This window comes from Rhinolophus ferrumequinum, chromosome 8 (genome assembly GCF_004115265.2).
Source record: "Rhinolophus ferrumequinum isolate MPI-CBG mRhiFer1 chromosome 8, mRhiFer1_v1.p, whole genome shotgun sequence".
Lineage (NCBI taxonomy): Eukaryota > Metazoa > Chordata > Mammalia > Chiroptera > Rhinolophidae > Rhinolophus > Rhinolophus ferrumequinum.
This window is the reverse complement of record NC_046291.1, coordinates 37729133-37976457: the sequence shown is the minus strand read 5'-3', so window position 1 is coordinate 37976457 and position 247325 is coordinate 37729133. Positions and strand designations below refer to the sequence as shown.

Below are 247325 nucleotides of genomic sequence, written 5' to 3'. Positions count from 1 at the left end.
TAGCGAGGTCCTCAATTTCTTGGCCATATACTGGCTTTGGCCTCATCGATTCCTCAAAGCCAAGAAAGGGGGGGAAAAAAAAGCAAAACAAACAAAAACACCCCAAAGTGAATTTCTAAACCCAAAGGCTGCTACAATTCCTCTCTCCCCTACAACGAAATGATCCCTTGATTGCCCTGGTTATAAGTCTTGCTCCTAATTTTTTTGGGGGGATAGGGGGCCTCATACAGACTTGCAGAAATATAGATTCTAAATCTGATTTTGCCATATTTAAGCTACTTAACTCTCTGAGCCCTACACTCCCTGTAAAAATGAAGATATTACATCCCACATGAAATTTCTGGGAAGATTCAAACATCTAGTATATAAGATAAGGAGAAGTGCTCAATAATATCTGTTATTAATAGAATAGTAATAACCAGATTGTAAGACTTTGGAGGTCCCTAGGTTTACCCTTCACCTTCGTACAGAAAGGGTTTCCGACAGAGATGAAGAGAGGTAAAGTGAAGTAAGCAGGTTCACACCTGTACATCGGAGGCAGAGAGTATTCAAAGTCGGTTCTTTGGACTGTGCTTTCCCCACTATTCTAGGTAGAGCTGCTTATTTTGGAGGTAGTGAAAGAGGAAGAGGAGGGGATAGATATCACTTTCCCTCCAGCAGAGCGGTACAGCCAAGGATTATTTGGAACAAGACAGTCTGATGTGGGCCTTACCAGCTCATCTGTGCGCAGGTCCTCAGGCTTCATCAGAATAGAAACAATGTCTTCTTGTACAGAGAAAGGGGTTAGTATCTAAAGTTAGTTTTCTCAAATCCAGTTTCCAATGACAGTGCTCCCTCTACTGCCACTTCAGAAGTACTGTAATTTACAAACCAGCATTCTTTCCAAATAATAGCACTTTTTCAGCTCTAACTCCATGCTAGACAAGGTGCTAAGAACTTCACATGCAGTGTTTCACCTAATCCTCACTACACACCATAGGATTAAGTATCATTGTTATCTCGAGTTGACAGACAAGGAAACGAGGCTAGATGAGCCTAGAGGACTTGGTCAGTGTTAATCAGATGATAAGGGGCAGGTTCAGGAATCAAATTCAAGACTGTCTGACTCCAGAAACAATGCTTGAAACCAATTCAGCTTCATTAAAAGTTTTATCTGCTCTTACTAGAAAACCAATAAATTGCTCAGAGAGCGATGGAAAAAGTAAGTTTAAGAATCTAAACACGAATTCCAAAATAGAGAAGTTCATTGCATACTGTATTGGTTAGAGATGACACATATGAGGTCTGATAATTATGTTCACGAACTCATCCTAGAAAAAGTGCTACATACGTCATTGTTGAATATCACTATGGTCACCTTCAAAGCACTCCCCTTGAGAAGCTATGCCCCAACACCAGTGCCTAGTCCACCTTTAAAAGCAATTTTGAAACTCTTTTTCTGGAATGGCCATCAGAGTTGTCGTCATATTACCCTTGATGTCCTGAATGTCATCAAAATGACTTCCTTTCAATATTTCCTTTATCTTTGGGTAAAGAAAGAAGTTATTGGGGGCCAGATCAGGTGAGTAGGGAGGGTGTTCCAATACAGTTATTTGTTTACTGGCTAAAAACTCCCTCACAGACAGTGCCGTGTGAGCTCGTACATTGTCCTGATGCAAGAGCCATGAATTGTTAGTGAAAAATTCAGGTCATCTAACTTTTTTTTTTTCCCCATCATTTAATCTTAAGCAAAAGAGACACAGGGGTCATCTAACTTTTTCACACAGCCTTTTCAGCACTTCCAAATAGTAAACTTGGTTAACTTTTTGTCCAATTGGTACAAATTCATAATGAATAATCCCTCTGATATCAAAAAGGTTAGCAACATCATTGCAACAAATTTGTGAACTTAATTGTCAAACTTTGTATACTGATTCTCCAGGTTGCCCTCAGAGCATACAGACAATGAGTCATGCATTTAAACGTTCCCAATGTATCATGATGGTACACACATTCCCAACAGGGTTCCAAAACATTAATTTGGTTGTATAGTATCTTCTTCTTTATACTGTACCTAGGTAACTATTTTTGCTGAACCACAAATTAGAAAATCAGGTTTGACAGCAAGCTAGGGTACTTGAATTGTAGCCTCTTCAAAAAAAAAAAAAAATCTGTCTGATCAGTTGAACAGCCATTAACCACCCTATTCTATTTTACGTTATTCTCTGTCTCTGAACTGAATTTTTAAAGGGTCAGGACTACATGCTATTTTTCTTTGTGTTTGTGTTCAGCTCAGTGCCTGGCATAGAGCAGGTATTCAAGCACTGTTTACTGAACAGATGGAATAGTGGATGGAGAGCTAGCTCCATTTCCATCGTCTGTCCAGGCCCTTCATTCCCACCAAGTTTGTCGCTATGTTTGGTAATTATACTACTATTTTGTATTTGTAAAGTTTATACATAGTTATATAAACTGACAATGATTTAATGTACATCAATGCTATCTGAACACCAAGGTGAAGAGAGTAGAAGAAGTTGTCTTTCAATTTCTTTCTTTTCTCATTTTCTCTTTCTCTCAGATATTTTAGAGAGAAAATTATGTTTGCTTAGGAAAAGCCATTGGTTAAACTATTTGAGTTGGTTGGATAAAGTGAAAAAGACAGCTAACAGACTCCATTCAAACACATAAAAAGAACTTGGGAGAGTGGAGCAGATAGGTGAGAAAAGAAGAAAGGAAGGGAAAGGAGATACAAAGGGGGTTGAAGAAGGTGAGTGAATGAGAGAGAGGAAAGAAAAGATGTCACAAAACTTGCCCCCAAAAAGGGGGTCAGTGAAAATTTTCTAATGGTGGGGTCTAATAAGCCACCTAATGATCTATATCAAGTTATTTTTTGTCTCTCTTGTCTACCTCCTCCACTCCCCAAGCTTCACGAATGAACAATATGGTTTTTGTTGCAGTGATATTGAAGGAAATGAAAAAAGGGAGTATTAAAAAGAAGGGTGGTATATCTTTCCATTTATTTAAGTCTTCTTTTATTTCTTTCATTAGTGTTTTGTATTCAAATCCTGCACATTTTTGTTACCTTTATGCCAAATTACTTCTGGGTTTTTTGTGTGTGAGATGGTAAGTGGTATTTTTTAAATTTCAAATTGTAGTTGTTCATTGAAATTAACTTTTGTATATTGACATTGCATTCTGTGACTTTGCTAAACTCCCTTATTAGTTCCAGTAGCGTTTATGAAGATTCTTTGTGATTGTCAGCATATACAATCATATAATCTGTGAATAAAGACCATTTGATTTCTTCCCTTCTGATCTGTATCCTTTTATCTTGCCTAATTGCACTAGCTAGGACTCCCAGTGCCGGGGAGGATGAGTGATGAGAGGACGTGCTCCCCCTGTTCCTCAGCTTGGGAGGAAGGCATTCAGTTCAGTCTCTCGCCATTAAGCATAATGTTAGCTGTAAATTGTTTATACATACACTTTATTAGGCTAAGGAAGTTCACTTCTATTCCTAGTATTTTTTTTTTTTTTTAAGAATGTTTACTCACTCTTTTCTAATGCCACATTTCCCCAAAAATGAGACCGGGTCTTATATTAATTTTTGCTCCATTAGGGATTATTTTCAGGGGATGTCTTATTTTTTTTTTCATGTACAACAATCTATATTTATTCAAATACAGTCATGTCATCTTCTTCTGGAACATCGTCATAACTTACTAAATGCATCCGTCTGGCTGATGATCTTAACTGGGGCATATTTTTGGGGTAGGTCTTATTTTCGGGGAAACACGGTGTTTTTTTCCCCCAACTTTGGTAGTTCCTTTACACACATGCACTAATCAGTACTCAGCTGAAGAATCAAGGGGTGCCCTCTGCAGTTTCCTTTCTGGTGCTCTGCTTTGTAAATTCTAGCCAGTTTGGGCTTCCTAAACTCTCAACTTTGTCTCCTTTTTTCAGAGAGACTGCCAGGCTGTGTTTGAGCTCCCTCCTTCTGTGCTGTAGCCTGGAAACTTTCTCCAGAAAATCACCTGGGACAATAATAAAGATGGCCTTATTTCTTCACATCTCTTGAGGATCATTCTCTTGCATTGCCTGTCCAGTGATGTCTGAAAACCATTGTTTTATATATTTTCCTGTTTTTTCAAAAATTGTTGAAAGTAGGTGAGTAAATCCACCCCTGAAATGGTTGCCAGATTTTGCAAAACAAGACTGTCACTTAAATCTGAATGACAGACCAACAATGAATGCTTTTTTTCAGTATGTGTAACCCATAGTTATTGTGTAAGTATGTCTGAAATTCAAATTTAATGGGGTTTCTTGGATTTTACCTGGTAACCTTAATCCTTGTTAATCTGTCATGTCCAAATCAGAAGTCCCCAGAGACTCCTTCAGGTGCTGGAGCTGTATACTTGCTTGGAAATTCATTCAATTCGGTCTGAAATATTTACTGAGCTCCTACACTGTACGCATCATAATGAGAATGATTTAGGGAGGAATCTCCTTAAGGAAATATCAAATTGGCTGTGGAGACAAAGTAAGCACACGAAACTAAGAAGTGCTCAGTTTAACTACAATGTTTAGCATACGTGCCACAGGAATATGGAAGAGTTAAAGACCAAAATAAGTTGAAGTAGTCCGAAAATCCAGGAGATATAGTTAAAACAAGAAGAAAAAGTGAATGATGAAAGAACCGTATTCAGGCAGAAGGAAAGAAAATAATATTCAACTTGCCTAGACACAGACAACAGAAGGGTGTTTACTAGAGGGGAAAGGGACTGGGGAGAGGATGAAGGGTAAAGGGGTCAAATATAGGTGATGGAGGGAGACTAGACTTTGAGTGGTGAGCACACAATGCAATACACAGATGATGTATAGAATTGTACACTTGAAACTTATATAATGTTATTAACTAGTGTCACACTCAAAAAGTTTAATAAATGAAAAAAATAATGTTAAGACACTGATGCAAGACTAAGATTGGCATCCCTCTGGACAGCAAGGAAAATAACCTGACCAATGGATGCTATGAAAGAGTCATTATAAACAAGGTCAGTTCGTATCAAAGATTCAGACGTGGACGTTCAGTTTGTTCACTGCACAAGGGTGACAGGTTGGGAGGATGAATGAGGACTGAGATCTAAACTGCTCCAATTCCCAAGATATGGGTGTTGATACAGGGTCACATCCCATCAAAGGAAGGGATGCTTTTTTCTTACTCTAAGATACTTTGTAGGACATCTGAGGTCCTGGGTGGGAGCTTCAGTGTCTTCCTTCGGGGTAGTCACAGTATAATGAATTACTTCTGTACCCGTTACCCAGATGCTTCGGCTGGAAGTCACTATGGGAAGAGATGGGTGAAGATGTTAGAAGCTGTGTCATCTCTGAGCAATGAGCTTTTCTCTACTACTGTGGAAAAAAGAGTGCGAAGGGACAGAATGACATTTGGTTTTATTGTTCGAGGAAGCAAAGTGAGGGCTTGGGATAAGTATTTTGATAAAACCACTCCAAAGTGCAGCACCAGCACCCGGTAGCTTGTATATTAACATAAATCCATTTAATGAAGAATGGCCCTAAATCCAGCACAGTGGACACAAAGGCCTCCTGAGGCAGGCAGAAGATGGGCTCGGGAAGAACCTAACGCCACCTGAAAATATTTTTCTCCTGAAAATCTTTCAGGAAAAGCTACAAATCTGTATATTTCAAGGAAAAATTGAATTTCAAATGTTGGTATGATTCAAAAAATTTAACAACTTGGATGCCCTACAAAACCACAGTGTAGACTTACACTGTTCTAAACAAGTAATACACGTCTGTAGGTGTGAATGCTACTAATGTGCCTTCTGTGTTCTAAAGCAATATTTCCCAGCCCTAATCATTCTACACACTATCCACATTGTCTAATGGGGATCCCACAAAAAAGAGAGAGAATGGGAAGATGTGAACCAAGGCAAACATTCCCCTACAGAGATAGATGGATGAATGTAAGTATTTTGGAAGACATGAACTTGTTAAATCTGACAAGCTCAGGAGACTGAAAATAACCACAGAGGATGGTCTGAATATAAAATTTCTAACTAAAAATGGGTCATGGCCAGTTGTCACATCCTTGGCCTAGCTTCCTTGACAAAGATCAATCTTTACCTTAAGTGAGCCTGTCTATTGTCTTTTTGAATCTTAGATAACATGGCCTTTTTCTGGACCAGAGCAGGAAACTACGGAATCCTTCACTGTTATTCTTGTCCTCTGATTACCATCTCTATGTGCTGTAAAAAGCGAATTATTTTTAACTATCCTGTACCCACCTATGTAAAAGAAGTACCTGTCTCTCCAATTTACTTTTATCCAACCCCAGAGCCTTCCCCATTTTACTTTCTCCCATATCCTTCATCTACCACCAATGGATTTCATGTAAACTTCTTCCTTTGAGTCTGTGTATAAATTGCAAGCCGCCATTTTGCAGAACATTTTCTCAATCTGTTGACATTTTGCTTCACGGCAATTGTCGTCACTGGCTCAAATAAACTCTTATAAGCTTTTTCATAGGCTGGATGTTTTTACATCGACAAACGGAAACAGCTATTTTCTCTCCTCTTCTTATTTATCAGGTTGGTCTTTAAAAAAAAAATGTGTCAACTAAATGAAGACTGAACTAATTGTAACAATCGTTTCATATTTAGTTGTATCACCAAAATTTCAGACTATCTAGAGACCGTGAGGATGATTATAACAGATCTTTACAGAAAAAGGCACTGTCGGCTCTTTACCAGTTTGGAATTCCTTGCTGCAAGCAAATAAAATAACTCAAATCAAAATAAAATTAAATAAATAAATAAATAAAAATCTCCAAAGAGAATAACCACTGTAACAAATACCTGATTTGTGAGGGGGGAAAAAACTGTCACTAGCAGAGTATGACATTCTTCCATATATGTGAAATACCAATGACTAGGTCTAAAACCAAACTAAACTAAAAGAAACTAAACTAAATTAGTTGCTTTCACAGAAGGCGAACTTATGTCTATATTTCCACTGGATGTGAAAATAATGAACTAAATCTTAAAAATTAAGGGTTGCTATTTTCTTTCTCTTAAGAATTGTTTGACTGCACAAGTACGTTTGGCTATAGCCTACATTGATCTTTTTGTTTGAACTACCAAGTTGTTAGTTTTATGCTATATTAGAGCAATAAGAGAAAAGTCTAATACACAATTAAGAATACAGTTTTTAATGGAAGAGTGCTATTTTAAGGACAGCCAGTCTTACTACATAAATCTTTCAGTTTTCAAGTTGTAAAGGTTCTCTTTTTCTCAGCCAGTTTGCAGACTAGAATATTAAATAAGCACCAGAGGGCACTATTTTCACAGGGAAACACACTCACAGACTGACGAAAAATGGAGGCTTCTAAGCCATCTATAAACGAGTTCCTTTCACATTTTAATGAGATGAGTATTACTCTGTATGCTTTTATCATCTATGATAGTATAATGGCCTTGTCCCTGAGACATCACAGGGTTTACAGAATTAGTAAATTAGACCCACCGACTTGTTCTATGTCTGTGGCAAGTGTACTGGATGACACTTCACACCAGCATGGATGTGGGGGAAAAGGGGCGGGGCATGAACAATACTTAGGCCAAAGTGCTGTGGGGATTCATTCTTGGCTTTGCTTAACCTGAATAACTGAAAGGAGGCATCGTCAAATTCATACCTAGAGATCTGAGCTAGGAATTTGATCAACTTAGATAAAATTTTGGTTTGTACTTTATTTATTTACATTTCTTTACACAGAGTGGTAATGCTCAGAGATAGGGGCTTTCTTGCCTCTTCATAACATTAACCAACCACCCCCTAAAGATATATCATCTGTGTAAAGATGGTATATTTAGCAAATGCACCTTCAAGACAAGTCCCCTGGCTGTCCCTTCCAAATAAGTCCACACTTATTTGGCTGTCCACACTTAAGTCCTTTATGTATGGAAATTCTAAAGCCACGTCTGCTTGTTGGTTGGTTTGTTGGTTGGTTGGTTGGTTGGTTTTTCTAGAAAACTTTCTCTAATAATCCAATTTACTTCTCAAAAAAAGGCAAGGCCTCTACATTTACTTCCTCATTGCTACGAGGAGTAGAAAAATCCACAAGGCAATTACAAGGACAGAAATCATCTTTATCAAGTACCGCTGTGACATAAAAGCTTAATTAATAAAAATCATATTCATTCTCAGAAATCACTAAAATTCATGGTAACGTACCAAAGAACTTTCTATTCAAATTCCCTTTTCGATGACATTCAGTCTGCATATTCTCTCAGTGTGGAGAAGCTTGTCATGTTTGGCCATATCAGAAGCAGCCAGTTAGTCAGACGTAACATGAAACTTGGACATGATCGCATAGTGGTAACTTGTACTGTAAGTGTATTGTCCTCTTGCTCACACTCTACAATACTACCCCATTGTAAACAAGAGGTCTGGCTTAACTGGGATATCCTCTAAAAATATTTAAACTAAAACAGAAGCTGACATCATAGGAGAAGGCTGTATTCCCTGTGTTTGTATTTCTAACTTCCTATGCCATTCCCAGAGAAAGTCACTGGATGTTGCTTAATAATGATAACAATGGATTACATACAGTGGTTGGCAAAGGTAGGAAAAACGATTAGATCATCCAGTCAACTCAGCTTTCCAGCAAAGGGCAGAATCCCCAGATAGGGAATCTAACACTTCATTTAAGGCAAAGGTCCAAGTAGTAAGAACTACACTGACTCTGTTGTCTTCTCTAGCAATACTGACAGAGCACCAAATCTGTTTGAGTTGGCTGCACTCATGCCCTACTTAATTCCTTAAACAGGAGCTTCCAACACAGTGCTGCTCTTTTCGGTGGTAAAGATAACCAACGCAGTAAATGCTATCTGGTGGAAGGTAATTAACTCTTGTAAATGATGCCTGCGCCAAACTCAAGGTCAGGTTACCATAGAGAACACCTTGATGAGACAAGGCCAACACAGGGAACAAGTCCTAGAGAGTCCCCCTGTCTGGAGAGTCTTTCACCTTTGCTGTGTACTGCATTGTGTAAACTCTGGCTCAGAAAGAGCTATTGTTTCGGGTTTATTTATTCACCCGATTGAATTTATTCAATAGCGCAGCTGAAATGTTTGGTTTCTCACTCCTAGGCTTTGGTTTTTATATTAACTGGAGAGTTTACCTTGTTCCTGGGTATAGTTTCTTCTCAAATTCAAATATATGGCTAATTCAAATTCTCAAAGTGGATTTTATACTCCCTAGGAGTGAGAGACTAGAACTATCCAGACCGGCTGCCAGATTCCCACTCCACTTTGGGCTTTGTTGTGAAGAACTCAGAACTCTCAATCCAGAAACACTTTATTCCCCACGGTAAGCCATGCTCTCGGACTCGTGGTGGAACCCAGAATACCCAGTCACGGCAGTCAATCTCTCTGACTCTCTGTTCGGGACTGTGCGTGGTAAGAACCATGTCAATTTGGAACTTTCAGTGGCTGTTCACCTATCTAAGGAAGATATCATTGAACAAAGCCAACAGGTATCCATGAACCTACTCATATCTAAAGTCCTATATCCCTAGACTTCCCAGTTAATCTAGAAAATAAATTCCCTTTTTTTTTCCTTAAGCAGCTTAGAGTTTAATTTCTATCAGAAGCAGCCAGTTATAGTCTGATTGAAAGAGTATCAAAATAGTACCACACTATGACCTAGAAAAAAGGAGAGAGCCCCAAAATGAGAACAAGAGACTGACAGTACGTTGTTTATAAAGAAGCTATATTCAAACTTGTAATGACTATGACTTATTTCACAGAGAACTTGCTGAATTGGTTGAAGTTTTCCAGGGTTATATCTGTTATTCTTTAACATTTCATGGAGGATTGAAGACGTGCCAGCACACTGGGAAAAAAACCGACATAAAACGGTTATGTAATAAAAGGGAAAAAAGTTGAGTTCTGAAAATTAAAGACCTGTAAGCTCAACTTGTATAGCAAGGGGAAAAAATTGCCACAGTGAAAAGCATGAATGGAACAAGCTACTGACTTTATATGTACTACATTTCCCCCCAGATCAATCTAATATTTTAACCTATTGACAAATAATAAGTAAATTATATCTGTGTGCCAGAGTTGGGACCAGTGGTGCAAAGCACACAGCCAAGCCAGAGAAGCCACAGCCAGACTGGGGTCTCAAGGGAGATAGAGACCAGAGCTGGAGACAGTTTATACCAGGGGTCTAAAACCAAGGGAATTAAGATAATCTAAGATGTTATGCCATTGTCTGTCACTTAAGAATTTAACTTTCAAGTGTGGTTCTATGAAGATCATTTGGTTCCTTTGAGACATGGCACTCACCATTCAAAGAGCTGTTACTAGATGACTGCTTCCCACATTATCATTTATTCATTCTTCATTCATTTACTCATTCATTCACCAAACACTTATTAAATGCCTTGTTTTTGCAAAGCATCTTACTAGGTATAAAGAAAATAAAAATGATAAATTGTTGGTTGGGTTTTTCTCCAATGAGAATAGCTGCATCAGGGAGTAGTTATGACCTAATCAGTATTGACGCTTTCCATTAAAAAAACTTTTTTTTTCCAAAGGACTAATAGTTAAGGTGTAACTAAGACCTGATTAGTTTTTTCCATTACTTGAATATTTGGTATATGCTAGAACAAAATTTCAAAGAATTGATGTCTTAAACTGTTCTTTTAATAATGACTTGGCTTCTTCTTTATTTTTTTTAAGTTTAAAGTATCATTCCAGCCTTGCCTGTAGATCCCCAATTTCCTAAAGTGCTTTTTTACTACTGTTTTATACAGTTTCAATATATTGCTAACCAGTAGTATCTTTTATCTGAAACTTTGTTTTTGTTAAGGTCAGAAGCAAAACAAACATAAAACAAAACATATGGAGAAGAGATTATTTTATTCTTTTCAGTGTTCACTTCTATTTTTACTTTCCTTATAAATCAGTAAAGTTGAAAGCATGTTTCTACATCGCTCCCATTTTCTGTGGCTTTCCATTATTTTTTTTCAAAATAACTCATTAAATAAGCTTCATTTAAAGATCTCTGACAAACTTCTATATCTTAAATGAACTCTCACTTTTCACTTATGAATTTAATGTAAAACATCCAATTTGAAAACTTTTTAAACGATTACTACGTAATTTTCTTATACTTATAGGCAGGTATCTATAAAATGAGTCAGAAGGTGATTCATTCATTCATCCATTAAGTCAGTAAATTACTGAAAACCAACAGTGAATAATGAGCTGTGGTGAGTTAAAACCAGGTGAGATACTGTGTGCAAGACACATTTTTGCTGTCAAATTTGTTCCCAATTCCTGGAAGAGACAACTCATAGTACTGAAAATAAGTACCTCAATATGAGGTAATTTGTGATTCATATTAGGTAATTTGAATACACTAAGTAAGACTGGATGGAGAAGATGGACCCTAAAGGGTGGTTTGTACTTTTGATAACAACTGAGAGAAGATATTATAAGTGAGTAAAGACTCGACAGGAAAATGCAATGGGTTCAGAGAAGGTAAAGTGAGGCGCTTTGGCACTTCTATTCATATTGACAAATAGAAGTGGATAAAGCTGGTGAATATTCAAAGTATTGTAATGTTTTGAACGTCAGGCTCATAAGTTTGGAGTATTTCTATGACCTGTTGGCTTCATTCTCAGCCACTCCAACACATTCTCAAAACTGCTGCCAAAGTGATCCTCCTAAAAGGTAAAGTTAACATATAACTCTTCTGTTGAAGATTTCTCAGTGGATTTTAGAAGGGTATGGGTCCCTAAGCCCACTCAAGTACAGGTGTCTGTGAGTCTGTTCACAACTGAGCACCAAGACAAATATTCCCTCTGGCTGAGCTTGGCCTGGTGGGTCCCCAGTGGCCCTGCCTAGACTTGTAGATAGCTGGGTAAACAACACCCCTCTGTAGTACAAGCAAAAGTCTGAGACAGAGGTGAAGAAATACTACCTGGCAACCCATTATGCCATGGCAAACAGGCGAGGAGATGCATTTGGGAACTAACTGAATTCTTGGGATACGTACACAATGGATCTGGATGTTAGAGCCTCACTGAACTCAAACAAACCTTCACATAACTGTGTCAAATTCACATTGTAAATGCATTCGATTTCAGTAAAACTACACCCATTATATTAAATTTATGTTGTTAATTTGAATTTTATAGTTTATATTTTCATATAAATTTAACTTTTCTAATTTGTGTTGCATATGATGGAAAGTAGGGATGGATATATTCCTAAGGAATTTTTACCTAAATCATATTATGGTAAAATTTTATGTGTGTACTTAAGTAATATTATAATAAAAATAATTTAAGTAAACACTGAATTTCACACATTTTTTTTTACTTTAAAAGAGTTGTGTGTATAACCCAAGTAGGGGGTAGCATTATCACATTTAGTTTTAAAATCATTCCTGCAAGATAGTTATTATCCCCATATTATAGATGATGAAACTGAGGGTCAGAGGGTTCAATAACTTATGCAAGATCAAACAGCAGTTAAGCAGCGAAGCTGAGATTTTAACCCAGTTCTGTTTGATACCAATTCCTCTGTGCACGCAGATTCAAAAGTCATCTTCACACAGACATGAGAGTATTATAGAATTTGTGAATGAGAGTTCTAAGTCATAGAAGCAGAGAAGTACATGGGCCCAGACTCATCCACAATACCTATTTCCAGACTATATCACTACAAGAGAAAACTATGGATTATGTTCTTATTAAAGCAAGGAATTACATTTGATGACTTCTTCCTCTTCTCTCACATCCTTAAGTCTACGATCCCTTACCAGATTTGTACTGCTCCCTCAATATCTCAGTTCCAAGAGCCAAGTTGAAACAGTAAGGAGTGCTTTCACATTTTGAAGGAAATGTTTTTCACGGTGATAGGTGCCTGTTTCCCCAAAATACCTAAAGCAAGCTTCAAATACCATTCCCACTGTTGCTTTCTACTGTCCTCGCCGCTTTCAAAAACAACTCACTGCAGCAACAAAAACCAACAAAATGTGGCTCTAGTCTGCTTGAAGTCTAAGCCAGAATTGCACTTGGTTTCCCAGGGCAAAGTGGGAGACGCAGTGAGCAGTGTTATAAGCCCTTCACGGTGCTAAAGAACAATGGAGTGGAGAGCTTCAAAATTAAAACCATACATTTGGTAGGAAACAGCTCCAAATGGTGCTTGATTACTACCTAGGCATTCTGCTTCTAACAAGATTTGGACAAACACAGGAAACCCTGCAGGCATGGATGAAGAAATGTTTTCCCTCGCAGGACGAAAAAGGGCAGCATCTGTTGCTGTTAGGATCACTGTGATTCTGAACAGCAGCAAAAGACAGGGCTTGGAGGTGTGGGGGGGTGGGGTTCTCATTTTTATGGTCTCACATGGAGCCCTTTCCTTTTCTCGGAATCCTCTTCAGAGGGAGAGGCTGTGTAGAATTTTCCTGAATGTGATGAACGTCAGCACATTCCCAGCTAGACCACGCATTCCGTTCTTATCGACTGAAACTGACCTCTCTGCCCCAGCATGTTCTTGTTCATCGTTATAACTAATTTCAAGTTCACAGTGATGCAGGTTTCTAGATGAATCGCACCGTCCACTCCAGACGGCAAATATGTACCTCTGGAATCTCCTCACCCTTATGGAGAGGTCATGCGCTAGCTTACAAGAATGACGATTTTAAACACAGTTGGCTTACACTCAAATCTACATCCTACAAAATGCTCTGCTCAGACTTGCCTCTCTCCTTTCAGTTGGCAGAGATCTGCCCCTTCCTACTCATTTTATGTCTAATACCAAGTGACTCAAGTGGGAGTCACGACCAAAATGAAAACTATTAGCACATAATTCAAGATTTTAAAGTATGTTTTTCAGCCAATGGAAATGACCAGGACTCATGAGAGTCCTGAAAATGATGTTGAATAGGCTCCTGAATCATGCTTCTCCACTAGAGGTTTCCAAGTTAATTGTTCCGACACGTACGACTGAGCTTCCTCTAGTGAGCAAAACTCTTACCCCATCCGTCATCAGTGTCAAAGGAAACAAAAAATACAAAATACAGGCTGGTCAGAAATTGTTGTTTGCAAGCGCATGTCTGCATCAGCATTATTGCTTCGACATTGGTTGAACTCAGATTCCATCCCCCCGACCTCCCCAAAAGCTTTGTTGGAGTCTCTAAGTAGTTCAGGTCATAGAGAATGAGTTAATCCATGTTTCTAGCTTCTCCCTTTTCAAGATTGAGTTTTCTGATTGAGACATTTTCTTAGAATTCAAAGCGAAAAGGAAGGGAATTGTCCGTGTGTACATCTAGGCAGTCCAAATACCCATTTGGACAAAAGGCTGCTGTACCCCATTGGCTCTGTTTTTACATTTCTGAACTGTGACCTCCAGGAGACGCTGCTGAGGTTTCCATGGAGCTTTGGGAAAACTGTTGGGAACCTCCAGTGGATATGTGGATGTAAAAGTGGCCGAAGATAAGACACTGAAAATCCAGGAGCAGAGTCTGGGGTACAGAACCCTACACAGGGCTGGCCTATCCATCCAGTGATGCCTCGGCTCTCAAATTATTGTTCCTTTGTTACCTGCAGTGCGTCTGGGGCCCCGGGAATTTAGAGATAAGAGAGTCCTTCTCATTGAGGAGCTCATGGTCTAATCAGGAAGGTAGAAGCTTTGTAATAAGTTAACACTGCCTGAAGGAGGTGGAAAAACATCACTGAGGTGGTTTTTCAGCTAGGTTTTTGAAGGCTGGATAAGAGATTGCCAAAACACAAAAGAGAAGGCTGAGGTAACTGCTTTTACAAAGGTAAGGGCCAGATCTGCTGTGGTAGGAGTGTGGGATCTGAAGGAGAGTAGATGTTGTAATGAGGCCAGGCAGGCTGGGCCAGGTCAGGAAGGCCTGTTGTTTCATAAACCAAAGGATGAGGTAGTGTGATTGGCATCAGTGTTGGGAACAGACTGGGGTAGGACTATTTTAGAGGAAAGATACCAGATGTGAGGTTTTTGCCATAGTCTCAGCAACTGCTAATGAAGGCTGGGCCTAAGGTACTGACAGCCAGATTAGAGAAAAAAGAGTCACATTTCAAAGACGTTTTCTGAGGTGGAATTGACATGTGGATGATGAGTGAGAAGTGCACAGAGGTTTCTAGGCTGCTAGTAGCAATTCGGAAAGAAGCTTTCTCTCTCTCTCTCTCTCTCTCTCTCTCTCTTCTCTCTCTCTCACACACACACACACACACACACACACACACACACACACACACACACACAACACATTCTGTCAATTCTGTTTCTGTGGAGAACCATAATATACTACTAATATACAATTTAAGTGATCTCTTCCAAATAATTAGTTTTACAATTACCAGAAATAATAAAAAAGGGCTTACTAGAATATAATAACCTTTAGAAGTTTACAGAGATTTTCCAGCATTGCCCTAGAATTTTGCAATAACCACTTTTCATTCCATAAATATCTGTTGAGTTCTTTTATACCTCATCACACACTTATATATTTTGAATACAAACCTAACTTTCTACGTGGCAGAAACTGTGGGGGTACTGGGTAGGGAGATTCTTGATAATACCCAGCTTAGGTCAATGAATCTTGACTTGTTACATAGACTGGATTTTTCTTGACACTTTGGGTTCATTGTCTGTCCTTTCTGAATCCCAACGATAGACCTTTCTATGGTCACCTGAATCTCAATCCAGTGGCTTATCAGTATAGAATTTCCAATGATAAAATTCTTTTTTTTTTATTAAAGTTTATTGCGGTGACGATTGTTAGTAAAGTTACATATTCAGGTGTATAACTCTGTATTACATCGTCTAGAAATCACATGGTGTGTTCACCACCCAGAGTCAGTTCTCGTTCCATCACCATATATTTGATCCCCTTTACCCTCATCTACTACCCCCTCCTTTTCTCCTCTTTTTCAATCCAGGTATAAACAAACTGATATGCATTTGTACTCCTCTTGAAATCTCCCCAGTTTGTTTTTCTGGGTTCTTCTGAGAGGTAAAGTTTACATTTTCTTCCTTTCACCCTGTACCACTGTTGCATGTGTGCTGCATATGTAGACATATGCTCGCACGCATACACACACACACACACACACACACACACATCAAAAAACCCTGAACATTTGAGGTTTTTTTTTTAACACAAACAAAAGTGCAAAGGTCTGCTTCAGTCCACATCCTGGTTCTGAGGTGTCTGATCCAGTTGACACAGGTCTATTCTCCCCTCAATGTCTCTGCATTTCTTGGAGGAACCTAACAAGCAAGCCTTAGCCTTGCTGCACATCAAGAACATTTTAGATTTATAGTCAGTTAATATTCTCAGGACAGCTCCCGCAGGCTCTTCTCGCTGTTCCTAGAACCGATGTTGAAATCAAGAAGTGGCTCTCGAATCACTCCTCCTCCTGCCCCCACCCCTGACTTCAGTGTGTCCCTAGTTACACTTTATCATGCTTACTGTTTGGACTGGTGTCACAGAAACACCTTGATTCTTCCCTTGATGATGGGAAACATCATGGCAGGGCTGAGAGTGGGCATCATGCTGGCAATATGACAGTTGTCCTTTCACAGGCAGCCTAAGGAAGAGGGAGGAGGCTGTCGTGATCCTTCCCTTGGGCTACCCAGATCTGATATCCCGACTTTATTATCCATATGATAATTAAGAGTTCTTACTTTTTCCAAAATGGGAAGCATAAGTCCAGTCTGAGGTAATGGTCAGGTGTAATCTGTGAGGTGACACAGACCTTCATCCCTGAAAGGTTTCAGTCCTTCGTTGCTTTTGTCTTTTCAAATCATTTTGGATGCAATTGCCCTTTAACAGATATTGTTGGACACAGAAGAGCCAAGAGAAGCCCCACTGAATCCGTCGGTTCTAGACATACTCCTCTTTGTAGCCGCAACCCTCTCTTCTCAAGGGAATCACTACCATCATGCCTGCCAGGAAAGTATCTCCCCTGTTCTGGCTTGCTGATTCCCTAGCATGTGGTGCCCAAAGAGGCCAGGTGGTAGTTGTAGTACCCAGTTCAGTGGAACAGGTGGCATATGAATTTCTGGGAGCTAGACCTCTAATCTAGCAGAGACTGTTTGTGAGGATGAGAATCTCAGGTCCTGTAAGTGAGTCACTCGGAGTTATGGTGGAGCAGGGTAAATCCTATATCATAGAGAGTATATGTTTATATCTATCTATCTATCTATCTATCTATCTATCTATCTATCTATCTATCTATCTATCTATCTATCTATCTATCATCTACCTAATCAATCACACCATGAAGGACAGCACCCCAACCCCACAAGATGTCCCTTTGCTGTCACTTTAGATGAGACTTCCACAAGCCATTCCACTGTTCTATAAAGCTAGTTGCTTCTGAATAACAAAATCCATTTTGAACCTAGGGAACTCTATAGCCACAAGCCTGTCATTGCACTTCCTTTTGCTATAAAGTCCTTTACTCTGAGGAAATGTCATAGGTACACTGTTAGTAGATCAGACATTCTGTAGATCCTTAGATGGTGGTGTTGGCAGAGGTACTGTGGGCAAGAAAGGCAAACCCACCTTCCAGAGCATCAATTTAGGTAAGTATGAATCACTGCCCTTTCTAAGGTGGAAGAAATCTGATGTAACTGACCTGCCGCCAGCTGGCTGGCAGGTCTTTCCAAGACTGAGGCTGTATCAAAGGCTCAGAATCAGGGGCGGCTTGTTGGCTCAGTGGTTAGAGTGCAGTGCTCGTAACACCAAAAGTCACTGGTTCAATTCCCACGTAGGCCAGTGAGGTTGCACCCTCCACAACTAGATTGAAAACAATGACTTGACTTGGAGCTGATGTGTCCTGGAAAAACACACTGTTCCATAGTACCCACCAATTAAAAAAAAAAAAAAGAAAAGGCTCAGAATCAGTCTCTGATCATGGCAGGAAGGAAAATCAGCAGCAGTGGTACCTAAATCAGCCTTAGTGAGAGGGAGTCCATGTTTTTTGATCCACGCTTAGTTTCCATCCACCATAGTTTCATGGCCCCATTGCACTAGCACCAGGATGGCTCAGTGAGAAGCTGACATTCAGTGTCTACTTGGTTGAGCTTTGTTTGAGATTGTTATTCCCTTGGGGGTAGTAATATGTGATAAAAGATCTGCATGCATTGATTGTATCCGTTCCCAGTAGTCTGTGTGTTAGACATCCTTATCTCATGTCTTTGCTCCTTCTATGTACTGCCCATTTGCTCACATTACTTTCCAATGCTCAGCAGTCAGTATATATCCTTTCTTTAGGCCATTTCTCCTTTAACATGAAGTGGATAACCAAGTGTATGGCTCTTAATTCTGCCCAATGGGAGGATTTCTCTTACCCACTTTTCCTTCAGGGTCAGTTTTGAGTGGGGCTTTCGTGCAGCAGCAGTTTATTTCTGGTTAGCACCAACATATTGTACCACCCTTTTGTGAACAAGGCCTAAGGCCTTGCTCCCTCTCTGTCAGTTGGCCACAGGGAATCCCCTATGAGTCCATAGGTGTGTGTTAAAGGACAGGTACTAGTTCAACAGAGATAGGGGAAATGAGCTCAGGCTACCTGTCCAGCTAACTTACCCAGGTGTTCTGGACTGACTTCAGTCCAATCCTGAATGTACCCCTTCTGTTAGGTAATATTAGGTTGGTGCAGAAGTCATTGCGGTTTTTGCAATTATTTTTAACCTTTTTAAAGCCCGATTACTTTTGCACCAACCTCATAGATTGTTGTCATACCCGCCTGGCCCGATGACTTGGTAGATCTGATAACACTCAGCTCTGGATGAGCAGCTCTCTTCAGAGTTACTTGATGTTCCGTGATGAGAACTCAATTTTGATTTGTGACCAGCGTCATGTTATTTTTTTCAAATAGGGACTTGTTCTCTGCCACAAAAGATAAGGCCTTGCTCCAGAATCCTAAGGGTCTGTGCTGTTATTCCTCTAAGAGACGTTTCAGAAGTTCTACACAACATTCTGACGCACAGACACCTTTAGAAACTTCAAATAGATGAGTCACATGGTTTGAGGAGGGGGGCAGCTTTTACTGCAGACTGGACTTGCTACAGATTTCTTTCTTCCTCTAGGCCACATTTGAAACTGGATTTTCTATAAAAAGATATAGATAGGTAAAATGATAAAGAGAGAATTGGCTGTCTATCCGTCCGTGTCACTCCTAGGAAGGCCATGATCCGATCCCCATCACCAGTGATCCCTGCGGATCAAAGCAGCGCCCTGACCAGGCTGTTCTGAGATGTTACCACGATTGTCATCCTGGAGGCATCAGGGCAGATCTTGAGAAGAACAAGTATCCTCTCACCGGGCTTCAGAGGTTATTGCATTGTCTCAGGGCAAGTAGTTTTTCTCCTCTGGGGAGATAAAAAGGGCTGTTTTTGGAAGCTGGGAGGGGCAGGGACATTTGGACATTTATGATGATCAGGCTTGTCCACTCAAATAGCCCCATTCCAGGTCTCGGGTTCCTACTCTTTCCCTATCAGCACCCTTATGTTGACAATAGGAGCACGTTGATGCTGTGCATTTTGTCTCCTTTGGAGGTTTGCCACCCTATACGTGCAATCCTGGACACGATTTTCTTTCTTGTCTGCCTTGCAGCTGTAGGAGACAAGAGGTTTTTAAAAGCTTCATAGAGGCCCTCTGGCTTTCATAGCACACTTTAAGTGGGCAGTTAGCTTCCCTGAACCTGTTCCTTTTTGCAAATCTTCCAATACCATCAAAAGCAGATACCCTGTAAGACCCTACAAATCATTTCTCCTTTACTAATCAAGTACAGCCACTCGAAATGCCACTGCCTTGCCTTTGACGTACTGTCACATGCCAGTTAAGCCCAGGCGACTGCTTTAGCAACTGCGACATCACTGCATGCCGGGGATGGATTAGGGATACCAGTTTACCCCCCATAAATGGGGATGAAAAGTTCTATCCTGAAGGTCTGCTTTCTAAGAGCAGTCCTTATACCATGTCTTAGCCTGGGTTCCTTAAAAAACAGAACCTGAGGCAAAATTTTATATGTTAACACTTTTTTGTAGGGTGGAATCCCAGGAAAAAAGAGAAGTGAGGCAGGGAATAAGGAGGCATAAACATAAGGAGGTGCAGGACCACGCCAGCCTGAGCTTCCCCACAAACACGCCTTAAAAAAACATCTCCAGAGAGACCGTATGAAAATAATTGTATCTTGGAACAGTCTGCCAGAGACAAAGAGCAACCAGCTTATGTGCAGGTGATCTGTCATTTCTTGTCTGCCATTGGTCAAAGTTCGCCTCATTGTGGCAACTTCCCCTGAAGTTGCATCAAGTTGCATCAACATCCCCTTCCCTGGAACTTCGGAAGGCCTAATCCAGGTAGCAGTGTGGTCACAGTGGTCTGTTTTCCTTAGCTGGCCATGTCTGTTGAAGCTTCTCAGTCTGTGGGGATGACCCCAGCAGCAGCAGCCAGGCCTTAAGACTGCAACGGTGGGAGGGCTGCTGCTAGGGCCTGCCTGGTTAGGGAAGAAGGCTCATGGCCAAAGTCAGGCTTTGGAAAATAGGCGAGGATGAGTAGATCTGGGTGGCACATAAACTAAACCTGGTATATTCATTTTCCCTTAAAGGAAATAAAGCTTGGTGTTAAAGGTAAGTCTACTTCTTGAAGGTGCAGCAAGTTGGTGCTCTGCCTCCCTTAATGAGAACCTTTCCTCATTTCAGAATTTCATAGACTCAGGACCGGAAAGGTCTGTGCAAATCATTTGGGTCAGCCTCCATATTTTTCAGATGAGAACCATGCACTTTAGAAAGCTTAAGTGACAGTCTCAAATAAAAAGGAAAGTGAGACTGCCTGCCTCCATTCTTGGCGTCCTTCTACAATATCACCCTGATAAGGTAGGTGAAGGTGGGGGTGGTTGGTTGGCATCCCACTTGTGCCCTTATCAAAGTCTTTTGAAGGTGTTGGTTTAGTGAGGTAATGTCTAGAAGCTGTTTTAAGAACATTGAAGGAAAGATGTTATGTAATTTTGAAGCACTATTGTTGGTTTTGGAACAAATATTCTTTAAAGAATCCTAGGCTGCCTTGTTAGTGAATCAAAATGAATGTTACAAAGATCAACATTTCCAAAGGCAACATCTCATCTTTTAAAATGAAAGAGAGCATAATACAGAGAAGGAAGTGAAGTAAACAAAGGTGAGTGTGTCAGATCAAGTTATTGCTTCCCTTTAATTCTAAATCAAGTACGGTCAACAACTCTTAAGGATCGCTGCAGAGGTCGCCTTCCTGTGTTCTTAATGTTCACACCGAAGTCAAACACAGCACTCTGTGCCCTTTTTAGCACAGCTATCAAGTCAGCATTCGGAGCTGTCATAAAGGTCAGTCTGTACCTAAAGCAGAAACCCCTCATTCCTTAAAAATAATGTCATTTCTAGCAAATCCGTTTGCTTTGCCCTTGGCGGATACATGGACTGCAGTGACACCTGGAGATTCTTTCTCTTGACACGTGTACTGATGGTCTAAAGACCTAAACTCAACCTCTGACAGCTTCAACTTCTGGAGCTACCCTGCTATACTAGAATATACCAGTCTCCTTCCATGTTATGTTCCAAACAATATCCTAGGAAACTTCTTGTTTTTATTTCCTGTCTGAGAAAATGTTTTAAAAATAATTCTGGTTTGCTAAAATCTGTTTCCTATCATGTCTTAAATTATCCTGGCACCAATTTGTTTGACTATCTGCCCCTGCTCTGTGGGAGGAAACAGATGAACTGGCTTCGAATTTCCACAAGTAGATGCCAACCACAATGTGCCCTGGCGCTGCTTCAGGATGCGTTTTGCCAAGGGCAGAGTTTCACTTCTGATTTCATAGCAAATCAAACCCTGAATGAGAAGACAGCTATAGACAGGAGGGAAAACAGCATCTCTTTAAACTGTCAGCTCTTCTCCTTATATCCATTTCCACAACAGAAGGATCCATTGATATGTAACAAGAAAAATACAGATTGAACTCAGTGAAGTGTGAAGAAAAGCACAGGTAGTTTCCAGGCAAGACTGTCACATCATCAGTGCAAGCAGAGGATTTAAACTAGTGTTTCTAACATAGAAAGAATGCTCACTTCCAGGGCCTGCCAGGTGCTACTCTAGATGCTGAAAACCTCTTCTGGGTAGGAGGTAATAGCGCACTTACTTTCGTGCATGTAGAGTTTCCTGTTTTACCCCTATTACCCTCCTCTGGCTGAAGACTGAGAAATAGATAATCATGCACTTTTTTGTTGTTGTTTTCTGGATTATGCAGGGAGTGAATTCTACTTTGGAGGCTTTCTGAAAGGGTCTAATACCTGCTGTCCACTAAAACCCATTACAGGCTTACACAAGAGGAGCCAAAAAATTAGACCTTACGTAGTAAAGGATGCTGAGCAATGGCTGCAGAATTGGACCCTCTGGGAGTGTGCTTTTTTTGGCTTTTTCTCCCCTTCTTTTTACATTAAGGAAGCTTGTTGAATGCCCATGCTTCACAGACCTGGAAGGTGGAGTAAAGCCTGCAGCAGTCCAGCAGGGGCAATCTCCAAGTTCTGATAGATGTTGGAGGATTTTCTGCCTTTCCTTGAATAAACACCCTTAGTAGCGCAATCTGAGTACAGCACTAGTGATGTGCCTGGCGTGTCTCTGAGAATAGAATGGATATGGTAATCGATCGTCTCTACGTGCACACGGAGGGTCTCAGCCTCCTCCATGAATACAGATGTGGAAGAATCACCAAAACATGGGGCAGGAGCGTACCTGGGCACTGTGTACTAGGGTGGATGAACTATGTCTTATGCACTTTGTCATATGTACAAATGCAAAACCATAAGATAGCATCATAATCAGGATATTGACATTGATACAGTCTCCTGATCTTATTTATCAATATAAGAATTGTATTATTAACAAAATATAAATTCTCTAAAGAATATAGTCTAAGAAACAAACCCTCAGATATTTCTGAAAACAGATACAAGAGAGCATTAATTATAGTACTAACATGGCAAAAACTAAAAATAAATTACACAGTATCTCTTAAAGGTATATTATTCCAATTATTGTTGGGTGGTGGGATTAAAAGCAATCTTTATTTTATATTCCTTAATTTTATTTCTCTGTTTTTCATCTTTTCTACCATTCATTATTACCTCTATGATAACAATGAAAACTGTTTAACAGAAGAAAAGAAAAATGTTCCTTTGGGTACGACATGGACACATCCTGAGAGTAAACATACAACTATCAAGAATGGTCAGAATTACTTTTAAAAGAGATTGGTTTAATTTGCTGACGTGTTAGCTTGGCTGTTACTCCATCAACAGAGTATAGGTATGCATACATATATTTTTAATTGAGATAATTATGGATTCACACACAGCCATAAGAAATAAGGCCAAGAGATCCCTTGTACACTTTACTCAGTTTCCACCAATGGTAACGTTTTGCTAAACTATAGCGTAATATCACAACTGGGATATTGACATCGATACAACCTATATATCTTATTCAGATTTTCCCAGTTTTACTTGTGCTCATTTGTGTGTGTGTCTGTGTGTGTGTGCACACATGCACCCATATGTCTTAAGTCCTATACAATGTTATCACCCATACAGGTCTGTGATCACTACAATTAAGATACTGAACAGTTCCAGCATCAAAAGATCCCTTATTATCACCTTATTATCAAAAGATCCCTTATTATCATCCCTTATTATCATCCCTTATTATCAAAAGATCCTTTTATCACCACACCCACCTCCCTCATGCCAGATTTCCAATCTCTCGTCTGATGACCACTAATCTATTCTCCATTTCTGAAGTTTTGTGATTTAAAAAATGCTATATAAATGGAATTATAGACTATGTCACCTTTTGGGATTGGCTGTTTTCACTCAGCACAAATCCCTGGAGATTCATCACAACATTCTCTTCCTGTTTATTGCTAAGTAGTATTCCATATTACCTACGAACCAGTTTTAACCATTCACCTGTTGAAGGACACCTGGATTGATTCTTAGTGTGGGATAGTACAAATAAAGCTTCTATGAACATTTGTATGTAGGTTTTTGTGTGGCCATATATTTTCATTTTTCTGGGACGGATACCCAAAAAGCGCAATCATGACAGTTCATGCTTAGTTTTATAAGAAACTTTCAAATTGTGTTCCGAAATGACTGTATCATTGTACAATCTCAATAGCAACGTATGAATTATCCAATTTCTCTACATTCTCCCAGCATTTGGTATTGCTTTATTTAGTCATTGTGGTAGGTGTGTAGTGATATCTCATTGCGGTTTCAATGTGTACTTCCCCAATAGCCCATGATGTTGAGGATCTTTTCCTGTGCTTCTTTACTATCTGCATATCCTCTTTGGTGTAATGCCTATTAATGTATTTTTGCTCCTTTTCTAATTAGATTGTTTAACTTTTGAGTTTTGAGAATTCTTTACATATTGCAGATATTAGTCCTCTGCAATGTACGTGATTTGCAAATATTTTCTCCCAATTTGTAGCTTGTCTTTTCATCCTCTTCACTTGGCTTCCCATAGAACAAAAGTTTTCAATTTTATGAAGTCCAATTTGTTGATTTTTCCTTTTATGGATTGTGTTTTGGGTGCCATGTCTAAGAACTCTACCTGGTCTCAGGTCCCAAAGACTTCCTACTATGTTTTTTACTAAAAGTTTTATAGTTTCATATTTTACATTTACATCTATGATGCATTCTGAGTTATTTTTTTTATGAAGTGTGAGGTTTAGACCGAGGCTCATTCTTTCTTTCTTTTTTTCTACGATGTCCAATTTCTCCAGCACCATTTGTTTAAAAACCTATTCTGAATTGCTTTTGCACCTGTCGTGCAGGGAGGCCTGCGGGGTCTCAGCTCCCGCTCCCCACATAAGAACGCAGGATGTGGTGAGGCCAAAAAGGAACACCCACGGAGCCATAGGTAGGGGAGTCATACCACTACAGTCTCACTGGAGGCTGGATTCATACGACGTGCGACCTGCTGTCCACTTTGCTGCCAACTGACTGACTCCTCAACTCCCCTCCCCAGCGCAGCCACGGCAGTTATACCAGTGGCCAACGGCTCAATGGTTACAGCTGACGGCCAACCAGCCACAGCCGACGGCCATCCACTACCCGTGCCAGAACCCTTCCACGTGAGGCCGAGAGCCTGGAAACTGCCCTCTGGGGCTCTGTCCCCACAGCACCTTTGTCAAAAATCAGTTAGGTATACTTTTGTGGGCCTATTTCTGGGTGTCAATGCATTTTGATGCAGCAACTACTTCACATGAAGAGATGGAGAATGAGGAGTGATTGCTTCACTGTCTATAAAAGAAGAGGGATCTCTGTGGGGTTATAAGCTTAATAGAGCCAAATGGAGAATTAGTGAATGAGCACAAAACCTGCCCCACAGAGGAAACACCTGCCTGGCAATTGCTGAAGCATTAGGCTTAAGCTAAAAAAAAAACCCAAAAAGCAAATCAGCACTCAAGATGGTGAAGTAGGAACACGCTGTGCTTACCTTTCCTCACGACCACACCAAAATTACAACTAAACTACAAAACAACCATCACTGAGAATCACCTGAAGTCTTGCTGAACCAAAGCCCTACAACTACAGGCATACAAAAGAAGCCAACTGGAGACTGGTAGGAGGGACAGAGACTTGAAACGAGCTGGTCCCACACCCATGTGTGACCATTAGAAATTGGGAGGGATATCTTGGTTGTGGAGGTTCCCCCCAGAGGAGCAAGAGGTCCCAGCGCCACACCAGGCTCCCCAGCCCAGGGTTCCAGTGCCAGAGAGAGAAGTCTCAATAATTTCTGGTTGTGAAAACCATCAGAGATTGTAGTTAAATGAGACAGAGGGTGGCTGCACTCCCACGCACTCCTCTTTGAGCGCCCACACATGTACTTACTTGCTGATGGACTCCCTCGCTCTGAAATCCAGTGCGGGAGCAGCAGCTCAAAAGGTGAAAGGGACATATGGGGAGTTGTCTAGCCTCAGGGTGAGGGCTGGTGGGGCAGCTTTCTCCCAGACAGAGGAACTGGTGGAAGCCATTGTTTCTTTATTTAGCCCTCCCCATTCCCAGCATGAAGACGCAGGCAGCTGTCATATCTGGGTCTCTATCAACCTGGCTATCACCATTCATTTGCCCCATCCTGATTCCCTGAGACCCCATCCTACCCAACTTTCAGGCCCACCCAACCCACTTCCAGTGGCTTTTTTGTACAAACCGCCTGCTTTGGCTCATGCTGCAGACTTTCCTAAAGTCTGTCAAAGGTTCGCAAAACCCAAACAAGCAGCGTCTGGCTCTGGCCTGTCCCGTACCTCTGGCTGAGCAGCCTGAAGCCTGGCACTAGCGGCAGCCAGCCTTGGTTCATGGCTTGACCTCTCAAGGCGTCTCCAAGCCCAGCACGGGCAGTGGCCTTCTGTGGATTGCTTTGAGGTTTATGCCAGGTGGCCCCAGTCAAGGCACAGACTGTAGTGAATTTGGTCTGCAGTGTGTCCCCTCCCAGGTGGCTCTGGGGCTGGTATGCCCAGTGGCCAGCTTTGTACCAAGCTGGATCATCACCTGGAATCCTCCCCAACCATAGTTACTTTCACCTTTACTCTCTTTACCTTCCTCTGGGAGATTTAACTCTTTTTAACCAAAATAATCTACAATGTGGATGGGTGCACACAACAAACACTTAAAGATTTCTTAATATTAAGGGAATGAATCACACCTCTCTTCTTCTCTGTAAGACATTTATGCCATCCTGTCCTTTGACATTTCTTTATGGGAGCCTCTTGCTTCCCTGTTCATGTGTCTCATAGCACAAGTGGGAAAAACTCTCATTCTCTGTCTCTGTCTCTCTCTTTCCGTCTTCATGTCTTCCTCTTCTTCATTGTATTTTAATTATATTTCTTCATGTCTTCCTTTCAGCATGGGTAATGTATTATAATTTTTTGTGGTTTGAAATATTTATGAGGACTGAAGTACACGTTTCCATCGTAGGTCCTTGAAATTTTAGCTTCTTAGCCTCCATGATAATCATTTCCACATGCAACTCAAATTAATTCTCAAACTTTTAGCAGTAGTAATAGCACTCGTTTATTTCATCAATTAACAAATATTTACTATCTGCCTACTATATGGGAGATCCAATGCTCGCAGTGGAAGCTATCAGCACTGCAATCTTCTGAGCACCTTTAGTTTATCCCAATCCAGGCCAGTCTCATTGTCCTGAGCAGCCCATATGGAGGTCAGTGAAGACACACAGAGACCCAATCACTTGTGGGATACTTCACGTGAAGTGTATGACAAGAGCTCACCGGAAAAGAGCCGTGTGACCCTGGGCCTTTTCTTCTTGACCACAAAGCACTGGTTTTGCTGAATCATGCTGAATCAGTTAGAATAACCTGGCTTACATATGAATAACAAATAAGCCCCCAATTTTTGTTGGTTTAAAATAACAAAGTCTTGTCTTCCCCTTCAATCTACACGTCCTCTTCAAGTAAGTGGGCATGGGAGAGCAGAGCTTTATATCAATAGTCAGCATACTTTTCCTTAGAGGGTCATTTGATAAACATTTTAGGTTTTCAAGCTATATAGTCTCGATTGCAACAACTCAATTGTAACTTGAAAGCAAGCATGCCTGGGTATGGCTGTATTCCAGTAAAACTTTACCCAGGGACTGTAGTTTACTGATCCCTGCTCTACATCATCCCCACTCCGAGATTTAGACCGGTCGAGGCTCCATCATTTGGAATACCACGCATCATGGTGGCAGGAGGAAAAAGGATCATGGAGAATCATGCACCAGCTCTGACATGCTTCACCAGGAAGTAGCCCATATTGCTTGCACTTACATTTTATTGACTATAGAAAATCGTATGGCCACATGTAAGTTCAGTAGATGGAAGTGGGAAGTAGTCCTTCTGTGAGCCTAGAAGTGGAGAACCAGAAACTCTAACAAGCAGTATTAGTTATTGCATCATTCTTTTATTCCTCTCTTTTGATGGCTGTATTATGCTGCACTTTACGTTAGTAGTTAAGGAAATGAGTTTTAAGCTGTGGTTTACTCTATGTTCTCATGGGTGTATTACTCAGCTTCTCGATAAATTGGGCCTCTTTTCCCCATTTTCCTGCTTTTCTTCTTCAGCCTCTAGTCTTATTATTACTCAACAATGAGAGCATTAAAGAGCCAAAGGGAAAGTGACATATAAAATGCAAATTCACCTCAAATGGCGTTCCTGGACTTCATACTACCACCTAAGAAAGTCTCTCCTGAGGGCTCATTGTCAGGCTTGGGGTTGCATACATTTGCATATTATTGATTATTATTTAATTTACACAATCTATTCTAAGTAACCATTCATTCTTTGGAGCATCACCTGGCCTACGTTGGACAGCTCTGTATATTAGAAGTGTGTGTGTGTGTGTGTGTGTGTGTGTGTGTGTGTAGGCATGAATATTAGAAAACCAATTTGGTGAGCTTCTCCATAGCTTCATTTACATCTCATTACCATCTTCTTTTCTTCTATTTCTTCTTTACATTTTATCTCCATTTCTTCCTAATGAACCCTGATATTTTTGGAGAGTCAAAATTAGGTTGGAGGAAGCTGGAATTAAGGATAATTTTGTGGTTAAATTTCCCTTGCCTATGTGCCTAATCATACCTTCTTCCAAATTTCTTATTTGTTCATGTACCCATTCAACTTCTAAATGAATACCTACTATTTGCCAGGCCCTCTGCTAGATGAGTAATGGGGATATAACTGAATAATAGTAGTAAAGTCTTTGCCCTTATGGAGCTGAAAACTTTTGTAGGAAAAAAATGGTGATAATTCATAAAACACCTAAAAAATCCTGGAAGTTGCAGATTATAAGGGTGCATGTGGTATAGCCAGCTACCTCCTGGAGGTTAAAGCATTAGAGAGCAGAGTTCCTGTTACTCTGTGTGAATGCAGGCACTATTAAGGGGTTTTATTCACATGTTTTTGTTCTTCAACCTTTTGTTTCCATTGTATATACTACTGCTATCTTGAGCTCTGTTTGGAGAATGGCAAATAGCCAACAAGTTCTCAGTAGATTTCCCATTTGTAATAGGTTTTTCATTTATCTGGGTTTGGCTTAAAGATCAAATTGCCTTTAGGCCTACTTCTGCTCCTTTCCAGAAAGAGCTGGCTCTTTCTCCACCCACTTGGGAAAAGCACTCCTCAGGTGAGAATTTCATACCATTTGAATGGAACTAAAACTTTCCAGGAAATAAAGGAAGCAGAAAGACATAACTTCTATCTTTGTTTTGTTGCCTCCAAGGCTCAAGATTGAGATTTTATGTTCGCTATCATTTTGTGGTTTTCTTTCATTGTAATTTTTTATTTTGTGGGTAGAAAAAATGTGTATCTAGTTGGAATGCTGACCAAATAAAATGAATACAATATTTAAATGCACAGATATTTTAAGAAAATACTTTTTACATAATATCAGCACAAAGTTCAAACCAATAGACCTTATACAGTGACAACTCATTTATTCTGCAACCTGGAAAATTTGCTATTCCATATTACAGAATTTCCAAAACACTTACTCTTTTTGCTTGCTCTTTTGTGAACACAGTTTTTAAAAAGTAACTAAAGTATTTTGAATTAAAATATTTCTATGATATTTCCTATCTCTTAATTCAAAAATAATTCATTCTTTACTTGATGACTCCAAGCATAATTATTAATTCGGATGATTCTAATTTTCTGTAGCATATTGATACTTGTGGACCTTACCTAAGAGGTGTAGGATAATTGATCTTAATAGGTATAACTAGAATACTATAGTTTAAAAGTATGTACATGAAAACCTATTATAGACTTGGTTGATTGTTTTCTGGTTTTTTGGTGTCTCCTTCATTATTAGGGGTGTCAGATGTCCCTTTTCCCAGGTATCATGTATCTGCTTCTAGTAGTAACCACAAAATTAACAATTTATTACTTTAGATTTATGTTGTGCATATTGATTAGAATAAACTTGGATGCACATAACATTTAGAACAAAACTAACAGCAGCTAAAACAAGATAGTAGCTTATTTGTGACTCGTGCATGAGAATTCCGGAGATAGGCAGTCCACAATGAGTATGGTACACCTTGAATTTCCTAGGCATTCAGGCGCCTTCTAATTCTCCACTGCAACATCCTTAGGACACATCCCTTATAGTCACAGTCCAAGATGGCTCCTAGAGCCACTATACCAGGGCTCCAGCCTGCAGATTGGAAAGCAGGACGGCAGAAGGGCTGAGCCCCACCTTTATGGGAAACTTCCAGGATGGTTCCCACAAGACAATATTTTTGCTTGTATTTCATTGGTCAAAAGTTTGTTATACTTATAGTTGTAAGAAAACTGGAAATACAGTTTTTATCTGAGTGCATGACTTCCCTAAACAAACTTGAGTTTCTGATACTAGGTAGAAATGGAAGGGATGCTGGGATCAACCATTAACTGCCTTTGCATACTTGTATTCCGATACCAAAAATCCAAACTTATTAGAAAATTGTGTAGAGATTTTGAATAATGTGAGTTTCTCCGATGAAGTAAAATGAATGGCATTTAATGCATGGACTTAGGTATCTTATTATTACAAAGCTTTTGAAAATGTTTCCAGATTCTTAGCTGAGTTTTGAATAATTGAATTTGCTATATAAACAGCATTTGAGCAACTGAGGTGCTATTGTGGCTGAAGTGAATATATATAAAAAAGCCTTTTGTAGAATTCAAGAAATTTTAGTTTTCCATGCCATACAGATGCATTCCAAAGGTGGGAGTTTCCTGTCAAAGTATGTGCTTCAAGTATGTGCAAGAATTGTGTGTGGCCTGAACCATGTGGATTGGATCCTTGCATTTGGTTACATCTACTCCCTTTGTCATTGTTTCTCAATTCACAGAATTTATGCCAGGACTTACTGGAGATAATTTCTTCCCATTACATAATTCTTAGAGTATAACCAAAGTCTGATATTTAGGTTGTTTCCTACATTTTGTCTATGAATCTATTCCTTGCAATGTTTGAAACCTTGAATTAAAGAAGGTGAAAGACTCATGAAAATAGAATGCCAATTTGTGTGTTTGTTTGATATATGCATATTTGTGTTTGGCAAGGATCATTGTGAGCATTATTTCTTTGGTTCCCTGATATTTGGTTTAAAATCAAAAATGATATTTGCATAAGCTAGAAGTGTGTCTGATTTCGAACTGGGTCTTGTGCCCCCATGCCCTTGAAGGACTTCGTTCTCTGGGTAACTCTCATGGCAGGACACATACTCTTCTGATGAATTGTATAGGCTGGATTTTAACTGCCCTAATCTAGCTACGCCCACAAATGTGACTTTTGTCTATGAAGCAAATGTGGAAACAGCCTTTAGCTCATTCCTGGGCTGATGAGCAGCTGCTATGTGCTCATATAGCTGCACTGGTTGTTTACAACCACCCTACCAGGTGTTAGATATTTTGAATACCTCCCCCAGTAAGGATTAGATAGATCTTCCTAGTTATACGAGGGATTCCCCACTGCAAGATTTCAGCCATCCTAGGAGGAAGTCCACCCCACACACCATCTCTTGTACCTCAAGCTGTCCACCAGAGCAGGAGTCTGGCAGTTCTCAGCCAAGCCTGAGGAGACAGGTGCCCCAACTGGGACAGATGATGCAGAGTTATTTGTCTTCCACATTTGACAAAATGACCATTGTGTACTCTTTTTACTTCAGCATCTCAGCCATTTCTGGCCTCGACATGTTCACATGAAGTTTTAGCAGTGGGAATAAATGTTTTTTATATATAGCATTAAAAGGTGAAATAACAAAATGACTAAAAGTAAATAACAAAATGACATTTTCCTTCTGCACCCTCTGTAGGCATCCACTTTCACTGTGCATTCTGCCTGGACTCTCACGTATTACTGCAGGATAAAAATCTGCTAAGTGCTGGGAGGTACGTATGGAAATGACTAAGATCCAGTCCCTGCCCTGAGGTGCTTACAATCCTGTGATGAGATAGTGAGGAGCCATGATGATGATGATGATGGTGATGATGATGGAGGATCGTGACCTGATCCAGTCCCTTCTGTGGAGGAACCTAAGTCAAAGTCGGGAGAGAAGAGAAAGGATGGGTGTCTTAGTCTGCTCAGGCGGCCATAACGAAATACCATAGATTGGGTGGCTTGAACAACAGACATTTATTTTTTCTTAATTCTGGAGGCTAGAAGTACAAGACCAAGGTTCAGGTCAATGCATTTTTGGCGAGCATGCTCTTCCTGGTTTGCAGGCAGCTAGCTGCCTTCTTGCTTGTTTTCACATGGTATTTACTCAGTCTATGACTTGGTAGGATCAAGCTAGAAAGCTGTCTGGTGTTTCTTCTTTTAAGGGGGCTAATCCTATCAGGCCCTTATCACTTAATGTAATGTTATTTACTTCCTTACTTCAAAAACAATCACGCTTGGGGGTTAGGGCTTCAACATATGAGTTTGGGGAGATCCAAACATTCACTCCAAAAATAATGGGTTTGAAATGAAATACCTGGAATAGACAACGAGTCTCCCAAATTTCATTCTTGTTGTCTGGAAGGTTTACTGGAACACCAATGACTTATTCCCTTGAATTATTCCCGTTGACGTGACTCCTCACCTTCTAGCTTGGATCCTCAGTCTCAGAAGCCACTTCCATTTGGAGGGATGGATGATGCTAGTGATGGAGGAGATTTCTGAGTGAGTAGGTGAGTGCGTGCCGGAATTGTGTCTTGTGGGACCAAAGAATGGAAATGCGGACCAAGGAGAGGCGAGGAGTTTTTTTAAAAGAAGATAGTTTATTGAAAGCAAAGAGTTAGAGCTCCCGAGCTCTAACTCACTCAGGGAGGGGTTCCTGAGTGGGGTGCCCAGTGATTGAGGCAAAAGCTCTTACTTTTATACCTTCCCTTGCCTGTTTGGGGAAGGGGACTGGCGCCTTCTTATGGAATTTGTTTACCAGGTTTGTTCTGTTAGCCCCTCCTGAAGGGATTAGCAAAATAACCCATTCTTATCTATCAAACCTGTTCTGTTTATCAGGCCAAAAGGAATTTTATGATTAACTTCAAGGCAATGTTACATTTTGTCCTGGAGCGAAGGAGTGATTTCAAAACCTGGAGTTTCAGGATATGGCTGTCTGTGTTTATTCCACCAGGGACTTTTTTGTCTGTCTAACTAACTTGTCTCATTAGAAGTCCTCCAAGGAGCTGGAGTAAATACCTGAGTGGGGAGTTAGAGTGGTGGCCTCCTGATAATCCTTCAGACTGCACTTCAGAATGGCCACACATCCAGAGCTAAAACCAAGGCAGACTCTGGACTCAGATAAAAACATTTGAAATTGAAATTTCTCCAGACAATACATAGTACAGTACATGGTTGCTCTAGGATGCGTGCAGGAGAACTCTGTAAAGGTTAAGAAGTAAAGGAAAAAGGAATCTAGCTGAGGAGTCTAACTTTTATCCATGGCTCTAAAAAGGAGCTGAGGTTCACATGTATATATGTAGGCCACGCATGCTCACCCAAAGAACTCCTTTTGTGCCACATCTGGCCCTCAACACTGCTATCAGGGTCCCCCCAGCTAGATTTTCCATGTCTGTCTCTGTGCGTGTGAACAGATAATGTGGACATTTCTTGTTCTCCCCATCCCTCCCTTCGTGGGTCACCCAGAGCCAGCACCTGGTAGCAGGAGAAGCAGGTATGGTCAGGGGAAGCAGCGGACTGAACTTGGAGCTCCAAGGCGTGTGTTGTAAAGTTTTCTAGGTCCCTCTTTCTGGGGAGAGATGGCTCAGGTTTCCATAATTCCAGAAAAGGTGTAGCTGTTTCCCACGTTCTGCCATGTAGCATAGCCCCAAGGTTGCAATTCACAGCAAAGTTTACATAAATGGTGCCAGGGTTTGTGCAGTGCACTGCCTTCAGGGCAGGTCCAAGTAACTCTTCCTCTACCCAGTGATTCCTCGTCCCAAAGGAATCAGTTAACTGTGCCATCATCTCTGGCAATAGCAGGAATGGAAACAGGGCCAAGAATGACAAGGCCAAGTTTCCTTCATGTGCTTGTGCAAAGGTGTTCGATTTTCCATACCATATTTTTGCCCTAGGACATACCTTAATATTGGAAGTGACTGGTACTTTCGTGGATCTCCACTCATCAAATTTTTTAGCTTTGCAAGAGGCAATTTGCCTAAGAAACATAATTATGTATTCCGGGTATTTAAATGTTTCTTTCCCTTCCTTGAACATCTAAATCGCCTCTGGGGAAAACAGGTTAATAATTCTATTTACAAGACTGACTTGATCTAGTCTTTGGTGGACCCAACATATGAAAAATTATTTAAATTAGGGCTCGAAAGTACATGATGTCCCTGAAGTTTTCAAAGTAGCAGAACGATTTTTCCTTAATTATTTAAAATCTAACAGCGGATGATGTATGCTAATATTTGAGAATGTCTAAACCAGTGGTTCTCAAAATGTGGTTCCTGGAAGAGCATCACCGAGGAACTTGTTAGAAATGCAAATTCTCAGCTCCTGCTCCAGACCTGCTGAATCGGGGGTGGGGCCCAGCAACTAGCTGTAACAGAACTTCCTAGTGAATCTGATGCTTGCTCACGTTTGAGAAGCAATGTTCTAGGTCTCAAAAAGTGATCCTCAGTCTTGGATATAAGAATCCCCTGGGGAGCTCTTAAAAAATCTGATGCCCAGGTCACACCCCAGACAAACCAGAAACTCTGGAAGGGCAAATCAGGCCTTTGTTCCCTAGGTGATTACAATGCGCATCCAAGATGAAGAACCACTGCTTTAGGAGCAATAATTCTCCAATTTTGTCATGTGTAAAAATGACCTAGAGTAGTTGTTAAATGTGTAGATTCAGTAGATTTTGGTTCAGTAGCTCCACGGTGAGGCCTCCAGGAATTTGTATTTTTAGCCAATCATCCAGGTGATGCTATTGCAGAAGGTCCCTGGACCACTTTACAAGGAACACAACTTAAGAGCCAGAATTGCTTAAAGAATATTGAGGGGGCGGCCGGTTGGCTCAGTTGGTTAGAGCACAGTGCTCATAACACCAACATCGCCCGTTCGATTCCCACATGGGCCAGCGAGCTGCGCCCTCCACAACTAGATTGAAAATAGCGACTTGGAGCTGATGGGTCCTTGAAAAACACATTGTTTCCCAATATTCCACAATTTAAAAAAAAAAAGAAAAAAAAACAGAGTATGGAGGAAGGGCTGTGTTTACTGGCGGGAATTAAGAAGACATAGCTCTGAAGACTTAAAGTTGTAGGCCAAAGGAATTCAACAGATGATTGCACAGAGAGGATGGGAAATGGAGCTGCAGAAAAGTGTGAGCCTGTTTCATTATGATGTCCTGGTCAACCATTGCTGTTATTGATCTTGGCAGCACATGAGATTTCTTAGTGAGCAAAATAATGACATCAGGAGACTGACTAAATAACCTCTTAAATTACATGGTACTGTGTTGGGAGCTAGCACATCCTAACAAAGTGAATTTACAACCCAGGAGCAGAGCAGCGGCATAAAAATAACACAGACTTTGGAGCCCAGCAGACTTGGATTTGAATGTGGATATCACCACTTGCTATCTATGTGACCCTGGGCAAGTTACTCATCTTTCTGACTCTGTGTTCTGATCTGTCAAATGAGGATATTGATACCTCTGTCACTGGGTCATTATGAAGACTAACATGAAAGGCACTTGGCACCCACTAGCCTCATAACAAAGGGTAGCTATTGTTTTTCTGCTAACCATTTATCTCCTCAGAGTCTGTTTTCTAATTTATTGTACCAAGTGCTGTCCAGTGGTTTTGACATCCTGAGAAATTCCTCCAGCTCCTCTGTATTGACTCACAGAATTCACAACAAGCAGAGACATGAAAACCTGCCATTGTCTTTAAAACTAAATGAAAGCAACTAAAAACGGATAGTCTAGGGAATATTTTTTGTTAAGTCCTGTGCTTAACTAAGTCCTTCAAACTATTCTCCTTGAGTCTGTTGAGCAAACTTATATCCATAGCAATTTCACTGGTAAAAAAGTTAACTTGGGGGGGGAAGTTTACTTTCCCAGCTGTGTTCTAATTGCATGATTAGAACGAGCATACACGTACATACATTTTTTTTTTTTTTTACTGTGGTAACGTCAAGGGTTGATGCTACTAGAGAGAATTTTAGGTGATGCATACTATGTTTCCTTATTCAAGAAAGCTTTTTCTAGCTTTCTTCTGGTAAACCTACAAAAATAAAAGAGAATGTGGTAAAGGAAGACATTAAGAATTAAAGTTGGGAAAGAATTCAAGCAGATACCCAGTTTATTTTTTGTTTCATACAGAAAAGTCTAGCCTGACCCTCATGATGGCTTGAGGCAGATGGTGGCTTCTACCAACCTAACTTCTTACTTCAGCAAGAAATCCCTCTGCATTCCTCCTGGCGCAGGATAAACTCGATTCCTCTGGTGAGTTGGGGATGGAGAGCCACTGGAGTATCACGCCCATCATAATTACCCATCATACACTTGAAGATGACAATTGAGTCTTCCTCTATCCTCTTTTTTTTTCCCAGGAAAAAAATCCAGTTCCCTACAACTTACGTCCTAGGCTCTGTTTTCCAATCTTTTAACCATGCTCTTTGTTGTGTGTCCTGGCCATGTTCCCTGCTTCTCTTCTCAGCGGTGGCTCTTGGGACTGGACCTGGTCCATCAACGAGGACCTAACAGTGCTGACAGGAATAGGAAAGCCCCTCTGTTTCCACACTCACTAGTGAGCCAAGAAAGTAGTTAAGTCATCACTGAGCACTTCTCGCACATTGTTCTAGAAAGTATGGAAAACTCTGCTGTCCACAGGGCCAGGCAGGGACATAAGAGGACAGGAGAGGATGGTGTCCAGTGAGAGCATGCTGCTAGGGCCAAAAAGAGCAGCCCAGCTTGGCACCAGGGGTCTCTTGCCCTGAGGCCCATGATTGCCAGGTCTTCTTTTTAAAAATTTTTAATTAATTGTTTAAAATTGAGATATAAGTGACATATAACATATTAGTTTCAGGTATACTACATAATGATTTGATATTTCTACACATTGCGAAATGGTCACCCCAGTAAGTCTAGTTAACCCCACCACTATACATACTTAACAAAAACGTTGTTTTTTTTCTTGTGACGAGAACTTTTTAGATCTACTCTCTTAGCATCTTCCAAATATGCAATACACTATTGTGAACTATAGTCACCATGTTGTATGTTACATCCCCATGACTTATTTGTTTTATAACCGGAAGTTTGTACCTTTTGACCCCTTTACCCATTTTGTGCACCTCACTGTTGTTTTTTTCTGGTTTTGATTGATTTCTGCTCTTGTTTTTATTATTTCCTTCCTTGTGGTTACTTTGGGCTTAATTTACTCTTCTATTTCTAGTTTCTTACAATAGATGCTTAGATCGTGGATTTCAGACTTTTCTCTTTTTTAATATAAGCTTTTAATGCTATACATTTTCCTTTAAATACTTCTTTAACTGTGCCTCACAAGTTTTGATGTTATGCCATGATTTGAATTCAGGTAATATTTTCTAATTCATTTGTGTCTTTTCCTTTGATGCATAAATTATTTAGAAGTATGTTGTTTAGTTTCCAAATATTCTGGATTTTCCAAATATTTTTCTGTTATTGATTCCTAATTTAATCCCATTGCTGCCAAAGAACATACTTTTTATGATTTCATTCATTTTAAACTATGACTTAATTCATTTTAAAGCTGAGATTTTTTTGTGGCCCAGAATATTATCTTTCTTGGTGAATGCACACTTAGAAAGAATGAGTATTTTACTGTTTTGACATATATTGTTCAATAGCAAATTGTTTGGTGGTGTAGTTCAGGTCCCCTATATTTTTACTGATTTTTGTCTACCTGTCAGTTCTATCAATTACTGAGAGTGCAGTATTGAAAAGTTTATAAATTTCTTTTTGTTTTGTCATTTTTTGCATTGTGTATTTGAAACTCTGTTATTAATTTCATACACATTTAGGATTTTTTATGTTCCCTTAATGAATTGATTCCTTTATTAGTATGAAATTTCCCTCCTTATTCCTCAAAATATTTTTTTTCTGAAATCTATTTCATCTGATATTAATATCTCTACTCTGGCTTTATTTTTTTTATTAGTGTCTACATGGCATATCTCATATCATCTTTTCATTTTTACCTTGTATATGTCTTTAAAGTGTATCTAAAAGACAACAAATAAGCATTGGTGAGGATGTAAGAAAAGGAAATCTTTGTGCACTGTTGGTGGGATTGTAAATTGGTGCAGACACTATGGAAAACAGTAAGGAGGTTCCTCAAAAAATTAATAATAGAACTACCATATGACAAAATAATTCCACCCCTGGACATTTATTCAAAGAAAGCAAAAACACTAATTTGAAAAAAATATATGCACCCTTATTTCAGCATTATTTACAATAGCCAAGATATGGAAGCAACCTAAGTGTCCATCAATAGAGGAATGGATAAAGATGTGTTATATGCAATGGGATGTTACTCAGCCATAAAAAAGAATGAAATCTTTCCGTTTGTGACAACATGGATGGATCTAGAGGTATATTAAGCTAAGTGAAACAATTCAGGCTGAGAAAGACAAATACCATATGATTTCACTTACATGCCTGTGAAATCTAAAAATCAAAACAAGCCAACAAAACAAAACAGAAACAGATTCACAGATACAGAGACTAAACTGACAGTTGCCAGAGGGGAGGGCGAGGGGGGAGGGGGAAGGGAAAAAAAGTGAAGGAGATTAAGAAGTAAAAACTTGTGGTTATAAAATAAATAAGTCACAGGGATATAATGTGCAGTATAAGGAACACAGTCAATAATATTATAATAACATTGTACAGTGACATATGGTTACTAGACTTATCATGGTGGTCACTTCTGTAAGGTATATAAATGTCAAATCACTATGTTGTACACCTGAAACTAATATAATATTGTATGTCAACTATCCTTTAATAAAAAGATAAATAAAAATTATGTGTATTTCTTGTAGACAGAAAATAGCTGGGCTTGGTTTTCTATCATGTAACAATTTTGCTTTTGAATTGGAGAATTTTAATAGTTTCTATTTAATATTATTGATATTGTTAAATTTGCATCTACCATCTTAGTCTTCGTGTGCTATTTATCTCGTCTGTCCTTTGTTTCCTTTTACTCTCTGCCTAAAAAACTTCCTTAAACAGTTCTTGTAGGGTACATTGCTAGTGATGAATACTCTCAGGTTTTGTTTACCTGAATTTCTGGATATAGAGCTCTACCTGATGATTTTTTTCCCCAGTACTTTAAAATATTGAACGATGTTTTGGTCTTCCTCCCTCTGTCATCTTGCATCCCCGAAGAGGTTACCACTTTTCTATATTTTGTGTTTATTATTCCCTTGCTTTTGAAGATTTATCTGATCTCCTATGTATAGATCCATAAACAGTATATGTTTTTTAGCTTTGTTTAGTTTTTAGCTTTAGATTTTGATTTGTGACTGTGAAAGAAAGATGGGTGCAGGAGTAAGCCTGAAGGCAGGGAGACCATTTAGAGGCGACTGTCATTATCTAGAAAAGAAGTGATGAGAAACTAGATTAGGGCAACAGAAAGAGGAAAGGATTGGTATCACCTATTTCAAAGACGGATTGCTGAAACGAAGGGATCATTTAAAAGAAATATATAGTAAGAGATTCTTTAGAAATCTGTGCTCTGTGATATTTCGAATACTAGAAATACAACACTGTTTGTTTAGTTTATTAATATGAGTAGTTTATATTTTGACCCTTGGTGTTCTGGTGTTTCCCTATGGTTTCTAGGGAACAGGGAAAAGCAAACGTATATGCCTTCTTTCTAGAAGGTCTGCTCTGTGACCTTTAAAGATAAGTAAATAAAAGCCATGTACTTTTGAGTCATGTTTAAGGTATGGTACATTATGATCCTACCAAGCAGCTGAACCAACACTCAGATCTTGGTTTTTTAACTCCAAAACAAGTCCTTAGACCATAATGTCTTGAATATACTTTTTAAATTCAGCATACTCAGATTTTCCCCATATTTGTTTTTAAACAAAAATCTCACCATCTTTTTGTAATTTGTCCATACAACATTGCTATTGTTTTCAGAGCAACTTTGGAAAAACCCAACAATTTGGGCAATATTTGCAAATTGCCGTTAATTTAAGGCTGTCTGCAGTAGGGGAGATTTTTTACTTTAAAATAAGAAGTTGAGTTAGCCAGTTTTATTGAGACTAGAGCAATTAACTTGTAATTTGTGGTTGGCTCAAAACAGCCACTCACTAGAAGGGGAGTCTGGGTACTCCCCAAGTCCTCACGCTGACCTCCATTAGGCAATTTGAACAAAGCAGAATGGCTTGGAAGAAATATTCTCCAGCCAGGAGGCCACTGTGCCCTACCAATTAGACTTGGAAACTGGTTCAACTTGCTGGGTCAGAAAACAATCACAGAGCAGGAGCTTAAAAAAATACAAAGTGATTACTTGTGAAAATGCAGGTTAATTTAAGTCATCTTCTGAGAGTCAATATCCCCTCCCACCTCTCTAGGCACTTACTTGAGCAATTTCTTTAGTTTGAACCAGACGGATTGCTCAACAAACTATTTGACAGACTAGGAAAGTCAGTTATTGGGAGACAAAATATCTTGGATTTTAGGTATGTTCATCAGTAGTGAAGTTCGAATAGGCCCCAGTGGTTCTTCTACTTGGTTGTGGCCTCTTAGACTATTTAATTTAATTAAACTAACATTAATTTGGTGCCTGTTATGTAACAGTTCTGTACTAGGCACCCTGCTAATGTTGTGTTACTTTCCCGATGGATTAGGCAACTTGAGAAGATCTCAAATAGGTTATAACAGTGTCCCCCACCTTATTCTGAGAAGATACTATTGGTCTCCAAAAAATTGAACAGATTAGGGAAAGGAGGTAAGGTCACTGTGAATGGAGAACCTGAGGGGAGTGGCTCTTGTTCCATCCTCCCAGTGAAAATTCTGACAAACTTGAGGCAGGGAGCCTAATGCAGAGAGGGATGTGATGGTTTGGGGATTTGGGGAGGTGAGATCTTAGGATCTACTCTTTCATGCTGGATGAAGACCTGTGACTTAATCCTAACAAGATTGGATACATTCAGGATTTTGTGGCCACCTTCAGAGGTTGACACGCATTCCTTCTGCATCCCTGTTCACCCCGCCATTAATTTTGTTTGACTGTGTACTTCTCTGCTCTGAAGTATTCCTCCCTGAATGGGAGAGTTTAGCTTTATTTTTATTTTTTACCTCCTGATGATTGATGTTTAGGAAAGAAAAGGTAAGGCAAAAAGCAGATAGATAAGCTGACAAAATACAATTTATATGTTTATATCAGAACAAAAAGCTGGTTATGAGTTATCATTATTTGATACCAAAAAGTAATACAGATATAATTAAAGTCTTTCAACCCAATATTTTATCCAAGGAGATCTTTTCAGAAAGTCAGGCAGTATTTATCTCATAAAAGTAACCCCCTGGTTTATGGAGCTCATTTATATGACAGCTGTTATAATTGTGTTGTATGGACCCAGGGGCCAGAAACACTATCCCACATTGAACTCTCAACACCCTTGGCATAGAATGAGTATGCATACAGAGAGGGAATAATATCTTCCATTTGCATAGTGATTTTTTCCTCTTTCAAGGCACTTTCACATCTATAATTGTTTTGCTTCCTAAAATTCATCGTAGTTTTTTTGTTTCTAATGATCATTTGGCCACCATTCTATAGACTTAGTTCAAACTTGTTGAACTAAGTTTAATTAAGAATCTTAAAGTCGGCAAGAACATTTGGTGATCTTTGAATCTGGGCCCAGGACTCTGAGATCTTCCAGAGTTCTTCCTTAAATTCAAATACCCCTTGGAAGGGTTATTTTACTAGGTAACAGCTTAATATGTAATTGTTCACATCTTAGCACGGCGTGGCAGTTACCTGAAAAGAGAGAGAGGAGTTTTAAGGTGGTGACAGAAGTTAATTAGAAGAGGAAGATGCCGCCCGGAGGGGAGGGAGCGATCACTAAGGCTGACAAATGCCACCTCTCTATCTCCAACCTCAACCTTCCACATAAAAGTGCATTAAGTGCCTCCACTACCTGCTGGCAGGGCCCTGCACTCTCCTGACAGAGCACATATCACACTCGTTTTATTTGCTCAGTCAACCTACTAATTCTGTCCCTAGACTCTAAGTTCTTTGGGGTTAGGGATTCTTGTCCCTCATCATTGCTTTCCAGGCTTTCTAAGCATATAGTAAAGACTCAGGAAGTACTTATAGTGAATGAAAACATTAATCCATAATTTTACGCCTAGTTGTAATAGTTAAGCTCTCTCTTATGCCATCCTTATTTTCAAAAGGAATGACTCTGGAGCATGCCAGATATTGAAATGTTTATCTTTGTCTTAATCTTCTAGAAGAGAAAAGTATCTAATTTGTCTGTGGGATATTAAAAATAATAGGTAACACCTACTGAATGTTTATTGTGTGCTGGATACTGTCCTATCACTTTATACAGATAATTTATTTTATTCTTACCACAACCCTCTGAGGCAAATGCTACTATTACCACCATTTTAAAAATAAAGAAACTGAGGCACAGAATTTAAGTCTACTTGCATGTAGATTTTGCCTTTCATATTATGAAAAAGAAAAAATTGATAAATGACAACGACAAAAATGTTTCTTCTATTTGTTTTGATCAAACTTCAGTGTAGACTCAGTAAAAATAAAACAATAAAAAAGACAAAAGAGGAATTCCTCCCTAACATAGTGCCTACGTATATCATTGCATAACAATATTAACAAGTTCCTAAAATCTACATGAATGCGGAGCTATGTTAAAGATAAATATTAAGAACGATCCAAGAGAGGATACAACGAGAAGATAGCCATCTGCAAACCGAGAAGAGAGACCTCACCAGACACCAGATCTGCCAGCACCTTGACCTCGCACTTCCCAAAATCCAGGCTGTGAGAAATCAATGTTTTTGGTAAGGATCCCAGGTGGCATAAAAATCTACGTCCACCAGGTGGCGCTAGTGCCTCCAAATGACGGGCCTGGGTGAGAAGACTTCTCTTAGTGCTGCCAGCACCCTTAGCCAAAAAGATTGAATATTGGTCAGTTTCCTATGTATATCATTGCATAACAATGCTAACAAGTTCCTAAAATCTACATGAATGCGGAACTATGTTAAAGATAAATATTAAGAGCGATCCAAGAGAGGATACAACGAGAAGATAGCCATCTGCAAACCGAGAAGAGAGACCTCACCAGACACCAGATCTGCCAGCACCTTGATCTAGGACTTCCTACAGCTTTGTATTCAGGGCTAACTGAGGCACTGATGGACACTCTGCCTACTTTTGTATAAGAGGAGGAAATTTCTCAGGTGCATAGTCACGGTGGTGTGGTGAGTGGATAGACACAGGTCGGTTTCAAATCCAAATTCAAATGCAAGTTTCTTCAAATCCTAGCCCTACCAGTTACTACTATTATAGTTGTAGGACCTTAGGCAAGTTACTTACTTTTTCTGTGTTCCAAGATCCTCACCCGTGAAATGGGGGCTATCGATGTTACTACTGCATAACCTATAGTAACATCGTTCTTCTCAAAGAAGGTACAAACCAATGTTCTATGAAATGGAATTAATACTATGATCTTTCAGTAGCTGGGCACTCAAATTCAATCAACACTTTACTTGGCTCAGAACACACCTTCAAGGAGATGAGTATGAGTTTCAGTTTTAAATGCTAATGTGAAGCTGTGACTACCAACTAGATGTAAGATGATCATTAGAAAGAGGAATATAGATTTAGCATCTCAATGAGCTAGTCCCTTCCCTAGGTACTGCTGCTGCAAAGAGGACCAAGGCAAGAACTACCCCATACTCATGAAGCTTATACTAGCAGGGAATATAAACATTAAACAAATAATGACATAACAGTAAACAATTACAAATGTGCAAAGTACTAGGTTTTACAGGAATGTAAAACAGATGGATCTAACTTAGTCTGGGGGTCAAGGAAGGCTTCAAAGAGGAAATGATAGTAGGGGGTAATCAAGTAATTAGCCAAAAAGAGTGTGGATAAGAATTCCAGGCAAAAGAAATGTCATTTGCGTAGACCCTGAAGGGAGCAGGAGCCTACTCAATTAAAAACAATTGAGAAAATTCTAGTACAGCTGAAGGTGAGAAAGAGTAGGACAGAGAGGCTGGAAGCTGCAGAGGTTGCCTATTGAGCAATAAGAAGTATTAAAGGATTTAAAATAGAAAAGTGACATTATCAGATGTGCATTTTTTTACAGTTCGTCCTTACAGCTGAAATGGGGAAGCTGAATTGAGAAGATAAGGATGGTTTGGGAGTGACCAGTGCAGAAACTTTTTGTATTATTTTGGCCAAATGATGATGGCAGCCTGAAACAGTGTGGCAGGAAGTGAATGACTGACAGACACTTAAGGTGTGCATTTGTTGATTAGATGAGTAAGAGGGAGGAGTCAAGGTTTCCGGCTTAAACAAGAGGATTGATGGGATTGACATTTCCAAAGACAGAGAACATTGGAGAAGAGACAGTTTTGGAGAAAGATTCATGTGTTCACTTCAGGATATTTTGAGTTTGAGGCACTTAACAAATATTCAAGAGATGCTGGTGAGAAAGCACCTATATGTGCGGAGCTCAAAAGAAAGTTTGTGGTTGTTCCTATAATTTTAGGTGTTATTGGCGTACAGCTATAAATAGAAACTATAGTGAGAACTTCTAAAGAGAAAGTGAAGTGTGAGAAAAGATGTCCTGGGACAGCACTCTAGGGAACCCCACCATCTCCTAAGTCCGTAGAGATTAGGAATCTATAATCAGTAATGAAAACACAGGAGCGTCAGAGGTGTAGGAGGAAACCCAGAAGGCCCAGTTCTACTCCCCGCAAAATAATTATGAAGTAAGCTACTGAGAAGTCAGGGAAGCTGAGGACTAAAAGTATGTTCTTTGGATTTGGGGACAAAGAGGTCACTGTGACTTTTGTGGGATCGGTTTGTATGGCAGGCTGAAGGCTGAAGCCAGATTGCAGTGAGTGGCAGAGGTAAATGTGAGATAAGGAAACAGTGATAATATACACTAAAAACATTTTCTAGAAATTTGGCTGGGAAGTGAGGTACAGGGAGGGATTTTTTTAAATGGGGGAAACATGAACAAATTTAAATGCTGATACTCCAAACCCAAGAAAGAGAGAGAGAGAGAGAGAGAGAGAGAGAGAGAGAGAGAGAGAGAGAGAGAGAGAGGTTGAAACTATGGGCAAGAGAAAGATTCCTAACAAGTAGGGGATAGATCCAGGACACGGGAGGAAGGACAGCTTCCCCACGAGAAGGACAAGAGTGAGACAAGCACATGAAGTTTGTAGAATTAGGAGCAGGAAGTTGGTGTAGCTCCTATGTAATGCTTGTGGTTGTCTCTGAAATGCAAGGGCTGCCATCTGCTGACACTCAGGAAGGGTGAGGTGGGCGCAGAGGGAAGATTTGAGGTAGTCCAAGTGCAAACTAAACAAGATGAGAACTCAACTGAGGTTGGTGACCATTGACTTATAGTGACACAAATAGGAGAAGGGATGTGATTTTTTGCAGCAACATTCATGGCCCAGACGTCACATGGAGATGGTGAATTGTTGGATTCATTCCCTCACAAATTTTTATTGTGCGTCTGCTCTGTGCCATACCCTCTGCTATGTGCTGGGTTCTGCGGAGCAGATATCATACAAGGAAGATTAGGACAAGTTACTTTTGGACATTAATAAGGGTGACTTAAAAGATAGGCCACCAAATCCTATAGCTATGTAGGGGAGAAAAGGCTCTTCCTCTGGCCGTTTAGGTTCAGTGGCTGGGCCAAAAAATCAAACTGACAAAAGACAGATTCACAGGAGAAGAGCATACAAGTTTTATTTTGGTGTTGATATTTTCACATGGAATGGGAGCCTTCACAGAAAAGAAATGAAGACCCAAAGAAGCTGATAGGCCAGAGAGCTTATATATCATTTCAACAAAGAACAATAAATTGTGGAGATGGGACAAAACAAAGGAAAAGAGGTTTTGGGCTAAGGGCAGTAAATTGTGAGAAAGTGACTAGGAAAAATACAAGGGAACTAATGAAAGATGGGGGTTATTTTAGTAAGTCTGTACAGATTCATCTCATCTCCAGTAATAAGAATGTTCTCGTTTTCCTGGTACAGAGAAGGCATCTTTCTCACAGGAACTTTATGTCCTGGTTTTAGGCGGAAAGAAGGAAGTCAGAGAGCCCTTCCTGCATCTGCTGTTTCTTAAGTTGCTTTCTGCTCAAAATAATCAATAAGCCAAAATGGCATTTTTGTCGTGTCATGTTCTAATCGCCTGAAGCTAAATAAGGAGAAAAGTGAAGGAAAGAGAGAACTGATGAATTTGTAAACAGTAGAGAGAGAACGCCACTGCAGGTCTCAATAAAATGAAAGGGTGGATGTCCTGGGGATTTGCTACTATCACGGAAGAATAGGAGGTTGTGACCAGAGACTAAGATTTCTGAATTACTGATATGAAATGTTGATGTGGCTCTAAGAATTGGTGCCTGAGGTGAATGAGACGTTATGTCACAGCAGCCAGAGTGATTGTTTTAAAATGCAAATTTGAACACGTTACACTTACACACAAAAGCTTTTGGTTGCTCTTAGGAAAAAGATTTTTAAAAATTCTTAATATGGTCTGTAAGGTCCTGCTCACTCCTTCCAGCTTCACTTCACGATCCTCTTCCTAGCCACTCTGGTCTCCAACCTCAGGGCTTCTGAACTGTTTCCTTGGCCTGAAATACTATCCTCTTGCCCAACTCTCAAAAGCTTTATCAAGTTATTCCCTACTCAACCTTCACTATTTAGGTATCAGCTTAATGTCACTGCCTCAAAAAGAGCCTTCTTTGCCCTCAGACCAGTTCCATAAACTTTTCCTTCATAGCAATTATTATCAGTTACATTTGTATTATCTTTAAAATCTATATTTGTGTCCCCCCCACAAATCATAAGCCCAACGAGAGTAGCAACCATGCATGCTTTTGCTTCTTATTGTATCCCAGTAACCAGCACTCTGCCTAGTACATATTAGACGCTTAATAAATAGTTGTTAAATGAGTGGATAAATAAAGAGGTTAAGTGGCTTGCCCAAAGTCATTGATTGGACTTGCTAAGAATAACAATATTAATATTTATAAAATGTGTTCATTAAATTGTATACCTTTGGGACATTTGCATGTATGTCACAATAGGTGAATGACAGCAACCGACATGACTGCTGACAAAGAATATAAAAACTTAAAGAGACAATGACATAGAATAGGAGTTAGCACAGCATGGAGGTTTGATACCCAGAAGTCTCCTCTGGGGTTTCTTGTGCAGAAGGAGGGTTGTGACAGGGCAGGATGGTCTCCTTTGCTTAGTCACAGGAGGCTTTATTCTATTCTGTTCTCTCCTCCTGCCTGACCATTGTGGAAATTGTACCTTCCTACATGCCTGTCCACCTGGAGCAAGTAGTGTGTGCAAAATAACCCCCGCACAGCCCTGTGTATCGACTGCCAGACTGAAAAGAAGTTCAGTTTCTCAGGAGCATCCCTCAGCAGGCCTCTGGCTTGTTTGAGACCTAGACCTGCCCATCTCTTCTTTTATTATCTTGAACTTTCATTTAAACACAAACACTTGGTAGCAGGATACTTTGACCTATTACCTGAGGATTTTGTTCCTGTATTTTCTTGTAATCCTACGGCCCTTCTGCCATTTTGCAGTCAGAGCACAGGCCACCCACTGGGTCAGAGAAAAAAAGAATTATATTCCTGACTTGTGTCCAGATGTATAAAAGCTACAGGGAACAAGGCATTCTCAGGTGAAGTTAATGAATTTGAGAGACTACACAATGACGCAGGAACAAGATTTTCTGCCCCAAAGGATTGTTTGATGAGTCCAAAGTGATAAGTTTCCCTGAATGTCAGAGGAGAAACAAAGCACATGAGCTATGAGTTTGTTCCTAGGGCAAAAAAGACATCTTCCCTGCCCACCACTCTTGGATTGGAGACAATAGATATCCCAGGCATGTAGAGGTAACTGCACCTAGTTGCAGGTAGAGCTTGAGGAAATTTCAAGATGTCAGAATAGACACAGCTATGGAGTTTGTGTCAATTCATGGGCCTGAGGCTGCCACACGGAGCACCTGCAGCCCAATTTGGTGTGGCTCTGAGGAGTGATTCCAGTTTGTTCATGAAGAGCACAGAACTGCTGATGGCCCTTGGACAGCCTCCAGGCCCCACACCCCACCCAGTGACATGCCTGGGCCTCAGAAAGAGTTTGAGTATCCCAATCCCCAAGGGCCAGATAAGACAATAGATCTCAATGAATGTCAGTTTGGACCCCTGCTTATTCTCTATTCTTTTTCCCATCATCTTGGCCCCTCAGACTTAGAGCTGATACCATGGACAAGAAGAGAGACGGTCTTTGAATTGTCTAGGATTATGCTTCTGCCATTTGGAAGAATCAGGACCTGATAACAATTGTAGACATTCACTATATTCTTTATTAAAGAAATGTACCTTTTTTATTATTGAGAAATAAAACATTTCTTGCACACTTTAGTTTGTTAACACAGATGCATATTCTGCCACATATTGCTAGTTATCTTTTCCTGCATTAGTGTCTGGTCTCCACAGCTGGATGGAAAGATATTCAATGCTGAGAGGAGCCCCCTTTGCCCTCTTTTCTTCCTACTGAGCACCTTGCACATAACAGGCCCCTTTGTTGAGAGAAAACCTATGGAGCAGGATGTGCATAGTTGTTTTGCTTACACATTCTTTGCTGGAGGAGGTCAGTTCAAGACTCCCTCAGCTCAGACTTCATTTGTACGTTGTATAGCTGGCCCCAAGCACTCATCTTCACATTAAGAGATAAATATTTGTCAAGACCCTACCATACGCAAGCCTTTCCATCTCCCTTTTCCTGGGGACAGTCCTTGTCATTAAGGAACTTGTTACTGGAGATGTCGCTGAGTGAACTGAACATGCATTGACTTTCGGACAACACCGGGGAGGGGCTGTTGCCTGTTACTTCAAACACGCCTATAATCTAATGCCCAAAAGTGACAAATATTTATTCGAGAAAACTTGTAATATTTAGAAGCAAACAGATTGATTGCTCCCATAAACTTGCAACCTCTAAAATTAGAAGTAGTTTGTGTTAACATTTTGGTATATATCATCACGAATACATTATAATATGTTATAAAAGAACAACTCCATGTGTCAGGATCTATTGGAGTTTGTTATTTAAAGAAATCCTGATATACGAGAGAGAGAGAGAGAGAGAGAGAGAGAGAGAGACAGACAGACAGACAGAGACAGAGACAGAGTGATTTTTTGCTTTCTCCTAAAAAGGTGATATGGTATTGAGAGTTTCAGTGACCAAATATATTCAGTGACAAATATAGTAGTACATTGGTGAAATGAATCTGAAAATGTGTCGCAGATGAGCAGTTGAAAATCATGTTTCTGGTAGCTGGGTGGGGTGGGAAACTAAATAAAATGTGTACTTGAATCTAATCCATGACATAGCCATGAAAAGAGCTGTGTTGATTAACTCAAATGTCATCTCCTCCGTGGTGTCATCTCACATCTTTCCTGGGGCAGAGTTAGCCAGCTAGTCCTTCTGTGCTCCCAAATGTTTTTACTATCTACTTTTAATAATATATTCATTATTTTAATGAAAAGAATATATACTATTATTTCTATATTATATTTTAGGGAGGTAGTATAGTGTTGTGGTTAAGAACATAGAGCTTAGATTTAAACAGCCAGCCTTACCATTTGCTAGCTATGTAACCTGGGACAAGCTATTTAGCCTCTCTGAAAATGGGTGAAAACACCTACGTCACAGAACTGTTGTGAAAGACAAGAAGAACAATACTTGCAACATGCTGACCCACCCCAAAACACAGTCAAGACATAATGGGTATAATTATTTTTATTACAGAACTTGCCATGTTGCATTGCAATTCCCGGTTTAGGAATGCTTTCCTCTCTAGACTGTGAACATCTAGACAAAAAAGGCTTTGCATCCTGACCTGTTTCATCCAATCTCTCTCCCTCTTAGCAGAATAGTTCATAAACAGAAACCAATCCATATGTGTTTGGTGGAAGACAAATAGCTATGGAAAGTGCCAGATAAAATGCTTTTTACCCCAGGAGTCCAGTGTCTTTAATGAAAATTTTAAAACAAACGCTAACTGCAAATCATTAGCTCTTATAATCAATATTTAACAGGGTCATTTCCACTTTTAACACAAGCTGACATTTAATGAACACTTACTATGTGGCAGGTTTTATCCTGGTGCTTTACATTGTATTTTAACCACCCTGTGAGGTAGATACTATATTTTCTTTAACAGATGAGGAAACGGAGGCCCAGACAGCATCCTGTGAACTCTGTGATTTCTGAGATTTTGTGAGGATCCCCAGAGGAAACTTCTGGCTCTCCATCCTTCTATTTGAGTACCTAAGCAGGAGGTGAGGAAAAGAAGAAAGCACATATTTTTCTTTCTCTTTAGTAAAACATTTTATTTATTTTGCAATCTCTTTTCTCTTCTGGAAAAACAAACAAAAGAAATTCTTGCTTCATTCATGATTTTACCCCCGCTGAGGTCTAGGGCAGGCTTTCTCCCCTGCGGAGTCCTGTTCAAGAATGCAAATGAAGGTTACAGCCCTGTGCTGAGAGTCCCATGGAGTAATTATTTTCTTAAGAGGGGTTTGAAATAGACTTTCAATATATTAGAATAATAATAACAACAACTCATCTCCCATCTGTGTGTATGAAAACAATGAAATCACCTGTAAAACCATAAAACTAGCTAAATAACATTGAGAGTAGAGGGCATTCAGAATTTTTTTAAAAAAAGCAACTTGTTCTCAAAGAGACTATTTTATCCCCTACGATCCGTGCTGTTAAGTTAATGAAGTTCATCAATTATTCGTTCATGTCGCCTACGTGAATGAAAGATACCTTTTAAAAATAAGAAGAACCTTGGAATTATTTTACTTCAAGGAAGCTGATTGGAATCTTTCCAGATTCCACATTTGTTCCTATTGACCAGAAGTCTTTTGACTTGGGAAAATATTTTTATTTCTCTCCCCCCTTTCTAAATGTCCTACAAAGACCTGTGTGAGGATGGGAAACATTTTCTGAATCCCAACGGAGTCCTGCATTTGCTTGAAAGAGAAAGCTGAACTGAGTGCTGAGAGGAGCCACTCGACAAGGGGATGAAGATGCCTCAGAATAACTTTTTCAAACATTCTATGCATACTTTCTTCATTCATAGTAACACTTACCGTAGGCTAGATAAAATGTGATTCTGGAGAGCATCATGTTATTATTCCTTCACATACATCATAAAAGATGCAAAAAATGTCACATTTAAAAGAACTACTCCATGGTGCCTAGCATATTTATTCTTTAAAAACTTTCTTTTCATTCACTTCCAGAATTAGACACAGAAAGAGCAGAGGCCACTACATTAGATGGAGATTAATTGTTATTCTTCTCTAAGGAAATAAATAAATTAAAAGGCAGGGGGAGGAGGGAAAGGCCAGGTCCCTGAAATTGGAATTTTGCCTTATTTTTGCATAATAATAACCTCACACATGTTGAGTAAGAAAACTAATTCCATCTAGTGAAACCGTCTTCTGATGTACTAATAAGAATTCACATGTGAAATATGTAGCAACATTTTAAACCAATTTAATCCTAAAAGTAGTTGGTGCCTATGCAGCAGTACTTTCTGCTGTGAAGCAGGCAGCCCTTCCTTGGAAAAATACTTTGAAAAATACTATCATTGTGGAAAGTTGTCCTGGAATTGAGGATGGGATTGCTTCCATCTTCAACTCTTGGAGGGAGGCAATATTCTGAATGGATTGGATGAGAAGTGTCGTGTATTAAGAGTGGCAGGCAATGCCTTCACTCAAGCTCCACAGGAGGTACTCGTTAAACGCTTACTCAATAAGTGATGCGTGTTAGAGAATGCCACTAGTTGTTTGGGGTCATAAAAGTTGTCATTTGGAACAGTTCAGAAGCAATGAGTCTCACTTAATTTCACCAGGGGTGAGTCTGTTTCTTCCTTCCTTCCTTCACCTATCCATGCCTGCCATGTCTCTGGATCTGTCCTTGGGCCTGGGAATACAGCTATGAACAGTGCAGACATCGCTCTTATAGAGGTGACATCTTAAAAGATGGAGAGGAAAACAAACAAAAACTCCGTAAACCAGTCAATAACCTCAGGTAGCACAAGGCTCTGGCCGTGTGTGCATCGAGGTTAGGACATGCCTGGTTATGAGAAGCAACACAGAGGGCTTTTCTCTGGAGCTCCCGTCCGTCCCTGTCCCCTGCCTCGGGGGCTAATCTGCTCACCCTTCGTCATCTGAAGCTCTCAGTTAAAAAAACAGAAATTAGAAGAGGGCCACTGCATTGGGGGAAAAAGAAAACAACTTGAGGTAATAAACAAATCTCTTATGACTTCTCTTTAAAAATTGTCATTTAGGCATATTAAGCTTTAGTTCACTTGGCTGCACCTGCCATTAGAATAATCCGTCTACTTAAAGTGAGCTGATTTCCTTGAGAACAATGGGTATATGATTGGTTCTATAGAACAGTGATTATAGTACCAATCTCTTGTCTTCCCTCACTGCCCCCCACCCTTTATTACCATACCACCCTCCTCCCTGTTTTGCCTTATATAATTGAGTAAAAAGCAGGAGCTGGAGCCTACATTTTCACCAAGTCTAGCTTACATCATCCTCCAATACTAATTTCCATTTCATTTGTAGCTCTGTAAAAAGGGAGCTATGTCCCTCTAACTTTCCAATTTATAGTAGTCATAATTTGCTTTTTATGTACGAGATTTTTTTTCTACCATGCAGAAGGAGGGAGCTTAAATCTGGTTTCATCTATTGCCAGTGATTCTGGTTTAGGCAAAGCCTTTAAAAGTATCTGTAAGTGGGGGAGGTCCCTAACCAAGAGATTGTTTGACTTCCAGCATCACATTTTAACCGTCTAGGCTGTTGAATTAGAATTCTCACCTATGACTCTGATGCTTGGATAGTTTATTGCACAGGTAGGGTTGAATCTATTTTCCACATGGGTCACTTGTTGTCATGTGTGAACCATTGTTACCTTTGCTATGAACTGTGGTGACTGGGTCCTGAAGGACAGGTATGGAATGGAGCCAGGCCAGCAGCACTTCGGCACGGCTTATCCCCTCGTCCCGCCCTGGGCAGGACCATGGAGAGCTGGGTAACAGCAGGGAAGCCAAGCAGCTCTAAGGGAGCAAGCCCAGATGTTCCAATTCCATGCCAGGAGAATGGGAGAAACACTGTTGAAGCACCTCCAAGTACCTCGAAGTACAAGCCCAGGTCCCATGGCATAAGTGTGGCAGGACTGGCAATGCCTGGAATGAGAAACTTCCGATCAGAAGGGAGGAGGCTCTTGTGGAAGAAGTCTGTGGATTAAAAACCAGGACAGAATATCAAATGTTACTTACAGTCTAAAGCTGTGCCCCCAAATTAAAAGAAGGCCTTCCCACAATGATCATGTGGAAAGAAGCCCCACCGACACTCACTGAAGAGCATTGTTCTAAATGCTAAAATAAATAATATGCTCTGAAGAGACAACAAAATGAATTGTAACGTTGCACCAAATATTGGTGAATGTATTCACCTGTTAACCAAAGATTCCTCTCATTTCTCGAGTTCCAGGGTTACATGGTGTATTTGTTATCTATTGCTGCATAAAAAAATTATCCTGGCTTAAAACAACAAACTATCTCGCACAGTTTTTGAGGGTCAGGAATCAAGGAGTGGCTCGTCTGGATTGTTCTGTCTCGGCGTCTCTCTCATGAGGCTGCAGCTGAGGTCTGGGCCGGGGAGAGCAGCCACCTGAGTGCTTGATGGACCGCGTCCAGGATGGCTCCCTCACACGGTGGCTGGTAGGAGGCCTCCATTCCTCACCACCTGGGCCTCTCCAAAAGCTGCCCAAATGTCCTCACTTCATGGTAGCTATCTTCTCCTGGGGCAAGTGACCCAAGAACAAGGCAGAAGCCACAATTCCTTTTATTATTGATCACCAAGACACGCACCATCACTTCTGCCCTATGCTACTCATTAGAAGTGAGTCGTTAAGTTGAGCCCACAGTCAAGCAGGGAGTGCAAATTAGGTTCTACGTTTTGGGGGAAGGGCTCTTCAAGAACTTTAAACTCCTATACATAGTAGTCCTCTAGGACGTAGGAAATGTACCGTGTTTCCCCGAAAACAAGACCGGGTCTTATATTAAGGTTTGCTCCGAAAGATGCATTAGGGCTTATGTTCAGGGGATGTCATCCTGAAAAAACATGTAGGGCTTATTTTCCGGTTAGGTCTTATTTTCGGGAAAACAAGGTAGTATACTCAGGATTGTCTATAAGCTTTGTGGGACCCAGTGCAAAATAAAAATGCAGAACCACTTGTTTAAGGATTATTAAGAGTTTCAAGATAGGGACAGCAGGAGATTAAACCATGTGTCAGCTCCATCTAGGTGTCAGGTTGCGCTAGAAAGGGCGCTACTACGGACCGGGTCACACACCCATGAAAGACAGTCCTGACTTTAGTGGGTAAGAGCATGGGCTTTGAAATTAAGAGTTTGAATCCCAGCCCCAGTTGTGTAGCTCTTAGGGAAATTACTTAATCTCTCTGAACCTCAACTTTCATTTCTCTAAAATGGGCATGATTAAATTAACTGCCACTTAGGGATTTTGTGAGCATTAAGTGAGGTAAATACAGTGCTTGCCTTATAGTAGGCATTTGGAAACTTATAATAACTACTTTCTAAAGGACCTTTGGGGGTAAAGAGAAAATAATCACTGAGCTGATAACTCAGATTGATTATTTATTTAGCTGAGGGTCACAAACTCCTTAAAGTAAGAACAGTATCTCGTGCTCTCTGGAGTACCAACTCTTTCTTACCTAGCATGGACCCATAGAAATGGTTTTTATCGACACCTTAGAAATGGTTTCCATGAACTACTTTCTATTAATAACTCAGTTGATGAGACTGCATATTAAATGGAAAATTTCCCGTGCAATATTCTCTTTGAGTGGCTCAGAAAACAAAAGCAAACTAAAAGTATTCCTGGATGAGGTCTTAATACTGGCAAATGATTTTATAAGACACTATAGCGTTTCAGGCAGCCTTTCTGCTTCTTTTCTTACGCAGCTGAGCAGGGCCCAATGAAGCAGACATCAATCAAATGGAGTTTGTGCAAACTCCAGTCCACAGCTCAGGTATGCTGTGCTCTGGCTGGTGATCCCGCTACCCTGCTTTGGGGGTTTCATTTCACACCCAACTGGCCTTCTTCAAAAACCGTCAACTGTTTGTTTCCACATGGACCTTCTTCTATTAAGCTCTTAACCAAATATATTGTTGGACCAAGACATCTTTGCTCATTTGACAAAAACTGCAGGTGGCAGCCCATGAAGTGGAATCCGTAGAATTCAGGAATACAGTACTGGGCCTTGAACTGCTACTGAAAAGAGTTGATGCAGATTCCAGGGGTGCCTCTCTTGCAGCTTCTAAAAAGATTGTCTCATCAAGGAGGTGCCAGATATTTATCTGCATGAGTAGATAAACAGGAAACATTAACAAAAATAGTCTGAATTGGATTCTTTTCACAAACACATTAACACTATAAAAGAAACAAGCTAGGTATAAGAGTGAAGAGACTCCCCTCTCTTCCCCCTTCCTCCACCCCCACTTAACTACAGGCAGAACTTTGTTCTTAGCAATAGTCTTCTATTTCTCAAGGAACTTCTTTATTTATTCCCCAATCCAAAATTAGTTCTTTAATTTGAAACAGCCATAAACAAATATTACTAAAGAAATCCCTTGGGCTCTCTTCTCCCACACCCTCTCCCCCCACACACATATTTTCTGCTTGCTTTGTTTGTTCTCAGTTGTTTTTGCCTTTATGCTCCACCAAAGGACCTGCAGTGGTATGGCTTTCTAAAATCCCTTCATAAGTCTCTTGAAAGATATTTAAATTCCATTTTGACAGGAAAGAATTGAATTCACATTAATTTCAATCAATTATGTATTAAGTCCAAACAAACTTCAATAACATCAAAGTATGGATTTTTGTACTCTACTGGTTTCTAAGGTCACTGGCAGCTCTATAATTCTTCTGTTGGCCTGATCTAGCTACCACTGTACAGCGATTATAAATGGAGCCTGTGATCTGAGCAGCGGCTAGCCAACTTAGAGAACGATCCCTCCCCTTCTCCTCTATTTCTTCCTGACTTCCAATCTTGCCACACCCTTTTCCTTCCCTACGTTTCTTCCTTTGACTTCCCTTCCTATCTCCATATCAACAAAGAATTCTATAGCCATGTGGTTTTCATCTTTAGACTCATCTCATCGCCATCTTCTCTAAAGAGGAATGTGCTGATTATTTGCCTGATTACTCTGGCCGTTCCTTTGTTCTGCTGTCTGTCATAGGGGACTGCATTTTCCAGCTTCCTTGCTCTCTGGCTTCCACATAGACTGAGCCAATGGGAGACGTAGGTGGAAGACTGGGGGTTGGGAGGAAGTGAGAGCCAGGGAGTTTCTCTTCTTCTCTTTCTGTTGAGCAATTTCTCTGCCAGTGGCTGCTTCTACTCCACAATTCCAGCTGCTGTTAGATAGCCCCTCCCTTCATGGTCTCAGTGTCTGCCAGTAATCCTTCCTCTGTGCTTCTGATTTCTCTCAGATGATCCCATATTTCAGGCTTTGACAACAACATCTTCTTCCTGAATCCTTCCAGCCCTGGAGGGTGGGGTGGTGGGGGTGAGGAGAGTAGGGGGTTAATGGCTTCTGATTGTTGTTTATGTTTGGGTTAGGCCCACCATCCTTAACTCCTTGGTTCTGGTTCTTCCATGATGTATATAACAAGTTCCTGTATTAAATTCCCTCTGCTTGAAACACCTACAGTGGTGTCTGTTCTCTTAACTGAGCCCTGACAGAAATAGGGGGCTCAAGATTATAAGAACAATTAACAGGAGCTTCTGGGTTAGAGCTGCTGAGCACAGAACGCCTGTGCCTCGTTAGAGAAGGCATGGCAACTGTGCAGCCCTTTCCACGTACCTTGTCCTATGCATCTCCTCCATTGCGCTGTTCCTGAGGTAGATCTTTTTATAATACACTGGTAATCTAAAATCAATTAAAGAAATTATGACCTCAGGGGCCGGCCCGGTGGCTCAGGCGGTTGGAGCTCTGTGCTCCTAAAGCCGAAGGCTGCCAGTTCAATTCCCACATGGGCCAGTGGGCTCTCAACCAAAAGGTTGCCGGTTCGACTGCCGTAGGAGATGGTGGGCTGCGCCCCCTGCAACTAACAACGGCAACTGGACCTGGAGCTGAGCTGAGCCCTCCACAACTAAGACTGAAAGGACAACAACTTGACCTGGAAAAAGTCCTGGAAGTACACAGTTACCCAATAAAGTCCCGTTCCCCTTCTCCAATAAAATCTTTAAAAAAACCCATGAAATTATGACCTGCTCTGAACGTCTCAAATGTCAATTCTTATGATATCTTCGTAAGCTGAATTCAGATGACAACAAGTCCTCAGAAAATGGCAGCGCCATCAGATGGAATGAGCCTGGGTTCCTAAATCACCACATGGAGAAGGGCAGCCTACTGAACAGAGACACCGTTTTCAAACTGGCAGATGCATAAGAAAGAAACTATTATTGTATTTGTGCCATTACATATTTGGATGGTTATATGTTACAAAAGCTTATACTCTATTAGAGGAGAATATGACTTTTAGGTGAAGAGCTAATACTCAAGTAATAGCTTAAATCTTGAAAGTATAATGTGCCTAAGTAATAATCATATAATAAATATACAAATTTTAATTGATGTTTGGACTGATGAGATTATCGTATTTATGCATGGTAATGGAATCTTCCTTTGTATAATGGAATCAGCCACGTAAACATGTTTAGACTACTGTGTTAGTAGTCCTGCTAATGTTGAAAAAGAGACACAAGATTCCTGGCCACGAGGGGTTAATCATAATTTTAATGCAGTAAAACAGCAACAGTGGAAAAAAAAAACCAACTCAAAAAACATAAAACAAAAATGACAAGGAACAACAACAAACCAAAATCTCAGATCAAGAGTTTTCCGAAGTGGAATGCTGCTATGCATGACCTTATTCTATGTTCCTTTTGGATTTTTATATTCCTACATTTTATACACACAGTAAATCTTATAAAACTAACAGCTATGTGGACAAAAAGGGAATTCTATGAAAAGCAACCTCACTGGGTGATCTGATCATAAATTCCTAACTGGGTGGGTCGTGGAGGGTGTTCACTCCCCAGGCACATAACTTCTTTAGTTATATACATATCTTTGTCCATTGTTTCTGTGCATCTAGGTTAACACACTTTTGAAATGCCTCTTTTCGGACCCCTCCTGCTAAAGTGTGACCACCTTCAAGAGAGCACACACTCTTATTAACTACCCTGTAATGCAATCCCTGCCTTGCTTTCTCCCACCTTCATGTAATCTTCCTATGTTTCCCCCTTAATTCCAAATGCATAAAAGGAGCTGCAAACTGTCATATCTTGGGAGCATTTATCTCAGTCTTTTGAGATATATTAATAGCTTTTAGGTATACCCTCTCAGATTAATTTTTATAAAAAAATACTCTGCAGGTTTAGACATTTATGTCGACAGTTAACAAAACCCAGCATCGAAGGTAAGTTTGGGGTGCACATGAGGGGTGCACTGGGGAAACAGATGGAGTATCTTTTCCTCTACCTACCAGGGGCACCCTGTTGCTTGCACTTTCCTAAACATGGAGAGGATTTTCTGCCCTTACTTACTAGCATGGGCTTTACAGCGAAATGTTCTGTGAGATTTGAGTGACTTTCTTTTCCATTTCCATCCGAGTGGGCGTGTCCTATCTGCTTTGCACCACTGCCTCAGGATTCCAATCTAGTGGTTTTGATCATTACTGTGTTCAATAAGCTTGAATCTCACCTGACAGCAACACATCTTTATGAATCTGGGAAACATTGCTATAAAGCAGTGGTTTGTGACACTCTGGGAGTCAAAGGCCTCTTGGGAGAATCCTAGGAGTGGTCAGAGTCCTTTTCCCAGAGAAATAGGCATATGGGCCATGATTGTGAATGAACATGTGTATTTACATGTGTGTATATTCTGAATCCAGATTAAGAATACCCTACCCCCTGAGCTTGCCACATGGTCCTTTGTCGTATATTATTCTTCCATCCATATCTAGGATGCCCTGGGTATTCTCTATGTATATAACTATAGTTTTATAAAATAACTTATTTTCTTTCCACTCACCTCCTTTTAGATGATAGATTTAACTTCAAAATGCAAAATCTGTCAGACACTAGTTGGAGAGATTCGTCCTTATTTTAGACTGATCCTAAGGTAGATAGTTCTGTCTTACTTTTGTGAAAAGATTTATCTACAGTGATATTAAATGTTTCTGTACATAAAACAGTAATTTCCTCCTGCTGTTTTGAGATCTCTCTCTTTCTTATTGGCACCACATGAGATAAAGTTCCGTGGGACAGAGATTTATGGAGTGTTATTGTTGAATGTATGTGTATGTTGCTTTCCTGTGGTGAAAGACCCATGACAAAAGACTTCCGTTTTGGGATTGATTTGGGGCCTAGTGTAACATGTATCCTGTAATAAGTCACAGCAGATGCTGCCGCGTCAGTCCCTACCTATCCCTTGTGGATTCCAGGGTGGATAATTTTGCTCATTCTTTTGGCCTTTGCTATGGTTTGTCAGGGACTGGACTCATGTTCATAACTCTGAGAAGTGCTCAGCTGTGAAACAAGAACTGAAAAGATGAAATGCAATCGATCCTGAGCTATTGTGATCTTTCAATCCCATGTAAGCAAGACATAAATATTTAAAGTGGCCCAATAAATCTTTTTGAGTTTAAAGGTTCATAGATTAAAAATATTTATGGATTGACTTGGGCAGGAAGACTAGGAAAAATGTGTACTGGCTCTGAAGTAGTGCTAGGAACCATTACAGAACATTAGTGATAGCTGAGTGGGGTCAGTCTAGTGTATCTGTTTTTACAGAAATGAGAATTCTTGAGCATCAGGGTATGAGAGTGTAGACCAGAAGTATAGGATATGCCAGTTCCAAGATTGCTTAAAAATATATATATATATTGGCTTTCTTTTAAACATTTGTTGTTATTTGTTGTATTTGAACTTATTAGAAGAGGACATCATACTAAAATTCTTGAGGCTTACTGTAAGAGGAAAGGGATAATATTTCAAACTGAGTGATAAGAGCTATTCAGGCCCATGAAAGAAAATACTGAAAACACTTTGTGTTTATTCATTCACTCATGCATGCATGCAGCAAGCATTCATTATATTCCAGCCTACTATTTTCCAGCACCTCTGTTAAACATAGGAATAAGGAAATGAATGAGACAGGATTCTGCCCTCAATATTGTCTCAGAGTAACGAGAGAGACTGATAAACTGTTGATTTGATCATGATGTGATATATTCTATGACAGAGGAGCAGCGTGTTATCAGAGAACTGAAGAAGCACTCTTTTCTTGTTTTAGGGGATCAGGAGACCTTCTTAGAAGAGGTGATGTTTTCCAGAATGAGAAGTTGTTGGCCAGGAGGAAAAGGAGGAAGAAGCATCTCAGGCAGCAGAGACAGCAGATGCAAAGGCTAAGGTAGAGAGTCCTCAGAGATCAGGAACTGGAATGACTTGTTCAACAGTCCTGGATGGTGGGGAGGGGGATGAGCTGGAGGGGGGATGAGCTGGAGCACAAGTCACGCCTATGCCATGCTAGCAACGGGTATCCTGAAGCTTTAGGATAAGAAGGCAGGGGCAATGGTATGAAGAAAACAGCATGAATACTTGAGGCAGCTTGAAGGTAGAATAACAATAGACCTCCCAGAGAAATGGACTTCAGAAGATGATAGGAATTCTAGAATGATGTTTACTTCTGGCTCGGGCAACTGGATTGATGGTGGTGCCATGCACCATGATAAGGATAAAGGACAAGGAACGGGTTGAGATTGAGGAGAGATGATGATTTCTTTTTTCATGTTGTGTCTGCGGTACTTGTGAGTTTCCGTTCTGAATATATTGAGTTTAAAGTAGATGTTCAGTAGACACGTGAATATATGGAATTTGAGCTTAAAAGATACAAATTTGGGAGTCATCTGTAGTTCAAGCCTTGGGTGTGGGTGAAATTAGAGAGAAGGGAAGGTTGATAATAGAAACTGAGGTAACATCAACATTTAAGGGGGAATGGTAGCGACAAAGGAAAGCTAAATAATAGAGAAAAAGCAGCAAGAGCATGAGGAGGAAAACAAGAGAGGATAGCAAACAGAAGCCAACAAAGAGTGGTTCAAGAAGACAGCAGGGTGTCATGTGATAGAAGAATCAAGTGATAGGAGGAGGTAAAACTGCCTTTAAGATGTGACAACTGGTAAGTACTGAAAACTGAGGACATTGGCAAGATCATTTTTAATGCAGTTATAGGAGCAAAGTGTTGAGGCATGAAAAAGAGGTGTGAAAGTAGACAGGAACCATCTACTAAGCTTTCCAAAACTTGACTGGTTGGAGAGAGTTTTAAGACCCATGTTCCTTTTTCAGTAAACATAAGAATGCAACCTTATTACCTCAAAATTCTGATCAGATAGAACCCCCTTCTTCCAGAGGATCACAATTCAATTTTCTGAGTATTTCCACCCACCAAGTAGATTTTTTTCTAACTTTACTTACAATCTTTTCCCCCCTAAAAATATATTTACAGTATAGTAATAAAATATCATCCACTTCTCAGGACATTGATACGTCCTACCACCCATTGAGGTTACTAATGTAGACTTCACCTGGATACTTCAGCATAGTAAGAAGGGTTGGGGTTACAACCTTTAAATTCCAGGGGTAATATCACAAGCAAGGAGTCATGGATGAACTGTTACTGAATAGAAACCAGGTAGAACTGTGGTGTCTGCAGCAATAGCAACTAGCCTAGGAAACAGCTAGTTGGGAATTTGAAGATTCCATATATAAATTCTCCCATGTATGTAGTGGGTCAGCCATTTTTAAGGTCTCTAACAGACACGTTCCCCCACCTACTGCCCCCATCTCTATCAGCTCTATCTAAAAACCTTGACTTAATTCTTTCTTTTGCATTAAGGCAAGGTTATCACATTGGCAGAAGAATCGTGTATGCATTGCTTTTGGCAGATAGTGTCTTCACAGCAGTAATTCTCCTTTGAGGTGGCCATCATAGCCAACTATGAGGCTGGCAATGGAGGGACTTCTCCCAGCACTCCTACTCATCTGCTCAAGCCTCCCACCCATTGCCCTACTACCTATGGGTCCAAGACTTCATGAAATGGAAAGAATGTCCTCTTCCATTAAAGAACATGCAATAAGAAAATGCAAGAACCTTGTATTCAAAGCAAATGCTGTCTGTGGGTCCTTAGCACAAACTCTCAGTCAGCCAGTTGATTTTCAGATTTGCAAGTTTCTAACATATCCTGATGGAAAAGATCACCAAGTACTGGAATGTTGTGATGGAAAGGTATAAGAAAAAATATGCAAGTAATATTTATTTTTTTCACTAAGACAAATTCAGAAGAACAAATGAAAAAATTTTATAGGGCACATGTTTTGTCTAAGATAAAAATAGCTTTACTATTTTTTTCTTGATTATAAAAATAATACGTGTTTGTTATTACAAAAACTTGAACACGATTTGTATGAAGAAGAAGTAAATATAACTTGAAATCCCAAAGCCCATAGGGGGCCTCAGTTTAAAAGACAACTCAAATAGTTTCTTTAATATTTGACATTTTTTTGACTAGAAAAATGTCAATGAGTGTCTTTTAGCCATTAAATTTTTGAATATTTGAAATTTGATATATAAATGTTTGAAACGGAGAACAATAAAGACAGCTTTCTAATCTTTTACTCAGAATTGAAATCCTGGACTGCATTGCAGCATTTGAAGCCTATGTAGCACTGATCTAAGAATGGCTGTGGCAGCACATGAAAGGCTGGATGGGGTGGTGAGGCCTGGGGGAACCTGGGGCAGCAGCAGAGCCCTCATTGCCTATGGGACTTGGAGGACCTTATAAAAGAAAAGGGAATTACAATATATCCATGGGAAGAAGGTGTCAAAGACCTGAAGTTAGACCCTACTACATTCTGGAAAAGCTCAGACCCTGACTGGCAAGCTCACCATACCACCCTAGTGACGGGGCCCCTACAAGACTGAGCAGACACTCGATAAATATTTCTTGACGTAGTTCAGGTTTCATCTACTTCGCTGTTTGGCCATGGGGTAGTGGTGTCTGACTACAGGCACTAGAATGGAAAGGAGTCCCCAAGGTTGAGCCTCTTCTTTGGCCGAGAATCTAGAGGAATTGCAGCACCAATCAAAATCACCCAGTGGGGCCAAAAGCATTTAGACAAGGAAGAGCTCATGTGCCAGGACATAAAGAGATTGTTTTCCCCATGTCCAGGCTAAATCTGGGTGGTGGTAACTGCTTTAGGCTGATAAAAATTCATAAAGGAAACTGAGAAGTTATAAAACATGCCTTCCAATTTAATGGAACTCTGGACTTGCAGCAGCCTGCAGGACTCTGCAGGCCCACTCAGGGAGTAGATAAAAGTTTTGAGGCGAATTCAGAAGAGTAAGAATTTTTGAAGCAATTTATAGACCCAATGCTCCTGAGAGGAAAACCCGTGAGGCCCCTGAGCTGTGTCATGATCATCTCAGGTCTGACTCAAGATTGAGGGAGAGTATACCCCTGAAACTAATATAATATTGTATGTTAGCTATATTTTTAATACAAATCTTTAAAAAAAAAAAAGGTTGAGGGAGAACTTGTAAAGCATCAACTTGCCGGGAGGAGGTTTGGGGCAGGTGAGGTTGGAGCCTGGTAAGAGGTCCCCAGAGAGTCTAAGACATAAGCATCTGCTCCTTTCTCTTAGCCATATTGATGTAGATGGCTTCAGGAGAAACACCCACATTTGGTGTATCTGATGGGAAAGGAGGTTATGCATCTTTTCAATTATGCTTGCTTTGGGAGTTGGGTTGCTTTTCAATGCCCGAGCTCACATGGTCTGCTTCTTCCTTTGCGTGAGGTGAGCTGTGCTGTGGTGCTGCTCTCTTTCAAGTTTTTCCAGGTTTATTCAGATGTGAAGTAGATCACCACTGTGAACCCATCAGCAAGGAACACGCTTTTGTGCTGCATTGCTGTGGAAAGTCTTTAAAATTGCTCTGAGATCCATCTGGAAAGAATGACTGCAATTATAGCCCATTTCAATTTCCCTAAAATAATAATTTATGAAATTCATTCATTAGTTCAACAATATTAATGGGTACCTTGTATGTTTCTAGGCTCTGGTAACACAACAGTGAGCCAAAGAGACAAAAATCCTGCCCTCGTGGAGCTTCTCATCCTATACAGAAAATATCAAGGTTAAGAATCCTGCTGAAACAATGAGCAAACCTGCTATTAAGACTTGGTTTGTATTTTCAACTGAATTTTAGTTTATTTAGTCAATAGTCCATAAGCTTGGATTATATCCCATCTTGGTTTTTAATAAATTAAAAAGGTTTGAGTTAAACAATTCTTTCTTTATCAGCATTTTCATATGCTAATACCTGTGATGAATGTATACACCAGACTCAAATAAATGGACATTTAATTTTAGGGAGTGAAGCAGAAACAGAATATTCTTCATCCGTTAGCTAAACTGTTCTGCATTTGGTATAGACAGCCAGTATTTTTTCCTTTAGCCATAATACTTGCTTTACCTTACAGTCCTTCTCGAGTCTCCTCAGCAACGAGATGACAAGCTCCCCAGTTACATAAGAAAAATGAAAATGCTTTTTAGAAGAGATTGGAAAAATGTCTAATCATTTTTTAGATTGATGTATTGTGTAACAGCAAGATTTTGCCATAATGGTGCTAACTTGCTACAGCTTGAGAAGAAATAAAAAGACAATTATTTTACGAGTTGAAATGACAAAATGCTAAATTATAAAATGCCGGGGGGGGGGGAATTCAAGTAATTTGAATCTCCTGGCAATGGGTGTATAATTTATTTGAGGGATTAGACTGTAGACAAATGCATTTTGTGGAGGAAAAAAATTACACTTGAGTTTCACTGCCCAATTTTAGTGCTCAATTACATGGTTATATTCTTATAAAGAATAGTTGTTTCTGATTTTCATCTAGTCTAGTACCAATAAAAAACCCTATTTGTGAGCTCTTCGAATTCCTTTTTTTAATCTTCAAAACGATTTAGTGAATTTTCCTGCTTGGGAGAAAGTCCATCAATCTTCTTACCCTCTAATATTCTTGTTTTCATTTATCTACAGTTGAAAAAATTTTTAAATTTATTTCATTTTTTATTGAGGAATAATTGACATATATTAGTTTCAGGTATATAACGTAATGATTCGATATTTGTATACATTGTAAAATGATTACCACAGAAGGTCTTGTAAACATCTGTATACACCTGTATACATAAACATCTAGTATACATAGTAGTTACAATTTGTTGTTGTGATGAGAACTTTCAAGATCCACTCTCCTAGTTATTTTCTATCTGCAATAAATATTTTTAAATACTTAGTGTTTAAGAGTTGTATTTTTATTGCTGAGTCCTGGATGCTGAAAATGCTACTGAAATATTTTTTTATAATACTAATTTGAATTTCAAGTACTTTAAGCATTAATCAGTTATTTCCAAAGCACTATTTGAGCACATAAAAAAGATTTTCTTTTGCATGAAACTATTTAAGAAATATGAATTCAGGGCTTACTACATTTTGAGCACTATTCTAAACCAGGATATATATACTAAAGAAATAAGACAACACAGCCTTCAGTATCTGCGGGTTCTGCCTCCAGGGATTCAACCAACTGCTTATTCAAAATATTCGGAAAAAAAAAAAAAGTTATGTTTTTGCTGATGTGTACCATGGTTGCATCTGTACTGAAGATGTACAGACTTTTTTTTTTCTTGTCACTATTCCCTAAATAATACAGTATAACAACTATTTACATAGCATTTACATTGTATTAGGTATTATAAATAATCTAGAAATGACTTAAAGTATACTGGAGGATATGTGTAGGTTATATGCAAATTCTATGCCATGTTACGTAAGGAACTTGATATCTAAGGATTTTGTTATCTGAGATGAGTCCTGGAACCAATCCCCTTTGACTCTGAAGGATGACTATACTTGTTTTCAGAGACAAAAAAAACAAGAGCTCTTGGATTATGTGCAGACAGATGTTAGAGCGAGTATTAAATGTAGCCTTGAGGTAAGAGATTGGGCCCTGAAGCTAGACAGACTAGATTCATATCCTGGCTCTAATATTATTACTGCGTAACTATAGGTAAGTAACTGTTCTGTCTCAGTTTCATCATCTGTAAAATGGGATCATACAGTAATAATAACCTACCTCATTGGGCTGTTTTGAGGGTTAAATGAATTAACATACATAAAGTATTTAGAACACTTTCTAGAACAGAGTAAACTCTCCAACACTGCTTTTATTGTCATGGACTGATGTTTCAAACATCAGTAATAAAGAATTACTCCTTTAATCTAGAGATCTGCCATTTAGCTGGAGAGGCCAAACACTAGAAAAATTTCATAGCCTGGACCAAATTAACAGGTTTCTGAGAGGATGTGGCATCAAGATGTTATCATAGTAAAGAAAGCAAAATCCAATTCAAGAAGATGCTCAGGAATAGGTGAGAACTGAGTCTGGTTATCAAAGGATAAGCAAAATGGGGGAAAATTAAGTGTTTGGGTGGTACTGTATTTCCCCGAAAATAAGACCTAGCTGGACCATCAGCTCTAATACGTCTTTTGGAGTAAAAATTAATAGAAGACCTGGTATTATATTATATAATTATATATTATATTATATTATATTATATTATACTATACCCGGTCTTATATTAAAATAATTTTTGCTCCAAAAGACAAATTAGAGCTGATGGTCCGACTAGGTCATATTTTTGGGGAAACATGGTAGCAGGGGAGAGAAAAAAAGGCAAAAACAAAGACTCAGATTTTTTAGAACTAGAAGGCCCTTAACACATTCAGTGATATACAAGTAAGGACAGAGAACATGAGGCTTCTGGCTAAAATTCTAAAGCTAGCTGCAGACAGGGCCAGTGAGAAAATCTAAAATTATGACTTCCAGCCCACTATTTTGCTTGCTATACCAAAATGAGGCAGAAGCAGGTCATGTGGTCCTTTCACAGTCTTTTTCCTAATATTGAATTCTTTTTAAAAAGGGCTCAAGTGAAACAACTAAGAAAAAAAAAAACCACTCCTACACATTTAGTGGTAATCCTCTTCCTGGGACACACACAAATATGCTTTTTATTTCTATATTTTCCCACAAGGATGGCAGGATTTCCTTTGTTTCAATTTAAATCATTACATGGTTTTGTTGAGGTAAAGCACACTTCTTACATTCTTTTACTCCTGTAGTTTGATAATTTATGTTTTTCACCCTCAAATCTTAATAACAGTCTTCCTGCTTTTTCATATATTCTACTTCTTCCAAATAGACTGAGGGAAAAGTAAAAAATGCTTTTGTAGTTGGTGGATTTATTATCTATTCTTGACAATTATTAGAAAAACTGTAATCTGCTTCTCTTAAATTTAAAAGTTGTTGATTGATTGACTTTTCAAAAGATTTGCCAGGAAGGTAAAAGTATTTAAAAACTGCATGGTATGTTCTCAGAAGTTTGGATTTTGAGATTTATGAAAACTAGGTTAATGGTATTTTTAAAAGAGAAGCATAGCCTTGCTCTAGAAGTATTTTTGGCTTTCTAGTAGCTTCTTGGCTATTTTCTCAGTGTTCATTAGGATGAGTTCAATGGTTTCTAATATTTTCTTTTCTGAACTTGATAAACAGGGAGAAAGCCTCAAGTATCCCCCTCTGCTAGGTCCTTCTAGAGGCAGATTTGTTTCAACATAACTTAATTCCCTATCTCTTTCTTGGGACAAGAGCTGCAAATCCTTCCTAAGAACAGCTCTCTCAATAGTCTTACTCAGCACATACTTGTCACAAGTGTACTTTTTACTAAAACTTGGCCTTCTTACAAGATCAAAAGGTTACAGAATTCCCCCACGTTTTCAAACCATTTGTTTACATTTTGTATTTGTGAACCTGCCATTTGAATTTTTGCTATTTTTGAAAAGCTGGAGTGGACAGCAGAGGTCATAGGGTCCCTTACTGCCAAACTACTATAAGCAGTCATTTGGAACCTAGTATCAAATGGGCAAAATGGAAAAGTGAGTCTAAAACGTGTCATCAGGTAGCAGGTCCATATGTTGTCTGTTGTGAAGGCTGGGATCTCCAGGGAGTTCATTGGGCTAGGTTATCAATGTCTGATGTAGTGTGCTTGATTGTGGTGAGAACTGTGGAGTCAGACTGCCGGGGTTCAAATGCTCTGCCACTGTTCCCAGTGTCTACTGCCATGTCACCACCACCCTGAAGATAATCTCTTATTGTTATCTCTCCTGATTCTGGGCACTGATTAGGTTCAGCTAGATTTTCCCTCTAGGTCTCTCATACAGTATGCTCAGTCAGTGACTGGGGCTGGAGCCATCTCAAAGGCTTGCTAAAGCACGTGTCTGCCAGTTCATCTCTGGCTTAGGCTGGGTCCTCAGCTGACACCAACAGCTGGAACACATATACATGACCTTCCAGGTGGCCTGAGTTTTCTTACAGCATGGCAGCTGGGTTCCAAATGTGAGTGTCCTAAGAGAGCCAGGTAAAAGCTGTAGCTCCTTTTACAGTCTAGAATCAGAAGTGATGTAGCATCAGTTCTGCTCCATTCCATTCATTAGAATCAAGTCATTAAGTCCAGCCCACATTCAAGAGGAAGGTAACTAGACTCATTCCTTAAGGGTAGGAGTGTTAAAGAATTGGTAGACATGTCTTGAAACCACCGTAGCCATTTATTAGCTTGAAGACTTTGCTGTTCTTTGCTTTTCTGGTCTGTAAAACAAGAACAATGGGAGTAACTTACCTTCCAGGATTTTGTGAAGATTAAGCAAGAAAAACAAAAAACAAAAGCAGTACCTGGTACTCAATGTCTTAGCTTAGACCTTTATCCTGCTTTCCGCATATCTGAATTGATGCTTGTCATTGTCATCCACGATGAGATAGTTCCAAGCAGATACAGTCGGGAATTACCACCTTTCCAAACTCTACTGGTGGCATTTGACAAATCCCAGTGCCGGTGGGAACAGAGTTACTATAAATGGTTTGAATTCTTTGGTTCACCTTATTTTAGTGACAGTTTCCAGATATAGGTCAGTCCATTTAAACCTGGCCCCATTTATGGCAATTTATTTCATTATAGGATAAAGTAGTTAGAACCATGAGTAATAATTACTGTGCCTACATTGCTTTCAACACCTTAGTCAAGTAATCCTCAACTCACCCAGTGAGTAAGTTTGGAGGAGCACCCTTCCCTCCTCACCGATGAGGAAACCAGGACCTGGGTCAGGTGGCTTGTTCTAAATTCTACAAACAGGCAAGAGATCCGCTGGAGTGAGGAGCTGGGGGTATGGATTTGCTGGCCCCTCCAACATGCCTAAATAATATGAAGATTTTAAAAAATTTTAAAAATTAAAAAAAATGCAGATTACTACCCCATCATTGATTATTACCCAGTGTCAGTTAATATGCTATATGCAGACATATATGGGTATTTGAAATTTACTTTAAACTTTTATTTTCTGTAACAGAATTAATTGGCCAGTGTCTACTTAGCATGTGAAACTAAGTGGGTTAATAGATATTAAAATCATTGTAAGTAAAAGCACACTTTGCCATTCAATACATATTTTTTCTCTTTCGGTCATATTAATATTTTATGTTATTTTTGGGTATCCAAACTTTTTTTTTTTAATTAAAGTTTATCGGGCAAAACTTTTTTATCTAGAAGAAAAAGCAAAATTGAGAACACTCCCACTTTGTATTTGCTCCCAGGCTGGCTTCCAGTTATCATTCCCCGCCCCCGACTCGCGCCCCAGTTATTATATTTCACGTTTGATGTTAGTCAATCCGGGAGTAAAAAAGGTAAAAGGACCGTGCCTTCCGTGGGGGCTGGGACGGCCGCCTCTTCTCTCTTTTCCATTTCTGTCCCATTTAGGGTTGCCCGGGTGCGGAGGCTGCCGCCCGCCCTCACCGGGGGGCGCTATGCAGCCAGCACCGGGAAGCCGGAGGTGAGTTGGTAGGGAGGCGGTGGCTCCCGGTCCTGCGGGCGCGCTGAGGGGCGAATCCCAGGCTGCGAGGTCGCCGCCCCCGCCCCTCGGCCAGCCCCTCCGCCTTCCCGGGAGAGGGGAGTGGCCCGGCGCCTCGCGCCGCAGCCAAGCACTCCGCAGTCGCCAAGCACTCTGCAGCCGATCGCGCACTGGAGCTCCAGCCGCGGCGCGTAGAGGTGGTGCCGGAGCGCGAGGCGCGCAAAGGGACGGTAGCCGTGGGACAGCGCCCACCCAGCAGCCTCCCCAGAGCAGCTGCCGCGGGAGCCCCGCAGCTTCGCGGAGGACCCGCATCCCGGATCGTCCCCGGAGAGGGAGAACGACGAGGCGGCTGAGTGCTGCCCGGCAAGGTAGCGTGAGCGCCTTCCCTCTCTCCCCTGCCCTTCCCGCTGGGTCCGGCCGCGGCCCTCTAGGGGCTGTGAAGCATATGCCCCGCGCCTTTGTGCCTGGGGTCCCCGTGGCCCGGCCACTACCCGCCGGACTCGGGTCTGCGGGGTCTGCGGCTTTCTCCGCGGGGCGAGGCGGCGCTGCGGCGAGAACCCGAGCACGCTGGAGATCGCGCAGAGTGGTCGCGTCCGCAGTTGCTTCGGGGGACGGTGGGAGGGAAGAGGGCTGGTAAACTAAGTTGCTCGTACTTTGCCCTATTTCCGTCGTACCTGTGGGCAAAGTGAAATCCAGATCTTCCTCGTGTTCACCCACATCCCGTCCATCTCTCTGGCCCACAGCTGTTTCCTGGCCCCCTGGTTCTGTGGAAGGACACGGGGTAGCCTCCTCCGGGAAGGAAAGCGGAGGGAGAACAATGGGGCGTGGGGTTCAGGTGCGGCGTGCCCCGGCAGCAGCGGGGGAGAAGGGGGCCAGGACCCGATGGGGCTTCCTGCGCGTGCAGCTGCGCTCCTCTCCTTTGTTCCGCCGCTGCGGAGGGGGTTGCCGGGGTCTGGTTTCCTGTCCGGGACGGGATTGATTCACAGTCCCCGAGAGGGAAGGGGAGGAGAGGGGGCGGGGCTGGAGTGGGAACCAGATTAGAAACGGGAATCTTGGAGGGTGCCGGGGCCGGGAAGTCGGGAGGGGATGATTACAAACACACAACATTTTGTGCGAGGGCCGTGTGGGTTTCTGGGGCTTATTTGTAATGCTTTGTTCAGGCTGCGGCTGAACGTTTATTGCTGCAACAAGTTGTGTGCTTCTCTGAGTTCTTGGTGCTGCCTAATGTTAGTTTGGTGAAATCAAATCTTGTTAGTTACAGCGGAACAGTACCTTGTGTGTGTGTGTGTGTGTGTGTGTGTGTGTGTGTGTGTGTGTGAATCAGGGTGTTAAGTGTGTATGTGCTTGCCTGTGGATCTGTGTGTGTGGCTAATAGATACTGGCTTGAATGGGTAGGAGGCAAATTTTATAGAATCCATTTTGACAAAATAATTTTCTCCACTGTAATATAGTATAACAGTTTTTCAAGAATGTTTGGGGAGAAACCATCAGAAAACTAGACACTGCTAAATAAATGAATCAGATTATGTAACAGTGAATTGAAAATCCCTTTTACAGTCTTTCCCAGAAAATACACCACACATGCACCAACTTAGGTTTTGAGTTGAGGAGGCAGGGCTTTGTGCTTGTTTTCACTCCCCCAGTGTGTGTCATCTGGAATAAGAAAGTGAACACTTACCATATTGGTGAATTGGAATTTTTTTAAGGGGGAGGTAGAATTAAATGTAATATACTGCGCATTTGTTAAGTGACCCTTTCCTAGATTGGAATCAAGAAACCCAGGAATATTGGCTGACCTGGGGAGGGAGCCATGGGTGGACTGAATGAGAGCGTTTTTGAATGGGGTATTCCAAGCAAAACTGTTTTGGAAGGAGGCTGACATTTCCAGGCATTCATGGTTTGTGCCTATGGGACACTGGTGGAAGGATCCAAAGTCGGACTGAAGGTTAGAATTACTGTGGTGATAATTTAGGAGGAGACATTCAGTTATAGTAGTCTGGCTGCAGGCAGGGCTGGGAAATGACCCAGGGCTGCCTCTTTGACAAGCCTGAGGGCCCATGGTTAAACCACCCCATTGCCCATTCATTTTTGGATGAACCAAGTCTGAAAGCCACTTAAGCTTAGAAGGCAAATTAGGTGCTTACTCTGGGGGAAAAAAATGTTTCCTTGCCCACTAAATGGTAATGGAAAAGAACTGCGCAAGCTGCTGCTGGAGGGTTTGTCCTTTTCATGGGGGATGTGGTCAGATTTTCAGGCTAGGCTGAAAAGCAGTGGAACTTGTCCTCAGGAGCCGTTATGATGTGAAGTTGAGGTGGGGTGTTGCCCAACCAGCAAGCTGGCAAAACATTGTGCCATGGGCAGTGAACAGAGGGAGACTTCTTGGTTATTGTCTTGCCATTATGGACTCTTCATTTATGTTGTGAATTGTTTTGTAAAATATAGCATAATTGGATTCCTCCCAAGTACTCATTGGAATATATACATTAACCAAATGGAAAGGATAAGACTGGTACTGCTATCAGAGAGATGGATGTGGGATCCTCTTAAATAGTTGGTCTCTGGCTACAGGCTGTCCAATGGATGCCCTGTTGTGTGATGAGGCTGGCTACAGGCTGCATCCCCTTCATGGGATGGGATGAATCATCACTTTGTCAAGCCTGGAGTTAAAAAGCTGACTCTCTCTGGTTGCTGCACAGTTATGCAAAGCAACTAGGAGCTTCTGATCCCAGTGGGGAAGGAGTGGGTGCTGGGCGTGGTGTTTGGCTGAGAAAGGGTCCTTAGAGTGTAGGTAGGATCCATGTGTTTAGCATTTGTCCTCCTTTTGGGTGAGATTTTCCTCTCTTGCTCTCCCCTTTACTGTTTTCAATAGCTGGACATTTGGATTTTAATTAAATGCCCTAACAATAGTTGTTGCTATCATTCAGTAGTGTTTACTATGTACAAAGAGTTTTATATACATTACTCTGTGAATCCTTAAAACCTGATAGAGTGGATTTTCTCTCCACTTTACAGTTGAAACTGAGGTCTGGGGCGTTTAGTAATGTGCCTCTTACACCCTACCTGTGTAGGTAACTAACTAGAAAGTGGTGGAGGTGAGATTTGAATTCCCATCTCTGAGTCCAAGGTACATACTCTTTCAAGTATACACTGTACGGTATGATATCTTTTAATAATACGAATAACAATGATTTGATTACCTATTTGATTAACACTTTGCAGATTTCAAATCCCTTTCACATATATTATCACAATTGATTCTTTCAAAACCTCTGAAATGGGTTTGGGAGACCAGACTAGTGATATCACAACTCCTCCAATTGTACTGTCAAAAAGCTTTGTGCTGTTTATGGCCTGTATGAATAAGCTTTATGTGAATGAAATTTTATTTTTAAAAAATTAGGCTGCCAACATTTAAAAATAAGTTCTTTTTCGGAAACATGTAAAAGTGGTGGAATGGAGGAGATCTTACATAGTATTCAAGCATTTTGTATTTGTTGAAATTCATTTAGCTCTTTTTATCTTACAGCCTTTATTAAAACACCACACTGCTTCTTTACTGAGACCTAATGCCAGTGTCTTTTTAGAAGAGAAATAAGAAGGGAAGGAATGTGATTATAAAGAGGAAATGGGACAGCAGAATTGGAAACATACACAGCAGCAGGCTGTAGATTTTCCCAGCACATGCTTTTTGTCCTGGCAGTTGCCTTTTACAGGAGACATTCTTTTTTTAGGGAAGTGTCAAGGGTCTTTCTTTATAATATCCTCTGAGATCATCAAATTTCTGAGCTCTGTGGGAACACACATTCCACAGGATTGCTGTGCTCATCCTTCCCCCACAGGGGTAGTGAATGAGCTTGGGCGTCAGCGTGAAAATGGAATGGAAGGGGTGCCCGTCTTTGGGTGGAATAGAGGGCGGTGCTGGACAGGAGGCTCTGACCTGACCCAAGAGTGACCATCAAGTGCAGGGGCAGAATGGATTATAACCCATGGCATCATTAATTGTTTATGGATTTCTCACAGTGCTCCTGCGCAGAGGGAAAAGTCAATATTGTTTTTTTTTGTTTTGTTTTGTTTGTTTGTTTCTAAGATAAGACTTTGAAGACTGGAAGTTCTACTTTTACTTGTTTAATTATTTCAGGCTAGGACACCATTTAGGGTCTTCAAGGGTGTGGTATAGGTGCAGTAACGTTTGTCTCATATCATTAAAAGTCCCCTCCATTGGATAGAGAGGATGCAGGCATATGGTCTGCTGAGTCTAACGGAGCACCTTCCAACTTCCCCGCTGAGAAGGATGAAGGATGCTCACCAGCATTGTGCTCTCATAACCTCTCATGGATTTCTTTTCAGTTGTCAGAACCTTCTTCATCAGCTCATATTTTATTAAGCACACACAGTCAATACATTAAAAAGCAATAAAGGAAATGTGCTTCAAACGATGGAGCAGGGCAGATTGGTGTGTCCAGAGAGTGGGTGTTGCTGAAATGAAGAAAGTGACAGCTGTGGTGACTAAGGCCACGCCAACACATGCTGCTGAGACAAAAGCGGAAACCAAACAAAAGCAGGAGGCTGGGAAGAAACCAAACACAGTGCCCGCTCCTTCCTCATCCTCAGCTGTATTATGGCCAACCTTTGATGGTGTAGAAGGGGTCAGGTCTCTAATGGCTGGATTGGTTGGGATGCTACGGAGCATCATCCTCATGTTTCTGATGCTCAAGGAGAGAACGGAGGGAGCCTTCTTTAGACCCTGAAGATGTGTAAAGGACCATTCCGTGGGAGAAGGTGTCGAATAATGTGGTTGGTCCTGGCGTATGGCAAATCCTTGGTGATCTGCTTTCTTTCCTCCACACCTGCCAGCATTCCATCCTCATCCTGTGTTCAGCATGGTTGTAGATTCAGCCCCACTAAGGCTGTTCATAGACTTCAGGCATATTTGCACTGGGACAAGAAATGGCAAGCCCCCAAAGAATGAATCATTCATATTTTATATGACATTCATGCTACTGTCGATTAAGTATTGGGTGCTTGCATTGTGTCAGGCCACTTCCGGGGTACTTTCCATAGCTTGTTTCATTTAATCAGTAGGAGATGTCTGTAGATGAGGGAATTGAGAAACTTGCCCCATGGTTGGTAGAGATCAAGGCCAAGTCTGTGTGCTTTCAGAACAACACACGGCCTCGTGGTGCAGTGTTCTCTGAGGCTTTGAACCACTTTTAAGGAATTCGTTTTAAGGAGTTGGAGAGCCTACTCTGACGGTCGCCTTCCCTCCCGACTGGCTTCCTTTGTCACCCAGAATCAGGGTTTCTGTGGGGTGTCCTTGGCTAGTCCAGAGTTGGGAGAGTTGGTTGAAGTGCTTCTTAGTTTCTCCTCCTTTTCTGGGTCTTGTTCTTGGCTCCCCCATCCTGCATTATTCCCCATCCCCCAGATGAGGGAGACTTTGGTGAAAGAAGATGTGGCCTACGAGTGAGAGACTTAGGACCCAGGCCCTGCCAGGTGGTCTTTCTTTCCTTCTGGCCACATCTTTCTCTGCAGGAATTACATGGCCACATGGGCATTTTCCGGGTTTGTGTGATCTCCGGTCTTCTGTCCACCCGAGTGGGGTATGCTGCAGGGCATCCAGTTGGAGCTCAGAGTCTGATGTATGTGTCGGAAATGGTGTGAGTGGCATTGCAGGGCTGGAACATAGGAAATGAAACTTTGGGCAAAGCAGAGAAGAAAGGAGTTGGTATGGATTTATATACTCTTTCAAGATAGGCACTTTGAGGAATTGAGGCCTGGAGAAGAGTGAAAATTGACATTCTTCCTTTGCTTATCAGATAACTCTGAGCTTCTAAAAATACCAGGTGCCTGGGCTTTCCTTCATAACTGAGAGGCCAAGAGGAGACCTGGTCCCTGGGTCCCTGTCTTCCCGGGACTTTTCAACCAGTCATGTGTGGACTCAAGATGCTTTGAAATTACACAGATGGCTTCCTTTTGCCGTGTTAAAATGAAAATACAATTCAGAACTGTACATTACTAGTTTTTAATTTTGTTAAAAAATGAGCCTTCAATATCCTTAAAGAGATTCTAGAAAACTTAATTGAAAGGACAATGGAACAGACTGCTAATTACTGACTGTTACAGTGTGTGCGCACATGCACATCATTTGCCTACTCATTTCACAGGTTTCATAAAAGCGTTCTTCACACACTTAAAAAAAAAAAAAAGAGAAAAAAGAACCCAAAACCTTAATTGCAAAATTTCTGCTGGCCCCACTTACATCTTCCGGTGTACAGCTCTCCTTTCTCAGTGCTAGTTCCTTTAAATTACGTATTATTAGACCCCAAAGTGCTACTCACAATGTTCAGATTGCAAATATGCTCGGTTCCAAGCTGATCATTTTTTTCCCCTTCACAGTGCTTCAAAAGGATCGTCACTGTTTTATTCATGTTATGGTCCAGCCTAAATGCTTTTAGGAAAAGCTTCATTTTTGTAAATGTTGGGCTTATGCCAGTTTGCATGGCTAGTTATTTTTCAGTCCTCTAATGTTCTGCTTACAGTTACAGCAGAATGACACAGTTTTGATCTACTCCTGATGTGATGAGCCATCGAGGAAAAAGTTCTCACTTGCCTGAAATCTTCAGGGTGTTGAGAAGGGTTCATAAAAATATATGAACTGCCACATTGGGTCAGACTCAGGAATCTGCTTTCTGCAGAAGCAGAATACTTAGTATTCTGTGACATTGGGGGAGAGGGCCAGAGTTAGATTTGAGATAGCTTTATAGGTTTCGGGGCATCTCTTAAACATCCATAATGGCACAATCTTTTAAAAACCTGTCAAACATATATTTAAATTCATATATTCAAATTCTTGAATTGTTTGTTTTTATCCTATATTCTATTCATTTCACACCTTTAAAGGTAGAACTTGATTATATTGTTATTTTGATTTCAAATGCCCCATTTTTTGGGATGGTAGAGTGTCAGGGTGAAAGAGCCATAACGTTCACTGCTGTAACCCTTTCACTGTATTTGAGAGCTGCTCAGGGTCATAAAGCTAACTGGACGGATGGATCTGGGTACTTGGCCCAAGGCCTTTAACTTTTTGCTCAGTTTTCTTTCTAGGGGAATGTCTCACTGTCTCTCCCCAGAGCCATCTAAATCCAAACTCGGTGCTCATTATCTAACAGTTGATCCTCTTTTGACTTCACTGTTTATACTAGTTGTGCTACCCTGTTTTCCCGAAAATAAAACCTAGCTGGACAATCAGCTCTAATGCGTCTTTTGGAGCAAAAATTAATATAAGACCTGGTATCATATTGTATTGTATTGTATTGTATTATATAAGACCTGGTCTTATAGTAAAATAAGGCTGGGTCTTATATTAATTTTTGCTCCAAAAGACGCATTAGAGCTGATTGTCCAACCAGGTCTTTTTTTCAGGGAAATATATTTCTATCATTATCTTCAGTTTTTATTTCAGAAGCATCACCTACTTCTGTATTTTCGGTGACCTTTATATCCATCCAGTCAGTTGCTGTGTTTGGTTGGTTGTTGCCTTTTATTTTCAAATCCTTAAGCCTCTATTCTGGTTCAGACCTTTACAGGGCTGGGTACTAGAATGTAGCATTTCCCAAAGTGGGTTCCATTAAAAGTTAGTAGGTTGGAAAACAAAACAAAACAAAACAGAAATACCCTTAAAGTTAACAGATGTTAATATAAAAAAGGTTTGCTTGGGCAAGAAGGTGTTGATTAAATAATATTTTAAATAAGTTTCATTGCAGAAGGACTTTGCATGGCCTCTTGTTTGTGACTGTACTGGGACTCCAAGAGGGAGATACAGTATGTACATGTCCCAACTTATGTGACCATTCGACTACTTTTTGGGGGATAATTATGTAGATCATACTGCTGAGTCACTTCATTGTACTATTTCTAGGTCCCTTACTGACTTTTTATGGGAATATGTATTCTGTGTGAGTTCATGCTCAAATAGGTCGTATGCTTTTTTACCTCTTTGTTCTGGATCTTTCTTTCATCCTGGAAACCCATCTCCACCTGTCACACCTCCACATCTTTTAACAACCCAGTTTTGTTCCCGTCTTCTCTGTCAGTCTTACCCAGATTCTTGCTCTTCTGAACTTACAAAACAGCATTTACAGTTTCACAACTTAAAAAAAGAGAAACTATTTGAAGTAGTCAAAATATTGTAACATTTGCACACCTATGCTAGTTAAATTACTGAAATTCACACAAAAGGCCATTTTCAAGATTTGTTGTCGGTTGAAGCATCACAACGCGTGTCACATTCTTCTCTCTCCCTTCACCCAGATTAACTTGCAAAAAATTTCTTCAAACATATGGCTTGTATGTATGTATGTATGTATTTGTTTTTAAAATTTTGTGTTCTTGGAATTGCACTGCATTTATATAGAAATTCTGGGAGAATTGATCAAGTTCACATTTAAACTTGTGTTTGCTCCTGGAGCCTGAATTCGGGTGGCTTTTCTAATAGAGCATGAAATAAAAACCTGTAATGGATGTCACAATTAACTTCACTTTTAAAATTATATGCAATACTTTTAGAAGTAAGGACGGATGACTTATAGTTCTTTAATGCATTCATTTTTTTTCACTCATCAAATGTTCGGGTGCCTAGTACACGCCAGGCACTGTAGTAGGCTCTGAGTCTTTAATGTGGTTTCTGCTTTCATGGAGCATTGAGGGTAGAGAAACATTGCCGAAATTAGCACAGATATTTATGATGTATTTATGAATTATGATAGCTGCTATGAAGAAAAAGGACAGGAGGCTGTGAGAATAAGAAAGGTGGGGAGAGGAGACATAGGGAGGGCCTGCCTGAGGAAATGGACACTGATGAAGCTGCCTGACGGATGAGTTGGTGCTAGAGGAAGAGAAGGGTGGAAGAGCTTTTCAGACAGTGAAAAACGGGCTCAGAAGCCCTGAGATGGGGCTCTGCTCTTAATGCTAGACTGATGGAAATTTTAATAATTGTCAATGACTTAGATCAAGTTATTACTTCTTAGTAAATCGTTATAATACTGGTATTTAAGTGTTTAAGTTATGATATATGAAAATATTTATTTTTGGTCAGTATGTTCCCCTTCCTCCTCAAATGAAACTGCCTGAGTTAAGAGAGCTGTCTCTATCGTGTGACCTGAACAGGACAGGACTACTGCCCATCTCCTAATCCCTGCTCTGCTGTCTGAGTACTGCCATTGCCCCGAGTACTGACGGCTGCTGGACACATCAGTGTCCTGGCCTCTGCACTATTGGTCTGGGCCTTGCTCCCAGGCGGGAGAAGCCCCCTTTGCCTTTGTTGGAGAGGTCCTGAGCCAGGCCACTTTTGGCTCTTCCACTGCCTCATTGCTCTTTCCCTTCTCCCTGTGGCACCTTCTCCAGACACTCACTGAGGGCTCGAGTGTGGCCAGAGGGGTGGAGGGGTCCGGTTTGAGTTACACACACCTCAGTCCTCTTAGAATCACTGTTCTTTGGTCAAGGCTTTGCACCTGGGGCAAGTGCATCTGAGCTTGGATCTCTCTTACATGGTGTTAAGTGCTTGCTTCCCTGGGAGGCAGTGTGGTTTGATGGTTATGGGCTGGGCTCTGGAGGAAGTACTGGTTTTGAAACTTGACTCTTCTGCTTGGTAGCCCATCACCTTGGGCGTGGAACTTAATCTGGCTCTGCTTCCTGTCTCTCATCTGCAAAATGCAGGTAACAGCCTTGTTTTTTGGGCTGTAGTAGAGATTAAATGCGTGAACATGTAAGTGCCTAGGATCGTGTTAGGTGCAGTGCAAGCGCTCAGTGTCAAAATGGTAGCTGCCATTCCTTCCTGAAAATATAGTCTAGGGGTTCTTCCTCCCCACTGCCAGATGCTCAGATCTGTTCAAATCTAAGCAGTGCATATAATTTATGACTTGGTATGCGGCTCCAGTTACTCCTGAAAAAATAGGTAGGAAGAAAGATGGCAAAGAAATAAATCGGAATGTTAACCATGATTGTGTTAGTATAGTAGATTGGGGTGACTTTTACTTTTACTCCTGTTATTTTCCACATTTTCTGTAATCTGGTTATGTTACAAACATAACAAAATCTTATGAAAAAAGGCCAAGCTGGCTGTTGCCCAAGTGGTTCACTAAAGTGGGGCAGAAGAGAGTGGGACCCCTGGGATCTGCCTGCTCTAATTGCATTCACAGGTGGAGTACTTTCCCTTTTATGCTTATAGTTGCAGAAATGCAACAGTATTTAAAAGTCTTCAGCAGACGTACACCCAAAAAGTTGGAGGGTGGGGATGTGATTGTGAAACTCTTTTTTTCTTTGAATGTTTGTTTTTCTATCATTATTTTCTCTTTTTGTTTCTTTCTGAGCTCCCTGAGTTGACCCCTGGCCACCTGCTCCTCAGTCTCCTTTGGTTTCCTCTTGTTCCACTCCCTCTTTAAACCCCTTCCTTTCAATACCCCATCTTTCTCCTTGCTGTCGTGCGGAAATGATGCACACACTTCTACAGTTCAAAGTGAAGAATATTTTATTTCTCATCTTTAATCGTAAAAATAAATGTAGCTTTCACCTTCAAAAATATAAATTAAGTTGCCTTTTATTTACTCACACCTAAAATGAATGAATGAATGAATGAATGAATGACCGGACGTACTAACTCAATAAACTTTGGGGGTTTGTAACCACTTAAAAGCACCACGAATTGTAGGAGATTGGGATGCTGAAAGGAAGGGAAGATTGAGTGAATGCTGAAGTTGAATTTTCCTCTTTCCCTATATTCTATGTTGGTTATCTGTGTTGGTACCATTTTGTTATGTGCCGTAATTTTTAAACTTTTCCAGAATTCTGGAAAATTACCAAAGTATGTTTTTATAAAGAAAACTTTGCCAAATCTGACACATTTCCTCAAAAGCCCGTTGATTTTAATTACTTTTTTAAAAGTTCAGTGAGCCTTCTTTTCATGCGCCTCCTCTTGTATAATTCTGAGTGGAGAAATGGACTTTCCAGCTAAGTTTGTTTTATGTATAGGAATTTACTCGTAAGCAGTGGCATTCTGTAAGTCTCAAAATGATACTGACACAGATTTCAAGGAAAGTGTGACAGAGATCTTGCCTGGTGTCAGCAGAAGAGCCGTATACTTGAGGAATATTGCTAATTTCAATGAGATTTCACAGTTAAATATAAAATCTAGTGGAGGGGTTTAAATAAGGTGATGCCTTCCTGTACCTTATTCCACCATTTATAATGTTTTACATCTCCCATCACAAATGCCTGATTTGAACGTAGCAAATACTTAGTATGAATGTTCTTTCTCTGCTGTAAGGAAGTCTAGTACCATTACAGTAAAATCTGGGTTTATAGAGTGGGTATAATTAGGATTTAGCATTTCCTTTTCAAAAGGATGCATCTGTAGGAATTCTTTAAATTAGAAACAATATACCGTATTTTGCCGTGTATAATGCACACTTTTTGCCCAAATTTGTGAGGGAAAAATAAGGATGTGCATTATGCATGGGTAGTACTAATTCCGTATTTACATAAATGTTTTTAATTATTTTATTTATGCTTATGAGTTAAAAGTGTAGAAATCAATAACGATATCTGTATGCAAAATAATACCCTGGAATACCATAATCGGTTTTGTTAAACTTACAACAAACTTGCAACAACAAAGAGTTCTTGGCCTTCTATGCTGGGTAAATATCATAAATTTACCAGTACATAAAATTTCTTGTACCTTGTATCTGTTCTTGTGTTCTGTAATTATTTGTTACATAAAATTTCTTGTACCATAATGTGTTAAAAAATAAGTGCTAAAATTCCTTTCTAATACAAAAAACAAGTACGTAAATGGAAACAAATAAAAATTTGAACTAAACATTTAAAACAAAAAAAATTTTCCCCCTGAACATTTGGGCCAAAAACATGGGTGTGCATTATACATGGGAACCCATTATACACAGTAAAATATCGTATACATCACTTTTGACCCAGGCAGTGGTTGCAGATGTTCTGTGCCCTACGCAGCTTACCAGGTTTCATCATAGACCCACGGATGTAAGCATGACCTTGCATGACATTTGTGGATGTTGCCTGTTTCATTTCATACACCAGTATGTGGAGGAGGAGAAATGGGTTGGGTTTAGCTGAGACATGCCAAGGGTTGGGCATGAGTGTTGAAGAAATAATAGTACAATTGTCAGCCCAATCTTAATACTCGTCATTTGTCCCCAATTTAAAAAACAGACAAAAAAAAAAGTTGGTAAAATGTTAAAGGAAACTTGTACCATTTTACATTCTCGAGAGGTCACCTAGAGACCGTTTCATGGACTCTAGATGGCACAGTTGACAACTTCTCTCCTCCTTGGATGGAGAAAATGCCCTTCCTTACCTAGCCGTCCGTGAGCCTATCATGCATTTGATATAGAGGCGGCTTCACGTTCTGTGATTCCGCTTCCAGCTTTACACTTGTGCTCTTGGCAGCAGCGTGTGCGTGCTGTTCTTTTCTTACCAGTACAGTTAATAACCGCGGCAGATGTTGGGAGCCTAGTTCCACAATCGTGCAGCTGTTTATGTGTCTGGTTGGATTTCTTGAAAGAATTAATCAATTTTTAGGATCTCATGCTGAGGCCTCCACATATGATAGGATTTAGAGGGAAACTTACAGGAGTTTGCATTGGATGTTGCAACAGATGTAGCATGCAGGTGGAATGGCAGCTAAAGGGAATTCTGTAGTAAAGCTTCTCATTTATCCTAAAACCAAACAATTCAGAAAGTCCAAGATTACTAGAACTCTTTTGGATATTTTGTACTACAGAATCTTCTTAAGAACATTACAGAGAGTTTGGAAAATGGAGCTGAAAAAGACACTTCTTGAGCCAACTACTTTAAAATACCAACTGTAGTCATTTTTGAATATTCCTTTCCAAGCTTTTTATATGTATAGTTTAAAATGACTGTAATCACAGCATATATATATTTTCTATATTGCTGCATACTTTTTGAAATACATTTTATAGTTCTGTATTATTCCATTGAGTTCTGTAATTTCCCTAAAGATCCCTTATGATTGGGCGTTTGGGTTGCCTCTGCCAGTTTGCTATTATTAATAAGACTGGGATGAACATTTTTGCACATACCACCTTTTCCAGGTTTTGGATGATTTTCTGACAATACATATCGAGAAGGAGGCGATTGGGCCAGAGATGGTTGTGAACATTTTGATATACCCCTCTTTGATCAGGGGGTGTACATGGTGCCTGGATTGGTGGGTCAGGGCAAGTTGGAGCCTGGGATCACTCCCAAGCTTCGGGCCCTAGTGTGGTTGGGAATGGCTGGCACAGCCAGGCTTGAAGGGGACAGGTTCCTTGAAGGGGACGGGTTCCTTGAAAGGGAAGGGTTCCTTGAAAGGGACTGGTTCCGGTTGGGATGTGGGGCCTCCAGGCAGTGGGTGAGGCTCAGCAGACCATTGACATGCAGGGCCTGGAGCTGAGGGACAAGCCAGGGCCTGAGTTTAGTGATGGAACCGCCAGCATCCAGGAATGGTCAGAGCTGTGGGTATTGTTAGGTTAGGGTTGCCCAGAGGGTTGAGTGAGAAGAGAGGAAGGTGGATAATAGAATGCCAGGAAGTGTTATTTTGTGACAAGGAGAGGAGGAAGGAAAAGCTGCTGAGGAACATAAGAAGTGATGGGAGTGAGAAGTGGATATGGAAGAAATGACCCCTTGGAAGCCAGGGCAGGAGAGAGTTTCAAGGAGGGAGCGCAGGGAGCAACAAACAGGTGGTGACATTTTATTTGAGGCTGTTTCGATGGCATGTGCTGAGCGAACTGTGGGTGCCTAGGAAGGTGGCAACTGTCAAAGGTAAGCTCTGTCAGAAACCCGAGCTGTGGAGGAAGACGGAAGTAGGTAGTTGCTGGAAGGGGTTGTCGATGGTGTATCGGTCAGCTAGGGCTGCCGTAACACTGCCACACCCACAGGGAGGCTTACGCAACAGAAACTGCTTTCCTCAGGATTCTGGAGGCTGGAAGTTCAAGGTCAGGGTATTGGTAGGTTTGTTTTCTTCAGAGGCATCTCTTCTTGGGGTGTAGGCCACCTTCTTGCTGTGTCTTCAGATGGTCATGTTGGATTGGGACCCACCGAGACGGCTTCATTTGAACTTAATCACTTCTGTGACGGCCCTTTCCAAATGCAATCACATTCTGAGATACTGGGGGTTAGAGTTTCAACATACGAATTTTGGGGGGCACAGTGAATTTGGGGGGGTGCACAGTTCAGCCCCCACCACATGGATTCTAAGCCTGATGACCCACCTGTTTCCTCCTTGCCCCGTGCTCCCTCATCCTCCACACTGTTGACCATCTGTTCCTCCTGTCACACACGTGTCCCCTGGCTTTGGTGATCGGTGCTATTCTGGTCTCACCCCTCATCTCCTGGTCTCCTGGCGTCCAGGTTCTGTAGGGTCTGGGCCTTGGCTCTCCTCTCTTCCTGGAATCACTTCTTCTACCTATTACACGTCTTCAGCTCCCTTTCAACTATGACTCAATTTCCTGTTACACCGTATTCATTCTCCCTGGCATAAAATTTGTGTCAGATTAACTATGTAGTGAATTTTATTTGATGAGAAGATGAAACCGTTTTGTAATCCTGTTCTCATGGTTGCCCGTCTCATAGTTAACAAACAGACAGCACAGCGGGGTCAATGATTTAGGTCAGTCCAGTAAAATTTATATTTGAGTTCACTTCCTATTTCACAAATTGTTTTTCTCCCTAGAGTTTGGTTTTGGGTTTCTTTCTTTTTAAGAGCCTACGTTGGTTAAAGTAAGACTGTGAATGCTTAGCTATCCTGGTAGAGTCCAGGGGCAGAATTATTTTGGCGGGTATGGTATCACTGCCTTTTTCGTCCAGGTGTGGGGTGGTTATTGTTTGTTTTTTGAGTTAAAACTATGTAGAGGTTGAGGTTATTTTATTTGATGCTGAGGAGGGAGCCTTTACATGCATGGAGTTGGTAAAAGGGTCAGGGGTCGACTTGTGAGTTGTTATAAAGTATGGTTGGTTGTTTTGGGGTCTCTGGTGTATATGTACCTGCATGGTGTTTCTCACAACAGTGTGAGGAAGTATATCAATATGATGTCTCCATAGAAGTTCATATTTTTATTGAAGAGGCTGACTATCAGATTTCTGGAAGTATATAAGTGACGGATAGAGTTACTGTTTGGCTACCTTAAATAGAAGCACCCAGATTTTGCGGGGCAACCTTGAGAGGAACATTATGTCTGTCAACAGTTTTAAAGAGGTATGTAATTTTAAAGTATGAAACTCAAATTTAGTTTTTAATAGTAACTTACGTGTTTATTCTTTCTATCTTTAAGAAGCAGCTTATTGGAATGACATGTGGTGACCTTGTACTCTTGACTGGTTGTGGGTTTGCAGTATTATTTTTGTGCTTTCTTAAATGACTTAAGCACTTCTGACTGTACATTTGGGACAGAATAAATATGGTAGTTGGATATAGTTTTGAAAAACCAACCAGATTTTTAACCTGGTAATACGATAGTACTAATTCACTCCTATAATTGTCTAGGCTCACAGCTTTAGAAAACAGTGCAGCTCTTAGTCTCCTCCAGACGTGTTCTTTTCCTGTGCAAAATAGATCAGCTCATGCCCATAAGACACTAAATGCTCAGAGTTAGGGAGTTACCCTACCCTGTAGTGTGCCCTTGAGCTTGTGGTCCTACCAGTGGAGCTAGATGTTTATCCAGACTCAACTGTGTTTATTCCCAAACCTGTTCATGCCAGTTGTACTTATTATATTTAATATAATGGCTTTGAATATATATGCAAAAAGCATTGTTGTCGCTATCAAAATTCATTGGAGTGTTTTGGAAACTCCTCGATAATGGTAAGTTTCTAAAAACGATGACATTTCATTTAGGGAGTGGCTGAGAAAACTGGAACGGATTTGGGGAATCATAAGATAAACGTATCCCCACTAATATTGTCAGTCATTCAGGATAGTGTAAGTTGTGACTGTGTAAAACGGAGAATCTTAGTGCCTCAAAGCGATATCCCGCACCCACACTGTGTGTCCATTGTAGTCAGGTGGGGGCTCTGCTTCCAGTCGCCCTCATCCTCACCTGGGGACACAGAGATGGAGCAGCACCCCCTGGAGCACTGCTGATCCCCGACTAGAGGGAAAGGCTGCTGCGAAGCCTATGTGACCCTGAGCCTGAATTCAGCAAGGCGAGGCTGTGTCATCTTTCCAGAGAGAGGCGTATCGAGCATGAGCATTTGTCGGGAATAATGCAGACCATCCCACGTTGCTTCCCAGGTGTCTTTACAACCACACTGTTCTGGAAAGAAATTAGACTTGGAGGATGATGACATGAGGATGGTTTGTAAATGAAAGACCCCTGGTACGACATGTACTCAAAGAAATGATCTCAGCACTATAGCAAAAGATTGGCAAATGTATGTTTATAGGATTTAATTTTAAAAATTATGTGTAGGTATGGGTTTTTTTTTTTTTTAATGACTTCCAACTGTAACTGGCTTCTTGAAAAACCAACCAAACTGTCAATCTTTCTGCATTTGGGTGAGAGAGCTTACATTCTGCCTAATCACTGTCTTCTAAATGTATTTTGTGCTTCTTGCTGTAAAGTTCTTTCCTGCTTAACCCCGTCCTCCTCGTCATCCTCAAAACGTCAAGGACACGTTGCACAAACGCTTCGGCTATCCTTTTCTGATCCCGCCACATCCTAATAATAGTTTCACCTTTAAACATAACCATCAGTCTCTATGTTCCTCTGTTTGAGGTGACTCACGTGCCTATGTGAGCGCTTGTTTTATTGCTCTTAAGTACTTTCTGTCCCCAGCTAGATTGCTAATGCCTGGGAAGCAGTAGATGCATCTCGCATTCTTCCCTGTCCCAGTGCCTGTGTGTATACCAGGCTCACAGGTCAGAGCAGTAGGCTGTGAATACAACAGGACAGTGTGCTTAATCATATAATACACTTCTGGGTGGAAGCTTGAGGCCGCTCGTCCCTAGTTAGCCACAGGATATTGACCTACTTTTCCCTTCTTATCTGTGTGCAAAATATTTGTTGTACTTTGTGTGTTCTCCCTGTCACAACGAATGTTTGTCTCTCCCTTTCTCGTGAACCGAGTGCTAAAGTGCTAGTTAAATCGGTGGAGAAGAAAAGTTGGTAAGCAGTTTTAATTTCTAAACTAGGGGGCTTTATAATCCTGACATTTAAAGAGATCGCTGTAGTTTTTATATCGCTCTCCATCTCTACCTACTGACCGATTGAGAGACATGATTAAGGGTGGGATTAAAAATGTTAAGTTTTTATACCTTTTAATTTGATGATTAACAATGTAATGAGGTAGTATTTTGAAAACCTGTTTGTTTTTGGTAAACTACTTGTAGACGGAAATGAACTTTCTTCATCAGGCGTATACAGTGTAGTTCACTATTGAATATTTTATTTCTTACTAAAACTTCGCTTGGGAAAATTTATTGTATGGTTCTATACATGGTCAAACTGATTAACTTTAAAAATTGATTTTTACAGGTTGTGTACTCTATTCAAGGGAAAAAAATGTGTGTGTGTGTGTGTGTGTGTGTGTGTGTGTGTGAGAAGGGGAGCATTTGTATGTATATATCCTTACATAAATATATGAAATAATCTCTGTAGCCTACAGAACTTTTGGATATTAACAGAATTATTATTCAAATTTAGTTAACATTTGTAAATTTAAATTTGGTAGACAAATTTTTGTAAACATTTTAATCGGTGACTTAAAAGGTTTTTTTAGCGATGGCATGCCTTATAAGTGATTTGCTGTATAGTGTGTCTTTTAGTTCTTCATAAATACTTGAGAATATATTTAGAGATATGTATAGCTTACATAAGATATGGTACATTTGATTTTAAATTCAATAATGCTTCTAATATTAGAAAAACTAGGCAAAAAGTGACCCAGAAAAATACTTCCAAATTCTAATGATTGTTGATTTCGTCAGCGTAAATGAAGTAGCCCACTGTGTTTTAGCTATTTTCTTTCAGAATTCTTTTTAAATGACAAACTCGTGTTGCCTTCTCAGTTTACGTTATCAGTATTTTTTTGTGTGAATATCTTAGCTAGTTTTGTTTGATCAATTCTCAAGTAATACACATTCGTAAAATCCTAATGTAAATGTGTAAACATCTCTGATTACATAGTGTATTAGACCTGATTTTAGTGGCTGACTGCTTGAGGAAGCTTCTGAATTTTTGTTATTCTAAAGAATTTTTCTTAACCACAAGTAGAAAGGCATTACTGAAGATCCACTGTTGAGTAATGCGTATTTTTCTCATCTTTTCCTCTATGAGTTTCTTCATTTGTAATTCCAGATCCCTTTTTGCTTTCATAACTGGATGAATTTATCAAAATAGCCAATGCCATTTTGCAACTGACCATGTAGTTGTAAACACACAGCAAACAGGGTCACATGTGTCTCAGTACCTTTACTTTTCGATCGTCCTGTGGATTCTGTGCATTTCTGTCAGTGCTTTGTATGGTTAGACCCTTAATACATTATTTTTTTTCCCTGGTGAGGTCAGAATAAAGAGAGCTGCTTTCCTTTGCCTCTGAGTAAATGTCATTGGGAAAGATTCTTGGGGACTGGCATTTTTTGTTTTTAACATTCTATACAACCAGACCCAGGATGCATGCTCACCCAAAAGGAAGGAATTCAGTCTTTCCCGAGTTGAGCTTTTCATGTTGAATCAACATGATGGAAGCTGGGACAGGATCTTAGGAGATGATGCATTCAACCCCTTTGCGGGGCAACTGAGACTCAGACCTGGTAATGTGCTCAAGGTCTCCCTATGAGCTAGCTGCCGAGCTGAGTCTGCAACTTGGATCTTTTGGCTCCTGGAGCCACTGTGGTAGTCGTGCTAACCTCTGTGGTCTGGTGCAGAATGCAACAGCTGATGTTTCCCTGTGAGACATAACTTGCTTCCTTACCCCAAAGGACAAAAAGAGTGCACTAAATTCAGTATATTTCCCTGCACTCTCACTGAAAAGAGCCTGAGTGATGGGAAGGTGCCTTTCTAAAAGAAGGTACTTCTGCCCTGGTGTATGTATCCTGGGCTCTTTTATGTGAGCGTCGTTGTTCAGCCAAAAACCAATCCATAGGGGCCCCCCAAACTGATGGGTACAAGAAACCCTATGTGAGTGCCCACCAGGTGCAAATCACTGTACTTTTGATCACGAGGGAGTACCTTGAGTGATTGGAGGGTCTGATCAAGTATAAAGAGAACAGAGAGAAGGACTCTACAAGCAGGGGAAAAGGGCAAGGGTCAGGAGGGCTTTGGTCAGGATATTAGTATATGGCACGAGATTGGGACTCTCTGATTCACAAGTCAATTCATTTGAAAGGGAAGTTGGTTTTCCCCTGGTGGCTATATTCTAGTTAATGATCACTGATCGAATCTGGTTGTCTGTGCACTGGCCAGGAACAGTCAGAGCTGTCGGGTGTTACAGTCGAGTGGGTTTACGTTCATCAAGGGGTTCCAGGGTCTTGGGTTTGCCAATCTAAACACATTCGACTTCATGGAATTTTAAAAAATCTGTCTTGAGGGAACAAATTGAGAAGTCTATGGGTTATAATTAGCACGTTCCACATCCCAATTAACAGCTGAGTTTGTGTTTCTGGCTATAACGTGGTTTATAGTTTTTGGCTACCTTGTCCCACAGGACCTCATAGGCCTTTTCAGACGTTAGCTCATTAAATAATTCTCCTAACATCCAGAATGAGTAGGATAGTGGGACCATAGGTTTCCCCCGAAAACTAGGACTGCTTGCTGTTCATTCTAGACCTTCTAGGATTTTGGCTGGTGAAAGGTGCCAAGCCTGTGCGGGGTGGAGCTGGCGGGGAGGTGGAGAGGGAGGGCTGGGGGTGGCTTTCAGACCCAGTCTTGGGGGTAGGTGTCATTCTCTGAAGTTGTTCTGCACTTTGGCTGTTGTTCCTGCCATGACTCAGCAAAGCCTCCTCCAGGAAGTGATGGTGGGGACGGTGATGTTGGCTGCATTTCCTCCTCAGGGTACTGAACCCCATGGAATGTCTGTTGCAAATGAAACAACTCTAGGTTATCTACCTGGACACCTGCTGGAAGACAACTCTCACAAGAAGAGTCGGGGAGCTCTTCAGAATCAGAAGCAGAAATGGCATTGGGAAGAGCCGAGCCATCTAGTGAGAACCTGCTGTGAGTTAGGGCTTTGCTCTCTCTGTCAGCCTGCATAATAGTCCTAATAATGGAATGGATGTTGTCATCCCCGAGTTTTTAGATCAGAAATTCAAGTTCCAGAGAGAATTCTTTTGGAATCGAGCCTGGGCCTGTGATCCAAGTCCTGTGCTGGGACAGATCAAAAGGGAATTCTCAGCTGTGGTAAACTCTTCCTACAAAATTTCTGTAGAAAGTTCCTCTTTCCCAATGTAGAAGTAAAGCTTCTCCTTAAACTGGGGGTATTGTGAAGAGTTTGGCGACTTAGGAATTAGATTGAAGGGCGTGTATAATATAATAAGTGTGAAAAACCACTCGCAGACTAGTCTCGAAAGCTTCCTCCTTGCCCTGGTTCTTCCAGAAACCAGATGTGCAACACCTCGGGTCCATTTCTCTTTGTCTTAAAGGTTTTGCCTGGGCTCCTAAGACATTTTGGTCATGCATCAGAAAGGATAGTTTGCAGCTTGTAATCCAAAACCTTCAATGTTGTCATAGCAGCCACAGTTATTTTTGACTCAAAAATCCTTCTAATTAGTCTAGATAATGTATTTGTCATTTCTACAGTTAGAAAAAACATTTTTTTTTACCTGTCACTTTATGAATTGTGAAGTCCTAGATGCTATCTTTTAAATCGTTAATAATTGGTCTGTGCCTGGGATTGAAGGCAGCTTAGCTCCTGCTTGATGAACTAGCCTTTCCATAGCCAGACAGAAGCAAACCTTGATATTGACACATGGTGGTGCTTGGCCCCTCTCTGCCTACGCAGAGACCCTTTGGGGTGATAATCAGAATGTTAAATTAATTACCCTTTCTATTCACAGGGCTTTGTAAGATTGGAGTCTGCTTTATGGTTTATGGGTTTCCATTTGCTTTTAGCTGTTTGTTTTTCACTCCCAGTTCAAATGTATTCCATTTTGTCATTGCCTGATAATTTAATGTCCTGCGTGTTACTCAGAATTTGAACACAAGGCAACGACTTACTGTATGGAAATTGCCCAGTAGTTGGGCCCGTTTTTTACCCCCTAATCAAAGATTCTAACAAAAGGCTTCCTGCCAGCAGTCCATTAAATACTCTTAACAAAAAGCTTTAGAGGAGTGGGGTGGAAGGCTCAGTATGTAGTAACTTTAATCATGGAATAAAGGATTGGACAATCAGATAACCATACTTTGTGAAGTAAATGCCATGGCTTCTCTAAGGAAGTGTGTTGATGGGAACAAAAATCAGCATCACCAGAGCCTTTTCACAAATGCATGGCAGGGTCCACTTCTTATGCACTGGGGAGCCCTGAAAAGTACCCCATGGGGTTCTGTGTGGCCCACCAGCCCCATCTCCTTTGAAAACCATGCTGTTTGAGTAAATTGTCCTAAAGAATACAGTGCTCATTCTACTTGCCCGTTAGGTTGATAAATACCGAGGCGGTGTCTTGCCCTTTGATTTCTAACCTGACTCTTTCCTGATCTTTCATGTTCTTGGTGTATCATCTAAGGCGTTCTAATTGTTCTTTGCCACTTGTGACCCGGATAGGAAGGGTGGCGAGGATGGAAACAGTACTGCAAGGAAGAATGGGCCGTGTCTTTGTAAGGTGCCTCCATTCATTTGCTCTCCACACCAGAGTCCTGTGTGCCAGGCAATGGGGTCTTTGCACATGGAGAACTCAAGCCTTCTCCAGGGGAGTAGGAGACAAGCAAAGTAACAGTTGTACTGGAGGTGTACTGGCTTGCTCAGAGCATGCTGCCCTCGAGAAGTGGCTACTCACACTGGTTTATGTCAGGGGGGATTCATTTAGGACAAGAAGCTCAGCTGAACCTCTTGAGGACCTACAACTAGAACCCCTCGCAGGGTCTAAAGCAGCTTTTCTGTCTGCCTCATGAGGTTTGTCATCGCTGCTTCTCTCTGTCCATGTGCTTCATACTTCTCCTCAGACTGGCTTCCTCGGCTAGCGCCCGGCAAGGCTTCCTTGAATGATACACCCTTTCCCTTGGATGTTCATGAACTTCCGGCCCAGTGCACAGACAGCCGTCTGACTATCGTCTCTGGGTCCTAATTTCAGATCTTTGTAAGCAGTCAGTTATGGCCTGGTTGGAGGAGCTGTTGGAAGCTTTGGCATATTTGTGTGTCATGTGAGGTTTGCCTTAGGGTGGGGGCACTTTGCCAGGGAGAGATGAGACTGAAGAAGAAGGCTATCGAGTCAGGTTGTGCAGTCATGTGATCTCCGATAAGGAATTTTTATTGTGGTAAAGTATACGTAACATCACATTTGCCGTACCATTTTAACTTTTTTAAATGTACACTTAAGTGGAATTAAGTACATTCAGATTATTGTGCAACCATCACCACCATCTCTCTTCTGAACTTTTTCATCTTAAAGTGAAACTCTGTACCCATTAAACAACTTCCTGTTCCCTCTCCTCTAGCCCCCGATGACCACCATTCTACCGTGTTTCCCCGAAAATAAGACCTACTCCGAAAATAAGTCTCAGTTAAGATTGTCAGCCAGACGGACACATTTAGTACATTATGACGATGTTCCAGAAGATGACATGACTGTATTTGAAGAAATGTAGATTGTTGTACATGAAAAAATAAGACATCCCCTGAAAATACGCCCTAATGCGTCTTTTGGAGCAAAAATGAATATAAGACCCGGTCTTATTTTTGGGGAAACATGGTATGTCTTTATGAATTTGATTATTCTAGTACCTCATACAAGTGGGTTCATACATATTTGTCCTTTTGTGACTGGATTATTTCAGTTCGCGTATTGTCTGAGTTCCATGTTGTAGCATGTGTCAGAATTTCCTTTTTAAGGTCGACTAATATTCCATAGTGTTTGTGTATCACGTTTTGTTTATCCATTCATTCATTGATGGATTTTTCAGTTGCTTCTGCCTTTTGACCATTGTGAATAATGCTGCTTTGAACACAGGTGTACAAATACCTGTTTGAATTCCTGCTTTCATGCCCTAAAGTAGAATTACTGGGTCATGGAAATTCTGTTTCTTTTTTTTCTTTCTTTTTTTTCTTTTTGAGGATCTGCTAAGGGATTTGATTATTGGCTTAAAGACACTGGAGAGAGAGATAATGAAGGATTTAGGGCTTACCTGATCAGACTGTGATTTAGAAAGGCAACTTGGGTAGTGTGGTCCAGGGATGGAGAGGGAGCGAGGGAGAGGGCTGGTCGAGGCTGTGGTGGCCAGACAAGGCAGAGACCACTTTGAAAGCTGTTGCTTCCCTGGTGAGAAATGATGAAAGCTGAGCTAGGGCAGTCCCTGGGGAAGGGATGGATGTGGGAGTGATTAAGGTGGTACGATCAATGAGAAAGATTGGCGAAAGATTGGCGGTGGGAGGAGGAAGTAAGAGACAGGTAGGTAGAGGCCAAGGATGAGAAAATGGGTCACTTGTGACTTTTTGGAATTTAGGGGGAATAACAAGGTGGTGGTTTTATTTTTTATTTATTGTATTGTGGTATGGGGTGGTAAATGATGGAAGTTTTGAACATGTATTCAGATGTTAGACACAGCCATGTAGTAGAGATGATTGGTAGGCAGGTTGATTGGTAGGCAGGATGATTGGTTGATAATATGGGTTGCTAATTTGGGAGAGGAGGTAAGGTAAGGAACAAAGGGGCAGATGGCCATGCGGTTTGGCTGAATTTAAAAGTGTTGAGGATAGTGTTGGTGTAACCACATGGTCTCACAGCTCTGGATCTATTTCCTTTTCCTACCTTGAGGCAGAAATATATACATCAAAATTTATAAATCCAGAAATCACGGCCAGTTTCATTGGTGAATAAAAATCAGGTTTCGTAAGGAGTAATGAATTCAAAAGGACTTAAAGTATGAGTGTGTTGAATTTGGCTTATGTTCTTTATACTCATCTGCATTTTCTGATCTTTTTTCCTGTAGTGAACACATATTGCGCTTCATCATTAAAAAGATCATTTGAAATTTCAAAAATTGCTTATTTTCTTATCTTTGACTCTCTCACTGGACTGCGATCTCCAAGGGGGTGGATTGGGGAGGGGGAAGTACAATGGTGATTCAGTGTGTCCTTAGCACTTAACACAGTATCAGAGACCAGGAGGGCTCATTGGAAATGATGGTTGAACTGAATTGAACGGAAATTTAATCCAACTGCTCTCTAAGATGAGATTCCGTGCTATTTTAAAAGATGTAGGAAGGAAATTCCAGTTTTTCACAGTCACTTAGCTCATTATATTAGGTACTGAACCACGTCCTATAGACTTGGACCCTCTTTTGCCTTTGTTTTGCCATCGGGATTTGCTGAGATTTATTTTGTTCATGAAGTCTTGCCACATGGTCCCTGTTTTCTTACTTAAATGTGTTTCTCATGTTATTCTTAAAAGCATTAGTGATCTCTTTGGGAGCCAAATAGCTCAATTCTGTTTTCCTGTCCTTTGTTGATAATATTATGTTTTTAGAGGAAAGGATCCAAGTGACTTGAAGCTGCAGTCATTATTCTGCCTTCTGGTCAGGAAGGGGCCTACTGAAGAACCAACTAACCCATGAACCAACTAACCCACCCACCCTTGGCAGCTGTGAGAATGTGCATTATTGAATGACTCATTTGTCAATTGTAAATTTGCATACTTGTTTTCCCTTTGTATTTCTCTGAATGCATACTGTGTGCAAGAGGCTGTGGGCTGTGCCTTTGGGGAAATAAAGATGAATAAGGTGTGACTCTTGACACCAAGGAGCTGATTCTGTAGAATAGAGGCTACCATGCATACATGACGACCAGACGAGGAGGTTAATGAGTGGAACTGGAGTCAGATAAGAGCAATTGTTAGTATGCTAAGAAGACTCTGAAGGTTCTCCTCTGATGTATAGTGCTAATGACCTTACAATAGCTGTGTAAATGTCTTCATTTACAATTACCAAACCAATAGATAATCTGTTTTCATTAAGCTTTCCTACAAGAGTGTGTTTTTCTTATAGCTTTGCTTTAAAAATTCCTTCAAATTTACAGTTCTGTTAACTTGTTAATGTTAAGCCTGATAATCATTGCATCCACAGCGCTGATTTGTGCATGTTCTTTCAAATTCTACAGTAAAACCGTTTCAACTTAAAAATGCACATCTGTTCTCATCTGTTGTACTCTGAGAACTGTGAATTACATGGGAGACCACCAGATACTATATTTCAGATTATCCCACATCTCTTACTAATATTAAATTATTGATTAATTTGGAATAGCTTTTCATTGTTGCTGTTTCGATATCAAATAGTAGAATGATCATGCACTTCATATGGATGTGCTGTCTGGTCTCTTGGGTGGGGCTTTTGGCTTAGGGAACGTTGGTCTTGACATTCCTGAGCACAGATGACGTTTAACATGGTAGGTGGCTTGTTAATTTAAGGTTGGTGACTGGGGTAGACTACGTATGTTTAAATGTTAGATTGCAGATGACCATTTTAAGATGGTATAGGATGTTTATGCTGCATTTTCTTTTGGATTTAGAGGAATGTTTGAAATAATGCTTTCAATATGTAAATGGTATTTTTTACACAGCAAAAGATGTGAGTGAATGAATTGGTGTACATTGAAGTATAAATAATTTTGGAAGTTTTTGAGATAGAGTAGGTGGAGGAAAAAATGGTTGCTATCATATATATGTATGTATTACATATATATATATATATGATAAAATTTTTGTTTTTTGGCGGGAAAGAGCTGAGACAGCCATAGTCTCACCTGGCGTCAGTTGGTGAGCTGGTGGCTGGACTAAATCAGCACCTGCAGATAAAGAGACCGAGCTTCCAGGCTCCTCTGTGGTTCCTCCCATCTCCCCAGAGTATTTTGTCTTCATTTCATCAAGGTTGGGAGAAAGAGCTTAGGTTTTACATCATAACAAAGATCTAACAGTGGTATAGTACAGTATGTTGGGCACTGTACTTAGTGTTCATGTCAGTTAGGGATCGTGGTTGTTTGCAATGCAGGAATGATGTCGAGACTCAGAACTGCAGAGAGGTTGGCAGACCAGGAAGGACACAGGCTTGGAAGATAGGGAAGAACCAAGGAAAGGCTGGAGGACTAGGCAGCAGGATCCCTAGCAGAGTCCCTGCTGCAGGAACCACCTGGTCTTCATGCCGCTGCTAGTATCTTCTCCAGGCTGTCACCACCAGCTTTCATAGTCACCAGGACTCCAAGTCCCCGGAGGATGAAATTGGCTGTGCGTAAGCCATGTTGCTTGGGGTGGCGAGAGAGCAGATTTGTCTCCTTAGAATTCTGTAATGGGAGTTGGGCACTGCTCACTAGATTACTTGTTATCACAAGGTAACTGGGGAATCCTTAAAAGTGAGATCAGGTGCAAATAGGAACAGGACTGTATACTGGGTAGTGTCTCCTTAAAGAAAAAAAAAGGCAGTTGTCTACTATGGCTCTCCCCTTTGGCTGCCCACCATGCACATACACCTTTCTTACCATACTTATGCTTACAAAAATAAAATGCCCCAGCCAACATAATGCAACTCTCTCTGTATGGCTGAAAACATAGCCACCCCGTATTCAGAGGTTCTGTTTTTCTAGAAGATCTCCTCTGTTCATTGTTTTCTGTGGCCATCTCTTAAGACGAGCATTGGGGAAGATGGCTTTGTCAGGGGCTGCGATGTTTTAGCAGTTGTTTTTTTCTTGTTCTTATGCATCGGAGGACTTGGGGTTGATTGTTTTAAGGATCAAGCAATTGTAAGACACTCACTGTCAGCCAGACTTCATTGGTAGTATAGATCCTTTAAAAATGTTGTTGGCTTTTTCTTTTGTAAAAAAATTTATTGGGGAATATTGCGGAACAGTGTGTTTTTCCAAGGCCCATCAGCTCCAAGTCATTGTTCTTCATTCTAGCTGTGGAGGGCGCAGCTCAGCTCCAAGTCCAGTCACCGTTTTCAATCTTCAGTTGTGGGGGTTGCAGCCCACCATCCCATGTGGGAATTGAACCGGCAACCTTCTTGTTGAGAGCTGGCGCTCTAACCAACTGAGCCATCCGGCCGCCCCTGTTGTTGGCTTTTACGGTTTATGTGCTTCTATGGACGAGTCACCAAAACTGGAGATGACTGCCAACTCCTACGGTTTTGTACCTAGAACTTGGTCTGAGAACTTGTCTCCTGGCAATTGGACCTGTTCTTGGTTCTCGGAGAGTGTCTTAGCACTTGGTTAAGAGAATCTACCTGGGAACAGTTAAGAAGCATAAGAAGCAATAGGGTGGGTGATGCCTCACCTGTGCGACATCTCTGTAGTTGGTGGCAGTGCTGTTCCTTTCTCAGGCCGTAGAGGCGAAGTAGCTGGTGCTTGGGATGAGTCGCGTGTCACACCTGCTGGCAGAAGGACTCTTGTTAGCACCGTACGTCGCCCCTCTGGCTTTCAGACAGGCCAGTTTCACTGCATGCGTGTCTTTTCCTTGTTGATCCTCAAATGGTAGCCAACACGTACTTTGGTATCTGAATTGTTTTTCGAATTCTTTAAAGTTGCAGGCACAAGGTCCCACGTCTTAAAACACAACAACAGGCCATGGTTTAATCAACTGTTTTATTACTAAGAATCCAAAATAATCATCTTGCCAGTCTAAGATAGTAGGTCCTCTTGCCCTCCACTTAAAACGCTGTACATCCTCGTAGCAGCTTCTGTTATTATGTAAGATGCTTTCTGTTGCAAAGAATAAACAATCTAACTCAAACAACTTCAACAATACAGTGAATTAATTGACTTCCTTGACTGAAAACTTGAGGGCTGTGGGGCGGGCTTCAAGTGCAGTTTGAGCCAGAGATTGGTGATGTCATCAGGGCTCTCCGGCAAGTATTCTCTTCTCAGATACTTTCTTGCCCTGCTCGCCTCCATGTGGTGTTTTCCTCCTCAGACCAGCCCCCTTGTGAAAGCAGATATAGCCGCAGCAGCTCCAAGTATCATGTCTGTAAATCCTGCCATCCAGATGTAGACAGAACCTTTGTCCTAATGTACCAAGCCTCAGGCTCCATTATATGACCAGCTCTGAATCAGTTACAGTGGCTGGGAGATGGAAATGTATTGCTTGCCTTAGTTGTATGTCCATCACGTGCTACATTCCTTATGATTGGCTTCCCTAGAACAACATGGATTCCCATGGGAGTCTTGGGAAGGATGAAGGTAGACATGTATGTGTCCAACAAAAAAAGTATCTTTGGTGCTATACATGTATTCTCATTTAATTTTCCCATGGGAATCTTCTGATAGTTTATGGAAATCTTGAGTTAGCAAGTGATTCTGACATTTTTTCTTGTGGTAAGCATTACTCTTCCAGAGAAAACCCCCCCACAAATCAGTTGCTTTTGCTGGAGCAGTATACCAACTAATTTCATTGAGATGTCAAAGCGAACCAAACCAAGGCTGGAGATAGTAGTCACAATAAGGGAAATCAGAACATTTATAGGAAGATAGGGAAGTACCTGTACCCCGTTTTCTCAGTGTCCCATTTTTACCAGGAGAATGATGGAGGATGTTACTGTTGCCTCTGGTTAGATGCTAAAAAGAAAAACACAATGAAACAGAACTGTTTGAATGACTAAAAGAATGGCGGTATCACCTTTTTAGTTGGTTTACTTTATTACTGTATTTTGGTTTGCAAAAGTTGTGTTTTCAGTTTTTCACTTGTACCAGTTGCTTATAACTCAACATTTGTTTTGTTCTCCTACCTTAGGGTTATAAAGTTGAGATAGAAGTGTAAAAATTAGAACCCACACACACTTGCTTGAAATTTATATTTGAAAAGATGGTGAAGCAGGTTTAATGACGGAGAAAGATTGGATGCTTAATTATTGTTACCTGCAGCAAACTGTTGTCTTTCTGCATCTGTCTCCATAAATAGACCTTTAGATACAGGAATCCACCCCTGGGCAAAGAGTTCCCATTCAGTCTCTTTGCTTAATTTAAATTGCTGGTTTGAGATGCTTATTTTTGAAACCCATCTCAGGTTGACTTCCCCCTAATCCCTAAGCCTTCTTCCCTCATCTGCCAAATTATATGTAATGAATCGCAGCTAGAGTGCTTTTGGCATTTCAGGAGTCTGAGAACTTGAAATTTGATTTAAATGTTAATTTATTGTGACAAAGGTTGGGCACTCAGGTTCCTATTCCTGCAAGTCTTTCCATGGACTTGGCCTTTCCCTGGACTTGGCATAAGACCAGCTGTCTCTCTGGCTTCTGCTGCATTTCTAGAGAATGGCAAGTGCCCTCACCCCTACCTATTTCGTTTTAAAACAGTATGGCCTAGTTTAATACTCACGAAACCACTATTGTTAGGTTTTAGCAATACCTGGGGCTATTTATTTCAGGTGTAGTTGCCATGAAACTAAAAAAAAAAAAAAACCCACAAAAAACAACAAAAAAAACCCCACAAAAAACAAAACAAAGCACCTTATACTAACAAAAGTTAAGTCTGTTTTTATTCTTTTGAATATTAAATACTTAATGCTTTTATTTGTTTATGGGAGAACTCTGCTTCTTCTGGTCTCTCTTTTTTGGCTTTTGAGTACACAGTTAAAATTTTTTTTTAAATAGCATCAGAAATAAATTACGTGTTTGTAAATTTGTATAACTCATTAGTAATTAATAATAAAGAAAATATAATTCAACAGCCTTTACCAGTCCTTTTAAAAAGAGCCTAACTAAATGTAGTTTCTGTTGCCTCTCAGAGACCTACTGAATATTCTAGACTAGACTATTCCTCCTAGAATAGGAGGACATTTATTTAAATTGCTAACTTTTAAGGAAGTAGATCTACCGCTGTAAGATAACATACGCCTGGATGACTCCTTAAAGGAAAGAATTAAATGTACATTTTCCTTATTATTAGGAGTATGAATATACATTGCATGTTAATTTGATTTTGCTGTTTTAGTGGTGTGTCTGTTGGAATGAGAATTAAGAAGGTCACTCTTGGTATGTTATATTAGATAGGCAACCTCTGATTTACAAGTGGGTTATGTACTTTCTGAGTCAGTGTTTATGCCCCAATGTAAATTTCCCCCATAGGTACAGTGTTATAAGTGGTGATTGAGTTCTTTAACACAAAAGGTAACGCACTGCAAAGTAACCATAAGAAAAGTTTCTTAATCTCTCTGAGCTTCCTTATCTTAAAATGAAGGTAATGGTAGAATGCTCACGAGTTAATGTGAGGACTGAATTAATGCATGTAAAGTTCTCGTTATAGTGTCTTGTACGTGACAAGTACTCAGTAAATGTTAGCATTGCTTTTTAAACGTTTCCTGGGAAAATGCATTCTGAATGTCATCGTAGAATACTGGGGGATGTCATCTTGGAGAAAGCAGGTTTATATAAGTTCGAGTCCTGGTGGAAAGGGGGTAGTTTGGGTCTCTTGCTTGAGTTTTGCAGCTTCTGATTGGGGAATCGGGATGCTCTAAAGAGGAAAATGGAGACCCTGCCTCCCTAATGATTCTTTCTATAGATGGACTTTGCCTGGGATGATGGATTGGGAAGGAGGTTCATTTGTGGCAGCAGGTTGGCAAACGGGGCTTCTCATGGCATGGCAGTGACTGTAGCCACCTTAGAGGCTTCTGACATAGGTTGTAGGGAGGGGAGGTTATGACATTTGTGAGGCAGGTGAGGGCCATTTGGAACTACCAGTGTTTCATTTCTCCAGTGGTGCTAAGAACCCATCTGAAATAATTTTGCTTATTTAAATGGACCCTTTCCCCTCTTTCCTATAGCTGGAGACTATGGCCAAAATGGAGGTGAAAACGTCACTTCTGGACAATATGATTGGAGTTGGAGATATGGTTCTTTTAGAACCTCTCAATGAGGAGACCTTTATCAACAACCTCAAGAAGCGCTTTGACCATAATGAAATATACGTGAGTATACACTAACGGTCATCTGTGGGGTTTAGACTCTTTATTTTGCAGTAAAGAGCTGGCTTCTCTTCCTGAAACTCTTCTCTCGCTCTCTTTTGTTTATCAGAGTTCAGAGGTATTTGTTTATACCTTTAGGAAGAATTTTCTGTTTGCTCATTTGGCCCATGAGTAATAGCGATTAGAGTCCAGCGAGTCTACTTTCCATATGGGGTTTGTGGAGTGCCGAATGTGTGCAGAGTGTTGCATGAGATGTTCTACAGCCTTCTACAGCAAGTAGAAGAATGCTTAATCCCTGACTTCTGAGGAACATGTATGTAGGGGGAGTTTTTAAATCCACAGGCGTCTTCTTGGGTGCCTTTATAAGATTAGCAGTCTAACCTTTGAGAAGCTGCTCGTTAAAATGCAAGGCAGGGAATTGTCAGAAAATACACGAACCTTCTTAACAGTTGTCGTTAGTAGAGACGGGAGCAGATTAGCAGATGAAAATATGTGCTTGGTCTCTGGAGATGTGGGCAGAGTCATGTCCTGCTGTACAAAAGTATAATGTCATACACAAAAAGAAAAACATATAAATATATACAATAATTGGAGAAATTTTATGTTGTAAAACTTCTTTGTAAAGGATTTCACCAGGTTCCTTAAATATATTCAAAACACAAGTAAAAAATACATGTATATGCAGCTTTTCAGGAATTTGTATCTGTTCAGGTAGAGGTGTGTTGTTAATTAAACCAAGGAAATGGGGCATTGGTTCCCTGTACCAGTGGCTGCGAAGGAAACAGGATGGAGTGGATGGAAGTGTGTAGTTTTAGTCGATTCTGCCTCGCGTCTGAGTTCTTTTTCCCCCTTTTTATACTGTATCTGTGCCTGGAGATGAATGAGATTATTGGGACATATCTCATATTTTTCTATTAATATGGGAACAGTAGGAGGAAATATAAATAAATAAAATGAGAGGTCATAACTGATACAAGTAGGATCAATTATAACTTTTGTGAAACTAACATATTTTAAAAAATTATATGCAAAGCCATATGAATATATGTCCCATATAGCTTTCTTTGCCAGATAGCCAGTCATGGCTCAAGGATAATTTTTGGATAATTTCTTAATGAAATAGTAGTCATCATCTGGGAATTGAACTTTTCATCTTTCTTGATTTGTATTGTTGGAGGCCGGAGAAGGTTGACAGTAACATGAGATATGTGGATACTGCTCTTGGGAGATTAATTTGATAATTTGATAAGAAACTACGTTCAGAGATGTAGTTATGCAAAATGCTGATGCAAATGGAAAAGGTGTGAAATGCTGCCGCAGAGCAGGGAAGAGGTACTGTTTGGCTTGGCAATGATGCCCGGTGTCACCTTACCTCAAAGCACAGCAGTTCAGCCTTCAGGTGGGAAAAACTTACGGTTCTGCAGCTTTAATTGAAAGTATGGTCTGATAACAAATAAAAGACAGACTTTAAACATTGGTCTCTGAGATAGAGATAGGAGGAACCAATTATATTGTAACTAATGCTGTTGATCGTTTTTCTTTTTGGCTCTCAGAAGCACAATTCACTTTTAGATGAATTGAAAATAGGATGGAGAGTAGGACATTACCTGCATTCAAATACCTGATTTGTTGTACTCACTAAAAATAAAACAATCCCCCTTTTAACAAAATGCCAAGTGTTAACATTCATGAGTCTTTAGCAGACAAAATGTCTGGGTTTCAGCTGTACATAATTTTCTTCTCTATTTTTGGAATGCCCTTTATGGTATAAAACAAAAGCAGAAAATGGCTTTCTGCTTTCAGATATGCATATACATTAAAGTTTTCCATGATACTTTGGTACTATCATTTCCATAAGATGTGTGCTTCCATTTTGTAACTTTAAACAGACATCATATTTGAGGGTTGGGCATTCTCTATTTTAAGGAAAAAAAAAAGAAAAAGAAAAAAAAGCAGGTTATAGAATGTGTGTAGTATGATCCTATTTTTTTTTTTTAATTTTTATTGGGGAATATTGGGGAACAGTGTGTTTTTCCAGGACTCATCAGTTGCAAGTCAAGTTGTTGTTCTTCAGTCTAGTTATGGAGGGCACAGCTCAGCTCCAAGTCCAGTCAACATTTTCAGTCTTAGTTGCAGAGGGTGCAGCCCACCATCCCATGTGGGAGTTGAACTCGCAACTTTGCTGCTAAGAGCTCGCATTCTAACCAACTGATCCATCCAGCCGCCCCGATCCTATTTTTTTTTAATGGAGGGTTTATGTATTGTATATTTGTATGCATATGGAGAAAGACGTGCTAACTTTGGGTACCACAGTGGGATGGGGTGGGATGGGATGGGATGGGATGTAGGGACAGGGAAAGGTTATTCTTCAGACATCTTTATTATAAGATTTGCTAAGTCAAACATGTATTGTTTCTATAATTAAAAAAATACTGTACAATAAATTTGATTACCACAACTCTGCTACCCCACACGTCATGTATACCACCCTTGGGAAATCTGTTTCTGGTTCTTATTCTTATAACATTCCTGCTTTACTTTTGTTCATGGGTTGTAAAATTGTTTTGTCTGATGCCAAAGGCTAAGTTAATATGACATGCAATATTTTACTGTCTAGTACTTCACTTTGTTTTTTTCAATTCTTTCCCAGAAAGTGAAGGTGCATTTAAAAAAAAAAAATCTCCTTTGTAGTCTCATACTTTGTTTTATTCTATAACAGTGGGTGACAGTCCATGATGATTCATCATGCAAACACATTGAACAGTCATATGTTCAGAAGCCATGGTTGACAAAGGGGCCAGTGAACGGAAGGATCCTTGGCTCAGACTTTTGAACTCTGGCTAAATCCTTGGCCTTAGCAGCCTCCTGTGTGAACCAATTCCAGGTCAGGGAACCCTATCCTTCCATCTTGCCATCCATCACCACCCTTCTCCCCATATCTGGAGATGAGAAATCGCCCCTACCTTCACAGAGCTCTCACAAGGGATTGCTTTGCCTCTAGATGGGAGTTCTCAACTCTCTAGAGACTGAATAACCCCTAGTGGATCTCCAGACAGCTGAACCTGGAAGTAGAATCTCTTGTGATCTTAAACCTGAAGCTCTGCATGGGCCACTTGAGCCACATACACTCTTCACACTACTGACTATGGTCAGGTGACTGCAGTGAGCTGACTGTCTCAGGACAACGATGTCTACTCCTAGGATTAGGGTAGGGTTAGCTTTTTCCAAAGTAGATGGGCTGTGTGTAAGGGGGTGGATACCCAACCAAAGGTATCTATCCCCATGCTAGAGGAGGAAAAGGGAAATGGATGAGGCCACCTGCTGGAGGCCCCTCACAGGCTTTGTAGGGGATTTCGTAATGAAGTGGCTTTACTGATATTGATACCACCTTAGAGGATATCTGCCCTGGGAAGCATTTATCGTTTGAGTTCTCGGTTTCAAGTGCACCAAAAGGCATACTTCTCTCCTGGAGAACTAATGGCGGAGAAGAGTAAATAGGTGCCTCAGAGACTTCTGGGGCATAGTTGAAGTTCATTCACTTGAGGGAAATTTTGTTGACATCTTTGCTTCCAAAGTAATTCAGTTTTATTCTATTCTGTAAGGCATATTGTACTTTTTTTTTTTAAAATCTAATATGCTCTTTGCAGTCCTTCTTTGAGTAAGAAGCATTTTTAGTGTTGACAAGTAGAGGTAGTTTATTTTCTATCTGAATTATCAGATTGGGGATCATCTAGATATAGAGGTCTGAATTCATCCAATTTTCGGATCTTATGTTAAACTCATTGTAGTTGTTAAGTTCACTGTTTTGACAGTCTAGTAAAAATTGTCTTAATTTTTAGAAGTTAGTACTAGAATTAGGACCTCCATAAAGATGGAGCCAGGTACTTTTATGAAAGATACTCCTGGAGCCAGGAATATCCATTTTTCACGTTGAGGTGGGTTCACATAACTTGTTCACCCACACTGAGTTGCTTCATAACCTGGGCACAGTCTCTAATTTGGGACAGTTCCAGATGTTGACTTGGTCTTTGCAGTAAGGGCTGTGGTTCAGTTGGAGATGCAGGAGGGTCAGGTGAGAATCGACAGGGAATGTTGGCCTGATGGAGTAACATGCAGGGTCAGGACTCTGTTTGCTTTTATTCCTCCCTCTTGGCAGCGTGCAGTTCAAGCTGGGACCAGCTGCAGGACGTGCTGTTCAGTCTAGCAGCCTCTGTGTGGGGTCAGTGGTGGGAAATGCTGGCTGATGACGTTCCCGAGTGAACGCTGCTTTTCGGTATGCTTTCTGTCCTTCGTCAGACCTTCTTCCGGCCTCCCTCCCCCTACCTCAGCCAGATAGAACTGTGGCAGGATTTCATGTGGACTTGTCATGTAGGTGACCCAGACAGACATGGTGCTGTTTTTAGGGTGACTGGTCAGGACTGTGGTTCTGTTCAGGAACAGGAAAGCTGCAATTTAGGCAAGAGTAAGGCCCAGGGCAAATTTGGAAACAAAAGAACCAAGGTAACAAAGAAGTATTTTTTGTGCTGACAAGTAGATTTAGTTTGTTTTCTATCTGAATTGTCAGGTTGGGGATCATCCAGATATAGCGATCTGAATTAGTCCAATCTTAGGGTCTTAAGTTAAACTAATTATAGGTGTAAGAGTGACTGTTTTGAAAGTCTAGTAAAAATTGTCTTAAGTTTTAGAAGTTAATACTCGAGTTAGGATCCCCATAAGGATGGGATTAGATGCTTTTATGAATGATACTCAAATATAAATATGTATAATATATTTGGTTTAATATATTGAAAAGTAAATGAAAAGAATGCTATTGAACATTTATGTATCTATTTGAAGTTTCAAAAAGCTTTTCATACAGCCACATGAAAATTCCTACCTTATGGGTATAACATAAATCCCTGGGAATTTTGTGTAAATGGTGTATTCGTTTTCTCTTGCTGCATTAATAAATTGCCCCAGACGTAGCAAGTTAACATACGTTTATCATCTCACTGTTTCTGTGGGTGGGGAGTTCGGGCATGGCTCATCTGGGCCCTCTGCTCACGGTTTGTTTTTCACCAGGTCATCAGGGCGTCCACCAGGACTTCAGTCTCATTGAAGACACAGCCCCTTTCTAAGCTCTTGGTGTCGTTGGCGAGAGCTGGAGCACCTGTTGGCAGGGGCTGGAATTCAGACATCCAATTTAGTGCTGTTCATGCTACCCAGACATTCTCCAATTTTTTTTTCTTTTTAAAAAGTCCTTAGTTTTTATTTTTTTTTAATTACAAAAGTAACAAATGCTATTGGAAAAAAAAATTCAGGTAGTACAGGCATACCTAACATAAAAACGTAATTTTCTTACCTCAGTGTCCCAGTCCCATTTCCAGAAGTAATAGTAGTTAATAGAGCAGTGGGTAATCTTCCAGATTATGTAAGTTTGATCAAAAATTTATTTTTTTTTGTTCTAGAGCTGGAAGTAAGGGGGTCCTCCTTCATCTAGATGGGATGGACCTTTCCCCAGAGAACCCAGACCCAACCAAGTTTGAGTGGAATGAGAACTATCTTTAATGCCACCTCCCATCCACCTAGACCAAACGGGGAAAGGAGGAGAGGGTCCCCGACTTGGTGAAATGAAACACCTAGACTTACTTGTGTATGAGTGGTTCACCGTGAGCAGACTCAGCCTGCTCAGCTCATTGAGAAGGTGGAGCATTAAGGAAACACAAGAACAAATTGTGTGTGTTTTTAAGAGTGTAGCTTTGGTGTTTGGAATGGAGACAGCATTAGCAGGCTAGATAAAGCTGGTGAAAACAGCAAATCACAAGGCTGAAGAGAAATGTTGTGTCTAATTTCTGAGCACAATTTCTTGGACAGTTTTATTAGTTTTCAAAAACAATCATTTTTGGTGTTAGCTTGCCATGTTTTACCCATCCAAGCTCTCTTGAAACCTTTGATGATTGGAAAATTTCTTCCTCTTAGACCTTGCAAATTGGACACAGAATTTATCTGTTATTTTTCGAGTGTAGAGTTGTTTCATCTTGCAGGCACTATATAGTTCTTGAAATATTTGTATACTATTTATAATACATTAATTTAAATGCTCTGGTTGAAATCACTGTGAAGTTCAATTTGGAGGAAAATAAGGCCCGATCTTGGGTCTCTGAAAGTGTCGTCACCTTTTGGTGGCAGTGTGGTGGCGTACTAAGAAGCAAAGACCTGAGCTCTTGTCCTGGCTCTGCCACTTACTGTCTGTGAGACCTGGGATAGGTGCCTCATCTCCTCCGTGATTGCTTTCTTATGGGAAAAATGATAAATGATGACAACTAACACTTATTAAGTCCTTATTGGTGCAATATATCCTATTCTACACACTTCACATGTATTTTTTCATTTGATTTTTACTAGAATTCTATGCACTGTAGGTTTTCATATTATCTTCATTTTACATATGAGGGAACTGAGGCTCAGAAAGGCTAAATATAATAACTTGTCCAAGGTAACACAGAGAGTAGGTAATGGAGCTAAAATTCACACCCAGGAAGTCTGGCCCCAGAGTTCATCTTTTAGTAATACTCTTGACTTACTACGGTTGCTGTGAGCGTCAGTTGACACCACTAGTACGGAAACATTCTCAGTCTACAAAGTGCTGTTCAAAATAATTGAGTATGACATTGAAGAATGTATAGGTTGGGAACAAGACAGGCTCAACAACCCAGACAAATAATGGAAATGATAATCAGCATTCCTGCTGTGTGTTAAGCATTCAGTAATGCAGTGACATAAATTAGTGTGACATGGAACCAGTGTGCTCAGTTCTAAAGTCAATAGGTGCTCATTTGTCACATTAGAGGTAACAGCCATTAACGTGGTGTTTTCCCCTCTGGAAGGTGGGAGAAGACGCTGGGAGGAGATTGTTTCTCATCATGTTTCCTGAATGGCAGGTGATTGACAGCTGCACAGGATCCTTCACCTTTGTGAGCGCAGGTAGAAGAGGAGGGGGAAGCAATTCAGCACAAGGGACATGTGGCCAATTTTACCCTCTTTACACATGCATCTATTTCTGCTGTTATATCTGTAGTACAGATAAATATAGTAATTATTAATGGTAATCCTAATTTCTAAAGAGAGGCTATTTTGTTTCAAACTGTTTTGGAGGAGGGGGGCGGGGCGATACAGTATGGCATGTTGGGAAAGGCACGGACTTTTGGCAGATAGACCTAAGGTTGAATCTTAGCTACTCACAACCACTGTGGCCATTTTAAGTAACTGAGGGTCAGTTCTCTCATCCACGAAAAAAATCATGATGCATAGCATCTTAGTCTGGTACTTGGCACATAGTAGGAATGGAGTACCTGGGACATCCATGACTATTTGAAAAACTTGGAAACCCAGAACGACTTTTCTTCAAGGTTTCGGATACTGAGGTTTTCTGTAGTTAGAGTCTCTCTCTTCCCTTCCCCTAACTCTCTTTTTCCTTCCCTCTCTCCTTTCTTTTTTGCCCTACCCTTTCCCTCTTTGGTATTCATTGTGCAGATTTCATTTTTGTTGTATTACTGCTTTCAATTAGCCACATAATATTATTTTCAAGTCTTCAGGTCAGTAGTATACCTGTAACACAAGACCACTCTGTACCTTAGTGAAGAGTTTTATTAGGTTTGGAGAATGGTACATATTGTCTCCTTACAGAGTTCATCTCAATGAGGATATGGTAGTCTTGTGTTACCCTGCTCTAAAATAAAGACTGCCTGAAGTGATATTTTTAGACACTATTTCAGCGTGGCATAGAACTCATATATAGTTCTTTAATTCATAGTCTGAAACGACTGGCAGCACCGGAACAAAGGGTTATAATGTGATGGTAGTTTAGGCATGTCTCCAACTAGACTGACCATGACCGTGCCTGACTCACATGCGGCCTCCTTGGCAGCCATGGTTTCCATGCTCTCCTGGCCTATGCATGGGCTCCTGAGCTAAGGCCAGTGACTTATGGCACAGCAGAGATAGAAAGAACGGGGCTTGATGCTTTGCTCAAACTTTGAATTGAGAAATACTGACACAAAAAAATAAAAGATCAATGGAAGCAGAGACTGGCAGTCATGACTGCTGTGAGGCCACGATCGGCCGCGTGCAAGCAGAAATTATGGCTATAAGTCTTTGCCGTAGACCAGCCTGCAGTAGAAAGTGAGAAAACCAGTTAGTAGTAGGCCCAGAGGAAGGAGACACATGCGCAGGGGACGAGCCCATTAATAACTGGGACTGGTGGGGAAGTCCTCATAGACTTGTGTTGCCTTGGTCTGTAATGCTTCCTTGCACCCATACTCACTCTTCCAGCTCAGTGATAGGTTACTTTGGGGGTCCGTGGGTGTGTTCTTATTACAGTGAAACCTTCAGTACTTGACATAATTTGAGAGCATCTCTGCTGAGCAGCTGGAAGAGCTTGACCAAATCACACTTCTCTGTTCTATCGTCATATTAATAGATTTTGGTGTAGAGTTTTGGCAGGGAACTACCTGTACTGCTAATTGTGATACCTTGGGCAAGTGTGTAAAACCCTCGAATGCCTTCAGTTTCTTCCCCTGTAAAATAGGCTATTTATTAGTATTAGTTGTGTGTGTGCGTGTTTGTGTGTGTGTATACATATATCGCATATGTATCACAAATATCTTCTTAAAACTGAAGATATGCAGTGTACACACTGAATTACATTGCTTCAGGTATAAGACCCCGGTAGAAGCCTCAGCTGGTTATTGACCTTACATTTGTAAATTTTACTTAAACGCAGTTTCTCACAATTTTGAACCTGTGTTTTAAAAAAAAACAACCAACCAAAGCGTTTGGTTGACTAAACTGTCTTTAAAATCCAATTAAAACAAAAAGTCCTCTTCAGAGGAATTTGGGAAATCTTACAGATAGATAATTAAAAACACTGTGACACCTAATGTCTTGATGTCTTGTGCTCAAATTCCCAGGATCTGAGACCCAAAGAACAGGGTACATTCCTCCTCCTAAAGCGAACAGCATGTTGTCATTTCTGAAGGCTCCAGCAGCTCGTCTTGTATAACCATTTCCTCATTATCCTAGGCTTTTACTAGTAGCTTCATTAAGACATATGTCATGTGCTCCCCTGGTAACTCATCACTTCCCTGTATACGAAGACCGTGTTGTAGGGCTCTGGTGTTAAAGGATGCCTCACTGAGTTTAGCTGAGACACCAACAGGTTACAGGCTTTCGAATCCTGGTTTGGCTATTTCCTGTGGCCAATAGTGTCCATTTGAGCCAAACTGTGAGTTTCTATAATCACAATAGGTAATATTTATGGACTTCTGACTGTGTTTCATGCTGTAACACACAATTTCATTTACTCCTCAGAATTAGATGAGAGAGGAACCTGTGTTATCCTCCTTGTCCAGATGAGGAAGCTGGGGCTTGGAGTTTATGTGCCTTGGTTCACAGAAAACTGAAAAACTTTGCCTGATAACTTGGAGCCAAGGTTTATACAATATTTCAAATGTACTGTGTTTCCCCACAAATAAGACCTAACCGGAAAAGAAACCCTAGCATGATTTTTCAGGATGACATCCCTTGAACATAAGCCCTGATGCGTCTTTTGGAGCAAAAATTAATATAAGTCTGGGTCTTATTAGATAAGACCTGGACCCGGTCTTACGTTAATTTTTGCTCCAAAAGACGTATTAGAGCTGATTGTCCAGTTAGGTCTTATTTTCAGCGAACACAGTAGAAGATCATTCCCCTCCTCCGCCTTGTTTATTGCTGGTGGTATAAGGATTTCTCCATTCCTCACAGTCAAATCGGAGGCTTCCGGCCAACAGAGCAGCTTTCCATTATCCAAAGGTGAAGATGCCACTTTAAGGCATTGTATGTAGAACGCAGTTCCTGTGAATCGGCATCCTTCTTGGCCATTTTTTGTCAAAGCTTGCTCGGCCTGTCAGACAGCATGGATTTGTGTACTCTGATGGAAGAGAGAACAGATTTTTGGCTCCTTGTCCTGATTCCAGTGTCTTAGACAATGTGGTCATGGCACTTCTTTGTGCTCCATTGTTATGGACGTTAAGGTGGAGAATTCATATCTATCTCGTGGGGATTCAGGAGGAATTTAGTAAAAAGGTGTATATGAAGTGTATATTATATGCCAGCACTTTAAGAGGCTTGGGAATGAGTTTTTAAGGAGCTGCAGAGACTTTAAACAAGTAACAAATTCATTCTGAAGAAAATAAGGAAGCTGGTAGGTAGGCAGATGGGATGCCTAGTTAGAGCCTCAGCAAAGCAGGGCTTTAAAAATATATTGGAAGAATTTGATACTTGAAAAGAAGCATTAGAGTAGCCATCATGGTGAAAACAAGTCATTGTAGGATTTCCTTACATTTTTTTATTCTTTAGTTATAATTTTATTTTCAATTTCATATGGGGAATTGAAATGTAAAACTACAGAGTTTTAGGGCTTCTAAAGACCTTGATGTTACCCTGATAGGAAAGATGTGAAACTCTCCTGAGTTTTTGGTGTATGGATACTAATGTTTCATTTCCCTGGCATTATGGAAGAAGGCATATACAGTTCTATATAATTGAGACTCATAAAATACTAAAATTGTGCTTCACTATTTCCCTTTGAAAAAAGCATTGCATGTAGCCTTGTCATCAAAAACAGAATGCTCTCTCATTTTGGCCCTTGATCGTTATGCTGTGTTCTGACTCAGTGCGCAGGGCCAGCTGAGCTGAACTGTTGGCTCTTACTCTAAGTAGCTTTTCATTTCTATACTTTAAAATTATTTTGATCACTCCTTACTCCTTTTCTCTCTGTGTGCTTCTCTTTTTCTTTCCCTTTGTGTCTTCCCTTTTCCATTACTGGCCATCGTTTTCTCCCCTTAGGGTGGGAATTCTTATCTTGGTATGTCAACTGTATGCAAACTTTTATCTTTCATGTGCTTATTGTATGTGTTTTTTTCTGGAGAGATGTTCATAGCTTTCATTGTCATCTCAAAGGGATCCATAACTGAAAAGCCGATAAGAACTGCTCTATAGCAGTAGTTTTTAATCTGCAAGTTTCACCCCTTTAGTGGGTGATGAAAACCATTTAGTGGGTTAGGACAAGCAAATTACAAAAAAAAAATTGTAATGAATAGAATTCAACAAAGATATCAGTGCATCGCATGTGATTAGGGTATTTATGGTTTTGTGAAATATAATTTCATATATGTATTTATGTGTATATAAATAGACACTCAAGTACACATACTTGGTGGTGATGAAAATTTTATTTCTTGCAATGAGTCATAGTCAAATATTTGAAATATACTGTGAGAGAATGGCCCCAGTTTACAGATGTTGCTGCTGTTTTTCTCTGTAGTGTGCCGAAATACCATATGCCAAGTTTATTAGAACTGTGGCCAAAATGAAAGTCGGCTAAAAGGATTTTCGTTTTGCAATGTTTACAGAATTAATTACATAGGAATATTTGAAGGGGAAAGAAAGATAGAGGATAGGCCAACAGCGACACTAGCATGATTGCTGCATTTGAGAGTCAAACCCAGTCCTGGGAGTCCTGAAGGTGAAGGCCATTAGCAATGGTTTTCAACTCTGGTTATACATGACTATCTGGGGAGACTTTAGAAGATACGAATGCCTTGCCTCTCCCTAGACCACTGAAATAGAATCTCTGACAATGGGGTTCTGGAAGAACTTTCTTATAGAATAAAACTCATGGTCCTTGAGTTATGTACAGAGGGTGCCAAAAAAATGTATACACATTTTAAGAAAGGAAAAAACTATTAAAATCATGATACTCAGTAACAAAAGATGAATACAAGTCACGTTTGACTTCTGCAATTACAAGAGGTGCTCAAAGTGGTTACCATCAGCGTCTAGACACTTCTGATTATGGTGAACTACTGCTTGAGCAACGTTGACCAAAGTGTCCACTTGTATGCATTATTTTTGCATCTCTAAGTATATATCAGAGGATTTTCTTCTGGGTTCTAAATTGTGATCTGGAGAGTGGAAGTTCATGTCTTCCAGAAAAGACTTCAGTTTTCACTGTAATCACAATAGGAATACTCAAGTATTATTCACAAGGCGTCTGTTCTGGAATGCTGGAGATAAGTGAAATATGAAAACAGGATTGTTTTGACTTCGGAATGTTTGTACATTCTTGATTTAATATCTGCCCTTGAGAAGTAAAAGATAAACTTGCTAATTGAATGTGCCATTTATATATAGAAAGGTAGAGTTTACGCTTCCTCTTCCCTTTTTCTTTTCTTTCCTTCTTGTTCCCTTGACTTCCTTCCCCCTCCCCGCCTAGATGTTAGAGGCTGGTCCCACTGGGCAGTGGGAGAGAGGGAGCTTTCTTTTGTCATGGTGGTGGTGTACACATGCCTGAGAACTTGGGGTGCTGAGGGATGGGAGTGTTATGGGAGTTTCGGTTCTTCTTGCCAATGCAGTGAAGAAACAAAGGTCAACATGCTGATTAGACTGGAAGCAGGGTTTATTAGTGATACATTCTCAGGGAAGAGAAGGGGCCTAGCCGAGATGTGAGAGAGAGAGAGAGACAGAGACAGAGACAGAGACAGAGACAGAGAGACCGAGACCTAGGCCCCTTGTCCCAGGACTTAGAGTTTGCTTGGTGGGGTGAGGAAGTTACATATCGATTTGGGGGGGGAATGTGGGTGTGTGTGTGGGGGGAGTGGTGCAAGCTCTCCTCGGGAAGGCGTGACCTCCTAAGATGGGTGGAGGTCTGTTGACCACCTTGTTCTAGACCATCTCTTAGTCCTCTGGTTTTGTAAAAACAATATGGCTGGAGGCAGTTAATCAAAGCTATTTATGAGCTTTTTCTGTAGGCACTGTGGACACCCTCCCACCCTTCCTCCTTCTCTTACATTTTCTAATTTCTACCTAACAGAAGCATGGAGGTACTGAGCTAGGAAGTGGTAAGGATGGTTAGGAGGTTGGTTACAGGATGGATAGGAGTAAATAAGTATACTGAGCAATACATATATACATACATACATACCTAAGTACATACATTGAGGGTAAGGAGAGCCAGACTTGTTTCTGGAGAAGGTAGCTAGAACCTAATTGGTAGGTGGTCTTAGCCATTATGTGGAAGGGGTCCTTTTTGATGTGATCAGCCAAATAGAAGAACATCCTCTGGATTCTAGTAGGAGTTTCTCTGACTCCTTTGGGTCATAGGGGCCAGGTTCAAGATGAGCATGGCCACAGAAGTGGCCTGGTTGGAATGAACTAAGATGCCGGAGGCCTTTTGTGGCTCTCTTGGTACTGGCACCGTCCGAGCTCCAGAGTAGATCACTGGTGCTGGACATAGTACACGCTTATCTCTTATTTCCAGTCGAATAAGTGAGTGGAACTCTAGGGGGCAAGAGGTGGGTCCTTTTTGCTTTTCCCTTTTGTAAAAGTTTACAATGCTTTTCTTCCTTTTTTTCCACTTGGCATGTTCAGAATAAAAAGGACACATAATGACCAGGCTTTTTAATGCACATACTTAACTTGAAGAAGCTCTGTGTCTTATATCCAATTTCTTCTTTTTTTTTTTAATGTCCAATTTCTTAATTCCAAGGATTATTTAAGGAGTTAGTTTACCATAGTTTTGAGAGCATGATGCAATAAAAAATTGCCAACTTTAAACAATATACAGTGGCTTGTTAAAAAACAAAATCAAGTGTATCACTTCTAAGTCTAAATGTTAATTGATGTAACAATGAACTGTCTGGTCACTCTTGTTTCGATCCCCCCAAAAGACGTTTAATATGGTACTGCAATTACTTGAATGTAGCTAGCTGCCCAGCCAATCAGCTGCTGTCAGGGATGTTTTGAATCTCAAAGGAAGGAGGGTTGTGACTGTGGACATTTGAGTTATCCTCTTGGCACATGTGGGAATATTTAAATCTTTGACTAACACACATAGGACCTTCAAGGAAGAAACCCAAGCAACAGCAAGGGCAGGTATCATAACAGAGGACAAACCTATTAGGAGTTCAAGAGTAGAGCCTACATATCTGAAACATTTGCACAAAGTGGAATGGAGAGATAAGCACAGTTTTCTTTTTGCTTATTTAGATTGATACAGCTTGTTCTGCCTGGCCCCTTTTCTGACTTGCTGAGCTGTGTTGGTGTATCAGTAGTTATTACTGTGTAACACCCCCACCATCCCCCCCAAAAATTAATGGCTTAAAACGACAGCATTTATTTGCGCCCAGCTTTGGGGTAGCAATTTAGGCTGAGTTCAGTTTGGTGTGTCTTCTGCTGGTCTCCTCTGGGATCATGCATGTAGCTTTACGCATCTGCAGGGCTAATTGGGGCTGGCTGGTTGGTTGAGAATGGCCTCACTCATACATTTGATAGTTGTTAGGCTATTTAGTTCAGGGCGACTGGGCTTTCTTTCTATGTGATCTCTCCAACAGGCTAGCTCAAGCTTATTTACATCATGGCTTCCAGTTGCAGCCATAAAAAAAGGAGCACATCTTACTGCACAAATTCTTTTCAAGCCTCTCTCCTTGTGTGTCTCATCTTATAATGTCCATTTGGTCATATCAAGTCACATAGACAAGTATAGATTGAAGGGGTGGAGAAATAAGCTATCTCTTAATAGAAAGAGTGGCAAAGTCACATTTCAAAGTCGTATGCATACAGGGAAGGAATTTTCCCAGCCATCTATGCAAACAATCTCCCACAATAGGACAAGGAACCTGAGGGGAAAGCATATAGTTTTAAGGGTTTGTTCAGTGGCAACACATGGCATGCAGGTTTAATAAAATATTAGGCATGTATGCACTGTACTTGGCATGCTATTTTGAGAGAAGAATAATTGTACGAGAGTCAGTGGTTTGTATCATCCTTTTTCTTAGGGATGAATGGGCCCTGTGCAAATCAGTCATTCGGTTAACAAATATTTATGAGACCTCTTTATTGTGCCAGACCTGTTCTAGGTGATAGGGAAATAGCTGGGGGAAAAAAGCACACATAATTCAGTATGTATAAAAGTCACAAGTAACAAAGATAAACTTTTAACTTGGTGGTGTGGCTTTTGATTTTCGGTTTGAGACAGCAGGGTTTGTTCTCTATACAAGAATGCCACAGAAGCAGATTTTTATCAAGAATGTAGCTACTGTGAAGTTTGGTTTTAAAGAGCAACTTGATAATTCATTTCTCTGCTAACAACAAATATTTATTTTGATTACTTTATTCAATATATTACCTAAAAATGGAAATTCATGTACTTTTCTATTAAAGAAGGCTTATCTTTTAATCAACAGATACTAAAGGAATAACCAATGATTATATTTCCATATCTACCAATGTAACGAATTCTAGTAAATTAGTTAGAAGGAATTTAATTATTCAGTTTCTAGCATTTCCCATCTACTTGCCCAGGTGGGTTGGAGTGTGGAGAAACCTTGAAAAAATCTTATCTAAACGGGATAAGTTAGGAAACTTGAAGTCATCTCTGGTCAGGCCAAATTCGTGGGGTCCTAGTGATAGCATGCCGGAAACAAATGCAAAAAAATTGTGAGAACTGAGTTTTCTTTCGCAACAGCAGTCTTGTCTACGCTTGATAAGATTATGTTCTCATTGGATGAAAGTGTGTATAAAAATGACCTGTTCAGTTTTCTAGGTTGGGGGAAAAGTTCTTTTATAATTAAAATAATAAAAAATAATAATAATAAAATAAAATAATCGATCCATTAAAAAAAAATCAGTGGAACATTGTCTACTGTTCTACTTTCTATTCTAATTTTTTAGAAAGACCGATAATTTTGAATCCAATGGTAGAAAAACTTTTTTCTTAAAAAAAATTTTTATTTATGTAACATTTTTGTTAGCATCTTCCCCTGCATCCATCTTTATGATGTTGGAACTGAAAGGAAAAATGGGGCTGCTAAGATGAGTTACACTTAAATGACTTTTGCTTGTGGCATTGTGCTAGTCTTTATACAGTATGAACTAAATATATGAACTACACTACTCCTGCTGCCCAGGAATTTAAGATCAAAATGGAAAGGAAGATAGTGTTCTGGTTTGTAACGCGAGAGGGTTTGTGTCTGCTAAAATATAGTGTTGATCCCCCAAAAGTACATTTAAATTCTACATTAAATTTAAATTTGACATTAAGTGTACTCTCCTTCAGAAAGTACATTTAAATTCTGATATTACAGTACCTTAGATGTAATATGCAATTATGTTGTTTGAATGCCCAAGGGATAAATGGCTCTAATATTGCCTTATATGTGGTCTGAACCCATTGTAGAGATTGACAGGCTTGCATAAGGGCAGTGCACCTATTTATCTGACAGGTATAAGTATGGGCAGGGAGGAGGAGAAGCTCTGGGTTACTATAAACTGAAACAGGAAGATGAAGAGGAGAGACGGAAACACCAGTTGTGAATGGAGTCAGGAAAAGCATACTCTTGCTCACACTTAGTGGTTGGTGATAAAATTTTAGGCAAATATGACAGGGCTTTAGTGAACTCTTATCCAGTATCATAAGTTAATCTTGAGATTTATTTTGAAAAGTACTTTCAATGTATAAGTCTTTGCTTTCATTTATCAGCAAAATGAATAAACATTATCGTCCATGTCTTCAGAGATGTAAAGAAAGCATTCTTGAAAAGTATAAAATAAACGGTCAAGTACAACTAGTGTTGTTTTTTTAAAGGATGAAATCATGCGTCACTAAGACTTAAGATATTAAATACATTCTGTGTACTAATGGGTATATTTTACTCTTTCTTTTGCAGACATACATTGGAAGTGTGGTTATATCTGTTAACCCTTACCGGTCATTGCCCATTTATTCACCAGAGAAAGTGGAAGATTACAGGAATAGAAATTTTTATGAACTGAGCCCTCACATGTAAGTACGGTATTAAAGCATTAAGTTTTCCTTTCCCTCCAGAGATGCTTAGTTGACAGATGTGTCCAGCTGTTTTCTTTGAGTCTCAGGAAAATGTTTCAGTCATTTTTTTCTAATTAGATGAAGGAATGTAGAAGTTAACTGTCATGTCTTATTTTAAATTTTAAAAAGGCAGAACACTTCATTTGGCGTCAAGCTTTTTAAGTTCTGAAATATTTGGGTTCAGTATGTAAAATATTTTCTGTTAAAAATTCTGTGTAAGTAGCAGCTGCTGCTAATTATTTTTGCAAATAAAACAGGAATGTGCATTGTTTATTATTATAAAGAGCCTAAGCAGTGTTTTCATACTCTTGTTGAGTTAAAGATCCCAAGTATTGGGTTGTGTAATGGCTTTTTGAGCAAAAGGATTAAATAATACCTTGAGTTTATAATCTTCTCGGACATTGTTCACCACATGTGTGCATGAGGCCAATGATTTCACCTTCTCTGAACTTAGTCACTTGTTTGATTTTTCTGAAGAAGGTCACTTGTTAGTGTAAATAATTCTTGTAAATAATGACTTAAAATAATTGCAGCGTGCTGAAGTTGAGTAACCCTGAATTAAAGTGAAAGAACTTGCAAAGTTTTAGTTGTGTCTTAGCAGAAGATAATTTTCTCTGTATGATTGAAGATGGGCTCTATTAATTTTGATAGAAAACAAAATCGAATAATTAAAGAACATTTTTTGGGCCATTTAGAATCACATTTAAATCATTTGTGAAAATGTTGAGAACCATATGATTTCACTCATGTGGGCTATAAAACTGAAAGCAACAAAGGAACAAGACAAAGAAACAAAAACTTATAGACACAGACTACAGTTTAGTGGTTACCAGAGGGTAAGGGGGAGGGGAGGTGGTAGAAGAGGATAAAGGGGGTCAAATATATGGTGATGGAAGGAGAATTGACTTTAGTGAACACACAATGCAATATATAGATGATCTGTTATAGAATTATATACTTGAAACCTATATAATTTTCCTAACCAATGTCTCCTCAATAAATTTAATAAAAAGTAAATAAAATGACACGAACACTTGGCCAAAAAAAATAAAAATATTTGTGAAAATGGTTATTAAAAGCTAAATACTATATTTTGCCAATCAAACGGATTCTGATTATTTAGTTTACTTCTAGAAGTAGATTTTTCAAGTGATTGTGTTTCATTTTGCCTTAACAAATATATAACCTGAAATTTGTTTTATAAAGTTATCCTTATAAAGTCCTTGCAATGAAATTATTTGATGCCTGAATGTTTATTTTAAATTATAGGCCTTGAAACTTCTTAAAATGAGATGCTTAGATCAACTATGTCAAAATCCCCTAGGAGCTTATGAAAAATCTAGTTTCCAAGGCCTTACCTCTAACAGGCCAAAAATCTACATTTTTTACAAGCTTTCCAGGTGATTCTCATGTACATGCACGTTTGAGAACATGCTGTTTTAGATGTATATTTACAAATGTTTGCATTTCCTTAACTGCTTACCACATATGTTGATCTTTTACAATAGTAGTATTAATAATAATGATAAAAATAGTGATGGTTTGTATTTATTGAGTACTTACTATGTGTGGGTACAGCTCTAAGTACTTTATATATATTATACACTCATTTTATTTTCTAAACAATCCTGTGAGGTAGGTCCTATTACAAATGGGGAAATTGTCACAGAAAGACATGTGATTTATCCAGAGCCACACAGCTCGTGGCTGGGGAGCTGGGGTGTAAAAACAGTCATTTCTGTGTCTCTCAGCTAGAAATGGGTTCCTCCATTTTCATGTTAGGGCCTCTTACTGTGCACTTCCATCCCACTACCCTTGGGTGGCCTGTGTTCCTGCACCCTGGGCCCTCCAAGGTAACCTTAGCTATGCCTCAGTTTACCTCCAGAGACTGTACGCCATTCTTCCATTTGCACCGTAAATCTCCACTTTGGGGACATTTAGATATATAATAGATGTCTATTCTAGAACATAGAAGTTCCTGCTCTGGAATCAGTTTTTCACCCTCCACCCCCACAGAGATTCCTATAAGAGGCTACATGACACTGCTATCTTAGTTCACTCTCCTTACCTCCAAGGAAAACCACCACAGCCAGCAATAAAATAAAATAAATTCCCAATGTGCTTAGGGTAAAGATAAAACCTTTCTACTATGGTCTACAAAACACTGTGTGTGGGGTGTGTGCAAGGTATAGCTTTACCTAATGAATCTGAATTTCCTAGATCCTTATCATGCCCTCTCCCCATCTTACTGTGTTCACCACACATATTCTGTGCCTTCTGCCTGGAATGCTTTTCCCTCCTTTTTTCCCAAGGCAACTCAAGATCTTCCTTTAGATCTCAGATTGCATTAGACCTCCTCAGGGAACAACTGTCCCTCTCCCCTTCCCTGCCTAGGTCAGATCGATTGTTCTTGTCACAGTTAAAATTGAACATTTTGCTAGGGGATTATTTGATTCGTGTCAATTTCACCTACAATGCCAGTTTTTGCACACCAAAATATTCTAAGCATCTGGAAGTAAGTGTTCAGAGTATATTGAACAGGACTTGGGTTTCAGTTCCAACTCCTCCATTCACACAAGCTATTCAATCTTGAGCAAATAACTTGAAAAAAATTCAATGCAAAAATTACATAATTTGCTCTGTTCAATGGGAAAATAATTATTAACTCATGAGATTTTTGTGAGGGATAAATACCTCATAGATATCTAAATAATATAATTATCTGGTCCATGTAAAGTGCCTAGCATGGAATCTGTCTAGCCCTGTAGCCCTGTAAAGAATAGCTGCTGCTTTTAGCAGTGATGATTATGATAATTATGTAATAATGAAGTATGTGGAACATGTTTCCAACATTCTAACATGGTCTTTCTCACCACTTTTTTTCTTCCATTGTGGGACATTTTCCCACTTCTTTTAATGCATTTTCCTGCATCATTATCGGTGAATGTCCATCTTTGATAGTATCTGAAATAGGGTCAGTACGAACTAGGTTCCCTACTAACCCAGCCTGATATTCTCAAATAGGATTTGTGTGATACAGTAGGATAAGGTGATTTTGATGCGTTCTGACCATAACTGTTTCAAGAATTTGGTTCCATCTTGAATAAAAGAAGAACTTCAGCAACTGCTCAGACCACATAATTTGAAAAGTTTGCCAATTAATTTATCCCAGGTTGCATTTGGAATTTAATTTGACCTGTTGTTTGTTAGTCTGCAAAAACACCCAGAAATCCCCCTGCTATATAGCTCTTGTGTTTTTGAAGGTGTCCAGGAATTATCTTTCTTTAAATTTCAGAAAACTGAAAAATGTTTACATTCTGTGTAAATACCTGACTTTTGGATAGTGGAAATGTATATATGAATGAGTAAAGTGAAAAGAAACAGTGGTTTCTTACCTACATTCCTTTTCAAAACTAGTTTTATGGTGTCATCCTCTTCTGCTCCCTTCTTCCCTGAACTCCTATTCTCTTTATGTTTGGAGCCATACCTTGACTGTGGTATCATTGGGTGGCATGCCCAGAAAAATGAGAGCCCCCACTGGGTGGCGTGGACAACACCATTGGCGTTTCTAATGGTGTGAGGAGGTGCCTTTCTAGAGTGATTTTTAAAAATTCCTTGCACAAAAGGAATTTTTAAATATACCCCAGCGAGGACTGAGTGCATTTCGGACAACTCAGTCACTGCGTTCATGAAGAACTGCCTCGGATCACCAAACCTCACTGAGAGGAAAGAATGATGGGGGAAATAACTGAGCTATTTAATTTCCATTCAGCCAGTCAGGAGAGCACCATGGCCGTATATATATACCTTCTGATGTTTTCGTTACTAGATCCCTGGCTTTTTGTTGGGTGACTGCCTTTTAACTTTGAGCACTGGCTACAGTGCATCACCATCAGATGGATCTTTCTAAAATCAGATCCTGCTGTTTCCCTTTCCAGAAACCTTCCTGGGCTCCCTAATTACTGTCTGAGTGAACTCCCAGTCTCGTGGCTTAGTGTTCAGGCTCGCCACAGTCCAGCCTGAGTGCTCCTCTCCAGCCTCAGACACCGCGAAGCTCCTTCATGGAGCCTCCTTTTGAGTCACAGCCTTTCACGTCTTTTCCTTTCTACCTCTCCCACCCCGTACCCCTCTCTTCTGTTAAAATCCCACCAGTCTCCTGGGGTATGTCTTCAAGGCATTATCAGTCCTAGCCTAACCCACGAGTGACTGTTCTTGCCTTTGAGTTAGCAGAACCACTCATGTAATCTTACATACCATCTTTCTTACTGCTGGTTTGATCGTGTTTTGGTGTCATCCTCTTTAATGAGATAGAAACTTCCATAAATTATGGACTTTATTCTACACATCTCATGATCTCTCAGTTCTTTGAACAGCTCAGTAACTGTAGAACCAGAGAGGCTTTAAATAATTTTTCATTACATTTTACTGGTTGTTATCTTTTCTCTGACAATTCAGTGAAATCAAACTATTCTTGCTAGGGTATTTGCGGAGTTTGTTTAAAACTTCATGCAGTATAATGAGGATTCTTTCTCACTTTTATGGAAAAGCAAACAGAATATTATTTTTATGGTGCTCTTCAACACTGAGTGTTCAGGTTCAATTTATTCATGATGTAGAGCACTTAACATCTAATTATACCAGGTAACTACTGGAGGGAACGTGCCACTAGAAGGAAGAGTGGTGGCTCCTGCCAGCAATCCCTCCTGGTGGTCATAGCCCGGGAACGAGCTGAAATGTGTCCTAGATTAAGATAGAATGTGGTGGCTTGTTGGCATTACAAGCACAATTGGAAGCAGTCAGTCTTTCCATTTTAGGAAATTAAAAACCCTGTAACAAATTTTAAAAACTGAGAAAAATGGCTTTAAGGCTTTGCAAAATTTCTGGCTACGCTCACCTAAAAATGGGAAAGTAATTGATGGTGGATTTGCATAGTGCTCCTGTGAGTTGTCTAGACATCAGCCCTCTGTCTCTAGGGAACCTCTGACCCCTAATTTTGTGCCATACTGATTTTGCAGGACCACATCCTGTTGGCCATAGAATGATGTTGCTAGAATGCTTGTGGGTTTTGAGTCCTGGTTTTGCTCCATTCAAGGTGAACCAGATAAATGTCACAAAGAACATTTCTGATTGTATCTCAAAATGTACACGTGCTATGGTTGGGTATCCAGAGTTTAGAATAAGGGTCTAGAAGTCCCAGGTGTTGTCCCTTTTGTCTTATATTCTTTTCTACAGCAGAGTTGACATTCTGTGAATAAAATTTTACTCATTTTGAGAACTCTTATGACAGCTAGATCCTGAATTCTCAGAGAAGTTGTTTGTATAACTGGTATGAAAGTGCTTTCTTAGGGAGTAAGAGAGAAAGGGTGTGGGGAGAGAGAGAAATGATATGATGTCATGTCACGTCACTGAGACTTTTGTTATTTATCTATTTGACTTTAGGAATAGTTGAGCCTCAAATTGATCCGGTACCTCCCAGAAAACCACTTGCAGAAAAGTGTTTTGTGCTTTGCCATCTGGCAGTCTTTCTACTTATTGCTTTAGAAAAGTTACTTATTTACTAAGCAGATATTGAGAGCTTTCCATATGCCAGGTTCTCTTTTAGGCACTGGATTATAGCAGTGAACAAAGCAGGTAAATTTCTTGTCTTCCTGAGGGAGACAATTCTCAACCTTAAGTTTACAGAAACCAGTATTGTTCAAATTATCAGGAGGGAAAGGGGTATGGCGAAGGGAGGGAAGCTTTTATGAAAGACAAAGGGATTTAAATAGTATTCCTAGAAGCACATTCGAACCATATTCTCTCAGATAGTTTAAGTCAATCCCTGATAGGTTGTGGTCTGGAAGTCTTTGCATCAGATTAGGTCTATCTACGTGTGTAACTTGTGTAGGGAGGGATCTGAGCTCCGGCTTACTCTCCAGTTTAGATACCTTAAATTAACATCTCAAATCTAATGCCACCATCTCGAAAGTAGATTAAATTTCCTTTTTGCTTTTCTGCATGACTGTCACAGGTCAAAATAAGTAGAAGGTAGTCACCGTGTATGCCTTCAGCCTTGGCGGATATTTGTTTGTGTCTGGACAATCATGGTTAGAAAACTTCTTGTTTTAGAGAGACTGGTTTCATGTTAGCAGTGCAGTGGGGATGTGGTGAAGGACAGCTGTTGCATTGTAAGCTTCCTTAGGCTGCGTCTGTGGGGGAAGCATTTCTGGGCCTAGTACATATCCAGCTTTTACAAAGCTTCATGAACTGAATTTACTGCCTCTTAAACAGTTATTCTCAGTCTATTGCATTATTGGGGCTATTTTGAAAACTGTTTCTTTCAGAATACGCACTTTTGACAAAAACAGGCCACAGCCAATTTCTCTTTCAGATTATATTTAAAATTAAAGTTGGAAGGTTGACTCTGTGCCACCATAATGTTTTTATCACGAAAATCATTGTGATATAAGAATATATTTATTAATGAAAAGTGTTTTTGTGTGTCTGAGAAGTCTCATAATCCTCATTTCTAGATCCCTAGTTAGAATTTATATCACTTCTTACAAAATGCACACCTGAGACTTGAAAGAAATTTATTTTGAAAAGGCTGTTTGTAAAGCCAAGCGCACATTTATACCAGCGTACATGATTATTTCAATGATATATCATCTTAAAGGGAAAAGTTTGATTCTCAGTAAAATAGGTTGCTTCCTGCCAGAAAGAAGTGTTACAGGTCTTTGGCAGGCCCAGAGAAGTTCTGCGAATCGGGAAGAGATCCATTTCATCCAAAGGAGTGGCACTGAGGCTTTGGTCCTGAAAAGAATAAGTTTCATCACTGACAATGAGAACTACGCTTGGAACCCACCCAGGGAGCTCTGACCAGAGAGGGTGTGTTTAGGGTGGATGGGGAAGGGCACCCCCTTTGTGGTTGAAATAAGACTCACTGTCCTAGTCTGTTGTTGGGCCTTGCGTGGCAGTAGGGCTGGGTAGGTGGGGCAAAAGGAGCCATGGGGAGTTTGTCTAAACAGGGGCCGTCCAGTACTGGTCCTGAGTCAGGCTGAGGAAATCAGCAAAGCCAGGGATCATAGAAACGAAGTTCAGTAAAGTGCAGGGGGCCCAGGCTTAGGAGACTGGGGAACCAGGAGTGGGAACTGGGGCTGTCATGGGCCAGACATCCATGCAAAGGGGAAAAGACCCTGGGTATCAGCTGCAGGAAGGGGGCTTGCTGTCCCCACTGCTTGGGATGCGCCTTGCTCCCTGCTCCACCCCGGCTCGGGGATCCCAGGTCTCCACGCGGAAGTGGTTGTTCATTCCTTTGATCAACATTATCAAGCATCTACAATATGTGTGAGGTGCTGGGGATACAAAGATGAATTTGTCCTTAAGGATTCACAGCCTGGTGTGGGAGACAGCCAATAAATAAATGACTGTGGAAGGGAGTGAACAGCCGCGGAAAAGGTGAGAGATGTGGAATGATCACATGTTCTGGTTTGTCCTGGACAGCCCTGATCATTCCTGTTGTATCCGCATAATTACTAACAGAGCCTCCTTGTACTCGCAGAAGTGTCTGAGTGTGGGTCCGCAGGGGATCAGGTGCTATGGGCGTGTCATAGAGAAGGTGTTCAGCCCTGCCTGAGGAGATGGATGGGACAGTGGGGGTCTGGAAGGATGAATTTTCCACATAGATAAGGAAATTCTAGGTCCAAGAAATAATTTTCCCATCAGTGGAAACAGTGTCACTTCAGTTATCGAGCATACGTTACTTGAGTGCCTGCCATGTGCTGGGTGCTAGGACAGGTACTGGGCCAAAATCTCGGCCCTTTTGGATTTACATTCTGGCAGGAAGAGAGACCGTAAACAAGAGTAGTAAATAAAGTAAATGGTGTTGCAGCTGCAAATAGAGTGCTTGAGCTACCCACACTTCTACCCATTTGATTACAGATTTGGGGGTTTCCACAACCCTCCTCTTCAGGTTCAGTAATTTGCTAGACCGACTCATAGAACTCAGGAAAACACTTCTTATACATTTACTGGTTTCTTATAAAGGATGCAACTTGGGAACAGCCAAATGGAAGACGTGTAGGACAGAGTATGGGGGAGAAGAGGTGCAGTTTCCCTGCCCTCTCCGGGCGTGCCAACCTCCCAGCCCACGAGTGCCTTCACCAACCCAGCGGCTCCGGGTGTCTCCTTGTTCAGAGGTTTTATAACCTGATCTGCAGCACCACCTTCCCTTCCTGGCAGTGGGGAGGTGGGGCTGAAAGTTCCCATCCTCTAATTATGCATTTGGTCCTTCTGGTGACCAGCCCCCATCCAAAAACTATCTGAGGGTCCCACCTTGAGTCACTTCACTCACATAAAGTCAGGTTTGGGTGAAAGGGGCTTGTTATGAATAAGAAAAGACATCCCGATTGCTCAGGAAATTCCAAGGTGTTTAGGAGCTTTGTGCCAGGAACCAGAGATAAAGACCAACTATATTTCTTATTATACCACTGATTCCGGCATGTGCATACATCATTCTTCAGAAGGCATAGAAAGTTGTGAAATAACTTGAATGGTAGCTTCCTGAAGCCAAGTTAATGGTAGAGGTTCGATATGGTGTCCTAGAAACCTGAATTAGTGGGCCTCCCTTTTCCAAGAAATGTCTGAAGGGTAGTTCTGTTCACTAAACGCTGAGTGTCGTAAAGACTCAGCTGTCCAGCTCCCCTCTTGTGTAGTGTCCTCCACATGTGCCCTGTATCCCATCGAGTGCTTCTTGTGTCCTTGAGGACATCACTGTGATTCTCCCCTCTCTACTGTATTACCAATTTTTTCTTCTCTCCCTTCCATTGCCACCAACATATGTACTATAATTCTCTTGATTCCGCGTCTCCTATCACACCATTTCTTTCCCTTACGATGAAATTCTTTGAAAAAGTTGCATGTACCTTTTGTCTCTAGTGTATCTCCTTTTCTTTAGTATTAAACTCACTCTAATCAGACTTGAATCTCCCTACTCCACTAAAACTGTTCTTTTCAAGGTCATCTGTGATCTCCCTGGTATCAAATCCAATAGTTGATTTTGATTCCTCCTCTTCCTTTAATTATCAGTAACATTTGACAATGTGACCCATTCCTTCCTGGCACCCTTTTTAAAATTTGGCTTTCTGGCCTCACGTTTCCCTGCTGGCTGCTCCATCTGTGGCCTCCTCAGAACGTGCCCCCGTTCCTCGCTGCCTCTGAATGCTGGCGGGTCCGAGGGCTTCTCTTTTCTCCTCTGTAGGCCCCAATTTTATCTGGGCTTTGAGGCCCTCTGCATGCGGATGCCCCCAGATTTCGTCCTCCAGATGGAGCTCTGGCCTGAGCTCCAGGTGACTCAGCTACAGTCAACTCTTCAGGGTTTTCCTGGGTGTCGAAGAAGCATCTCAGACATTCGCATGCTTCAAAGCAGACGTGGGATTGCCCTGGTCCCTCTCCACTTTCTTTGCTCTGTCAATGGCAACACCGTCCTTTGGCTGCTCATGCCACAAATCTCATCTTCCTTTTCTCTCCCCCCCCACATTTACCCACCATCTGGTGTTGGCTCTGCCTTTCTGGAGCCCAGTCCCATCACCTCCACTGCCACTGTGCTTGTCCAAAGCACTGTCCCCTTTTGCTTAGATGATTGTGGCAGCTTCCTAACTGGTCTCCTTCCTCTGTGATTGTCTCCTCCGCCCACGCCTGACCCTCCACCCCCATCACCTTTTCTCCATGAATGTCATGGCTGCTGGCTAACGTGAGCTTTCTTAAAGATGCCCATCAGATTGTTTTCCTTTGCTGCTCAAAAGCCTGTAGTGTGTGTGGCCTGTAGGGCTCCACAGGATGTGCGCTCTGGCCACATGGCTGCATGTATTATGTCTCACCCCCTTGCTCCAGCCACACTGGCCTCCTGGCTGCTCCTAAAATGCCAAACGTTCTGCGTCACTCTTCCCCCATCTTGGAGCTAACTCGTCCTTTCACTTCAGTTAGGAAACACCTTAACTGGTAGTGATTACACTACCTGACACAGCAGTCCCCACCCAGTCACTCAGCATCCCCTTACATACCTTTACTTTTTTTCATTAATCACTATCTGATATTTCTTTATGTCTTTATTGTTTGTCTCCTAAACTAGAAAGTCATCTCCATAAGAGCAGGGGCTTGTTTGTTTCATACATCCCTGTGTCCACAGCAATTAAAACAATGTCTGGGACATAGCAGCCAGTCCGTAAATGTTTGTTGAGTGAGCAAGTGAATGGATGAATGAATGAATTGGGGGGGGCGTACTATTTGTTAGAAACTATGTGTCGAAGACACACATGGTCTTTGTCTTCAAGAATCTTTAGGCTAATTCAGAAGAGAAGGGAATGCCTACATAAACGGGTCATTTAAATGTAATGGCATATTTGCAATGACAGGGAATGAGTTGGAAACGCAAGAAATTGGTGGGTTCAGAGATTCGGAAGGTGCCACCTGTGTTGAGTCTTGAGGAAGGAATCTTAGAAATAGGTGGCTGCTGTAATGTAATAACTAGCTATATAGAAGATAAAGCAAAAGAGCAGTTTTGGTAATGGCACAGTCAAGCAGAGGTTAGGAAGGGGAAAAGGTGTTTGAGGGATATGTAAACCTTTTTCTTTTCTTTTAAATAAAACATTCAAATACCAGTCTACTTGAATCACTGGGAGGATTGAAGGATTCTGAAGGTTACTCTAAAGTAATCAGAGGAAAGTTTGGGATGAGGGCATTACTTAAAATTACAAGCTTATGTGTCTGGAAAAATTGCCTATCTTGCATTTTCAGTCCCCAACTGGAAAACATTTTTGGACTTGTTAAATATGCCTGAATGTGTGTGTATAAATGCAATGTTTTAATGAATGAGTAGTGAATGACTGAATGTTGAAATGACTTATAAATGTAAACAGATGTTATGACAGAACCTCTAGTTGCTATTGGTGATGAATCATAATGTTATTCAGAAGGAGGAACATTTGATACAGAGTATACTGATTTTCAGCCATCATTGACTTCTACAAAGCATGCTCTATCCTTTGGCTATGACGCCCTCCCCTTGGGATATTAGTGTTCAGTGTCTGGATGCATGAGTGATCTGCTTGAGATCTGAAAAGAATATCCTCAATTATGTTAGGAGCATTCTAAACTTTATAGATTTCACAAAAATTGAGCAATAGAGGAATAAGTTAGAATGTATACATTTTCTACTAATCTTTTTCCTTTAATCCACATTAACAGCAAAAAATTAGAAAGTACCTGGAGGGAGGGAACATTTGGCTGGTTTGCACCAGGGATCTTTATCTTTGGAAAATACTTGGAGGCTACACTCTTAGGTTTCCTGCTTAAGACCTTAGATTGCCACCGGCAGGGCCCATTTCCACTTTTATCGTCTATACTTTCTTGAAGCATGGGTTGCTAAGGGCTCTTGAATGTTTCTTTAGGAATTGCTAGTTTTTAAGCCATTGCTTTGATTGCTTTCAAAAGACATATTCTTACACTCATACCCTATCTTACATTCTGTCTGACAGTGTTGCCGCTTCTTCTATCTGTATTTATACCTGCCTTTTCCATCATTAATGGCGGATTCTTTCACATAACTTGCTTATGTGAATAGCATTATGGATAAAAACAAGGATATTCAGAATAGCAGAATCCCATCTAAGGTCAGAGAAATGTATGAAAGAAAAATGTTACTGAACTTTAAAGATGTTAAGATATAAATTATGCAATGAATGCATGTGGCAATTTAAGATAACATGATATGGGTGAGTCATTGCTATATGGTTACTCATTACCTGGAACGTGGATATCAGGAAGGAGGAAGTGTAGAAATGTGTATGGGTGTTTGTTGGGCATTGTTCCTAAAACAAATAGAAAATGATGTATAATACTTTGAACATTTGCTTCCTTTTCATAGTGTAACATAATTTTCATTATAACAGTATCCTATCTACGATTGTGATATGCCGTGTGAATGTCATAACTTCTTACAGGCATAGATCTGGTAGCATAAATGAATCTTAAAACCTGAAAATCCTCGTGACTTTTTTTATATTTAGGGACTTCAGTGTTTCTAAAAATGGTGGCTGTGTATATCTTGCACTGGTCTTGAATAGAACTTACAAAATTAAATTAGTCCTATGTGAAAATTTTGTCTGTGAAAAAAGAATTTGAATAGATTTGCAGCTAGTGATCAGTTAGTTGTAAACTCTACTCCACTTGGCCTATTGCCTGTTCCACTGTTTTTTCTTTTATTTCTCCTTCTTTCCAGGTACCCTGGCCTCATATTCTGTTACACTCACTCCATTCTCCTCCATATAGTCAAATCCTACTCATTTTTCAAACTGCACCAGGGATATATCTGTATTTTGAAGCCTCTTCTCAAAAGACCACTTGGTGGTCCTACCACATATTTTCTATAGCATGCATTATGTTACAGTTATATGGCACTTTATTGTATACTACCTTGTATATTTTATTGATTATTTCCTATTTAAGTATTGGACTTACACAAGAGCAAGCATCTTTTGAGCAGGGACTATGTATTATACTTACTTTGTTGCCTCAAAATTAGTGGTCTTAAAATCATTCAGTGTGTTTGCTTATCTATTGTTAAGTTCAAGTAATACCATCCTAATGTATTGTATACATACATTATAACACACACAAGAATAGACTCTTTTTAAAAATTGATGAATAAAGACATATAAACAGAAGTTCTAATATTTTAGATCCATACTTCAGGGGCTCATCTTTGACGTACCCTGGAATGCCCACACCTTCCCTTGGAGGCCTAGTGTTAGGTACATATTAGGGACTCAGGGAATACTTATTTTTAGCCTTCAACTACTTTGTGCTGGTTGCAAACAAATTTTCTAACTGTCATAAATGAAATTCAAGGTTATAGTTTAAGTATGCTTGAGATCTCGTTAGGGAATTTATGGATTTATTAGTCAGAATCAGGTAGGTGATGCTCGGGCAACAAGCCGTCACATCTCAAAACATAACGCAACGAAGGTTTGTTTCTCACTGATGCCACAGTCTGAAACAGGTCAGACGGCTTTCCTCAGAGCTTCTCCTCCAAGTGGTGACTTCTATCCAAGCTGCTTCTATCTTGTAGTTATAACAACTGGAACCCATGGCTTTTAAGGCTGCTGTGGAAGGTGAAGAGAGAGCAAGGTCAGGCTTTATTCATTGGCCAGTGCGCAGTCACATGGGCCCAATCTAGCTGCAAAGGAAGCTGGGAAATACAGTCTTCCCATGTGCCTGGGAAGGGGGAAACGAAATGGGATTTATTCAGTATGTCACATGGCCTGCTGTTGCTAGGATCACCTGTTCATTTCAGTAGGGTAGTTACTATTTGATAATTCAACTCATGGATACCATGTAAAGCAAGCTTCTGCACGAATTGAAACAGGAGGTCGGTCGTGTAATTTAGAAAGAAAATAAGTCCTCTTAAAGTACTTCTAAATATCCTTTACCTTGTGATGACTATAATCATGGTGCATTTCTACATTTTCATTTAAATCTTACTGGACTGCATTTGAAACTACAAAAGAAAAGTTGTGGACTCATTTTTCATGTTTCTGTTATTCCTTTTCTTTCACACAGCTGTTCAGCACACAGACTAATGGCTTATTGGTTTATTATGAACGAAGACTTTTAGTAGTGTCACATTTTGTTGCTATTATTTATAGAAGTAGTTAATAATAGGAATATTTGAAGATATGTCTAAATGCTCTCATAGTTTATGGCAATAGGTCTATTTTTGATCCAATTCCTATATTATTGATTTTTGGAGAACCAACGTATTTATTGAGAGTTGTAGAAAATGAGATGCTGATGTCATCTATTAATTCACATATTCATCTTTTGGGAATTGTGACAAAATGGTTCTAACCAGCTTTGAAACTTAAGCCAATGCAATTTTAATTTTCTGGGGTTCAACTCTTCCCAGATGGGTGGTGAATAAATAAAAATAAATTTCTTCTAAACTGGGGTGTTTAAGGACAACTTTAGTTAAATTCATTTTCCAAATAAGGATGTCATCAAAGATGGAAGGTGAAGAAATACTAAATTTTAGAAATGATTATAGAATTTTGGTGTTACATCTGACCACTAAATTTTAATTTTAAGGCAATAATATTTATTTCCATGGTGGGAAAAACCAAAGCCCACTCTTTTATCTCCAATAAGTGATGTCACTCTGTGTTCTCATCTTATGTAATGTAGACAGTATATTACTTTTGAATTTTACTTCCAAATTTATACCAGGTATTCTCTTGTTAATTTTTGGTCATGATCAAGTACTTCACAAAAAAGCTTACAATATATCATCTGCATACTTTTCTTACAACCTCTTAATCGGGAAGAATATACGTGTTTTTTGATAAACAGATATAAAAAGCAAGTTCCAGTTTATACATCTCTTATGAATTTGTTGAAAAGCTAATTATCTTCTTATATGTATAAGTCTTATTTTTCCTACAATACATTATCTCCTTTTGGGAATATACGAAGTTTCCTATTTTCTTCGAATGGTACAAGAATACCAAATTGAGTATCTTGTTCCTTGTCACTATTAACATTTGTAGGTTGATGTACCTAAAGGTATGATTAAAAATCATTGTCAACCAACTTTTGCAGACATTAGATAGAGCATTAAAGTAGCATAGATAGTTAAAATAGAGCATCATCTATCTCCCTTCCTCCCTCTTCACCCGCTCCCTCTCCACATGTCCTTCTCCCTTGCCTTCTTCAAGTCTTTGAAATGTCACGTTGGTGGGTTCTTTCACCGTTATCCTTTCTAACAGTTGCAGCCTGCTCCCCTTTTCTGTTCTGCCCAGCAGTCACCATCCCTCTTACCTGCTTTCTCTTCTTTATTTTCACCGCCTTCCAGCATACTAAGTTTCTTTCTTGCCTGTCTTCCCCTCCATTGCACCCATAGAACGGCAGGTCCATGTTCGCTGCTGCATTCTCGGTGCCTATACAGTGGTTGTCACATGGCAGACAGTCTGTAGTGTCAGTTAAATGGATTAAATAGATCTTCAATCACATGTTCCAAAATATCTGATGTTGTAGGAATTCATAAAGATGAAGCCAAATTGTAAAGACTTTGCTTTGGTCTCTTAGCCTGATATTTAGTGACCTCTGCAAGAAAAAAGGAAAAATTTCAAATTGTAATTGTATAATGTAATTTTTAAAATATAGGAAACTTCTTTAAATATTCATAATAGAAAACAGTAAAGTTATTCAAATATAAGATGTGTAATGGTAATGTGACTGCTAAATATTTACAAATTAACTTGTACTTTCAATAGAATTATTTATTGGTGGGTATTAAGCTGTGAACGTCAACAAAGAATTTGTGAATGGGAAATATTTAATTCTAAAGTTCGTTTAAGAAATGTGTGGTGTATTTTAGGAAAACATTCATGAGAAACATTCCGTTAATGTTAGTGAATGACAGGTTTGCTTCCGTTGTCTAGAACAACTAGGAAACGGTGTATGTGGGGCCATGCTTTAGGGTTTCTGAGTTCAGTCTAAATAAGAGTAATTGGAGATTAGTTAACATCTAGATTTGAAGCATGGTTTTGTCCTTTTCCAACTTCGTTGTCAACTGGGCACTTGTGACAGAAATTCTTCTTAGCAACCTGGAGATGTACCTGAGAGGCTTTACTAACATGAAAAAGAAGGCAAATATTTTTCATTTTTCTTTATAGAGATAACTCTCAAGAAATAAGTCTTGACTCTGAGTCACTGGTGACCAAATTTTGGTTTATTTACATTGGAGACCTTAGTGAATAGAACAATACATTTCATGAGCGCATGTCTCTTTTTCAGTAACTTCACAGAAGCATGTAAGGAAAGACCTCTTAGAATTGGCATGAAAAGAGAATAAAATATTGGATTTTTGAGAAGAGGTGGGAGTTTGGAGGTGGCTGGGTAATGGATTAGGGGGTAAAGCATGGAATGGGGACTACACAAATAAATACAGAATCCATGCCAATTGTCATGCATTCAGAATTCTTATTTTCATAACATGAGGCATGGAAGTAGTCTTTCAAAGTTACTCTTGATTTGATGTTGTATAATTTTAAAAGTATAGTCTTTTTATTCTGGAAAACCTCTATCTATCACTTTGCAAACTAAAACATTTTCTGGATTTGTGATTAGGATGTTACAGTTTTAAATGAATAAATGAAAAATTTCTGGGAAATTGCTTGTCTTGCTTAGATAGATCTATCTACATACCTACCTATCCACCCCCCCACGCCCCCCCAAAAAGAAAATGAAAACAAAGAAGAGCTGTACATGCATGCATGGATTTTCGACACACCAATTGCATTATTAAGTTTTTTATAGTTCAGAAATGTATGAGGAATATGAATAGGAGCTAATTATTATATTGCCTCACATTGAAAATTGACTGGAGGCAGCTTACTCTTTTACAGTCAATATAAAATGAATAGATTTTTAAAAGTCAGAGCAAAGGAAACGAAAGTAAACGAGATCCAAGCAAAAGTTAATACCATGATGTCCTCTCTGGTTATTGAACTTGGGTTTTTTATTTCCTTGCAGTAGAAATAAAAGGGGAAATATGATCAGTTACAACATTATTTTTGCACAGAAGATCAAAGCATTTGAGTTGCTCAAGAGAAGCAGTTTTCCTTACCAGTTAGGTTTAAAAGAGATTTCTCTTATGGGACTTAGGATGTCATCTTGAGCAGCAACTCTCCAAATTTCCCTGCAGAAGACAGTGAATTTTGTATAGCTGCTTCTTATGCCACCTCACTAAGTGGACGCAGAGGCCATAACACCAAAGCACAGTTTAGGAAAAGTAAGTCTCTAAGATGTGTACGTCATTATCCTCCTCGTCTGCTCCATAGAACCACCATAGAATCTGTCACAATCTGTAGAGTTTGAGGGTGGGAAGCACGAGGCATCAGCCAGCTCCCTAGGTGATTCCAGTGTGCATCCAAGGTTGAGACCCACTGGTGCTACTACCTGGCTTATTGATGGTTTGACTTGATTGAGAAATACAGGGAACAGAGAGAGAGTGCAGTTTCTCCTTCCGGTGATACTCGGGTGTATGTTCCTTTGTTTTCTGTTTTCTCATAATTGGGCTTTGAATTAAAGGTGGGCTGCAGACAATTGGAGGTTGGATTCCCTAGGAAGGGCCTAGAGTATACATACTCTCGCAGTAAAAGAGCCTTAATTTTCAAAACCCACTGAGTGATAGGTTGGGCTGTCCTTGTTCTATGAGGAAGCAAACCAAGACTTGTTTGAATAGATGGCCCTCACCTTTCTGTAGAGATGTGGGACATGAGTCATGGCAAATAGAAGATTCTCTACACTGGAACTAGTTTATGATGGTGAGTCGTCACTATATAGGTTGGAGGGTGGTGATCGCAGTCTTTCGGCCTGGACAGTTAGTGCACAGATTGGTTTTTTCTCAATCAATAGGTATTTAAAGGAAGCAAATTTGGAGAGAGCAGTGAAGTGTGCCGTGCGCTTTCTTTCTTTTTTTTAAAAAAACTAAGCAACAAAGTTAGGAACCATAGAATATTTTTAGGAATTGGGATTCCCTATTTTAACGACTGTTTATACAAATTGCAGAGAAGTCTTTCTCCAATAAATGTTCACAGTTCTGAAAACTCCTGAGATATGTGGCTTCGTTCCAAATCTTTATAGAGTTTCTTCTGTCACTAAGCCTATTACTATTGGCATATAGAAAACTCCATCGAGAGTCATTTGGCATCATTCTAGGACATGTCACTAAATTGACTGTATTCAATAGCATGTATTCAGTGTCAAGAAAGACACAGGGAAGAAAAACAGAGGTTTATTAACCAGTTTTTCTAGGCCATCTCCTAACCATAACGATTTATATAAAGATTTAATGTGGAGTCTGAAGGTTTATTGGTTTATTCATCTAGCAAAAATTTTGAGTGTCCCACCTCTGCAAGTTCTAGTGATTTTCTTGGTGCAGAAAATCTGTTCTGAAGAACAATTCTAGGGCAGTGAAACTCTCTGCCTTCTTCAGGGAAGAGGAGGTATTTTGCTGGGGGTGGGAGTCAGAAGAGGACTCTGGGATAGGCGACTCTTAAGAGGCCATAGTGGAGGGTGAGCCTTGAACTTGAGGGCCTGGAGAGCAGAGGCAACCTCATTTTTGTCAGGATTCTTTCACCAGCCAGCTCTCTAGAAATGACTCGAATTGGTTTTACCTCTTAGTTCAAGAACTAGCAAGATCCTAAAGTGTTACTAGGGCAAATAGAATCACATGTTGACTGCCTTTCTTAAAGCAGACGAGTTTAGGTGGTCATTTGCCTATGTTTTCAAATAGAATCTGTATAGACCAGCATTAGAGAGAATTGCTAAACACTGAGAAATAACCTAAATGCAGATTGTCAGCTAGAGAGTGTAAAGTGGAGTCCCATTTCTCTTTAACTTTCTTTGTTTTAAATCCAGAGCCCTTTCTTTGTAAACATATGAGTGTGCATTTACATACGCATACTTGAATAGCATTTGTTTTGATTCGTCCTTTACTTGGTTTTTTATAAATAGTTGGTAAATGAACATAGACTTTGAAAGTGCCACATATTACTTTTGTCAGTCTTTCATGAATAGGAGGCAAGACTGCGTGAGAATTCATTCCACAAATTGATTCTGAGCATATCCTGTGTCAGGCACTGAGATGGTGGGTCATTCATTATTCCTGCTCTCAAGGTAGAGAAACTGTAAGCAAAAAAGTCTTCAAAAATTAAAACACCACAGGTGACGGTTATACTAGATGTGTAAATGGGATTTCATGGGTATATAGGCAAGGGATTTCTAGAACGAGGGGAATCATCGCGGGCTTTCCAAGAGAAGGTGTTTGGTGTGGACAATGGGCTGAAGGGCAATGGCAGGGAGATGAGCCAGGGGAGGTAGCCTAGTTCCTGGGAAAGACCTTGCTTGCTTTCTAATCTATAGCACACCAGTAAGAAGTAAAGCTTTTAGAGATTGGATTCTGTGTGAGTGACCTGCCTAATTTTGACCTCTCTGGGTAACCAGAAACCAGTCTTTATTTACATGAATTTTGAGCTTAAATATTCTGTAAAAGAATGTATACCAGCACAGTGCATAGCTCTCAAGGGCCCAGTTACCTGTCCCAGAGCACCTCAGGGCATGATCTGTTCTCATCTGGGGTCTCTTGTCCCATGCTGCTGACCTGGGAGGATCGTTGCTGACCTGGGAGGATCGTTGCTGGCTTTCAGGACTTTATTCTTAGTTTCTCAAAGTTTGGTCTTTAAGGATAAAATTTTTATTAGATGACTACCGCGCTTCACCCCCACCCCAATCCCACCAGGCATGTGGTAATAAATGCTAACTGCCAGCTTGAAGATCTGAGTGTTTCTCTTAAATATATATGTGATCTGTGTATGTGACATGTGAGCAGTCATTTTCTCGTGGCCAACATGCAGACTTCTGGACATGGCTTAAAAAAACTTGAAAGCAGATGTTTCAGTGCTCCATATTCGGGTTCATTTTGGAGCTGTGCTTTCTGTGTGATGGCATGATATGAGTTGTTTCCAACCCTTTTGTGAGTATCAGGGCACTTTGCGTAGCAGCATGAAATCTTCCTCTAGCAGTTAGCTGTAGCCCCAAGCATTGCTGTTTGTTTCATCATCCCCTGCCTAAGGTCCTGGGCCAAACTCTTGCCAGAGTGTTGGAGAGTCATTGAAACTTGCCAAGGAAGGAGTGACTTGTTTGTATTTTAGAAGGAGGAGCATGGCAGGGAAGCCAGCCGCTGTCCCAGTGGCATATGGTAGTTTTGGTTTACCCATTCTTATGTGGCCACTTTGAAGCCATTGTTTAAAGGCAGCATTTTAAAAAAGTCACATAAAATATGAAAATAGTAACCAAATACTGTGCAGAACAGACCTGCTGGCACCGTGAGCCCCTTCCCGGGGGCGGGGGATCAGGACTGGGATTGGCAGAGAGAACCGCTGGAGGACACCCCCAGATCAGGAGTAGTCATCCTGTTCTGACCACAGTAGGTCCTCTCTGAGAGGGCTGTCAGTCACTCCAAGCCTGGAGCCTCTCATTCTCTGAGCGGGCTTCTATCTTGATGGTCTCACTTGCAATCCTCTGATGATGTTCTCTCGTCTTAAGTCACTGAGTTTCTTTTTCACATTAAGACATGGAAGTGGCTGTGTAATAACAGAAATCATTTGTTTTCTGTTTAGAAATTCAGAGGAAAGGCTTCTGCATTTTGTCTGTCTTGAATTTGCAAACCCGATTTGCATAGGTACTTATTAAGCCCTGGTGTGTGGGGAGGGGGAAGGAGCCTCTGGGCCACATTAGGATCACTTCTGTTCAGTCCAGACTCCCTAGGAAACCCTCAGACATGCTTCTAACACTTCTCTGGTACCTAAGCAAAATAATGTCTTATACTTAAGACTCCATAGGACCGTAGTTTTGGAGGACAGGAATGATACAACCATGCTTTGCGTTTTAACAAATTTGGGGGAGGGCGGCTGGTTGGTTCAGTTGGTTAGAGTGCAGTGCTCATAACATCAATGTCGCCGGTTTGATTCCGATGTGAGCTGTGCCCTCCACAGCTATATTGAAAACCACGAGTTGACTTGGAGCTGATGGGTCCTGGAAAAACACACTGTTCCCCAATATTCCCCAATAAAAATTAAAAACAAACAAACAAAAACAACCAAAAACAAATTTGGGGGAAAACACTTCATTACATAAATACATAACATCAAGGTGTTAAATCTGGCTGCACAGAGGACAGGAATAGGAATGGAGAAAGAGTCATGGTAATGAAAAATGCCCTATTTTGAGAGCATTGTATTAAGATGGCTTGTGAAAGTGTCCTGCATGCATATAGAAAACTGCTTTAAGGGTTCCCAGAGCTCAGGTCAGAAATGAGGAAGTTGTCTAAGGCAATAAAAACTGGTGATGGAGAAGCGAGGAAGGGGCGGATGTGAAAGGTTTTGGGTGCCTGAAAGGAAGAGAAGACGCAAAATTTTAACTCAAAAGTATTTTTTTTTTCTGGTACCAGCATCTCTTTCATGCTTTAGGGAAAGGTTTTTTTGTTGTTTTGTTGCTTTTTAATTTTTTTTTAAGCCCCATAGACCAAATGACATGTCATCAAATGACTAAATTATTATCTAGTTAGATAGTACATGATTTCTCTCAGCGGAGCGCCTGCGAGTATGGATGGTGTCCTTTGTATTCTACCTGACACTTGCCCCGAGGCTCATAGAATGTTTATTAAATTAATACGGAATTCTCTTAAAATTACTTCCAAAATGTTTCCTCCCTTACAGTATCATGATAGAATTAAGCTAATAATCAGGAAGTATTATTATGATGATGATGCCAATTCACATTCCTCTTTCCACAATTATATATGCAACCCCAGACATTCCATTGTATGTACACAGTGGTCTGTGTAGGTATAGATGTGCCTGGATCTTTTTATAACCAGGCATCTTATTAATATTTGTTTACTTCATTGAATTTTGAATCCAGTCTATGAAATGGTGGCAGATCTCACTCTTTAAAATGTGAATAGGTTTGTGACCTTGATTCTGTAAGGTAAACATGCAAACTTAGCCTCAGCTGGTCTTTCAGTCCTTCATTGAGTGCCTGCTCTCTTTCAGACACTGTGCAGTGTGCTTTATAAACACTCTCTGCACAGGCCCTGTAAGCCTGGAAGCACAGATCAAAGCTTGAAGCAGTTGATAACCTTCTACTACTGCCCACTCCCTCTCCTTTGTGCATTTTTTTTTTTTTAATGAACCAAACCAGTGTGTACCTGGGGTTCCCACACTCAGATGCCATCTACACCCAATGCCCTCTGTGACAACCACAGCTAGATTTCTCTGCAGTTCTTCAGGGGACAGTGCCACACAGGGTCCCCAGCCCAGTGACTTCTATTGTGAATGAGCGTCCTTGTTTCTCTCCCTTCTACTGGAGGGAAGCTGAGACCCCACTTCATTGCATTCTGTGTACATAGCAGGCACTTGGGGGCTATCAAAGTCAAAAGTGCTTTACATATGAGTGTTTTAAACATGAAAGGCTCGCTTAACAGTCTAACTATTTGGGATGTGGTTGTGCAGTAGCTTAGATCAGAATGTGTGTTTCAAAGTTAAACAAAAATAAAAACCCCAAAGTTGCATACGAGGTTGTACTTTTAAAGGCTTTAAATCTGTAAGAGGCAACATCTATCTAAAAAAATCTGTTAGCATTTTGAGAACTTGAAATCATTCTTTTTAGTTTAATGAGTAAAATAAGTCCTAAGGATCACGAGGAAGGTCTTTGGAGTAACCTCTCTTGGGATAGGTGTGTCTAGGATTTAGTTACCCTTAATAAAATCATAAAAAGTGACTATGAAATTAATTGAAATGAGCTATTTTGCCAAAAAAAAAAAAGTTGTGCTGGGAATTTGTTTAGTTGTATTCACTTTGAGCAGAAAGGTCTATTCTTGCAGAGTGTAACACGGTGTAATTATTTTTTTGAGTCGAGTAATAAAAGATGACTGTTAGTATTGTTAAAAGAGATACTAAAAATATTTTATGGGCCTATTGAATTTGAATTAAGAGTCCGATTGTATATTTATTTTTTTTCCCAAATCAGGTGTGTTTTGTTAATTTCTGGATAGGGGAAATAACATAATTTCCTTCTTACTCTCTGTGTCCACCCAACCTCTGTCCTTTCATGTTCCTTGGGGGTTCAGAATTTGCAGCTTTCCATGACATGCTTCTCTCAGGAAAAGTAATTTTTTTCTTTTTTAAATATGTTTAGGAGATTGGTAATGTGTTAACTACCTTCTCACGGTCCCTTTATTGGGGGAACTTAAGTGTCTTCCCTGTTAGGTTTTAAGCTTCTAGAGGACAGATTCTCTTAACCATTGTCCTCATAACCCACACAGTGAGTACAATGCCTCTTATCTCATGAGTGCCCATGAGCTCCTTGGGGATCCAGCCCTTGTGGATGTTCTCCCCTAGCCTCCACACTCTCTTCCATTTTTGTTATTAGGGGATTGATTCAAGACAGTAGAACCATTCACACTCCAAGTCCCTGTAACAGCAAAGCAGATGAAGTGGAATTAGCCTCTTTGCTTTTGACTGGTTGCCAAGCCCAAGGCAGGATGCTGCCCCTGTGGAGGGCTTTCCCCTGGTGGTATTTCGCGTTCAGGGCACCGATTTCAGAAGGAAGTTTTCAGCAGCAGCAGGGGACTGCTACTACATTCCAGAGAGCAGCTTCTAGGCCCCGAAGGCAGATGTTTCCGCCTTGCTGCTTTCAGATCAAGTCCTGTCCTTTTCCTTCCTGGAATAATTTAGTCTCGCTAAGCCTCTTATCTACTTCCTAATGCATATCTCCAATACCTGGCTTTTGCAATCCACCTTTGAAAAAGAGTCACCTCTTGACCAAGTCCACCTTCGTATCTCTCTGTCTTCAGTAGTAGAAGGAAGGTGTTTATACTTTGTCAGGTGACTCAGCCCACTGGCCTAGGACTGGGTAGACTGGACCGAACTCCATTATGATTTTGATGATTAGGCCCATGGGGTTGGAAGAATTTGGGTGTGTCCCAAAGCTTCTTCATCACAAAAAGGATTATAAATAAGATTTCTAAAACATTGAAAGATTATCCCTTAAGTGCCCTTGGCTGTTTGTTTTGCATTACAATCCCTAACTATATGTGACTTTTTGAAATAAAGAGCTTTGTTTGTAAATTCTAATACTGTAACTGTAAGAATTTCTTAACTAATTACACTGGGATTTCTTCTGTTCCTGAAAACATTATAACACATGTGAGCCACTTTATATACACAGAACATTCAGATATAGGATTCTTGTCCCCTTAGCGGTTACATTTGACCATTAAGATTAAAAGTATTTTTAAGCGACCCATTAAAAAATAATGAGAGACCTGGGGTACATTGAGGTTGACTCAGACAAACTACGAAATTTCACAAAAATACCGTGGGGCCTGTTTTTAGAAAACCAATGTAATTTTAAAGGAAAAATAAACTTTTTGTCATGTTCTATTTTAAAGCCTGATTTTGAGTTTTATTTGATATTTTACCATTGTCACTTCAGAACAGATATCATCTTAAAATGATTCATCTCTGATGAGATTATTCCTGTTTGTGGCTAATAGAAACAAATCTTTTCAATTATGTAGCCAAAAGAAAGCAGTGTAGCTACTTACGGGTAGGATGTAAGAATGTACATGGGGGTGGCCGGTTAGCTCAGTTGGTTACAACATGGTGCTAATAACACCAAGGGTGCTGGTTGGATTCCCACATGGGCCACTGAGCTGTGCCCTGCCATGGTATAGCATCCTTCTTATATTGAGATGGTAACTAGGGACCTCTTTGACTTTAGATGTATAAAGAGAAAAGTACAATGCAGGGTTTTTTTTTCCCTTTTTGACCAATTGTTTTACATGATATATCTTTTTCTGCTTATTTCCTTTTAGCCTACCTATGTCTTTATGTTTTAAGTGTGACTCCCGCAAGCAGTGTATAATTGGGTTTTGCTTTTATATCCATTCTAACATTCTTGGCCTTTTTTAATTGGTGTATTTAGTCCATTAACATTTAATGTAATTATTGATGTGGTTGACTTTAGGTCTACCACTTAATAATTTTCCATTTGTCTCCTCTGTGTTTGTTTTTCTTTTCCTGCCTTCAGTTGGATTACTTGAATATTTTTTTAGAATTCCATTTTAATTTTTCAGTTTGTTATTTTTGTTGCTCTTTGTGTTTTTATCTTAGTGGTTGTTCTAGGTATTATAATATATATTCTTAACTTTTCAGGGCCCACATAGAGTTAATATTGTACCACTTCATGTAAAATAGAGTAACTTTGCAACCATTTAGGTCTATTTACCTCTCATCTCCCGTCTCCCTCCATTCTGTTCTTTGTTTTCATATTCTTTCCTTTGTACTTTATAGTGCACATTTTGCCCATTCTACTTATTTTGAAGAGAGGCTTACTTTTGTTTTCTGTCTTCTCTTGCCCTAAAGCTTAGATTGTTAGGAATGCTTACTAATGTTGTGTCTGAAGAGATAACTGTTGTTGCAAATGTATTGATTTACCATGTTTATCTTGACATAGGACACAAATGCAATAAAAATGTCCAGGACAAAAAGTTATAGTCATTTGTAATAAATAACTATAAAGACTTACTTTTCCTGATGTTTTCCCTTCAGATGTGAGAGGATGAATGTCTGGTGGAAGGGCACAACACTAATTTATCAAGGTGATATGTTTCAAGTGGGTGAATGTTTTCTGAATTAATATCAGACAATTACACATCTACAATAGTATTTTGCAAGGAAGGCCAACATGGTGGCTCTCCTTAAAAGCAAGCAAACAAACAAACAAACAACCCCGCCACCCCCGGAGGTTACCATGCAAAGCATACCACACACATAATGTCTTTTCTCCTTTTCCTTCTCTTCCATTTCCTTCTTATGGACTATGTCAGCCCTTGATCAAGTTCAGTATGAAGTTAGAAATTGGTGCAACAGTTGGAGGTTAGGAATTTTTAAAAAAAACACATATTTTTTGTTACTTAGTTTTAGAAACACAGTTTTTAGTGCTTAACCAGAGTTGGAAAGGAAATAAATAGTTGAGCTTTGTAGATCTCGATTGTAGATGAGAATTTTGAGACCGAGCTATTTTAAGAGGGTTAAATTCCAAAGCAAAATTTCCCTTGTGTGACTTGAAAGTATTCTAGGATCAGGATTGAGTGAAAGGGGATAGTTGTTTGAGAATTTCTGAAGAAAAAGTCATGAGATAAAAAAGTAGAAACAGTTATCTCAGTTTAGGAAAGTTTCCTGAGACAAATTTTGTTCTGTTAAAAACTTTGGCTAATGGAGATGACAAACTAAAAGTCTTCAGAATGGATTGGGCTGTTTTAGAGATGATTTCTCATATAACTCATTAGGGGAGAGCCAGAGTGACTGAAAAATAAGAGTATGTTTGGAAGAACAGAAGCTTTAGGTGGTGGTGGTGATGTATTTGGTGTCAGAGCATCTTTTCTGCTTTGCATTGTAGGTGAAATAAACTTAGAAAGAAAATGGCAGGGTGGAGGGCATGGAGTTTTGGGAAAAGCAGCCCTGTCACTGCCCTGAAACCAGACCATGAAAGCAGAACCACTATGGAGATTAACATTCTGAACAGAAATAAGATGGAAGAGGAACGTAAATACCAGCTAGATAATTTTGAACATGCAACTCAACATTCCGCCCTGACAGAAAATAACAGATGAGCCCCAAACCAAACTTCTAAAACCTAAAAGCAATAGGTACAGCTGTTTGGAAACATGCAGTGAACATAACTTGGTGTTGGGAAAGTTTGGCTCTCCATGAACAGCCGTTGAGCTGATCTGGAAATGAAGGGGAGACTTGCATTCAAACGTCAGGCCTTCTCTATTCTTAGAGCTCAACTAGAGGACAGAAGAAGTGGGTAAAACCAGGCTCTTGATGTGGTAAGATAAAAACCATGCTTGCCCCTTACGTTATCGTCATTATATGATCTTTCATTTTTGTGTGTGGTAAATAACAATGCTGACATGCTCACAAAATAATGTGAAGCATATGGGTCACAACTGTTTTTAAGTAAAAACTTCTCTAAAGATTTATTTAGGTTCCCTAATTATAGAGTGGTTTGGAAGACTGGCATGTGGTTTCAGTTTGTAGTTATAAATGTTGGCCTTGGTGATGGGTACGTGCTAATGTTGCCAGAGAAAAGGAGAACGAGATTGGGATGGGGCCTTGTGCCCGTCAGGGACTACCCTTTGTCATTTTTTGAAAAAGTGAAGTCAGGATCTGTGTTTATATGAAATATGTACCTGTGTTTGAGATGGGTGTGCCAGTAGCCAAGCCAGTTTTCCTAGTGTTTAAGTAAGTTAGGTGGTAAGTTTTCCCAGCAATTTGAAATCAGGGCTCTCTAGAATCCTGAAAGAACAACTGTTCCCTTTTGCCTTTATCTTACATTCAAATACACTCTCCGTTAGATGAATCAAGCCCAGTTTTGGGGACAGCAGTTTAGTATTTCTGTTTGGACAGACAAGGAAAAAGTGTGTTCAACTTAGATGTTTTGAGATGAAGTAAACCCATGGCAGGGCCGTGGTGATCTTCTGAAGCCGTGTGTGTGTTCACATATACATGCACACACCAAATCATAATGGTTATTCATGTCATAAGTAATTTTGCATCGTTTGGGATCTAGTAAGAGTGGAATATATAGGGTGAAATTGTAGTCCTAGGAGCAGGGAAAAGGCCTGAATTAACCAACCCCAGAAGAGGTCAGCGAATATGTATGGTTGGATAGTTCATTCGTGTTTACCCTAATGTGCTTTCCTGTGTTTCTTGACAATGATGATTATGATAGTGGCACTTCTGAACTATTGTCTGGAGGTGGAAGCAGTGGGAGGGGAGGAAGGCTAATAAGAAATCTAAGCAATGCTTTCCTTCCCTGCATGAAGGTCATAGAAGAAATGGATTTCCTGTTTACCATTGTTCATGGAGCTCACTCCAGTAGTGATTTTGTCAGTACTTGGAGAGAGTCCACTCACTCATTCGTTCATAATTTGGTATTGGTGATGTCTTAATGTTTATAGCTCTGTGGATGACACAGAGAATAATTAGCTAGAAAGAAAGGCTGCGCTCTAGAAGAGCTTACACTCTGGTAGAGGATCAGAGGTGTGCATAACTATTAATAATTATAATGTAAAAATATTTCAGACATTTTTGCAGCACTTTATCACTTTTAAAGTGCTTTTATGCGCTTTTATTTACTCCTTGAAGCTCAAGTGTGTGGCTCCATTCTCCATTTTGTACCCGGAGAAACCGAAGTTTAGCCAGAGCCAATGAAGGACTTGCTCTAGGTCATTAGGTGGTGTAAGCTGTGGTTTTGGAACCCAGGGAATCCAAGCCAGGGTGACTTTTGCCTCCACATTCACTGTGTTTTTCCACTGTCACTGGTGTGCAGTGGTGCGCAGGGGGGATGCTAGTTTCCACCTGGGGACTGGAGAACACGAGAGAAAGATGAGGCCACTTAGTGACCTGGCGGGGTGAGCATAGCACTGGTTATGTAGGGAATGGCTGAAAGGGATTTGAAGGAAAGGAAGACGAGCTGGGCAGGAAGAGATCATTCTTCACCATTCTAAACACACTAAAACAACCTGTTACTCTGAGAAGTCTCTTGTCCTAGATATTTTCATTATCTTTTTTCTTGTATTTATTCATTCATTTAACAAATGCATTTAGGGTACATTATTATGTATAAGGCATTGGATTAATCAACGTGAGGGTTATAAGACTCGGGGTGGCTTCACTTGAGGGTCTCATCGTAGTCCAGATGAAAGACAACATCCCAACTAATCAAAGGAGAATGAATATTTCTGGGTTCAAGTTCTGAGTGTCCAGCGAAAGAGATCATGGGCATATCATGTCGCCTCTTAGTCTCAGTTGGTTCATTTTTCTTTAAGGAATCTAACATTTACTTCACAGAACCGTTTTAAGGATTAAATTTGATGATGACTATGAGAACACTTTACTCAACTCCTGGCATATTGAAGGGGCTCAGTAAATTGTCCATATTAACGGCTCCACACACTGTCTGAAGGACCGCTAAAGTCCTTGATTGAGAGGCCCCATGTGGTCTGGTTGGCCAAATTTAAACTCTTCCTAGATCCCAGTCGTTCATCAGTCGCCCTGCCTCCAGATCGAATCTCTCTCACGTGCACCTTTGTAGCCCTGTGAGCTATCCAAGTGCAGAGCTGGTGTAGTCCAGTGGTCCAGAGCAGGGGTGGGTCAGTTCTGACTCTGCTCGGTCACACTGGCAGTGTACCTCACTTTGTGCCCCAGTTTGATCATCCATATATGGAATTAGTAATAGTTTATTCCTAATAGTTTTGTTGTTGTATTTAAAATGATTAACTCAAAAGGGCTTGGGGGCAGTGTTGATACAAAGTGCTGCTATTTTTAACTCTAATTACTATCTGGTTACCATCTCACGGTGCCACTCCCCTGCTTCTAGGCCTGCAGTATGGCTCCCTGTCATCTTCATTCTTCTCTTTGGAGTCTGCCAGTTTATCTCATCACTCATCTCTCTCTTACTTATGTTTGCCTTCTAGTGACACAGAACTGCTCTTAACCCCTTAACCCACCTCTAGGATTTTTTTGGCTATAGTTTTCACCTAAAAGCCCTTTGTCTTGCTAATGCATTCTCTAGGACTGGTTTTTCCACCTTTTAAGATTCTTGAGGTCCCTATCTAATTGTGCAATGTTTTGCACATAGTCTTTATCATTGCCGTTACCTTGCTGGGTTGCCGTTTTCTGTTTGTATCTGTCTCCCCTGCTTTTGACTGAGAGCTCATGAGAGAAGGGCTGAGTTTTAATTGGCTTTGCATTCTCAGCATGTTCTTGACGCAAGATAGACTCTCAGTATTTGCTGATAAATGAATTAGAAGAGGAACTTTACCCGTGTTAAATACATTATCATGTTGTCAAAATTATTTTTCAGTTAGCTAGAGGGAGCAAAATTCATCCTATTTGTGATGAAATTTTGAGGAAGGGTAGGTCAACCTGAAGACTGGCCTGGCCTTACCTGATAGGAAGCCCTTTGTCAACATAGGGCACAGGGAGGGCCTGGGATTGGACAAGAACCATGGCAAACCCACAGTACCATTTGCCTCTGGTGGACTTGGCAGTTTCAGTCATTTCTTTGCGAAGGCAGAAGTTCTATATTTAGCCGAGTGATAGTAATATCAACTATTTGGTATTTGATAGCGTTTTTTCTAATGGTTGAAAAGATTTTTTTCCTCATTATTTTGACACTATTGTATCGTACTGAAAAAAGTCAACACTCTCTGGTTGTGGATGTGTGATGTAACATTTTTCTCGTTGGTTCTCTGAATTGCCTAGATTTTAGTAAAATGAGCGATAAATATATAGCATGTGCATTAAATAAAGCATATTTCTAGAGTACAATAAATCAATACCATTTTGGTTGATTGAGAATGCATGGGAAAAGGTAACATGGGCCCCAAAGAATGTATGGTTTGTTTATTTACTTTAAGAACTTGAAATAAAATGTGATGTCTCAGTTTTCTATCTAAAGCATATCTGTGGTCCTTTAGGGGCCTGTAATTTCATTTGATAAACACATAATGGTGTCTTATGAGTATTTGTTTGTCTTGTCTGTTGCTTTTAGTTTTACATCCCACATATGAGTGAAATCATATAGTTCTCAACTTTATCTGCCTAACTTACTTCACTTAGTATGATAATCTCAAGATCCATCCATGTTGTCACAAATGGCAGTATTTCATCTTTTCTTATGGCTGAGTAATATTCCATTGTATATATGTACCACAAACAAAAACTCATAGATATAGACAACAGTTTAGTGGTTGCCAGAGGGGAGGTGGTAGGAGAGGGTAAAGGGGGACAAATATGTGGTGCTAGAAAGAGAATTGACTTTGAGTGGTGAATATACAATGCCATATATAGATGATCTATTATAGAATTGTACACTTGAAACCTTTATCATTTTACTAACCAGTGACACGCCAATAAATTTAATTTAAAAAAAGACATAAAATCCCGTCCTGTGCCCCCTCCCCACCACACACACACCAAAAAAAAAAAAAGAAAAAGAAAAATCCACATAACAGTGAGCTGCATTTTAAGGCCTTTTTTCCCCCCCATTATGCCCTGCAGCTTTGCCCTGTCAGATGAAGCGTACAGATCCCTGCGAGATCAAGATAAAGACCAGTGTATTCTCATTACCGGGGAAAGCGGAGCAGGAAAAACAGGTAAGGCCACCCCTGGACAACCTCACTTTTCTCCACGAGAAGGTAAATGTTGCGCGGAATGACGCGTGACCATAGCACAGAGGGCATGTGTGGCCCATTAGCGTGAAACTACTCAGGGCCACTGAGGGCTCCTTCGCGGGAGGCGGCTGATGAGGATCACAGAACGTTCTCTGGGAAAGACTTAACTCATCTCTCATGTGGAGAAACAGGGAAACTGTCACAGACTTCTAACCAATGTGGGAGTCTGTTTCTGGATTCTAGACCTTTCCAGTCCAGTCCCTGGGGTCTTCCTTCTTACCTTTCTCCTGGGACACCGAGGCCTGTGAGGTCTCACCATTTCCCTAAGGAATGCCAAATTATTTGGGCTTTGGGAGGCCATAGCCATAGCTCCTCTCTGCTAAAAAGTGAGGGAAGGCACCAGGAAAATGCTGAATTTCACTCGAGAGAAGTTTTCCTCTGAAACTTAAAGAATTGAGATTTTTGTATATATTTTTAGATGGGTTGGCCACCTCCCTATTAAACAAACCCCCAAATGGAGGGATTATGCTTTCTCTCTTGTGCTTTTAATGGAACAATTTGTATGATTGATGGTCTTGAGTGAGAAAGTGATGGTACACATGATGCCCAGCTCCCTGGAAAAGATTCAAAAGAGTTGCACTCCCTGAGTCCAAACTTTATAGGGTAAAACTGCTATTGTCAGTGGGTTTCTTTGATGGAACTGATGTGTCCTTCAAGGAGGAAGATGGTATTTTCATGGCCATTTCATCTGTAAAATGTTTTGGTTTTTTTTAAAAATGAAAGTAGAGTTGGCATGCAATAGTATATTAGTTTCGGGTATACAACATAGTGATTCTACATTCATATACCTTACGATGTGATTACTTCAGTATGTCTAGTAACCATCTATTACCACACACAGTAATTATGTTATTACTGACTATATTCCCTGTGCTGTACGTTACATCCCTGTGACTTATTTACAAAATGTTTTTGTTTTATAGGTAAGACTCTGATAATTGGTAATTCCTTCTCGTTTCCCAAAGTGGAATTTAATTGTTTCCACTTTCCTTGGCTATTTAATTGTCAGATTAATAACTTTGATTTCCCAATAATCGAGAAGAATACACCCCCATGGATATTTCAGTGAACTGACTGAATCCATTTTGTTCCTGAGCCCTCAGTAAAATTTGTGCCTTTAAAGTTTCACTATCTGCTCTGGAATGGCTTTTCTTTCTACACTAGTTCCTTCTGCCACTTTCTTTAGGAGTATCTCTTCCCTACCCCGAAATGTAGCTAAAGAAAAAGTGGTTGGATAAGCGTGTCCAGCTCCCTTCCTAGAGCCTTTTGGAGACATAGTACGCTGTTTCTTTGGAAGGTTGTGCAGGTTCTAGTATCTGGATGGGCAGAAATAGAGGGAAAAAACTGGTATGTAAGAATCTAAAGTAACAGAAAGTATAGTCACATATATTTGGAAGCGATTTGAGTTATAGACCATCTAGTATAGGGTCCTACCAAGGGACAGCCAGACTCCTTTGGTCGTGATGGAGGGCGCACTGCTTTGTGAGGCAGCCTACTGAATTTTTCATATAGGTTTGGCTAACAAAAGTTCTTCCTTGCCTAGGGTTGAATTCTGCCTCTACCCATGATTCTTATCTCGGCAATCTGGAACCTTACCAAATTAGTCTACCTTTTCTTCTACTGCACAATCACTTAGTTATTTGAAGTAATCTGTCCCATCTTCTTAGGGCTAAAAAATCCCTTTTCTCAAAAATTTTTCATGTGATTAACATTCACTGATTCATTCATCAAGGAAATAATTCCCGAGTACCTATTAGGTGAAAGGTACTGTACGAGGTACTAGTGATACATCAGTGAGCCAGACACCATTTCTGTCTTTATCAAGTTTATAGTTTAGTAGAGAAGATAAACACTAGCTCTACACTATATATGCATATAAATCTACATGTATGCATGTATACATGCAATTTATATGCAAAACATTAAGTGTGGTGAAGGAAAAGTACAGGGTGCTTATAAGAACATATTAACAGGAGGATCAAATCTCATTCATATATCTCTCACTGTCATGGTCATATTATTCTGGAATCATCCCAATTTCATTTTTCTCTTTACCCTCCTACCCAAACTTCCTAATCTCAATAAATAGGACCACTAGTCAACCTAGTTTCTCAAGCTAGAAGTATAAGACCCATCCTTGATTTTTTTTTTCCCTTTCTTGTGTCTCCCACATGAAATCCATTTCCTAATCCTGTCAGTCCTACCTCTAGAATATATCTCTTGCCAAGACATTTCTTTGTGTCCACATGGTGATTCTAGTCCAACCTACCAACCATTATTTCCCTTGAGGGCTATTTGTAGCTCTATCTAGCTGGTCTCTCCCTTTCCCCTTACGCTGCCTGTAATCCCTTTTCAGAGACACTAGAATGCTCTGTAAACATGAAAACTGGATGATAACGTTGGCATTATTGAGATATAATTGATATAACTGTGTAAGTTTAAGGTAGACAATGTAATGGTTTGATAATACGCGTATGTATATATTGTGAAATGCTTCCCACAATAAGGGTAATTAACACATCCTTCTCCTCACATACTTGGCTCTGTGTGTATGTGAGAACATTTTTTTTTAATTAAAGTTTATTGGGGTGAATTGTTAGTAAAGGTATATAGATTTCAGGTGTACAATTCTGTATTACATCATCTGTAAATCACATTGTGTGTTCACCACCCAGAGTCAGTTCTTCTTCCATCACCACTTTTCAGATTTACTCTTAGCAACTTTTAATTATATACAAAATAAAAGCCAAACTTAGTGGGCTTGTTATATAAGGTTCTGCGTGCTCTAGTTCCTACCTATTTCTTCCCCTTCCCCTTATGCTTTTCTTACCTTCAATAATTGCTGCTCATGTTACTTTTCATTAAAAGTCTTAACTCTCTAGTGTATGTAGGCAGTGTTTTATTGTTTAGAGTTTCCCATCATTCATCTGACTCTCTGGGTATAGGCTCTTACCTGTATTTCCTCAAACATTTGTGATATCTTTGGCTGTTCAGAACTCTTTTTCCCAGTAGGAACTTTCAGAGGATGTTGGTGTCTTGGGAGAAAGTTTTTGCCCCTATTCTTGTCACAGACCAATTCTTTCTTATGAAACAGAATTAATTTTTAGAAGCAGTATAGCTTTTTGATTGTTTCCCACTGAACCGATGAAAATGGTAACAAGGCAAGTTAAAAACTATGTCCCTTGACAAAAGACATTTGTATGGGTGGTGTATCTCATGCCACCTACCCCTACCCCAATCCTTTTGACTGTATCTGCAAGCTTATTCACTTCACATACCTTTTTTTCCCCCCACTTAACATGGGGGGAGGAAGAGATGAAAATATTCCTAAGCCTATTAATTTTTTTAGGTTTTTACTCATTCTTCATCATAAGTAAAGATACTATTTTTGAGGGTCTGATTGTATCAATTGGTTCCTACGTGAGTCACCAGAAGTGGGTTATGGTCACTGGTACGATTAGTCTTGGCCAATTCCTCATCTCCTCTTGGAACATGCATTCCAAGAAGACAGCATATCCACTAATTAGCCATGTCAGTATATGACCTCTCCTTCTCAGAGAGTGCAAACAGCATTGCTTCCTCAGGAGCGAGATTCCAGCTCCTGGAGGGCTCATGTATTTCCTTACTGAAAAACTGAGTGGAAGTTGCTGGTACTGTTGCACAGCATTTGCGTCCATCCTTTTCTGAGAAAAAACAAAAAAAACCCACCTCATTCCTCCGGTAGAAATCTTGTAGTATGGAGTTCATTCTTTCTGTAGTTTTCTCTTCTCTTGATATTTCTCTACTTAATGACTTGTCCTGTTGGTTTCAATGTCCTAGTCACCACTTGAAATCCTTTTCTCCCTACCATCTTCCCCGGATTTAGTCCTTCTTAGGATCCCTTTGCCCTCTGTCATAAGCTGGAGAATGGATGCTTCTGAGGGCTGCCCCCTTTTCCGCCAGTGGGCCATTCTATTTACAATATCCAAGGTTTGGTGCTGCTTCAGGCAGGAAACTAGAGGAGGGTTCCATCAACACCTTGGAGCAGCGCTTCTCAAACCTTCCACTGTGAAGTACTAGGTTCCCTTCCTTCCACAAATCTGTTACAGATCGATACCAGAAAAATGAAATAAAAGAAGACATAAGGAGTTCAATCTCTAACTTTTGTTTTACTTTCAGCAGACTAAATAAACTATGAAATTGCTACAAAAATTTCTAAAAGCCTACTCTTCCGTGTAGAATGGTAACAGTCCACAGACCAACCAACTTTGAGTAGTGCCAGTGCTCGGACCATTCCTTGAGTATCACTGCCTATAGGTCATTTGAAGTATTTGTCTTTTGTCTGAGGTACTGTGATTCCTAGATCTCGCGATGCTACTACAGTTGTCCATCGTCATCAGGAGATGGATACTACTCCTGAGAGCTGCTATTTTTAAATATCCACTCAACTGTATTCTTGTAGCTGCTAAGCCCTTCCTTTTCATTTATAGATCCCAATAACATCTCTTTCTTCTCTGTCTCCCCAGACATTGAGTGTTTTGCTCACTTGTTCCTATCTTTTTCTACTTTTCTTTCATTTTTGAAAACTGTGTACAAAAGTTGTTTCAAATTTTATTATGGTTTTAATTGTATTAGACCATAAATTTGAGTATTACATAGAATTTATGTGTTCTTTAATGTTTTTTTTTATATGGAGATTACTCATGGTAGCATAAAATGATGGACAATGCTATACAGATGGCAGCAGTATAGTGTGAGGGTTTTGGAGAGAGGGTTTAATCTCATTTCTGTGGGGAAGAGGTAGGCCAGGCCATTTTGAGATGTCACGTTGTCTTACTCACCAAAATTGTTTTTGAGTACATGTAGTTATTAAAAATTTTGTGTTTACAAATAAATGAAAGAGAATGAGAACTAACATTTATTGAGGGCCCAGAATGTGCTATGTACTTTTCATGTAGTATTTCTTTTCAATAAGAATTTTTACTTACTAGCATATTCAGAATCACCATGTGGTATCAGAGGACTTACTTTATAAGAAGTAATTAAGTAATTAATCATTTGAACTTAAACTAGGTTGTAAGCCCCCCTTGGGAGGTGATGATATTACTGGTTTTAAACATTGGAGACCCTTTTACGCTGCAGGGTTATATAACGTGGGCACCCAGGGAGCGCGGTGTGAACTCTTTGAGTTCTTTGGGGGCTTATTTAATCCATTACTACTATGCTAAATAAAAAATTCATCATGCCTCACAATAGTGCCCAAGTGTTTCTAGGCAGTGAACTCAACAGTTTACTGCTGTGAACGCAAATAGATTTGTAACCATTCAAGCCCTGATGAGGGCAGGGAGGCAGAACTTGAGGGAACCATCATAACTACATTTTTCCAAGGACATCAGAATAAATCTGTGGGCCTGAGAAGATGATCCTGATGTAAGAAAACATTATAAATTATTTGGTTTCTAATTTTACAGTTACATCAGTTTCTAGGAACTCTTCAGCCATCTGCTTAAAAGAGTTTTGAAGCCGGCGTTACTCATTAAGATCTTTAGTTCTGAACCCCAAGTGACCTTGTATGACTTTACATCTGCGATAGACCTCTGACTCTGTCAGTGACAGAGATGTCATTGACTCACCTTAGTCTAAGCATTAGTGACATGCACAGCTTTTGATACCTTGGTTGTAAGCACCATCCTTTTATCTTCATGGTTGCAAAAGGCTTCCATTCAAATGTTTGTTTTTCCCTTCTCATTCACCTACTGCTATTTCACAATACTTTCTTTCATAAAAAATACTATTATAATTATATGATTATGTAATAATTACATAATATATATATCATTCACAACCTAGAAGAAGGTATCAAGGAATACAGAGTTAAATTAGTTATTCTTAATAGGAATTTAAAACCCCCAGAATCATAAACTATCATCTATAACCCCTTTCCTTTTTTGTGGAAATGAATTCTGATCTAGATATTCTGATCTAGTGGTATTTCGTCACAGGCCATTTGTCTATTAGTGAAAACTATCTGTTAAATCCTAGAGGTTTTACCATTTTCTAGTGAGAAGAGATTTTGACTTCAAAGACTTCATATTTTGTCTGTCTTACTATTGATGAATTTTAGGATTGAAGTTACATTCAAACCTGTATAGAAATTTACATATGTAAAGTGTTTATGAGTTAGAGAAAATGATGAACTAAGAATTGATTTAAGCAGTGCTGTTACATTATGTCTTTTTCTTTTCTTTTTTGGCATCACATCCCCATGACTTATTTTATACCTGGAAATTTGTTCTTTTTAATCCTCTTCCCCTTTTGCCAATTTTAAATGCCAGTGTTCTTATGTCTAAAATGGCAGTGCTTTTCAAAATGTTGAGTACACGTGAAGAATATACTTTTTTGTCTCAAATAGAATCATTTTATATTTTTACAATATGCATGAAAGACATTGTCATTGAGAATATGATTATTGGATTAATGTATTCACAGTCTTTTCAAAAGTATTGTTTTGAAAAATGCTTACAATTTTATGCTGTGATTATCAAGTTGGTCTTTACAATAGTCAGCATAATTCAAAAACTAGGCTTGGGAATATGGAGGATGATAGTTATTGATTCTTCTCAGAAATATAATATTTTTCATTCATAGATGTTATTATATAATATTTTGATTCGGATAAATATCTAATCATTTGAATAAAGGTCCAAAGTTATTTGAACTTTAGTACAGAAGAACCACAAGGAAATAAAGCAGAAAGCTTTATGAGATAAGTGTTATTTCCTGTTTCCAGCATGGTGAAATATCGTGACAACAGTCCTTTAAACTATGTTGGGCTTTGCAATTTACCCTTACTGCTTTATTTATTTCTCTAAAGAAGTAAATATCTTGTGAACTACTTAAGTTAAAGATCAAGTACGTCAGGAAAATAAGAGTTGTCTCTTTTAGACAATGGGACTTTGTTTGAAGAAGATTGCTCTTAATCCTGGCTTCCAAAAATAAATTATTAAAATGAGCCCAGGATAAGAATTCCTCAACATAGTTAAGAATCTGAACACTAACACTTTATAACAACTTAGAAATAAGTATCCTTGAACTATATTTAAAAATTACATCTGAATTTGAATTAGTTAAGTAAATTGTAAAGTTAGTAAAAGTGATTCCTAATTTCAATGCAAGTCAACCCATTTTTATATCTCAGTAGATACTGTAGGTTTATATACAGTTTAACAGCCAGATGATGTAAGTCAAATCCAAAGTCTAAAAGATCGGCTCCTAGTGCCATTTTAAAATAGAATTGACACTGAGAGGACTTCATTCCATTTCATGCTGTCCATTAACAAGTCTCTGAGAGGCCAAATTAATTCTAGCAGCCACCGGAGAGTTCTGATTCTTGATTGATCTCAGCACCCTCTTCCCGGCCCTGCCAATGCATTTTGTACCTCGAGTCCATCCTGGACCAGAAAAAGATTTCCAGAGAATTAGGTGTGGTCATGATCTAAAGTTTGAGGCTACAATGAGTTCTATATTCACTGCAATAAACAAATAGCTTGTCCTGGATTTTTAGTACTTTTTGTCAGTTTACCTAAAAGAAAACTTAACCTTTCATCTAAACTGTGTGTGTGTGTGCGCGCGCGCGCGCGTATTTGCTGCTATGTGGGACAGTTACGGTATTTTGCCTATAAATGCTTTCAGTCTACTAATAATAAAATGGGTAGAAAGAGAGTTCAAAAATTCATGTCAAGAAGGAAGAATATATATATGTGAGGGTGTAGATGGGGATGGGGAACAAAAAACGCTGCTGAGAATACAGGACTAAGAGAAAGAAAGCCTGGAGGTGAGTTGCTTCAGAGGCCAACTGCAGAGTTGGAATATGAGGGTGATTCAGGAGAGTTGGCCCAGGGGTGAAGGCCAGATACCACAGGATGTCAGAAGTTGGCAGGGAGGGCAGCCTCACCTGAACTTGTAGGCCAGAAAGCCTAGAAAGAAAATACCCTGAAGTGACTCGAAGAAGAGTTTCAGTTTGGACTGGTGGGTGGAGGGAAATGTGGCACCAAGAAGTCAAATAAAAAGTAATATCATATAAACTCTTTGTCCATAACTGAAGCCAGTTCAGCCTGAACTGAGTCTGGGAGTATGTACATATAATCTACCAGCTTTTATATAAACCCTGAGAGCAATGGAAAGTGTAACTCGGGAACTTTACACAATGGAGGTGTTAAGGGACATTGCCCTTTGGGGGAAGGGTATTGCAAAGATGAAAAGATTGAAACGGTAGAAATAGCCATCACAGACCACCAGAGAGTGTATTTGGACCATTGCATTACCCAGAAAGCAAATTGAAGGAAGACCTGACTCCAACCATTGAAGGAAGCGCCCATCCTCCCAGGGGACCACAGTTCCCAGGGCTCCATGAGATCATTTACTGCCTTGATACTTTATTTGTTTGTACTCCAGAAGCAGTCATCATAGGCATTGAGAACTTATGTGACCCGCATAGATTCTTGGTGTCCATTGGCTCCTGTTAGTCACTTTTGGTTGCTCAAAAGCCCTAAAGTAGGTGTTGGGCAGTGTGCCCAAGGTGGCATTCCGGTGATTCATTTATGATTTCTTCATTGGTGGGGAATAGGGCTGGAAGCCACCTGCAGGTCTCCGCGAGAGAAGTGGCAGTGTTGAGATTTACCCCTTATACTCAAAGGCAGAGTTACTGTCACTTACACCTGGGGAAGGCACTCCTGCGCCCAGTGCCACCAGTGCAGAGACCTGAGAGAAAGCACTATTTGGGGAGATTGGTTTCCTTACCTAGACTGCTCAAATGAACGCAGATGTTTTATTCAGCCAACATTTAATAGTGGAACATTTCCCACATCCTCATTCTGGAATATTAGAACTAGGACAGCTCAACGCGAAAGATTCCATGGCAAATACATTTGGGAAATGCAGCATTCTAGATCCTTTCCCAGAGTTCCACAGTGCACATGGTCCTCCGAGAAGCCTTTTAAAAAAGAAACCTGTTTTACTTCATCTAACTCACTGTGCGCCCCAAATTCATTTAACTTTAGACCTCATTTTTTCCTGAATACTTATTAATATTCCTTGGAACTCAGTATTAAAAGGATTAGATTTTAGAAGGCAGTTGCTGGTAGGGGACACAAACTGCTGATAGACACAGAAAAGGATGAAACTACCAAAAACAAATTTTGTCCAACTTGGACCTAAGAATTTTTTGTATGAGCTAAGAATTCATTGTGTACCTCAGGTAGCCTGCTTCTTTTAGCATCTTACCTTTCAGAGTTACCAGTAAAGGCTGTGTAAACAACAGTGCCCTCAAAGGGCTACATTTCTTGTTATCAAATCCTGACATTAGCTGCTAAGTGGTTTTTATTTTATTTTTTATTTATTTAGCTGCAAAGTTTTTTAATCGAGTTGAAGAATAATTAATTTAGTCTAATTGTGAGCACACCAGTTTGATAGAAAATATTTTTGAGGACAACAATTCTTTAAAAATTCAAAAATATATTTGGTAAAAATACCCAAGTTACCAAGTTATTTTTGGCTTGAGTCATCTGTGTATAATATAGTAATTGTATATAAATGATGGCTTTAAGAAGATAGTTCTCCTGAGATTTTGTTGGCTATGTTACTTAGCAAATTTTTTTAGCAACTGGTGATAACCTTTAAGCACAATTCCTATTACTGTGTTTCCTTGAAAATAAGACTTAGCCGGACCATCAGCTCTAATGCATCTTTTGGAGCAAAAATCAATATTAGACCCGGTATTATATTATATTGTATTGTATTGTATTGTATTGTATTGTATTGAATTGTATTATATTATATTACATTACATTATATTTTATATTATGTTAATATAAGACCGGGTCTTATATTAATTTTTGCTCCAAAAGATGCATTAGAGCTGATAGTCCGGCTAGGTCTTATTTTCGGGGAAACGCAGTGTATCTGAATTAATGACATATCATTGAGCAGAAAAGACAACTGTTTTAAAATAATTCCAAAACATTATTTACTCTCAGGTATAAAGGCATTTGAAAACACTATTAGTGGATGTTCTACCCACTCCACAATTTCCTTCCTCCAAAAATAAAAATAAAAAATTTCTGTTTCATTTATTAATATGGCTTGTTTCATCCACAGAGGCCAGCAAGCTTGTCATGTCCTACGTAGCAGCTGTTTGTGGAAAAGGAGCAGAAGTTAATCAAGTCAAAGAACAGCTTTTACAGTCCAACCCAGTCCTGGAAGGTAGGCTTTCTGTGTACATTGGGTCGGTGTGACTTGAAGTGTAGGTCCAGTTTTCCAGGCAGTGCAGATACCTGGTGTGCTGGGAGGTGGGCTGGGAGGGAAGAGGAAGGAAGAGATTCAGGCCCAGACCTGCCAAGCAAATGAGCTGTATCCTAAGAACTCTCGGCTTTAGTGCTTAAAGGAGGGAACAGTTTACTCATATAAAAGGAGCTTTCCCACTTAAATTATTTTTTCCCTTTCAGTTTTTATTTGAATCACTTAAATTTTGCTTACAAGTTACAACTAATACTTGCATTTGACTTAATGGCTAAGAAAAACTTGGTGGAAAAGAGCAATGTGAGTGAGTGTAGTGCTATTTTATTAACATCATTCAGGATAAACCATATGGCTGCCTATTTCGGTTGTCAGGGAAACCAAGGTTATGCCAGAGAAACATTTAAGAGCCAGTGTTTTCAGGACCACAGAAAGCCTAAACCTGACTGTAGAGCTCAAATTCTATGGTTGGCCACCATCTGTATTAGCTCTGGCTGCCATAACAAAATACCATAGACTGGGTGGCTTAAATAACAGAAATTTATTATCTCACACTTCTGGAGGCTCCGAAGTCCAAGATCAAGGTTCTGGCAAGGTAGTTTTTCCTTCTGAGTCCTCTTGGCTTGGAGGCAGCTGCTGTGTGCTCACATGACCTCTTTGTGCATGGTGGTGGTGGTGGTGGTGGTGGGAGCTTGGCCGGCTCATGACCTCATCTAACTCTAATTGCCTGCCAAAGGCCCCATCTTCAAATAGCTTCACCTTGGGGTTAGGGTTTTAACATAGGAATTTGTGGAGGGGAGCACAAACATTTAGTCCATAATACCATCAGGAAAAAAAAGCCCGAGGTGAGTCCCGAATGCCACTGAGGTTGGCATAAACCATCACTAGAAACCATCCTATACTTTGGAAACTGACTCAAAGTCTTTCCTTATTGATGACAAGCCCTCAACGTTGCTTTGTATTGTAAGCATGTCTTTATTGTCATTTAACATAGTTGGTGGGATAGACTCAACCTCAGCACTATTGACGTTTTGGCTGGATAAGTCTTTGCTGTGGAGAGCTGATTTGTGCACTGTAGAATGTTTGGCAGCATCCCTTCCCTGACCCACGAGGTGCTAGTAGTACCCCTGTCCTGGGTTGTTACCATTGAAAATGTCTCTGGGTATTGCCACATGTCCTTGTGAGGTCAAAACCACTCATGATGAGAATCTCTGGTCTAGAAGAATAGTTTGGTTCAACCCTTTATTCGGAGTTCATGGTAGGTCAAGATTTAACATGGATTAAAGCAGAACTGCTTCGGGGTGGGGGATATCCCCCAGTGTGGAGGGACAGAAGCCTTTGTCACTTAGGCCTAGCCTCTTCCTTACACTTTACTACAGGGAGATGCCATGTACCCTTATCTCCCAGCGAGTGAAATAAGTCATGAAAATACTTTAATTTTGTGAAAAGTAAAGGCTGAAATATCTAGGTATTATATTGTTAGTGATCTTTCTTCCCCTTTCAGTACCTTCATGAATAAAGAAGCTGCTGTAAAAGTGTTCTATCTTCCTGTTATTGTTTTAGGGTTTAACTTTTCGTTTACTATCTTTTGCTTTTAAGTTAAGGTGCTGTCCATGTGTTGTATTTCTGCATATGTTTATTTTAAGAATGCTGTGATCCTAAGGAGAAGCACTGTGGAATGCTATAGCTTGCATCTGTGATTAGAATCTGGCCTTTTATTCCATGGTATTTGAAGCCAGGCCCCAGTGCAGGAAATGGCAGAAATGTCTGCTGTGGGCTTGCATTATCTTTTATGGGAATGCTTTACTTTTTAACTAGAGCTGCTACTGTAAATGAACATTTAGAACAATGAACTTAAAAAAAACAATTGAGGAATGTGTCTCAAGTGTTCTATAATGGAACACTTGTTTTTGATTCTGTGGCTCACAATAAAAGACTTGAGTGTTTAGAGCTGTGTTTAGTAATGTGCAACTCAGATTTGTTTGATGAAAAGATGGTTTATGGCTCGCAAATGTTGCCCTGAGTAAAGTTTTTTTGAAGCAATTCCTTCACTTGCGCTTGACCTTCAAGCCACAATAAACTGTCTTTCATGTATCAGCATCTCGAGCTGGGTTTGGGGGCCGGTCAAGTTAGTTAACTTGGCAATCCTACATGTTCATACCCACTAGGAGAGATTAGCCTGTGAAAACACGAAAAATGTCATGGTCTTCATGATAACTAGGTCAACACTCACCATTTTCAAGATTGCATTTATTAAAGCCTTTTAAGCTGGTGGTGGACATGGGATGACAATGTGAATCACTTCAGCAAGCATCCTGTTTCGAGTATTTCCCGTGTGCAGTTTTCCTCACTCAATATAGCATCTCAGTATATTTTCTATTAAAGAGAGAATTTGGTGTCAGGGACCTACCAAACTATACCCATTCCAAGAGGAATATCTGATATAATACAAATAACTTTCCCTGTGTTGATTTTGTGTTAAGTAAGCAGGAGCCAACTATTTGTTTTTTTCTTTAATCAAAAGCATAAGAAAACCAGCTAATGTGAAATACAACAATCACATTTGGCAGCCACATACCCAAAGTGAACTTCCACTTAAACACACACTTGCATGCCTGATCTGGTGATTGCTTTCAAAACTTGGACCAGCTTTTAGCCCTTAGTTATCATTTGAGCTCTTGTTACTCTAATCTTATTCTCTCCATTTAATTTAATGAAGTTATGGAGGCTTCCAGGGATTTGATGCCTGGCCTCTTAATCTAAAGATTCATTTCTCTTCACCACATCATGTCTCTTCAGTCCTTGCTACCTGTAGTGTGGTCCAGGGGATCCCAATAACAGCTGTGGGGTGGGTGTGACGGGGCATTGGTAGAAATGCAGAACTTCTTGCGCATCCCTAGACTCGGTGAACAAACGCCTGCACTTCAACAAGATCCTCAGGTGATTGGTTTGCACATTAAACTTCAAGGAGCCTTGCTGAGCTTCTGAAGCATCAAGCAGGGATCCCCTCTGCTTATACAGACTTACAATTATTCGACTTAACCCTCTGCTACCCTGGCCCAGATTAATTTGGTCCTACTTTGTGCACAAGCTTGGTGAAATGATGCTTTTACCTTATGAGACTATGAACTACCTGTGGTAAACAGGAACACTGTGCCTGGGCAGCATCAACCCATGGTTCTCATGTGCCCTCACTTAAAAGGTTACCCTGTGGGAGATCCTGGCTCTGGAGCAGCAGAGATAGGAAGGAACACATTTGGATTTTGCATTATGGGCCAGTTCGATTTTCCTTATATTCTGGAAAATTTCACTTAGATCCGACGAACATGAGCTGATAAAAGTATGTAGCATTTTTAGCCTATTGGAAATGACTTTAGTTTTCAAATCTCTTACTCTTTGTGTTATATATTTACCATATTTTGCTGTGTGTAATGCACACTTTTTTGCCCAAATTTGTGAGGGGAAAAATAAGGATGCGCATTATGCATGGTTAGTACTAATTTCGTATCTATATAAATGTTTTTAATTCTTTTATTTATACTTATGAGTTAAAAATGTAACTCTAGAAATCAATAACGATACCTGTATGCAAAATAATACCCTGTAATACAGTAATCAGTTTTGTTGAATTTACGACAAACTTGCAAGATGAAGAGTTCTTAGCCTTCTATGATGCATAAATATCACAGATTTGTTACCGGTACATAAAATTTCTTGTACCCTGTATCTGTTGTGTTTTGTAATTATTTGTTATATAAAATTTCTTGTATCATAATATGTTAAAAAATAAATGCTAAAATTTCTTTATAATACAAAAAAAGTGCCTAAATATAAACAAATAAAAAATTTGAATTGAAAAATTGAAACGAAAGCTTTTTTTTTTCCCCCCTGAAAGTTAGGGCCAAAAGCGTGGATACGCATTATACATAGGAGCGCATTATACTCAGCAAAATATGGTAATCACATTTAAATAGCTTTACTTAAAATTATTAAACAGTTTAAAGTCTTTCGGGTCTTATTCTATCTGGAAACCTTATCCAGTTCACAAAACCTTTGGTAATATTTAGTTGTAGTTATCTCTGAAATAATCTTACTCACTGATGATAATGATTGGAAAGCATAGAAGCCTTACTTGCTAGCCATTCAGTTAACTACTGTCAAAACAGTTGAAAGGTCTTGAATTAAACAAGGTTAAGTTTACAGTAATACTTGAAAAAAAATCCATGAATCATAGGAATGACTCTTTTTCTCTGAACTTGTAATAAGACATGGAAGCTTTAGTATACTTTTGTTAAGTATGTTTCTGTGGAAATTTTGGACAGAAATGTCATTGCTACAACTTGTATTTTCTAGGATTTATAGATGTCAGATATTACATTAGCTTTATCTCTCTGCTCAAAATTATTTTTTTTTGGTCAATTTTAACCATGCATCTGTTTCTTTCTAACTAGCGTTTGGAAATGCCAAGACTGTAAGGAATGACAACTCCTCTAGATTTGTAAGTATTTGTATAAGCATAAGTGTTAACACTAATATTTAGCTCATGTATGTTAAACAACTAGTAGATGTTTAATATTTCTTAATACACACATTTAAAAAAGAATACCATTGCTATTGAGACATTGAAAGTTTTATAAGGAATTCATTTTTTGCTTTCTGGAATTTTCCTTTTTAATTCTTGGAGTGACAAGCTCTTTGTTTTTCATCATCTATCATAAAATTCCATGAGTAATTTAAATGAGGCTATTTAGAATAACTCTTATCTGAGTTTTGGTATTTAGAAATTGTAATTAAGAGTCAAAAATTAAGTAGAAGGAAGGAGAAGCTGGGTGTCAAATTTGTATGCTCTACAGATTTTGTCCGTTAGGCAGTGGGACCAGAATGGATACAGGTGTATTCCAACACTTTGGAAAAGTCAAATCATGAGGTTTAGCAATGGTACCTAATGGGGAGAGGGAGAGAGGACTGAATAGTAAAAACTGAAGGTAATTGTTGTTTGGAGGTTGATTGAGTTGGAAAGTGTGAATTTCACTGATAGAAACCTTTCCAGCCCATCTCTCCAGCAAGTACTTACATATCTGCCCTCGGGGATCTCTAGCCAGCCTGCACTCTGTCGGCCTGCGCTCTGTCGTGCCTCTGGTCTTTACAGGGACACAGGCACTGCCTGGAGGAAGCTGGGGGAAACGTGTTGAGTATGATGGTGGCATTCTGAAATTGGTCCCTTTTTTCTATAGTTTAACCAATTTTATAAATTTTATTATAAAAGATCATTTACTTTATAAACTCTCTTCTCATACACATTTCTTGGGACCATTTTTGATGATCTTTTATGCCTTCCTGCCACAGACCCTTCCTGCCCTTTCTCTTCCCTTCCTCTTTTAGCCCATTTTGGATTTTCCTCATTAGAGTGACCCAGTCTTAAGGCAAGAGAATGACCTCCGAGGGAGATAGTTTTGATAGCTTGGAAAGTGGAAGGTTTCTAATTCCAAGGCTGCAAATTTTTTCCATTGGATTAGTCCCGTCAGTTGTTATAACTGATTTGAGCCTTTTCCTGTTGTGGTCATCAGGCTAATCTAATTACATAAATAGAATTAGAAGCAAAGTATGGGCAGATAGAAGTAATTCCAATAGATCAAGCTGCTTTATGGAGACTTTATTTTTACTGTTTGCAAATTACACACACACTTGACAGAAAATATTTGCAAATATATTTAGCCTTAGACGACGAACGTAGAGGAAAACCATACTGCTTAAAGTCATTCCTACTGTGTGACATTTGAAATCTAGTCAAAGGCTTGGCAGGTAAAGAGCTTATTAAGTAACTGCAGAGAAATCCTATTATAACAGAGATATTAGGATATGAGATTAATACTAGATTATAGGCTAAATCATTTCATGCCCTGTTTTTAGTAACTTCTCTGCTTTGTGGTCTCTGACTTGACCAGTAACATACTCAAATCCATATTATAATTTTACAGGACTACTGTGTTCTAAGTTACTACTATATGTAATAGTGGTTTATGACTCCAGGGGAATTGCATTTCCCTTGACAGTGTTTGACGCGTTATCCCAGGATGAACTTCACTGAGAAATCTGGTAGACCTTGCGATGGTCCAGTTAGGCATGCTTGCTGTGGTTGACATTTTAGACCATTGTTCCATGGAGGTGCTTCATGGTGTTTCTCACGCCACCTCTATTTTTACATATTGAGCTTCTATTAAGAAAGAGATGCACTGTTTTTTGCAAACAAACATTTGAAGGCTTTGGAAATCATTGCTCAACCAAGGATATCAGGGGAAGAGACGAGTTCTTTGTTGAACACGTACTACTCATGTGTGCCAAGAGCCAAGTTAGGCATTGGACAGTGCAGGAGAGAACCTATAGGGTCGGGAAAGTTTCATTACCAAACCTCTCATTCAGTAGGAATGAAAAACCCACACAAAATTCATTTGTTTAAAACATTTTTTTAAATTTTTTATACACAGTTAAACATAGGTCTCCCTGCATCTTCTCTTGCAGCCTAATATCTACTCTACCAGCAGCTGGAGTGGCCTTTATAAACTTAAGTCCCATCACTGTCCTGCTGAAAGTCCTCAGTGGCTCCCCCTTGAACCTGGAATACAGGACAGGCTCCCCGGGAGGCCCTGCGTGAGCGGGGGCCTGTTCTACCCTTGTCTGCCCTTATTCAGTCTCAGCCACACAGGCCTGTGTGACTGTCAAGCATACCGCACACTTTCTAGCCTTAGCCTTTTGCAGTTGCCCATGCTCTATCCACAGGTCTTTGCATGGACGCATCTTGTTTCATTTAGATCTCACCTCAGATGTCACTTCCATGATGCTTTTTCCGGACTCTGTGACTTCATCCTGTTTTTATTTTTTCCAGGCATTCATTAGTCTCTGGGATTATTATATTCATGTCTCCTGCTTATGTGACATTTGACCTTAGAGCCATGGGAGCAAGGACCTCATTCTTGTTCCCTGATAGGGCCTCAGTCATGGCGCCCAGTGCCTGGCACCGTAGTAGACACTCAAAACATTTATTGATGAATGAATACCTATTTTTAAGAAGCTTATAGACTAGGCAGAAGAAATGAATGTGTTTTCTAAAAGTAATTATAACACAACACGTAAAAGAGTAAGTTCCCCATGAAAGGTACAGAGTGAGTTATAATAAGTTCAGAATAGAGAAGCTGGAGGAGTCTGGGACAGCAGAGAACCCTGAGTGGGCCCATATGATTCAAATGTGCCAAAATTGAGTGGAGAGCAGGCGGAGCTGGCAATACAGCATGAGGAGACTGAGGAGATAACCGGTATGGACCTGAACTTGTCAGAGTTATTGGCTATAGACCAGAAGGTCTGAAAGGAGCTGTGGGCTGAAGGGCTGTTAAGGCCTCAACTAGAGGGCTTGGAGTATCAGGTTCAGGGTCTTGGGCTTTATTTGTAGGCAATGGAAAGCCACTGGTTATTTTTGAGTAGACTAGTGACACGATCAGAACCAAGCTTTTGGCAGTAGTCAAGATGTGGCTGGATGGGGAGAGTGCCATACCAATATCAGCGGAATTCTCAGTGTTGTCCAATAGTTTTGCCTTAGTCAGCTTCCTTTTTCATTTCCCACCGTGGTTATTCTACTCTCTTCAAACCTCTTATCCTTTACTCTCAGCTGATGATATGCCTGCTTCACAGAAATCATCACCACTACCACCATCTTCCTCCTCCTCCTCATCTAAGCCTTTTTTTGTGCCTCAGCTGTCCCTATATCTGTGTACACAGCCTCCTGTCATACTGGGAGATTTTCAACTCCAGTCTCACACTATTCCTAATCCCTCTACCTATGCTAGACCCTATTGCCTCCTAATCCCAGGGACCACCTTCCATCAAAAGCATCCCCTTTCATACGGTCAACCTCTCACTCTCTTGGGAAGTTACCTTTTCTTCCCTACTTTGTAGGTGCTTCACCTGCTTTGTCCCTACCATCATGGAGAATATCACTCACTATTCACTCAGTTGCCTGAGCTAGATTCCTGGACTTTTTAATCCTTGTCCCCCTTTTCTCTCGCCTTGTATGTTCAACCAGGACCTGTCATTGTGACTCTCTGGGTAACTCTCAACTCTGTTTACTTTTTCTACTCCTGCCTAAAGGCACCAACATTTCTCCCCTGATTACTGCCACCTCCTGTCAGCTTCATGTGGTCTTGCTCCTTTCTAGTCCATTCCACACTAGCCAGAGTGATCTTGTAAAGAGGCAAGTCTGCTCTGGGCATACTTGTTTAGGAATCCTTAATGACTTGACTTGGCTGTCAGGAAATGTCTCAGTGTCGTGATGTGCTGTAACTTCCCTCACCATCCTCATAGGTGCCAGTTCTTATGCCTGCTCCCTCCTGCTCTCACACCTCCTGGCCTGCCCGACTTCTGATACTTTGCATTTAAGCTAGGGCAGACTTCCTCTTCTCCTCTTGTCGCTTTTCTTTGTGCATAGCATTATGACCCACTGTAGGATGTATCCCCATCCACAGTGACGTCTTGTTTAGCTGTCTCCATTTCCCCACCTAGGCTTTACGTTCTTGAGGGCAGGTCCTGTGTCCTGTTTTCCCTTGTTTGACTACTTGAGTATCTAGGAAGTGGTTTGGTAGGCCTTTACTTAAGAATAAGTGAAGACTTTAAAAGGCCAGATGACCCATGATAATGAAGAAGGAGAAGGAGAAAGCGCATGCATGAGCTAATAAAAAGGCACAAATTGCATCGTTGACTGAGTGCCATGTGATCATGTTTCTTCTCCCTTACCATTATTTTGAAACAGAAAAGAGTTAAAGTAATTCTTTGGGAGAATTATTTACAAACCATCTATCTGACTATTACTAAGGTAGAACATGAAACAAAACTAAAAACTACTTATTAGATCAACACACCCTTTTCCAAACAAAAAACAGCTGTCAAGGCTATTCTGTTATACTTGTTACTCTTTAACTAAACAATTACAGGCCAAATCTTTAAAAATCACAGTGTGAAACTCCGTGTGTATTTCTCTGTGTTTAATATACCATCTATAAAGTGTAATACGAACCTGGTTATATATTGCTGTGTAATCTAGGTTAAAAGCCTAAGAGAGTAATACCAATCAGTCTTTGATTCTGTCACTCCACATAGCCATGTATTTGATTTGAGTAGATACAAAAGCAGTACTTGAAGTGTTCCACTGTCCAGTATGATTAGAGTTTCTAGCCATGGCTCGAAACATATTTTGCCTATAAAAATGAAATAATTTATCTTCCCAACAAGTGCATATGCAAGGGATACTTATTTTCCTCAGTTTTATTCTCGAATTGAATATACACACCCTTCAGAATTTGAAATAAATATCTGAAATGGGAAAGTTACGTGATGGCTGAGAAGCTCTGTTCTTGAATTAGCAGTAGGATATGTTAGCTTTGAGCTAATGTAGTATTTAATATGAATTATTCATGGAGGCATTGTTTTGCGTCATGGTTATATAAACTGTCTTTCTTAATTACATTTAAACAAATATATAAAGGGCTCAGTATGCTATTCTGTAAGAAGATAACGCTGACTGAATATTTTGAGGTGAACTTGAAAACTCACTAAATCTTTCTTTGGCAGGGCAAATATATGGATATTGAATTTGATTTTAAAGGCGATCCACTGGGAGGAGTGATTAGTAACTGTGAGTATTTTACCTGAATTCTTTTAAAGAAGTTCAAAATAGTAAAATGTGTTTATAGTCGAATTTTTTAGACAGTTGGATCTTCAAGAGATGGATATAAGAATACGTTTTCTTAGATTTTTAACCTATCATTTCAGGTTGTCTTATATAATTTAATTTCTAAATCTTTTAAAAAGAATACTTAATCTTTACCTTTGACAACTTTTCAGGAGTCTGCTAAAGAAATAGGTATTAATCCAACTGTATTTTATACTCTATAGATCTTTAAGCCAATCCAGTAATGAAAAAGATCCTTCAATGCTTATTTTTGTTAACAAAATTATTTTATGACTAAAACCAAAATATAAATAGTTGATTTTAATTTAATAATTTTGGGGGGTAACATTTATCCAACATAATGAGTAGACCTCTATTTCAAGTATTTTTGTGAGACTTTTTTTTTGTCCTTCCATTTATTTAAATCATTGAGTGTAATAGACCCATTAGGTAGAAATACAGATTTATTAGCCTCCTTTAGTCATGATTTATGATTATAGAAGTGAAATGTTCTCTGTCAAAAGTGAAAAAGCAATATCGGTGAGGTTTGCTTAACAGCCATAGGTCAAGAGTTTTCTAAAATGGTCATAATGGTCAGTATCTATTATAAATATGGCCCCGCCATCAGTGCTTTGTGGCATCCGTACGGGCGGCACTGCCCTGAGGTCTGCTCGTGCTGGTTTTGTAGTCAATTAGTTTGAAACATTTAAGATGATGACTCAGGGTTTGTGCACCTCCTATTGGAGCCATGACCTGGTTGTCCTCTTGAGTCCTCTAGTTTTTTTGAGGACCACTCTTTTGAACCTCCCATTACCTCAACCTCCTCACCACCCTGTGGTGCTATTGGGATTGTTAGCATAAAAATGAACTAAGTTTAGACTCGAAAAACAAAATGACAAATGACTTAGATATCCAAAGCAATGCTCATTATATTTGTGATAGCAGTGGCATTCCTTCTTCAAATGAACTTTAAAGCTGAACCCCAAATATGAAACAGATAAATAAAGTAAGACCTGATCTGGTTTAACAGGGGATGATAGATAGCCAGAACCCCTGAGCCCCTAGGTAGCTTGTGAGATCTTCCTGATGAAATTTAGAACCAGAGGAATACCACTTGAAGTAATTTGGGCGAACTATGCAGCCGATTTAAAAAAAAAGAGAGAAAAGAAAATTATTCGTAGAGTAACCTTCTAGAGCTAGTTTCCTCATCTTTGAAACAGTGGGATTAAATTGGATAAATTTGATGGCTTTTCCCATTTTCACCATTTTGTTGTTTTTAAATAGTTTAATTTTCCATTTTAGTTTGCCTGACTACACATTTTATGTGCCATGCGTTGGGATTATCCATATTTGAAAAAGTGTGTGTTTATTAGAGAAACATCTTAAAAAACAGAAATTTTTAATATGAAATGAAATTGGCTAGGATAGTGCTACTTAGGTTAAAGGTTTTTATATGTCAAATACAGAAGCAAAAGTATCTGTGCAAACCATACATGACGTAACCGAAAGCAGATGATTATAACCACGCCAAGCTTGTTACGCAAGCTCCCTTCACAACGTATGGCAGCTCTTGAGAGCGTATAGGAAAAGGTATGCCTCAGATTTAATTTTTAAGACCACCTTTTTAAGGAATTGTTTATTTTTATTCTGAAGACGTTCATAAATCTTTAGCATTTACTTTTTATAAGACAAATTAACTAGTTACCCTGTTTCCCCGAAAATAAGACCTAGCCAGACAATCAGACCTAATGCATCTTTTGGAGCAAAAATTAATATAAGACCCAGTATTATATTATATTACATTACATTACATTATATTATATTATTATACCTAGTCTTATAGTAAAATAAGACTGGGTTTTGTATTAATTTTTGCTCCAAAAGATGCATTAAGCTGATTGTCCGGTTAGGTCTTATTTTTGGGGAAACACGGTATTAATTTAATAATACACTATCATTTTAAATGAGGGCAAGTTTACTGTTTTCCTTAGAGAACTGATATCTAAACATTCTGGAAGGATTGACTCAGTATTACTTTTGGAGAATTCTAGGAAAATATGTAAGGATTACTTTATTAAAAGTACTGGGAAATAACTTAGGTTTTACATGTGAAGTTTGAGCTCCAAACAGAACTGTCTTCCTACCCTCTAATTCTTTCAGTATCCATGGAGAATAAATATTAAACAGTCAGTTATTTTCCAATTAAGATTACTGTATCATCATGAATGGGTTTCATATGGTGTTTGTTACCATTTGTTCCCACAATGAAGTTATATTGAAATTTGTGGTAGTGGGAACACCCTGGTATTTTTGAGTATCCTTTGCTTTGGAGAGGAAAGGACTACATTAGCGGCAAGAGCAGGAAATTTCACCCTGCACAGAGAGAGGACTGACTCATAGGCACTCACTGGGAGTTGCTGTCTGCTGGCTTAAGGGGGTGTAAAGCAATGGGTAAATCCACTTTTGTTCTTTCCAAGCCGCCAAAAGTTAGCGTCTGGTAGCCTAGAAAAGGACACAAGATTTGCCATTTTGTAGGAAGTAGATTTTGCTTCCTTTTCCAGCAGCCACCTAGTAAAAGTACAGATCGTTGGCTATAATTATTACCCTGAAACAGGCACAAGATCACTTGAGCCAGTTGTGCACTCAGGAAGTGGAAAAGAAAGCCCAGTATCTTACTCTCTTTCTAAAAGAGGTATGCTATCACACTTGTCTTGAACTCACTTGAAAGTTAATAATATCCTTGAGGTTAGTACCATTTAGGAGAGAAGTGTTTAAAAAATAGAAAGTGGCAAACATTTGCTGCGTTTGAGAAGATAAAATGTGAAAGCACATCCAGATGTTTGGTTGATGTGAGATAATATTTTTCCTACTTTGTTAATGCTTGTTGGTCTTATACAATTTATACATTTCTTTTGGGGGGGGGGTTTGGATCTAATGTTATGCATTAGAAACTTTTAGAAACCTGGTGGCTTTTATTAATAGTCACAGGCACTTTCTTACAGCTGTGCCCCTTGGTGACAATTTAGACTGGAGAAAATGTGGTACAAGTCCCAAGAAAATGTTGTACAAGTCCCAGGTCTCCTAAAAGTAGAATAGCGTGTGCACGTGTCTATTATGAAAAAGCCTCATGATTTCAGGTGTGCATATACCTGTGGAAACTGTAAGGACAGGAGATATAGCTGTCCTTTTCATGATAGTTTATCAAGAGCCTAGTGTAATACCTGACACACAGTAGGTGCTCAGTAAATGCTAGAGTTAAGGATGGAATTGGTTAAATATAGGCAGGCCCTATCTTTTTCTGCTTTATTATTGGGGGCATATCCATGAGCCTACTTATACAACTCGGACTGGTTTTTTTCATTATTATAATCTTACTTGTTTATTGTCTCCAGCTCCTAGCCAAATATATGCCCTCTAAGGACAGACTTGGTTTGTCTGGTTCATTGCTGAATGACAGCAACAAAAACAGTATCTGACACTATTTGAATTAATAATCACATAAGAACACAAGATACAAGTACAGCTGTGACATAGAAAAGTGTATTGAGGAATAAAGCTTCTACTTTATTGGATAATTTTAATTGACTATCCTTTTTTATGCAAATTTTTTATGATGCTATAATTGACATGCAACATGATATTAATTTCTGGTGTGCAGAATAATGATTCAGTATTTGTATGTGTTGCTAAATGATCACCACTAGAAGCACTGCCGTGGAGGTGGAGGGAAGGGAAAATTGTAATGTTACGGCATGCCAGATGTTTTAGATGCCTCAGTGCATGTAACCTGCAAATCGATGGAGATCTGTGAGATATTGGCTGTGAGAGAGCCCTGTGGTGAACGTTCACATCTGCTCTCTTTCACATCTGCTCAGTGAATGATTTGTACGAAGACATGGGCCCCATCTTTTTTCCTTTAACATCTGTCATTAATGAAACTTCTTAGTTGCCAATCTTGAGGGTCATGTTGTTTATTTCCAGAAAAGTATAGAGTTGATTTTAGAATATTACCCCAACATATGAGCAAACCTAAGTTCATAGAATTCTCCACTGATACTACTACCATAAGGTGTGCCCAATGACTCACTGGGGATTGGACATTTTTTTCTTTGGGGGTGATTATCCAAGACAACAGAGAAAAAAGGGATATAAATTGTAGTTATTCAGATTGTAGGCCCATAATTATTTCTAAATGTATTATTTTGCTTTAAATGAAAGGGCATACATCGATCAGCCTAAATGTCACCCCAGTACCGTTTTTCATAATGTTTACCTCTGAGCAGTGGGAGAGGAGCGCTGAGTCTCTGGGAGTCTGTCAGTGTTCGGCCTCATGGGCGTTCATGGTCATTGTGGCTTGACTGGCAAAGGAAAACCGGCCAATACTTCCTTAAGCCTTAATCAAGAACTTAGACCATTTCTTCTTTTCCGAAAGGGAGATTATACATAAAATAAAGAAACTTTGATCATACTCTCTAATCCATCACCTGCTGTTTCAAAGTAATGTGATTTTCTTTTTTCCTCCTTCCAAACACCTACTTGTCCTGTTACTCCTCTGCCTATTAAAATACTTCCTTCTCCAGCTGGTGCAAATGTGGACATTTTACTTCTTTCATATCTTGTGCATGGAGAGGTTGTCCTGTGACATACACAGGCACTTGCACATGTCACGGACTAGCTGGTGAATTAGTCAAGAATAAGAAAGCCCCTAAAAGATGTCCTGGTTCTGTGAATATGTAGCCAGGTGACAGCGGCATGGTGGAGTTGGTACCAATGTTCTGATTCCAGAGTTTCCCTGGCTCTGCCCATTGATTCCCCCCCGCCCCTTTAGAATGGCTTAATAGGTTTATCTCTTCCCCAAAAACTTAAATTTATATTACATTTAATGTGAACTTAAATTGATATCTTGAGAAGGGAATGTAGCTGCATTGGAATACAATTAGCCCTCTGTATCCATGGATTCTGCATCTACCAACCACGGATCGAAACCAACTATGGATCGAAAACATACGTGTGGCCGACTGTATGCTTTGTACTGTGCCATTTTATGTAAGGGACTTGAGCATCCGCAGATTTTGCTATTTGCGGGCGTCCTGGAACCGATCCTCCACAGATATGAAGGGATGACTGCATATAGAGTCTCTTATACTCTCTTCTCTACTAAATAGTATTTGGCATGTCTTGTACTCCTCTGTACTAAATCTTAGTAGCCGAGGCTCAGACAGTGTTTGCAGAACCATCTAAATCAGAGGAGAAGGCTGTACCAGTGTTTTGGTTTGACTTAATTCAGCAGTACATTTCAGTAAATTAAAATGGTCAGGTGGTGAGTCCTTACAGTGAGTTAAATTTATCTTCTGTGCTTTGAGTAATTATTTGATATGGCTTCATACTGTTATGTTAGTGTGTGCACATAAAAAAGTAGAATAGGGTATGGTTTTAAACACTACTAAATTATTTTGGGCCATTTTCTCTGACTGCTTTTCTACCTGGAAGCTCGTAACTCATGAGAAAAGTCATAAATAGGCCATGGGGTAATAGACTAAGCATTTTAGGTGATAAAACCTTCAACTGCTTTGTAATAAAAGGTTCCTCGTTTTACGATTGAGTTACTTAGTTGAAGTGATATAGATTATGTAGAGTACAGATTTCCAAGTGTTTATGGAGTTTGCATCTTTTTGCTGGAAAATTACAAAGAGCATTAGCATGACATCTTAGTCATGTAAAGCTTTGAATTCTGGCTCTATGGCTTAGTAAAAGCATGTGAGCCTCATTTTCTCATCTTTAATATAGGATTATAAAACCAGCTTCAGGGAAGGTATTAGGGTTGAACATGGTAACAATGAGAAACACCAAATGCACAGAGGAAGGTCAGTGCAAGCTCCCTTTCTACCCCCCCAACCCCCGCACCTTTCCTTTCAAGCACACATCGCATTATGTTTCATATTTGAATACGATAGTAATCACTGATCATATCAGTGAGTGTGGTTCAAGAGAAGTACATTGGCCAACATTCCTTTCCACACTCTGCACAAGCGAATATTATTCTTTAACTTGGTAGCTGTTATCTGCTGAATCTCAAAGCCATCGCTGTTTTTAAACTCTCCATTTTCTACTAGCATTTGTTCAAAAAGTGACAAACATTAGGCTGGCCAATGTGTTGCTGTTGGACACTGTGGTCCTAGCACATGCTTTGAAGGTATCTTTTTGTGTCATGAAATACCAGGTTGGCTTGTTGCAACGTAATTGGCTCCAATCAATTGTCATTATTACCGTGTTTCCCCGAAAATAAGACCTAGCCGGACAATCAGCTCTAATGCATCTTTTGAAGCAAAAATTAGTATAAGACCTGGTCTTATATAAGACCTGGTATTATGTTATGTTATTTCATATTATACCCGGTCTTATTATATTATATTAATTATATTATACCTCATATCATATCATATCATATCATATCATAGTAAAATAAGACCGGGTCTTATATTAATTTTTCTCCAAAAGACGCATTAGAGCCGATTGTCTGGCTAGGTCTTATTTTCGGGGAAACATGGTATTAAGGTGTCACTGTTAGGTGGAAGGGCGGCAGGCTGCCAGTGCTTGTGAGGTGTGGTAGGGTTCTTAGCACTATGGGAAGAGCCTGGTGTTTGTGGGCTTTGACAGGTGAAGGACACCCGGTCCCTATGCCTAATCCACCCCCACCTCATGCTCTCTCGTAAGAGCCTTGGCATCCCACCTTGGAAAGAACTGCTACTGTTGGTTTGGGTCGTGGGAGTAATCCTGAGCCTGGAGGACTCTTGCAGGCCTAGAGGAAGGTCTTCATGTTTGCATTCAGTGCTGGCTCATCTGCAAATAGTTCCTGGCACATAGTGGTTGAGCAGTAAGTAAGTTGATTGAAAGAATCTGTGCACGACTGAAGTAAACTAGCATTTGTTCGTATTTTTCCTGTAATCAAGTTGCTCTCTTCTAGGCTTGAGGAATTTCCTATAAGGATTAGCTTCTCAGTGAACAATCAACCCATGCCCTGTGGGTTCTTTCTTCTAAAACTGTGCCAGTGCTCTTAGGACCCCATGAAAGCTTGGCCACATGATTAGGAAAATCATACTGTATTTTTATCCTTACCTGTTTATTGTCTTCTGCTCTGCATGTCAGTATTTACTTATTCATTGATTGAAATGCTCAGTCCTTAACAGATGATGAATATTGTATAATCTTTCTTTTTTAAATTTTGTCTTACTTGTGCTTTCAATTTCTGTTTTCTTTCTTTTTGCTAAATTATTTGAGGGCATTGGCAGTCATCCAAATCAAATGAGAGCTGGAGATGAAAATTAAAACTCTGCAGCATCCTGTTCCTAATAATTTTTGTATTTACATATTTTTGTTCTCTTTTTAGTCAGCTTAATTTATGTTTCCTTACAAACTCTCTCTTTATTCTTACAAATGACCTCATGTATTTGGAGTGCCCTAGGGACTTCTCATTCATCACGTCTACACTCTAACTCTACCTAGGCTCCTCATCAGATGCTTCTGTGGATTCCAGAAATACAAATTCAGAAGTTCAATGACCATTTCCAGAGAAATCCGTAAGTGAGTCATTCTCTCACTTACGGATTTGTTGGATAATGTTTTAGATTTCAATCTGATTGGAAATCACATGTGTCCGTTCTCTAAAATTAGTGCTCAATAATGGGATCACTGATTCAGAATTTTATAACTAAATTTGACCTTTGCCCCAAGAATCCAGTCACTCTTTTATATCACTGGTCAAGGATGAGCCGGACTCCAAGCAGGATTATTTTCTGCTATTGTACTTTGCCATCTCTCACATACTGCCACAGTGGCTCATTTTTGTTTGCCTGGCTTCTCTTCTCTTCTCTCCTCTCCTCTCCTCTCCTCTCCTCTCCTCTCCTCTCCTCTCCTCTCCTCTCCTCTCCTCTCCTCTCCTCTCTTCCCCTCTCCTCCCCTCCCCTCCCTCCTTTCCCCTCTTTTCCCTTCCTCTCCCCTCCCTTTCCCCTCTTTTCCCTTCCTCTCCCCTCCCTTTCTCCTCCCTTTCCCTCCCCCCCTTCCTCTTCTCTTCTCCTCTCCTTGCCTTTTCTTTCCTTTCCTCTTTCCTCTTTCCTCTTTTTCTTTTTTCTTCCCTTCCCTTCCTTTCCCTCCCCTTATTTTTTTTCTCTCTCTCTTTCTTGTTTGAAAACTTGATTATATAGACATCCAACTTATGGCATGAAAAACTACCTGAAATCAATGAAAGTATACTGTCAAATCACACCAAGTTCCATTAAATGAGAACCACTTTCATTCTCTAAGACTTCAAGATATCAAAAAGATCTGCTTCAGGTATTCCAGGTAGTAAGGCATGTGGATATAAGATGGAGTCTGTACTTGGGTCAGATGCTATGATTTTAAATCCTGCTTAAACTCTTGGACTCTCAGCTTTTCATCTGTTAAATAATATTGGGTCAGATGCTGTGATTGTAAATTCTGCTTAAAATCTTGGACTCTCAGTTTTTCATCTGTTAAATAATACCTTACAAAATGGTTGGGAGGATTCAATGAAATAAGTCTATAAAGCACCTAGCACACAATAAGGTTTCAAAAATACTAACTTTTTATTTAGTGGATTCATAAAGCTGCATTTCATTGCTTGGTATGTAATGCTACATTTTGAAGAACTTAATGTCATCATGTATTATATAAAATCAAGAGAATGTCAGTATAAAACTATATTGTCTTTAATCAGCTTGTCAAATGTATTATTGAACTTATTTTGCCTATTCACTGTTGTTTAAAAGGACCTGATTTGTTTAATTTGGTCATTTTAGTTAGAGTTGAGCTTTTTCCTGAAAAAAATGTATCTTCTGTTATTATTTTGCTAATACAAAACAGAAAATGAAAAATGAAAGGGTAGAAAAAAGAACCATGGTGAATTTAAAAGCAAAATTAATACTATAGTATGATTTGATTCTTCTACTTTTTAGATCTTTTAGAGAAATCTCGAGTTGTTAAGCAGCCAAGGGGTGAAAGAAACTTCCATGTTTTCTATCAGCTGCTCTCTGGTGCCTCTGAAGAACTCCTCAGTAAGTCCCTGTCTTTATGTATTAATTTTTAAGTGTCACAGCATTTCCAAAGCATTCTTTTTAAAAGTGTCCCATATGCTTTTCCCTTCTTAAAAATTTTCCATGACTCTGGTTGAAGTGAAGAATGTGGTGTGTTTGCTTTTATCATACTCCAGCATTTGTTTGATATATATCTCTGTACCTCACCAGATACTGTACCTTATGTCTGAGATGGTTTACTAAAAGACCTAGATGTTGGGGGAGGGGCTACTCATAAAGTGAAAAAAAAACTTGGGGAGAGGAAATTATCCGGGAACAGTAGATGACTACAATCATAAAAAAAACAAATTGTTCAGTGAAGATTTAAAAATTGTGGGAAGACATTTGCAACTGATACTAGAGTTAAAAACATGACCTTTGGATATTTTAGAGAATATATAAGTTATATAAGTACATAAGTACAGTTTCCAATAGCAACAGCCAAGTGATAAAAAGTTTTCAACGAATAGTGAAAAGCTATGGAAAGTCAACAACACTTGGGGAAAAGTATCATCCTCACTAATAATAAATGACCTTAAAATAATGCTGAAGTGTTCCATACACACACACACACACACACACACACACACACACACACACAAAACTGTGTTTTCCCCAAAAATAAAACCTAGCCAGCCAATTAACTCTAATGCGTCTTTTGGAGCAAAAATTATAGTAATATAAGACTGGGTCTTCTATACTATACTACCAGGTCTTATGTAATATAATATAATACAAGACCCAGTTTTATATTATAGTAAAATAAGACCGGGTCTTAATTAATTTTTGCTCCCAAAAAATGCATTAGAGCTGATTGTCCAGCTAGGTCTTATTTTTGGTGAAACACAGTAGTGAAACTTACAAAAAAAGACAAAGCTGGAACAGTTGTCAGGCACTGATATACTTCAGCCTTGTTTGTGTCACTGTAAAGTGAGTCCTCCTTCCTGGGAGACTAATTAGCAACCTAAAATAAGTCATAAAATGATCAGAGCCTATTGCCCAGGCACACCACTTTTTGGAATATATCCCAATGAAATAATTCAAAGGAACCCCAAAAACATTTTGTATGAAGACATTTATCACTGCCCACGTTTTATTATTATAAACTGGTGAGAACGCAAATTTCCAGTGGTGGGGGAATTACTAGACAGGCATCATGTTATAATGAAATAGTGGATTGAAGATATTTTATATTATAAAGATATGAAAATGGCCTTACTGTTTTGAAAACAGTAATAAAGGTGATTTTAGAAAAATGCTACTATTGGTATTTGGGCATCAAGTTTTGTTCTGTTGATACAATACAGAATGTGAAAGTCATTTTCTCTGAAGGGATATAGAAATGGGAACTTAAAGATAATTAGATTTATTGAAGTGGCTTATCAGTTTTTGTGTGTGATTCAATAGATAAACTTAAACTCGAGCGGGATTTCAGCAGATACAACTACCTGAGTCTGGACTCTGCCAAAGTTAATGGAGTGGATGATGCAGCAAATTTTAGAACCGTTAGGGTAAGATGTAATCTTTGTATTGCTCTTTAAAATGGGTAACACTATATCACCAATTGGAATTGGTAACAAATCTGAGTTTTCTTTAATGTATAACTCATGCTTTCTAAGGTTTTAGAATTATGCAAGAATTTATTGTATTTTTATTAGTTTGGTGGGTTTTTTTTTATTTTTTATTTTTTTACTAGCTCAAAAATTAAACAATATTGTGAAGGCCATGCTGCACTGGAGCTTGCGATTTTACTATTTATCAAAAGGAGCTTTATTATTATATTATCTTGGAGTTTGACTCTTTTAACGTTGTACTGAAATTCTGAATGTTTTTTCATAGCCAAAGCTCAGTAGTTAATTTTCAAGTGTGAAAACTTGACTTAACATGTCCTAGGATCATGTGAAATCAAAACTGTTTTTGAGACAGAAAGTTGTTTTTTTACTGTTTTTGAAAAATTATGAATTCATCTGCATGATTAACATTTTATGTTCATTAGAAAAAATATTATAATTTATATCCTTTTTTATATCCTGTTTATGTTGCACTTTGAAAATTACTCCTATTGGGACATGATATGGTAACTGTTACTTACTTCCAAATGAGACAGTTGTGGTGGTAGGAAGGGGGTGGGGAGTAGGTCAGATTATAGATGAAGCAAGACTGGTATCAGTCAGTCTTTGAGGGTGAATGGAAATGACTTCAGGGCTTGTTCTTTTCTTGCTCTTTCTAGTTTTGTATGTTTGTAATTCTAGGTAGCCTAGTCATAAATAAATAAACAAACAAATAAGTAGGGCTATTCTCAAAAAGAAAGTATTTCTTAGAGTATGTCATTTTTTAAAACTGTGTAAACATCCTCATATGTGAGGCCTGTTGATTCCAGGACATGATTTTAAGACTTGAGTTCAAGACTAATTCTAGAACTACTTTGCCTGGCAAATTGTTGGTACTCAGTAACAATTTATGACTGAACAAATGTTCTTTGTTACCCATAGTGACTTGGATCAGGCACTTCACTTTACAAACCACTGTTTTTCTCATATGTAAAATAAACAAGATACTTTTGGTTTTTTTTTGTTGTTGTTGTTTTTAATAGGAGGTTGTGAAACCTTTTTGTTTGGTTTTATTTCTATCAGTAGAACCCCAGTACACACGCACACACGCACGTGCGCGCGCACACACACACACACACACACACACACAGTAGGGGCAAGAACCCAAGGCTCAGCTCTCAGCCTCTTCTTCTGTCTTCCTCTTTACATTCCCCCACCCCCTACCTTTTCCCTTTGCCACAGCACACTGCGTGTACTGTACTGTAGGGCTTCTAAAATCACAGCTGGCAACCACTGAACAAGACTGAGCCCCACATAGGTGCTACATCAGGTCTGTTAATCAGTTTGTTTTGTGGAAAGTTTATTTTGGGATACTTTGTCTTTTTGTTGTTGTTGCTGTTGTTTCAGAAACAAATCTGTTGTATGATTCATTAAAAAAATTATGATAAAGAACTACAGAAAGAAAATAGGTGAGTTTTTTTTTTTTTCTTCTTCTTCAGAATGCTATGCAGATTGTGGGTTTTATGGACCATGAGGCTGAGGCTGTCTTGGAGGTGGTGGCCGCAGTGTTGAAACTGGGGAACATTGAGTTCAAACCTGAATCTCGAGTGAATGGTTTAGATGAAAGCAAAATCAAAGATAAAAATGGTAAGACGGCGGAGAATCGACTTTGTTTAGCAAACTTGCTTTGTACTTCTGCCCCAAATTTTTAATCTGGAAAGTAAAACTTGCTTTTCATTGGTTTGAAAAAGGTAGATGAGGGTAAAGAAGATCAAATATATGGTGATGTAAAGAGAACTGACTCTGGGTGGTGAACACACAATGTGATATGTAGATGATGTATCACAGATTGTACACCAGAAATCTATGTAACTTTACTAACAATTGTCTCCCCAATAAACTTAAATAAATAAGTAAGTAAACAAGTAAGTAAGTAAATAAATAAATAAAAGAAAAAGCTTTCTAGTGAAACTGAACAGAAACATAATTACAGCTAAGTTTTAAGTCTTTTGATTTATTCATTTGATACTGTTTGGTTTGAATGTGATTTAGAAAGAACACCCTAAGCCTTGAAAATGATTATTAGCAGCACATATGCAGTCACTTTTTGTGTCCTTTCCCCCCAACAGAGTTAAAAGAAATTTGTGAGTTGACTGGCATTGACCAGTCAGTTCTAGAACGAGCATTCAGTTTCCGAACCGTTGAGGCCAAGCAAGAGAAAGTTTCAACTACACTGAACGTGGCTCAGGTGGGTGAAACATAATGTCCAGAAGTGAGTTTTTAAAAAGTTTTTCATAGTTTTATGTCATTGGAAACAAACCATTTCTTTTGCAGGCTAATACCTTAACTCTAATTCTGTATTCCAGGCATCTTTCTAGGCCCCGGGGGCACAGCTTTAAGTAAACTAACCACATAAAGATCCCTGCTATCTTGGAGCTTAAAATTGTGGCCCAAGGAGCCAGACAATAGCCAGTAAATGTAGTAAATAAATAAATTGGTATAGCAAGCTAGCAGGTGGTGAGTGCAATAGACAAAGAGAATAAATACCCATAAGTAGAGTGTAGTAACAGAGCCATAGTGCTGGGGGTGGGGTAATTGGGGCTGAGTGAGGTGGGAAATAACTAGAGATTTTGGAGCATGGGTGGCATGCTCTGCCTTGTATTTTAAGGGATCATTCCGGCTGCAACGTGGAGAAGCGGAGAGTAGGGGAAGGAGTAAAAGCACGGTGTCTTAGTCAGTTCGGGCTGCTATAACAGAATACCATAGATTGGGTGGCTTAAACAGAAACCATTTATTTCTCACAGTTCTGGAGGCTGGTCTGAGATCAGGGTGCCCGCATAGTTGGGTTCTTGGTGAGGGCCCTCTTCCTGGTTTTTAAATGTCCACCCTCTCGCTGTATTTTTCTCAAATGGCAGAGAGAGAAAGAGCCAGAGCATGAGTTCTGGTTTCTCATTCTCTTAGAAGGGCATCCGTCCTGTCATGGGAGCATCACCCTCATGACCACAGCTAAACCTCATTGCCTGCAAAAGTCCCTACCTCCAGATCGCATCACACGGGATTGGGACTTCAATGTATGGTTTTGGGGGGGACACAAAAATTCAATTCATAGCATGGGAGCTGAGAGGAGCTGTTTGCTAACCCAGAGATGATGGTGGATTGAACCAGGTGGTAGCACTGGTGTTAGAAGTGATCACATTTGGATATATTTTGAATGTAGAGGCAACAAGACCTGTTGATGGCTTGTTATGTGGTATTGTTACCAAACTCAAGGGGTTCACCCCTTGGGGTGTTCTATTCTGGTTGTCCTAAGGTAGTTTTATTTACTTGGAGCAAGTAAGGAGACAAGGGATTTACATCCAAACCTGTTTATGTACACTTAGCCATTGTTTATATACACTATTTGGTTAATTATATGTTGATTTCTTCTTGGCATTCGGTTTAACTTATCCAGATTTTGTTAATTACCTGTTGATTATTTTTTTGCAGGGGGCTAAACTTATCAGTTTGGGTTCAGGTCAAGCTCATCAGGTTAGAGCTGCATCTGCAAAATACTGTGCTACATTTTCACATTTAGCAAGAATAGCGTTTAGTACAAACACCCCAGACCTTGCCGCCCTTGTCCTATCTAACACTATGAGAAAAAGAGAAGAGTCAAGGATGACTCACGGTGTCTTTGGCCCAAGCATCTAGAAAAATGGAATTTCCATTTAATGATTTGAAGGAGACAATGGGAGAAGCCAGCTTGTAGTTAAATGGCCAAGTTGGCCTCTCTGCCTTCCTTAGGCCAGTGAAGTCTTTCTATGTCTTCACACTTAGGCCAATGAAGTCTTTCTAAGATACAAATCTGAGATGCTTACTTCTTCTCTCCTTTGGTTCAAGTTAAATGGATGGATGGATGCATGTATACCTAGGCAACTTCTGGAGATCCTGCCAATGTAAACCCTTTATTCTGTGGCTTAAACGTTTCCCCACCAGTCAGTGCTGATCTGAACTAGAATTAAATGACTCATTCAGGACTTTTCCCACTCGGGCCTACTTTGTCCAACTGTATTTTCCTCCTCGTCGTACATAGCCTTAAGCATCTGTAGGACGGTAGAGTGGATTTAGTCTTTCTGCCACTCTGAACTAGTCTTTCCTACTAATCCAAGAATGCCTACATGTGTTTAGCTTTCTTTAAATGTGTATTTCTTATTTTAGGCGAGCTGTTTTGGCTATGGAAGATACTATAACTTTATGTATATGCAACTGGTTTGTAACAATCTTTTTCTAGTTAAAACTGTTGTGTGTCCTTCTTCCTAAATTTCTACTCCTGCTGTAATTTCTGTCCACGTCAGTCTTACTACTTCAAAGTCAAATGGTAGTGACTTAGTTAATCAAGAAAAATATGTTGAGAGCTGGCTCAGTACAAGTCCTCGTGTAGACCATAAGTAAAGACATAGAAGATTAAGGAAGACTTCACGAAGAAGATGGTTTCTGAGCCAGTCTTGAAGGATTTAGATGTATAAAGAGTGGACTAAAGGGCATTTCAAAAAGAAAACAGTGAGATGACTCAGAGCAATATGGCTGCAAAGGTTAAGTTTGGAGTCAGCGAGGAGCACCCACAGCAGTAGTTCTCAAACTTACCCAAGTGTATGAGAACCACCTGCAGCCTTTGTTAAAAATGGTTTGCAGGCCGCACCTCCAGAGAGCTTGATTCAGTAGGTCTCAGGTAAGACGGAAGAATTTTGCATTTCTAACTAAGTTCAGGTCCCTGCTGCTAGGCCAGGGACCACATTTCGAGAACCACTGTATTGAAGGTCATACCGAGTTCAGACATGTTCACTAGCCAGAGTGGGAGTCGTTAATATATAGTGATGTGATGAAAAAAACCTCTGTTGTTTAAGAAAGCCCTTTAGCAATATCCATATGTGGAATATATATGGATATGTTTTGGTCTGTTTTTATTGTGTGTTTTACTCTTGCTTTTAAATCATTCTTTACAGAAACAAGGCCCAGGTGCCTCTTACTTTACAAGCTCGCGTCACCTTGCATCACTGTGGAAAACTTTTCTACATTCTTAAAAGAATTTGGCTTGAGATCCTTGATTTTTCAGCTCCTTATTTATTTATTTTTAAGGTAGGGTTCAGAGTATTTGCTTCCAGTGCCTAGGAGGTTTTGATGCCAGTGAGAAGTGATTTGTTGTATTAACTTTTCCTCATAGCTTCAGTTCTTGGGCTCCATTATCATCTTTATTGCCTCATGCCTCATTTTCCCCAAGGCATTTAGATTTTCCCCGAGATATGGTGATTAATATTGAAATAATGGTAACTGAAGACAGAGTTATCATTCAGCTTCCATCACATGCTCTCTCCTTGACTTCCAAGGCCCTCTGTAATCTGACCCTACACAGCTTATCTCAGTTCATTCCCTGCTAGTTCTGTAAATGCCATGCTTATTTTTATCGGGTACCCTTGCTCCTGCTTGTCCCGCACCCCACCTATCACTGCTCATTCCTTCTGCAAAGCTAAAGGGTCCTAATCTAGGGAGCACCTCCTCCAGGGAGCCTTCCTTGATCACATAGGCCCCCTAATTCTCCCTTCTCTGAACTCCCTTTTTCGCCTGCAGTTTGGCACTGCCCTCAGATTCTTTTACTCGTGTTGGTTTGATCTCCCCTACTCCACTGTAAGTTCCTGGACGGTGGGCCTTGTGTCCGTGCTTCTCTGTGTCTCTACCTTGCCTAGCATGTACTGTTCTGGGCCACACCTGAGGCGGGTCACTTCTGTCCCAGGTCCCATCTGGGAGTTCCTCAGTGAGCTTCACTCAGGTGCAGAAATGCATAGATTTTCATATTGTGGTGAGGCTCTGGAATGGTGAATCAGCACACTCGGTGTCTTCCCTTGTTTCTACACACCTTATTGGTGATCCTTAAATGAGAATAACCATTCCTGCACTGACTTTGGAGGATATTAATGTGGAGCTTAAATGGCATGAGTCAGACTCAAGAAGTCGGGGGTGGCAAGTTGGCAGCCCCTGGCCAGATACAGCTCAACAGGCATATTTTATCTGACTAAAGGGTAGTTCTTTTTGTTTTGTTTGCTTGCTTTTTAAATTTTGAATTTCCATGGCTTTAATCTGGAATGCATCCTCCAGCTCATTCTGATCCCACTATTTCCCATTCATTTGTATCAAAACAGTCTCTGGAAGCATTTGAGTTTGAGACTCCTGGAATAAATATTTGTTTGAAGGAAGCAAAGAAGGTTAATATTGGCTGTGAATACACTTTAAATTATATAAAGCAGTTTACCAAAATAAATTGTCACTATTAGTTCAGTTGCATATTGAAATGGTGGTTTGTTGGAAGGAGGTAGCATGCAACTAAAAAAACTGGATGGCATTACGATGAAAAAGGGTCTGTTTACAAATATATAATACTTTGATATTAGGTGGTATTTGGAGATAACTGGAATTTATGAGAAGAAAGGAAAAAGAATTAAGAAAATTATATAGGCTTATGAGAAAGTAGTGCAAGAAGAGGAGACTACAAAAATCATAATATAAATACATGTATAGACTTACTATGTTCTAGGTACTTAAGTTACCTTTTTCAAGAAAGCAAAAACTAGAAGAAAGGGGACTGGAGAAAGGGTATACATCTAAATTTAGGCTTCTTTCTCTGTTTTAGCATTGTACGTTCATTTTCTGCTGTGGAATCACTCCCACCACCACCACCCCAGCACTGCATTGTGCAGTTGGGTTTATTTTTTTTGCCAACTTCTAGGTTGATTTTCTAACCCTGGTTGGAGTAGTTGCCTGAGACTTAGGAGGAAGGTCTGGGATTAGTATGGAAATGTAACCTGAAGGGAAAAGTTGCTGTCTTTTCAGCTGCAGTATGTTGCCAGGTGCTTGAATGTGTTATTAAAGTTGTTACACTTCAATTAGGAAGCAATGTGGAAAAAGAATTTCCACATAACCTAATAAATTGTATTCTTTATAAAATGAAAGTCTAATGGTTTACTTTAATAGTAATACCCAACTTTCTACTTTTAAGCAACAGAATATACACATAAGGCCAGAGTGTTAAAAAAAAAAACAAAGAAAAAAAACAGCAAAACCTCTAGCTTCCCTCTCCTGAAGCTGCTGACATCCGTCTCTAGACTCCCCGGGAGCCCTGGGACTCACACACTCCTCACCCAGTGTGTTGAAGGACATTTGGTTCTCCCAACCAAACCTTTCTTCAGCCTTTGGATTCTCAGCCAAGGTCCTAGAGACATATATGTCTTTTATCTCTTCTTTGTCAAGTAGCTCTGAACAGCTTTCAAATAAATAAATAAACAAATCGATAGGTTTTATTTTTATTACGTAATGTGTTGTTACACTACTTATTGTGAAAGATTTTTAAAAAATACTCAAAATTGAACAAAGTCATTTTAATGTGTTTCCTTTGAATTTGCTTTCCTATGTGTAGTGGTTAAAAAAAAATAGTTGTCATTGTGATAGTTATATAATTTTTTATTTTCACAAATCATAGCAAGCATTTTTCACTTCATTACCCAATTTTCTGTGATGACTGTGGAACTTCCCTTTCAATGGGTGTTTATTTGTTTATTTTACCATTCCCTTTTTGTTGGATTTCTAAATGGTCTCTAGTTTTTCTCTGTTCCATAAGACTGAGATGACTATCTCTGCAGAGAAAGCTTTTACAATATTTAGATTTAGTTTCGAAAAAAGTATAATAACTGGGTATAAACAATTTGCCTAATTTTCTTAATGGCTTGACTGTTCATCCATAGTATACTGAAAACTGGGTCTGAAAAGAAATTTGAAATAAAAGATTTAAATATTTTTTTAAATCTTATTTTATTGAAATTAAGCATTGTGATAATTGTGGGTATTGAGTTTTTTTTTCTTTATAGGCGTATTATGCCCGTGATGCTCTGGCTAAAAACCTCTACAGCAGGTTGTTTTCATGGTTGGTAAATCGAATCAATGAAAGCATTAAGGTACTGAATCTTTATACCCAAATAAATCAGTTATAATAAATGGTATTGAAAGTATATGCATTAAGTTAAAAGATATTTTAATTTTATAATCAGATCATTGGTTACCACTTATAAAGATTGTTCTTTGAAAAGAATATGCCATGTATAGGATTGAAATTTATCAGGAGTTCTATCTATTTTGTTTTGCCATGTGTGTCATAAGAAATCTCACTGGTAAATAGTCTACAGAGGTACTTTGAGCATCAGCATGTTAAGTCCTGGTTGTGGCTCATCTACTAACTCGTACACACTGGCAAAAAAAGGTCACTTCACCTCTCTAGCGACTGGTATGTCCTTCAATAAAATGAGGGTATTGGACTAGGTGATTTTGAAAGACCCTACCTATTGTAAGAGTCAGTGATCTTTTTTTATAATTAAGCATCACTAATGCCTTCTTTAAATAAGTCATCTGTTATTAAAATTTCTGAAAGATTCCATATCAGTATCTTATATGTTTAAAAAAAACCTAATTTGCAGTTATTCTAGTTATGAACACAATTAACTTGTATTGCATGTTTATGGTTTTTGGTATGCTTTTAGTGTCGTTTTTCATGCCTAAATTAACCCATCAATTTGAAACTTCCTTTAAGGCACAAACAAAAGTGAGAAAGAAGGTCATGGGTGTTTTGGACATTTATGGCTTTGAAATTTTTGAGGTAAGGTGTTCTCTATTTTTTTTTTTTGGTATTACCTTTATTAATGTAGAACAGTTCGAAATTAAATCTTACGTTTTCTAGATAACATTTAGTATAATTAATAGAATTTTGAATCTACAAATAACCTTTGTACAGATGTCTCAAAATTTGTGTGTGTGTGTATTTTAAGTGCGAAGAGCCAGCATTTTGGAGATAATGCTGTTTAAAAAGAACTTCTTGTATCGGTACTTGACTTTTGAAATTGCAAATTCAAAATTCTTACTGTGAAATTTCTAGCAAGGTATATGGATATAATGCCTGTAGTCATTCATTCATTTGTAGGTTGTTTGGAAAGTGAGGCAGCACCGTGCCGTGAAAAAAACCAGGAACAAGAGACAGTGGGAGGGATATTGGCCACGGCCTCACCAGAGCTCCTTTCATTTCTGGGTGACTCAGAGGGTCTGGGTTAGATGATTTGTTGGATCTCATCCAGCTGTGATCTTATGATGTGAATTTTGCTACAAAGGTTGAAATAATTTCTGCTGACGTTCATAATGAATTTTTAAAAAAGACTCTGTCCTTATTACAAATTAAATATTTAAACATTTTATACTATATTAGAATTTCGTGTTTATCCTTTTGCTAACTATGACATTGAGAAGACATTTTAAGGACTTTTAAAACACTTAGTGTCACTTTGAGGAGTGGTGGTTTAGTTTGGTTCAGGAAAATAACAAGTAGATTGGCTTCTCCTTTATTTTTTTCCCTACCCCACAAATGATGATTTGTGAATTCTTTTAAATAATCAGTCCCTGCCCAAAGACTTTACATGTTCCAAATTATCAGGCTCACAGAATCACAGAAGTAATATCAAACCAGTCTCTGCAGCTAAACCAGGCCTTTTCAGCAAATGTCTTTTTCTTATAATATTCATTTTTTTTGGTAGTAGCGCATTTTCCCTGCTTGATCATGTTCCCTATTTAATAGTTAGTAGTAAATAATTATTGAGGGCTGGCTGTATGCAAGCACTGTGGTAAGTGTGTGTATTATCTGATGTAATTTTCACAACAACTTCATGAAGTAGCTGCTAGTATTATTCCCATTTTACAGATGAAGAAGTGAGGTTTTGAAGGTCAAGTTAACTCCCGGAAGGTTACATGGCTACCAAGTGGCAGACTCGGACTTAAACCCTAGGCCTCCTAATAAATACTAAAAGGCCTCCTACAGGTCCTTTCCCTCACTTTTCTCCCCAAACTCAGGGTCCTCAATATCTGGAAATAAGGGGAAAAAACCCAAATGTTGTGATAAGTCTCTGACTCCTCCTGTTTCTGCGCTATTGTCATCCCTCCAAGCTCCCAGCCAGCATGTGAGCCCTTCCAGAGTTCCTCTGTACTGGGCGCAGAGAGTAGAGCACTCGTGCTGTGCACTGGCTGTCATCCCCCACGCTGTGCCCAGGTCACTGTTCTTCAGCACAATGTCTGCTTATATTGGTCCCCTGTTAGCAGACTCTGCATAGGAAAGCTTCTGGTCCCTTGGTAAAAGGGAAGAATCTGAGGTTTGTGAGTTGGGAGAATTGCTTGAGTGTACACAGAAGTCACTGTGCCAAAATTAATTTCGTTCTAGCCAAGACGTCAGGTTACTGTCACTAAATGGGCAGCAAGTCAAAGTCGTTCTTTGCAGCTTGCAGGACGAGATTTTTTACCTGGCATATTGCTGGGGTAAATTTAGATGGTTTCATGAATAGGGCAAACACAGAGATTGCCTTGGGAAGTTAGAAGAAAAGGATATCTACAATGACATTTCTAAAATAAAAGAAACGGGTTTTATTTTGTTTTTATTTTGACAGAAAAAAAAGATTTGTTGATCCTTAAGCCAATGGGCAGGTGCTTAATGTCGTATCACAATACATGGAAACATTTTTTACAGAGTAATCGGATTATGATGGGACATTGGCTTGACTTCATCTTCCAGTGTGGCCTAAGATCTAATTAGCTGTGGGAAAAGAGGCCCTCACAGCACTCAGGAACTTGGGTTAAACCTCATGAGCAATTTTGACCATGAATAAGTGAGGGAGCCATTTCTCATGTATTTATTCAGTGCCGAATATGAACCAGATTCCAGCTGTAAACATGTCTGAGATGTTCCTTATCTACGTGGAGCTCACTGTCTTGGCTCTACGATTGAGGGTCTGTTGCCAGCTGAGGACATATCCTATCTGGTAGGAAAGTCTCAGGAAGCTAGATTCCTTTTTAAAAGTGTGTTTGCTACAGACGTCATCAGAGCAGAACTTGGATGTTGTAGGTGGAAATATCCTATAACTTGGCATTGGGTAAAATACCCTTTAGCAATCCAAGAATATTTCACTTATGGTTAATTCAAGTTTCTCTCGAAGCCCGTCTTTCTGCATACTTGTGTGCTTTCATTCTGTAAGTTATATCACCACTTTTCTCAATGCCGTTACAGCTGTGGACTTTAGTTCATGAAAATGGATGCATTACGTTTCTTTTCTTCAGAGGAATACCTCCGTTCAGTAGTTCTCGAACTTAGCTGCACATTGGAATCACCTGGGGGGCTTTTGAAACTTCAGATATCCAGTCTGCACCCCTGACCCATATATCCTAATCTCTGGGTATGGGGCCCCTGCAACAATATTTTAAAGCTCCCAGGTGATTCCAATGTACAGTCAAGGTTGAGGCCAACTGTTCCTGTAAACAGGAATCTCCAGAGTGAACTGTAAATTCCAGACATATGTGTGTTCTTGTTGTTTGACCTCTGCTCAAAATGCCCTGTAAAACATCCAGCCTCACCTACAGTTCATTTCACATAAACTTAATATGTATAATATAATCTTCCTAAAACCAAACAGGTCACATTTTTACTCTTTAAACAGAACTTTCAGGCAAGGCCAAATCCAACCAGTCATATGTCTATAGCAAATCTTATCATGTCCATAAATTCATTAGAAGTTAGTTTTCTCTATGCAGTAAGTGCTTTGGCTCCCCCCCCCCCAGTTCCTTGAGAGAATTAATATTTGTTTTTCATTATAATGAATCGTTCTTCATTTTTCCTGTCAAAATCTTCTCAGCTTCATCTTCCAAACACCTTGATTTTTTAAAAAAATCTATTATTTATTTTATAAATAAACTTATTTCGGGAGATGTCAGAATAGAGATTTGATGGGGCACTTTTAAGTGCCCTTTGCTACAGAATCAGAAAGATATTTTTTCTTTTAATGTATTCACATATAAATACGCCCAGGTGTCATCCTGCATTTTCTTGGATTCTCAACAAATTTAGAACACATACACTTCAAGAAGCCAATAGAGTTGAACACTAGGAAGCCAGGGAGTTAAGGACTTAAAATACCACAAACTGAAGTACAGGGGCTCAGAGTATGACTTAGGAAGAAGTATTCAGAATCTATATCAATGCAAAATGAAAATTTCTGTGATATTGTCTACCCAAATAAAAATAAACTGATAGAATACAGAGAGATTCTGCCTCTGTTCTTCAGTGAAACTTGACTGCAGGAATTAAGGCCTCTGCCATTTAGAACACCCTGGGTGTCACTTTAAAAGTTGGACAGTTAATGTCTAGAAATTTTTTTTTTTTTTAGCATTTCTAATTCTGCCTCATGACCCCACTGACAGTTCCTATGAAAACATTTTTCAGCTGAGCTGGTGGAAACCTTTCATTCACTTTGGTCCGTCTTTAAACAGAAGAGGGAAACTGATGCATTAAACCATGGGATGATGACACATGGATTTGACTGCAAATGTTCCAGTGCCAGCTGGGTGAATGAATAGCTCAGCCTTGCTGGCCTCATGTGATCTGATGTCAGTTTAGAAAACAGATTAGTGGAACATTGACACTAAACATAAGGTGAAGTGAAATAAAAGTCATAGAGGAGGAAAACCTAGCTATAAATCCTTGTAGAACAGAAGTCCAGTTTTACAAATGAAGAGAATTATAATCTAAACACTCCAATTCTACACAATTAAGTTTGGATGTACTTACAACTGAGAACGTAGGCTTTGACCTCTGAGAAATAGTTATAGCATCGGTATAAAATAACAAATGCCATTCTTTAAAATAATAAAATTAAATTCAAAACAGTGCTGAGCAATCTAAATTGCTTCAACTTTTTTCTAAGTACTTATCTGATTGACAGGCATTAAAATGGGCAGGTAGTTTAATGAGGAAATTATTAGTCTCCTGTAGACCAAAACAGGTCTGCAATGGATAAGTATTTCACTTTTCGTACAATTGAGCTAGTGTCATACAGACAAAGTGCTAGTTATTTTCAACCAGGCATTCCTTATTTGGCTCTTAGGAACCTCATTGGCAGTGGCCCATGTATAGTAAGGATATGACAGGCTAGATGCAATGACTGTTTCAAATAAAACAATCTGAGAGTTGGGCAAGAATCAGTGTAGCCTGGTAAGTCTGTCTCATGATTAGAGGATCTTTTCTAAACTGTTTAAAAAAGAAAATGGATTCTGGTTACAGAAACACCTTCTGTTCCAGTTTCCATCATTGTTCTTCCTTTAACATTTTAAATCAAAGTCTATTTAAAAATATTTAAGAAGAACACTGTAATGCTGTTTTTCTTTAAATTTACCATATTTGAGTATGTACCTAGAAGAAAAATGTTCTACTATATTTAAAAGGAAATTTTCTAAAACTGAGGCAGCCATTCAAATTTGTAAATGTCTAAAAAGGACAATATTTAATCTTAAATATTTCCCTCTTATTTTGGGAGTTTTTAAAAGTATTTTCTAAACAAAGCAGTTCTTGATTTCAGGCCCATTGCTTGACATTGTGATTTTTAAAAATGAATTGTTAAGTACATCTTTGTTTTTATAGGAACACTTATTATTATTGGGGACTGCCCCAAGGCTCTCCAGTTAATCTTTTCTAGGACCAATAGCGCATTTTAAAGCAGTAATAGAGTCTAACTCCTCTAAAACAGTGATATTATACTCAAAGTTCTAGAACTTATAAATGTACTGTTTCATACATTACACAAGAGATTTCATTGTATGTAATATACCGAACCCCCTGCCGAACTTGATATATCCAAAATTTGGCCTCAGATGAAAGTGTTGAACTGTAAGAAATATCAATTAAATATCTAATCAACAGCACTTTTTGCTTGAGTAAGTCATGGTGTTTGTGTTTGAACTGCCCTCCTATTTCCTACCCAGAATATTCACCTGCAAGATCCTCCCAATCCCGCCATCCCAATGACGGACGTGATAAACCTATCTCCTTTATTTTACATCTTCCTTTCAATATTTATTGCTTTTAAAGAGTGCAAGATTTAAATATCTATCTTAAAGAGAGTATAAGATAGCATAAGTCTCCTCTATAAGTGAGAATATACAAATGTAGTAACAGGCCAGTATTTTTTGATCCATCTTTCAAAATCATTGTAAGTGGAAAGTTTATGATGGACACTTAGGAGTATAAACTTAGTCATGAACTCTATTGGGAGTATGATTTTTTGGGGGTTTTTTTGTTTTTGCTTTTTGATGTTGAAAGGGTGGGCTCACACTCCAGAATTCTTGAAAGAAGCCCTAGAGTTAGAAATTTTGGTATGTTATGTATTTCTAAATATAGTAAGTGCTTACTACCCAGTCATAAATGCAGTGTAAAACAATACAGAACCCCAGAGACCTTGCTGTTTACCTGTGTTTTCTAGAGCAGTCCAGTGGAGGTGGGAGTGATTCTGAACTTCATTCAAGGGGATTGTGTAATGGAAAATTCTGGATGTACTTGTTTGAAGATATTCCCAAAAGCTTTAGTTTTATCCCTCAGTCTTCAGGGATAAATACGGGTGAGACAGTAGAGAAAAATTCCATGCATGGAGCATGGGTAAAAAACCAGAGAAAGAGGAGGTGAATCATTCATGGGAGCAAGCTCCTGCCTACTTCCTCATTTGGAGATTTTGATTCATGAGACTGACACGTGGGAGAGAAGGCCCCCCCGACCCCCGGCTCAGGGATTGTCAACCACCCTTACAGTTCTTGATAAATCAAAAAAGTGTCAAAATATCTAAAGCTTTGGGGCCTTTATATTCATGAGATGGTTCCTAGACTCAGTTTAGCTATTTTATAAAGGGGAGAGGGAAAACCTGGTATTACTTGATGCCTGTATAAATGGAGAAATGCATGAGACCTGTGCAGGTTGCAGCTAGGGGAACTGTTAACAGGTTGTCCCTTAGTTTTTTGCAAATTATTTTTAATGATTTACGAAATCCCATTTCCCAAAAAATTTGGGCAATGTCAACAATTTAAAGTTAGATTACCAGAAATACGATTGCCTTCATTTTCAGCAATAATGATTGCTCTGGCGGTTCATGACATGTTTTGGAGGCTGTGAGGTATGTTTGCAACAGATGCGGAGCTATTTCTGTGGGGAAGTAAGCTGGTTTCTGGCTTGATGATTGTGCTATTGTTTTTGTTTTTCTTCTTTAAGCAGCAAGAAAAGGTCAGAGAGTCAAGTTTTTGTTCTTCAGCCATCTCCAGACACTTTTTTTTTTTACCACTTTGTTTGTGTTTAAAGGGGCGACACAGCACGTATAACACAGGGATGGGTCACTGGTGGGAAAGGGGAGGTGCTCTGAATCTTGCTGAATCTCTTCACTCTTTCTGTGACCTGCCAACTGCCTCTGTCCCTGACTCTTTGGGTGGATTTGTCATACACATTTTATTTTTCCTGGTAATTTAGAATTAGAAGCTTTAGATTCTCAAGACTTAGGACTTCAAGCAAGTTACATGGTATATTATTAATTATTTCAGTCAAACCGTTTTTATCCTGAAGAGGTCTCACCTAGCAGAACCACAATTCAGATACCGTGTATAGGTATTGTGGTCCTGTCCTGTCTTTTGAATTGATTGGACATGTGTGGTGATCTAAAGTGTTATGCCAATCAGAAATATAGCCTGAATGGTAAAAATCTGTCATTTGCACCAATAAATAACTATCAATAAGTGTTTACTTTTAGAAGTTTATTGCAAATTAAGAACTGACTGCATTTTGTGTAATCTGTCCCTTTTTGCACCAGAATGCAGTAAGTATGAACTGTTTGCAGTGACGGTCTGTTGCATGCTCCTATGTTAATTGCTTCTCCAGCTGTGTGAATTTTGCAGTAAATGGCCGTTGATTAACTGTGTGGATATGAAATACAGAATTCATAGAGGGATTTTTAAAAATTGAGGGGAAATTTAATTTAGCTCTAACTTGCTCCTTAAATTGTAATCGTGAAGCTTTGCCTCTGATTTCTAATCTGCTTGTGTGTATTTCATAGTCCTGTTTTAGAAGTGTACTCGAAACTGTTCATTGCCACATAATGTATATAAGGACACTAGTTGCTCTCTCCTTCCTTCTCCTCAATAGTTGTCATTTGAAGATTTAGCATAGTTTTGTTTAAATACCTCCATGGGCACAGACTTATTAAACAACAGAAAGGATTTGCTCCATGAAGTTGTTTTCTTAAAAAACACAAAGGTCTGCTCATATGAACCATTAAAATATTAGTTTTATTTATTATAAGTTTTCATTTGTGGTAGTAGCATTACATAAGGATCTATTTTACTAAACCAAGAAACTCAGACTTTCTCGTATATGAAATGGCCTTATGCTGATTATAATAATAATAAGGCATCTATACCAGATAGTCTTGTAATCAAAATTGTTAAGTTGTAAGGATTGGAGCACATGGTTTTTAAAATTTTTATGTGAAAATGAGTACTGAGGAATGTTCTTTGTGTCCCAGGCTCTATTTGTTGAAAGTATTGAACATAAACACGTTCCCTTTAGTAAGAACTTTCAGGATTAAGAAAAACTTTAACCTTGAATACATTTAATGTTAAAAGATCAGTCCGTGATAGTGCATATGTGTCATTTATGGTTTAGAGTGAAACTTTCCTATGATTAGTTAGTTCATCACTGGTGATTAGAACTTCATAGCTGACTTCCAGGAAAGAATGTGTTCAGATGCTGCATCGTAAGTATCATTTAAAAATTTGTCCTAGGTAGGACCAAAGTTGATTTTGAAAGATGAAGTTTCAAAAAAAAAAACCAAAACTATGACTTTTTTGCTTTCATCATTTATGGAGAGATTAGAAGGCCTGTACTTCTGTGTATTTACAGGGAGGGGTGAGCTTCATTCCCTTGTTATGTGCAGATCCTCATAGCTCATTCAGTGTTAGTCCAGGAGTAGCCACATTGGTGGAAAAAGAGACAGGTTTATCAGTGGTGGGGTCACACCATCCTTTGCTCCCAGTGCTACCATCTCTCTCGCTGTCTCTCTCTCTCTCTCTCTCTCTCTCTCTCTCTCTCTCTCTCTCTCTCTCTCTCTCTCTGCAAAGAGGAGGGATAGAGATGAAAATAACTAGTTTTATTAGCAGTTCTACCTCTTCCTGGATGATGTGGTTCTTGGTGAAGTCTCTTCATTCAACAGACATGCATTTTATGCCCTCAGTATGTACAGCAATACTTTAAGCCCTGTGGATTGTTCAGAAGTGATTTAGGCATGGATCTTCAGAGTTCATAGGAGATAACTCCAATATGAAGGAGAAACTACTGAGAATCATAAGAGTAATAAATGTGTGAGTCTTCTGAAAAGAGAGAGATTGAGTCTTCTCCATTTTGTAGGTGTGTCATTCATTCATTCACTCATCAAACACATATTGAGTACTTACTTGGTGTGATGTGTTGTGCTCACATTGGTGAATAAGAGATGGATAGTCCACCCTTCCCTTAGAAATGTACAGTCTAGCTAGACAGATAAGTATGAAACTAACCAATACATGTGTACGCACATATCTACACACATTTAGTGTGATTGTTTTTTTAAAGTGTTGGTATGTAAGAGTTAGAATGAAAGAACTGACCCTTGGTGAGGGAATAAGAGGTCAGGTCAGGAAGACTTTCTTGAGCTCCAACGTTATATCTGAGAATGGAAGATTGAGAACTTGGATAGCAGAGATTATTAATTTCACTGTTCTTTTTTTTCCCTGAACCTCCAGGGGAAAATGTATTTATTTGTATTTTTTACTATGTGTGGGTTGCTTCTCTGTCAACTAAAATTCTTCATCCTTCAAATACTGCATAACTTGTGTATAGTTCATTCATTCACTTATGTCATGAATCATTTTGTGAGTGCCTGCAGTGTGCAAGCCTCTGTCTCAGGAGCTTTGTGCTGGTCCACAGTTAAATTTGAGAGACAGTGTATGACATTTCTCGTGGACTGAGATACTAAATGAGTGTCATTGTTATGGGAGAGCTAATAACATGGTTTATAAGGCTATCTTCATTTTTCTCCATACAGGACAACAGCTTTGAGCAGTTCATTATTAATTATTGTAATGAAAAGCTGCAACAAATCTTCATTGAACTTACTCTCAAAGAGGAGCAGGAGGAGTATATACGGGAGGTAATAATTGAAATATAGTTTTGTAAAAATGTTCCTTTTTTACTCATAATACAAACTCTGGATTCAGAAGGCTGTGTAAACATGACCCTAAAATTAGATTTCTCTAAGTTTAGCCATATTTATGTCTTTTAAGAATTTGTTTGGTATGACGTCTAAGCTAACTGGGATTTCTTTGCTTCTGTACTGCTAGTGCTCTGAACAATCATGGCACACAGTAGGTGCTCAATAAATATCAGTTGACCTTGACCAACTCGAGTCTTACTGGATTCTAGTGCAATGATGTGAAATAATCATGTGTTAAGACAGTAGTCTCAGAGGAATGGACAAATAGTTGTGGTACATTCATACAAGGGCACACTACGCAGAATAAAAAGATACACACAGTTATATGAATGAAGCTCAAATGTGTTACGCTAAATGAAAGAAGTCAGTCTCAAAAGGCTACATATTGTATGATTGTACTTACATATTGTCTTTTAGAAAATGCAAAGCAATAGAGGCAAAGCAATAAAGACAGAGATCCATGGTTTCCAGGGGGTAGGGGTCATGAAAGAATATAACTGCAGAGGGGCAGCACGAGGGGATTTGGGGGGCTGATTGTGGTGGTAGTTACATGACACTATACATTTGCCACAACTTGGAGAACTGTACACCAAAAAAGTCAATACTGCTATATATAAATTTGAAGATATTTTTAGACTTTGTTCAATCTTGGAAAGCATTGAGTTCCTAAAAATTTATAATAAAAATAGGTAATATTTGTTGAGTGCTTACTATATACTGGGTATTGTACTAGTACTACCTACTAGTCTCACTTAATGTAATTTAAAAATAATCAGAACTAATGTTTACCAAACCCTTTCATCCTTAATTTTAAAACGCATACTTGGTGGTCACCCTTTCGTTTTTTAAATAGCCAATCTTTTCCTAAGTATAAAATTGTTTGTTTCAAAAAAGGGAAATTTATTTTCATTTTTGTTTCTTTTCTTTATTTGCCTTAATATTTTAGTAGTGATATTACATATTTTTCTTCATTTTTTTATAGTGTCACGTTAAGTCATTAAGAACACCGAATCCTCTCTTTTTTTGGTTTCTCAATGTAGGTTTTTCTAATGTGATTGTTTTCCCCAGTGACATAGTAAAATAACCCATTTACTTGAAAGCTAAATCATAAATATTTTGTTTTTCTTTTAGAATGACCATTATACTTTAGAAATTTTTATATTTGTCTGACACCTTTTGGTAATATAAATATCCTAAAAGGCAGATTAATTGTCTTCCTATTATCATAAAGAAAATGCCCCAACTTTGGTCTGTAAATTAAAACAGTTTGTACGATTGTCTAAAACACTTTTAAGAGTATATAGAATATCTCTAGCTTGCAGTAGGAATTAATTTTTTTTCCCCTTAGAAGAAAAATAAATGTTTACACTTATGGGCAGAGTATAAGCAGATACAGAATGATTTCAGGTGGCCTCACAGATTTGCCTTTGTAACTAGCATTACAACCAGTGGATAGGTTCTTGTATCTTTCCTTTCGTTGAAAGTATTTTGTCTTAGCACTGTACTGTTTTTACACATGAAATAGTTAATCGTTTTTATACGTGAAATAGTTAGCTGCCCTACAACATGGGATTGACTCTAAAATTAATTTTTTCCTTGTGATTACAAATTAAGAACAGAAAAATCTAGGCCATAGAGTCTTAGGATCAAGTTCTGACTTATTTCCTTATAAACATTGTAAATATACACAGAGTAATATTGACCAAACGGCCTGTTGAGTAAATGTTTGGCCCAGGGCCAATCAAGTGCATGGGAAATAGCCACAGATGGGAGAGTGGAATGGGAGGCCGTCTCGGAAGAGGTCAAGGGCATTTGTTTCAATCAGATCATGTCAGTGGTGGACTGCTGCCCTAAGAAAGTTTTGGGAACCATTAGAGGACATTTGCAACACTGAGTTTATACAGGAAATATTGAGAGAGCAAGTGACATCCAGTAGTAAGATGGGCAAAGGCTATTTTATGGACGGTTGTATTTTGGCATCATCGTATGGAATTTGATTTGTTCTGTTTTGTTTTTCAGGACATAGAATGGACTCACATTGACTACTTCAATAATGCTATCATTTGTGACCTAATAGAAAATGTGAGTATTGGGTACAGTTTTCTAAAGAATTTCTTAGTCATATAATTCACTACTTACGAATGATCTCACTGCCTTCAATGTGAAGCTTTAGTGTTCTCACTATTTTAACACTTTTCTTTAGGGAACTGCAGAGTTCTGGAGGCTTTATTATAGTCCTAAGGGATCATACACAGTTCTTGAACACGTTCATAGACAGCTGGACATTTGGATACTTAGCCTGGATTCCCCTATGCTCATCCCGTTGCCATGTCACAGAGCCCATTCATGATGTTCACATGCCATGGTATTTACATGCCATGCCCTTAGACACACCTGTCTTTCCTCTGTGTCGGGAGCCCAGGTCCGTCCGTCCACAGCTCCTGGGAATGTGAACACTGATCGGAAGAGGCTCAGAGCAGTCATAAAGATTTTTGCCAAATCAAAATATCCATTTCATTTCGAAAACTCGAGCAACCTCTTAACATACTGTTCAATCAATGGTTATTATCAAAAAGATAATTTTTGTCAAGGGCATGGATAAAAGGGAACCCTTGTGCATTGTTGCTGGGAACGTCAATTGGTGCAACGGCTATGGAAAACACTATGGAGTTTCCTCAAAAAATTAAAAATAGAACAATCATAAGATGCAGCAATTCCATTTCTGGGTATTTCTCCAAAGGAAATGGAATCGGGATCCTGAAGAGATATCTGCAATCCCATGTTCGTTGCAGCGTTATGCACAATAGCCAAGATATTGAAACAACCTAAATCTTCATCTACAGATGAGTGATTAAAGAAGATGTGATATAAATACATGAATATTATTCAGCAGTAAGAAAGAAGGAAATCCTGCCATTTACAACAACATGGACAGACCTTGAGGGCATTATGTTAAGTGAGACAAGCGAGACAGAGAAAGACAAATGCTATATGATGTACTAATATGTGGAATCTGAAAAAAGCCAAACTCATAGAAACAGTAGGTTGGTGGTTGCCAGGGTCTGAGGAGGATGGGGAAATAGGGAACATGGGTTAAAGGCTATAAACTTCCAGTTTTATATAAGAGGGTTAAGTTCTGGTGATGTAATATATAGCGTGGTGACTACAGTTAAAAATACTGTATTGAAAGTTGCTAAGAGCGGAGATCTCGAATGGTCTCACAAGAGAGAAATGGTAGTTTTATTAGTGATAGAAATGTTAGCTAACTGCTATAGCCACGTTTGTAATCATTTTGTAATATGTGCATCAGATCAACAAATTGATTGTACACCTTAAACTTAAGGTTGTATGTCAGTTATATCTCAGTAAAGCTGGACAGATTTTTATTAAAAATTTTTAAAAACATGCTATTCAAGTTAAGATAAAGAAGGATAAAGGGAGGAGAACCTCAGGTAGAACCCCAAGAATGGTTCAGGTGTAGACCTAGCACTGGTTCAGAAAACGAATGTGGGGACATTGCATGTGTGACTGCAGGTGGCCATGGGCCATGAGATTTATCAGGTGACCCAAGTATATGAGTATGTGTGTGAAAAGACTTAAAATGTGAAAATGTATAATTTTTAGTAAGCTTTCTCAATCTAAGATTTTTATTTCTACGTCATATTCTCTAGTTTACTGTATTTGAATTGATTGCAGGAAAACTGATTCATGTGCTTTAGGATTATTGACAACTCTGGCCTTGTTAACAGTAATTTGAAACAATGAGTAAACTTTGTGATCCTATAGTCTTTAGCTGTCAGTGGTAGGTGAGTGCTATGTTTCAGGAATGCAGTTACAGTCTCCAGATGTCCAGAAAAATCACTTTCTATTCATCTTTAACATGTCCTTTTGGAAATTATGTAGTTAAACAAGATATTTTTCTCTCAGTATTCAAGAAATTCTTGAAATCTGTATTTTTGATTAAATTGAACATTAAAAACAATATTCTAAAGCATTACTATTTTCAATTAAAAAGTAAACTTTTTTTTGAAAAATCTGAACAGTGTTGGAATGTGAACACTAATATTCTACTTAACTCAAAACTCCAGTGTAAAATCCAGAAAATCAGTAGATTTTTCTGAGAATTTTTTTTCTGGTAAATTTCATGACCCAGGGAATATCCTGGGGGAAATTTAACTTTTAGAAGTTACGACTAGCATTTTTCCCTTCATAAATATAACGTTGCACTTAATTATTTCCCTTTAAGAAAGGAAACAAAGAACAGTGGTCATACCCTTAATTTAACTAGATTATCTCAGCCAAAAATCCCCTTGCATATAAGATGTAAGAAACTTATGTTCAAGTAAGAGCTTGAGTACTTAAAGGAAATGTTTCCTTCCAGTATCACCTAACAATAATGTTTATTCTGGAGCTGTTATGAACACACTTGATTCCTGAGAGTCCACACTTCCCCTTGGTTTTGTGTGGAACGAATAAATTCTGGTCAGAGGATGTTATGGCCTTGTGCAGAGAAGGGGAGAGGACTTTGCCCTGGTGGAAGTGGGTGGGGTTGATGGTCAGTACAGTAGATTGTTCTCTTTGGAATGGAGACACGTGGGCCCATAAGGGCAATTGAAGGAACAGCAGCCTTTATTTAGAAAAGTAGAAGATTCTTGAATTTTGATTCAGTTTAATGGGCCTGACTATTCCTGGGATAAATATGATCACAGGGTCTGAATAGCAAACAAATTGTCACTCATGTTTAACATTCATTTAGAAATTTTATATGGAGGAATTTTATTCTAAACAGATACATTTGAGACACAGCTTGATTGTATTGGTTGTTAAAAGTAGCATCCCAAATCACATTTTTTTTTCCTAGAAAGTAAACTTTATTTTGAACACAAGAACATCTGAAACCAATTTCCTTCTCAAGCTATGAACCAAATAATGGCCTTGGAAAACCGTGCTTTGTGATTTATGACCACATGTTATAGACTATATTGTCTCATTAATTTCTGACTTTCAGATTTGGTTTTGAATCTTTGAGGTCTAACTTGCCTTTTTTTTTAACAATATGAGTTTCAGCAATTAACCAGCTAAGGTGGCTGAGGTGACTCCTAAGTCCTATTCTGTCAGGGGAGCAGATCAGGAGGTGGGAGAGATCAGTACAGTGGTCCCGCTTCCCACACACGCACACCTGGGACACTTTGGAAAAGGGCTGAGTTCTGTGGCTTTTTGTTATTTGTTTTGATTCTCAGCTTTTTGTTGGAACTGAACGGAATTTTCTTGTGACTAAGTCGATTGTGTTTGATGCTGTAATTAGGAATAACTATTAAAACAATACAGTGAGGAAGGAAGGAAATCTTTTTATTACTGTTCTCCTAGAACACGAATGGAATCCTGGCCATGCTGGATGAAGAGTGCTTGAGGCCTGGCACAGTTACCGATGAGACCTTCTTAGAAAAGCTGAACCAAGTCTGTGCCACCCACCAGCACTTTGAGAGCAGGATGAGCAAGTGCTCTCGGTTCCTAAATGACACGTCCCTGCCTCACAGCTGTTTCAGAATTCAGCATTACGCTGGCAAGGTATGAGGGAGTTGTGAGCACCCATTTGGTCCTGCAGTGTTATGCCTTCTAGGAAACTGTGCCTCAGAGATGCCATTCTACCATTGCCAACTTGTGAGGATAAACCGAGCTGCTAAAATCGTAGAATCAAGGGAATATAGGCAATAATACTATATTATGTATTGGTGGATGCTAGACTTATGGGAGGATCACTACATAAGTTATGTAAATGTCTAACCACTATGTGTTATACCTGAAACGAATACATTGAATGTCAATTGTAACTGAAAAAAAGAAAAAAAAAGTTTTTTTAAATAGTAGAATCAATTAAGGTTCAATAGAAATAGGATCTGGACCATGTTAAGCAAAATCTTGTTAATACTCATAGCTGAAAGGAAAGCCAGTGAACTTGATAAAAGAGTTTGAATGTATTTTAAAAAATTGATTTTACTATTTTCAATCTCTAAGCTATCCTATAAAAAAGATCTATCAACACTAATAAAGGGGATTTGCCAATAAAAATTTTGAGGTACTAAAGACTTACAATACAGTTTTAAAAGCACAGACCATTTAAGCAAAAATAGTAAATTCTTAGATGGAGATTTTGAAATGACTGGAGAAAATATCTACTTTTTTTTTTTTACAAAAGCACTTATTCATTTGCTAAATGTTTGGGAGAATTAACTTTATGTTACTTAATATATAAAGACAATGTTAAAAAGAATTTTGACAATTGATTAATTTTTTAGAATCCTAAAAGTTTATGGATTGGAGCTAATACCTCTTTTCTTATAAATAAGGTTGCAAACTTAAAAGGGAAAAAATTCTCAACTGTGTATTTATATTTAGTAAAAATGAAATAAGTATATAGTCTCTAAATTACCTTTAATTTCACAATTTTGGAACTTTATATTTCATTATTTTTTTCATTAGTCTATATTATTAAAACATACTTTTCTGGTTAATTTTGCTGCTAGCTTGGGATGTCTTTGAAAATTCAGTGCTAATCTTTCCTTTATTTCCCCCTGTCTACTTTTAAACAGACTAGAACTGGCACATATGAACTTAAAAGTAAAACCTCAAAAATTTGCTCAAACACCAAAAAAACAGAAAATCCTTTGAAAATGTTATGCTAACATTTTTGGAGTTTATTCTTGCTGATCCTGAAGGGTAATAGAATTTATTTCGAACTCTTCTGTGATTTACACAGATGGAATTTAAACTTGGAGGCTAATTTAGTATTACAGTGTGACTAATGTGTTGGGGATTTGATGGAAAAAGAAGAGGCTGCAATATAGATAGTCCTGGAATGTCTTTAACAGCCGTTTGATGTTCTAGCTTGCAGTATGTCAGTCACTGAGTCTCGTGTGTTGCTCATAGGTGCTGTACCAGGTGGAAGGATTTGTTGACAAAAACAATGACCTTCTCTATCGAGACCTGTCCCAAGCCATGTGGAAAGCTGGCCACACCCTTATCAAGTCTTTGTTCCCCGAAGGGAACCCTGCCAAGATCAACCTGAAAAGGCCTCCTACAGCCGGCTCACAGTTCAAGTCCTCTGTGGCCACTCTGATGAAAAACCTGCAGACCAAGAATCCAAACTACATTAGGTATTTCTGGCACAAAAATTTTGACTGTTCGAATGTGAAGGCACTCTCAAGGAAGATCATTTTTCTGTGTGTAAAATGATCTTAAATCTGAGTGTAGCACAAACAGAGGATAACTAAAGTACTTCAAGGTCAAATAATATGGTATTTTGGGTTTGCTTAAAAAATATTCCAGTGCTCCTTCCCCCCGCTCCCAAAATAAGGAATTTTTAAAAGGCAGGAAAAGTGTGGCAGGGGATAGGAGTAAATACTTAATGAAACTGGGTTATTGGCACATAGGAGTTCGCAAAATATACATATTTTTTTAAATGACAAGAAACAAATGGGAATTTTTTTTTGTCAAGGTGTTACATAAAACTTTTGTTGGATTCATTTCCGATTCTTGTTATATTAACTTAAAGCACTGAAGCAAATGAGGCTTTAGTATAATTCTGGTGTTAGGAAATATGTGCCTCTTTCTTTCCTATGAGACTTATGGGCCCAGAGAACGCAATGATTTCTAAAACAGTGTGAATTTTTTTCGAAGTAATAGAAAGGACTCCTTAAAAAGTGTCTCGTCTCTTTTTTTCTGCTTCTAGGGCTTCTTAGATCTTCAAATTCAGTAAAGACCAACTAGGATTAAGGCTATGTGTGTATTTGGTGAACTAGACAATATAAGGTGTGTGTCTAACAAGTCAGATTTCATAATAGCATCATACACACCCACACATTCTATAGTTGTCTTTGCAAATTCAGTTATGAAGAAACTAGGGTGAGGAAAACTTTTGTATTTGGCTTGTTTACCTAATATTATATTAATTTCAAATATACATAGGCAGAATCCCCTGGTTTGATTACAATCAAGTTAGAACATGTACTAGGTAAAAATCTTAGTTTCAAAAGAAGATAATCCAGGAAACTATGATCAGTTGCTTTTCTTACTCTCAATTGAATGGATGTCCTTTTTTTTTTTAATTAAAAAAACTTCTATTAAGGTATAATTTACATGAAATGATATGCACAGATCCTAGGTGAATGGCTCAATTATTTTTTTCACCATTGTGTACACTTAGGTAACCACCATGTACGTCAAGACAGAACATTCATTCCATTACCCCGAAAAGTTCCTTAGCTCCCCTTTCCTTTTAGTGGTTTTAATGTGTTTCTAAGAAGTATTAATAAACTCCAAGATTGCGAATATTTTATCATAGTTTTTTACCATCTTGAAAGTTTCAGGTTTCATATTAAGGTCTATAATTATTCTGTTATTCCAGCACCTTATATTAAAAAAAAAAAATCTCCATTTTTTTATTCGTTTGCCTGAGGCTTTTACTGAAAATCAATTGAGTGTATGTGTAGAGTTTAGGTCTAAACTCATTAGTCTGTTCCGTTCATCTGTTTGTCTATCCTTAAGCCAAAGAGTGGACATTATTTTTATGAACATAAAAGGAAAAGCATATAAAACATTAAGGCCAAACTAGGTAAGATTTAATTGTCCACTTATTATATATGTATGTAGAATTTATTTGACAGTTGTAGCTAGGCAAACAACCATCAATATTTAACAATGTATTAGGATATAGAGATTGTTGGGACAAGATCCAAAAATAACTATGGCTTAAACAAGATTGACATTTATTTCTTATGTAACTTCTAAGTGTGAAGACTCTAGGGCTAATAGAGCAGCTCTTTCTATTTTGTGGCTTTGCAGTTTCCAGGGAGTTTCCCTCATTCACGTGGTCAAAGATGGTTCTCTACCATGTCAAAATTCCCAGGAGCAGTTAGCAGAAGAGCAAAGGGAGGGCAAGTCCCTATCCTTTTAAGGACTCATCCAGAAGTGTCATACATTACTTTTGCTCTGAGCCTAGTGGCCAGAATTTTTGTCACATGGCCACACCTGCTTGCAAAGGAGGCTGGGAAATACAGTCTTCTCTGAGGCAGCAAAGGAGGGAGATACAGGGATATAAGGAGACAGCAGTGATTTTAACCTTTTTATTTAGGTATGTAATATACATATAGTACAGTAAAGTGCATGAATCTTAATTATACAGCTTACTGAATTTTTATGTATACACCTGTGTAACCCCATCCAGACCAAGATATAAAATATTTCCATCATTACAGAAGGTTCCCTTGTGCCTCTTCCCTGTTGATCTCTACCCCTACCTCTTCCCAGAGGTAACAGCAATACTGATTTCTAACCATAGATTAACTTTGCTTGAACTTCATATAAATAGAATCATAAAATATGTATTCTTTTATGTCAGACTTCTTTCATTCAACAAAAAATGAGTGATATTCTTCCATGTTATTGGGGTTTCTGTATGTAGTGTTGTGTTAATTTAGGTTTTTGTAAAACAATTTGAAATAATTTCAAAAGGAATGACTAGGTTTCTCAAGAATAATAAATATCTCACCACAAAAATAATTATATATGATACTTTGTAAAACCTGGACAAGTGATACCCGTAAGAAACAGAGTTTAATGCCTAAAATCTTTGTACTCTTTTAGATGTATCAAACCGAATGATAAAAAGGCAGCACACATCTTCAATGAGGCTCTAGTATGTCATCAGATCAGGTACCTGGGTCTTTTGGAGAATGTCCGAGTGAGGAGGGCAGGCTACGCCTTCAGGCAGGCCTATGAACCTTGCCTAGAAAGATACAAAATGCTTTGTAAACAAACATGGCCTCATTGGAAAGGACCAGCAAGGTAAGAAATGCATTGGTCATATGTAATAATGAAGTTTTCAAGCATCCAAATAACATGTTTTTTTGTTCTGTTTTTTTAAATATATGCTGTTAAGCGAAGAAATTCTATGAAAAATTATATTTAATCTCTCACCCTCTTCCATCAGAATACCATTTTGTGCTAATTCTTGATTAATTATAGAAGTCTTAATTTTCTTTAAGGTCAAAACAGGGCTTATCAAATCCACATTTGGAACTTGCATGTTAATAGAATTTTTAAAACAAGTCAAGTTAGGAGGGGATTTGTAACTGGTAAGTATATTTGTGTAGAATCATAGAAGGGTAAAAACTTAGAGGCATCTTGAATCACTGCTGTCAGGTTTTTGCTTTTCTCTCAGCTTTTCATCCCCCACCCCACCCCCGGGGAATTAACCCCAGAGTCAGTGGGTAGCGGTGAGGGTCCCACTCTTTGCCCAGGTGTGCACCAATTGAGAACTAGATACAGAAGGAGATAGGGTCCAAAGTGTCAGTGTTGTTGCTGGGAAAGCTGGATTGGGGCATATGACAGGACTTGGGGCCATATGGCTTTCAGCTGATCTGCCCAGAATTATACTCAGCCATCTAGTCCCAGACTGAGGGCTGAATCACTGCAGGCCCATCCCATGGAGCAGCCTCTGTGAGCTCTCCACATATTGAGAGAACTTGTGTGCTGGCGGGTGGGTCGCTGCCCAAGAGAAATCAGGCCTTGCCTGTGTAGTGACCTTCCTTCTGCTTTCCTTCTGCAGAAGGACGCCTTTTCTGCTGGCTGTAGAAGCTCTCCTGACTACTCCAGGAAAGCCAACATGCCAATTTTATGGGTCTAGCCAGGAACTTGGGGTTTTTTTATTTCACTATGCTGGTGTTACCTTCACGTTCTCACTGGACCTGGCCTTTCACAGAAACATCAGCAGTATTAGATACTCACCCTGTGTTACAAGAAGATAAACTCCAGACACATGGTGTGGTCTCCGATGCATAATTGAATACCCAAATAATGTAAGATCCGGGTACTGTTTCAGTTCCCACTGCTAATTTCCAGGGTATTATGCTTAACATGTGCCACAATACATTGAACATGTAGTCACCCCCTGCCTGGCACTTAATCCACAGGTTGGTGTGGTAAAGTGAAGTTTAAAGACTCATGTTGAAACCAGGGTCCAGGATGGAGAGAGGTCAGAGCCAAGTCCAGGCCTTGCTTCCACCATCTAAAGCCCATGTTTCATTGCACCCCCATTGGTCTGGCATTTAGCCTATTTCTCAAGCTCTGCACACAGTCTGAGGGGCAGGAACAATGTTTAAAATGTTTTTAAGAATTAAATAGGTGAGTTCAAAATAGATCTGAGTTTCTTGTATACCCTCCTGGCCCTGATTAGTTAAGGGAATACTTGATACAAGTATTTCCTCTGCTAATGAAATCAAGAAATTGGCTTTAATACATTTTTCTTAGAATATGTCATTTCGGAACCCACATTTACTCTTAGCATTTACTGGATTTGGTCTAATTTGTGGAATTCAGTCTTAATAATTCTTTGATAAAAGGATACTTACTGAAAGAACAGTTGCACTTGGAAGTGAAGCTATCTTTTGGTACCACTGAGAACCTGATATCATGATTTAAGATAAGATAAACTATTTTTGTAACTCAGAAAACTCATTGTTTTTGTTGATTTTTATAGGGCTGGTGTGGAGGTTCTGTTTAATGAATTAGAGATTCCTGTGGAAGAATACTCTTTTGGTAGATCAAAGATATTCATCCGAAACCCAAGAACAGTATGTAATCGAAACCTTTACACTGTGAACTTATATTATAATCATATAGGCAAGTTCTTAACGATGTTTGTAACATTACCTGAGATGCTACCAAGAAAGCCACATTCTCTGATTTATTTGCAAATGTCCAAGAGAGGATGGGCAACTAAGGGGTAATGGAAGAACATGTGTATTTTTTATGAAACATTGAAGTCTTTGATAAGTTGTACAAGAAAGAAATCAAAAAGAAACTGTTCATAAAACAGTAAAACCTCCCTAATTCATAGGAATTGGAGGTAAATTCAGTCTGTCTTTGTACTATCTGAATTACACAATAATTGAAGGAAAGATAACCCTATTATTTAGAGAGGTACATGAAGGCACTCAAATTAAAACTTTAAAAGTTAAAATTCTACTCAGTAAAACTTTAAAAGTTAAAATTCTACTCAGCAGAACTCCAAGAGAGTCTTTTTATAAATGAATAAACTAGAATGAAGTAGTAATGAAAGGGTCTCCCTTTCATTAATAATTGCATCCTTATACGGTGTTTCCCCAAAAGTAAGACCTAGCCAGACAATCAGCTCTAATGTGTCTTTTGGAGCAAAAATTAATATAAGACCAGTCATATTTTACTGTAATATAAGACTGGGTCTAATATAATATAATATATAATATAATATAATATAGCATAACACAACATAACATAACATCACATATAGTATAATATACAAGATCGGGTATAATATAATATAATATAATATAATATAATATCATACCGTGTCTTATATAATATAAGACTGGGTCTTATATTAATTTTTGCTCCAAAAGATGCATTAGAGCTGATTGTCTGGCTAGGTCTTATTTTCGGGGAAACACAGTGTGAAGGTGAACCTAAGCTTAGTTCAGCTCTTCTCTGATTTGTCATAAGTGCTGAATCACAAAATCTAAATTGTGGATTTTATATGAATTCATCAAAATAGTTTTCGTGTGGGCTATTGCCCAGATTATCTATAATTAAGACAGTTACTCATATTTTTTCTCATTGTGGTTGACGCCAACCTCATGACATTCTTCCTCCTCAGAATGTCTTTCTTGTATGCCATGAGTAATTGGTGGAATTTTGAGAAACCCTCCTATCATTTCTTATTAGTTATTCAAATTAGAAGACCTGAGGAAGCAAAGGCTCGAGGACTTGGCCACTCTCATTCAGAAGATTTATCGGGGGTGGAAATGCCGCACACACTTCCTGCTAATGAGAAAAAGCCAAATTGTGATTGCTGCCTGGTACAGGAGATACTCTGTAAGTTCTCATCTTTTTAAATCTGAGATAGCAATGCTCACTTGCAAACATTTGCTATGTACTTACTGTGAATGTCATTTTTACATATTTAATTCTCCCAACAGTCTTATGAAATGGGTGCTCTTATGGTTCCTTTTTTAGAGATAAGAAAACTAAGGCATGAATTGTTATGTAACTTGCCCACAGTCACACAGCTGCCAAGTGGCAGAGATGGGATTTGAATCCAGGACAACTTTAGGGCTCGAGTTCAGTATTCCACACTGTCTTCCACTGATATAGATATCATGGGAAATCTGCATCTTGAATTTGGTCATCAGACTGAAGGTCCTTAAACCCTTTGACTATGGTAGGGTCAGTTTTCCAAAATACTTGGTTGTTCTCCATTTATTGTAGCAACACTGAAAATGGCTCTAATTCCAGAAAGCTAATGCCATATTTAGTAGAATTTGCGGTTTGGTTGAAGGGTTAGATTTTCTTTGGTTCTCTGACATTTGGCCCTATTAATTATGGGAAAAGATTCAGTAAATAAAGTATGTCTACTTAATTGATATGGAATTTCTTTTTGGATTTTCCTTTCTCCCTTTATTATACGTTTCTTCAGAGGCATACCACAGATTTGAGGGCATCCCGAAGGTTTATCTCTAGACTAGCTTGAACTTGGGTTGTATTCTCACAAAATGAATTTTAGTGAGAACACTGCTTCCAAATGCTTTTTCACTAGAATGAGTTGGAAAATGAATTCAATTTGCAGTCAAATCTCTTTTATAATATTCTTTCTCTTTTTCAGCTATAGGGAGTTTTGGTATGAGGCACTGTGTTATCAGGACATAATTTATGCTGACCTGTTCTCATGTAATAGATTTTAGTGTTTATTTCCAAGTTTTAGAAATTAGTGAGATTCTTAAGTGACTAAGCTAAAGAATAATTGCTTGGTCTTTAAAATTAGAGTATCTTTCAAATTGCTTCCTCTAGTTAAGAGTATAACCAACAATAGAAGTGTTAAAATATGAACCAGTCCAGCCACGTTAATGATAAATTTATTGATATGTATTCTGCAAAGGCACAGGGGACTGTTGTCACCTAGCCTGGCTGCACATGACAATGGTACTTGGCTCTTCTGCAGATTCATGATGCTCTATTTTCTGTTTGCCTGAGAAAGGGAAGACCAATAAATAATCAGTCCTCAAGGAGTCCTTTTTATCATTTCTCATTTTGAGATCATTAAGAACATCCAATTTGGAAGTATACTGAATTCATCTATCTTGAATTCGACAAATAATTTGAAAACACCTATTCAGGGTCTGGGGATAGCAAAGTGAACAAGACAACCTAATTTCTGACCTCACACAATTTATATTTAGTGCAGGACAATATGCATTTCAACAACTAAGTAATTGGAACAGTTACTGATTGTGGTAAGTGCTAAGAGGGAAATAGAAAACTGAGATAAAGAATAATGGGAAGCCAGGATATAACTTTAAATAGGATAGTTAAGGAAGGTCTTCTGGAAGGGGCCATTTCATCAGAAGGATGAGAAGAAACAGCCAAAGCAAAGAACCAAGAATAGCAAGTGATTTTGTATCACCAGATAAACAAAAAGTCACCATGTGTATCATTAAATCATGATGATCAGAGTTACGAGCAATATTATTTATAATTTGTAGAATGAAAACAAATAATAGCTTAGTTTTTAGAGAAGGTATGAATTTTGCACTAGTGTTATATCTGTTTTAGAATTTGAACTAAATACCCCAACCAGTTAACTAACATGTTATCCAAGCCAGTGATTAATTAAACTCAATATTTTCCCTCAACCAAATAATAACTCAAATATTTTTCTGAATGCCCATTTTCAGTTACTGATTCTTTTAAAATCCATATTCTGTGATATTTCATGGTTCCTTGAGATCAGTTTTAAAGTGAGATGAAGTTATTTTCAAGTGATTTAGAGATTAAAAAAGAAAACATGGAGGTACCAAATGGATGTCAGAAGTGTTGGTCAGATATTATAGGAAAAGTATGTTTCTGCAGCTCTGGCATATTACTCTGTGAGGAGTCTTAGATATTTTCCACCTCCTCAATTGACAGATGTGGAAACTGAGCCCCAGAGAAGTTCCCATTGTTCTTTTTGCCTTTTTCTCTGGTATTCTCTTTCTGCTGCTCATGTGTTGATAACATCACCCTCTCTTTCCTCTGATCTTCCAAAGTGTAGCCTAGAGTCTTGGGAGGTTCTCATTTTACTTAAAAAATAAGCATCATCTGGGTCTTCAGCACGTTACAATCTTTTTGCTGGTTGAAGGTCTTGCCTCAGTGTTGATGTAAACACAGCATCTGCAAAGTACAATAAAGCAAAGCACAATAAAACGGTATGCCTGTAGTAATTTTAGATTGTTTAATATTTTGGTTTGTTTCCATATTGATTTCCAGAAGGAATATGGGTGATCAAGGGTTAATTGCCCTAAGTGAGCAGATACTCTTTCTCAATCCTTGCAGTATATGTATTCCAGATATATAAACAGAGCTGCTAATAATATCTTCCCCTTTCATCCTACAGCAACAAAAGAGGTATCAACAGATAAAGAGTTCTGCCTTGGTAATTCAGTCTTATATCCGGGGTTGGAAGGTGAGTTTAAAAGAAGTGAGCCTTATTTATTTGGGGTTTTCAGGTTCTTCACAAAGGACGATGTCTGTAGGCTCACGCTGCATGGGAGAGCTCCTCATCTCCTGCCGATTCTGTAAACAGTCGGGTCGAAAGAATAAATATTATGGGGCCAAGCTGGGGCCCTTGTGACCATGTCTTGGCTGCTTCCTTCTAACCGGCTTTCTTTTCAAGAGCTTTGTTCTCTGAGCAGGAAGTCCTTGAAATAATTCTGTACATGATTTCAATATCCTCCTGCCCTCTGTTTGTGAGGGAAGCTGTAGTCCCAAAGGCTGTCTCACAACTGTTGCCTCCCCGCCTGTGAGTCCTGCCAGATCTCAGCACCCCCAGCCCAGCAGCGTCTTCCATAACTTCCCAGTAACCATCCTTCAGGCTGCCCCATAATGATTGAAAGATTCTGAGCTCTGGCCACCCATTCTCCCAGGGTTCACCTTGGGGGACTGAGTTCTGAGTCCTTTCTGCCAAGGCTTGGTTGTAGGGTCAGCAAACTATGGCCCACTGGCCAATTTTAGCTTACCTCCTGTTTTCATACAGCCTGAGAGCTAAGAATGGTTTTTATATTTTTAAAGCATTGTTAAAAAGAAAGATAAAAAAGATAAGACTGTTTTGTGACATGTAAAAATTATATGAAATACTAAGTATAGGAAATACAAAAAATTGTATGAAATACATACACATATGAAATAATACAAAGTTCATGTAAATAAAATTTTATTACTACAAACCACACTCGTTTCTTTTGCACTTGTTTGTGGCTGTGTTAGTGATACCATGGCAGAATTGAGTAGGACCGTGTTTCCCCAAAAATAAGACCTAGCCAGACAGTCAGCTCTAATGCGTCTTTTGGAGCAAAAATTAATATAACACCCGGTCTTATATTATATAAGACTGAAATATAAGACGAGGTCTTATATTAATTTTTGCTCCAAAAGACGCATTAGAGCTGACTGTCCGGCTAGGTCTTATTTTCGGGGAAACATGGTAGTGACAGAGAACATGTGACCTGCAAAGCCAAAATTTCTTAACCATCTGGCCATCTATAGAAAAAATGTACTGACCCGTGCTCTAGGTCAAAGATACTTCAGGGCCTGTTCTGACCACTGCCCTGTTGGGAGGTTTTGTGGAGTGACCTGGATCCATTGGGGCCACTTGAAGGTTCCTAGGCCCAGAACCCCTTCAGAGGGTAGAGTCCTCTGCTTTACAATGCTTTAAAAATATAAAAACCATCCTTAGCTCTCAGGCTGTATGAAAACAGGACGTAAGCTAAAATTGGCCAGGAGTCCAGTGGCATCAACTGACTTTTGCCTAGGCCTACGGGCAACCCAGAGGCTCGGCAGTTGTCCCACAGCAAATACCAACATACAAATCTGAGCGTGTAAAGTAAGTGAAATTATAGCCTTTGACCTAATTACTGAGGCCTGGGGTCCAGGTCTCCGGTCTAGAGACATCAGAGGCAGGACTCACCCAAAGTCCACCTCCAAAGCAGGCATTCTCCCGGTCCCCGTGAAATCGGGTTCCAGTAACTACTGGAAAGAAGCTACTCGTTTGGGACCGGTGAGAATTTTATCTTAGCAAATTGTTAAACTTGAATTAAAAATATAGCTTCACTTATATCCCTAGATAACAATAATAAAAGTTATAAATAGATTTTGTCGGATTATTGGAGACCCTCCAACCTCATTCTGAGAACTGCTCCTTTTATCTTTGTGCACCAGCTTATATTGCTGTGGTCAGATTTTTCTCCTGTGACATTCTGAGGCATGGGAGGCTGCTGTCCCATTCTGAGTTGGGGGCTCCTACACTGTTGTACGTGGTAATGTTTTCGTTTATCACTTTCTCACAGTTCTGTTTGAGGCTAATAAGCAACTTCCCTTTTTTCTTTCTTTAAGTTACTGATTTTTCACTTGAGAATGGGTGTTACGACTATCTCTTGAGGTATTTTTGTTTTAAGTCACTCTGGATTCCATTTCGTTCGTTAACTCTGTGTTTTTCTGGATGATTCTGCACCTTAGGCCAGAAAAATCCTGCGGGAACTGAAGCATCAAAAGCGCTGTGAGGAAGCAGCCACCACCATTGCTGCGTACTGGCATGGTACCCAGGTAGGCCAGAGACCGCCCCCAGGAAGGCAGGGGGTCGGGAGGAACTCGGAACAACGGACACTGTCGTGTGGGAGGCACAGGAAATGTTTCACTGGCTTAAGCTACTGAGCACGCATTTGCTCTCTGCTCTTTGCAACATTTTGGTGTGGGGTGGTGGCACACGCTTTCTTTCGCGTTTACTATTTGGTGGTGACCGGTATCTGTCTTCTTCTTTCGCCATTGAAAATCAGCAGTAACCTTTCCTGCCTTACACTTTTCTGTAACTCCTTTTCAAATGCATCACAGGCGCGAAGGGAACTGAGCCGGCTGAAGGAGGAGGCTAGGAATAAACATGCTATTGCAGTTATTTGGGCTTACTGGCTTGGATCGAAGGTACTTGATACGCACCTCCCGTCGCTCCGTCCTGGAATCCGAAGTAATCAATCCGTAGTTCTAGCGTATCAGGGGATGAATGACTACAATTAACAGTGGCTCACACTGGTGCACGTCCTAGCAGCTGGATTTAATAAACCTGCAGGTGTTAGTGTCAGTAGTGCACGGTAGGACGCTTAAGCATGTCTAGGCAAAAAAGATTAATTGCTTACTAATGAGGTACTAGTGTAGTTGCTGTTTTTTCAGAACTCTCAAGTAACATGCATGTGTGGTTTTTCCTTTTTTTTTTTTTTTTTTTTCCTCCCTTTCCCCCCTTGACATTACTGGCAGTTTTCTAGAGGTATTTTTGTGTGTGGGGGCATGTTGAAAATGTTCAGATTTGGGCCTCAGTTGGTCTTCTGCAACATGTTGACAAGGGAAACACCTTTAACGCATGCCTTAAAAAATACTAATCTGTGAATGAAACTTTTTTTAGGCTCATTGTGGCAGCTATTGATTATTATAAGCCAAATGTTATATGTGGAGAGAATTATCATCTGTGATTTAACAGAAGGCTATATTCATCCAAAGCTAGCTCTAATTACCACTGAAAAATCCCAGGAATTTCAGCATCAGCTATTTGTTTTCAGAAACAAAGGCCTCCTGAAATGCTCTCACTAATCCCCAGGCAGAGTCGTGGGCTCTGTGAACATTTCACATACCCCAAGGGATGAGAGTTTTAGATGTTTTTGTTACTTAGAAAATCAAAGGTCATCTCTGCTAAAAATGTGTATTCCAATTAGAAACACAAGTATCCACAAAGTCCTATGTTTTTGAGTCTACCTTGTCAGCATTATAAGCCCATCTTGTGAGAAAAGTCAACATTTTGCCCCAGTAAAGATCTTCATTTGCCAAAAACACACCAACGTTGTTCATTTGATTTTCCCTTGAAAATCAGTGAAGAACAAACTAGTCCCTTTAGTAAACGGTAGCAGAGGCAGAGGGACTTTCAGACAGTTAACCCTGCAATTTCTGTACTGAAGGAGCTCATTTCCCAGTTTGAGTGCTACCATGTAATAAGAAATCGATGCGTGCCTATTTCTACCTTTTAAAATAACGTGCCTCAGATTAATGGTTCCCTAAGATTAATTTTTAATTTTTAAACCTATAAGTTGTATCTTTTTTTTTTTTTTTTTTTTGCAAGATTGTTCCAGTTTGGGGCCTTAGCTGATACTGAATTTTGATACATGCTACTTCCAAGTTTCTAACTGGGAAGCATTTTGAGTTTTGTGTTTTTTGTTTGAACTTCAGAGGAACAACCATTATTCCTTCCAATTTTCTAAAGGGTTGTTCACAAGAGATGTCTTTTTATGAGTCCAAATAAATGAACTTGGGAATTTCTCTTTAGCTGCCCCCCCCCCTTCACCCACCCCTTCCACCTCCCTGTCCTAGCAGCAAAGGGAAGTCCACTGAAATTATTAGGAACCACTCATAGTTCTAAGGCTTTGATAAGGGTTGGAGGGAGTGAAACCGGGGGAGAAACAAGGAAAAGAATGGCATCAACGGGGCGGAGGAGTGCTTACCTGGGGAACCACACAGATTGCCCTCCTCTGGTACAGAATCTCAACGCACTAAAAATGCCAGGGACTGCACCAGCCTGACACTGATTCTTTGGGTCGAAATGATTATGCACAGTTCCTCTATCACTCTGAAATCCTTATTCATAAATTGGCTCTTCTATTTGGTGGGGTGTCTTTCGGGTCATTTGTGCTGTCTGCATTGGGCTCTCTTATTTACCATCTAAACATTCTAGGCTCGAAGGGAATTGAAACGCTTGAAGGAGGAGGCTAGGCGTAAGCATGCAGTTGCTGTCATTTGGGCTTACTGGCTTGGACTGAAGGTACTTCCTCAACCCCTTCTCTCTGTCCAGGGTGAACTCAATAAAGCCTAGCACCTACTAACCCTGAAAAAACGATTGATTATGCTTGCTGATGGTCTGCACAGCCTTTTACAATGTCATCTTGCCTAATTTTGTTTCTTTTTGAAAACAAACATGTACACTAATGTTTTCCGATTTTTATTCTGGTGCATTTCTTTAAATAGTAGGTTTAAAGGAATAGCAATGTAGCATATTTTATCCAAGACATTTTGTTATCCAAGTTCTGTTTTACACTGTCTTTAGGAGGATGAAGTGCCCTTTTCTTTTTTTTTTTTTAAGTCATGAGATGATTACAATAAGTGAGCTAAAAGCTGACCCACCGTCTGCAGTGACCAGCAGGGGGTTATCAGCCTTTTGTTTCCCTTTATCTGCCTATTCTGCTTCAATGATGGGTCCTGGAGCAGAGCTTTCTTCAAAGTGACCATCATTCTAATTGTTCAGCATAGAACCCAAACAGTTTTGCTTAAATGTACAGATTTTGACGAATAAGACCAGCAGTGGATCATTCAGGTTAAAGAGAACTTTAGCGTCAAGTGTCTTCTAATTTAGGGCGTGGTTTATTTCAAAGTGGTGCTTACTACTTGAGGTAAGGATGCATGTAAGTAAATATGATTCTGAGTTTGGGAAAACCTTTAGACAGTATAAGGATTTAGTCTTCCTAAACAACTCATCACCGTAAGGCGCCATCCAATAATCCTAATTATTGGAATAATTAGGCCCTTTTTGACACTATTCCTCTTAGTTATTTTTATTTTAATACTGTAACAATTCATCTTTTTCTAAATATTTGAATATTATGCAGGAAATTTATCGACTCTGAATCCAAACATCATTAGCAGTATTCATAAACTCTGCTTTGAACAATCTGCATTTCTTTCTGAAAGTTTGCCTACAAACTTTTAGTAAATTAACCTTTTTGATTATATTGAATATTCATCAAGTAATTTCTGAAGTAATTAAGAAATAAAAATGAATCTAAAATGTTCTGTTTCAGGAATTTTGAACAAGTTCTATACTATTTTTTAAAAATCAAAACTAAGGGTTTTATTTCCCATTTTATTCACATGTTCTAATTTGCATTCTAACTTTCATAAGAGGAAGGAACAGACAACATTGGGTCAGGATTTTTACTCTCTTTAATGACTTCTACCAAAGGGGCATCACATTTATCTTCAGTTTTCTGAGTTTAACTGACTACATGTGATTTCAAAAATATTTTCATATTAGAAGTGTGTGTTAGCAACCTGTAAACCAAATTCAGTTTGTAGGTAAAGGATGTTTTAGCTGAAGTTAACGGGGATAACTAGACCTAACTTATTTTTCCAGTTTCCAACAGAACAGAAGTAATTTAATGTTACCGTTATTCTTGTTATGAAATAAGGTTAAGCTTCTTTGAAGTCCAAGAATGTAATAATTTTATACTTTTTATTATAAAGAATTATGTTGCTAATAAGCAGTAGTTTTGCCCTTTCAAATGGCTTGATTGATGTAGAATTGAGTACAGAGTTCACTGGACCTTTTAGGACTCCCAGGGCCCATAAGGCGAACCTATCTTTATGCCCACATGTTGCCACCAGGCCTTTTCTGTATGTAGCTGTTATTTCAGGAGAAAGGGCCTGCCCGAAGACTACCAAGCACGTTGCAGTGAACTCAGTTACAGTGATGTTCAACTAAATATAGTAGGACTTCTAGTATATTTCTAAGGATATGTTTTCATGAAACCTCACTTGAACTTTATTTTCCTATGCTGTTGTAATTTCACGAGCCAATTAACAGGTACTATGTCCTTCTTATATCTTCTATCTAACCTTGTAAGTTTGAGATTTGAAATGGTTATGAATCTAACAACTCCATGGCTCAAAGAGAAATGACAATCAGTAACACAGAATGTGGGTAAAAGGAAGGACTGCCTGTATGGTGTGTGGGAGAAGTTTTAAACCTCAGTCATATGCAGGTGTAGAGGATGAGTCTGGCGTTCAAATGCCCAGAGGGACCAGGTGGGTCAGATGGAGGAGAGAAGTAGCAGATGGAAGGTGGGTTAGAGCAGTGGGGCCTCATGCAGTCTGGAGCATGCATCTCTCTTCTAAAGGCAGCAGCAGCTCCTCTGGTCTCCTCAGTCTTCCTCATGTGGGGATGGGGCTCGCTGTGGCTAGATCTTAGAAAATAAGAGAAACTTGGGGTCAAAATTCCTATGTGAAGTTCTTAAGTTAAAATATGCATATAAAACATTTTTCTGCCAACTGAATCTGGCTTAGTAAATTGCTAGCTTACCACCCCTAATGTAATATTTTGAACATGTTCAATTAAACTGAGAAAACTAAAGACAAAAGAAAAAGGTACATAAAATTGAATTATTCAGATAGGCTAATATTTGACTAAAATCTAACGCTCCAATTGATGGCTGGATAATAATAAATATTTAAGTATTTTTCCCTCAATTTCAAAATGTAATCATTCATTTAGCAAACACCTCACTCAGTTATTTTATTTGTTAGACATTAGTATAAAATGTAAATATGACTGTCAGAAGGAAGAAATAGGTAAACTGAAACTATGATCTGATGTCTTAAGTGCAGCGATAGTATTCAGTAGAAAGATTGGTAGGAGTAGGGATGAGAGAAAAATCAATGCCATTAGGAGATAATGGTAGTTCAAATCTTTTTTTTTTTTCAATTCTTATTTTTAATCACCTTCAGTTCTCAGTGTGCAGTACTGAAATCCTATCTTTGTATGTACGGCTTTTGGAAACTGCAGCATACTTCTTCAGGCATGTTTTGACTTTTCAGAACAATTTGAAATAAAAATTACCTTACATAATTTTTTCTGAAATATATTTTGATTTGTGACAAGTTTGCAGCTATGCCTGAAAATGTCTTTCATTAAATCATCAGGTTTTTTAAAAAACTGGTTTAGAGGATTTAAAACATCAAAACATTCTGGTCTTATCACTTTGCATCTCTTAGTTTCTTTTTCTCCGACTTAAAATTCACTGTCCCAGTAAGCTTCAATTGTTTTACTACATCCAGAGAGGCACTTATAAATTTATTTGTTTCACCTATTTTCATTTTTAATAGAGGTGTATCATGTGTATGGGCATCTGCTGGCCACACCTTAACTGCTGAATTCTGCTTCTTTTTAAAGGTACGTAGGGAGTACAGGAAATTCTTCAGAGCCAATGCTGGAAAGAAAATTTATGAATTTACAATTCAGAGAATTGTAAGTTTACATTTTATATATGACCCATTAGCATTACTGGATTAAGAACTTAATAAGATCAACTCAATAATTTGTGACTTTCTTGGTAATAGTTAAATCGTGACTCTGAGACTGAGTGATTGTGACCTTTTTCATCATCTCACCTCAGGCAGAACGGTATCACAAAGAGTTAGTTGTGGTCCATATATAATTAATAAAAGGTTCTTATTTGATAGTGAGAACATACTTTGGGGAAAGTGGGTGAAGTCAAGAAAGCCAGATGTCTTAGTTATAATAAAAATCCCATAGATTGGGTGGCTTAAATTACAAATATTTATTTCTCACACATCTGGAGGCTGGGCAACCCAAAATCAGGCTGCCAGCGTAGTGTGGGTCTGGTGAGGGCCTCTTCTTGTATTCTTCACATGGCAGAGAGAAAGAGAAAGAAGGTCTTTCCTGTCTCTTATAAGGGCCCTAATCTCATCATGGGAGCTCTACCCTTACGACCTTGTCTAAACACGATTACCTCCCACAGGCCCCATCTCCTAATGTCATCCCACTGGCGGTTAGCAATTTGGGGGAGATAGCGAGGTCTTGCCCTGTAAACTGCTGCAGCAAGGCAAGGTTGGCAAACGAGGTAGTGGGTAGAGGGGTGAAGGAGAGCAAGAGTGTGCTGCTTTACCAGGATGGACTCTGAAGTCCCCTCTGCCGCACAGAGAAGTATTTGTAGTGGTGAAGAGTACAGACTCTGGAGTCAGCTTGCTCTGCCACGTACAGATGCGTGACTCGAGCGCGTTCCTTAACTTCTATGAGCCTCATTTCATCATCTGTAAAATGGGGATGATAATACTATTAATAGAAAGAAGCTCATAGGGTTGTTGTAAGGATTAAAATGGAACGGTGACATAAAGCTCTTACAGTGCCTGGCCCATGTTAACTAGAGCAGTGCTGTCCAATAAAACTTGATATAACGATGAAAATGTTTTACATCTTTGTGGTACAGTAGAGTTGCCGCTAGCCATACGTGGCTATTGAGCACTTGAAATGTAACTAATGTGACTGACCTGATGCACTAGGTTGTTAATTTTACTTAATTTTGATTACTTAAAATTAACACGTATGAGCATAAATAGCCACTCATGACTAGTGGCTAAAACAGTACCGCTCTCTGGCATGAGCTGGTGTAGTGTTAATGATAGCGTTCTTTTCTCTTAACCATTTCATAGAGCTCAGATTTCTGCAACCAGTATGAAGAGCGGAATAGAGACTTTCCAGGGGATTTACAGTTTTATGAACTAAAACTTGCTGGATTCCACTAAAGACTGCTTTGTTTGATTCCAGTTTATGTAAAACAATGTGTTTTCTGGTATATTTTACTCATCGGGTATTTTCTGTCAAACCCAATGCAGATGCAAAAATACTTCTTGGAAATGAAAAATAAGATGCCTTCCTTATCTCCAATAGACAAGAATTGGCCATCAAGACCTTACGTGTTCTTGGATTCTACTCACAAAGAGCTAAAAAGGATTTTCCACTTGTGGAGGGTAAAAAAAATGTCTTGTTATGTTTTTTCGGGGATGTCTTATCATATATTTTGAGTGTATGAAAGGTGTTATGCAGAAGCAGATTTTACCACATTCTTCCTCTAGCCTGGAGGAGAATTATTTGAGGACTTTGGTATTTTTGAGTCATGCATTGTACTTGGCTTCCCATGAGAAATCCTAGAGCAGCCAGGTCCCCCTGGTGGTCTCCTCTCCTCCGTGGCTGGAAAGGTGGGGGTGGGGAGGGTGGAGCATGGCTGCCCTGTCTTTCCCTTTCATACTCCGGTTGCTTTCAAGTAGTTCAGATTTGTTTGTTTTTTCTGTCCTATCTGAAGGAATACTACTATAGAAGATAGAAATAATTAAATTTGAACATCTTCACACAATGTAGTTAAATTCTGCAAATTATATGAGTTTACTTTTGTAAGATTTATTGAACACATACACGGACACACATTTTGATGGACTGGAAAAAAAGCTTTAAAATCCCCTCAAAGACATTACAGTTTCTTTCTACCTTGATTAAAGGGAAGCTGAAAATCTATTTGATGTTGCCTTGTATTTTGGCTCACTTAATTTTACATCAGAGCATAACATGTAATGTAAGTGTTGCCCAGCATGGGGTACGTGGGGTGCTTCTATAGATGTTGACCTTATTTCAATAACTTAGTTGATAAATGGAATGCTAAACACATATCGGTATCAGATATCATAAAACATTAGATTGAAAGCCTTATATCTAGTAAGTGAATGATTGATGGATATATCTGGGAAACTCTTTGCCGCCCAGCAGTGTAGTCTTGTTCCTTACCAAAATCACGTATGTATAGAATGACATCATCACTTATTAATGTAATGATTGTACCAGCAGAAAATGTGGAACTGGATTTTGAGATCTGTTCCCTAACTTCGTCAGTTTGGAGAGATTTACCAACGTTTTGATGTTCATCTTCCCTTTTGAGTCTGACATAAACCATTTTCCAAAATAACAGTGGGAAGCTGCTCACGCTGGGGGTCTGCTCTGCCTCTGCTCTCCGCTGGCTCTGAATCTCACCCTTATCTCCCTCGATGGGAGCTGGAAAATGAGAGGGATGTATTATTCCTGAAAGGGTGGACAGCAGTGCTAGCATTCCTTTGTACAGTTAATGTCGGTGGTTCTCAACCACACCTGTAACTGAATTTCTTAGGCGTTCATCTAAAAACACCCGGCCCTGCTCCTCCCACTATCCTGTGTCTCCTTTCCATGCAATCTCAGAATCGGGGTGAAGAGGAAATTTCTGAGGTCTCATGTCCACATTGTAAAATGGTAGTGGAGGATTTGGAACAGTGTTTTTCAAACTATAGGGCATAGCACATTTGTGGGTTGTGAAATCAATTTAGTAGGCTACCACCAATATTTTTAAATGAAATAGAATAGAAATTTCACGACATTTTGAAAGGATACGTAAGTATTGTTTTGTGAAGCTTTTGTGTCGTTGACTGTCTGTGTGTAAATGTGTGCACTGGGTTGTGCTGTACAATGTTTTTCTTACTGTGAATCTCTTAAAAGAGCGCGGCAGCCTCAGATCTGAAGGATGTCCAGGGACTGACATCATAGTGGGAGGAAACAGTACACGCAGCAAGGCCTATGCCAGCAGCGCCCTTGTATGTTTTGAAGTTTCCCAAGTTCTGCAGAATAAGCAATAAAACCCACAAAGGAAAAATGCTTTTGGCCTTTTAAATGAATGTTTCATACACATTTACTCTTATTCTTGCTGCTGTTAAGTTGGCTTATTATATGTAAGAATGAGTAATGATTTATTTATATAAGCAATATCTCATTTTTTCCCCCTTTTCTTCGTATCTCACAGTGTAAAAAATACAGGGACCAATTCACAGACCAGCAGAAACTTATTTATGAAGAGAAACTAGAAGCCAGTGAACTCTTCAAAGACAAGAAGGCTTTATACCCATCTAGGTATTATGGCTTTGCTTTCCTCATAAAATCAGTATTTTAAGTCTCTCAAATATGTTTGTAGGTCTTTTCTAGTAGAGGTTGATTTGGGTAATGCATGAGAGAGTTTTAATTTTATGAATTATTTTATGAGCAGCTAGATATGAGTAACAAACACAATGGAGCAGCAGCTTCCATACTGTGATGAAATGAGATTACCTTAGTTGGTTTTACTCCATTGGCATTAGCTTGAACACTTAACTAAATTAGAAGTCGTGATTTAAAGTAAAAATTGTATACTCTGTTAAGATAAATTTACATTGCAAATTCCTATTAGTTTTCCATAGTTTTCTAAGACTAGTCCAATTTCTGTTGGCCATATACTGTAATGACCATTCTAGTCTTCCTGCTTTGTTTAAGAGGCTGGGTCAGAAACTCCTTTTTAAGATCAGTGAAAAGAGTGAGCCAGTCTGTGCCTTTCTGAGTGTTGTTTAAGCACTGGTCTGGGTCTGTGGTGGCCTTCGGTCTGCTAACTCTTTGGGCATGACTTTGGTGTTCTGTGCAGCAAGTTCAGTTCCTTTATTGTAGATGTCAAGTACTCAGTGAAATAACAACACCAATTGCAAGTTGGCCAACGGAAGTCTTTGGTGAAGATTGCTTATCTTACATTTCCCAAGTTCATCATTGATCCCCAGAATTCCTATCCCCTTTTCATCTGGTATTTATAAAAAAAAAAATCGATGGTACAATTTCAAGCCAAAACAATTTTTTGTTCCTCCCCATGAATGGCCTAGAAATAAAAATGCATTATATGCTAAGTATATTCACATGTATTACATATGGTGTATTTTATTCTCTGTGTCTTCACACATTTGAAAGCTCTTCCTTTTTGTTTTTGTTTTTATCATTAGTTTCAGGTGTACAAAATAAGATAGTGATTAGACATTTACACACCTCACAAAGTGATAATCCCAACAAGTCTACTACCCATAGTTGACATTCAACATTATTTTATATTACCATATTTCCCCGTAAATAAAACCTAACTGGACAATTAGCTCTAATGCGTCTTTTGGAGCAAAAATTAATATAATACCCAGTCTTATTTTACTATAATATAAGACTGGATCTTATATTATATAATATAATATAATATAATATAATATAATGTAATATAATATAATATAATATAATATAATATGGTATAATATAATATAATATGGTATGGTATGATGTGATATAATATAATATAATATAATATAATATAATATAATATATAATATATAATACTGGGATTTAGATTAAGTTTTACTCCAAAAGATGCATTAGAGTTGATTATCCGGCTAGGTCTTATTTTCGGGGAAACATGGTAGTTTTGGGTATACAGCGTAGTGGTTAGGCATTTATATTATTTGTGAAGTAATCCCCCCAATAAGTTTAGTACCCATCTGATACTATACATAGTTTTTACAGTATTATTGACTATATTCCCCGTACTGTTTTTCACATCCCTGTGACTATTTTGTAACTGCCAATATTACTTAATCTCTGCTTTTCTCACCCATCCCCCTAAGTCCCCTGCCATCTAGCAACCAACAGTTTGCTCTCTGTGTCTATGAGTCTATTTGTTTTGTTTGTTTGTTTATTCTATTCTATAGATAAATGATAGTATTTAGGCAGTATTTGTATTCCTCAGTCTGACTTATTTCACTTAGCATAATACCCGCTATGTCCATCCATGTTTTTGCAAATGGTAAGATTTCATTCTTTTTTATGGCAGAGTAATAGTACTCCATTGTATGTACAGAGGGTGCCAAAAAATGTATATACATTTTAAGAAAGAAAAAACTGTATTAAAATTGTAATATTCAATATATACTGGTAACAAAAGATGAATAGAAGTCATGTGTAAACATTGTTTTGTCACTCCCTCCCCCCCACCCATATGTACTGTAATTTTTTTTATCCAATCTTCTGTTGATGGGCATTTCGATTGTTTCCATATCTTGGTTGTCATGAATAGCACTGCAGTAAACACGGGCGTGCATATATCTTTTTAAATTAGTGTTTTGGGTTTTCTTTGGATAAATACACAGAAGTTGAATTGCTGAGTCATAAGGTAGTTCTATTTTTAATTTTTTGAGAAACCTCCATATTGTTTTCCAATATGGAGTGGCTACACCAATTTGCAATCCCACCAACAGTGCACAAAGGTTCCTTTTCTCTGCATCCTCGCCAGCACTTGTTGTTTGTTGATTTATTGATGATAGCCATTCTGACAGGTGTGAGGTGATATCTTATTGTGGTTTTTATTTGCATTTCTCTGACGATTAGTGACGTTTGAGCATCTTTTCATATGTCTGTTAGCCATCTGTATGTCCTCTTGGAGAAATGTCTATTCATGTTCTCTGCCCATTTTTTTATTGGATTGTTTGTTTTTTTAGTGGAGTTGCATGAGTTTTTTATAAATTTTGGATATTAATCCCTTATCAGATATATCATTGGCAAATATTTTCTCCTATTCACTAGTATATCTTTTTATTTTGTTGATGATTTCCTTTGCTGTGCAAAAACTTTTGAGTTTGGTATAGTCCCATTTATTTGTTTTTTGTTTCCCTTGCCCTAGGAGATACATCAATAAAAAGATTTAACGTCTGAGAGTTTACTTCCTATACTCGTATTTTCTTCGAGGAGTTTTATAGTTTCTCATCTTACACTTAATCTATTTTGAGTTTATTCTTGTATATGGTGTAAGAAGGTGGTCCAGTTTCATTTTTTTTGCGTGTATCTGTCCAGGTTTTCCAGCACCATTTATTGAATAAACTGTCTTTACCTCATTGTATATTTTTGCTTCCTTTGTCATAGATTAAATGACCATATAGGCATGGATTTATTTCTGGGCTCTCTATCCTGTTCCATTAATCTGTGTGTCTGTTTTTATGCCAATACCATGCTGTTTTGGTTACTATGACCTTGTGGTATAATTTAATATCAGGTAGCATGATAGCTCCAGTTTTATTCTTTCTCAAGATTGTTGTAGCTATTCGGGTGTTTTATGGTTCCACATAAATTTTAGGATTACTGTGTTTCCCCGAAAATAAGACCTAGCTGGAAAATAAGCTCTAGCATGATTTTTCAGCAGGACATCTCCTGAACATAAGTCCTAATGCATCTTTTGGAGCAGAACTTGATATAAAACCCAGTCTTATTTTCCGGTAGACGTGGTATTTGTTCTAGTTCTGTGAAAAATGTCATTAGTATTTTGATAGGGATTACATTTTATCTTTAGAGGGCTTTGGGTAGTACAGATATTTTAACTATATTACTTCCTGTTTGTGAGCATGGTATATGTTTCCATTTATTTGTATCTTTAATTTCTCTCTTCAGTGTCTTATAATTTTCTTTTCTTTCTTCTTATTTTTTTTTAAGGAGGCTGTAGCTCACAGTGGCCCATGTGGGGATCGAACCGGCAACCTTGATGTTAGCACCATGCTCTAACCAACTGAGCTAACCAGCCACCCTTATAATTTTCTTAGTACAGGTCTTTTACTTCCTTGATTAAATTTCTTCCTAGGATTTTCTTTTTTTTTTTAATGCAATTATAAATGGGAGTGTTTTCCTAATTTCTCTTTCTGATAGTTGGTGTATAAAAATGCAACCAATTTCTGAATATTAATTTTGTATCCTGCTGCTTTACTAAATTCATTTATCAGTTCTAATAGTTTTTTGGTGGAATCTTTGGGGTTCTCTATATATAGTATCATGTCATCTGTAAATAATGACAGTTTTACTTCTTCCTTTCCCATTTGGCTGCCTTTTATTTCTGTATCTTGTCTGATTGCTGTGGCTAGGACTTGTAGTACTATGTTGAATAGAAGTGAAAGTGGGAATCCTTGTCTTGTTCCTGATCTTAAAGAGAATGCTTTTAGCTTTTCCCCTTTGAGTATGATGTTAGCCGTGGGTTTGTCTTATATGGCCTTTATTATGTTGAGATATGCTCCCTCTGTTTCCACTTTGTTGAGAGTTTTTATCATAAATGGATGCTGGATTTTGTCAAGGGCTTTTTTTTTTTTTTTGCGTCTATTGATATGACCACATGATTTTTACTTTTCATTTTGTTTGTGTGGTGTATCATGTTAATTGATTTGTGAATATTGAATCAACTTTGCATACCAGAAATGAATCACACATGATTGTAGTGTATGATCTTTTTAATGTATTACTAAATTTGGTTTGCTAATATTTTGTTGAGGATTTTTGCATCTATGTTCATTAGGGATATTGGCCTATAGTTTTCTTTTTTGTAATATCTTTGGTTTTGGGATCAGTTATAATAGTGTCCTTGTAAAATGAGCTTGGGAGCCTTCCCTTCTCTAGAATTTTTTTGGAATAGTTTGAGAAGAATAGGTGTTAATTGTTCTTTGAGTGTTTAGTAAAATTTACCTGTGAAGCTATATGATCCAGGACTTTTGTTTGTTTGGAGCTTGTTGCTTACTGAATCGATTTCATTACCATGTTTCCCCGAAAATAAGACCTAGCCGGTCAATCAACTCTAATGTGTCTTTTGGAGCAAAAATTAATATAAAACCTGGTCTTATTTTGCTATAATATAAGACCGGGTCTAATATAATATAGTATAGTATAATATAATACAATATAATATAATATAGTATAATACCGGGTCTTATATTAATTTTTGTTCCAAAAGACGCATTAGAGCTGATTGTCCGGCTAGGTCTTATTTTCAGGGAAAGGGGTAGTTACTCATAGTATTGTCTTAAAATTTTTTTATATATCTGTGGTGTCTGTTGTCATTTCTCCTCTTTCATTTCTGATTTTATTTATTTGGGTTCTCTTTTTCTTGATGAGTCTGGTTAAAGGTTTGTCAATTTTGTTTATCTTTTCAAAAAACCAACTCTTGGTGTCATTGATCTTTCGTATTTTTTTTTTTTTGGCCTCTGTTTCATTTGTTTCTGCTCTGATTTTTATATTTCCTTCCTTGTACTCTCTTTGGGCTTTGTTTGCTGTTCTTTTTCCAGGTCCCTTAGGTGTAAAGTTAGATTGTTTGAGATTTTTCTTGTTTCTTGAGACAGGCCTGCATTGCTATGAATTTCCCTCTTAAGACTGCTTTTGCTGTGTCCCATAGATTTTGGGTCATTGTGTTTTCATTTTCATTTGTCTCAAGGTATCTTTTCATTTCTTCTTTGATCTCATTGTTCACCCATTCATTATTTAGTAGCATGTTATTTAGTCTTCATGTGTTTGTGTGTTTTTCAGGTTTTTTACTTGTAATTGATTTCTAGTTTCATACCACCATGGTCAGAGAAGACGCTTGATATGATTTCAGTCTTCTTAAATTTATTGAGACTTGTTTTGTGGCCTAACATGTGGTCTAGCTTGGAAAATATTCCATGTTCACTTGAAAAGAATGTATATTCTGCTGCTTTGAGATGAAATGCTCTAAAAATATTAATTAAATCCATCTAGTCTAGTGTGTCATTTAACCCTACTGTTTCCGTGTTGATTTTGTCTTTTTTCCAATGGTGTCAGTGAGGTGTTAAAATCCCCTACTATGATTGTGTTGGTGTTGACCTCTGCCTTTATGTAACTCAATATTTGTTTTTTATATTTAGGTGCTTCTGTGTTGGGTGCATGAATGTTTACTTAGGTTATGTCCTCTTGTTGGATTGATTCCTTTATTATTATGTAATGTTTTTCTTTGTCTCTTATTATAATCTTCATTTTAAATTCTATTTTTTCCTGTGTAAATATTGCTACTCAGGCTTTTTTTCATTTCCATTTGTGTGAAGTATCTTTTTCCATTCCAGTCTGTGTGTCTTTCAATTTGAGGTGGGTCTCTTGTAGACAGCATATGTATGGGTCTTGTTTTCTTATCCACTCAGCTACCCTATGTCTTTTTTTTTTTTTATAGTTTACCTACTTTTTTTTTTATTAGTTTCAGGTGCACAAAACAAGGTAATAGTTAGACATTTATCATTTATATCCCTTACACTGTGTCGACCCCCCTACCCCCATCCAGTATACTTTCATAGATCATTTCTATAGTATGTTACCCTATGTCTTTTGATTGGAGCATTTAATCCATTTACGTTTAAAGTGATTATTCATAGGTACATAGTTATTGCCATTTTACTATTCATATTTTTGATGTTTGTTTGTTTGTTTGTTTGATTTCCCCCTTCTTTCTCTTAAAGTAGTCCTTTCAACATTTCTTGTAGTACAGGCTTGGTTAATGAATTCCTTTAGCTTTTTCTTGTCTGGGAAGCTCTTTATCTCTATTTCGGTTTTAAATGATAGCCTTGGACAGAGTAGTCTAGGTTGTAGGCCCTTGTTTTTCCATCACTTTGAGTATTTCCTGCAACTCCCTTCTGGCCGGCAAAGTTTCTGTTGAGGAATCAGCAGACAGTCTATGGGAGCTCCCTTATAGGTAACTAGTTGTCTTTCTCTTGCTGATTTTAGGATTCTCTCTTTGTTTTTAACCTTTGCCATTTTAATTATAATTTGTCTTGGTGTGGGCCTATTTGGGTCCATCTTGTTTGGAACTCTGTACTTCCTGGGCTTGTATGTCTGTTTCCTTTGCCAGGTAGGAAAATTTTCCGTCATTATTTCTTCAAATAAGTTCTCGATCTCTTGCTCCCTCTCTTAGCCTTCTGGTACCCTATGATGTGAATGTTGTTATGTTTGATGTTGTCCCAAAGGTCCCTTAAACTAGCCTATTTTTTTTTAAATTATTTTTTATTTTTGTTGTTCCTATTGGGTGTTTTCTACTACCTTTTCTTCTAAATCGCTGCTTCGATCTTCTGCTTCATCTAGTTTGCTGGTGATTCCTTCTAGTGTATTCTTCATTTCAGTTATTGTATTCTTCACTTCTGACTGTGTTTTTTAATGGTTTCTATGTCCGTCTTAATGCTTACTGTCACTTTGTTGACGTTCTCAGTGAGTTCCTTAAGCATTCTTATAACCAGTGTTTTAAACTGTCTGGTAGGTTGTTTGCCTCCATTTCATTTAGTTTTTTTTCTGGAGGTTTCTCCTGTTCTTTTATTTGGGATATGTTTCTTTGTTTCCTCTGTGTTTGTTTCTATGTATTAGATATACCTCCTATGTATCTCAGTCTTTGCTGAGTTGCCTTATGTAGTATATGTTCTGTGTAGTCCAATGGCACAGTCTGCCTGATTCGTGTGTGTGTTCCAGGAGTGTCCCTTGTGTGTGTTGTCCTGTTGTAGTTGAGCCTTGATTACTTTTGGCCCCAGTGGGTGATATTGACTCCTAGGCTGACTGGCTGTGAGGATTGGTGACGCCCACAGTGTATGAGCTGCTTTGTGGGGGCTGGCCCCTCGGAGGAGAATTGCCCCCATGGGTTCTTGTACCTGTAAGACCACCGTTTGTGTGTGCCACTTGTGGGGCTAACCAGGTAGTGCTCTGGTGTGGTCTGAAGCTGTTATCTGGGTGTGTTGTTTCTGGTGTCTCTTTGGGAGGGGTTTCCATGCAGGTCAGTGTTAGCCTTGCCTGTGACCTGCGTGCTGGACAAGTGGGGGTGGGGGTTGGCCTCACAGTGAACCACAGCTGGCTGCCACCAGTATTGGGCTTGGGGCAGAAAGCTCTTCCTTTTAAAGGATTAAAAGAACACATATTGCCAGACTCATTGTGTTTAAATGTTTTAAATGACACAGCTTCCTCAATCAGCTGATAAGTTGCTTGAGCTGGTTTATACTTTCCTAAGTCAAACACAGCATCTAAATTCAAAGTCATCTTTGAATTTAGTGCCTGCCCAACTGCCTGCTATATACAACAGTGTATTCAAACAGGAAAATTGTGTCTCTGCTTTCTCCAGCAAGTAATTTTATTTAACGTTTTCTTTATATATTTTTAAATTGTAGAGTAACCTCTTTAATGAACATTCCCTGTGGATGACTCTTCAGAAACTGGAGAGAGAAAAATGCATTTTTGAAGAAACAAATTCAAAGGCTCTTAGCACTTTTTATTAAACACTCTTTTGAACATGAACAACAACAAAAAATGTAAACATCAAGCCAAGTTTTTTGGAGGGTGTTATTTCAGTTTTCAGGGATGGTGGCGCGCTCTCCCTACAGCAGTCCTGGGGGTGGAATAATTCACCATCCCACCACTGTGTAAAGCAGCAACACTCATGGGTGTTGGCCTTCTCTATCCTGGGAGCTGTGGACACTGGCCACCTACATGGATTTTTTCTTCCCCGATCTTCCACCCATAACACAAGCATGTAAAGTTGTATGTGCAAATTGCCAGAACTTTATAGCTCAAAATGAAGCTGCAGGGTTGGGTGTTTTGTTTTTTTGTTTTGTTTGTTTTGATGTCTTTGAAGAAGCTGCCCTGAGAGAGTCCGCGAATCTTTAGCAAAATCAATATTTTAGTGCTGTATACATGATTATGTCTCTTGTAAGACGTAGTTTGAAAGAAAACTGCTCTGATTCTAAATGTTGACCTTGGCCACTTCTCTCCATTTAGGGGGAGAGGTCTGATTTTTCTTTCATATAGTGCCTCTTTATAGCCAGACTTACAAGATAATATTAAGTGTTCTATAGTTTTCTTCTAAAGTGGTTGCTCTGGACTCATTTTTCCCCAGAAGGCCTATTGATTTTCTTACTCTTCAACAAAAGGAAGTATTTCTTTGGATCAGGTGATGGTAATGATTTGTGCTCTTGTTTTCATTGCTATATATTTTTTAAAGGCATTAATACATTTTTTTGTGGACAGTTGTCAATCAACAGATTAGAAAGAATTGTCTTTTCCTTCATATGAGGCCCTGCACTTGGCTCTTGGTTGTTGCTCTTGTGAGTGATTTCTATCTTGATTTTTCCATGTGATAAGATTTTTATCAAAGGCCTACCTACCAAATGCCATGAGCACATCAAAAATATATTTGAAATAGGTTTCAGTCCAGCTTATATTTAGGACAAGTATGTGTATAACGTATACAATATATCAAATAAGTTAACTGTTTATGAAGTTGTCATACACTCTGTGGAGTCAACTGACCTGTTACCTTTTCCAGTGGTGCTTCCATTTGAAACTGTTTCTAATGTGAGGGAATTTTTTTTTCTTTAGTGTTGGGCAGCCATTCCAAGGGGCTTACCTGGAAATCAACAAGAATCCCAAGTATAAGAAACTCCAAGATGCCATTGAAGAAAAGATTATCATTGCTGAAGTTGTGAACAAAATTAACCGTGCAAATGGGAAGGTAAAAATGTTAACCCTGAAGAACTGCAAGAAGTGTTTATCAGTTGGGACAATCCTCTTTAGTTTTCTGAATGTTAACATTTGTATTTCTTATTCTCAGCAGGGGTTGCTGTGAAGGGAGCTATTTTTCCTTCTGTTTAAGCCTTGGTGGAATTTTGCTTGTTTTCTGAAATTTTTATGAATTAAAAATATTGTCTATGTCCCTTAGTGTGTTCTTAGTTTACATAGGTGTGCATACCGAAAGATTGGAATAAAATGTGAATTTCTGTAAATAACTAATGGCTTTAGTGTCATGGACCATTTTTGAGTATTTTTGATCATTGGGTTTTACATCCTTTTTTGTTTTGTTTTGTTTTGTTTTTTAGAGTACATCCCGGATTTTCCTCTTAACAAATAATAATCTCCTTCTTGCTGATCAAAAGTCTGGACAAATCAAGTCAGAAGTTCCCCTGGTGGATGTGACCAAAGTATCAATGAGCTCACAAAATGATGGCTTCTTCGCCATCCACCTCAAAGAGGTAAAGATTCAACTGTTGATTTGATTGAAAGATTTCTGCATTTGTCTAATCTCTAATTATGCCACATAGGATAATCCTATTACTTGAAGTTTATCCTTATTACAGATTTGCACATTTTGGCTATATTCACGCCAATGTAAAAGTTCAGGGTTGGCCTTTTTCAATAATTGAATACGATTCATCACTTTCATTGGCTTGTTCACTTGAGTTCTAATTTTATTGAGTAGCTTTTGTTCACACCCGCTATGATATGCATTATTTTGAGACTAATTCAGAGGAATATCAGGGTGTTTTAAAGTATGCTCCCTCCTGTTGTTTCTTCTATACACCAACTTAGTAAATGTCTTCTTGTTCATTTTAATTTTGGGGTTTTTAAATAAAGAATGCAACTACAATAAAACAACTGCCTAATAATTTGGACCTAAAGATTTTTTAATGTTCTCTGCTTTTAGCTCAACCAATGACTTTGGCTACGTCATTTAACTTTCATGTGCCTACCTAATTTTCCTCGTCCTTAAAATAGGGAGAATAATAGTACCTACTTCATAGTGTTGCAAGGATTAGATGAAATACTATGTAAAGTGCTTAGCATAATGCCCATCACCTAATAAATAGTCACTGAGTAAACAGATGCCAGCAAATATCAATCATAGTTTGGGTCATACATCTAGCTAATAGTGCATCTATCTAGATGATTCTAAACTTAGGAAAAATACTGTAAGCTTAATTCAGCCTGTTTTCCCAGCTATGAATCTTAACCTAAGGGGAATATATCAAATCCTAACACAGTGATGCTGAACCTCCATTACACATTAAATAATGCTCATGCCCAAGTCACATCCCCAGTTCAATCAAATTAGTTTCTTGGAATGGGACATAAGCATCCTATTCTTCAAAAGCTCCCCAAATGAGTCCCCTATGTAGCTAAGATTGTGAACCACTGCCCTAGGATATTTGTTGGAAGTGTTATTGTTCTTATTTTTTTAACCAAATCCCTGAGGAGTTTTTGTAAGCAGTTCTTTCAGAAAGAGTTAATGGGTTAGGTCAGTGCTTCTCCAACCTGAACGCCCAAACAGATCACCCAAGGATATTGTTGTGGGTTCATATTCAGTAGGCCACAGTAGGGCCTGAGGTTCTGCTTTTCTAACAAGCTCCCAGGTGATGCAGATGCTACTTCTGGTCCTGGAACAACTTTGGGTAGCGAGGGGTTAGGGGACCTTACTAATGTTATCTGAGCAAGTTGAAAGAACTACTGCTTTTGTAATTGTTTATTCAGAAGAGTGGATTCCAGTAGCTGATGTTTTAAAGAGGCTGTAAATACGTTTTTAGCGAAACCTGCAAACATTTGCCTTCTAAGCTGTCTTTAATTATGATAGTCTGACTCTTGGTTTGTCTTCTTAGGGCTCCGAAGCAGCTAGTAAAGGAGACTTTCTCTTCAGTAGTGATCACCTGATTGAAATGGCCACCAAGCTCTATCGGACGACTCTCAGCCAAACCAAACAGAAGCTCAATATTGAAATTTCTGATGAGTATGTTCACGAATTACTTGAATATACCTTTTAACTTTCAGCTGTATTGTTTTAGTTGAGCGATGTGATCGCATTCATTTATTAGGTATTGAATATATGTCTGGCATGTGATCTAGATGATGGATGGGCAGTGAATGATACTGACCGGGTCTCTGCTTTTATGTATCTGACATCCTAGTGGAAGAGACAAATATATACTAATAAAATAATAAGTGAGTCACATGACTTTGGTTAGTGGCAAGTGCTATGGAAGGGGGAGAAAAGCAAGCTAAGGATCACAGGGTATTATTTTTGATAGGGAGGTCAGGGAGGCCTCTTTTTAGTGACCTCTGAGTCAAGACTGGAATCAAGAGAGGAAGCCACGCTACAATCTAGGGAGATGTCTTCTGTGGCAGGGAGGCAGCAGGCGCAAAGGCCCTGAGACACGAGTGAACTTTGTGGCAGAGTGAAATGGTAATAAAAAGACTCTGGGGAGAGAGGCAGGGGCCAGCCATGTGGAGCTTGGAAGCTGAGGTGAGGAGTTGAGATTTTACTGAGGATAATGAGAAGCCATTAAAGGTTTTGAGCAAGGGTGTGGCGTGATCTGATTTATTATTTTCAAAGATCGCTTTGGCTGCCGTGTGGAGAGTAACTATAGAGAGGCAAGAATAGAAGCAGAGAAAATAGTTAGGAGCTTTTCTGAGCTGTGTAGGATAAGGATGATATGGCTTAGGCCTGGGTGTGAGAAGTAGGTAGTGAGAAATATGTTCCGAATGTAGTTTGAAGGAAAACAAGAGGACTTGGGAACAAATTCGATGTTAGGTTTTGGGCCTGAGCCCAAATGGCGATCCCATTTACTACAATAGATGACACTTGAAGAAAGAGGTTTGAGGGTGGATGGGGTGGGGTAAAATAAAAAGAGTGTGGTTTTGGATGTGTTGTATTTGAGATGCCTTTATTTTCACATATAGACAATTAGAGTTATAGGATAAGCGTTGTATGTTGACAAGGGTTTACTAGTACCAAGACTGCATACATTGGAAATAAGCCTTTTTTACTTTACATTAGGGCTCTAATTATAGACATTATTTGCATGTAGTTTGGAGCATCCCTCCGTTTATTAAATCTATCAATAGAAGATCATATGAATTTGAGTTACTATGTTATTTGATACCGAATTGATTACTTTTCAACAGATTGTTTACTATATGCTTAAATACTTGCATCGTAAAATTGCATAACCAGATTTTTCAGGAAATGATTTTATTTTCTGATCAAGATTTTGCCAACCTAATCTATTTCAACTCTTTCTAAAAGTCTTTCCAAAACCAGTAAGCCAAACATACTCTACTTGATGCATTAGGATTTATAGACCTTGGTTATTGTCTATTCTCATTGTATACTAAAAATGGTGTTTAGATTGGATGGGAGATTGGCCTTCATGTATACTCTGCGTTGGAAATTACAGTTTGGACTAAGTAACTTTCTTGTTTTTATGTCCTTTCTCACAAAACGAAGAGTATTAGGAAAAAAGATAATGGCTAGTTGGGTTCCAGTTAGTTAAGGTTTTAACCTGGTAGATCTGTTAGAGCTGTAAACTTCCTTTAGCTGAAATTTTTCATAACTTGGGATGCTGGACTTCTGGTTGGGTGGGACTGCTACTTCCCACTATCCGGGAAGATTATATATATTCCAGATGCAGAAGCTCTTTAGTCTAAGGATGAAGCAGGTTTGTAATTGGCCGACTAGATTAATTAGGCTGTCTTTACAGAAAAATATCATACCAACAGCCCGGCCACAAGGGATTGCTACTTTTAAGCATTTCCCAAACTGGTATTCTAAGAACACTGCCTTTGCAGGATGTTAATAAATGGTGTGCTGTGAAGAAAGTGTTCTCTGGTGCAAATTTACAATCTTTCTTTACTACAGCCCTTCTCAGAGCCTGTGCAGTCTCGTTGCACATTATGACTCTCCTGAGGGGCTTTGGGGAGAGCATGTGCTGTGTTTCTCAAATGTAATCAAGCACAGAACCCCTCCAGTGTCTCTCACGGTTTGTGTTGGAGGCGCTGAGGCGTACGATTACACAACACTGATGAGGATGGCTTGCGTCTGGGCATCGGGAACGCTGCCTTATCACAGAGGGGTGTGTGATGTTCTGGCTCTGTAAGCTTGCAGTAAACGTGCTGTCTGAGTAAAGGTTTACAGTGTGGCCACATGAAGAAAACCAATGTTGAGGAGCATTGTAAACCAACACCTGTCCTTCTCCAATTCCTAACTATTGACTGGTTAAAGTCCTGGGCAGGAGTGCCTGTGATGTATTTTCCAGCCCTAAGTGGCTTTGGTCCATTTTGTTGTCAGCTGTACAGGGTAATGTTTTCAACAGCATTCAGTTCAGTGGGTGCTTTCCTCAGTGCAGCCTTTGCAGAAGTAGAAGTCGTTAATCTAACAAACCCCATCTCCGTGATCATTATGGGTAAACTGGATGTCAGTTTACACGGAGCAGAATCAAAGTCCTGTTTACTCCTTCCAGCGGTTTTAACATGCACAGCAAGAATTGTAGTTTAACACGTAAAAGCGAGAATTGAATTCATCGAGGGACTCAACTGCTCTGTAATTCCCAGTTCTTACACTCCAAACTGTTCAAAATGTAAGTGGTGGCCTTTTAAGGAGAACCTTAAATAAAAGGTGTAGTATTTCTAAAAAATAAATTCTGAATCTATCGAAAACTAAAGTGAATTTGTTCCATTAAATATTTTAAAACTACCTGTATATATACATACATGTATTCGCATATATACATATAGTACATACACACACACGCACAAACATACATATATATTAATTTAAGTTATACAGTTGTTTCTCTGAATATTTTAAACCCAAACAGCTAATCCACAGTCGTTTTGCTGTGAAGTTCTAACTGGTATTAATGCTGTGAAATAGTTCATTCAATGTTAACTGTTTGCTGGAAGATGATTCCTTGATTCTCCATTTTTTTTTACTGTGGGCCATGCTTCAGTTTTCTCTTCTATGAATTACAGATAAATAAGAGTATTTACCTCATAGGATTGTTTTAAAGTTGTGTTTTAATATTTTAATTTACTAAGAACAGTGTAGTGCATGGTAAATACTCAATAAATTTTAGCTGCTGCTATTTTTAGAGTGAATCGTGATCCTGGAGTATGAACATGGAGCCAGCCCACGTGTGCTAAAGTTATTGGGAAAAGAGCTCCTTATACATTTGTTGCACTGCAAGTAGACTTGGAAATTGAAAATATAAAAATATTTGAGTTTTACGATGTGTGTATTTATGTTAAACTTGAAAGACGTTTTTTTCTTTTTTTTCTTTCACACACATTAGATAAGAGTATATATACATGCCAGAGAGATATCCCAGACAGGCGAATTTGGAACTAAAGCTTTTTCAGTGTTTTCAAGTTGAAAAAAACCCAACCCATTTAAAAGCTCAGAAATACTATCATTTTAAAACAACCGATGAATCAGAAGCTTATGTATCACATTTCACTCCAGCGGGTAATGTTTGCAAAATGTGGACTATTCAGGCCTTGAAACTGAGACTAATGTATACAGAGCAGAGTTGTTTCAGTCTTTGCTTGTTGTCGTGGATGCCAGTGACTCAGAAATCTGTTCCCTAAGAAATATACTGAAAACTTGGCGACATTCTACTGAGTCTAATGGTGGGGAGAAAAGAGCACTGGCTTTGAAATGGGCAAGGCCAGGTTCTGGTCCAGCCATGCCACTCTCATGCTTCCCCGCTGGTGTCATCCTGAGGGCAGGGACTTCGTGGAATACATCCCGGTGTCCCTCATAGCACCCAGCCCAGAAGCTATCAGTATGTTTGTAGGAAGGTGTGACACATAATCTCATGGACAGGCCCTTGACCGCTGATTGTCTCTGAAAGGGAAGATTTGGGCTAGAATATCGTTTCCCACAGTATGCCACATGTACCAATGGTAGGATAAGAACTGGCTTTCGGTGTACAATGATGGTTTTTAAAATTTTATAATTTATGTATATTTTAAATGGGTATTAAAATTATGTATATATTAATTAAATGGGTATTAAAACAAGTGGCAGATCAAACTCGTGATTTCATCATTATTATCTGTAGGTCACCACTATTTTGAAATACATTTATTTAGGCTGGAAATAACTATTAGCATAATGTATGGATATGAGAAAAATTGTATCTGAATAACTAAAGATAAAAAACCATAGTCTGTGGGATCTCCAGACCCCTTCTTTTTCTGAAATTCTTGATTTCATTTTCTCAATTTGTTGGTTGTTTAATAGGATACCTCCCCCAGTTTATATTTTTGCTATGCAAAAATGAAGAAAAATAGAAAAATGTCCTGTTGGTCTTTGCATTTGACACATGGAAATTACTGTTCTTACCCCGTCTTAGCTTACTGGAATATGATGAGTTAAAGAACTTCGTTTTCCTTAGGACTAAATGATGAGTGCTGGAAGTAAATGCAATGTAATACCTGGTGAAACAGTTCTCTGTACAGAAGTGCTAATGGAATGGAAAGGAGGAATGTTTGTCAACATCAGTATCCATCAAAAAACAAAAGCTAGTGTTAGTGTAATCATCAGCTGTTTTGTGTGTACTTTAATTTGTGTTATTCTTTTCTCCTAGGTTCCTCGTGCAGTTCAGACAGGATAAAGTATGTGTGAAGTTTATTCAGGGCAACCAGAAAAATGGGAGTGTCCCAACGTGCAAACGAAAAAACAACCGTCTCCTTGAAGTCGCTGTTCCTTAACTGGTGCCTCCTCTCTGCTTTCATGGACTTGTTTCTTTGTAATAGTGCAATTTGGTTTTGTTTTATTTGGGGTTCATTGTATGTTTGGGAATTGTCAAAGGCTAATACCGTTAAAGTCCCTTGGCAAAATAAAACTATTTGACTAATCAATTTTTATTATTGGAATAGTTTTAACCTTTAAAGTGCACATTCTGTCCTGGGACAGGATTGTAGAAACTAACAGTGTCTATGCCATGTCATGTGTGTTCTTTGTTTAGTCATCATGTTAGGTCTGTGTACCCTAAATCAACATATTACTCATAAATCGTTAATACATCTAAGTGTAGGAAATGGTCCTAAAAGATAGTACCTTCACTCATCCAATATTTATGGAATGCCTGCTCTGTGCTAGGCACTGTACTAAATGGTTTGAAAAGCTATGAGGAACTTGTTCTATTTTGAAGGCCACTGCATTCTGGCTGGTTTGTGCTGGCTTTACTATGGCTAAGAGGGCTTGAAAATGTTGAGACCAAAACAGTAACTGTTGATGATGGACAGCGTGATTTAGAAATCCTGTAGTGTGACTTTAACAATATACTTCAAAAAGGGCTGGTCCTAGGAAGTAGAATTATATGACTGGGTAAAATGGCTCTACGTGTGATTTCTATTTGAAAAGAAAAAAACTGACCTTTGAACAGGACTTTTAATTTGTGTAGATCTCTTGTAATTGCTTAGAAAACAGATTCATTCTTATTTTAGAAAAAGTGACAGAAGCAGTCCACTAAGGTTATATTTTCCTGTTTCTGGTAAACATCATATATGATCCTACATATGCTAATATCTACAGAGTGTTGTTTTCACCCAAATTTGAATAAGTACTTCAAACAGCTAATAATACAGTGAGGGCTGAAAGCCTTTCAGATAGAGGCAAACATTCTATACAATGTGCAATAAACATCCAAGATCTTTTTTGAAAGTTTTATTTATAGTAAACATTTTGTATGAGAGAGGTGATCGGTACAGGGTGCATATTTTAATCAAGGATCAAAATTGTTTGTGTTAATTTGCAGGACTTTTTTCTTTTTCTCCTTCAAATTTATAATAAGGATTCATTTTGGAAGCTACTTTTTAAACTTTGGAATCAAATTTCTTCTTATTTGGGAGGATAATGTATATACAATGGTATGTTAAATAATAAAACTGTTCTAATTTGGTGCCATTTCCTGGATCACAACTGTATTTTTGTACTTCAAGCTATTTTCTTATGTTGTGTGTCAATATATTGTTGCACAGAAAGGCTTTGCACTCCAAACATTTCATGCTCTCTGTATAATTGAATTTCACTTATCGTTTATAAACCAGAAACAATCGTTGAAAGTATTTTCTGGGGATTTTCTTTTAATTTTTGTACTTAAAAATATTGCTTCCATAAAGAAATTCTCAGAAGCCTTTGTGTTTATTGGTGCAGAGAGAGAGGATACAATGACTTTCTTTCAGTCTTCTCCAATGTGTACCTAAAGTGGTTCCTGAAATAGGTGAGTAGAAATTTGGAACAGAGAGGTGTTTGTGTTTAGTTTTTTTCTTTTCCAGTATGTAATACATTCACATTGTATAAAAAGATATACAATACAAATTCTCCATCTCATCAGTCACCCTGCTGCTCAGGTCCATGCCCCTCTAAAAATTAACCCTAGTTTTCTGTTGCTTTGCCTTACTTTATACATATACTTACAAGAGGCAATAATAATATAGATGTTTACCTCCCTCCCGTTTAGTAGACAAAAGCTAACACGTTGTAGGCATTGTTCTTTACTTTGCCTTTTTTGCTCTTCATTCTTTTTATAGTGGCATACATAGTCACCCATTGTATGGATGCATTGTGTGTTTGTCCCCTCCTGATCATCCCTGGGTTGGCTCCTGAGTGAAAGTTTAAGTCCAGCATGGAGAGGACCAATATTCCATGCGTCTATTTGTCAAATTTTCTCTGATACCTTGTTTGCAATTAGTTCATTAGGATGATTAACAACAATAACATTAACATACAATAATGTATTTTTTCAAAGTTTATTTCCAATAGAGAAACCATTTACTCTCAAACTTGGTGGTAGGTATTCTGAAAGGATTAAAAATATCTCTGTAAAGTAGGTTTTTCCACCCCTTTTTAAATCTTTTAATTACAGTTGACATTCAATATTATTTTATATTAATTTCAGATGTATAGCATAGTGTTTAGACATTTATATAATTTAAGAAGAGCTTCCCCTGACCAGTCTAGTACCCACCTGGTACTATACATAGTTATTACCATATTATTGACTATATTTCTTATGCTATACCCTACATCCCCATGACTACTTTGTAACAACTAATTTGTACTTCTTAATCCCTTCTCCTTTTTTCACCCAAGCCTCCAACCCCACTCCGATCTGGCAATCATCAAAATGTTTTCTGTTTCTATGAGTTTATTTCTGTTTTGTTTGTTTATTTTGTTTTTTTAATTCCACATAAGCAAAATCACATTGCATCTGTCTTTCTCTATCTGACATACTCCACTCAGCATAATACCCTCCAGGTCCATCCATGCCACCACAGATGGCAAGAACCCATTCCCTTTCATGGCCGAGCAATATTCCATTGTATATATGTACCACCTCCTCTTTATTCACCATCAGTGGACACCCAGGCTACCTCCACATCTTGACTATTGTAAACAATGCTGCAGTGAACATATGGATGCACACGTTCCCTCGAAGTAACATTTTGGGTTTCTTCAGATAAATACACAAGTGGGATTACTGGGTCCTTCATTGTCTCTTCTTATAGCCTTTGTTTAAAGTCTATTTTGTCTGGTATAAGTATTGCTACCCCTGATTTTTTTTTGCTTTTTTCGTTTCCATTTTATGGAATATCTTTTCCCATCCCTTTACTGTCTGACTGTATGTGTTTTACAATCTGAAGTGAGTCTCTTGTAGGCAGCATATGTAAGGGTTTTGTTTTCTTACCATTCAGCCCTCCTATGTTGGTTGAATGGAGCACTTAACCCATTTACATTGAAAGTAATTGCTGATAGATATGTAGCTATTGCCATTTTATTACTCATGATTTATTACTCATAAATGATTTTGTTTCTTTCCGTCTTAAAGAAGTCCATCTAACATTTCTTGTAATACTATTTTGGTGGTGATGAACTCCTTCACTTTTTCTAGTCTGGGAAGCTCTTTCTCTGTCCTTCAATTTTAAATGATAGCTGTGCTGGGTAGAGTTATCTTGGTTGTAGGTCCTTGCTTTTCATCATGTTCAGTATTTTGTGCCAGTCCCTTCTGGCCTGCAAAGTTTCTGTTGAGAAATCAGCTGATAGTCTTATGGGACCTCCCTTGTAGGTAACTAACTGCTTTGTTCTTGCTGCTTTTAAAATTCTTTGTCTTAACCTGTGGCATTTTAATTATGATGTGTCTTGGTGTGGGCTTGCTTGGCTTCATCTTGTTTGGGACTCTGCACTTCGTGGACTTATATGTCTATTTCCTTTGCCTGGTTAGAAAAGTTTTCAGTCATTATTTCTTCAAACAGGTTCTCAATCCCTTGCTTTCTCTCTTCTTCTGGAATCCCTATGGTGCAAATCTTGCTATGCTTGCTGTCCCAGAGGTCTCTTAAACTATCCTCATTTTTTTGTATTCTTTTACTTTTTGCTGTTCCAATTGGGTGGTTTTTGCTACCTTGTCTTCCAAATTACTGACTCGATCCTTTGCTTCATCTAGTCTGCTGGTGATTCTTTCTAGTGCATTCTTCATTTTAGTTGTTGTAGTATTTACTTCTGACTGGTTCTTTTTTATGGTTTCTATATCCTTTTCTTATGCTTCCTATCTCTTTGTTGAAGTTCTCACTAAGTTCCTTGAGCATCCTTAAAACCATTGTTTTGAACTCTGTATCTGGTAGGTTGCTTGCCTCCATTTTGTTTAGTTCTTTTCTGGAGTTTTCTCCTGTTCTTTCATTTGGGATACATTTCTTTTTTGCCTCATTTTGGCTGCCTCTTTGTGTTTGTTTCTATATATTAGATAGATCTGCTATGTCTCCCAGGTGGCCTTATGTAGTAGGTGCCCTGTGGGGCCTTGGCACCATCTCCCTGGTCACCAGCTCTGGGTGCTCCAGAAGTGTCCCTTGTGCGGGTTGTGTGTGCCCTCCTGTTATAGTTGAGCCTGGAGTGCTTTTGGTGTGCCATTGGGTGGGATTGACCCTCCGGCTGATTGTTTATAGGGTTTGGCCACATCCACAGCTTACACGCTGCTGTGTGGGGTCCTTACCCCACTGAGTGGGGTTCTCCCCAGCAGACTCTAGTGTATATCGAGACCACCTTTTGTGTGTGCCACTTGTGGGGCTAATTGGGCGGTGCTCTGCTGTGGTCTGAAGCCAACCTCCACATATGTTGGTTCTGGGGTCTCTGCGGAGGGGCTCTAATGCAGTCCCAGGTCACCCACTGTCTGTGACTGGCCAGGGGCTACCTAGTAGGAGCTACAAAATGATCCGCAATTGTTTGCTGCCATGCTAAACCTGGAGATGTGTGGAAGAGGCCAAGATGTGAACCAAGGCTATCTGCCACCAGTACCGGGCCTGGGGTAGCTTCACAAAAAGCCATGACACATTGAGGCCGCCTGCCATCTGCTGACTCCCTTAAGGTTCAGCCACTGATAAATCCTCCTGTGTTACACAAGTTGGGTGAGGCAGGGTCTGGGGGAGTCACTAGAGTGGGAATCATTGTGGTCACCAGGTTAATGTAAATTCTTGTTTGGTGCCAGTGCTGAGCCTAGAGCTACTCAGCAAAAATCTCAGCACACTGAGGCCAGTCATCATCACCCAGCTGTAGCCTCCTGAATTTGATAGTTTTCCAAGAAAGTGCAATGTGGGCAGGTTGGCTGCTGGTAGTGAGGGATTGGAGTGGGGCGGAGTCCTAGAAGAACTCACCAGGCCAATCAGATTCAGATTTGAACGTGTGGGGGAGGGCTCAACACAGGAAGGATCCCGCCCACCTTCCCGCAGGACTGGGAAGAGGGCCCCTCACAGGGATAATAATGAGTGTCCTCCAGCCGTCATACGGAAGCTACACACCTCAGTCTTCACTTGTGTGCCTCTGACACCCACATCACTGTCTCAGCTGGAACCCAAGGTGAGTGCCTGCAAGTGAGTAAGTCTGTGGGGGCCGTTTAAGAGGACGCCTGGATTTCCTACAGCGTTTCCTCCCACCTGGGAGTTTGGAATCCCCACTGTTTTTCACAGCCAGATATGGAAGCTCATCTTCCCAGCACCAGCACACTAGATTAGGGAGCCTGGTGTGTGGAGGGTTGACATCTCTCGCTCCTCCAGGGAGAACCTCGGGCCAAGATATCCCTCCTGATTCTGAACTGCCACAGTTGAGAGGTTTGGGGCCCATTCTGCATCTCCACCCCTCCTACCAGTCACCACGTGGCTTCTTTATATTTTTAGTTCTAGGCCTTATGTTCATGAAATTCATTCTAGGTGGGTTGTGACTTGACTTGGTGGAAAAAGTTTTCTGAACTTTTGCAAGTAAGCTTCCTTGTATCAGGGTGAAATTTGCCTCCTTAGAGTTCCTTAAACCAAACTAGCCAGTTTGGGGGAGCATCCTTAAACAATACAGTTGTTAAGTGAGAGTTCTTAGTGCTTGAAATATAAGGGGTGATGCTCCTTTTCCATAGGAAGCAAGGTAGCAATTAAGGAAAATGTAACTGCTGCGAGCAATTAGAGATTTTCAGCTTAGAAATGGAATATTAAACCCTAGTTTTCAATCCTGAGGTTAGAGGTCACTGCCCTTCAGAGGCACTTAAACTATTTTCTTGTTGGAAACCCTTCGCATTCGCCAGTAGGGAAAGCAGTGATAATTTGACCTCACTGGAAATGAGAGAGGTAACTCGTTCCAGGTGACCTACTCACTGTAAGTGCAATGTTTCCCATTATGTCACCAAATCAATCTGGGTCAAAATCACAAAGAAAACTTATTTTAAAAGAAGAAAACAAAACAAAAAGCCATGCTGATTATTGGGCTATACATCTTCACAACTGAATCAGAATCTCTGGAATAGTTGAAAATAGGTATTTTAAAGGAAATCTCCAAGTGATCAGGCACATTAAAGTTGGAGAACTACCAAGAAAAACCCTAGAACTGCTCTAGCTACACACAGCCATCTGTTTTAACGTCCTTCAGGAGGTGATGCTGATGCAACCCTAATTGAGAACCACTGGTCTACAGCTTCTCTTTAGCTACACATGTTGGACCTGCCAATGCTGCACCCCCTCCCCCAATGCCTGACTAGAAGTTACTGATAAACTGGCATTGCCCTATTACAGTGGGTAAACGACCAATGTTTTTTTATCTTTGAATTTCTTTTACTGTCCTGCAATGGAGAAGTAAAGTATTG

At 39.2% G+C, this 247325-nt stretch overlaps 1 protein-coding gene across 4 annotated transcripts; it reads left to right on the top strand.

Annotated features, from left to right (window-relative positions):
• The first annotated feature begins 70675 nt into the window (after positions 1–70675).
• MYO1B (myosin IB) lies at positions 70676–242343 on the top strand. 4 transcript variants are annotated; one of them, XM_033112276.1, is made up of 31 exons: positions 70676–70905; positions 101514–101657; positions 118400–118515; positions 149292–149386; positions 159599–159703; positions 164188–164234; positions 169352–169415; positions 178424–178522; positions 179948–180051; positions 181590–181737; positions 182220–182338; positions 187983–188069; positions 188699–188764; positions 198081–198185; positions 200268–200330; positions 203616–203816; positions 205176–205402; positions 207891–208091; positions 209785–209878; positions 211008–211157; positions 213712–213780; positions 215829–215915; positions 216201–216287; positions 218080–218166; positions 221347–221421; positions 222810–222944; positions 224792–224898; positions 233980–234112; positions 234477–234629; positions 236031–236158; positions 240798–242119. In XM_033112276.1, the coding sequence occupies exons 2-31, from the start codon at positions 101523–101525 to the stop codon at positions 240919–240921; spliced, it is 3411 nt and encodes a 1136-aa protein (XP_032968167.1). In that variant the 5' UTR covers positions 70676–70905; positions 101514–101522; the 3' UTR covers positions 240922–242119. The 4 variants fall into 4 exon arrangements, with proteins under 4 accessions (XP_032968167.1, XP_032968170.1, XP_032968171.1 ...); XM_033112278.1 differs by lacking the exon at positions 70676–70905 and adding an exon at positions 87520–87732 and having other exon boundaries at positions 240798–241637; XM_033112279.1 differs by lacking the exon at positions 216201–216287 and having other exon boundaries at positions 70677–70905; positions 240798–241637.
• The last annotated feature ends 4982 nt before the right edge of the window (positions 242344–247325 follow it).

Coding starts and splice junctions, on each gene's coding strand:
- MYO1B (XM_033112276.1), top strand. CDS start 101,523: ATGGCCAAAATGGAGGTGAAAACGTCACTTCTGGACAATATGATTGGA. Junction 198,186..200,267: donor AGGAGGAGTATATACGGGAG/GTAATAATTGAA, acceptor TTTGTTTTTCAG/GACATAGAATGGACTCACAT. Junction 216,288..218,079: donor CTTACTGGCTTGGATCGAAG/GTACTTGATACG, acceptor TAAACATTCTAG/GCTCGAAGGGAATTGAAACG.